The following is a 288,358-nucleotide window of genomic DNA, read 5'->3' on the forward strand; positions in this document are numbered from 1 at the left end:
AGGGACTAATGCTGAGTCTTTTATATATGCATTTAAAATAAGAAAAACGAATGAAACACACTGATTACAGATCTGCTAGAACAATAGAGTAATGTAAGAGCTGGTGGCTGTGTGGGCTCCTGAATGGAACAATATTTGAATTGCTCCATCCGGGGCGCTATCTAGTGGTCACTGGTCTGCAAAACACTTTATTCCCCCATACAGGTGAGGAGCCATGTTATTAAATAGGATTTACTTCCATATTTGATATCTAATTGACAGTAGGGTCTGTGTAAGGTTACGTGGCACCATGCAAAACCTCAATCTAGTGGTGCCTCAGAAGTTCCACAGCCGCCACCTGTATAAAGCACAACAAGGATTTCTTATTTATAGATATCCTTACTTTTGTGATAGGAAGATTTGTGATGCCACCAAACTCCCAGTGCCAGAGGCAGCTGGCTTACGCTGCTTAGTGGTATAGCTGGCTCTTTTTTGACAGTAATTATGAGTATGTATGTGCAAATAATAATATTATATTGCAAACTTTCACATTTTAACTGTCAGGCCCATCATAATGATAGGCTCTGCAAGTCTCACATGCCTGTGATCACATGACATTGATGTGCCCCATAACCACTAGCTATGATGTGCATTGGGCCAATAAAGAGGTGGCCCACAATGCACCATGGTCATTAAGCCTAATAACTCCAATTGCAGTAAAGTAAAAAGAGAGGGAAACAGCTTATCTTTTCTAAAGTCATTCAAACAGGACAGACATCAATGGACAATGTGTTTATGCTTGTCAGTGATCCCCAAACATATCTAGGTGTGGTGGGAGACACCCCCCCCCTCACACACACACACACGCGCACACACACACATACTTTTTGTGACATACTAATGTGAAATTATCAGAACTAAAACCATTATTTCTTATAAAGAATGTTTTTATCATTATTAGACATCACAAATGATTTCATAAATTTAAATTTCCATCTACAAATAAAATATAGATCACAACTGATCAGTATACTTTTGAAAGACTCTCCAGTTGTAACACTTATATGTACGTTGGTTTGCACTTTGATAAAGGGACCAAGAGGTTCCGAAACGTTGGTGAGAAGTTGCCTACAGAGTCTTCATTTGTGAGTGCCGCTGCCCCCCCTATTGCTATATATATATATATATATATATATATATATATATATATATATATATATATATATATATACAGTAGATGGATAGATAGATAGATAGATAGATAGATAGATAGATAGATAGATAGATAGATATTTCAAACTACATAAAAGTTTAAGTTACTGAACAAGTACAGTTTCTATCATTAGATATGATCAATTGAACACATTAGGGTACACCTCCTGGCACATGGGCATTTTTGAACATTGTTTCTAATATAAAATCACCCCCATTTAGACTATGGCAGCCTATAGTGTTATTAGCATATATAAATGTCCCAGTCCCTGCTGCAGCTACAGTATTAGGCGGATGCACCGTGCTGAACGTTGCCTGTATATGTGCTGCCCTTGCCTTACAAGCCCTTAGGCTGCTGCCACTCAGACGCTGTGAACACTACCAATGTTCCTAAGTAACCAGTCGCCCTGTGTGCATCAAAGCTGGAATCAGACATCTCTCTTCAGAGCTAAATTACAGCCGAGTGATGGAGAAAAGCATTACCCCATCATATTACACTGGGCAGCACAGAAGGCACCCAGTATAGAGCTGTAGAGAATAAAACACCATGTTTAAGATAGAGATTATATTTAAACTACAAATATTGTGGATTTTTGGCACTGCACGTCATATTGTGCCAAATATTCTAATTCCAATTCCCAAGTGACATGTGGCATACCTTTAGGACAGGCATGTCCAAACTATGGACCTCCAGCTGTTGTGAAAACTACAAGTCCCATCATGCCTTGCCACAGTTTTGCTATTAGAGAATGCTAAAATTATGGCCAGGTATGCTGGGATGTGTAGTTTCACAACAGCTGGAGGGCCACAGCTTGGACATGCCTGCTTGAGGAGGTAAGCAGGAACGCTCAGTACAGTATAGCAGATAGAGCCACCCAGGGAAATAGCAGCTCAACTAATTAAGGGTCATTGAAAATGTATGTATTTTAGCTGGATATACTTTTCTAACCTATCATTTGCCCGATTTATATTGTTGGATATTTTTCTATCTACAGGGTTTAATTAATCCTCAAAATTAACTAAAAACTATCCAAATTATTATATATATTCAGACAATAAAACTTAAGCCCCTATCACATTGCAGTTTTAACACGGCATATTGACGATTTTTAACTGCTTTAAAACGGTACCAGCTGCAATATGAAAGCTCCACAATCAATTTACCGGTTACAAAATACCGGTATTTTGAAACGTGTTAAAAGCAGGATCCTACACGTTTCTGAGCCGTTTTCCCTGCAGTCTGAACAGCTCAGAAACTGTATTTGCTACAAATGATAACCACACATGATCCCCGCCCACAAGCAGGAAAAAAACATTTAAAATGACATTGTATGGCTTTCTATGGGTGAAACGGGTTGAATAGGAAGGTACAAAAATGGTATTGAAACCGCAATATACCATTTACAACATGCAATATGAAAGGGGTTTAACTGGTTTTTGACCCATTTAAAAAAACGTTTTTCAAAAATGAGTTGAAATCAGGTTTAGTGCAAATCCCATATCAGTTTTAGTTGTGCTAGACACAGCAGCTTATAATAATGAATATGTCTGATGTGAATGTTCAACTATACTCTGTAAAGTGCTGCAAAATATGTATGCACTATATAAGAAACTGGTATTAATAATAATAATAATAATAATAATAATAATAGGTGAGATTTAATAGGATGAGAGATCCAGAAAGTGAGAGATATGGTAAGAAATCTCCAGGTTTTTTTAAAGCAGCAATCATTTACATGGCAAAACCAGTGTGATTTAGCAGTGTAAATGATTGATGCTTTAAAAAAAACTGGAGATTTCTCAACAAATCTCTCATCCTATTAAATGTCATCCCCTGTGTTCAATAGGACAGGCTATGTAGCAAGAGATTGGTGAGATGACCCAGGGATTTCTTTGCAGGGTGGAAAGATCAAGGTAAATTCAAAGGAAGACCTGAACCAGGCTGTTCATACAAAACATTACTATAGATTCATGCTGCGTGATCTTATAATATAATTACAATCAAGACCGATCTGTGTTGGCTCTATTAGTACTGAGAATAGCAGAAAAATTGTTGACCCAAGTTACTCCTCAACCTGGCCGGGGGGAAATAATATTACATTAAAATATTCATAGGATTAGAAAAACAAAAGCATAGGATTGCTGATGGGTTTTTAGAAATGTTTTAAAACCTGAAAACTATCAAAATTTTGATTGTAAGCTCCGCTGGGGCAGGAACTGATGTGAATGGCCACGTACCCTCTGTAAATATGTGTGCGCTACATATAAATAACTGGTAATAAATAAACACATACATAAATAAATAAATAAATAAATAAACAAACCTTCATGAGCACTAGGTGGTAAAATGTCTTGGAACGATTTGGGATAGGGTACCTGGGATAGGGATAGGGCATTGATATGGTACCTGGGTACCTTAAACATAGTTTGTTCATTTCAAATATATGTTATTTACGTAGTACTGACATATTAATTAGCACCGTGTTTCAGATCATTATAACACTACACATAGTACCATGCAAATTCAAACGGGTGCTGTCATCATAAGCGAGCAGCGTTTCTCACGTGAATCGTTCCTTACAAGCACATACAGTATGATACCAAAGCTATACATAAAGCATTATACTGTGCATGGACATGAACTCCAGGACATAAGTGAAAATCGTGGACAGCAAGGAAATAATCGTCCCCTGGACAGGCGTAAACTTGCGCTTTCTCCGCCGCTTATTTCAGAATCCTGCGCCTGCGAGCCCTTGCCGTGGTCTTGGTTAGGGGAGAAAAGAAGTCGCCAGTTTGTAATAAAATAAATATAGAGATTGGGTTACATGGAGGATACTGAGAGGCTACACTGAGTTCTCATAGCACAATGAGGGAAAATGTGATTAGGAAGGGAGCAGGTGCACTAAGAAACTGATTCACTTGCCCACACACAGAAAGGTTAGGTGAAAGCTGAGCAACATGTCTCTGTAATATGTGTAAGAGGAAATCAGATGGTGGCAGTTTTAGCTGTTGTTGTTGTTGTTGTTATTATTATTATTATTGTTATTGTTATTATTATTAATAATAATAATAATAATTTTTCATGACTAGTAAATTAGTAACTCCACATAAAAATGTTATTTTGACTTCATCTTTATTTATTTTTTAATACATGTATATTTGCAACGCATTTATAAATAAATATTATTTTAATATGTAGCATTAATACTGAATGATATCAGATCCTATTATTAGGCTGAGCTCTATAATTAAATCAAAACCTGATCATTCTATCGAAGAAACAGGGGGAGTTTTGGTATATTCTAATGGTATATTCTATTCTACCTAAGACCAAATGAAACTTCATTTAGCACAGCAATACTAGAGAATGAACTGTTTATTAAATACTGTCAAACTTGCACACAGCTGTCAGTAATGTGTCTAATAAAAACAGGTTTCATTACATCCAATGAAATCGTTGCATGATAAATCATGCCCTGTATTTGGCAAAACCTCCCAGAGAGTGTCCGACTTAATCACACCAGGGGTATCTACAGGTAATTAGTCACAATCGTATCTGTACATACTCATTGTAATTAGAGGCTGATATAGCCATTGCTGGTGTACACAGTGGATCTCACAGAACTCACAGCACAATCACAGTGGCGATGGTACTTTCCATGCTCTTACCATCTGAGAACAAGGAGATCTGACTACACAGACAGCACTTTTGAGTCACTGGGATGTCGGTCTTGGTGCCAACGTGAGAAACTGGTTGCTTAAATTAAAATAAATAAATAAAATACCAACAAGAGAGGGGACTGTATTATACCAACAAGAGGGGGGACTGTAGTATGTGTGAGAGGGTTGTGCGCGTCTAGACAGGAGTCATTTCGTTATCAAGGTCTGGGGTACAGTATCCTAGACACTCTCCTGAGGGGATACAACTCAACCCAACATGATTTCACAAGGAAAATACAGACACGAAAAAACCCCGAGATTGGTGGGATTATTTGGAACCATTGAAGATTGTTAGTATGGAATGTCAAAAAAGAACACTGTAATAAAAAGTTATTTTATTTCTTTGGTTTAAATTCATGTTAATATAGGAATAGATTCTGCTAAATAATATGGCGACACCTCTTATAATAAGTGACCTCGGATGTTAGCCCATCAATTATTAATATTATTATTATTCATAATTTTAATGATAATATTATTCACTAATTTTAATCATTAGGAGTCAAATTAGAAAGCTAATTATCATAGACCTTCTGACTGCTTTGTACTATCCTTAATATCTGTATTATACAAATGTCATATTCTATAGTTTATTGTAGTTTATTAAGCTTATGAAATGCTTATAACATATTAACATATTCACTCATAACAAATGTTCATAAATAACACTTTCATGACATAGACTACATAGAATATAAATGTACTGATGTTCTCTTTTCCGTTAATTGGTTATTTTCCGTTACTTTCCGTTACTTCCGTTAGATAGATAGATAGATAGATAGATAGATAGATAGATAGATAGATAGATAGATAGATAGATAGATAGATAGATATATTTAGAGAGAGAGAGAGAGGGGGGGGAGAGAGAGATGACATGCAAGTAGTTTGCAGATTATTAGCTCTGACTATTACGTAATATTATGACACTTTTCAAGCACCATGCGAATATTAATATCATACCTCAATGTGCTGTTAGGTTCCCTACTTTTAGATGAGCAAAGTGCATGTTTCTTTTAATAAGGTATGATGCTTGTTTAATCGAAGCTTGCCTTTGTAGTTATTGTTACTAACATACATACAGTTAACATTTAAATATATTTGCAGTGAAAAAGTAGTCTAGAGTCCCATTGGTCTTGAAATGCAGTGTATGTTCTATTAAAGAAGTTTGATTTTTTTCTATATTATTATTGTTATTTTTATCAATAATCAAATAAACTACCAAAATGAATTTGGACAACACGTCGGCTTTTTGTTTTTGTTTTGCTGTTGTTTTATTATACTGCATAGTAAAAGCTGGTTGCGGTGTTTGCCTGCGCAATCTCCCAGGCAGCAGCAGTATCAGCAGCACACATGTGGAGTGACTGCAGTGAAGAGGTGCAGATATGTTGTGTTGATTTAAGGAAAAGGCCAAGACATTAATAAACACATACTAGAGATATGTCATTGTAAGAAAACACGTTTATCAATGTACCTGCGGTAAGGGGTTTTCTGCTAACTGTTTCTGAGTGTGTTTTCCCATAGTCTGGTAAAGGAGTCCTGTACAGATTAGGGAGAAAATGGTGTGCTGTAAAGTGGAAGAAGCGATGGAGAGGGGGGTCTGGTGGAGATAGCAGGAGGATGCAGACTATACAAATGTTGCCACGGAGTCTCGGGCAAACAGCCGGAACACAGGGGACACCATGATCTCTACAGCGATTTCTATAGGTGCAAACCGCTCCAGAACATCGCCCCTAAATCCGCCACAGAAAGCGCAACATCCAGAAGGAAACAGGCAACATTCAAAAATATGTGATCGACGCAGGGCATACAAGTATATGTCATTTGTCACACACACACATATATATATATATATATATATATATATATATATATATATATATATATATATATATATATATATATTACACGTTTAATAAGCACTTCAACAAATCATTCAGGACATATACAATGTAATGAGTATGTGCAGATCTTATCAATTTTGCATTGTTTACCGATTAGTAAAGTAAATAAATAAGTACATACAAGATCCCTAGAAAGTAGACAATACTGTAATACACTTTTGCTAGGAGAGACGATGGCTACAATGGGAGCAGACACCTCCCTTCCCTGTGGACAACACTTATCTCTATATTGTTATCAATGTGAGATGGACGAGTGTTTGTGTCCGGGTTATTATTTTGATTTTCTTTTGCCAAATAATTTGTCTTGGCGCATAGCATTGTGGACAAGCCATTAATTGCTAGTTATCACAAAAGGGCTTAGCCTTGCTGGAGTGTAGGTAATTGGAGGCCGCCCTATGGCTTACTAATACATCATAGACGTCTGTGATTAATTGGCAGTGCACGCCTGTGTCATTTACAGACAATGATGCCAATATTTCCTATCATCATCCACTTGCCGGAGGAGGGTGTAACCTGCCTGTCTGTGATCTGGGAAGTACAGTGCCATGTATGTGATGTGTCCTGTATATGATGTGGCAATCAGGGCTAGGGTGCAATCTGCATAGAGGAACTGGTTTGGGGATACAAGCAATAAAGTTTCCATTTACATCCCTCCAAACATAATACATATATGTACAATACATACAAGGTCATGTCATAGGGTCTGACTGATATATGATATATACGCCTGGACTTAGCTTGTTTGTCTGTTACATGCTACATGTATGTCTTCCTCTGGTAAGATACATGTACCATTAGGCACACTGCTGAACATGTTGGAACAAGAGGAATAAATCAATCATATATCAGTAATATATCAATCTCTGCAGGAACATTATGGCTTTCTTCCTGCTCCACCTTCTGATTAATACCATGTGCACTATTCCCGCTAATGACAAGGGGTTTAAAGGGAAAAGGAGCCGTATTATAATGAGGTAGCGGTACCCCCCCCCCCCCCCCCCCCCCCGCCCCCCCTCCAGTCCCTGTGTGTTGTCCCCCAGCCCTTGTGTGTCCTGTGCTCCTTCCACCCACCACCTCCCAGCCATTATCAGTAGTATCAGGCAAATGTGACGCTGGAAGGCTGCAATTGGTCAGGGGGGAGATATCATTTGTGTGGCCATCAAATTAAGGAAGGGGTGTCTGAGCCTCAACACTGTGTGCAACATCCACTCCCTACAGAGGCAGCCAGCCAGCCTGCTCCAGCCCAGCTACAGGACCCTCCCCGGCTCCTGCTGACCTGATGCCCAGACTTTGCTGCACTCAGCACCAGGAATCCCAAGGAGAGCAGCAGCCCCTGGGGGGGACATAGAGAAAACTCCTTCCCGTCCTAGCACTTTCCTGCAGGCTGCAGGCATTGGCCGGGACTGCTCCCCTGCCTCACTCTCTTCTACTTGTTGCTGCCTCCGGGAGACTCAGCATGGAGTACACTGCTTCTCCCAAACCCCAGCTCTCCTCCAGGGCCAACGCTTTCTCCATCGCCGCTCTGATGTCCAGCGGGACCGGCAAAGACAAGGAAACCCCTGAGAGCACCATTAAACCATTGGGTGAGTGGCCTGGAAAGGGACACACCAAGGAGGATGCAGCCTGGGATCCGGAGTGCACACACATGTATAAACGCATATATAGATATAGTATATACTACTATATATACACACACACAACAGGAATGCTAGAAAAAAAATTATTTTATATATATATATATATATATATATATATATATATATATATACACATACATACATACATACATACATACATACATACATACATACATACATGTATAGTTCATTTCCTAATGCAAGACTACCGCCATCATATTCTCTGTATATTTTGTTACTATACTAATATACACTGAATGTTATTTATTTTTTTAGGAAAAGGACATTCACCCCCCAAATACATTGCTAAACATTTGAAGTATTTCTATGACATGCAATACTGTCATTTGCCCAGGTATCGGCCATTCGCTTTCCCTGGTATAAGTTTGCTGGCCTGGCGCAAATGCGCATAATAATAATAAATACAGCGCAGGACAGAACGTGGCGCTAACGATTTGTCTGAAAATGTATTTGTCGCTTTAATAATAGTCAGAGAGACCATACGTTTCTTTAATAGGAACACAGATAACTAAATGGCCTTCAAATCCTTATGTCATATGAGATAGAACATATATCGCTTCTCATACTCTACAATATGTTTGATCCTAAAATAATATATTCGGGGTCGTACAAGTCATACTACGAATAGACTGCATTTATATTTCAGTATGACAACCTATCAGGAAGTTTTGATGTACTTACATTTTCTTTCGATTAACAAATACGTTTATAAAAGATCACTGCACTCTGTAATTATCAGTATATAAAAACAGTATTGAAATACATCTAAATGCTTTCATTTACTCTTTTGTTGATCCTTGTATTTCCTAGTTTCTTAGTTTTTTATTAGGATTAAAAAATATTTTAAAAGCATTTATTGTAGATGGAACCTAGCAATGCATTATTTGGCAATACATGAATGGTTCATAAGATGCATAAATGTAGCAAATAAAATATAGCTACAATAGTTGAAACCGCATACTGTACTATTTAGTAACTGTCTGCATGTCAGTAACGTGTGGAGAACATAGTAGTCTGTATGAATTTATTCACATGTCTATGGATTGAACACACTTTGATTTCCAGTCCTAATGCACTTCTGACTAGGGGAAATGATGTAGTTTTTAGAAATGTCCCCTACATTATAGGAATCAAACAACCCTCGGCCAAACGGTCAAATATTCGCGATCCCTTTAATTACTACTGATTATTTCATACTATTATGAAACCCGCATAGAGGCACACGGGAGCAGGAAGGTGCTCATGCAATACTAAATATAACAGTACGGTGCTCATGCAGTACTACATATAACAGTAAGGTGCTCATGCAATACTACATATAAGTATAACAGTAAGGTGTTCATGCAATACTACATATAAGTATAACAGTAAGGTGTTCATGCAATATTACACATAAGTATAATACACATATTACATATAAGTATAACAGTCATGTAACATCGGACATAAATATGATAGTAAGGTGGTCCTGTAACATTACACATAATTATAGCACTCAATATTACACATATGTAAAACAGTCGCGATATTACACATAAGTATAACAGTCATAATATTACAAATAATAGTGTCATAGTAAGGTGGTCATTGTAATTTCCAATTAGTATAACAATCATGTAAACTACATAATATGACACATATTTACTGTATAACAATCATGTTATATTAGACATAAGTAGAACAGTAAAATGGGAATGTATTAGATACATAAAATGGGAACATGCGTTACAGCTGACAGCAGGCACCGGCATACACGTAAAACCATTTCCCACTGGTGGTTCTCTGGCATTAACGATAAGGATGTGTTTTACATTAGTATCACAGGTTAGTTATTTTGGGAAGGGCCCCTACCAAGCAGATGTTTTGCTCCCAAAAGTAACAATTTGGTAACAATCTGCTTAAATGAACCATACAATCTATCCTCAGAAAGCTGCTTTTATTACACTACTCTGCATACTAACACATAACTGTCAGTAGATGATAACTGTGCTGCTAACTGCACAACGGAACGGAAAACCTTTAAATACATATTGTATATTGTATGCATTTTATTCACTTAGCATATGGCCTAAGTGTTGTGTCGCAGATATGCTTTTTTTTTTTAAATTGTAGTAGGTTATACCTACCTTGACATATTTATTTACGCATCATTAGATCCATATGCTGTATTATTTAAAAACTGCAGGATACACTAGAATATATATATATATATATATATATATATATATATATATATAATATTTCCAAATAATTTTCTCTGCTTTTTTCACACACACACACACACACACACACACACACACACACACACACACACACACACACACACACACACACACACACACACACACACACACCTTACATAATATACCTTAAAACTTCTAATTTCCTGTTATTGTTTGTATAACTCTATAGTGTGCACATAGTTACAATAATTGTTGTTCAGTGATATATATATATATATATATATATATATGTATATAGTACATGTGATATGGAATATACATTGTAAGCTCCACGGGGCAGGAACTGATGTGAATGATCAACTATTCTCTCTGTGATGCACTGCGGAATATGTGTGCGCTATATAAGAGACTGGTAATATATATATATATATATATAAATATATATATATATATATATATATATATATATATATATATATATATATATATATATATATATATATATATATACACAAACACACACACTGTGATAGTTGTTTGGAAGTGAAGATTAATTGCTAAATTCTAGTGTTCCCCAACTTGGCAGCTCAGTATTTACTTTCATCACCAAATTACATTTGAAAGTAAATACTGTACATTTGTGCCAAGCTGGAGTTTATGCCTTTTTGAAAATGATCTCTTGTGTTTTTGTGGTAGACCTCCCAGAAATGATGTGGTGTAACAGTAATGTTTAATTAATATTAATATTAACACTAATAACTGTATAATCTGTGATTCTACAGTATATATAATTTAAAAGACAGGCAGATGATATCTGAGACATTCAGTGGGGAATTTATGAAAGCTTGGAGAAAAAAATTGTGAGAGATAAAGGGAGGATTTCAATTTTGGGACTATGTGGCCAAATTGGCATTGCAATGGCATTTAAATTCAGGTAATAGCATCCTGTTTTGCCATATGTGCCCAATTTGTCCAAAAGTGCTTGATACATTATAATGTAGAGAACACTTTTGAGTGAAATCCCGCAGCCTCATTTTATGGCGGTTGTCATGGGAATCCATCAGCTTCTCGATGGCAGTTGAATTCCCCCCTATGTACCAAGCAATCAGCTCCTGTCATTTTTCAAACACAGCATATAAAATGTAAGGCAAAATCTGATTGGCTAGTACTTTATCTCTCACAATTTTATCTCTCTCCAAGCTTTAATAAATACCCCTGTAAAAATTGTAGGTTTCATTATCTGATCCCAATGTATTACTATAGCGCTGAAGACATATATACCATTTAAGAAAACTATATAAAAAAATGTGAAGAACCAAAAAATCATAAAATATCCTTGTATGAATGACAAGAATAAGGAATACTTTGCAATCTACTTTTATATCCATCTGGTATTGACTTGACTTACATGGACACTAATGCACAGTTTTTATCTTTCTCATCGCCAGTCTAGCACATTCAATAGCTTTGAAATGAGAGAGACTGTCCAGGCCTGCTACTTGGTGTCGTGGCTAATTCGGTCATTTATATATTTTCTCTTCCTTTGTGATAGAACAATTTGTTGAGAAGTCATCATGTGGCCAGCCTCTGAGTGACATATCCAGTGTGGACACTCATGGGGAGTTTAGCAGCAGCCCTTCTTCCCTGTGCACGGAGCCCCTAATCCCCACAACTCCCATCATCCCCAGCGAAGAGATGGCCAAGATTTCATGCAGCTTGGAGACCAAGGAGCTCTGGGATAAATTCCATGATCTAGGGACAGAAATGATCATTACCAAGTCTGGCAGGTGAGCTTTGCATTAATATGTGGATTTAGCATTATTATGTGGATTTAGTGGAGTATAGCTTGTGTAACTACAGTACATGTGGCTGACTATAGCTAGGTCTCTGTTCTCCATACTGACATATACATTTGTGTTTTTTTTATTTGACTTCATGACGCACATTATCACATATTGCAATATGTTATGAAATTAAATGGAATGCATTTAATGGTTGCTCTAGAACATGTGTGTACAATCTTTTGTAACAATAAAAATGACAATGTGTACATTGCACGTAATTTGTTCTGCTGAAATGAGGTTTAGGGACCATGAAATACCCTTAATACAAAACTACAATAACATGTCTAGGAACCGCTGCCCAATCAATTTTACAAAGCCCACTGCCTAATCCTTACCTCCAACTGAGCTGAAATCTTCAACCACTTTTATAGCAGTTCACCTCCTAATATGAAGGGAACTTGAAAAATGGGTACAAATGTTTATCTTTTGTTATCAAATGTTTAACAGTGGAATATAAAACTAGCAAGTACACTAAAATCTAAATCTTAAATCTAAAAATATTTAGGGGGAAAGTTACTAAAGGAAATTTGTAAAAAAAAAAAATAGGTGTATTTGTATCCAGAAATACACTAATTTTTGACATTTACTATCCCGAAAATACAGCAATTCGTAGTCGTATTGATGTGCTATCAATACGAATACGAATTGCCGTATTTTCGGGATAGTAATGTCAAAAATAAGTGTATTTCTGGATACAAATACATCTATGTTTTACAAATTTCCTTTAGTAAATTTCCCCCTTAATATCTCTATAATTACACTGTACATTTAGAACAATTTATATAGATGATTGCACCCAAAACTGGGCAGTTTGCAGGTCACTGTTTTCTGGTTTGTTTAAATGTCTTCAACTTAATTAACAAGCCTGTTTTAAATAGATCATGTTATATTATTTAAATCAGGCATGTCCAAACTATGGAACTCCAGCTTTTGTGAAACTACACGTCCCATCATGCCTTGCTACAATGTAGCAATTAGGGAATGCTAAAACTATGGCAAGGCATGCTGGGATGTGTAGTTTCACAACAGCTGGAGGGCCATAGTTTGGACATGATTTAAATAATCTGTACATATTATGACGCTGCATATTTATCCCCAAATTCCAGGTACAGTGGCAGTATTAATGACTGACAAATTGTCTTGTTCTTCTACATTCAGAAGTAGCTACATATTATTTCCCTTCTTTGGTGTGTTAAGTTGAAAGAAAAGGTTATATAACAAATGCTCTGTAGATTTTAGCTTGGTGTACAGAAGTGTTATTTTGTGTCTAGAATTGTCTTTAGTGACCACTTACACAGCAGATTTGCAGATAATTCACCACTTTGTCACTTCTGTTGTCACTCTGTGTTGAGCTGATTGCAGCCCCAGGAGCTCCCATGTTCTTAAGACCACAGTTTTAGAACTCATCATTTTCAAGTCCATCTAAAAGCATCCATAGACTTTAAACAAGTATTTATCCATATGGGGAAACATCAACAAAATATTTTGCCGTTTTAAAGACTGTGTAAAGATGAGTTTCAGAAAGAGTTAATGGGGGAAATTTACTAAGATGCGAGTTGTATCTCACATTGGATGTTGCTATGGGCAACCAATCAGATCTAATCTGATATCTTCTAGAAGGTGCTAAATAAATAAGAAGTAGATTCTGATTGGTTGCCCATAGCAACATGTAAAATACAACTCTCATTTTAGTAAATTTCCCCTAATGTTTCTTTGCTCCATTAAGAAAATATAACCATCTTATGTCTGCTGTCAGAGGTGTAAAAGCATTCCTCTAGAGCAGTGTTTTTCAACCACTGTGCCGTGGCACACTAGTGGCCTTGAGCTGTTCTCAAGTATGCCCCCAGATCTAGAGATGTCCAAACCATTTAATTACTGCTCTCTTTTCAGGTAAAGTTCCAATGTATTTTATTTTTGTTACCTGTGGAGACCAGTGTGATTGTTTTTTATATGGAGGCCAATAGGTATGTTTTTTTCTCTGTGGGTGCCAATGTGCTTTGCCCTGTGGGGTTCTTACGGCATGCCTTGGCAATTTTATTTAGAGATACGCAAGGTAAAAAGGTTGGAAATCAGTGCTCTAGAAAAAGGAAAGTTTCAACTGCAACCCTCAAGAACACATAACAGATTATATTTTGAGGATAATAATGCCACATTTGCACTGTGTTGTTATTGCACATGAATTCACTACAACTTAGGCTTTTTGTCAGTGAAAACAAATCCACCCAGGTCCAGTCACCCGGGAATCCTTTTTGGGTACCTTGCAGGGTTTTAGACCAGAAGGATCTGGGAAACCCAGGAACAACTCACAACTGGGGAGAAATGCTTTTCCTGGCACAAGGAGATTATATCATCTCCAAACCAGTGGTTTAAATTCATCCCAGTCGTATGGAGATTGGTGCCCCCCTTCCCTTTAAAATTGTTTTATAAAAAAGGGAAACAAATATCATGTGCATGTATGCGTGTGTATGTATGCATTGGGTTTGACCTGGATTGGAACGGTATTCCAAATCTTAGGTCAGATATGGGACTTTAGTGGCAGTATTACTGACCCAGCAAGCTAGAATAACTAACCTGAACATGATCTAAGAAATCCATAAAACATGAGCACTGGCACTTGAAGACTGGAGTTGAGAACCACTGCTCTAGATCAGTGGTTCTCAACCTCGGTCCTCAAGTTCCCCCAACAGTTCACCTTTTCCAGGTCTCCACACACAATCACAAATGAAATAATTAGCTCCACCTTTCATCTTTTAAAATGTGTCAGTGAATAATGAGTGCACCTGCCAGGTGACCTGAAAAACATGCATCTGTTGGAGGTACTTGAGGACCGAGGTTGAGAACCACTGCTCCAGAGCATCAGATTAGGTTTAAAGTGATCTTGATATGAAGCAAAGATTTGCCAGCTTTGCTGCAGAATGTGAAGAATTAACACAATATGACATGGGTCTTCAAACTGTGGCCCTCCAGATGTTGTGGAACTACATGTCCCAGCATGCCCTGACCGTTTTGGCATGCTCTCATAGGAAAAAATGTGGCAATGCAAGCTGGGACATGTAGTTTCACAACATCTGGAGGGCCACAGTTTGAAGACCCATGCAATATGCTATCAGACATGTAAAACTGAAATGTTGTGAAAGTGGAACAATTACTGCTGGGATGACTGTTTTTAATGTCTCCAAAGCTGGCAATTATTGAGGTGCTGTAGACACATTAATGTATCTCCACAATAAAGTAGATGTCTAGTTTGCCCTCGATGAGCCAGATATATTACATTTATCAAACTGTTTCATTTATTTCCTGGTGACATTACTTGTTGAATGTACAGTACTGCCTTCAGCAAAAGAACTGACATCACTATCTCTTTGATGTTGTGTTGATCTGATGATGTCAGCAGGACCAGCTAATGGGCTGTTAGCTTACAGACTCTGGCATGGCTGGACAGTAAAACATTGCCCCTGCTAGTTTTATCTTGGAAACGCAATTCTATTGTTTTTTACAAATCAGCTGGGAGACAGCATCTATACTCTATCCTCCTTGCTAACTGCATATGGTAATGCTGCTATGAAACAAACTCTGAAAGCTCATTTGCATGGGAGCATAGATTGTTCACATACTCTATGAGGCCAGTTACATAGATCCTCAGCATATTTATTAGCGTTATTAAACAATTCTATGTTGTTTCAGCCTTACCTGATGTAAACATAATGCTGTCATTTGCTCCAGTTTCTTCAGTACAGTTCAATTTTAACCACCCAAAATTTGTTACCCACACATATAATGTGACAAGATCATTTGGAATAGGCTCCTATAACTCTCTTGGTATTTATCAAAGTTTGGTAAGAGATACAATTGAGAGAGATAAAGGATCCAATTCAAACCTATATGCAGGGTTGCGACCCCGCAGCTCTGCCGATTATCGGATGACGCTGCGTGCATGCGCAAGCCATCAGTATGAATAAATATAGCAAAGGCTTCACTGTCCGTACACAGGGTGATTGACTCACTGCAGCATCTCCAATAAGTTCTGTGATCCCTTATTTACCACCCACAGCCACAATGGGCTACAGTATGCGTTGCAGCCGAATCTACCAATATCAGGAATTCTAAGCCTTCCTGATATTGGCTACCACAATCTTTTAATTGGTAGCCCATTGTAGCCTAAGAGTACACTTCACAGGATGTAATTCCCAAAGGGTTCCCCATTAACCATCCTCTGTAAATTGCCGCTGTGCATGGCTGTAAATTGCTACTATGTGTGACAACTGGCACTTCATGATCATAGGCGAATCTAGAATTATGGTAATGGGTGGTCCCAGATCTAGATACAACAGCAGGGGGACCTTTGCGCGGCGTAGCCGCGCGCCAAAAAGGGGTGTGGCCTCATGTGAAGGAGGCGTGGCATCACAACAAGGGGTGTGGTATTACACTTTAGACCATACACAGTAATGCCCATTACACATTTTAGCAAACTCCGTAATACCCATTACACATAAAGCCACACGCTGTAATGCCAATTACACATAAGGCCACACACCATAATGCCCATTACACATTGTGCCACACATCATGATGCCCATTACATACTATATAACAAACCATAATGCCCATTACATATTTGCCACATAAGTGCTGCTTACCTACGTGCTCATTGCTAGGGGGTTCTTGCTTGATGGCACTATAGTACCCATTACACATGATGCTGCACACCATAGTACCCATTACACATGATGCCGCACACCATAGTACCCATTATACATGATGACGCACACCATAGTACCCATTACACATGATGCCGCGCACAATAGTACCCATTACACACGATGCTGCACACATAATGTCCCTTACACATGATGCTGCACACATAATGCCGCTTACACATGATGCTGCACACCGTAATGCCCCTTACACATTAAGCCACACATTATGCGTAATGCCCCCACATAATGCCACTTGTAGCGTCCCTTAAGCAATGCCCCCAAAAGTGCCACTTACTGTAAATTTTTATATGAGCCTTCACTGCTGCTGCAGGGAGAGATGGAGAGCGGTGCAGCTGCTTCTATGGGGAGAGGAGCAGAGTGCAGCGCAGAGCACGCTCCCACTCCCCTCCTGGTGTCCCCTCTAGCCGAGAGGACATTTTAAATAGTGTGCGCGCTGTTGTTGTGCGTGAAGCTGCAGGGGTGACAGTCATTGACAGTTGGGCAGAGAACAGGGTGCTGCCCGGCTGTATTCAGAGCACTGCAGGTCACGGCTGTTTGAAATAATACCCCTTTCACAACAGAAAATGCAGGGATTTACCCGGGAATATGGTCCCAGGATCATGCAGGGACATTCCCACGCTGACCCCTTATACACCAGCCTAGTCCCTGCATTTTCTGGTGCGAGGGGGAGAGACAACCACTCCCCTCTCCCTACCCCCCTTTAACCAACCAGCTATATCTTCGGAACCAACTGACCCATTTACATGAGACCAGTATCATATTGAAGAACTTTTGAGTTGGCTTTAAATGATTTTGGTCCTGTGAAACTGGGCTGTTTGATTCCAGAGAAATCTGCCCTCAAAGAACATAAACAGCCATCTAATTACATTTAAGAAATGAAAAAAAAAAAAAAAACGGTTTAACCTCAATATCCCTGGAACCAATTAACACATATGAATCCAGCCTGGTATCAGATTGAAGGCCCAGCGATTTGGGTTCGACTGAGATCAACCTCGAGCTTCAGTGATGCCGAAGGGGGAACAGGTAGCCGTTGAACTGGATGGGGGTCGGAATTAGCGTGTCCCATGTTATCCTATAGGGAAAACGTTCCAGCTTTGCCTGGCCGTATCTCCGGTTCCCAGGGGGCTAGAGACACGGGGCTGGGATTGTTGGAAAGCCCTGGTCCTCAGCTACAAAATGGGCTAATGGGTGGTCCTGTGCACCCCCGGACCACCCCCTAGATTCGCCTATGTTCATGATCTACTCTCAGTTCTGGATATTGGAAGCCATCTGTGAATATTCAGAAGATTGGATTAGCTGACATTAGCTAAAATTATAACAATATAATAAGTAAACCAATATTTGAATTAATGAGGCCGAGATTTACTAAGCCTTGAAAAGTGATAAAATGGAGAGTGATAAACCACCAGCCAATCAGCTCCTACTAGGGTGGGCAATCCTGGGATCGGCAGGATCCCGGGATTGTCCTGTGGCTGCGCGCAGAGTGACCTTCTCCGCGCCCACCTGACCTCACCCGACCTCATCATCACCGCCGGGCTCACCATGACCGCTTGGCTCCTGGACCACTGCTCACCTCCCGACCACAACCAGCCCAGCTCCCAATCACATCCGTCAGGCTCCTGCACCACTGCCCGCCTCCCGACCACCGCCACCCAGTTCACAATCACAGCCACCGGACTACTGACCACCTCTGTCCGGCTCCCGCACTGATGGCCGGGTAAGTTACACTGGGTTTGGTGGGGACAGAGAGGTATTAATGTTTGTTATTATATTGATGACCCCAATCGCGGGTTTCCTGGGAATCCCGGGTTTAGGCCTTGTTCAGTCCCGAATCCCAGGATTGAAAAAATTCTCCAGGATTGGCATCCCTAGCTCCTACCTATCATTTTATTAAACACAGCCTGTGACATGGCAGTTAGGAGCTTATTGGCTGGTGGTTAATCACTTTCTATTTTATCACTTTTCAAGCTTAGTACATCTGGCCCTTTGTAGCTAAAGAGATCTTTGCTTTTCATGCATGTATATAGCGTACACCTTTTTTGTTATTTCATATTTTTAAATTTGCTTTGTGTTGTCAATATTGTTCTTTCTAGGAGAATGTTTCCTACGATCAGGGTCTCATTTTCTGGAGTTGATCCGGATGCCAAGTACATTGTATTAATGGACATAGTGCCAGTGGACAATAAGAGATATAGATATGCTTACCACAGGTCATCTTGGCTGGTAGCTGGAAAAGCAGACCCGCCTCTGCCTGCCCGGTAAGTTGTACTACTTATAATAAACTTATAGTTATTGAATCTGTTTATGGTGTTTTACCTTTATTTGTGCCTTTAAAAAATAAATGGATATGGTGTAACCAGGGGCATAGCCAGAAATGTGTGGGCTACATAGCAACATTTTCAATGTGCCCCTGTCATAATGATTTTAGACAGACCCCTCTCTGCAGCAGTTGTTAATTTCATGCCCCTTAATTGTACCCTAGTGCATTTTTCGAACCGTAGTAGAGCCTGTGCTAATATTATGCCCCATATTAGTGCAGTAGTTTATTTTATGGACCATGGTAGTGCCCTCATTATGTCACATTGCAGGGCTGCCAGTACACGTTACCCCACACAATATCACCAATTCACAGAGATCCCTATTCATATTATGTCACATTAGGGAGCCTCCTGTTCATAATATGTCACACTATAGTGCCTTCCATTCATATTGTGCCACATTACAGTGCCCCAGTTCATATTATGCCACAATATAGTAAATCCATATCATATTGTGCTACATTATAGTGACCCAGTACATATGCTTATAACATTATAATGCCCACCAGTTCATTTTAAACCACATTACAATGATCAGGTCTAGAGGTGTAACTAGAAATATTGTTTGCTCCAAGGGAAAAGTTTGTAAGAGCCCCTGTGTATCTAGCAATGATGAAAAATGTATGTAACACATGCAACTATGACTGGGAGGATTATCCCCTCTTAGCTCTGGGCCACAAATCATCTGCACTTCCTGTAACTATGGTAACTACGCTATTGGGTGTACCCAACTAACAGACCAGGCACAAAACTCTGTACTGTGCGTCAACAGTGGGGGCTCCATAGGTGGGGCTGCAGCACAGTCCAACATTCAAATACGGGTGCGACACCCACTGCCAGTGAGTCAGTATGGAATAGCAGTTGATGGCAGTTGCTGCAGCCCCCTCTGAAGCCTGCTTTGGAATTAAACCTCTCAAAGACTGATGATGTTTAGTACAATCACATTTGAACATCATTGCTAGAGTGGGATACAATAATTAGGTCTACAAGCATTGGGTCGACAGTCATTAGGTCGACACCATTAGGTCGACATGCATTAAGGTCAACATGCATTAAGGTTGACGTGCAGGAAGGTCAACATGACTGAAGGTCAACATGGGTTAGGGCGACAGTCTCATTAGGTCAACACAAGCACTAGGTCGACATAGGGAAGGTGGACAGTCAAAAGGTCGACATGGGTTTTTTCACTATTTTTTTTAGCTGACATGTGCCAACAGGCGGTATTTCATGCCCGACCATCCACTAGGGCGTGTTGGGAGAAGAAAATTGTGTGCCAAGCGTAGCAAGGCACCGTGCCCGAAGCAATTCGGGACAAAAAATATGTGAAAAACCCCATGTCAACCGTTTCACTGTCGACCTTCCCCATGTCGACCTAATGCCTGTGTCGACCTAATGACCCTGTCCACCTAACCCATGTCAACCTTCCTGCATGTCAACCTTAACGCATGTCGACCTTAATGCATGTCGACCTAATGGTGTCGACCAACATGCTGGAGACATAATGTTCCATACCCGCTAGAGTGTTACTTTCACAGATAACGATGTCATGATCCGAATACCTTCTTACTAGATGGACATTTGGTATACCAGATAATACCAGGACAGAACATGTTATATCAGTTGTGGAATTTTCACTGCAGAAAAAATGATCGTTATGAAGGACCTTTATTAAAATAATGAGACATGACTGTACTCTAAACTATATACTATATCTATTTAGTATTCCCATGTTTCAGTTATGGTTTACATGGCTGCCATAATATGTTCAGAGAGGCTATAAAAGCAGAAATTAGGACATTATAATGGCCCTACATTAATGCAGTAAATTTGTAATTGAAACCAATCCAGGTACTACAAAAGATATATTATGGAGATAAAGCCCATAAGGATTGGAATAATGTTATCAAAGTAGCACAATTGTGTAATAAAACCTGGTGAGCTCTGCATTAACATAAACAGCAGCTTGGTTAATGGTAATGATTCTTTAAAAGCATTTATGATCCATTCATGATATTTTGTAATAAGCTTATACAGGAAAACTTTGATCCATAAAACTATAAGGGCTCAGGCTGCCACACTATTTCAGGATAAATATATTCAATAGGAGAATGAACAGAAACGGAGCTGTAACATTTCTGCATTAAACACAGATTAATAAATGCATCAAATACATACATTCATAAATGGTGAAAAACGATTTTATAATAAATGTCACAAAATGCTGCTCCTTATGTCATGTGACCCGCTGTTGTGCCATTCCACAAAGTCTGCACTCGTTTTGTATTCCATCTTCTGTGATTTAATATCTTGCTCCATGTTTGGGACTGATGAGTTATTTTATCTAAACTTATGGGGGTAGTTCATAGTTGCATTCAAAAGATGCCAGCTTATGTCTGCACACAAGCTTATGCTCCCATTCTGTGTGTGTGTGTGTGGGGGGGGGGGGGGTTAGGGTTAAGCACTAAGGGGATGGTTAGGGGGGGTGTGGTATAGGGTTCCGACAGTCGGGATCCTGACAGTCATTAGCCCGACGTCGGGATCCTGACCTGCCGGACTCAGACAGCATGGCGAGTGCAACAAAGCCCCTTGCGAGCACGGTGGCTCGCTACGCTCGCCTCCTATTCTATTCTCCCTCTATGGGGGTTGTGGACTCCCCATGAGGGAGAATAGCCGGTGGCCGTCGGGAACCCATCTGTCGTTGTTTTAACAGTCGGGATCCTGACGTCGGGTAAATGACTGTCAGGATAGGGTTAGCGATACACTAGCCAGACCAGGCAAGTTGTGTTCACATAATAAAAGTCAATGTGGACAATGTCGACATGCCAGACAATTATGAATGATTAATGTAGACTCAAATGTTCACAAAATATTCCCCACCTATAAAGCATTATATGTATAAGTGTTTAAAGGGATTGGGTAGTGAATCCTGGCAGTCAGGATCCCAACAGTCATTAAACTGAAAGTGCAAACTCTTGATGACAAGAATCCCGACACATCCTGGCTAGTATTTTTACCCTACCCCTAACTCACCTCAGCCTAACTCTAATTCCCCCCCCCCCCCTAGTGCCTACTCCAATGGGTCCTACAAATGGTGGAGATTTTGCTGAGTGATCTGAGCTATGTAGATTGCTCAGATTGCTCAACACGATCTGTCAGGGCCAGTGTTCTCCAGTGAAAACACCAGCCCTGACTGGCAATGTAACTAGCTTAATCCAGCATGCATACCCTCCAAGTGTACCGATTTAGCTGGTACAGTACCGTTTTTTTTACGGTCTGTACCGGCTAGAAATCAATGTACCGATTGTACCAAATTCTTCCAATTCTGACTAACATGGCAGCCGCTCCACTGGTCGGATTGGGCCCAGCGGGGGTGTAAACAGTTAATATTGCCCAGCAGGGAAGCCCCTGTACCCGCTGCTGTGGTACGGCAGCCAGCAGCGTGCGTCGAGCCGCGTCGTGACATCAGCATGCGGCTCGCAGACCTCCTCCCGCAGGGCTGTCGTCGCTGTCCACTATGATGCCGTAAAGGACGCCCGGCCGGTGCATGCACCGCCGATATAGCCGGACAGTGGACACCAGAGGCTGTGCAATACAGTGCAGCAGAGCCACATCTGTAACGGGATTCGGAGCTGCCGGGCTGGTCCCGCATCTTATATCAGTACACATTCGGAAAGGGGGTGTGACCACGCCCCCTTTTGCCTGTGACCACGCCTCCTTTTTGAATGTGTACCGATTCCTTGACTTCAGATGTTGGAAGGTATGCAGCATGTGGATATTAATCACCGGGCAATAGCGAAGCGCAGGGCCATGCATTGCTATGGCCCCTACACATGGAGTGATGTAAGCGATGTAGTCAGATGGCTTAGAAAATGCCCTGAAATCAGCCCATACTGTATGTAGTGTTTACCAGTGGGATGTGTTAGAATTCTGTTGATTGGGATCTGCCGGGATATTGAACACATCCTATTACAAGGTGTAATGCTTTTATGTACAGGATGTTTAAATGTCGGCATATGTTGTGTCTAAATTTACATTTCACTCTGAGTATAGTGTTATATATTTCCTTTTAATGTTCTAGGTTATATGTGCATCCAGATTCTCCCTTCACTGGAGAACAGCTGCTGAAACAAATGGTTTCTTTTGAGAAAGTCAAGCTGACAAACAATGAACTGGATCAGCATGGACATGTAAGTGTGTACATTTCTAAGCACGATGACTGGAAGGTCACATACAGTGCAGGCACCGAAATAACACCAGCACCATCGCAGAAGATTGCATTACTCACCCGGCTACAAGTGCTGGGACAGATAAAATATTGGAGAGGATAGTGGTATTCACATGTGTGATATGATTAGAGGAAGAAGCATGGACAGCTTTCCAAGCAACTGAGATAGTGTCATGTCATTGTTAATTGTCAAACATTCAGCACATACGTCTTTAGCATTCGGAGCTGAAACAGTTGTAAGTACGTATATCTGGATTCCGGATCTTTATTATTTATTTACCGGAATTAAGGATGATGGGGTAAATTTACTAAGATGTTCTAAGAATTCTATTAATGATAAGATGTTGCCCATAGCAACCACTCCCATTCCATCTATTATCTTCTAGAACAGGGCTGGGCAACACCTTGCATCAGTTTCAGCATGGCCACATAGCAAAACTAATGCAAAGCATCCTGGGATGTGTAGTTCATCAACATCTGGAGGGCCGGTGTTGCCCAGCCCTGTTCTAGAAGGTGTTAAATAAATAGGATGCAAAATCTGATTGGTTGCTATCGGCAACATCCCATCTTCATTAGAACTGTCAATAAATTTACCACAAAGGGTGCACATCCCACCTCTTCCTGTTTTCTACCATTGCACACCTCCTGTTCTGTGTGGTGGATGGATCAGGAAAATTGCAGCCAACTTCAGAAAAGGGATATTTTGATAAAGGACGATGTATTTAAATCATGATATGCAATGGGTGAATACAAATATGTGGCTCCCAAAAATCGCACCCTCCCGGAGATTGCACATTAATTGGGTATAATTAGAGTATAAGGGGTGGCCATAAAGCCGTTTCAGTCCTCCAAAATTGTGTCATTTTTGTACATCCTCAGAGCTGTCGAACAGCTTTTAGCTGATACTGCTTTGGTTCATGCAGGACAATGTTCTATAGCAAGGACAAGTTATATGTATGGACATAACATAGTAACTCAACCATTACAACCAGTACAATGTACAATGTAATACGTGAAATAAAGACAGACCATACATTCATGACTTATTTAAATGAGGCTCCAAATGGGTATTTTAGGAAGAAATGTAAACCTTTTAGTCATCTGTTTATTAATTCACTAGTTAAAAGCCCTTAAAAATGATGGCTTAGCCCCTTTCTGTTCCTACCTCCAATCTCTGTCTTCACAGCTCCCTCTTTTTTCATATCCAGCAAGTTTAAGCAGTCACTGTTTAATATGGATGGGTGACTATGCTTATGCCCCATGACTTCTAAATTGTATGCTCTACAAACCAGTCTATGACCATGTTATACAAACCAGTCTATGTATTGATGACCATGAATTGGTCTAAGCATTAAATGGATCTATCATTGGCTTTATAAGAGGTGTGCTGCCTGGTATATGTCTCACAAGGATATATAATACATATATATATATATATATATATATATATAAACAGGCAGGAGACCTTGTTTTACCGACGTTTCAAATCCTTTACGGATTTTTTATCAAGGTGCAAGAGACCTTGATAAAAAATACGTAAAGGATTTGAAACGTCGGTAAAACAAGGTCTCCTGCCTGTTTATTCCTTACCTTCACTCTGAGTGCCGCCGTCCACCAGAACCAGTATACGTCCCTGCGGGGATATCTTACGGAGGGCACCGGCTCGCTTACCATTATCACCGTACATTGGAGTGCTGCCCGCATGCAAACCATATATATATATATATATATATACACACACATATATATATATATATATATATATATATACTGTGTATAGTGACCACCACTCAAAGAGAAAAAGACTGTGAGGAATTGCACTTACATTGCACTCACAGTGAGCCACTACCACTGCCGCCTATGCAGTTCCAATCTATCCCTCTTTGAGCCTGCAACACAGTGCTTCCTGCAGCATGAGGAGTGTGGAGGGCTGGAGGCAATGCTGTGAGCTTTCTCTCACGAGCTCCGCAAAGGCCCATGGGAGGAACTGCGAAAGCCGCACATGCACAAAAGCATGCATGCGGCTATCTTAATTGCTGGTTATGGTGCCCATTTGCTCATGCGCACAAGATGTTACTGTGACCTTGGCCACTGACAGTAGTCAGTGGCCCAGGTGCCTAGGACCAGGTCATAACATATGGACCAACTGCTGGTATGTGGGGGGCCCCTAATGTGTGGGGGCCTTGGGAAAGCCACTTCTATTGCCCCTCCCATAATCCGGCCCGGTTCAGGGGAAACGCACACAAACACAGGGAGAATATACAAACTCTGCAGTTGTGGGAAATGAACCTATGATCTCAGTGTCATAAGAAAGGTTCAAAAGAACGGCAACATATTTTTTTTTACTGCAACCTATAATGTAGTTATGGCTTCACTATCTCCTTCACATAACAATTTTACTAAGATGCAGCTCTCTCTGGAGGCTGCTACATGCATCAGTTTGGCATGGACAATAGTCCAACATCCCTTAAGTACAGGGAAGAATTAACAACACACAAACCAATCAGTTCATTGATGCAGACACAACACTTCTATTCCAGTTCCGCAGTATTCCTGAGAGGACTGTAAGAGTAATGGGTGTAATTCCTGCACTCTGTCTCGGTCTAGGTATACCTCTATACTGCCACATTGTACTAGGCTGTTGTGCAAATTTAATAATATTTAGAAATATGAAAAATGAACAAAAGCAATTTTGAAATAATTTCACATATTACCAATGATATCTACTTTTTCATTATCAGCGTTGTCTATTACCATGTGTTGTTGGCAGTATGTACTATGTATACAATATAAAACATTCTGTGTTGTTTCAATTTAGATTATCCTAAATTCCATGCACAAGTATCAGCCAAGAGTGCACATTATCAAGAAGAAAGACCACACGGCGTCTCTACTCAATCTCAAATCGGAAGAATTTAGGACGTTTATCTTTCAGGAAACTGTTTTTACCGCTGTTACAGCCTATCAAAACCAACTGGTGAGCTGTCCCCCACCCCTCCATCACACACACACACAGACACACAGACACGCAGAGACAAATGCGGCACTACTCTACTTAACACACAACGAAGGCCTGAATACATACAAACAGATACAAAATAATGATGCTTTGTTTGCAGATCAAAGGGATTTTTGAGATATAGCTAAAGAGTTGAAATTATAAGAACCGACCCCATAAATTCGATTTGTCTTATTGCTCCTCTCCCTGTAATGAAGTCATGTCAAGGCATATTATAAATGTTCAAGCATGTAATTTATGAGTGTTGGTAGATAAGCACACAAATTCCCCTAGATAAAATGCACCATTATTCATAAATCATTTGAATAAGTACATTTTCTGCCCTTTTCACTGTTGTTGCCAAGGACTTGATTCAATTTATATATTTCGTATTATATAAAGGATAAACGCATTACACTTTCAACAAACTATCTCATAATTTAGGATTTAAAGGTCAATTCTCAATCTGAGCAGTCAAACCGCTGTGACAGAGTTGAAGTATAGGTCAAACGACATCCTTAAAGATGTTTTTTTGATAGATATTTATGTTTATTGTTGTCCACTAGAACAGTCCTTCTCAAATCCAGACCTCAGGACACACTAATGGGGATTTCACAAGGGGTGATTTCAGGGCATTTTCTAAGCGATCTAACTTAATTTGACTGTAGAAAATGCCCCTACATCGTCCAACAATTAAGATCCAGCATACTGGATCATCTAGTTAGATGATCACCCATCAAATCTAGTTAGATCATTAGAGTACACTGGCCCTGACAGATCACTCAGCACACATTGCTGCCGCATTGCTGTGCAGCGCTGTGTTCTCAACGATCTTGCTGAGCGATCTGAGCGACGATCACTCAGCAAAATATCTAATGTGTGTATAACAGTGCATGTTGTCCTGGTCTCCTCACAGAAACACAAGTGCAATAATTATTGTCTGTTAGTAATGAAAATGTCTATTCTCCCGCAAGAAGCTATGAAAAACATGCACTGTTATGCTGTGTACACACGGTGAGATTCCTTTGCTATCTGACTTAAGATTCGAGTGCTATACAATCTTTGCTAACTCTGTACATACAATTCATGCTATCTACATTCGATTTGCACTATATAGTCATTGCTGTCCTGTCTATCCGGGTTTCGATTTGTGCTGTCACAGGGGAGCGCATCAGGATCGCTAGGTAAAAAACCTGTGCGAACTGCATACGATCTGCATGCGATTTTGACTATATAGTCAAAATCTAATATCAAATCTCACCGTGTGTACACAGCATAAGTGTGTCCCAAGGACTAGATTTGAGAAGCACTGTAATAGAGATAAGCAAAACTTTTAAATCTGCTCTTCCCCTCATTCCACTAAATGTACCATGTTTCAACAGCTGAATTTTAGTGGGAGATTTATAAAATCTTGAAAAGAGATAAAGTGAAAAGATTTAAAATACCAACCAATCAGCTTCTAACTGTCATTAGAAGCTGATTGGTTGGTATTTTAAATCTTTTCACTTTATCCCCGCCCCAGCTCTATAATACAAAGCAGAATGGTGACGTAAACACGTAAAGTTTGATAGTATCAGAAACCATACATGATAAGCAAAAGTAGTTTTTTTTACTTGTGTGCAGTTGTCATACGGGTACAAATATCAACTGTAATATATCGGTGTGTTAATTTTTAATAATGAATGGAAAAAGTATACCTACTTACACATTTGCTAGATATAGGACAGACATACCTATATCGTTATGGTATAAGTCCCCAACAGTCAGGATTCCAATGGCTGTTTCTCCGACATCAGAATCCCGGCTGTCAGGAGCCCAACAGGGGAGTGAGCGCATTAAAGCCCCTTGTGAATCAGCGGCGCTCATCTTCTATGGGGGTCGTGTACCCCCACAAAGGAAAATAGCCGTGTAAGTAGGGCTGTTCGGCTCCTGACAGGTGGGATTCCGATGTTGGAGGTAAGACCACCGGAATCCCGACTGCAGTTCACTCATCCTATGTGATACAAATATTAAAATACCACCTTACATAAGATAATGGATCCAATGGAAAAATAAACCCCTAATGGTAAATTTACTGAAGTTTCTAATAATGAAAAGATGTGATGTTGCCTATAGCAAATAATTATATTTTGTTTATCATTTCTCTATTGCTTACTATAACATAATAGACAGAATCTGATTGGTTGCTATGGGCAACATCGCCTTTTTATTTATTTTTTCAATCATTTAAAAAAAAATTTAATCATTTTAAATCTACCCCATAATGTCTTTGGAAATAAACTACAGTATGTTTACATATTAAAAAAACATAACTCACTATGCACATGATTAGAATGCTGTTTGCCCATCATTAACATTAAAACACTGAAAAAACAATTTATATTATTTTTATGAGAACAAATATGTATTAATGCAGAAAGATAAAATAAAAACCAATACAGACAATGGTGGGTTCATGTGACATTTTGAGGGTTAATGGTTTGTAGGATGGTAAGGAGTGATGCCAGTGTGTCAAACCTGAAGCCATTGTGTGACTTTGTGTTTACAGATAACCAAGCTGAAAATTGACAGTAACCCCTTTGCCAAAGGATTCCGGGACTCATCCAGACTCACTGATATTGAGAGGTAATGGGAATTTGTGTTTATGTATATGATAAGATAAAGAATTACAGTCTGTGGGATCACTTCATTGCTTAAGTGTGATCTGCAAGTGGTATTCACCACATTTTGCATTGTGGATAAACTCTATAACGGCTAAAGATGGAATGGCAGGAATACATTATATTGTAAAAAGGTGTCTGCATTCTTAATGCAAGCACAGGGTACATTTTTAGGACATATCAGGGTACTTGTGTAGTTTCACGGCGCCAGTATGGCGCTGGGCGTCTGAGTCCCCTTGCGGGGCTCGCTTCGCTTGCCCACGCTGCGGGCTCGGTGGCTCGCTACGCTCGCCACGCTATTTAAAATCAACTCCATGCCAACATGGATAGTGGGGTATAAACTATCCATGTTGGCATGGAGTTAAGTTACTTTTTTTTAACATAACAATACCAGGGAACGGGGAAGGGGGAGGAGTCAGTCGCACAGGAAAAATAAGATATTAATGTTTTTAATAGGACCCTCAGTATGGTATTTATTTAAATAATTATTTCGGGAGGGTGTGCTACCACTGGACACAGCGGAGAATTCAAACAGGAAAAAGAGAAGAATGTCTTCTATGTGGTGCACCTAATAGACAAAATTTATAAAATGTAACCTTTATTTGATTTTATTAAAAGATAAAGCGGCGAAATATTGACAAACAGTGAGACATATAACACAGACAGTGTTTTTTTAAAAGAGGATAAAGAATCTACCCTCATACAGTGTGGCCCAATTCCCTTGGAATCCCCTCAGTAAAAAACAGGCAAAGAACAAATGCAATATATGTAGTGTTAATGCTTCACTTAAATACCTGTTGGTATTTTGAGATGTGTACACTAGGCTTATGTAGCCTGCAATCTAAGGCTCTTTTTTATATAGGCCCTTAACACAGTGTAGTATATTCCCCACAGAATGAGCGGCTAAACAGATCTGCCACTATCTGTGTCGCTACCCCTGCCTGGGGAAGGGAAGGCTAAAATTGCTGTAGCCCAGGTTGATTGTTAATTAAGGGTTAAATATCACCCGTAAATACAGTGAACTTGGTGTATATTTTTACAATCACCATTTAACTGAGGGCTTCATGCCTATGCAGTAGGTGGCAACTAGTGAGAACTGCCACTTCTCCTCTAGTTCCACGCTACTGTCAAAAGGCAGAAGTGATCGCGGCTGGATAGTAAAAGGCTAGACGGGTTGCGGCATATGAATATAACTGCCGCTAGTTCCCTATCTGCCTGAAAATGTTACACGCTGACTAAACTAATAATAAGGCTGTGCAGAGTCAGACGAGCGGCGGCGAGTCTCATACAGCGCCGTCCGTCTCACCGTCTGCTCTGAAAGTAGGCACGCTGTCAGTGACAGCCAAGTCGGGCAGAGCTGGACGGACTGCGGCGTGTCTGATACAGCGCCGTACGTCCCCTGTCTGCTAAGAAGTTTAGTCCGCTCCGGTGTGGACGTCACACACCGTGCGGCTAAGGAGCGTGAGAGCAAGCCCAGTGGAAACTGGCGTTCGCTCTATCCTAACCGCAGCACTAGTGCACATTCAAAATACATTAATCATGGGGAAGGGAAGAGGGAGTCACACACTGACATTCGGTCAGTGTACACTTCGCAGAGTGAGCTTCATCAGGACCAACCTGGTAAGCCTCCGGAAGCTCATTATATACCTGCTGTCTGATTGCTTATTCAGACAAGGTGTTGCAGGTGGGTGTTTTCACATGTCCATTCTCAGATCACTCACCCTAGAGGTGTGGGTGTGGTCACTCACACTCTATGCTAGCTGGATTGTTCCTCAGGTAGCATACACACTACGATTTAGCAAGAAATTGGGCAGATATAAAATGTTGCCAAAAATTTGTATGTTACTCAAAAGAGAAAAAATATATATAGAGAGACAAGAAACTGTGCCTTGGTGGACTGATGCAGCACACTTTGAAAAAATGTGTGCTGCAAAAAGATAGAAGAATAAAAACGATTTTAATAATGAAGATATGCTCATTATCAGTGGGGTATCCATAATTATATGGATGTTCCTTGCCATCCTGGTGGTATTGTCCCGCTGCTCACCTCTATTGGGTCAAACCTTGTATGTTCATGCGATGTTATCCTAGGCAGCCGACTCGATGTTGATTTATTAATTTCATGCATAAATTTATTGTCACAAGGAAAACAATCTATAGGATTAAGATCATTTCTGTACACCGAGGTGCCGACATGTGTATTGCGTAGTCACTTATGTGTTCCAAGCAGCTATGCTGGGATGCAAAAGTTGCCCAAAGAGTTACATAGTAGGCAAAATGTATTAAACACAAGGGTATTAATGGTTCAGGCCGAGCTTGATGTTTGTACATATTCTCTGAATATGTAGATATCTGATACGGTCATCATTTCAAATCGATGTCATATAAGGCCCTATGATGGGATGTTTTCATTGGATATCTTCAGTTATGAATATATATCTGGTGATTATATCACTTGAATTGATCTCATTTGCAGGCTCTACTGTAGGAGATCTCTTATTGGTTGTACAGTGTATAATCATCCCCTTCTAGGTACCTATTAGGGTATCTTTATAATAGAGGGTGAGAATGGTTGTTATGTAGAGAATCTCCGTCGAGATGTGAACATCAGAATATATGTGTTTTTGTACACCAGCGGGTTGCAGTGGGTAATTTGTCATGATAATAGAGTACTCATGGAGTCATGACAGTGATGCCTGGTTATATGTGATTTGAGATGCAAAATAATTAAAACGAATTAAAAATTAATTCCAGAAAAGTGTGATAAAAATAAATAGGTGAATAGGTGAACCAAACAAAACAAAACAAAAAGACACTCGTGTAAACTATCCTGGTGCTATAGTTAGACATATAACCATAAATAAATGTTAAAGTGTAAATGGGGAATAATTCCCCATGGTGCTGAAGGTAAGTGTGTGGAATCATATGAAAAATACTTGATGTGACCATATGGGGGAATAATTCCCTATGTGGAATAGGTGAAAAATATATGATGTCCTGTAGGACAAAGAAAGTAAGGTGTGATAAAACCAGAGACTTTAAAAAATTATTAGACTCCAGATAATGTTTCCTTCGAAAAATATTGGCATAATATATACCTGATCACCCTATGCTGGTATACATATTTCTTTAGGAATTTCAATGAGCTGCTTAGGATCACCAGTTGGTGGTAATCATATTATACTGTGACATTCAATATTCCCTTAATAGGGTATACTATCTTATACCAAAAATACGTGTTAAATAACACCCGGAGGAAACTCCCCCCCAGACGAGCAGGACGGTATAAGCAGTATTATGGATCACCCAATGAGAGCAGAACCACAAACATTTTATTAAAATGCATAAGGAGATAGTATACACGACAAGAAAAGAAATGAGCGGGAGTCAACAGGAAGAAAGTGTTGGATGAAGAGAATCTAGAATGAATGGACTTATAGAAAAACCGTGAAGTTATTCTCTTCGTTTAGTCCCCTTGGGGACATGGTGTCCATTAGAAAAATGAGTCGAGTCTCTTGCTTTAAGAGCTCTCGGTCCCAGTCTCCTCTCCTAATTCCCATTACAATCTTCATCATTCCAAAGGCTTTTAAACCATTGGGATTGCTCCCATGGTATTTTAAAAAATGCCTGGCAACTGGTGTTAGGGCTTTGAACAGAGATTTGTCCCTGGGGGCATTCCTGATATTGAGATGGTGTTCCGACAGTCTTTTCTTCAGTGGTCGGCGGGTTTTGCCAATATAGTGCTTCCCGCAGGGGCATTCTAGGTTGTAAATAACCCCTGCGGTGTCACAGGTGATATATTGGCCAATTTTCCACACCTTGCCAAATTTGTCAGTATACTTTTGACACGGAATCATCAGGGAACACATTTTACAGGTACCACATTTGTAGGAGCCCTTTTTAGAAATGGTACTGCCGGTTTCTTTTTCAAGGTGGCTGTGGACCAGTATGTCCCTGAGGTTATCACTGCGCCTCCAACTGATGTCTACTCTTTCCCCCAGGATCTTTTCCAAATCTTTATCAGTTTTAAGGATGTGAAGATGTCGATTGAGGATACTCTGGACTTCTTGCCACTCACGGCAGAATGTCCCGATGAATCTTATCTTTTCAGGTTGGTCATCTTTCTTTTTTCCAGGTACCAGAAGCTGTTCTCTGTTGTACTTGCAGACTTCTTTCCTGGCTTTATGGATGGCCCTTTTGCTGTATCCTCTGTGAATCAGTCTACTGTCAAGTTGATCAGCCCTTTTCTCATATGTGGTTTGTCCTGAGCAGTTGCGCTTAGTTCTCAGGTATTCCCCTTTTGGGAGTCCCTTGATGACAGGGGGGAAGTGCGCACTGCTGCTATGTAGCAGGGAATTAGTCGCCGTGTCTTTTCGGAAGATATCTGTGGTTAAGGATCCATCCCTTTCGATGCTTATGCGGAGGTCCAGGTATTCCACCTCTTTCTGGCTAGTGTGGAAGGTGAGTTTGAGGTTCAGCTGGTTGTCATTAAGCTTCCTCATAAACTCTGTGAAGAGACAGATGTCTCCCTCCCACACTATCAACAGATCATCGATGTATCGTAGCCACAGTAGTATGTGTACAGTATAGATCTCATAATCTTCAATAAAAACACACTCCCGTTCCCACCACCCCAGGTACAGGTTCGCGTACGTGGGGGCACATGTGCTTCCCATAGCGGTCCCCTGTACCTGGAGGTAGAATCTATCTTCACAAACGAAGTAATTCTTTGATAGGACAAACCACAGAAGTTTAATGAGAAATTCATTAAGAGGGGTGTCACGGTCCATACTTAAAAAGTATCTGGCAGCCTGTATACCATGCTTGTGGATAATGCTGGTATACAGGCTCTCCACATCGCACGTGACCAACCAGGCATCCGCATTGAGAGTGATTCCATGGAGTTTATTCAGGACATCCATTGTGTCACGTACATAGGATGGTAGTGTGGTGACATACTTTCTCAGATGGTAATCCACAAATTGTGAGGCCTTCTCCGTGAGGCTGCCCATCCCGGACACGATGGGTCTGCCCGGTGGGTTCTTCTCACATTTGTGGATTTTGGGCAGGAGATACAGGGTGGGAATTTTGACACTCTTGACTTGCAAAAATTCATATTGTGTTTTTGTAAGTGTTCCTTCCTTATATGCCTGTTCTATCAGCCTCTGATATCCCTCCAGAAAATCGCTGGTAGGGTTGAAGGTGAGTTTTTTGTAGCATGAGATGTCATTAAGTTGGCGTGCCAATTCTTTAGTATATTTGTCTCTTGCCCATAGCACCACATTACCCCCCTTGTCAGATGGTTTGACTATGGTATCCTTCCATGTCCTGATCTCCCTGAGTGCTTTTCTTTTTCTGAGGTACTGAGGTTATCCACATGGTAGTGGGAGTCTTTCTTTGTCTCTAGAATGTCAAGATCTTTACTGACTGTTTCTAGAAAGACTTTAGCCTGCGGGCATATGGAGAAATCAGGCATGAATATGGATCTCTTTTTGAGTGTTTTGGTGTTGGTATCAATTGTATGAGATATTGAAGTGTCTGGTTCTTCATTCTCATTCAATTCCTCCAAGATTTGTACCATTCTCATGTCCTGACTGTCAAACCACTGATCGAGGGATGGTTCCACACCGGAGCGGACTAAACTTCTTAGCAGACAGGGGACGTACGGCGCTGTATCAGACACGCCGCAGTCCGTCCAGCTCTGCCCGACTTGGCTGTCACTGACAGCGTGCCTACTTTCAGAGCAGACGGTGAGACGGACGGCGCTGTATGAGACTCGCCGCCGCTCGTCTGACTCTGCACAGCCTTATTATTAGTTTAGTCAGCGTGTAACATTTTCAGGCAGATAGGGAACTAGCGGCAGTTATATTCATATGCCGCAACCCGTCTAGCCTTTTACTATCCAGCCGCGATCACTTCTGCCTTTTGACAGTAGCGTGGAACTAGAGGAGAAGTGGCAGTTCTCACTAGTTGCCACCTACTGCATAGGCATGAAGCCCTCAGTTAAATGGTGATTGTAAAAATATACACCAAGTTCACTGTATTTACGGGTGATATTTAACCCTTAATTAACAATCAACCTGGGCTACAGCAATTTTAGCCTTCCCTTCCCCAGGCAGGGGTAGCGACACAGATAGTGGCAGATCTGTTTAGCCGCTCATTCTGTGGGGAATATACTACACTGTGTTAAGGGCCTATATAAAAAAGAGCCTTAGATTGCAGGCTACATAAGCCTAGTGTACACATCTCAAAATACCAACAGGTATTTAAGTGAAGCATTAACACTACATATATTGCATTTGTTCTTTGCCTGTTTTTTACTGAGGGGATTCCAAGGGAATTGGGCCACACTGTGGCCCTTATTCTGGTTGGTGCGGTCGAGCCGCATATGCGGCTCCGACCGCACCAGACGAATCCCCGCCCACCCTACGGTTCGCCACGGCCGTCCGTACACGGACGGCTGGCGAACCGCATAAAAATGGTGGAGGCTACGCCTCCACCATGGTGGGAGCTGCCCCCTGCATTCGATGGTCGTCGACCATCGAAGGCAGGTCCGCACGCCGCGGCAGCTCCCGCAAGCTGAGACCACACGGACAATCGTCCGTGTGGTAGCTTGTATGGGGGCTGAAAGCTGACATCCGGCGACGTCAGCTTTCCGCCCCCATGAGTTGCGTCATGGCCTCATTACCATGCGTACGCCCCGCGTTTGCATGGGAACGCCCATGAAACGCGGGGCGTACACATAGGGAAATGAGGGCATGATGCCTCTCACGCCCCTATACGCCCCCTTTGCGGCGGACGAAATCCGTCTGCGGCGAAGGGGGCTGCACATGCGCAGATTCACCTCTGCGCATGTGCAGAGTAAAAACATCGGCGGTACGGCCGCACGCGGGCCGTACCGATCCGATTAGAATAAGGGCCTGTATGAGGGTAGATTCTTTATCCTCTTTTAAAAAAACACTGTCTGTGTTATATGTCTCACTGTTTGTCAATATTTCGCCGCTTTATCTTTTAATAAAATCAAATAAAGGTTAAATTTTATAAATTTTGTCTATTAGGTGCACCACATAGAAGACATTCTTCTCTTTTTCCTGTTTGAATTTTTTTTAACATAGTTTGTGGCGAGCGTAGAACCCGGAAGTAGCACGGCGCCATGCTGGTACACAAGTACCCATATCAGTGAATTGATTTCGCAAGTCACATTGGAGTTTATTTACTAAGATGGGAGTTCTATTGAAAATGAGATGTTGCTATGGGCAACCAATAAGATTCTATTATCTTCAAGAAAGTGCTAAATAAGTAATAACTATATTCTGATTGGTTGCTATGGGCATCATCCCATCTTCAGTAGAACTCCCATCTTAATAAATAAACCTTATTGACTTTGATAGCATTAATGGGGCAGTTATTTTGCACCAAATATATGCTGGATTGCAAGGGATAAAAAGTATGATTTGTCATCAAAGGTCAAGATTTTTTATTCAATTAATAAAGGTCAGTAACTTAAATGTTCAAATAATTGATATTAAATAAAGGTCATAGCAAGACACCATGCCAAGCTAACAGACATATCCTGCACATTCAGATAAATATGGTACTTCGTTTGTGCCTGAACCTGACACAGTTTGTCTGTCAAGCACAGGGGACATACATTTATTTCCAACTAACATCATTTACCTCAGAATAAATCACTGAGCTTACTTTTCACTTCACACTTAAAAGATCACTGGGCGGCTGCAATCATATACAAAAACAAAAAGTACAATGGTTGTCCAAGATATATTAGTACATGTGGAATAGCTTAGGGCCGGATGGAAAAGTGCAGGAATGTTAAACAAGTACTTGGTCTGGTACAAGGAGGCATACCTGCATCTCCAATAGTATGTAGCCAGGTCCCCTCCTTTGGTGTCTGATATCCAAGCTCCAGATTGCTAACTTACACTCCTTAAATGTACTGGGTCCAACTCTGTCATACTTAATACAATCTCCGGTACTTGTGAGTTATCCGGGCTGCCGATTTTGTCCTTAAGTTTGGTTAACTTAAGGACACCCGACCGACGCGATGCCCACGATTTAGCTCCAAATCGGGGGCATCGCGTCGGTCGTGGCCGTTATAAGGGGCCGCGACGCGATGCCCCCGATTTCCCATAGACAGTAATGTTAAAAGACACGATATCGGGGGCATCGCGTCGGTCGTGGCCGTTATAAGGGGCCGCGACGCGATGCCCACGATTTCCCATAGACAGTAATGTTAAAAGACGCGATGGACCCGATTTCCCATAGACAGCAATGTTAAAATAAAATTACAATGTGAAATTGGGCAATATGTTTTTAAAAAAAATGTTTCATGGCCCCCCACCACCGTTAACGCCACCCCGCTATTGACGCCAACCCGAAGCGTGGCGAGCGCAGCGAGCCCGCGAGGGGCGGCGGTACGCGTCCTCCGACCTTTTCATGCCCTACTATCCACTAGGGCGTGGAGTGAGAACAGAATAGTGTGGCGAGCGCAGCGAGCCACCGAGCCCGAAGCGTGGCGAGCGCAGCGAGCCCCGCGAGGGGACGCGGACACCTTCACAGGTATCCGCGTGTCCTTGCGGGCTTCACAGGTGTCCGCGTCCCCTCGCGGGGCTCGCTGCGCTCGCCACGCTTCGGGCTCGGTGGCTCGCTGCGCTCGCCACACTATTCTATTCTCACTCCACGCCCTAGTGGATAGTAGGGCATGAAAAGGTCGGAGGACGCGTACCGCCGCCCCTCGCGGGCTCGCTGCGCTCGCCACGCTTCGGGTTGGCGTCAATAGCGGGGAGGCGTTAACGGTGGTGGGGGGCCATGAAACATTTATTTTAAAAACATATTGGCCAATTTCACATTGTAATTTTATTTTAACATTGCTGTCTATGGGAAATCGGGTCCATCGCGTCTTTTAACATTACTGTCTATGGGAAATCGTGTCGGAAATCGGGTCCATCGCGTCTTTTAACATTACTGTCTATGGGAAATCGTGGGCATCGCGTCGCGGCTCCTTATAACGGCCACGACCGACGCGATGCCCCCGATTTCGGGCGCGATGAAAAAATCGGCAGCCCGGATAACTCACAAGTACCCAATCTCCAAACACATACTGTAATATTCTACTGGAGATATATGGCTGCTCAGGTATTATCTTTAATTTTGTGGGAGAATTGCTAGGTTGCTTTTATTTGGAAAATATCATAAACACCTGTGCATTATATTAAGATCCATGTTATATTTCCTGGTTTGACTTAGCAAATATTTATACAGATTGACAGGTACTGCTAAATCCCACACCTCTACTTTACTCATTGAACTCCATTGTAAAATAAAATAAATTGTTATTATTTTGTAATAAATTCACCAAAAATATTTTCTCTTTAATTTCTCATATTCCACATTTAATTGCAGATTGGTTTAATTTGCAATATAAAAATTAGTATTTTCTTAGAAACTTAGCCATAATCCTTAGAAAAGCCTTTCCGGGCAAAGACATGGAAGCTGTCACTGTGCTTCCTGTTCAGGTCCTCTGCAGTCAATGTGCATTGACGGGATGAAAGGGATCTGAATTTGTGGTACAGTGGCCCATATTATGCTATAGGCTAATGCTATTTTCAATATATACATGGGTTATTTTATTATTATTATCCTTTATTTATATGGCGCCACAAGGGTTCCGCAGCGCCCAGTTACAGAGTACACATAAACAAACTGGAAAACAGTAACTTACAGTTGAGGACAATACAGGACAAATACAGGGTAAATGATTATAGGAACAACAGCAAATTGCTGCAACATAAGTATCAAGGTGGCAGCAAACAGCGTGCTCTGGTGCAGTCGAACTCTGTTTCACAGCGCACCTCCTGCCAGCTGTTTGGGTCCTTCGGGGTGTTCCTAACACCCGTGGGTAAAATTAAAGGAATAGGTAGAAAGGACCCTGGGCGCACTGGGTGAACTCACAAAAAAAAAATGTTTTATTGTTTAAAAAACATGAATAAAATGAATAAAAATGAATAATAATGAATGATGATAACAATAAAATGGACAAACAACAATAATGCACACAAGATCCGCCCTTACCCAGTGGAGGCGTTGGAGCCTGGGATGGTAATTGCAGAGTGTTCCCATGATAAAACACAAGCTGCAAGGCTCCAAAGAGTTTCACTGGGCTGGGTCCTGGTGGATGCAATCTGACCAATGCATTTTGAGTCACACAAGGATTCTTTTTCAAGGCCTTGAAAAAGAGTCCTTGTGTGACTCGAAACGCATTGGCCAGATTGGTAGGGTAGGGTAAGTAAGTGTGCCATACAGTATACAGTGCATAAAATATCCAATGTTTATAATAATGTCCAGTGTCGTTACTACCGCTCCCTCAGACTCCCACTCTTGCTACAATGTTATACAGAGTGGGGGATTGTGGACTGCATTTGGAAACAGTCCTCTAGAAATCCAGCGTTTGCCCCTAATACACAATGTATTAGATCTTTATTTAGGATAGAGTGACTGAAATAGCCCTTTGCCCCTCATGCAGTCGTTAGGTTGGCACAAGAAAGGTTGACACTCCTTAGGTCGACAGGCAGAAATTCTGCAGGGTCCTTAGGTAGACCAGTGGATGGTCAACAATGCAGGCGGTCGACACAGGTTTTTTTTTGTTTTTTTACCCCACTGGGATTCTAGAACAGGCGGTAGTTCATGCCCTAACATCTACTAGGGCATGGATGGAGAATAGAATAGTGTGCCCGAAGCTGATTAGTTGGTAGTTTAGCTCTCTCCACTTTATCACTCTCCAGGGCCTAGTACATCTTCCCCAACATACCAGCCAATCAGCTCCTGTCATTTTTCCAACACAAATGCCAAAAATTCTTTGTTTTTCTCCACATTATATCTCTCCACGCTTTGCTAAATCTCCCCCTATATGCGCTAACACACAAGTACACACACGCACACACACACATTGCCATAGTTTGTATATGTATATTATCCAAGTAACCATGCACTGTGCTTTTAGAATGTGAAAGGAAACCAGTGCACCAGGTCGAAACACAGGCTATTAGTCACAACATACAAGCCTTTGTATCATTAAGATCTGAAATGTGGAGCTTGTAGAACATCTTAAACTAGAATTTACTCCAGGTTAAAATTGTTATATAACTTCAGATGGCTGACAGACAGTGTATAAGCCAACTTTAATAGGTAAACACTATATGGTCAACATACATATGGCCTTTGAGGTAAAAGGTCAACACATGAAAAGGTTGACATCAGTTTTTCACGTTTTTTTTTTACTTTTTCCTACTTTACACTTCATGTTGACTCCGATTGGGAACGGTAAAGTGTGCCGAGCGCAAATGGCAGAGAAGTGGGACACCTGGCTCGAAGCATGGCGAGCAAAGTGAGGTATGCGTGGGTACTCAGTACACTAATTGGGTTTCTACATGCTCATGTAACGACATGGACACCAAAAAAATGTAAATACCACGTCAACCTTTTTCATGTGTCAACCTTTCCGAGCTGACCTTTTGCTTTTTCAACATTTTCCCAATGTCCACATGCATGTTGTTATTTTGGGGTCAACCTATTGATGACCACCTAGACATTGTATGCGAGCTATACCACTCTTAAATATTCTGCCATGGGAAATTGTTTAGTAGGAGGTGTATAGAGAATGTTTTACAAGTACTTTCATGAAGACCATCAGTTACTGTATAAGGTATCACAGTATAGTATAACTAGTTGCAAACAAATTATATATATACTGTATATATATGTTTTTGTTACTATTGTTCCATTTTCAAATGTTTAACACAGCCCTTCCCCTAAAGAGCCTTTAGGGAAAAATCCAAATCAGATCAATTGATCTTTAGAAAAGCAAATTCAATTAGACTGGAGTCAGTTAGTGCACTAACCTACTGAGTAATTGGATTGTTTCTTGTAACTGATTACAATCAGTTCCTATCTGAAAACAGCACACACGGATCTCTTCTACAGGAAATCTGAGGCAAAAAATGAGTCTTTTTATGACATGATGACAGAAATTGCAGCATTCTGCTCTAATTGAATATTACATTATGAATATATATGCTTTATATGACGCTTCAGGAAGAAAATTTACGAGGACTTTTCACACAATTCAATTTAGCTAAATGTACACAACATAATAGCAATTCTATCATTGTTTTAATTAAACATCAATTATTTATCCAGTATGAACCAGCCATCCTAGAACCTATTTAAAGGCAAAACCATGTAGCTGAAATGAACTTGTTTAATGTATTCACTGTTCTATACTGCTCAGTGTATTGCTTTGTGCTATATTTGTGCTTTATCTATGTGCACTCTAATTACATTACGCTTTGACTTATTAAGGCAATAAGGATAATTCCATATCAAATGTTATTTATTACAAGTATAGTCCCATTCTTGGGAGGAACTGCTTATTATATGCCTTGCTAAATTGTCGATATTCTGTGATACCTCGGTATATCGCAAACAATATGGCTGCTGTCAAATCAGCTTAAAATGTTTATTGGAGGGCAGAGTACAGCAAAGTGTCAATTGACTGTCGATTCTTTCCCACCAATAGAGATCTGACCGCCACCTTACATCTATCTAACTCCCAAAGGCTTAAACAAATTACCCCTCAACATATAAAAAAATACCTTTCCATCAGATGTACTAAAATCAGTACTTACAGATGAAAACCATAAACCAAATTAATCTAAAATAACATAACATCCTTCATCACCAGTAATAAACTGCTAACAGCCTTGCCATTCACATACTGTAACACTTTTTGGCTATAGAAGACAACCCATCATAAAGGTATGTGGTGTGATGTGCCGATGGCTAGGATCTCGACAGTCAGTATACGGACATCAGAATCCCGGACGTTGGTATGCGGGCTCGGAGGCTTTCTTTGCTAACCACAGGTTCTGTTCTTACTCTATGGGAGTTGTGGACCCCCATGATGGAGAATAGCCCCTGTTGGTCAGATTTGCAACTGTTGGGAAGTTGAACAGTCAGGATTCTGATGTCGGTATACTAACCTGATACTAATACTAGATCCTGACTGTCGGTGAGTCACTGGCACCCTCATAAAAAGTAAAAAGCTATGAATCATCTATTAAATGCACTAATTAGATATATAAAGTCTTTGTTATCAATGTACCCATTAATTATTATTAGAGTCAAGATTTAAGTCTATTAATTATTTAAGTTTTAATATTAAAGCATGATTTTTTTTTATGAAAATGACAAATATGTCCTCATACCTATGCTAATTAAGGCCCAGGGGGATATTCAATCACCGGTGAGATGCCCGCCAGGCCCTAATCAATGCTGTTTCCCTGACATCACAAGCTGTGGGGATCATTCTGCTGTGAACGGCCGGGAAGTGACGAGCTGCCGGCTGCAGCTCGCCTCTTCCCGGCCGCAACTCGTGACCACGCCCCCTTCTCGCTCCCCGGCAGGCGGGACATTGAATCCTGCCTGCATGTTCTCGGTCGAGCTGACCGAGAACGGGACTGCCGTGACCCTCACATTGAATACCCCCCATAGTGTTCAAGACTCCTGTTGCAACCCATGGGTGAAAGGGTCAATAGTGAAAAGTTTAGTTTTATTTTTCCCAAATATACAAGTTAGTACAAATATAGTAAACCAAGGAACAATATGATACTGAGCGCTGATTGTGTAATATTATACACTGCAGCTGTATCTCCCAAAAGGGGGGTTACCAAAACCCCTTAGCAATCTAAACAAGCAAAAAAACTGAATGGAACAGCGCAGTGCTTAATATTATCAATATTTATTTAAAAAAACGTTAATATTGTGGCCAACAATTTAGACAGATATGACTTACACCCAAATTAATAGAATCTTTTTTCGGCTTTGTAGCTCCTTCTAAAAGATGTTAATATTAGTGGTTATTAGAAGCATGCATTTCTATGGATTGTCCTTTATTAAACCAGTTAGTAAGAATTCATAAGTAACAGTCCTAACTTTATGGGGATGTCCAGAAACAACAATAGGGATCCAGCTTGCAGTCCCCAACGATATTCTCCGACTGCTGGTGCAGTCCTAGACGCACCAGCAGTCGGGGATAGGAATCGCTGGTTATGTCTTAAAAAGGCAGCTCACTTTCCCCGATCCTCTACTCATGTCTCCTTCAGCAGCTTCCTCAGGAGTCTCAAGACAAAGTGTAGTGTAACAGGCAGTGACATCCTGTTCTCTATTAAGTGTTGTCATACTGCAAAAGGGTCCAATCGAAGGTAGACAAGGCGTGATAAATGAGGTCCCCAAGTGGAGGTCTTTTAGGAGATGTGGCCAGTGGTGGTCTGTGTTAGGACTCTCCGTGGTCACTCCGGTCTTATGTGTTCCTCCTTTATTCTGGCTCCCTGCTAGCTGCTGATATGGGGATGCGCTCTGTAGCAATGGTGGCTGCAGAAAAGTGGTTCCAGGGAGGCTTCCATGTTTTTTTTGTGGTAAGCTGCCACTTTGATCTATGTGGTCAGTAAGTAGATGGTCTCTGGATGGCTGCCAGGTGATCCTTTTCATATTGCTGCTGTACATGCCCAGAGTACAGACACCCAAGTTTTTGTCTTGGTAGCTCTTGCAATACTGGTGGGTGCTACTCATGTGACACTGGCAACTCTTATGGCTATGGCTGGAGAGGGATTTAAAATATTTATAGCAGGGGATATAGAGGTAAAGTAGGGGCAAAGAAGTGTTACACCAAAGGGGTTCAGTTTTTTAAGGCCTTCCCCTGGAAGTATCACCCCATCCCTGGGATCAAGAAATACGCAAACTTTATTAATTTTGATGTTGCTGGGACAAGGAAGTGTCAGTAATAAATGAAACATTTGCAGTGGACCATCTAGTAAAACAGGCAGCATCCTGGTCCTGTCCCTCTACCTCTCCCAAAGTAAACCATGCAGATGTACAGTATTTGTGAATAAGCTAGTTACACAGTAGTCATTTAATCCAGATAATTTTTTGCTGGGCTTACTTTCTTCTTCAATACAAGGACATCCTCTTCAATTACAGAATGAAGTTTGTAGGATAATGAGTCAAGAGTAAGGAATCCTAAAATCCCTAGAGATTAAATTGTGTTTTAGAATACATTCCAAAGCTAAACTGAGCCTGTGCTGCTACTGCACATTCCACACAGACAGAATGGCTAAAAACTTATGTAAGCAACTAGACTGGCAAACAATGTACAAGTAAGAATTTATTTGATGTTTTACATGTGTTCTCAGATTTGTTTTATTAAACTATGCTTTCCCTTTAGTGCCTAAAGTAAAAGAAAAACACAGATGAAATTATGACAATAAGTCAAACTATACCATTTAAGTAATACTTCGTTTTTCTGGAAGCATAGGACTGAAAGTCCCTGTTGGACTATATTTCGTGCTGCATTACAAATGTATACAACTTAATCACTAATAATAATAATAAGGACAACCGTGCTGGCATTTATGAGCAGTATTCAATGCTGCCGTAGCGGGGGTTTGCACGGTGGGAATGGCTTTTCCTCGCCAGAAATAAGCCATCCTCACCATGAAACCCCCTCGCCATATTCAATGTTTGGGCCAAATCCTCACCTGAGAGGCCCCGGCAAGAATCCCCTTAAATGGCAAGGTTCATTTCAATGGCCACACTCACCGTTTCCACCGTGCCTCAAGCAACAGGTAATGAGGTAAATGGCAGTAAACCTTGCCTCAGGCATAGTGTTGAGTTATCGGCACTTCTCGCCATTGATAACTCGCTATCAGAGCATTGAATACCCTTCAATATCTTTTCTCAAATCTTATTAATAATAAATTTATATTTGAAATTTGAAATAGTAGCAGCATTTAAGAACGGACAGGAAAACAAACATGAAATTAGGATGATATCTTATTACTGCGATCACTGATTGTGTGTAATAGGCTCCCTCTAGGTTATCTAATTAACCCCTATAAGCGGCACAATGTGCGGTTAATCAGGGATTTGTTTCACCTGCATCAGGCAAAAACAGGGCTTCAGGTTTCGGTGAACATGTGTTTTTGTGCAAAGTGGGACTTTTATCTGAAAGTCCCTGTTGGACTATATTTCGTGCTGCATTACAAATGTATACAACTTAATCACTAATAATAATAATAAGGACAACCGTGCTGGCATTTATGAGCAGTATTCAATGCTGCCGTAGCGGGGGTTTGTACGGTGGGAATGGCTTTTCCTCGCCAGAAATAAGCCATCCTCACCATGAAACCCCCTCGCCATATTCAATGTTTGGGACAAATCCTCACCTGAGGGGCCCCGGCAAGAATCCCCTTAAATGGCAAGGTTCATTTCAATGGCCACACTCACCGTTTCCACCGTGCCTCAAGCAACAGGTAATGAGGTAAATGGCAGTAAACCTTGCCTCAGGCATAGTGTTGAGTTATCGGCACTTCTCGCCATTGATAACTCGCTATCAGAGCATTGAATACCCTTCAATATCTTTTCTCAAATCTTATTAATAATAAATTTATATTTGAAATAGTAGCAGCATTTAAGAACGGACAGGAAAACAAACATGAAATTAGGATGATATCTTATTACTGCGATCACTGATTGTGTGTAATAGGCTCCCTCTAGGTTATCTAATTAACCCCTATAAGCGGCACAATGTGCGGTTAATCAGGGATTTGTTTCACCTGCATCAGGCAAAAACAGGGCTGCAGGTTTCGGTGAACATGTGTTTTTGTGCAAAGTGGGACTTTTATCTAGCAACCCAATAGGATCGCCCTTTAAAAGAAAATTGTCAAAAAATTGGGTAAAATATAAAAAAAACATCAGTTTTTCACTCCCGGTATTTTAACAGAGGTAATAGGATACTCAACTTTCCATTTACAATAACCCACCCATTTAGATGTAAGAAGATTGCACCCACTAAGCCTAAGGGGCACATTTATAAACATTTATATTTTTACTAGAATAGTTTGTAAAAGGGTCTTTTTATACCCTTGTCACACTATTTTAGATTTACTTAAATGTATTAAACCGCTTCATTCACCTTTTTATTTTTTTTGTAAGCAGATCACATTTCTCATACTTGTAATGGGAAATGCTATCTGCCTGAATTTACTAAGAAACATTGTGAAAATATATCGGAGACGGCCCTGTGATAATAATAATTCCATCCTTAACCCCTTCCCGACATTTGACGTATATATACGTCATGGCCGGGATGTACTTCCCGACACATGACGTATATATACGTCATGACTTTAAACTGTCCCCGCGTCTATAGACGCGGTGACAGTTTAAACATGTCTGCTGTCCCTGACAGCAGACATGTCCCTGCATGCCCAGGGGGGGTGGCGATGCCTCCCCCCCGTTGGTGATCGCTGTGATTGGCTGTTCAATGTGAACAGCCAGTCGCAGCGTTTTCCTGTGTTACCGGCGAATCAGACGCTCGGTAACACAGGTGTCAATCACCGCCGGGTGTGAGGGGGCATGAGGGGGTCACCGGTGATGACCACACCTCACCCCACCTGCCCCCAAGGCTGTGATTGGTCCGTCGGACCGACGGACCAATCACAGCCAAGGCGCGTCATTTAAACTAACGGTGACTGCGCTGCAGACGCCATTCCGGTCTGGAATTGCGTGCAGAGCGGTCACCGGCCACTCTGTCGTGATATACATACCTGAACCTTGCCTGATACTTACCTGATCACCGCTGATCACCGCTGGTAGCGTGCTGCCAGCAGCTGGATGCTTCCTGGATCTTGTGACTTCCTGTGTCCTGCTGCTGCAGTGTCATAGAGTCACAGATCGTGAGAGATAGTGACAGAGAGTGACAGAGAGTGATAGAGAGTGATAGAGAGTGATAGAGAGTGCTATATTTTGTGTCTGCTGCACCCCTTTTGTGCTGATCAGTATATCTGTGCTGATCAGCAACTTTTTTTTTTTTTTTTTTTTTTTTATATATATACCTGTCAGTTGCACCAAAGGTTGTGCTGCCTGTGCAACTGACTGCTGCCCCCCTTTTGTGCTGATCAGTTTAAATTAATTAACTGATCAGCAACTTTTTGGGGGTCCAGGGTTTTTTTTTTATATATACCCTGTCAGGTTGCACCCACAGTTGTCTGCCTGCTGCCCCTCACTGCTAATCAGTGTCGCATCACTGCATCACTGATCTGCAGTTTTTTTTGGGGGGGGGGATTGCAGTGGGGTTTTGTTTTTACACCCACGTTGCTTTTGTGGGTGCTTTTGTGGGTGTCCTGTGGCCGCTGATCAGTGACGTACATCACTGAACAGCATTTTTGGCACAGGGTTGATATCATTTTTTTTCTGCAGTTTTTTTAAATTGTTTTTTTTTTTGGAGAGTGCTGTGGTTTATTACACCCACGTTGCTTTTGTGGGTGTCCTGTGGCCACTGATCAGTGACGTACATCACTGAACAGCATTTTTGGCACAGGGTTGATATCATTTTTTTTTCTGCAGTTTTTTTAAATTGTTTTTTTTTTTTGGAGAGTGCTGTGGTTTATTTATTTTTTTTAATTGTTTTTACACCCACGTTGCTTTTGTGGGTGTCCTGTTGCCTTTGAGCGCTGTTCAGTGACGGACGTTACTGACCAACATCTGTGCTCAATTTTTGGCGCAGGACCTTTTTTTTTTTTTTTAACCCCTTCAATTTTTTTTATTTTTATTGGGATCAAATTCCTGTATAAAGTTTTTTTTTTCTGCACTACATACACACTACACACTACATACCCCCCGTGTTGAAATAAAGTTTGTACCCCCCCTACACTATACACGTGTTGAAACATTACACTTACAGAAACACAAAAATAAAAATGGCATCCCAAATGTCATCCCAAATGTCATCCCAGTCATCCAGAAGAATGTATTCAGCGGAGGAGGCATATGCCATGCTTGCCTCGGACTCTGACACAGCCAGTGATGCAAGCGGGGAATTTGAAGGATTCGTCTTAAGCTCCTCTTCCTCCTCTAGTGATGAGGGACCCCCTCAAAGACGCCCCCGTAGAGCAGCTGAGACCCCCCCCAAATGATTGATCCCGTATGGACCCCACCACCAGACAATTTTGAGCCCCAGGTTCCTGAGTTTTTGGCCATCCCAGGAATCCAATTTGATTCAACAGGTCTCAGAGAAATTGACTTTCAAATTATTTTTCTCTGATGATTTTATAAATTTAATGGTGGACCAAAGTAATTTATATGCCCAGCAGTTTATTGCTCAAAACCCCACGTCATCATTTGCTAGGTGGACCCCTGTAGATGCAGTAGAGATGATGACGTTTTGGGGTCTGGTGTTACATATGGGCATAGTAAAAAAGCCAGAAATTAGGCAATATTGGAGTACAGATGTTCTGTACAGCACCCCACTTTACCGTATGGCCATGACTCGGACTCGTTTTGAGATAATCCTTAAATTTTTACATTACACCGATAATGCACAGTGCCCACCCAGAGATGATCCCACCTTTGACCGGCTATTCAAAGTCAGGCCGGTCATTGATCATTTCAGTGCCAAATTTGCAGAGATGTACATCCCTGAAAAATTTATTTGTATACGAGTCCCTTATACATTTTAAAGGAAGGGTTAAATTCCGCCAGTACCTTCCCAGTAAGAGGGCAAGGTATGGCATAAAAATGTATAAACTGTGTGAAAGCACCTCAGGGTACACCCACAGGTTTAGGGTATATGAAGGGAAGGATTCAAGAATTGAACCGCCAGAATGCCCCCCCTCCCTCGTAGGTGTTAGTTGAAAAATTGTCTGGGATTTAGTGCACCCCTTCCTGGATAAAGGTTATCACCTCTATGTGGATAACTTTTACACTAGCATCCCCCTGTTTAAGGCCCTTGGTTCAAGAGGTACAGCAGCTTGCGGTACTGTGCGCAAGAACCAAAGAGGCCTCCCAAAAACGCACATTGCCCAAGTACTGAGAAGGGGTGAAAGCAGGGCACAATCCACCGAAAATATGTTGTTGGTCAAATATAAGGACAAGAGGGATGTCCTTATACTGACAACAATTCATGGAGACAGTACCACCTCCATCCCTGTACGAGGTACCAGTACCCACACCTCAAAACCTAATTGTATCCTAGATTACAATAAGTACATGGGCGGAGTGGATCTTTCAGATCAGGTACTGAAGCCGTACAGTCCCCTGCGGAAAACAAAAATCTGGTACAAGAAGCTGGCCGTGTATATCATCCAGATGGCACTGTATAACGCTTACGTGCTATTCCGTTCTACCAGCCAGAGGGGGACATTTATGCACTTTCAAGAGGAAGTCATAAAGGGCCTAATATTTGGGAACCAGCAGGCAGAGGGCCCCAGTACTTCTAGTACTGGCCCCCGTATTGTACCAGGGCAGCATTTTCCTAACGAAATCCCCTCCACTGCAAGAAAGGGCAGGACACAAAAAAGGTGCAAAGTTTGCTATAAAAAGGGAATAAGAAAGGATACTATTTTCCACTGTAAAACTTGCCCCGACAAACCCGGCCTATGTATAAAGGAGTGTTTTAAAATATACCACACATCTATGGATTATTAGGTTCATCATTTCACCGTGCTTCGGGGGTCTTGCTAATGCCACATAGCACCCACCATTCATTCCACCAGAATCTGAGCTGCAAAATCCAAAAATCACTCCTTCCCTTCTGAGTCCTGCCATGCACCCAACTGGTATTTTTTGGTCACATATGAGGCATTGCCATACTCGGGAGAAATTGGGGCACAGATTTTGGGGTGCTTTGTCTCCTTCATTCCTTGTGAAAATGAAAAATTTGGAGCCAGAACTGCATTTTTGTGTAAAAAATGTAATTTTTCATTTGCACAGCCCAGTTGTATCAAAATTGGTGAAACCCCTGGGGGTTTGAAATGTACACTATACCCCTAGATGAATTCCTTGAGGGGTGTAGTTTGCAAAATGGGGTCACTTGTGGGGGGGTTCCACTGTATTGGTGCTTCGGGGGTCTTGCTAATGCGACATAGCACCCACCAACATTCCACCAGAATCTGTGCTGCAAAATCCAAATATCACTCCTTCCCTTCTGAGTCCTGCCATTTTTTGGTCACACATGAGGCATTGTCGTACTCGGGAGAAATTGGGGCACAGATTTTGGGGTGCTTTGTCTCCTTCATTCCTTGTGAAAATGAAAAATTTTGAGCCAGAACTGCATTTTTGTGTAAAAAATGTAATTTTTCATTTGCACAGCCCAGTTGTATCAAAATTGGTGAAACCCCTGGGGGTTTGAAATGTACACTATACCCCTAGATGAATTCCCTGAGGGGTGTAGTTTGCAAAATGGGGTCACTTGTGGGGGGGTTCCACTGTATTGGTGCTTCGGGGGTCTTGCTAATGCGACATAGCACCCACCAACATTCCACCAGAATCTGAGCTGCAAAATCCAAAAATCACTCCTTCCCTTCTGAGTCCTGCCATGCACCCAAATGGTATTTTTTGGTCACATGTGAGGCATTGCCGTACTCGGGAGAAATTGGGGCACAGATTTTGGGGTACTTTGTCTCCTTCATTCCTTGTGAAAATGACAAATTTGGAGCCAGAACTGCATTTTTGTGTAAAAAATGTAATTTTTCATTTGCACAGCCCAGTTGTATCAAAATTGGTGAAACCCCTGGGGGTTTGAAATGTACACTATACCCCTAGATGAATTCCCTGAGGGGTGTAGTTTGCAAAATGGGGTCACTTGTGGGGGGTTCCACTGTATTGGTGCTTCGGGGGTCTTGCTAATGTGACATAGCACCCACCAACATTCCACCAGAATCTGAGCTGCAAAATCCAAAAATCACTCCTTCCCTTCTGAGTCCTGCCATGCACCCAATTGGTATTTTTTGGTCACATGTGAGGCATTGCCGTACTCGGGAGAAATTGGGGCACAGATTTTGGGGTGCTTTGTCTCCCTCATTCCTTGTGAAAATGAAAAATTTTGAGCCAGAACTGCATTTTTGTGTGAAAATTTTAATTTTTCATTTTCACTGCCCAGTTGTACCACAATTGGTGAAACCCCTGGGGGTTTGAAATGTACACTATACCCCTAGATGAATTCCCTGAGGGGTGTAGTTAGCAAAATGGGGTCACTTGTGGGGGGGTTCCTAACTTTTAGCATCTTATGGTGCCTAGAAACCTACATGGTGCCTAAAAAATAATCTCATAAAAAGGAGGCTCCAAAATTAAGTAGGTGCTCCTTCTATTATGAAGCCTGTGGTTTGGTCAACGTGCACACTAGGGCCACATATAGGATATTTATGAAAACAAAAGAATTGGGGGAATCAATTTTTAGTCACATTTCTCTAGTAAAATCTACTGTGTTCCTTAGAAAAATGTATTAAAATTGCAAATCTGCAAAAAAAATGAAATTTTGAAATTTCACCTACACTTTGTTTTAATTCCTGTGAAACACCTAAAGGGTTAACAAACTTCCAAAATGCTGTTTTGAATACTGTGAGGGGTGCAGTTTTTGAAATGGCATCATTTATGGGGGTGTCTCACATACAAGTCCCTCAAAGTCACATCAGAACTGAACTGGTCCCTAAAAAAATCAGTGTTTGAAATTTTATTGAAAATTTGAGAATTTGCTATTCATATTTTAAGCCTCCTAGTGTCCAAAAAAATTAAAAGGATGTTGAAATAATGATGGAAACATAAAGTAGACATATGGTCTATGTTAGTTATTAACTATTTTGAGTGGTATGATTATTTGTCTCACAAGCAGAAAATTTAACATTTTGAAAATTGCTAAATTTTCCATTTTTTTACGACATTTTGGTATTTTTCACAAAAAAACACAGACTGTATCGACCCAAATTTACCACTAACTTGAAGTACAATGTGTCACGAGAAAACAATCTCAAAATCACTGGGATAAGTAAAAGCAAAAAAAAGTTATCCCCACTTAAGTGATACCTGTCAGATTTGAAAAAAAGGGCTCTGTCAGGAAGGCAAAAACAGGCTGCGGCGGGAAGGGGTTAAACAGCGTTATCCATAGGGTGTGTATTTGTCATAAACCTGCCCCTAAAATGTAAACAACCAAGCTAACATTCTTTACCGCCACATGCACAAATAATAAACCACATACATGCCATACCTAGGCTAAGTGTAAGGGAGCATTTAGGCTTAAAATACCAGCCTTTTGTGGTACAAATGCCTGCGCCTCAGATTTACAGTACCATAGCTCTAGTTATTCTGTTTTGTCATAGAACTCCCTCTAGTGGTAAAATGGTATCTGTACATTAAATATATTGTATGTTGTATGCTTGTTATTTTTATTATCCTTGATATACATTCCAGTAGCATCAATATACAAAAGCATAAAGAAAACATTTACAATAGTAAACAAAAAGTGTTACATTTGGATTGTTTTATTGTTGGGAGTTCTAGCTAATTCTAATGGCCCCCATACATTGGGACAATTTGTCCTAAGGACAGTTTGCCCTTAAGAGTTTCCCGGCAGCACCCCTTATGATTTGGCACTTGATGATGATCGCTGATGATTTGTCCTGGGGAGCTGCTGCAGCAGGAGCAGGGGTGGGCAGCGGGGTCTACATGGCGGCTGAAAGCTTGTAGCAGCATTTGTCTAGCGGTGGGGCGGGAAGCAGCTACTGAATTTTAACAAATATTTTGAAAAGACTGACTGGCCAGTTATTGGCTAAAATAATTCTCTTGACCAATCAGCAGCCTCGCATCTGATTGGCTGTCTGATTGGCTGAGAGAATTCTCTCAGCCAATCAGCGTCCAGACAGTCTTTTCAAAATATTTTTTCAAATTCACCAGCCACTTCCCGCCCTGCGGCCGGCAAATGCCGCTACCAGCTGCCAGCCGCCACTCCGACCCAGCTGCCGGACCCCGTCACTGCACATAGGTGTGTGCCAGGGGTGCTTCACCCCTGGCACACACTTACGGATCAGACCTGACACATCGCGGGTGCTAAAAAGCATCTGCAATGTGCCACTGATGGGTCCGAATGTGAGACATCTGATGTCCCACCAGTGTGAACACAGGGTCCGATGGGCACAGGACCGTGCATTGGACCAGACAGCATGTTATATACAGCTGATTTGGGCCGATTTCACAGCCAAATCAGCCTTTACTGTGCATTAGTTTGTGAACTTTTACTATGTTGCGAAGAATCAACACACTTACTATTATTTAATTGTCAGTGTTATCTATAGCCTGAGCCAACTGTTGTGTTATATCAGCAAAGATTCAGAAGTTGCGACATTGCTGCTTTGTAAATAGTAATTGAAAAAAAAAAGAGAGAGAGAAAAGGTTGAAGAGACTCTATTGTATTTACTTGTGGTGTAGTTCCACTTTTGGATCTGCGGGTTCTAGAAGATGATTAATGCTATTGTTTGTGGAGATCACCCTGTGGCATCTTACTATAGTATCTCAAAGTTAAATATAACTACTTATTGTTTTAAGCACCTTCTGGAAAATAATACATATAATCTGATTGGTGGCTATGGGCAACATCCCATCTTCAATAGAACGTCCATCTTAGTAAATTTACCCCAAAGCCTTGGCATTCTTTTCTAACATGAAATGACATGTTATATATTATATATTTATTATTGTAGACAGAGACATGAAAAATGAATATTTACATTTTCATGTGTCAACTTATTGCTTGTGTTGTCCTTTTGTCAGTGTTGACCTTGTGCATGTCGACCTTTTGGGGTTGACCTAGACACTGTTAACCTTAATATACCACACCCTGATTTCGTCCTTTGGTACCAAAGATGCATGAAGATTATGGTGTCAAACCTTCGTGATATGCAGACTTGCGACTTTAAAAGCTCCACAGTCAGGATCCCTACTTACAGGGGCTATTCTCCCTCGTGGGGGCCCTCGATCCCCATAGAGGGAAAATAGAACCTTTGGCGAGTGCAACGAGCCTGCAAGGGGCCTCATAGTGCACAGCCCCCTGTCAGAGTTTTGGCAATCTGGATTCAGACGTCGTTCTAATGACGGGCAGAATCCTGACTGCTGGGAGATCATTCTATTCCCCTTACCTAAGAGGGATGTAGTCACAATCAATGTAGTCAGTCCAGATACCAAAATTCAGAATCTTGACACATCCTACCAGTATGTACATGATTATGGTTATGCACTAGGGTTAGGAGGTATATACTTCTAAAGTACTTTTCATTGGTAATAATATTACGAAGGATTTTGATCACAATGGGTATTACATGTTCAATATTAAAATATATTGGGGGAAATTTACTAAAGGAAATTTGTAAAAAAAAATAGGTGTATAGTATCCAGAAATACACTTATTTTTGACATTTACTATCCCGAAATTATGTTAATTCATAGTCGTATTGATGTGCTATAAATACGAATATGAATTGCCGTATTTTCGGGATGGTAAATGTCAAAAAAAGTGTATTTCTGGATACAAATACACCTATTTTTTTACAAATTTCCTTTAGTAAATTTCCCCCATAGTATCTAAATTATATATAAAACAATATATTGCATCTAAATTAAATGTAGTCCTCTCTTTTGTTCATTTTTATTATGTAGGGAAAGTGTGGAAAGCCTTATTCAGAAACATTCATATGCAAGATCTCCCATACGGACATATGGAGATGAAGATGTGCTGGGAGAAGATGGCCAGCTATTACAGAGCAGAGGTAAAGATAAAACAAAATGGAAGAAATAATTGCTATTTCTGCTTTTGTGTTAACCTTACTAGTTTGTATTATATATTTGTTTCAACTGTTTATGTATCTCATTTAACTCAACCCAAACTATTTGTTTTAGATTTGGGTGAAATTTTCATATAATTGGCTTTGAATGCTTTATTGTTCTATTAATATATATATATATATTTTGTCTGTTTTCTTATTAGGATCAGCTTTTACAACATCTGACAACTTGTCCCTCACCTCCTGGGTATCCTCCACTTCAGGTTTCTCTGGTTTTCAACACCCACAAACATTGACCGCACTGGGCACAAGCACTGCTTCTCTTGCTACTCCCATTCCCCACCCAATCCAAGGGTCATTGCCTCCCTACAGTCGGCTAAGCATGCCACTTACACCTTCAGCCCTCGCCAGCACCATGCAAGGCAGTGGGCCTACGTTCCCCTCTTTCCATATGCCGAGATATCATCACTACTTTCAGCAGGGGCCTTATGCAGCCATCCAAGGACTGCGACACTCCTCTGCTGTGATGACCCCATTTGTATGACTGGCATGAAGCAAAGATTATATATATATATATATATATATATATATATATATATACACACATATATATATATATATATATATATATATATATATATATATATATATATGCAGTATGCAAATAATAAAATAATAGGGTCAAGCACTATTGTATGGAACCAGGTGATGGACGAGAAAAGCACTAAACTTCTCTAACTAAACTCCACACAAAAACAGCAAGGCATGTTCATAACTGGGAGAAAATCTTTCATCAGAAAAGGCTTCTAAAACTCAAATGAACAAATGAAAGCAACTTCCCTCCAGGTGTGTCAATACTCCTTTCCCATTCAAGAAATGTTAAATTCCAAAAACGTACAGATTCCCAAAAAATTGTGTCTGTTAATTATTTCTGCTTTCACACCTGCCCAGTAAAACACCTATTGGGGCTGTAATATTTCAGATGGAGTCGCATATTAAAGGAAATGAGCTTTACATATAATACAGATCAATCCCCCCCCCCCCCCCCCCCTCCCGATTACAATAATTCTCAGAGTGGAACGCATCTGATACTTTTTGTCCCATTTTGTTGCAAGAAAAATGCAAATTATTTATTATAAGATTTTACTGCATGCCTATCAATCCTTTGACGGAGAATAAACATCTTAGAGGCCAGCAAAACTTGGCTCCATTTTAAGTATAGACCTTCTCAGTTTCTCTGCTGTGTGGCACTCATGAACTTTTATGACATTTGCCGAGAAGAGGAGATGGAGAATTAAGACAAATTGTCCTTTCGCTCAAACAAATGATGAATTTATGGGATTTCTTTACCACCTAAACACATGAACCAGGAAGACCTATCTGTAGGACCACCACCTGGTGCCGATGTTCAGCAATAACAAAACTTTGTCTACAATGTTTGCAAACAACTATTTTAATTTTTTAGAAAACTGTTCTTTCATGTTGATTTTATGGGCACAACTATCACTTTGTGGTGGATAAAACTATACTGTGTATGTGATGCAAAAACAAGACTACATCACTGTATGTGAGATTTCTGCGGTAGTACTGTACTGTGTTTTTAAGCCTTCAAGCTTCAATCGGTATTATGGAAACCCTTATCAGCAGAAATGTCTAAACGACACATATTCATATTGATCCTCCAGAACTGTATGTTTTTAAACTTTCTGAAATGTTATGTGTTGTTAAGCAGATTGTTAATGTTTGATTTATATATATTTCATAACTGTTAAAAAGTATATTTTATTATTTATTATACATCTTTTCATTGAAAATGTCCACACCTTATGGAATAACGTGTTTTCCAGACTCTATATGAGATTCATTATAGGAGATCAGAATTTATCTCTTAAGATAACTCTTTAAACAAGATACATTTGAAAATGGTAAATATAACGTTCATTTTGGTGAACCTGAATGGAACTAAATCTGATATTTATGTATTTTTCCATAAGCTACTCTTAGCTAGATCTGTAATCATGACTTTATTATTTCTGATTAAACTACCTATGTGTCATGCTACCCATTTGTTCCAGAAACTATGGGGTAAATATCTAAAAATGAAAATATGTGATGTTGCCCATAGCAACCAATGAGATTCTGTCTATCATTTTGTAGGATGCAATAGAGAAATGATAGAATCTGTTTGGTTGCTATAGGCAACATCACCTCTTTTCATTTTTAGAAGCTTTAGTAAGTGTACCCCTAGTATTTAATGCATTTTAGTTTTTGTGCCTGCTCTTTTCTGGCATATCTAGTGTTAGTGAAATATGGATTGATTTTCAAAGGGGGCTCTTTAAGGGAGCACATTCTAAAAAATCCCTTAAAATTTCGATTTTTTTTTTCTGTTAATTCTTTATGACACATAACATTCATAACCAATAGAGCAAAGAAAGAGAAGGAGATAGATTCAGCAAGCATTCTGTAGTCCTGAGAGAAGATTGGAAAAGGTCATATTATGGGGGTATTCAATCCCGGGTTGATCCGTCCCAACAGCCGTGACCCTGGCCCGTTTTAGTTTTGCTTGACCACATATCGCCAAGCAGGAGTCAATGTCCTGCTTGGCGATTGGCAAAAAGGTGGCGTGTCCACGTAAATGGCCGTGTATTTGTCGAGGTTCGGCCGTGATCAGGACAATTCATGGCGTTATCGACAAAACGGACCTGACAGCTTTTAAAGTCGGGCCCGTTCTGTCGATCTGCCTCTACAATGCTGTCGGCCAAAACCGCATTGAAAAGGTGCCCATCGCTATTTCCCCTGTTGGAACTAGCGGCGGGATTGAATACCCCCCTAAAAGTCAGTCTCTGTTTTTAAGACATTATCATCTTGAATTTTACAAGTTTTACACTGTAGTTAATGGGGGGGGGGGTACTAATCTTTTAACTTTTTTCATCTAATTTTTGATCTTTGAAAACATAACAAGATCTGAAATAAACATAGAAATTCAAAATTCCTCATAAGTATTTAATGAGTACATCCCTACTTGTAAAACAATATCCCAAAATGACTTTATTAATATAATAGCACTCTGTTTGGTATTTGGTAGAATGATTGGCATATCTTAAAAAATACTAGTTTAACAATATTTTTCTATTAACAAAGAAAACTGCTACCTTCATCAATAATATAAAATCAGTGAGCCCATATCTAGGATGATGTTATTTTATTTATTTTTATATTAAGGCTATTAGGTTGGTTAAGATCTTTAATAAAGATCAATTAACTCCTTTAAACCTGTAAGAAGGAAACATATTCCAGGCTTCCTTAAGAGTAAGACAACGTAAATGCTATGCTCAAACACCAGTAGCTGCATAGCTATATATTCACAAGTTCACTAGAGTTCAAATTCAGATGCCTACCATTAAGTAGCTGTCAGTTGTTGAGGTGAGAATGACTGCTTAAGCCCTGCTAGAAAGCCAATGTTGTTAATTTTGGAGTGGCCATATACAAAGTAAACTATAACATTAAATGGAAAGACTTATGTGTAGGTGTTCATGGATGTACACATTCTACAGTAAAAAAAAAATCTAGGTCAGTCTATCTATAGGCCCGTGCACACGGTTTGATTTGATCTACTTTTCTATTCCCTTTTGCTTATGTAAGCAAAAACGAATTGAAATCGAATAGACAATGGACAGTTTTCAGTCACAGTCGATGCTGATTTTATTCCAATCAGCAGCCCTGTGGCTTCGATATCAAATAGACTGTGCAGAGCTTTGGGCTCTGCAAAATGCCCGCAGTGAATCCTGCAGATAACTGACTATACAAATAATGTGTTAAAAAGGAGACTGTACCAAAACTAAAAACAGCCTTTATCCTTTCAATTTCTTCAAAACATGGACATACTGTATCAGTGCCAGACATATTTATAGAAAACAAGATCATTTAAACTTTTGAAACTGGATTTCAATTTTTTTCCATATTATTACTGATTTTTTTTTGTGTGTGTCATTTTGTTACCTCTTTGTTAAACATAATCTCTGGAGCTAAGTGTAATTAATATAAATGTATTTTATGCAGGAAAAAAATACAGTTGGAATTGTAAAAACTTTATGACTTGGCACCTGGTGGAAATTTCTTTTTAAGTGCAATATATTTATTTCTGCTAGAAATGTTATATCAACATTATATAATATTTGAAGCATTTAAAGTTGAATGCTACGCAAAAAAAAGTGCTTAAATTCTATATATATAAAAATATATAACTTGAGAACATTGTATATTATTGCTGATGTGAGTGATTAATCATTAAAATATTTGTGTGTGTTTTAATATATTTTCCAGTATTATCTGTTGTTGTTTTTTTTGTGAATAATGGCAAACCTATTAAGGGTACTTAACTAATTTCTAGGGTTACTTAAGTCGTATAATCCTGGTTTAGGTAATGCTTACTAACAACTTGTTGTTCTTGTCTTATGTAAGGGCCTTTTTAGGGTGGAAGCCACAATGTAAGTATGGCAAAAACAGGTGAAAATTATTGCAAAAGTATTTTATTCTATAAATACAACAAGATATGTTTTTTGTTTTGTTGGAGGAACAGAGCTCTTGAATCCATACACTTAGGGGCAATGGATGCTGCAGAGGTGATGCTCCAGCGAAGTCCATAATTCAAATAGTAGAGCCACACCAGCTGCTGTCCCAAACACTGCCACACATCAGTGGCCTGGAATCACACAGTTGGTGTTGCTCCCCTTTTTTAATTATGGACTTCCCTGCAGCCCCACCTCTGGAGCTGGCACTGGTTGGGAGGTATTTGTGGGTAAACATACAGGTACTGAATTTGAAGGCCTAAACAGACAAGAACTAAATATATACTTTTTTTTATACACTACTATAGTTAAATGTTTTCACAGATCTGCAACACTGGAAAGAGAGGACTGATGAAAGGTGGGTTGTATCAAGCACCAAATGCAGTCAAACCTCTGAAAACTGTTACTTTTGGTGGTTTACCGCAATACATATGGTTTCCATATGTAATAAAATGGGCAGTAGAAGATATCGTTAATATCTACAGCAGACCACCGTTACAGTAGTCCCCATAGAATTCTTTAGAGCTGCGATGTGTTTATACTGTATGTATCAAGCTAAAAAAAATGTAAGTTTACAGAGCTTGTACCAGATAAGCAACACCATTGTGTTGCCTTAGAAGCCAGAGTTCCCAGCTTGTCTATGCATGCATTCTGGTATTAATAAACACCCAGTACAGGGCGGGATGTATCACACAGTACATGTGATACACTATACATCCAGGCCGAAATCTCCAGCTCACCCAGCATTTAATGATAACAATAATATGCCAAAACTTTATAATCAATCTAGAGATATGAGAGCGGTGCATGTTATATCACGTGATGTTCTCTTGAGGTGTATAGAAAGTCAATGGTACATTGTGGTATACACCAGGGAAAAGTTAACCTGAAATGCAAAACATAAGTCTTCCCAATGAATATAAATCCTCCTGCCATTACTCCTATGAATTAACAAATATTCAAGAGAGATCTTTTGATGTAGAACACTGATTTGTTATACCTGGAAATCCCCAGTGGTCAGCTAGAGCCAAACAGTCTAAGCTGATAAACAGACACCAGCCGGGCACTTTGAAGTCTAGACTTTTCATGCAGGCAGATTTCTCTACTCAACATTTCACACCTTAAGCAGCAAATGTTTAATTTATAGAATGTATATAGAGTTTTGCTTCGTAGTTGGTTAACACTTTGGGGGAAATTTACTAAAGGAAATTTGTAAAAAATAGTTGTATTTGTATCCAGAAATACACTTATTTTTGACATTTACTAGACAAAATGTTGTTGATGTGCTATCAATACGAATACTAATTGCTGTATTTTCGGGATAGTAAATGTCAAAAATAAGTGTATTTCTGGTTACAAATACACCTATTTTTTACAAATTTCCCTTAATAAATTTCCCCCTTTATATAGAAACATCAGTTTTTTCAGCACTAGACACTAAAGAAAAACAGGGTCTACACAATAAGGAAAGCAAAATAGATGGTGAAGTTACTGCCAAAGCAAAGGAGTAGTCAGCTTAATATATAGCTTATGACCTAGTGGTAAAAGCAGAGCCGGCCCTAGCCTAAATGACGCCCTAGGCAAGATTTTGACTGGTGCCCCCTAGCACCGCCACTAGTTCCGCCTCTGACCCTGCTCCCCTTTCCCAGCACCATCAACCCTCATCATAGCAGTCATCATTTTGGTGCTCCTACCCGCAATATTTTAAATAGAAACAGTGCACACATTCGGTGCGCAGCTCAAACAGGGGTGTGTTCTTGCTGGGAAGGGGCATGGCCACCCAATAGTACCCCCAATTCAAATTATGCCACACAGTAGTGCAACTTTATTCACATTATATCATGCAATGTTGTCCCTTATTCACGTTACATTACACAGTTGTACCACTTTACTTTATGTACATTACTCTTCACATTATTCCCTTAGAAAAAAATCCTGAGAAAATATTGTATTTTAAGCACCTCCATGTCCACACTGCAACCCAGCACAAAGCAATGTGAGCAGAGGAGAAGAGCTGCAGCTGCTGCTGTCACTTAAGGGGAGGGGGCCTGGGGCCTCCACTGGGCCCTTCCATCAGACTTTGGCCTGGGTAATTTGCACCCCCTACCCCTTTCTCTTGGCACCCCTGATAATACCACACAGGGCCCATTACACATGACACACATTATTAATGTCATTATAACCATAATGCCCCTTACACATTATGCCAACCTTTATTAATGTCCTTCATACACATAATGACACACATAATGCCCCTTACACGTATGTTGCACATTATTAATGCCCTTATACACATGACACACCTAATGCCTGTTACACATATGTCGCACATTATTAATGCATTTATACATGACACACATAATGCCCCTTACACATATGCCGAACACTATTGCACAACCAACCCACCCGTAGACAGCACTCGCACATCCGCTAACACTGTGACCTCTGCCTTTGCTTGGATACAGATGTTTACCCATACATCTTGACTCAATAGGCCATGCAGCTCCTGGCCAGTTCTGTTAACGTTGGGTGCCTTTTTTCCTGAAACTTCGTCTTATTTGCATTGTTATGACCAGCACACACAAGGAGCTTTCGATGATTAAAATGAATAAAAATAAAAAGACCCGTGAGGATTATAGGATCTGCTCTCTCACCGCGTACGGCAGACTGAACTGCCGTGTTAAGTTAATATAGAGCAGTCAAACACAAGGCTAACAGAGTAGTAATAATATATATACCTGTTTCCAACACTGCTCCACTATCCGGGGCTAGCAACTTAGCACCCCCTATACCGACCGTTAGTTAGATTAGTTCAGAACTGGTCAGGCCATTTACAATTAGCACCAACTAATCATACGGTGTACATTCTACCTAATAATTGTATGTGCAACGATCTCTTGAATTAACAGCAGTTGATAAATACCTGGATATATTACGATATAGTGCGCATTATACGTCTGTGGTAATAGATGAGAGGGGACCCACATGGGACAATTCTCCCCCCATATATGGTTTAAAAAACTCAGACCGCACATGATTTCTATGTACATGACGAGATAGAGCAAATAACACGTCCGTGACTGTATATGAGAGAGGGACCCTGCTGGGACATTACCCGCCCATTAAAATCTCAGATCATACTCACGGCTGAGCACCCCCTAATACCGACCGTTAGTTCGATTAGTTCAGAACCGGTCAGGCCATTGACAATTAGCACCAATTAATTGTACGGTGTATATCCTATACTACAATTGTATGTACAACAATCATTTGACTTAACAGCAGTTGACAACTACCTATATATATGTCTAAAAAGTGCATGTTATCCAGACTGCACATGATATCTATATTGAGATAGTGCAAATAAGACGTTCGTGACGGCTGAGAAAGGGCCCCTGCTGGGACATTATCCCCCCGAACATAATCTCAGACCATACTCACGGTTGAACCAATTATTGGCTAATCCGCATAAGACAATTACACATTAAATTCGCGGAATAACCAGCAGTCAAATATTGTTTTTTGAGTGTGATGAAATAGTGCACTACAAACACATTTGCAACCACATATGAGAGGGAACCTGATAAGGACATTCCTTCCCCCTCAAGATTTATGCGACGAGATAGTGCAAAACCAACACGGTTGTGAGAACATATGAGAGGGGACCCTCTTGGGACATTATCCCCCAATAAAATCCCGGACCACACTCATACATGAATCAACCTGTGGCACATATCACTAACAAATAAATATTCAATACATGTGTGTATGGTGCGAATGAGCTTATACCCACACATTCTGAGAGAGAAGGGAATTCAACCCAATCCAGCATATAAATTGGGAATTTCCAATCTGGGTGTATAATTAGGATTAAGTCCATACACACCAGGAGATTTGGAAGCTGAACCAATCTGTACCCACTACTCTCAGTATCGATAATTTCCTTGTTAAACATCGACCGACTGCTGTCATCCCCGACATAGATCCAGGGACATCACCGCACGTAGCAACATTTCAGACATTTAAAGGCACCAATAAGGATCACCTACCATACCAACCCAAGCACCCCCACCCGTCGGTATCTGTTATATAGGCTATCCAAGCCATCAGATACGCTAAGGGTTAGGAAACAAGAGGTGGTATTAGGAGAGGTGATCAATTTGATAGGAGGTATTGCATGCAAATACCGCACGCGCATTTTTTAACCCCTTCCCGACATTTGACGTACATTTACGTCATGGTCGGGAAGTACTTCCCGACACATGGCGTAAATGTACGTCATGGCTTGTAACTGTCACCGCGTCTATAGACGCGGTGACAGTTTCAACATGTCTGCTGTCCCTGACAGCAGACATGTCCCTGCATGCCCAGGGGGGGCTGCGATGCCGCCCCCCCGTCGGCGATCGCTGTGATTGGCTGTTCAGTGTGAACAGCCAATTACAGCGTTTTCTGTGTCACCGGCGAATAACGTTCGCCGGTGACACGCGATCGGAGGTGATTGGTGCTGTAAAGTACAGCACCAATCACCGCGGGGTGTAAGGGTGACACTGGTGTCACCCCACCTCACCCCGCCCGCCCCCAAAGGCCATGATTGGTTCGTCGGACCGACGGACCAATCACAGCCAAGGAGGGGGATTTAAACTAACGGTGACTGCACTGCAGACGCCATTCCGGTCTGGAATTGCGTGCAGTGCGGTCACCGTGCCTAGCTGCCGCAGTATACTGACCTGAACCGAGAAAAATACTTACCTGATCACTGCTTCATTACTGCTTGTAGTGTGCTGGATGCTTCCTGGATCCTGTTACTACTTGTGACTTCCTGTGTTGTGAACTTGTGCTGCAGACGCCATTCCGGTCTGGAATTGCGTGCAGTGCGGTCACCGTGCCTAGCTGCCGCAGTATACTGACCTGAACCGAGAAAAATACTTATCTGATCACTGCTTCATTACTGCTTGTAGTGTGCTGGATGCTTCCTGGATCCTGTTACTACTTGTGACTTCCTGTGTTGTGAACTTGTGCTGCTGCAGTGTAATAGCGTTAGATAGAGAGAGATAGATAGAGAGAGATAGAGAGAGATAGTGTCAGAGAGTGCTATATTTTGTGCTGCTGCAGTGTGATATAGTTATAGATAGAGAGATAGAGAGAGAGAGAGAGATAGAGAGATAGTGACAGATTGTGCTATATATTTTTTATATAACTGACTGCTGCCCCCCCTTTTGTGCTGATCAGTATAAATTAACTGATCAGCAACTTTTTGGGGGCGCAGGGTTTTTTTTATATATATATATACCTGTCAGTGCTGCTGCTGCAGTGTTATAGAGTGATAGATAGTGAGAGATAGAGAGATAGAGAGATAGAGAGAGATAGTGACAGAGAGTGATAGAGACTGCTATATTTTGTGTCTGCTGCCCCCATTTTGTGCACCCCCAGCAACTTTTTGGGGGTGCAGGGGTTATTTTTCATATATATAACTGTCAGTGCTGCTGCTGCAGTGTCATAGAGTGATAGATAGTGAGAGATAGAGAGATAGAGAGAGATAGTGACAGAGAGTGATAGAGAGTGCTAAATTTTGTGTCTGCTGCCCCCGCCTTTTGTGCTGATCACTATATCTGAGGTGATCAGCAACTTTTTGGGGGTGCAGAGGTTTTTTTTTTTATATATACCTGCCAGTTGCTGCCAGTTGCACTGTCAGTTGCACCAAAGGTTGTGCACCTGCTGCCCCTCACTGGTAATCAGTGTCGCATCACTGATCACCTTTTTTTTTTTTTGAGGCTGCTGTGGGGTCTTTTTTTAATTTTTTTTTACACACACTGTGATTTTGTGGGTGTCCTGTGGCCACTGTGCGCTGATCAGTGACGTACATCACTGATCAGCTTTTTCGGCACAGGGTTGATCTTTTTTTTTTTTTTTTTGATCAAATTCCTGTTGCCTTTGAGCGCTGTTCAGTGACGGACGTAACTGACCAACATCTGTGCTCAATTTTTGGCGCAGGACCTTTTTTTTTTTTTTTTTTAACCCCTTCAATTTTTTTTTTTTTAACCCCTTCAATTTTTTTTTTTGTATAAAGTATTTTTTTTTCTGCACTACATACACACTACACACTACATACCCCCCGGGTTGAAATAAAGTTTGTACCCCCCCCTACACTATACACGTGTTGAAACATTTCACTACCAGTAACACAAAAATAAAAATGGCATCCCAAATGTCATCCCAAATGTCATCCCAAATGTCATCCCAGTCATCCAGAAGAATGTATTCAGCGGAGGAGGCATATGCCATGCTTGCCTCTGACTCTGACAAAGCCAGTGATGCAAGCGGGGAATTTGAAGGCTTCGTCTTAAGCTCCTCTTCCTCCTCTAGTGATGAGGGACCCCCTCAAAGACGCCCCCGTAGAGCAGCTGAGACCCCCCCCCCAATAATTGATCTCGTATGGACCCCACCACCAGACAATTTTGAGCCCCAGGTTCCTGAGTTTTTGGCCATGCCAGGAATCCAATTTGATTCCACAGGTCTCAGAGAAATTGACTTTTTCAAATTATTTTTCTCTGATGATTTTATAAATTTAATGGTGGACCAAACTAATTTATATGCCCAGCAGTTTATTGCTCAAAACCCCACGTCATCATTTGCTAGGTGGACCCCTGTAGATGCAGTAGAGATGATGACGTTTTGGGGTCTGGTGTTTCATATGGGCATAGTAAAAAAGCCAGAAATTAGGCAATATTGGAGTACAGATGTTCTGTACAGCACCCCATTTTACCGTATGGCCATGCCCCGGGCTTGATTTGAGACGATCCTTAAATTTTTGCATTACCACGATAATGCACAGTGCCCACCCAGAGATGATCCCACCTTTGACCGGCTATTCAAAGTCAGGCCGGTCATTGATCATTTCAGTGCCAAATTTGAAGAGATGTACATCCCAGATAAATTCATTTGCATAGACGAGTCCCTTATACATTTTAAAGGAAGGGTTAAATTCCGCCAGTACCTTCCCAGTAAGAGGGCAAGGTATGGCATAAAAATGTATAAGCTGTGTGAAAGCACCTCAGGGTACACCCACAGGTTTAGGGTATATGAAGGGAAGGATTCAAGAATTGAACCGCCAGAATGCCCCCCCTCCCTCGTAGGTGTTAGTGGAAAAATTGTCTGGGATTTAGTGCACCCCTTCCTGGATAAAGGTTATCACCTCTATGTGGATAACTTTTACACCAGCATCCCCCTGTTTAAGGCCCTTGGTTCAAGAGGTACAGCAGCTTGCGGTACTGTGCGCAAGAACCAAAGAGGCCTCCCAAAAACGCACATTGCCCAAGTAATGAGAAGGGGTGAAAGCAGGGGAATATGCACCGAAAATATGTTGTTGGTCAAATATAAGGACAAGAGGGATGTCCTTATACTGACAACAATTCATGGAGACAGTACCACCTCCGTCCCTGTACGAGGTACCAGTACCCACACCTCAAAACCTAATTGTATCCTGGATTACAATAGGTACATGGGCGGAGTTTATCTTTCAGATCAGGTACTGAAGCCGTACAGTCCCCTGCGGAAAACAAAAATCTGGTACAAGAAGCTGGCCGTGTATATCATCCAGATGGCACTGTATAACGCTTACGTGCTATTCCGTTCTACCGGCCAGAGGGGGACATTTATGCACTTTCAAGAGGAAGTCATAAAGGGCCTAGTATTTGGGAACCAGCAGGCAGAGGGCCCCAGTACTTCTAGTACTGGCCCCCGTATTGTACCAGGGCAGCATTTTCCTGATGAAATCCCCTCCACTGGAAAAAAGGGCAGGACACAAAAAAGGTGCAAAGTTTGCTATAAAAAGGGAATAAGAAAGCAAACTATTTTCCAGTGTGACACTTGCCCCGACAAACCCGGCCTATGTATAAAGGAGTGTTTTAAAATATACCACACATCTAAGGATTTTTAGGTTCATCATTTCACCGTGCTTCGGGGGTCTTGCTAATGCCACATAGCACCCACCATTCATTCCACCAGAATCTGAGCCGCAAAATCCAAAAATCACTCCTTCCCTTCTGAGTCCTGCCATGCACCCAACTGGTATTTTTTGGTCACATGTGAGGCATTGCCGTACTCGGGAGAAATTGGGGCACAGATTTTGGGGTGCTTTTTCTCCTTCATACCTTCTGAAAATGAAAAATTTTGAGCCAGAACTGCATTTTTGTGTAAAAAAATTTAATTTTTCATTTTCACTGCCCAGTTGTATCAAAATTGGTGAAACCCCTGGGGGTTTGAAATGTACACTATACCCCTAGATGAATTCTCTGAGGGGTGTAGTTTGCAAAATGGGGTCACTTGTGGGGGGGTTCCACTGTATTGGTGCTTTGGGGGTCTTGCTAATGCGACATAGCACCCACCAACATTCCACCAGAATTTGTGCTGCAAAATCCAAATATCACTCCTTCCCTTCTGAGTCCTGACACTTTTTGGTCACACATGAGGCATTGCCGTACTCGGGAGAAATTGGGGCACAGATTTTGGGGTGCTTTTTCTCCTTCATACCTTCTGAAAATGAAATATTTTGAGCCAGAACTGCATTTTTGTGTAAAAAAATGTAATTTTTCATTTTCACTGCCCAGTTGTATCAAAATTGGTGAAACCCCTGGGGGTTTGAAATGTACACTATACCCCTAGATGAATTCCCTGAGGGGTGTAGTTTGCAAAATGGGTCACTTGTGGGGGGGTTCCACTGTATTGGTGCTTTGGGGGTCTTGCTAATGCGACATAGCACCCACCAACATTCCACCACCAAAAATCACTCCTTCCCTTCTGAGTCCTGCCATGCACCCAACTGGTATTTTTTGGTCACATATGAGGCATTGCCATACTCGGGAGAAATTGGGGCACAGATTTTGGGGTGCTTTTTCTCCTTCATACCTTATGAAAATGAAAAAGTTTGAGCCAGAACTGCATTTTTGTGTAAAAAAATGTAATTTTTCATTTTCACTGCCCAGTTGTATCAAAATTGGTGAAACCCCTGGGGGTTTGAAATGTACACTATACCCCTAGATGAATTCCCTGAGGGGTGTAGTTTGCAAAATGGGGTCACTTGTGGGGGGGTTCCACTGTATTGGTGCTTGGGGGGTCTTGCTAATGCAACATAGCACCCACCAACATTCCACCAGAATCTGAGCTGCAAAATCCAAAAATCACTCCTTCCTTTCTGAGTCCTGCCATGCACCCAAATGGTATTTTTTGGTCACATGTGAGGCATTGCCGTACTCGGGAGAAATTGGGGCACAGATTTTGGGGTGCTTTGTCTCCTTCATTCCTTGTGAAAATGAAAAATTTTGAGCCAGAACTGCATTTTTGTGTAAAAAATGTAATTTTGCATTTGCACAGCCCAGTTGTATCAAAATTGGTGAAACCCCTGGGGGTTTGAAATGTACACTATACCCCTAGATGAATTCCCTGAGGGGTGTAGTTTGCAAAATGGGGTCACTTGTGGGGGGGTTCCACTGTATTGGTGCTTGGGGGGTCTTGCTAATGCGACATAGCACCCACCAAAATTCCACCAGAATCTGAGCTGCAAAATCCAAAAATCACTCCTTCCCTTCTGAGTCCTGCCATGCGCCCAAATGGTATTTTTTGGTCACATGTGAGGCATTGCCGTACTCGGGAGAAATTGGGGCACAGATTTTGGGGTGCTTTTTCTCCTTCATACCTTCTGAAAATGAAAAATTTTGAGCCAGAACTGCATTTTTGTGTAAAAAAATGTAATTTTTCATTTTCACTGCCCAGTTGTATCAAAATTGGTGAAACCCCTGGGGGTTTGAAATGTACACTATACCCCTAGATGAATTCCCTGAGGGGTGTAGTTTGCAAAATGGGGTCACTTGTGGGGGATTCCACTGTATTGGTGCTTGGGGGGTCTTGCTAATGCAACATAGCACCCACCAACATTCCACCAGAATCTGAGCTGCAAAATCCAAAAATCACTCCTTCCTTTCTGAGTCCTGCCATGCACCCAAATGGTATTTTTTGGTCACATGTGAGGCATTGCCGTACTCGGGAGAAATTGGGGCACAGATTTTGGGGTGCTTTGTCTCCTTCATTCCTTGTGAAAATGAAAAATTTTGAGCCAGAACTGCATTTTTGTGTAAAAAATGTAATTTTGCATTTGCACAGCCCAGTTGTATCAAAATTGGTGAAACCCCTGGGGGTTTGAAATGTACACTATACCCCTAGATGAATTCCCTGAGGGGTGTAGTTTGCAAAATGGGGTCACTTGTGGGGGGGTTCCACTGTATTGGTGCTTGGGGGGTCTTGCTAATGCGACATAGCACCCACCAAAATTCCACCAGAATCTGAGCTGCAAAATCCAAAAATCACTCCTTCCCTTCTGAGTCCTGCCATGCGCCCAAATGGTATTTTTTGGTCACATGTGAGGCATTGCCGTACTCGGGAGAAATTGGGGCACAGATTTTGGGGTGCTTTTTCTCCTTCATACCTTCTGAAAATGAAAAATTTTGAGCCAGAACTGCATTTTTGTGTAAAAAAATGTAATTTTTCATTTTCACTGCCCAGTTGTATCAAAATTGGTGAAAGCCCTGGGGGTTTGAAATGTACACTATACCCCTAGATGAATTCCCTGAGGGGTGTAGTTTGCAAAATGGGGTCATTTGTGGGGGGGTTCCACTGTATTGGTGCTTGGGGGGTCTTGCTAATGCAACATAGCACCCACCAACATTCCACCAGAATCTGAGCTGCAAAATCCAAAAATCACTCCTTCCTTTCTGAGTCCTGCCATGCACCCAAATGGTATTTTTTGGTCACATGTGAGGCATTGCCGTACTCGGGAGAAATTGGGGCACAGATTTTGGGGTGCTTTGTCTCCTTCATTCCTTGTGAAAATGAAAAATTTTGAGCCAGAACTGCATTTTTGTGTAAAAAATGTAATTTTGCATTTGCACAGCCCAGTTGTATCAAAATTGGTGATACCCCTGGGGGTTTGAAATGTACACTATACCCCTAGATGAATTCCCTGAGGGGTGTAGTTTGCAAAATGGGGTCACTTGTGGGGGGGTTCCACTGTATTGGTGCTTGGGGGGTCTTGCTAATGCGACATAGCACCCACCAAAATTCCACCAGAATCTGAGCTGCAAAATCCAAAAATCACTCCTTCCCTTCTGAGTCCTGCCATGCGCCCAAATGGTATTTTTTGGTCACATGTGAGGCATTGCCGTACTCGGGAGAAATTGGGGCACAGATTTTGGGGTGCTTTTTCTCCTTCATACCTTCTGAAAATGAAAAATTTTGAGCCAGAACTGCATTTTTGTGTAAAAAAATTTAATTTTTCATTTTCACTGCCCAGTTGTATCAAAATTGGTGAAACCCCTGGGGGTTTGAAATGTACACTATACCCCTAGATGAATTCCCTGAGGGGTGTAGTTTGCAAAATGGGGTCACTTGTGGGGGGGTTCCACTGTATTGGTGCTTTGGGGGTCTTGCTAATGCGACATAGCACCCACCAACATTCCACCACCAAAAATCACTCCGTCCCTTCTGAGTCCTGCCATGCACCCAACTGGTATTTTTTGGTCACATATGAGGCATTGCCATACTCGGGAGAAATTGGGGCACAGATTTTGGGGTGCTTTTTCTCCTTCATACCTTATGAAAATGAAAAATTTTGAGCCAGAACTGCATTTTTGTGTAAAAAAATGTAATTTTTCATTTTCACTGCCCAGTTGTATCAAAATTGGTGAAACCCCTGGGGGTTTGAAATGTACACTATACCCCTAGATGAATTCCCTGAGGGGTGTAGTTTGCAAAATGGGGTCACTTGTGGGGGGGTTCCACTGTATTGGTGCTTGGGGGGTCTTGCTAATGCAACATAGCACCCACCAACATTCCACCAGAATCTGAGCTGCAAAATCCAAAAATCACTCCTTCCTTTCTGAGTCCTGCCATGCACCCAAATGGTATTTTTTGGTCACATGTGAGGCATTGCCGTACTCGGGAGAAATTGGGGCACATATTTTGGGGTGCTTTGTCTCCTTCATACCTTCTGAAAATGAAAAATTTTGAGCCAGAACTGCATTTTTGTGTAAAAAATTTAATTTTTCATTTTCACTGCCCAGTTGTACCACAATTGGTGAAACCCCTGGGGGTTTGAAATGTACACTATACCCCTAGATGAATTCCCTGAGGGGTGTAGTTTGCAAAATGGGGTCACTTGTGGGGGGGTTCCTAAATTTTAGCATCTTATGGTGCCTAGAAACCTACATGGTGCCTAAAAAATAATCTCATAAAAAGGAGGCTCCAAAATCAAGTAGGTGCTCCTTCTATTATGAAGCCTGTGGTTTGGTCAACGTGCACACTAGGGCCACATATAGGATATTTATGAAAACAAAAGAATTGGGGGAATCAATTTTTAGTCACATTTCTCTAGTAAAATGTACTGTGTTCCTTAGAAAAATGTATTAAAATTGCAAATCTGCAAAAAAAATGAAATTTTGAAATTTCACCTACACTTTGTTTTAATTCCTGTGAAACACCTAAAGGGTTAACAAACTTCCAAAATGCTGTTTTGAATACTGTGAGGGGTGCAGTTTTTGAAATGGTATCATTTATGGGGGTGTCTCACATACAAGTCCCTCAAAGTCACATCAGAACTGAACTGGTCCCTAAAAAAATCAGTGTTTGAAATTTTCGTGAAAATTTGAGAATTTGCTATTCATATTGTAAGCCTCCTAGTGTCCAAAAAAATTAAAAGGAAGTTGAAATAATGATGGAAACATAAAGTAGACATATGGTCTATGTTAGTTATTAACTATTTTGAGTGGTATGATTATTTGTCTCACAAGCAGAAAATTTAACATTTTGCAAATTGCAAAATTTTCCATTTTTTCACGACATTTTGGTATTTTTCACAAAAAAACACAGACTGTATCGACCCAAATTTACCACTAATTTGAAGTACAATGTGTCACGAAAAAACAATCTCAAAATCACTGGGATAAGTAAAAGCAAAAAAAAGTTATCCCCACTTAAGTGATACATGTCAGATTTGAAAAAAAGGGCTCTGTCAGGAACGCAAAAACTGGCTCTGTCAGGAAGGGGTTAATAATCACTGTATTCACTGTTCAATGTTTTATGTTAGTTTGTATATTTCGCAGTTTTAAATGAACCTATTAAAAGGTATGTTTTAAGAGTCTAGAAATTAATTTCTCTTTTGGTGCACCACACCTGTGACAATCCCTACCCTCTCTCCACTTATACTCTGCCTAACTATTGTCCGTGGTCGCACACCCCTGCATCTCTACCTGATACTCCACAATATTAATACTTACAGGGGGCCTATCTCAATATTTTATATCTCTGTGTCTAAGTCTTGTGCGATTGAACCCCCAAAAAACTCGATCTCGTGATGATTAAAATGATATGTGGCATGCCTATATTCTGTGTGCAACTGTGTCTGTACCTGCATATGTTAGTGATTTCCATGAATACATTATTTCATATGCAGATACAGCCTCACTCACACACAGAATATAGGCATGCTGCATATCATTTTAATCAGCAGAAGCATTCCAAATGCCCTAGGCAATTGCCTAGTTTGCCTATGCCTAAGGCCGGCTCTGGGTAAAAGGGCACAGATAAAAGCAGCAAGTGTGGCACACAGTGTAAATTGGGATCTGTGAGGAATAATATAGCTTGGAGAAGAGAAATCTCTAATAAAATTGTGGGTTTTCAGACAGTAGGGAAAGGTTTGGAAACAAAGGGATAATGGGGGAAATTTACTAGGAATAAGAATACGATTTTTCGTATTCGTATTCTTAATACGAATGAATACGAATACATATGGCTGTTTTAGCCGTATGCAAATTCGTGATCCGGAGGGGAATTTACAAAGCAGTCAAGTATGACTACTTTGTAATCCCCAATGGCTTATCCATTCGTATTAGCGGCCGTGTATATGGCCGCTAATGCGAATTTGTATAGGCAGTCTGCACGGATCAGTCAGATTCGTGCAGACTGCAATGTGTAAAAAAAATAGAAAAATACATTTAAAAAACAGCGTGGGGTTCCCCCCACAGCCGTAAACAGCACGAGACTGAAAGAGCCAGGGTTGGTTCTAAAAAAAATCAGGAAACTGGCCAAATAGGGCTTAGCTGTATTTTTTAAAACCAGCCCCAGGCTCCAATGCCGGGGCTGGTTCCCAAAATACGGGGAAAAAAATGACTAGGGGTCCCCCGTATTTTAAGAAACAGTCCCAGGTCCAACCAGCCAGCAGGGTAATGCAACAGCTGGGGGGAGACTTTTTATACAAGTCTCCCCGACCAAAGCATTAAGCCATCTGACCGGTCAGCCTGGCCAGGGGTCCTGGGGGAGTGGGGACCACCCCAATAAAGGGGCCCCCTCCAGGACTTACCTGGCCAGGCAGGGGCGTAACTACTACTCTGTAGGCCCCATAGCAAAATCTTGAAAGGGCCCCCCTGCCCCATTGTAATTACAGTGCCCATTAGGGGGAGAATTCCGAGAATGGGAGGGATTACTGGACATGAGTAGGGGGGGTGAAGGGTAGAGAACGTGAGTAGGGGAGTAGAGGATGAGAGTGGTGAGGAATAGAGGATGGGAGTGGGGGGAATAGAGGACGAGAGTGGGGGGGAATAGAGGATGAGAGTGGGGGGTAGGGGACAAGAGTGGGGGGAGTGCAGGACCATAGTGGGGTGGGGGGAATAGAGGACAAGAGTTTCGGGGGGAATAGAGGACAAGAGTGTGTGTGGGGGAAATAGAGGACAAGAGTGGGGGGAATAGAGGACGAGCATGGGGGGGAATAGAGGATGAGAATGGGGGTAGAGGACGAGAGTGGGGGAGTAGAGAACGAGAGTGGGGGGGAATAGAGGACAAGAGTGGGGGGAATAGAGGACAAGATTGGGGGGAAACAGAGGATGAGTGGGGGGGTTAGAGGATGAGAGTGGGGGTAGAGGAGGAGAGTGGGGGAGTAGAGGACATGAGTAGGGGAGTAGAGGACGAGAGTGGGGGGGAATAGAGGAGGAGAGTGGGGGGAATAGAGGACAAGAGTGGGGGGAATCGAGGATGAGAGTGATGGGTTAGAGGATGAGTGGGGGGGGTTAGAGGACAAGAGTGGGGGAGTAGAGGACATGAGTAGGGGAGTAGAGGACAAGAGTGGGGGGGGAATAGAGGAGGAGAGTGGGTGAAATAGAGGACGAGAGTGGGGGGAAATAGAGGATGAGAGTGGGGGGTAGAGGACGAGAGTGGTGAGGGGGGTAGAGGACAACAGTGGGGGGGGGTGGTAGAGGACGATAGTGGGGGGAATAGAGGATAAGAGTGTGGGGGGAAATAGAGGACGAGAGTGGGGGGAATACAGGATAAGAGTGTGGGGGGAATAGAGGACGAGAGTGGGGGGAATAGAGAAGGAGAGTGGGGGGGAATAGAGGACGAGAGTGTGGGGGTAGAGGACGAGAGTGTGGGGGACATAGAGGACAAGAGTGGGGGGAATAGAGGACAAGAGTGGGGAGGAATAGAGGATGAGAGTGGGGGGAATAGAGGACGAGAGTGGGGGGGTAGAGGATGAGAGTGGTGGGGGGGTAGAGGAGGAGAGTGGGGGGGTGGTACAGGACAAGAGTGGGGGAGTAGAGGACATGAGTAGTGGAGTAGAGGAGGAGAGGGGGGAATAGAGGACGAGAGTGGGTGGGGAAATAGAGGACGAGAGTGTGTGGGGGAAATAGAGGACAAGAGTGGGGAGAATAGAGGACGAGAGTGGGGGGATAGAGAATGAGAGTGGGGGGAATAGAGGAAGAGAGTGGGGGTAGAGGACGAGATTGTGTGGGGTGAAATAGAGGACAAGAGTGGGGGGATAGAGGACAAGAGTGGGGGGGATAGAGGATGAGAGAAGGGGGTTAGAGGATGAAAGTGGGGGGGTAGAGGATGAGAGTGGGGGAGTAGAGGATGAGAGTTGGGGTAGAGGACAAAAGAGTGGGTGGTGAAGGACGCCAGGGAAGTAGAGGACGAGAGGTAAGGGGAGATGGCAGAGCAGGGTTTAAAAGATTCATGGCAGCCATCACTTTGTGGCTCCTAATACCCTCTCCTCCCTGTGTGCACCTCTGGTAGTGGCAGGAAGTCATGTTCCTACTTACCCATTCTCCTGCTCAGTGCACCGGGTCTCCCACTCACTCACTGTGGCGAGGTGTCTCCCGCTTCCGGGGGCTGCAACGGCGACCACGGTGGGTGTAGGCGGCGGGGAGGGTATCGGCAGCAGCTGGCAGGGGGCCACAGTAACCACCGCACATCACTGGCAGGAGTCCTCCCTCAGCTGCCCTTACTGTCGGACAATCCCTCCAGCGTGCGTCCGGTCCAGGAATGCTTGGCCTTCTGCTGTCTCTTCTTGACTCATGGGCTTGCGGCACAGCGTGATATCCTCCCTGGGCGGCTCCTTACTCTCCCTCAAACAGCTCAGCCGCATACAGGTGGCCGCGCGGTGCAGGGGAGTGCTTGCTGTTCATCGGGCCACCCCAGCCGCTAGGCCCCATAGCAGCTGCACCCCCTGCACCCTCGGTAGTTCCGTCACTGTGGCCAGGCTGAAGCCTTGTGCTGTCCTCGATGTTCCTGGGCAGTGGGCATCGAGCTGATAAAATGGTGTAAAAAATTGAATTAAAAACTATTGTCTTATACTGTGGAACTATGAGTCCCAGCAAGCCTCCCCGCATGCTGGGACTTGGAGAACCACAAGACCCAGCATGCGGGGCATTAAAGGGCCCGCTGGCACTTGTAGTTCCACAGTAAAAGAAATAGTTAAAAAACCACACTGACACCCATGAAAAATAAAAGTTTAACACATACATAACACATACATACTGATACTTACCTTTCTTGAGCCCGTAGGTAGCCCGTAGGACTCATAGTTCCACAGTATACGACAATAGTTTTTAATTCTATTTTTTACACCATTTTATCAGCTCGATGCCCACCGCCCAGGGGCATCGAAGACAGCACCAGGCTTCAGCCTGGCCAGGTAAGTCCTGGAGGGGGGGACCCCTTTATTAGGGGGGTCCCCACTCCCCCAGGACCCCTGGCCAGGCTGAACAGTCAGATAGCTTAATGCTTTGGTCGGGGAGACTTGTATAAAAAGTCTCCCCCCAACTGTTTCACCCCGTTTTATTTATTTATTTGTTTTTCTGTTTTTTTGACACACTGCAGCCTGCACGGATTTGACTGATGTATATTTTCCAGGAGTATTTGGCCAGCAATTAGCGGGCGTATACCGCTAATTACCGGCTGTATTTAAAATTAATTAGTAAATTAGATATCACCATTCTTTTGAATGGTGATTCCTGTTGTATTCTTTCGATGGTGTATTCATTCGTATTTGTAAATATAAATATGAATGTCCAATCAATACGACATGAGGGGCCATGCATCGCCATCGCTTTGGAGCATACACACTGAGCGATTTCTGCTTAAGTTCTAGGCGATTTAGCTGAATTGCTTAGAAACTAAGCAGAAAAAATCTCTCTGTGTGTATGCCCGATTACAATGATTTTCATGGCCATGATGGCAGCTCCGAGTCCCGGGATGTATTCCCCCACAGCAGGACTAGAGTATTTCTCTGTGGGTGGGAGAGAAGGGGAGGTCCCTGAATGCGGCAGTGGGAACTGGATGCTGCCTGGAAAAGGGACACCTAGCTCCCAGCCACCTCTAGGAGATTTTAGGTGACATGGATCACCGCTGGGAGACTGGAGGAGGTGGGAGGTGCTGCACTGGTGCAGGCATCAGCACTGTGCACCTACTCTGGGCAAGGAGCATTTAACCCCCTGGGCAATGACCATTTACCCACCCCCTGGGCAATGAGCAAGTTTAAACCACCCTGGCAAAGAGCATATGATAGGATGTTTTATATACATATATATATATATATATATATATATATATATATATATATATATATATATATATATATTTTTTTTTTTAAAACAAGAAAAAAAATAAGAAAAACAGTGCGCAGTAATGATCTTATCATCCCGCCAGGTCAATGTCCAGACAGTCAGTCCTGTATTCCACAAATGAAAGGTCAGCACACAGGTGTAAAACCCGGCCGCTCTGTTTCCCATCACACGGTGATCCTGGGTCCAAATTTCAAGATTTATTTGGAACAGACAACACAAGCACAGGGATAGGGTAACGTACCATAGACGGCGGTATGAATAAACGCAGTCAAATTCACATGAGTACAGTGTTAAAGCACCTAAAAAGTTGGAGCCGGTTATACTCTGCTTCTGAGCACCTTAATTCAAGTGACGACGCTAGGTCAAGCCCCTACATGTACTGTACAGTGACTTTACGGCAGCCCTGCGTAGTCAGCGTAGTGTCCCTGTCATGTAGCGTAGTCACCGTACTGGTCTCCATGAGCTGCAGCTCTGTCCCCAGTGTCAGATCCCCTGCGCTGGCAGACGCCGGCGGAGAGGCGATCATGCGGGTGCTGGCAGAGAAGTGCTCTATCTGCCTGAGACGCACGAGCATCTCATACGCAAATGCATCTCAGTAATTCATGCGGCAGGGTATGGCAACCCTGCCAGTGTCCACTTCAGGGAGATGGTCAGGGTGGAGCACAAAGGGGGGTGCGGGCGCACGTGCGTCTCATGCCTCCATTTCAAACCCTCACTATATACACCAGCCCAAAGCATGGTGAGCGCAGTGAACCCCGTGAGGGGACGCGGAATGCATGTCAAGTAATACGCGTCCCCTCGCGGATGTAGTATATGGAGGTCACCAATGCTGTTTGTAGTATATGGGGGCCATGGATGATGTTTGTACTCTAAGGGGTCACCAATGCTGTCTGTACTAATATGGAGGGACACTGATCAATTAAGTTGGGATTATCCTGAGAACGGGGGGATAAGTGGGGGGCACTATTGGCAATGAGCAATTTAAGTCCCCCTTGGCATCGAGCATGAAGCCCCTGGCATCGACCATAAAGGTAAGTGGCACTTATGTGTCAAATGTGTAATGGGCATTACGATTTGTTCTATAGTATGTAATGGGCATCATGTGTGACCTTACGTGTAATTGGCATTACGGCATGTGGCTTTGGGCCTTATTCTAGTTCACTCGTAGAGGCAAATTCCTTCTCAGATGGACAAAACCGTGTGCACTGCAGGGGGACAGATGTAACAGGAGCACATAGAATTAGATTTGGGTGAGTTATTTTGTTTCGATGCAGGGATACTAACTGACTGCTTTATTTCTACACTGCAATATAGATCTCACTTTGAAGAAAAACCCTACCCAAATCTAATTCTATCTGCACATGTTACATCTGCCCCACCTGCAGTGCACATGGTTTTGTCCATTTGAGAAGGAATTTGTCTCTAAGAGGGAACTAGAATAAGGCCCTTTATGTGTAATGGGTATTACACAGTTTGCTACTACAAATCGGGGGGCACCGTGGCACCTAGCTACACCACTGCTTGTAATAAGATTAAGAATCAGCAGTGATCGCAACTCTGACAGCACCTAAATGACTCCCAGGGTGTGCTAGAGCTGCAGAGATACAGGTGGGATAAGGCTGGAGAGAGGTTTTTTTTTGCCAGGCTTGTGTGTCAACAAACACAGGGGGTTATTCAAGTTTGTTTGGTCCTGCGTGCATTCGCACGCAGTACCGATGTTGCACGTCTGCGCAGGCGGGTTTCTGCGCATGTGCAGACATATGGTGCGTGCACCCACAGAGAACTTTAGGTTCGCCTGGTGTATGCACCCATGTCGGCGTGTGGGAGGCGTAGAAGGGCAGGGGGCGCCGGGCTGCCTCATTACCATATGAGAACTCCCAGCGTTCCATGGGCGTACCCATGAGAATGCTGGGCGTTCTGATGGTAATGAGGCCGTGACGCAGGATCAGGGGGCGGGCAGATGACCTCACCGGATGTCAGCTGCCCACCCATATCAGTGACAGCGTGCACACATATGTAAGTGGCTTAAAAGTCACTTATATATGCGGGTACCTTCCACATCGTTCGATGGTCGCCGACCATCGAAAGATGTGGGAGGTTGCCCGCAGGCATACGAATGGATGTTTATCATACCTCCCAACTTTTGACCTCAAGAAATAGGGATACTCGAAGCCGCGCGAGCGCCCGAAAAGGGGGTGGGGTGTATGCAAATGAGGGTGCGGCTTATGCTAATTAGCCACGTCCTCATTTTCATACGAGAATAGACGCTGTGCGCATGCGCACAGCGTCTATTCTACTAGATTGGGGGGTCTCCCAACTGCCACCCCCCGCAGCGGGACAATGCCTGCCGCGGGTGGGACAGCGGGACAGGACCCGAAAATCGGGACTGTCCCTCTAAAATCGTGACAGTTGGGAGGTATGGTTTATGCTAAACATCCATTCGCAGCCTGTGCGGGCGAACCCACGCTGCAGGGGGGGGGGGGGGCGTTAATTCGCCGGGCGGGGTTTGGTGGATTTGCAAGGCAGCACTTTTCCCTGCTCAACACTAATTGAATTAACACCTAAAAAGTATATATATGTTTACTCAATATTTTTAGTTTAGTGTAATAAAAGTCAGAGCTTTCTTGTTTTTCATTTACAAAATTATAATATATGTCAGACCGGGCATTAATCTATACATTTGTAAAATATCGGTTCCAACTTCCGACCATTCACACTTGGTAAACCTGTATTCTGCCTGTCAGACACTAGGTGGCACTCGTGTCTTATTTCAAGGACCTTTTATGTAGAAAGTCGCGTCGCCCTCTTTGTGCGTCACCTGGCGCTAGTGCTCTCTCTGGTAGTCGCGGTAAATATACGTAACAACACAACAACACAGCAGGAGCCCAGGCTGCTAATAGTAGTGCGGGATAATACAGACGTGTCTGGGAACTTGAAGATGTCTTGGTTGCGGGTGACCGCGGAGCTGCAGGAGGATGCGGATGTGTTTGATGAGGGACAGGACGAGATGGAGCTTGTTCAGAGGGAGTGGAAAAGATCCATGGAGCAGAGACTGAGGGTAACGATTAGACGCCTGTATCGCGTGCCCGGCTGGGGGTGCGCACACAGGCTATATAGGAGTATACAAAGGAGAGAGTGTGTGTGTGTATTATACTTGCCTACCCGACCCTCTCCATGCGGGAGAAAATGATCTGCTCCTGGACTTCCCTGGTAATGTATGATTGCCAGCACCTGTTGTGAAACACCTTACCCTAGCTCCTCACAGGTGCTGGCAATCATACATTACCAGGGAAGTCCAGAAACAGAGCATTTTCTCCCGCATGTAGAGGGTCAGGTAGGCAAGTATGGGAGTGTGGTCCCAGGTAAAGGGGGCAGCGCCATGTTCCCTTTATGAATGTGTACTGGGCGTTTTTCCCCCCACCTTTCCATGCAGGGAAAAATTGCAAAAGTCTGCGTGGCCAGCTGCTGATTCCCCACATCATTACCAGACCACTGTGCAGCTGTGCTCCCCATCTGAGTGACACTGTCATCGTCGTCCCCACCCCAGGCTTGCGCAGCCGACCATGGCTCGCATCACACCCGCACCGTGGTCTCAACAGGAAAGGCTGATTGCAGCTTGCTCCGTCGTCCTCCGAGTCCTTAAGTCTGTAAGATCCGCGGCCAGAGTCACTCGGCGCGGCCAAGCTCAGAGCTCTCAAGACTGTAGTGTCAGAGTGGTGCTGCTGCCCCATCCACTATTACTCTGGTTGGGACTCAGTGGCGTAACTACTGAGTTACCCTGCTGGGGCTGCCTTACAGTAGTTACGCCACTGTTGGGACTGTGTGTGCGCAACAAACGATTGTAGTCTCAACATTAGTAATAATGCATACAGCTCCCTTGAAGGACAGGGGTGAGGAGTCCTTAAAGTCGGAACACTGCTGCACAGGGGTAGGCAAAGTACCTCTGTAATTGTCGGGCACATTAATGTAGCAGCTGCTGATCATGTCTCTGCTATGTGGAGCAGGTGGCAGTGCAGCTGGATAAAAGGGCATGCCCTCTGTGATCTGTGTATGCGGCTTCTGTCAGGGGAAGCAACGCTCATTGCAGAGGGAGAAGGCCGGGCGGGTGGGATTTTCAGCGGGGGCCGCACGACTTTTGCCAGGGAGTGGCATCTCTTGCTGGGGGAAAGGCGGGCTGAGACATCATGACGCAGCAGCACACTGATTGCCTGGACACGACTGATGCTGCAAGGCATCACTGGGAACAGGGGGACATTGCACTATAGTTGGTGGGTAGGAGCAGGCAGCAGCAACGCCACAGCGGGAGGCTGCCAAGGCTTTTCCAGTCATCCGGAATCCGGGTGATTGGAATAGCCACCTGGAGGGTTGCCATCAAATACGGGAGAATGCCAGAAAACGGAGAGGTGGCAACTCTAGATGAGCAATCGTCAGTCAGCAGTCAGGTGCTGAGCATAATGTAGGAGACGCTGATGCAGTCTGTGAGCACTGTCATTGCACACCAGGATGTAAATGGGCATTCCTGCCAACAATGGTAAATCATTCTCCATTATGCTGCTGGCAGGTTGTGTGGCAAGTTGTACACAGATATATAGATATATTCTCATAAAGGAACGCAGACCAAAAACAGCTTAAGACAGTTCACTTACCATACACCACCTGCCCACAGGATTTGGGCTTAATAATAGTAGTATTGTTTATAAAACTTTAGTACATGCATCCAAGAAGAAGAAAATGGAACTATGTGGTCTTTTGGTGACAATGGACTGACCTGGTATAAAAAGCCAACCTGCATTTGAAGGATTTAAAAGAGGATACAAATGACATCCATTCTAGTGCTTGCAATTTTGATTGAATTATGTGAATGAGTTATCCTTTGTTTCTTTTTTTAATTTACAAGAGCAATGTACTGTATGCTCCTCCTAACCAATGTATCTGTTTTCTTGCAGGAGGGCTATCTTGATGGAATAGAAGCTGGAAAAGATAACTCTCTGCAAACAGGGTTTAATTCAGGTTACAAGCTGGGAGTGAACATGCTTATGCCCTGTGGTGAACTTAGAGGAACATTAAGGTATGTGATTTTTATTTTTTATTTTTTTTTTTGGGGGGGGGGGGGGGGGGGATATATGATCCTTCATTGGGGGATGCCTCTGTTTGGGAGGTTGGAAATGCTACTGGCTTTGACTGTGTATTTGAAAACTTTCCAAAAACGGGTCTGCCAGGTACACTGAAATGGGATTATGTAAAAAAACAAAACGGCATTTAAACGGTAATATACCCTTTAAACGGTAATATACCCTTTAAAGAGATGCGGTGTGAAAGGGGTTTTACCTGGCAGACCGGTTTTTGGAAACGTTTTCAAATACAGGGTCAAAGCCAGTTATGTGGTCTGAAAGCAGCATGTATGGGCACCATGTGGATTGGATTAGCAAAACTTTTACTGAATGACTGAAATTGCACTCTATTCTTAAATAATCACAGCAGAATAATACAGACTTTTATTTTCCTTAGTGCTCTTGTCACATGGTGTCAAGTTCACCAGTTGGAACCTTCGCTGAGTAACCAGATTGGTGAATTGCTGACTGCAGTCTGTCAGTGTGAAGACCACATCATGAAGGCTCTGTCTTCCATTCACCAGATTGCTCACCCTTCAGATTTATCAAGCTCTTTGGAGGACATGGATCTCACCAGCCACATCCACGACCCAGATAAGAAGGCTTGCAGTGCAGACCAGAATTGTTGCCGTGACCAGGAATCTCTACCATCTTCGCTGCTTAGCAGTTGTAGGACTACACAGCAGCTGAGTGATGTAGTGAAACGGGAACTTGGCCGCATTCTGGCAGACACCTATGCTATAGCACAGCAGCTGAACATGTCTGAAGATCTACTCTATTATTTGCAAAGTCTCAAAACAATGTATTTAACAGTTTGAATTTTCGGCTAATTTATTTCAGCGACGGTTGTAGTTATGTTTTATCATCAAAAAAATCTTTTATCAGATATTCCTATCCTGAAATGGTAATATAACAATTAGGGAATAGCCATTAATTTTATTACTTGCAAGTTCTTTGATCTAGCGCTTAGGCTGGATTAGGTTTCTTATTTCATTTATAGGAAACTTCCTGTTATCACTGAAAAGTAGGAAGTTATCTGGGGTATAGATCATTCTAATGTAAACATCTGATCGATGAGCAGAATGCTTGCACTCTGTACAGTTCTTATTGCTTTATCTTGGAGCACCTGATTAACATACAGTTCTCTATTACACATTGCCATTTGTCTACTCTTCCCTATACATTACACTGGTGGAATCGCACTGTTCCTGTCATGCCTTACATTGCAGGCATCTCTGGATGTATTTAAGTTTTACATGTTAAATTGAAGGTGGTGCCTAATTGTTTTTCTATGGTATCCAGGTTCTACATTAAAATTGAATACAGAACATATGATAGGGTTTTCTGTATGAGCGATACTCGCAGAGCAATGTACATTGAATTTCTATACATCTATATCATTTTGGGATCTAGAGGATGGATAGTGAAACACAGATGGGGACTTCTATTTACTGATTTAGATGTACTATGCATATTGCACCTTTTTAATTAACCGTTTTAACTCAAATTATAAAACGGCAACTGCTTTCTATCACATGCTGGGGAGACGGTCAGGCTGGACGGCCTTGCCATGATATATAGGGTGGAACCCAGCTTGCGAAGGCAAATGCACTAAAGTCCTCTTTCCATTCACAGCAATTGCATGTGACGGTACACAGCCACCCAGGGAACTATCAGAACATGCCTGCATTGTTCGCACTCAACTCCCCAAAATACCGCATTGCCGCCCCCTATCCCCACTGTCAATCATAGTGCACTTTGAAAGATTGCGCACACGCGCTGCGACCACTGTGCATGCACAGAAGTCCATTTGCAAATTTAGGACTTCTGCATTCAATACTGAATGAGGGTCATTTTTAGAAATTCTTTTGGTATAGCACTGTCAGTAAGATATTCTCCACTTTGGCTCCGCGTGTGCCGATACATGCAGCTGTTATGTGCATTTGGAAAGCACTCTAAGGGGAGCGGCAGGCGGCGCAGATGGAGACCGGGTGCGTGGCGGGAGAATATAAAGAAATCTTATTCAAAAGACCGGGCGGCCGCTGATTGGCTGAGAGCTCAGCCAATCAGCGGCCGCCCGGTCTTTTGAATAGGATTTCTTCCTATTCTCCCGCCGCGCCCCCGGTCTCCATCTGCGCCGCCTGCGGTCCTCGCCTGCCGCTCCCCCAGGTACCCACAGATATATCGGATCTGAACATCGTGGGTGCTAAAAAGCACCCATGATGGGTCAGATTCCGATATATCTGATGTTCAGCAGGTCCGACGCCGTGATCCGATCCGATGTGCGCGGGACCGCTCATCAGATCAGATGTCAAACACCTGCGATTTTGGGCCGATTTATCGGCCGAAAGGGCCGAAAATCGCATAGTGTATGGGGGCCTTTCGTGAGCACCGGGTATTACAAATTCACAATTTTTCAGGTATATTTAATTTGTGGCTACTTGCTGATTCAGCTCTATATATAGTTAGCAGGGATTCTCTCAGGAATGAATCCCTGAGGGTGTCCTTTTCCTAGGAGTTAGAGGCATGCATGGGGGATAGTTATGTGCAGAAAAAACAATTGATTCAGCAGTTTACACGGAATCAGTGAGTTTATGTGCAGTAATTTTTCATTTTAACCGCTTGGAAAGTGCTTTTTAAATAACCTTTCCCACCGTTGGTCAACAATTAGCCAGTAATTGAAAATGCCCCATTCTGTACAAAGTGTAACTAGTGCCAGCACATTTATAATTAATTGTTGCTCTGAAGAGGATAATAAAGCCTTCACATCCAACCCAGGTAAGACCTCTTTATACGGCAACCAAAGTTTAACCCAGGTTGCTCGACCTGGCTTATTAACTTTGGAGCTTGACCCAGCAATAAAACTTTGGTTATATGTGCAATGTGAAGGGGTATTAATAATGTATTACACACTGCACCCAACATTCCTGGCTTGTGTCAGAGCAAAGGCAGTGTCATGCAGTAAAAGAGATTGAATTTTACTAAGTTCTGGCAGAATTAAGTGTGAAAAAGTAACAATACATTTTGGGATAAGATAGATCTAGGTTTGTAGATGTTCAAGGACAAAGTAGGTGTTACATCGTGCTGATGGTTTTTTTTTTCATTATTTTTTATACTGCAAGTGAAAATAAAATTGTATAAAGTATATTTTAGTTAAAAGGAGTACAAAATTTGGACCTGTGGAAAATGTTCCTTTTCCCCATAGTTGATGTACATACACATTGCTTGCAGGCCCTGATCAAAGTCTGGTGACAGCTGCACATAGCTGAATTCATTTTCTAGGTTCCTCTAAAACTTTACTCAAACTATTTCTACTGCCTTCTCAAATAGAAGTCAGTGAAAACTGTCCTTTATTTGCCTGTGCCTGGCCGAAGACGCGGCGGGCATCAGCCTGCCTGAGTACTCATGAGAACGTCCAGCATTTTCATGGGAACGTCTATAAACCGCTGGGTATGCCCATTTGCAAGCCCTATTTCCGCTGCTTTCTGCCCAGCCGTTACTGAATGGCTTGGTGACTGGAAGCCAAAGCCATTCGCAAAAGGGGAGAAAGTGTAATAATTGTTTTCTGGCATCTGCATCACTGTAGGAAGTAATATTCTGTGTAATTGTGTGTACACATGGTAAGATTTACAATACTTGATTCCTAGGACTACGCCCATCGCATACTGTACTTAGTGGTGTGCTATGCGATATTCCCGTTAAATTAAAAGGAGTGCCTGTATAATGAAATATCGCATGGCATGCGATGCGATTTTTAATTGTACAAGCACCGTGATGGGTGCTTACAATGTTAAATGCACCCCCATTGTCAACGCCACCCTCACTATAAAACGGCAAGCCCGCGAGGGGCGGAGGTACGTGTCCTCCGACCTTTTCATTCCCCCACTATCCACGTCGGCGTGGAGTTGACTTTAGATAGTGTGGCGAGGGGACGCGGAATATGAGCCCGAAGTGTGGCGAGCGCAGCGATGGGACATAGAATACATGTAACGTAATCAGTGTCCGCTCGCCACACTATCTAAAATAAACTCCACGCCGACGTGGACAGTGGGGGTATGAAAAGGTTGGAGGACGCGTACCGCTGTGCTCGCCACGCTTCGGGTTGGCGTTGATAGTGGAGGTGGCATTGACAATGGGGGTGCATTTAACATTGTAAGCACCCATCAGGGTGCTTATACAATTAAAAATCATATTGCATGCAATGTGATTGTATAAGATGCACTACGATCAAAATGGGGAGCGCCGTGCTAGGACCAGATTTACCAATCAATTTTGACTATATATTCTAAATCGAATCAGTATAGCATAGACATTGAATGGAGATTGAACGGATGCGGGACCATTTGTCGGCACTGCCATTAGGTCGACATGGGGTTTTTTTTTCACTTTTTTGACCCAAATGTCGACACAGTCGACATGGACACAGTTTAAAGTGAACCGCTGCACTCGGCACACTATTATAATCTAACTCCACGTCCTAGTGGATGGTAGGGCATGAAATACCGCCTGTCGGCACATGTCGGCTCAAAAAAGTGAAAAAAAACCATGTCGACCTTTTGACTGTCGACCTAATGGCTGTCTATCTTCTTGTTGTAGACAAATAGTCCGGATACCGATTGAACATAGTTTTAAGCTTTTTATCCCGATTCGAAGCCGACAGTGCAGCAATGACTATACAAACGATGTGGAGGCACTCAGGAGATTCCCATAGGACTGCACGGCGGCAGTCAAACGTGGTAACAAAAGGTAGACAAGACGGTCTTAGTGCCAACGTTTCGGGTACAAACCCTTTATCAAGACATAACCAGAAAAAAAGACTTACTTACATTTATAGGGCTGTGTGGGGGCAAGGGGCACCTCGTGCAACCATCACCTGCACGGCACCCGGCGAGCGGGAGATGACGTCACCCCAAACCTGGAGTCTGGGAATCCGGGGTCACCGGGGGGGCGTGTCCAAGTATCAAAGTGCTGGTGGCCATGGAAACGAAAGACGCTGTCTGACGCGCTCCTGTCAAGACAGTGTGCGCATCAGCGGTCTGTGAAAGAGGGGCGTCGGAACGGAGCTGGCGGGGGTCTGCCTGGTGCCGCACTTGTTCTGCTTGCACGAAGGCTGTGGGACAAGAGAGGCATGACAAACGTCTGTACAACATGATACATATGTGATCACAAACTTGAGACATGACTAACAAAACTGGCAACATAATAGCAGGCTGGAAAGGAGTACCCTGGACAGTTCACGGTAGCGTGGAAAAGTGAGGAGATGTAGGGGGGGATCAATCTGAAGAAGAGACCAATGTGTGAGACTATGTGGGAAGAAATTATGTGCTACGTGTAATGAAAAAGTGCTGAACTGCAAGTGCTGAAAAGAAACCGATAGTGAGGAAAAACCGTGATCTGTGTGTCAAAGCGAACAGTCAGTATGGTAGTGTGAATGGAGCAACCCAGACGTGGGTTGTGTAGACAGTGACCTAAGTGTATGTATCTAATGAGAAGTAGAGGGGGAAAACCTAAGAGATGTGTGTGAGGGGAAAGCTACCTGGCCAAGAGCATAAGAAGGAGAGTAAAAAAGGGATGAATGGAAATGTACAGAGATAAAGGATAGTATGCAAACATGAGACATAAAAACCGTACAAATGACCACTAAAGAAATATAGAGTGGGGGGCATAATATCTAGAATGCCTGGAAACATGGCAAATAATGGACAAGGATCTAGGGGCTGGCCAGAACAGAACAAAAGTCCAAATTTTATAAGAAACAAGAAAACGGAAGAATCTCATTGAGTCCATGCGGTTGGACCGTATTCAGTCTATGGATCCATTTAGATTCCCATCTCAGAAGTGCACGTCCTGTCACCCCCACGGGGATTTTCTGGAATACAGTCAATGATTTTATATTTTAAGCTAGGAAGGGTATGATTAAACAGTTTCCAATGGCGGGCGACTGGTTGGTCCGATCCTTTGGGGCCCAGCGCTGCCCTGATGCTCGATTTGTGTAAGGCGATCCTTTCTTTAAATTGTCTTATCGTTTTACCGATATACATGGATCCGCAAGGGCATTTAATGTAATATACCACGTAGCGGCTGGAGCATGTCAGGGGGTGTTTGATCTGGATTTTGGCTCCTGAGTGAGGGTGGAAAAAATGATCACCTGTTTCCAAGCCACTACAGGTGACACATTTCAGGCATCTGAAGTTGCCATTTTTTCTTCTTAGGAAGGTGGTTGGGGTTTCATTCTTTAAACGCGAGACGTCATTTCGTACGACCAGATCTTTGATGTTTTTACTACGTTTAAAGGCTGGCATTAGATTGCAATTTTTCAGAGCTGGTAGTTCAGGGTTGCTGGCAACCAAAGGCCAAATTCTTTTGGCGGAGTTCACCAGTTCATTGCTGGCTGTAGAGAAGCATTGAGTCCAGATAATCCTATCTGTGGATGCAGAGGGGGGTGTCGGGGCCAGCAGAGAGTTTCTGTCCATTTTCAGGACTTTCTCACTGGTCAAGCGGAGCAGCTTGGTGGGGTAACCCCTCTTTCACAGACCGCTGACGCGCACACTGTCTTGACAGGAGCGCGTCAGACGGCGTCTTTCGTTTCCATGGCCACCAGCACTTTGATACTTGGACACGCCCCCCGGTGACCCCGGATTCCCCGACTCCAGGTTTGGGGTGACGTCATCTCCCGCTCGCCGGGTGCCGTGCAGGTGATGGTTGCACGAGGTGCCCCCTGCCCCCACACAGCCCTATAAATGTAAGGAAGTCTTTTTTTCTGGTTATGTCTTGATAAAGGGTTTGTACCCGAAACGTTGGCACTAAGACCGTCTTGTCTACCTTTTGTTACCACGTTTGACTGCCGCCGTGCAGTACTATGGGAATCTCCTGAGTGCCTCCACATCGTTTGTATATATCTCTCCCCTTGCGGGACGGAAAGGCACCTGAGTCTTTAATTGGTCTGCGAGTGCCAGGACTCTCTACACTCTATACCCTCCTGCCCAGTGTCTGCACATTGGACCAGGAACCGGGGCACCGCCACTTTCTCCGCAGATTGGACCTCTGCACCCAAGACATCACCTTCACGTCCACTACACTGGTGTTTCTTCACTTCCACTCGGAACAGGAGCCTTCATATCATGACCACTAAAGCCACCATACCTGGCTTCAAGGATATAAAACTTATCCCGGGGTCGACACTGGTCCTCACGGACTCTGAAGCTGAATCAATCCTCTTCAAAGATCACCTTGCCGACAAAGACGACTCACCCTCTACAGACCACCTTATTACTTTGCTCACCCGCCTGAAACAGAGAGAGATCGACTTCTATTTGCATGGGGTAACTCTCTCTGATTATTACAGAGAGAAAAAAAATCCCCCGCGGTTTCAGGGTTAAAAATATCCCGACTACAGGGAGGCATAACCCTGAGTTCTGCCGCAGATGGACATCGGCCCTCAATAAATGCTCTCTGGACCTCATTTTACTGGTTATTGAGGAATCCAAAAGAGAACTGGACATTGTTAGAGAAAAAATCATGACCTTTGAGGATACACACCTTCCAACCATCAGATCTGACAAATCACAAGATTGGTTGAAGAACTTATCGAACAAAATTGATAAATACCGGCAGGATCTAATCACCTTTAAAAAAACTAAGTTGGAAACTTAACAGAGACTACGCTGAGTACAGGGTGTACAGCTGGGCCTATGGTGGTAACCAGCAACAGGACAGACGTCCCAGATTTAGACGTCAATACAAACCGAAGGTTGACACCGATCGCTCCAGCGAACTTTCCTCCAGTGACGCTGAAACGTCAAAAAACTACAGGGGCAACAAGGGCCGAAAACCCCCCTCTGGTGTGACCACCAGAGCAAGAGGACCACCCCCAGGAGAAGACCTACCCGTAGAGGAGGCCAGTGCTACAGGCAAAGTAAAAAGGAAGGCAGGCAAGAGAACATAGTTTTCAACCTCTCCAATTTACCCTTATCCCGCACTGAGATTGCAGTCCTTAATAAAGGACTCTCATTCGTACCTACACATTCTCCTGATCTGTTTGAAGACAAAATTGATATGTATAAATTGGGACGCAGACTCCGATTGAAGGAACACTTCGGGTGCCAGCTGACCCTCCCCACCGGCGTACGTTTACCACACAAACCCAGCAACTTCGACCCTGTCTCCACCAATCTTGGAATAAAAAGCTTTTTACAACACATGGACCAGCAGATATCCTCTGTACACTTTAAAAAAACTCCTACCGCCACCAATCTCAGCACTGATGAAAGATTGGCTCTGAAATCCCTCAGTAACCGCACAGATGTGGTCATTAGATCTGCAGATAAAGGGGGAGCAATAGTGGTGCAAGATTTGAAGGCATACAAAAAGGATATACATCGGCAACTAGCTGACAGTAAAACTTACCGCCTATTACCAAGTGACCCCACTGGTATCTTCAAAAGAACTCTGGACAACTTCTTGAATGAGGCAGTACTATCAGACATTATCCCAGACTCCATCAGAACTGCATTAACCACCGACTTTCCTAAAACCCCCATACTATACACGTTGCCAAAAATCCACAAGGATCCCATAAATCCTCCGGGCAGGCCCATCATAGCAGCCCGTGACTCCTTATACTATACAGTGGCACAGTTTTTGGATCTCTTTCTGCAGCCCATCGTCCAGAGTCAAAGAACTTACATAAAAGACACCACTGCCCTGCTTCTGCACCTACAAGACCTAACCCCTTTGAACAAGAAATACCTCCTGTGTACCATCGATGTGGTATCACTGTACACCAGCATACCGCATAACAGGGGCCTTGAATCAGTGAGACGGTCAGTACAGAGCAGCGGCATCTACACTGGTCCTGATTGCAACTTCTTTACAGCACTATTGGACCTAGCCCTCTCTAACAACTGTTTCTTATTCGACAACAATTTCTACCTGCAACACTCAGGGGTGGCGATGGGTTCTTGCGTCGCTCCTAGTCTGGCGAATATATTTATGTTTCATACTGAAAATGACTTATTCTTCTCCAACCCAGCTTATTCTGCCAAAATAAAAATGTACTATAGATATATCGACGATATCATCCTGCTGTGGGATGACACAGAGGCCAGCTTCATCTCCATGATGGAACAAATCAATGACACTGATGCGGACATAAAATTTACCTTTACTTGCAGCTTTGACAGGATCAACTTCCTAGACGTCCAGATAGCACAAACAGATGATCTACAGCTCTGTACCACAGTGCACCATAAGGCCACGGACAGAAATACAGCATTACTTGGGAGCAGCTTTCACCCTCCAGCCAGAGGTTACCCCACCAAGCTGCTCCGCTTGACCAGTGAGAAAGTCCTGAAAATGGACAGAAACTCTCTGCTGGCCCCGACACCCCCCTCTGCATCCACAGATAGGATTATCTGGACTCAATGCTTCTCTACAGCCAGCAATGAACTGGTGAACTCCGCCAAAAGAATTTGGCCTTTGGTTGCCAGCAACCCTGAACTACCAGCTCTGAAAAATTGCAATCTAATGCCAGCCTTTAAACGTAGTAAAAACATCAAAGATCTGGTCGTACGAAATGACGTTTTGCGTTTAAAGCATGAAACCCCGACCACCTTCCTAAGAAGAAAAAATGGCAACTTCAGATGCCTGAAATGTGTCACCTGTAGTGGCTTGGAAACAGGTGATCATTTTTTCCACCCTCACTCAGGAGCCAAAATCCAGATCAAACACCCCCTGACATGCTCCAGCCGCTACGTGGTATATTACATTAAATGCCCTTGTGGATCCATGTATATCGGTAAAACGATAAGACAATTTAAAGAAAGGATCGCCTTACACAAATCGAGCATCAGGGCAGCGCTGGTCTTCAAAGGATCGGACCAACCAGTCGCCCGCCATTGGAAACTGTTTAATCATACCCTTCCTAGCTTAAAATATAAAATCATTGACTGTATTCCAGAAAATCCCCGTGGGGGTGACAGAGGACGTGCACCTCTGAGATGTGAATCTAAATGGATCCATAGACTGAATACGGTCCAACCGCATGGACTCAATGAGATTCTTCCGTTTTCTTGTTTCTTATAAAATTTGGACTTTTGTTGATATACCCCTCTGTTCTGGCCAGCCCCTAGATCCTTGTCCATTATTTGCCATGTTTCCAGGCATTCTAGATATTATGCCCCCCTCTTAGTTTTGCCCCCCACTCTATATTTCTTTAGTGGTCATTTGTACGGTTTTTATGTCTCATGTTTGCATACTATCCTTTATCTCTGTACATTTCCATTCATCCCTTTTTTACTCTCCTTCTTATGCTCTTGGCCAGGTAGCTTTCCCCTCACACACATCTCTTAGGTTTTCCCCCTCCACTTCTCATTAGATACATACACTTAGGTCACTGTCTACACAACCCACGTCTGGGTTGCTCCATTCACACTACCATACTGACTGTTCGCTTTGACACACAGATCACGGTTTTTCCTCACTATCGGTTTCTTTTCAGCACTTGCAGTTCAGCACTTTTTCATTACACGTAGCACATAATTTCTGCCCACATAGTCTCACACATTGGTCTCTTCTTCAGATTGATCCCCCCCTACATCTCCTCACTTTTCCACGCTACCGTGAACTGTCCAGGGTACTCCTTTCCAGCCCGCTATTATGTTGCCAGTTTTGTTAGTCATGTCTCAAGTTTGTGATCACATATGTATCATGTTGTACAGACGTTTATCATGCCTCTCTTGTCCCACAGCCTTTGTGCAAGCAGAACAAGTGCGGCACCAGGCAGACCCCCGCCAGCTCCGTTCCGACGCCCCTCTTTCACAGACCGCTGACGCGCACACTGTCTTGACAGGAGCGCGTCAGACGGCGTCTTTCGTTTCCATGGCCACCAGCACTTTGATACTTGGACACGCCCCCCCGGTGACCCCGGATTCCCCGACTCCAGGTTTGGGGTGACGTCATCTCCCACTCGCCGGGTGCCATGCAGGTGATGGTTGCACGAGGTGCCCCCTGCCCCCACACAGCCCTATAAATGTAAGTAAGTCTTTTTTTCTGGTTATGTCTTGATAAAGGGTTTGTACCGGAAACATTGGCACTAAGACCGTCTGGTCTACCTTTTGTTACCACGTTTGACTGCCGCCGTGCAGTACTATGGGAATCTCCTGAGTGCCTCCACATCGTTTGTATATATCTCTCCCCTTGCGGGACGGAAAGGCACCTGAGTCTTTAATTGGTCTGCGAGTGCCAGGACTCTCTACACAAATTGAATGTTGATAGTATAAATTAAATGTAAATAGCACTTGTTAGCCCTAAGATTCCATTGCTATGCAATTTTTGCTATTTCACACGCTCCGGCTCCTGCCGGGCGGCAAAATCCCGCACAGCCAGGAAGCTGTGCCTCACACAGTAGTTTACAATGAAGGGGATGGCCACAGCCCGGCAGCTGTCCCTTCCAGTGGTGGGATCCGGCTGCAACCGGGCCGTGGCAGTCTCGTGTGAATGGACATAATTGTGTCCATTATGAAATACAGTGTGCGGCACGGCTTTTCACCATCTTGCTGGAGCGTGTGAAATAGCCCTTACAGTGGATACACACAGTGAGATTTTGCTGGCTATCCGATTCAATCCCAATTGTATCAGGATCAAACAGCAAGCAAAAAGCATTTGATTTGGACTATATAGTACAGATCTGTACTATATTCTCTTGCCTGCTAATACTTTTTTTATTCGATTTACACTACACGGGAGCACGCATCAGGATCAAATGCTGCTAAAATCATTCAATTTTGCTTCTGTAAGCAAAATCGAATAGAAAAATAGTGCATATCTCACTGTGTGTACACACTATTAGTCGGAATTAGCAAAGGAATCTCACCATGTGTACACACCATAGGACGGTCCTTGGCAGTGGTATTTTCTGGTATATGTACATACATAATAAAGAAAATTGTGTTACCATATGTTGGAGGCTTACATGCTATTTCCCAATTGCTGGATAATAGCCATGGTGGTATAAAAAAGAATAAACAATATTGGTGACAGAATTGCAGGTATTGACAAAAGTGGTTTTAGAGCCAGATCTTTAGTTTACGCAAGCAGTACTAATGTGTAAGAAGGAAGTGTTGCTTCTTGTTGATAGCCCATTTTAAAAAGAGACACATTTTTGCATTTAAACACTGCTATTTATTTATGGGTATTTTATAATGAAACGAAACAAAACCATAATTAATTTAGATCGAATAGCAGTCATCCATTTCATCTTCAGGATTGGATTGTGACTTCACCAACCCAGAAACACTCAGGCTGAGCTCATCTGCAATGCTGGAGCTTAGCTCTCCTGTGATGCTGGAACTTGGCTCCTCTCCCATGTTGGGGCTGGGCACTTCTGCCATAATGGGGCTGAGTTCCTGAACAATGTTAGAATTTGGCTCCTCAGGAAGACTAGAGTAAGTTTCTTTAACAGGACTAGAATTGGGCTCTTCTGCACCATTAGAATTGACTTTTGCAATACCAAAATAGGCATCTTCTGTATAGGTGTAATTTGGTTCTTGAGGAAGACATGGACTAGGTCCAAGTGAGCCAATAGCATCATGGAAGAGATCCTCATTGGAATCATAGACTACAGCATGTGAATCCTCAGAAGCGGAGACGGTTTCTTGTGGTATGTTATGTGATGGATCAGTTCCAGCTGATGGAGATTCTGCTGATGTCTGTGGAGGTAAATGAATATTGCTGTTTGCACAATTAGTCTCTATCTTCAGAGTAATCTCTGGTTTCTGTGACTTCTTGAAGATCGTCCTCATAGTGATGGGAATGGACATACAACTGCCAAACCAAAAGAATGAAACAGAATATTTATGGTTGCTCAATACTCATAGCCCCAACTTACAGAACACTTCCAATATGTTAGTTTAGTGAGTTCAATAGCACATTCTGCAAGTTTTTATAGATACACTTGGAGTATTTTATCTAGCTGTTTTTGCGTTTGTTATACAAATAGTTTGAGAACGCTGACTAATGTCAGTTTAGGCTGCTGTAGGGCTTGCACTGCGGATTTAAAACTAGCTTCCAAGGCCACTGATATACCATCTGACCACTGCATGTGTTTCTAGAACATTTTCATCTGGTTAGTGGTTCAGCACCCATGCAAGATTGTGAAAGTTTCTACAATGACCTTCGGTGTCCTCACTTGTATGGTTCACAGCCTTGTTAGAATAGTAGTTTGCATATAGAATGTAAGGCTGTTTACAACTATAAGAGGATGACTTGCCAGGCGGGGCCAGGTTAGTAGGTTACAAAAGTTGTGTAAATAATGAAGTAAGCAAATAAATTCAGACTATTAGATTGCAAGTCATTCGTATAGTGGTTTCCATCTTTTGGTGACACACCTAACGGACTGAACCTGCTTATTAATTTACAGGATACTTATTTTACAAATACCGCAATAGCTATCAGTATGTGTGGCCGACAGCAGCATCCCACTAAACAGAAAGTAAGGGTATAATGACACTGCTCCTTCTCCACAGCCTAGCCCCCCCCCCCTCTACCTGCACACTAATCCTAACTCCTCCCCTAGTGCCTAAAGCTAACGCTACGACACCCCACATGGGGGTGTCTGTTTGGATTAGCGGTCCACATGTCCAATGATCTCGGGATTGTGGCCCTGGTGCCACGGCCACGTTGGTATTCCAGAATAGCTAGCATTTTAATTGTATCCCCAGTGATAAATAAACCTGTAGATATATACTTGGCATTCCATACATTTCAGTTTGTTCCTATTCACTCCTGCTTAGGACATCACTGACAAATTATTTTCTGGACTCAATAGTATTATATCACATTAATCTCAAAGTTATAACATTACTACATAACATACTTTCATGGCTATGGATAAAAAGCATGATTTCAATGGGCCTTTTTAAACCGTTCATCCATATTGGCTGTACAGCTTGTAAAAGCTGTGTGCTAGTTATATACTACTTTAATCTGTCAGCTCTCTTCTTTCCATAGAATGCCTTAGGTGAAGTTCACACTGGAGCGATATTGGCGTGATGTGTTTCAATTCAGGCTGAAATAACACATCACCCAGTCTGCAAATGCCAGAGGTCACTAGCGACGTCCTCTGGTTGGCCCTGATGCACGGTCATCCAGGCAAAACCGCTAGTGACCTAGTTCTATGTAAATGAAGGACCAGGTGATAGGTTGCTCTGTCTTTTATATTTAGTTGTAATTTGTACCAAGGATCTGATATTTACAGTTGTCTTCAAAATTATTCAACCCCCACTGAAATTGAATGTTTTGGCCAGTTTGACATTGATTTTGATCATTCAGTCATCTTGCTTACATTTACATGAAAGAGGCACTTGTAGGTCAGAGAAATATAAACTTAAGTTTATAATGAAATAACCACAAATGTCTTTTCTGTGCTCACATCATTATTAGTTTTTATTCAACCCCCAAGTGACATTCAATCTTAGTACTTAGTACAACATCCTTTTACAGTTATAACAGCTTTTAAACGTGAAGCATAGCTTGACACAAGTGTCTTGCAGCGATCTACGGGTATCTTCGCCCATTCTTCATGGGCAAAAGCCTCCAGTTCAGTCAAATTCTTAGGCTTGCGCACTGCAACTGCTTTCTTTAAGTCCCACCAGAGGTTCTCAATCGGATTTAAGTCTGGTGACTGCGATGGCCACTCCAAAATGTTCCAGCCTTTCCTCTGCAACCATGCTCTAGTGGACTTGGAGGTATGCTTGGGATCATTGTCCTGTTGAAAGGTCCAACGTCTCCCAAGCCTCAGGTGTGTGACGGACTGCATCACATTTTCATCCAATATCTCCTGGTACTGAAGAGAATTCATGGTACCTTTTACACGCTGAAGCTTCCCTGTACCTGCAGAAGCAAAACAGCCCCAAAGCATAATTGACCCTCCGCCATGCTTCACAGTAGGCAAGGTGTTCTTTTCGTCATATGCCTTGTTCTTCCTCCTCCAAACATAGCGTTGATCCATGGGCCCAAACAGTTCTAATTTTGTTTCATCAGTCCACAGAACACTATCCCACAACTTTTGTGGTTTGCCCACATGACTTTCGGCATACTGCAGTCGACTCTTCTTATTCTTGGGAGACAGCAAGGGGGTGCGCCTGGGGGTTCTGGCATGGAGACCTTCATTACGCAGTGTGCGCCTTATTGTCTGAGCTGAAACTTCTATACCCACATCTGACAAATCTTTTTTCAGTTCCTCAGCAGTCACACGGGGACTTTTATCCACTCTACGCTTCAGGTAGCGCACAGCAGTCGAAGTCAGGATCTTCTTTCTTCCACGACCAGGTAGCATTTCAATAGTGCCCTTTGCCTTGAATTTGCGAATGATGCTTCCTATGGTGTCTCTTGGTATGTTTAACTTCTTTGCAATCTTCTTATAGCCATTGCCCTTCCTGTGAAGACAAATCACCTCTTCTCTTGTCTTCCTGGACCATTCTCTTGACTTCACCATGTTTGTAACCACACCAGTAAATGTCTAGAAGGAGCTGAGTATCACAGTCATTTTAAAGCTGCCTAATTGGTGCTTATTATGCTTGATTGGTGCTCGGTGACATCCACAGGTGTTTTCAATACCTGATTGAAAACACCAGAATTAACCTCTCTTCTTCAGAGTGGTAGTCTTTAAGGGGTTGAATAATTGTGGCAATGAAGAAACCACAAAATACACATTTACTACTGTGTTATATAAACAATTGATGTCATTTTAGTTGCATTTGGTTCTTTAAAACGTCCTTGTAGGATTTCATTCTGAATACAATTCCAAATGTACACTATAGTCCCTAAACCCCTTTACAGCATTGGGGGTTGAATAATTTTGAACACAACTGTATTTGGCTGGGGACACATCGCTCAGCGTGTACCCAGCTTTATTATGGTCTTGTTTCCATAGTTGGAGCCCTCTATTTCTGTATCCTGGACGAAACCAGCAAAGTTTATATTGTACACTAATCACTGAAATCGTGTACACGTCAATAAACTTTACTCATGTTATCACACTCCATTTCATTAGTCTCAGGTTTTGCAAATAGTCAATGTATTTTGGTGTATATCCCTACTCCACTGAATGGAATCTATTAGTGATATCTATCGATCAATATATAGATATGTATTTTTAGATTGAGGTTTACCGTTCGAGAACCTTTATTAGAAATTCACTGGTGTAGGGTGAGGGAGGGTCTGAGGAGCTTTTGTACAGACTGCACGTTAATTTTCTGGAGCACAAGACATCGATGACAACTACAAGAAAAATAATGGAAACCAGTTTAACATATCACCATTACACCATTTTGTGCAGTGCCAGTAACACTAATACCCCTCCCACACTGACATCAATATCCCGACATGAACGTGCAGTACAGTATATTGTGCAGTGTGAAAGCACCCAGCTGAAAAAAAGCCAACCTTGCATTTCAACTCCGGTTCAACCCAGGTTATGGTGCTGAGTGAATATACAAGCCAGGTCAATGAGACCTGGCACCCATTCATACCATAGAAAGAGCTGGCGCTTGGGGATGATCTCATCTCCAGGTACCGGCAATAAACTGGTTTGGACAGCAATTCTGAAAGGGATATCAGTCAGGTCACACCCGGAATAAACCAGTGTACAAAATCCTGGATGTGACCTGACATAGCAATATGAAAGTGGTATAATAGGATAAACATTGACAAAGGCAACAAGCATACACATACATTGCATGAATATATATATATATATATATATATATATATATATATATCTATATACACACACACACACACACACACACACACATATATACATATATATTGACTATGCTACATCCAAATATAGCCTATTGACCCAGGATATTGCAGCTCGACCTGGATCTTGCCTACGTGTGTACATACCCAACCCGGGGAGGTTGTCCCAGAATTGTAACCCTGCTCAATACCAAAGTTATTCCCAGGTTTTTACACCCTGGTTGCATTTAAAATACTTGATTGGCTGTTTAGGGAGCTTGCAGATGATTTCTGTGAATCACACTGAATGCCAGGGCAGACAACAGGTTTGACCCGAGAATTTCCTAGGTCCAAGGTGTAGCATGAAACTGGGTCCCTAGCGGAGACACCGGTTGAAGCAGTGTTCAAAAACCACTACTTATGTCTGAAAGGGGTATAGAAGAATGAAGTTAAAAAATAAACGTTTACATGTAAATGGATGGGTCTGGTGAGATATTGAGGTGGATTTGTATGAATTAAGCAGTAGCCCTGTATCCTTTAGTGACTATATGGGTTTGAGAGAGCATTTGAAATATTGGAGGCTAAAGGCAAGGAATGCAATCACCTTGCAGAGGAATTCCCACTTTATGGGTCTCTGGCTCTGCACAGGTGTCTCCACTTTTTATTTGTGCCCCCCAATGAACATTACACTGAAAGATTCTTCGCCATCCTCAGTCTCAGGCGATGTTAAACTCCTGGAATCCATAACAGGCCAAATTCTTAACCAGTAACTCATTAGTTTAAGAAAACATGCTGGTATTGCAAAATGGTGAGACTACCGATGCATTTAGCATTGTGGGAGGATTTTTGGATGAACTGGATCAGGGTAGCTTGCCAAAGTTTGGTTTTAAAATGACAGTGGTCAGCTGAAGTGGCAGATGGTCCAATGGTAGTTAATATAGTGCTCCCCAGAAACCGCATCTTTGTTCTCATGTCGGCAGCGTCACGAGGTGGCTGTTGGACTTCTCAAAAGCTGTAACTGCTAACCTGCCTCCACCTCCGAATCCCACAGTGAAGCAACAGCATCTTTGATTACATCAGCAAAATCAAGGTGTATATTTATTATGCCTGGTGAAGTGATCAAGTGGTTGGTAATAACACACCAGCCAATCAGCTCCTAAGTGACAGTTAGCAGCTGATTGGCTGCTGCATATCACCTGGCATTTTATCACTTTTACCAGGCTTAGTAAATCTGCCACACAGTTCTGTAAGTATCTAAAACTCTCCAGTACATGGACAGCTCTGTGTGGAAGCCATGTCTATACCATTAATTACCAGATAAACATCCGCGAAGGGGGGGAAATAAATGGTTAATTAATTAATTAAATGAAATCTAAAATGATGTTTGCTGTGGAGCTTCATAAAGATATCTTCAGTGAATGAAATCACCGTGGCCCTGCCACCAATGCTTCAATTTAATACACCACCTGAACTCCCCCTTTGGGATTTCTTGAAGCACAACTAAATATGATTTTTCCAGAAAGGACTGAAGGAGTCTGTGTAAAAAAATAACTGAGCAGAGATTGTCTAAAATATCTAAAACAGGATATGTATCTTTGAGGTGTCCAAACATCTAGTAATTTACAACGTGACATTAGACAGAAACATACCACAGGAAAGACTGCCACCAGTGGGATGCTGGAATGAAATGCAGATTTTCATGTCTCTCTGCAGGGAAACTTCAAAGTGTAGCATTCCAGTGTTGTCTGTAGACATAAAAGCAGACTGCGTCATGTGAAGCCGCATGCATCGTGGCGAAAACAAATCTATTACTTTATAGCTTTTGTTTAACCTTTCATTATCTCGTCATCCATTACTAAGCTAGCACCTCAAATATCTGGAAAGTTACTGAATTTATGGGGTCTATTTACCAAGTCTTGGAGAGAGATAACGTGGACAGAGATAAAGTACCAATCAATCAGCTCTTATTTGTCAGTTTTCAAACATAATACCTTTGATAAAGCTGCATTTTGACAGCGAAACGCGTCAGATGGAGCCTGTGGACAAGGCCATTAATATCACCTTAGTACATGTCGCCCACCTGAACCATCCACCCTTTTGTATTACAATCAGTGCCTTGCCACTCACACCCCATTTAAATTTGAGGATATATGCTACAATGCCATTCTACACGGATTGAACACCTCTAGCGGTCTCACAGTAATTAAATTCTTTGGGAGGGATATCATCTGGCTTCAAAATGAACTGCATTTTATAATCCACTCCAGTGCACCATGGCAGCAATCTAGGAACGGGACTGTATGGTGACTAATTTTATTCGGTCTATGACTTAATTTCCATGATTATGCATTTGGTTTTTATTCATTGATTTTCTAATAAATGATCATTCACTTTTCCTAGCGCCTCTTGTATATTCTTTTTCCAGTTTTCAAACACAGCCTATAACATGTCAATCGGGAGCTGGTGGACAGGTACTTTAGCGCAGTCCACTTTCTCTCTCTCTGGGCCTTATCCTAGTTCACTCTGAGAGGCAAATTCTTTCTCAAATGGACAAAACCCATGTGCACTGCAGGTGGGGCAGATATAACTTGTGCAGAGAGAATTAGATTTGGGTGTGGTTTTTCTTCAAAGTGAGATCTATATTAAAGTGTAAAAATAAAACAGTCAGTTAGTATCCCTGCACCGAAACAAAATAACTCACCCAAATCTAATTCTATCTGCACCTGTTACATCTGCCCCCCTGCAGTGCACATGGTTTTGTCCATCTAAGAAGGAATTTGCCTCCAAGAGTGAACTAGAATAAGGCCCCCTATCTCCAAAGCTTAGTAAATAAACCCTTCTATCCCTTATTAAATGACCCATAATGAGCCACTGATGTCTGGCAGTGCATGCACACACACACAAACACACACACACACACACACACCTAAACAAAGAAGAATAGTTTTTGGCTATACATCCTCATCACTTCTTTATTTAAGCTTTCTGAATAAGCAAAGAGTGACTGCACGGTGACTCCAGAGTGGTCATGGAGAATCCAATCACCCCATTTTCACTAAAACATTTTGGGGAGATTTGGATCAAACCTTTTGAAATGTTGCCCATAGCCACAAAATCTGCTTCTGTCATTTTATAAACTATGCTAGATAAAGATGAAGCCGATTCTTTGTATGGACAACTAATTCACTTTTATCTCTCAAAGGTTAACTAATAAGATGGAAAAACATATAATAAACAATTTTAAATAAATACTTATTAGACCCTTGATGGCTAACCTGGACACTCCAGCTGTTGTTGAACTACACATCTCAGCATGCCCTGCTACAGTTTTACTATTTGGCCATGCTAAAACTGATGCAGGGCATGCTGGGATGTGTAGTTCAACAGCTGGAGTGTTAAGGTTAGTCATAACTGTATTAGACCAAGGATGCGTAACCCTAATTTTCATGTACCACCAACAGAAATCCACAAAGTGTGACCTGTTAGTGGTAAATGAGGATAATGGTTGGAAATCCCTTAATCCTAGAATACACTGTAACCATTGTGGATGCAGATATAGCTGCGCACAGAATGTAGCCATGCTATGTAGCATTTAAAATTCAACATTAGTTGTGTATCCTATTTGGATTGCAAAAATAAATATACATTTCAAGACTCCAGGTGCTAGAGTTGTCATGGTATGCAATATGGACCATGACATATCCGTATGCGAGCTCGACGTTTTACGTATGCAAAGCCGAATTTCTGCGCATGTGCATACGGCCATGGTGGCGAACAAACTGTTTGCAGGGTGCACGCACCCAACATTGGGGGCGGTGTGCAGGGGGATGGGCATGGGGCAGCAGCCATTTCATGGGTGTTCCCTCGGTAAGTGCTGGGTGACGTGATGTCATCTGCCCGCCCATTTCATTCCGAAAATGCACCCACTTTATATATGCGTGCACACACCACATCTTTCGATGGTCAGTGGGTGTTCCCCGCAGCCTGCGGATAGATGTTTGTGTTAAGCATGCATTCGCAGTCTGTGCAAACACAAGCTGCGAATGGGTGGTGGCCAGGCCACCAGTCACAAGGCGGGGTTTTGTGGACTCACAAGACTGAAATCAACCAGAATAACCCCCTATGAGTAATGCGACTTGTAGAATTCGGGCAAGTATGTGGACACACTGTACAATCTTGCAAAAGATATGGTCAATGACCACATCCAGGAGTATGCGGTTGTTAACAATACATACAAATCTTTCTGCATGTATAAATAAAGCAACATACAACCAGCAGTGTGTTATACCAGAGTGTTATAGAGCGTACATACTGGATGTAGTAAGTGATTTGATGAGCAGAACCGGTTATCGTCCACACCGTTACTAATGTTGTCTAATGTGTACACTGTTTTACAGATTTATCGATGATTGGGACAATTTATATAGTTTTTGGCTTAACAAGCAATATAGCAGCTAGTTTGCACCCAGCTTTAAATATTAATCTGATTATATAGGGAACATAACAAAAAGTAGATCAGGCAATAATTTACTATAGCTGTGATCTAAAAGGCCAGTCCCCATGGGTAAGTTACATTCCTAAATTGTGACCCTATTATAGATATGTTGGATATTTTGGAAAATTGATGCTCTGATTGGAGGAATTCCAATATTGCTAGCATGGTCCCAAATATGTATACAGTAGCTTTGTTTCATATACAAAAAGATTAATTTCTCAGGAAAAAATGATAATGCAGCCTTCAGAGTCCAGTAAAGATGGCAGGTAGTGTGGGCAAACTAACATCTTCAAACTGGGCCTTTTCACAGCCCTCATATAAAGCTATGGGGACTGCTCTTGCAATGGAGCACTGTGGATCACTGATAGTGTCTTCGGTACCTCCACACTAAATATCTTTCATAAATAAGGCAGCAATTCTCCAAACATATCCAGTTTATAGGAGGATCTATCTCAAAAGCTACCAATTGCTATCTAGAAGCTGATTGGATAAGTTGCCCATAGCAACCACTCTTTACAAGATTGAAGTAATTATTTTCTCAGGTTTCTTAGAAGCTGTGCTCAGAGATCTATCTTTAAAAAAATGCTGCTTTGAAAATGAAGGAGAGGACTTCTAGCACCTTACCTAACGGCCTACACACTTTTCTTTCTGAAAGACCAGCTTTATATCCCCCGTCCCATTCTCAGTATACCCTCCTCAATGTAAGAATTACAACAAACTGGGGTGTAGTGCTCAATGTAATCTACTGTAGCAACAAAAAAGGCCAACAAAATTCTTGCATGTATTAAAAGGGGCATGGAAATAGGGACTCAAAAGTAATTATGCATCTGTACAAATCACTGGTTAGACCGCATCTCGAATACGCAGTGCAGTTCTGGGCCCCGCTCTATAAAAAGGACATCATAGAATTAGAAAAAATCCAAAGAAGAGCAACAAAGCTTATTAGGGGAATGGAGAATTTAAGCTATGAGGAAAGATTAAACAATTTGGAACTATTTACACTAGAGAAGAGACGTTTAAGGGGGGATATGCTCAACATGTATAAATATATTAGGGGCCAATATAAGGAACTATCAAACACCCATTTTTCTACTAGAAAGGAATCTAGGAGGTGAGGGCATGAGTTTAGATTAGAAGAAAAAAGATTTTGTTCATCTAGAAGAAAAAAATTCTTTACAGTCAGAGCAGTCAAACTTTGGAACTCTCTTCCTGGAGAAGTGGTGTCGGCAGAGACTATAAATATGTTTAAAATAAGGTTGAATAAACATTTATTGGTTTAAAACATCCATGGGTACAAATAAGTAACATAATCGGTCCTTAAAATATCAGAACATACTATACAACAAGGGATAAGCTACTATAAACATAGGTTAAACTAGATGGACGCAAGTCTTTATTCAGCTTCACCTACTTTGTAACTATGTAACATTATAAAGCGCATGCATATCATATTTTAGTTTTGGTACTTGTTTCCTAGCATGGCGCCCATCTCGTTGATTGTATGCCTTAAGTTTAAGGCACTTAAGGCATACAATCAACGAGATGGACCCGATTTTATGTCAATCACCAGCTAATTTGCCGGTGAAAGACAAAATCGCGTTGATCGCGTCCATCGCGGCCCCTAATAAGGGGCCCCGATGCAACCGACGCGATCAACGCGATTTTCCTATAGGGAACAATGTTAAATTATTTTTAAAGTTAAAATCAACCCGATTTTACATAGGTGACAATGTGAAATTTAAAAATCGGGTCGATCGCATCGCATGCGATTTGGTTGACATGCGATGGACGCGATTTTTCCGACCCGATGGATACAATCAAAATCGGTGGCGCTGTGCTAGGAAACAAGTACCTTAGTTTTAATCTATTATGTAAATAATTTCATGGAACAAATAACGCGTAAACCCCAAAATGGCTATACAATACTTACTTTTTGGGTTTATGATGTTGGATACACAGCTTCTAACAAGTGTATTGTAGGCCTCTTGGTGTCTTAAAACTTCCAAAATTGGTGGAACACAGCTTGGGTGAGTGAAAGGAATTTTGTTTACCAATGCACCAATTGCAATGCTTTCTTTATCGTTGTTGCTGTTAATCACATAGCAGTGGTCCATGCAATCTGGAAGAGACTGGGTACAAAAGTATTTATCATTAGGGTGCAATTATGTGTATTGCTACCTATTACTACTGTAGTAATGACTGTGGTTTCAGCAATTATTACCATAAAAGGAAATATTTTGATAAATCACATCTTTACCCTTTGTCTAACACAAGACAACACAATTTTTTTTTTAAATGGACTTCCCTTATCTAAAAAGGAACCCACACATTATCTCTGTATGTTTATTTAAGCATTCATCTCTACATTAATTTATTTTATTAGTATTTATATAGTACACATAGGGACCAATTCAGACTTGATCGCAGGGCAAATTTGATCTCTAAATGGTGAAAACCATGTGCACTGCAGTATTGGAAAAAAAAAAGAGTAGATGTATCAAGTGCGCACCAGCTGCAGGGGTGGTTCTATCCCTAGGGTGTTTCTCTGACACCCAGAAAGACAAATGTGTAAGGAAAGAAGTGGGATCAACCTCCACCAGCGCTAGATAAAAAGGAGAAACAACTTCCCTTGTTGTGTATATAAATTCCTCTTTGTAGGACACCGGCAATACACTGATTCTCTTCGGCTCACATTCAGGTGTACATGTGGAGAGAATACATAATCCACATAGTGTATACCGGTATCTTAATTACACAACATATGAGTACATCAATACAGACAAAAATGAAAAATAAAAGCAAATGTATGCACACAATAAAATCCAAGGAGCAAGTACAGATTGGCAAGATATATGCAGGGAATTACCAGCTATAGTGTGAACCATACGAATATAGTTCAGTCTGCGCATGTGTATAGTCACCAGGTGGCCCGGGTACCAACAGGATCCAGACACTGCAGTAGGTAAGACGTCCTCCACAATCCGTCCAGTCTCCCTCGCTTGGCCGCCGACGCGTTTCAGACCCTATCTGGGTCCTTTTTCAAGGCATAGTAGGTGTGCATTCTCAAAGTCTTTTTATACCATTCCTATGGGTCCCACGACGTCACACGCCGCCGCTGTACCGCCCGGCACTTCCGGGTATGTCGCGGCAGTCTCGAATGACGCGACTGCCGCGACATACCCGGAAGTGCCGGGCGGTACAGCGGCGGCGTCTGACGTCGTGGGACCCATAGGAATGGTATAAAAAGACTTTGAGAATGCACACCTACTATGCCTTGAAAAAGGACCCAGATAGGGTCTGAAACGCGTCGGCGGCCAAGCGAGGGAGACTGGACGGATTGTGGAGGACGTCTTACCTACTGCAGTGTCTGGATCCTGTTGGTACCCGGGCCACCTGGTGACTATACACATGCGCAGACTGAACTATATTCGTATGGTTCACACTATAGCTGGTAATTCCCTGCATATATCTTGCCAATCTGTACTTGCTCCTTGGATTTTATTGTGTGCATACATTTGCTTTTATTTTTCATTTTTGTCTGTATTGATGTACTCATATGTTGTGTAATTAAGATACCGGTATACACTATGTGGATTATGTATTCTCTCCACATGTACACCTGAATGTGAGCCGAAGAGAATCAGTGTATTGCCGGTGTCCTACAAAGAGGAATTTATATACACAACAAGGGAAGTTGTTTCTCCTTTTTATCTAGCGCTGGTGGAGGTTGATCCCACTTCTTTCCTTACACATGTGCACTGCAGGTGGGGAACATGTAACATGTGCAGAGAGTTAGATTTTGATGAAACCGAAATCTAAATTGCAGTGTAAAAATAATGCAGCCAGTATTTCCCTGAACAAAAACCAAATAACTCACCCAAATCTAACTCTCTGCACGTTACATCTGCCCAGTGGTGGGCTGGGCCAGTGTGGGCAGGGTGCCATGTGCCCCCTGGGCCACTGTATTAATTAGTGGATCAGAATATGGTTATTTTCCAAGTGCGCAGAATGCAGCTAGGGTGGGAAGTCTAAGGTGTTTCCTCTGCACCTTCAAAATTACAATCTAGATAGCAAGGTGAGAGCCCTTCACCAGCACACCAGATAGATTAAAAAAAAGATGTCACTGAAGAGAACAGCAATTCAAACCTTCCCTCGGCAGATAAAGACATCCAATATATAATGATTGAGGATATATCATAGTGTGATACAGTTTAATATACATACAATGACATATACATACATACATAATTCCATGAAAAAAAAACATATAAATCAGTGCACTAGAACTCAGTGGCCCTCAGGTATTCTGCTTGTATAGCAATGAGGTATCGTAATTCCCGATTTTGCAGGAATCATTCATAAGAACAGTTCAAACAGGTAGGTATGATGTGCCCGGGGCAACCTGCAGCAAAAGGTCTCCAGTCGGCAAAAAAAGTCCCCCACGGCAGTCAGGTAGTTCACCAAAGGGTTATAAGTCAGCGCGTTTCAACCCGTTCCAGGGTCTTTTTCAAGGCGGAGCCTTGAAAAAGACCCTGGAGAGGGTTGAAATGCTCATTGCTATACAAGCAAACATCTTGGAGACTAACAGGGAAGTGATTTTTTTTATCTATCTGGTCCGCTTTATTAATTAGCACTGTGTGTTGCCTTCTAGTCCAGTGTGTATTGTCCACTTTTTCCCACCGGCTTCCTGCACTAAGAACATGTGGAGTGCAGAAGGCAGATAGAGAGCAGGGCTGTGGGTGGGATGTAGGAGAGACTGGTAGGGATCGGAGCAGACACCAGGAAGCAGCCAATCATCACACAATATGTGCGAGGTGCTCCCCCCCTCCCAGCGCCCTCTCCCCCTGCAGCTGCGGAACCTGCTCGTCCGCTCCAGGCTGTACACGCGGATACAGGTGTGGGATGGATTGGAGCCCTGACCTGAGTCCTGTACCTGCTTGGCCTGGCCACCAAGCAGGGGAATCCAGGTGAGCAGGGACCGGGGGTGGGAGGACACAGAGGACGGTGTGTGTGTCTGACTTAAACGTGTGCAGCATGGTCTGTGTATATACAGGGCAGCCGAGAGGAATGCCAGGCCCCAGTAAAATTGTGTGGGCATGGCCTAAGTGTGGGGGTGTGGGCACCTCCCGCACTTAGGCCACGCCCCCAAAATGTTTAGAGGAAAACTCTAAAAACTGTAATCTCAGCAGCAGCACACACCTTCATATATACCAAACGTATTGAGCCAAAATTCACAATATGCTTCAGAAACAGGGACATTGCGCACCAAAGGCGCGCATTAAAAATTTACACCATAATGCCCTTTACATGTTAAGCCACACACCATAATTCCATTATGTATTATGCCAAACATCATAATGCCTATTAAAAATTATGCTACATAAGTGCTGCTTACCTACGTGCTCATTGGCAGGGGTTCCATGCTCGTTGCCATGTCAAAAAGCAAATCTCAGTTGCCTATGTGAAGGGAGGAATATCTTATAACTCTTAATGACACATGCTATCTTGGAATGCATGGATGTTTATGTAAGCCCCTTTTATTACCATTCATTGTAGTAGGGGGGATTGGGTGGGGAAAGTCCAATTAATGAGTGCAGATGCATTTAAAGATCATTACATAGGCTGTGGCCGAATAGGCTGTGTGCATGGTTTAGCTGTGTGCATAATAGTTTTGAAGTGCATCATTTTTAAAGTGCGGCATAATTTAAATATAACTGTGGCGTTATACTGGCGTTACACTGAAGTGAAACAGAAGGACAGAAGGAACAACTGAGAAAACCAAAGACTGCTTTGAGTGAGTTCAATTTATTCTCACGACATACTACCTCTGGCTGCTTAATCTGGCTATTCAACCATAACATCATCATTTTTACATCTGCAAACAACTTTTACTATCACTGTTAATAATTGTATTTGCACTGTCAGTTTTGAAAATGCCCAGCTGTACCTCTAATGACCTCACCTTTCCTGCTCTTCCATTGATTTTAGGTGTCCCCCAAAATTTTATTCTTGGCCCTCTTCTTCTCTATCTCTATACGTCCTCTATGGGTGAGCTTATGTGCTCACTCGACTTCCACTATCACATCTATGCTGATAACACTGAAATCTACCTCTCCTCTCCTGATCTCTCTCCCTCTATCCTCACTCATATCTCCAACTGTCTCTCTGCTGTCTACTCTTGGATGACCCAGCTCTTTTTCAGACTTAAAATATCAAGGACTAAGCTGACCTCTTCCCACCCTCCTGCATAAAACCCGACCATCTCTCATCCTAACCTACTGTTTATGCTCACCTCTTTCCCTTCTGTGTCACCCCTGTCTGTCTAACCCTCACTTTTTAGAATGTAAGCTCTCACGAGCAGGGCCCTCTCTCCTCATGTGCCTTTCTTAGAATATATAAACCTCTGCCACCCTGATGATTGCTTCAGTCTCCTGTCCCCTGATGCAACTATCCATATTTACCATGTACTTGTCCTAAACTGTCTTGTACTGTAATTTGTTATGTGTTTTTGCTAATAACTATACTCTGTAAAGCGCTGCGGAATATGTATGCACTATATAAGAAACTGTTATTAAATAAATAAATAAATAAATGTGGGATTACATGCTCATTGCCAAGGGGAATACATGCTTGAGGTAACTGGGGGACAGCCGCCGCTGAGCAGAAGTGACAGCCATTGAAAGCCAGGCAGAGAGCGGGGGGCTGCCTGGCTGTATTCAGAGCAATAGATTTGAGATAGGGGTTGGGCTGGCACAGGCTAGGGGGAAGAATTACTGAGTATAATTTAAGCGTTTGTATTAATTAGAGTAAACCAACATAAGAGAAAGGCCGTACGGGAAAAACCCTGACAGGCTATTTTAACGGTTGGTGGTGCTCCCAAGAAAAAGTTCAGAGTATCAACTGAAAATGGATGTAGTCTATAGAAGAAGACTAAAGAAGAACCAAAAAGGTTTTTGGGGCACACTTGATATATTACAATGCAGTTAAGTGGATGTACATATGCTGTAACAATAAAACATAACTTTTAATAGAAGCTTGGTTAATAAAATAAGTTCACAAAATTATTATATCTACACACCATTCATGTGATTATTGGAGAGCACCATACATGATGGACTCCCGCCACTTATTATGACAATTTCAGAAATAAAGATAGTTCAACAAGAGCGAAAATGTTTAGGTAAAATATTGCCTAGTACCAATTTTTATATATAATATGCGGTATCGGCAATCGAACAGGGCACAGGTCACTGCGCACCACCACTACGATATCCTCCCCAGTGTCGGCACTGGCAGGTATGGACGGTTGGGACATGAGAGGAAAAGAGAGGGAGGGGGTTCAAGTTTGTTGTGGCTGCACCTCAACAGTATTGACAGGCGTACTGCCCCAGTGGATGAATACAGCACTGGATGTTCCCTATAGGTCCCCCATATGGGTACTGATCCAGCCTCTCACTGCTTAGCTTCTGTGTTCGGATGGATTACAGGCGGTCCAGTGAAGTATGGCTGTATAGCCCTTGCTGGTTAATTCCGATGTCAATTTAGTGGGTGAGCCAAAGTAAGCTTCTGCTGTCCAAACCGTTCAGAACAAGACAGGCCTGTTACCCATGTAGCATTGCAGGAGTGCTTGTGCCGGCTGGATGGATGAGAGAGCCACGAAATGGAATAGTTAAGTGGTAGGAGGTGCTAACAAACAGAAACCTCATCTCTGCTGTCAAACATCATGCTAGCATCGGATGATTTGATGAGAGTCAGAGGATCATGCGATAGCTTCCTCGAGGATGAGAAAGGACGGGGAGGGATAGGGATGTGGGAGTAAGAACCCGTGGGGCTTGGACAGTTTCTTTTTATAAAAAATAGTAAATGTACCCACGGTTCCTAGATAGGAGGGAGATTGGTCCCTAGTGTCAATGTATATATTACGAAAGACACCAGAAACGCACCGGGGAATCCGGATATTGATTGGGATAATAATGAGGGCTGAGAACAATGAATGATTCAGTCCTTAGAATTCTGTGCTGAAGTCGGTATGAACACAACTTGGTAATAAGTGTGAGGTCTCCCAACAGACCATGTGAATGTAATCATATACTGGTTAAACAGGCGGTATTTAGGCATCAGATGTCATAAGTGATTAGTTAGTATAAATCACAGAGAACCCCAATACAGAGTGTTAAGGGAAACAGGCGTATAGCAATATAACCTGGAAAAGATGTAGGCCGTCATCAGGTGTACAAGATTAAATATAAGCACAAATGCGGATGGGCAAATAAATCACTTGCAACTAAGGGGTTAATACTCAGCTTAGTACCAGCAATATAACCTGGAAAAAATGTGTATGCTGTCACCAGGCATACAGGATTAACTATAAGCACAAATGCAGTCTGGCAAATGAATCACTTGCAACTAAGGGGTTAATACTCTGCTTAGTACCATATAGACACATGCAGTGATTAAACAGATAGGTGTGCAGATGTTATTAAGTACCACACAGACTAAAGCAGTCTCACTTCAAAAGATCCCCCGTTTTCAGAATTCAGTAGGTATTCTGTGGAAACAATAAAGGAGGATTGTTGTCCGGGAGACCAGGGTATGGGGGGTTAACCCCGTTACCTGCGCCGGCTGCGGCCGGTGAAAGGGACACTGCTCTACGTTGGTGCCAGTCTGGAGCAGGAACAAAGGAGGCTGCCGTGGGTATAGGCTGTGTGGTGCGCACTGCTGCGCCGTTTGCAAAGTGACAGCGGGACGGCTGGAAGATAACTCCGTCTCAGTATGGAGTTCTCAGCCGGCACTGGTGGGGGCGGTGGGCGTGACCACGTGCGTCGTCCTGACACGTGTTTCGCGTGAGGCTTGGTCACAGGGGTGTGTGCAAATGGGAGGGTTAGGAGGAGTTATTTAATGGGCGTGTAGCCAATGGGAGCAGTGGAGGCGGGTAATCCACCTGACGTTTGGGTGATTGCGTGCTGTCGTAATGACAGCTGGGCTCGCTACGTAAAGACAGAAAAGACCAACGGAGCGGAAGAGCATTTAGTTGCAAAGGGGAAGCTTATCGGGTTGTCATGGTGACTAGCGTACCTGCAAGGTCTGTATGACCAGCTGGATAGTTAAATGTTGATGATAGGACAGAGGTCCAAAAGCCAAAATATCCCAATAGTGACTATATGTATGCAACATTAAAACGAAAAAGGAGCTGATGGACGCTTGAGTACTAAGGGTGTGCAGGAAGCACGTACCCGGATAACTGGCAAGGTCATGCAGACAATAATGCATAAAAATAATAATAATTGTTGATGGGAAAATATACATCGAAAAATACATTGCAGGAGGACAAGTAAATGTTAAGAAAAAATATATGTTTATAACAGTAGTTTGCTGTTATAGGGGGGCAGACCACAAAGTTATACATATGCTGTGTGGGGTAATGGCTGGGGTACGAGACACTGAAAAACATAACCAAGGGTGGGCGGGATTACATGGTGATGGGAGCGGACAAAATGATAGTAATGAAACTGAAGATGAAAATATCATTAAAAAAGAAGAAAAAAGGGATGTATACAAATAGAGGAGAAATATAGACAGTCTGGTGCTAGCACTGACACGGGATGATGTATATGGGATATGGTACTGATGGCCAAGGTGATCGAAATATAGTCCCAGGTGGGCCATATAAGGAAGGTGTTGGCCTAATTAGAGCAATATTATAGATAATGGGTTGTCTAATTAAAAGAGATGGCACTGGGATAGTAATAAAGGGTAGAGAGATAAAGTGAAAGTAAATAGTAGTTCAATGCTATTAGAGAAAGGCACTGTATTTAATATCCTCGTTGAGGCCATTTGGGGCAAGTGAACCTAGCTGGAAAATCCACCAGCTTTCCCTACGGAGGAGTGCCTGATTGATGTCTCCACCTCTTCGTCCTAGGTGTACTTGTTCAAGACCTGAGAATTTTAGATCATCTGTGTTTGAGGCGTGCATCCTAAGAAAATGACGTGCAACTGAGGTTAGGGTTTTAAAGTTGTCTTTGTCCCTGGAGGCATTGCGGATATTACCAATGTGCTCCAAAATCCTTTGTTCTAAGGGGCGGGATGTCATACCTACATATCTAGTCTGGCATGGGCAAGTGATGCAATATATGATATTTTGACATTTACAGTTGTAAAAGCCCCTGATCCTGATGTCATCTCCATATCTATCTTTGATTGTCTGTGTATTAATGACATGTTTGCATGCTTTGCAGCTGCCGCATGGGTAACTGCCGACTGTTGTGGGTTGAGTAGCACGTCTTGCCTAAATACCGCCTGTTTAACCAGTATATGATTACATTCACATGGTCTGTTGGGAGACCTCACACTTATTACCAAGTTGTGTTCATACCGACTTCAGCACAGAATTCTAAGGACTGAATCATTCATTGTTCTCAGCCCTCATTATTATCCCAATCAATATCCGGATTCCCCGGTGCGTTTCTGGTGTCTTTCGTAATATATACATTGACACTAGGGACCAATCTCCCTCCTATCTAGGAACCGTGGGTACATTTACTATTTTTTATAAAAAGAAACTGTCCAAGCCCCACGGGTTCTTACTCCCACATCCCTATCCCTCCCCGTCCTTTCTCATCCTCGAGGAAGCTATCGCATGATCCTCTGACTCTCATCAAATCATCCGATGCTAGCATGATGTTTGACAGCAGAGATGAGGTTTCTGTTTGTTAGCACCTCCTACCACTTAACTATTCCATTTCGTGGCTCTCTCATCCATCCAGCCGGCACAAGCACTCCTGCAATGCTACATGGGTAACAGGCCTGTCTTGTTCTGAACGGTTTGGACAGCAGAAGCTTACTTTGGCTCACCCACTAAATTGACATCGGAATTAACCAGCAAGGGCTATACAGCCATACTTCACTGGACCGCCTGTAATCCATCCGAACACAGAAGCTAAGCAGTGAGAGGCTGGATCAGTACCCATATGGGGGACCTATAGGGAACATCCAGTGCTGTATTCATCCACTGGGGCAGTACGCCCGTCAATACTGTTGAGGTGCAGCCACAACAAACTTGAACCCCCTCCCTCTCTTTTCCTCTCATGTCCCAACCGTCCATACCTGCCAGTGCCGACACTGGGGAGGATATCGTAGTGGTGGTGCGCAGTGACCTGTGCCCTGTTCGATTGCCGATACCGCATATTATATATAAAAATTGGTACTAGGCAATATTTTACCTAAACATTTTCGCTCTTGTTGAACTATCTTTATTTCTGAAATTGTCATAATAAGTGGCGGGAGTCCATCATGTATGGTGCTCTCCAATAATCACATGAATGGTGTGTAGATATAATAATTTTGTGAACTTATTTTATTAACCAAGCTTCTATTAAAAGTTATGTTTTATTGTTACAGCATATGTACATCCACTTAACTGCATTGTAATATATCAAGTGTGCCCCAAAAACCTTTTTGGTTCTTCTTTAGTCTTCTCCTATAGACTGTATTCAGAGCAATGCAGGTCCCGGTTATTTGAAATAATACCCCTTTCAAAACATAAAATGCAGGGACTGGCCCCTTTTACGTTCCAGCTTTGCCCAGCTATATCTCTGGTTTCCGAGGGGCTAGCGACGCAGAGCAGGGCTCGTTGGAAAGCCCCAGTCCTCATCTACCAAATGTGCCTATTTGGAGAGTGGGCCTGGAGCTGCAGCTCCATCAGGCCCATTGTTAATCCGGCCCTGAGGGCTATGCATTCCACTTCTCGCTAGTGCTGCAGCCTCGGTGTCAATCCAGCATTGTCATAATCATCGAGATCAGCCTCAGGTAATAGCATCTGTACAGGGTAGAAGCCTGTGGTATCCTCAGTCCTGTTATTTTACAGGGATAGCAGCCTGTGGTGTCCTGTTATTATGCAGGGGGAGCAGCCACTGGTGTCCTGGTATTATTATACAGGGGAAGCAGCCTGTAAAAGTGGACTCAACTTCAAATTGTGATGTTATGAGACCTGCCCCCTAACAAGAAATAACAAACAAAACAGAAATGGGGTCCCCTGTAAATCAGACCGAAGCCCATTGCTATATACAGTATGTCTCTTTTGCACCCTCTACATTTCTTTTCAACTACAGTATGTAAGCCTGACAAATTTCACTGAACTACTCCTCTTCTGTATTATGTAGTACATCAACTTGTAAGTATTAGCTTATAATACTAACTATTCATATTTGCAATGTCCCAATAAATTACTATATACAGTAATTTAGTAAGCTTGTTCCTCAGCAGGCCCTTTTGGTCATTTTTAGATTCCAAAATGAAGTGGAAATGGTCAGGGGCTCACAGGAAAGATATCCATCCCCCAATGACAACATACACTGCAGCATGTTTGTTGGAAGAGGAACATAGCAGTATGTGCAGTGTATACTGTATATGCCCAGTTAGTCAGTAATTAGAATGTGTGTTTGGTTACAATAATTGCATTAAAAACAGGATATAACAAAATACAGGATTAACATTTTTGCAATGAAAACTCATTCTCATATGGAATTTGGGCAGCATGGATGGTGTAATGGTTAGCATTACTGCCTCACAGTTCTGAGGTCATGGGTTCGATCCCCACCATGGCCCTAACTGTGCAGAGTTTGTATATATTGTAAATAGACATTCTAGGCTTAATTTTGTTGGAAGCCAATAACCCTACCAGCATGTGTGTGCATGTACATGTGGTAGGGAATATAGATTGTAAGCTCCACTGGGGCAGGCACTGATGTGAATGTTCAAATGGATTAGATATGGAATCCCAACGCCGAAATCCAGACAAGGGAGGGGGGGGGCACGTGGATCGCCCCCCCCTTGCAGGCTCGCTGCGCTCACCACGCAGTGGGCCCGCTACGCTCGGCACGCTAATTTATTCTCCCTCTATGGGTGTTGTGGACACCCACGGTGGGAGAAAGTTTCGGGATTCCGGCGTCGGGATTTTGAACACCGTGATTCCGACCGCCGGGAAATTGACCGCATCCGGTTCAAATATTCTCTGTAAAGCGCTATATGTGTGCGCTATTTTATAACTTAATAAATAAATAAATATGGAATACCTCATGACAAAAACAAGCCTTTTTCTGCATCCCTGCAGTGTCAATAAAAAAATAAAGAATGGAAAGATCCAGGGCACACTACTACTGATATCATATATAAAACTGAAGCACCCATGCATGAAACACATACCACAACATACTGGATCTCCCGGTTCTCTTCTATGGTTAGCTTGTCATGCTTCCGATACAAGAGCAGTTTATGCAGTGGTGCTTGTACTGTTGCAATAACCGGTAGGCCTTTAAAACATAACATACATTATTTTCTCCCTCTCTCCCTCATTAGTCTAGCAATCTCCCTCATTTCCCCTAGCCCACATTACACGGTTACATTTTTTGGGGAAAAAGGAATGAGAGATAGATACATTTATATTGAATCATCAGCACCATTTCCTAGCACTTTACCAAGTATAGTATCTCTTACTGACTGCTTTGGGGCTCATCTACATTTGGATATAAGTCATTTTAAAGGATTCCTCTCAGATATAGCAGTACACACCCACGCTTTCAGGTGCTTAAAGTGGAGAATGACACACCCCCTCACTGCAAAATTCGGTACTTGTATCCTAGCACGGCGCCCAATTTTTGGTACTTGTTTCCTAGCACGGCGCCACTGATTTTGATTGTAAGCATCGGGTCGGAAAAATCGCGTTGATCGCATGCCAACCAAATCGCATGCGATGGACCCGATTTTTACATTGGAATCAATGTAAAATGGTCCCTGAGACAAGATTTAGCATTGATTTTAATGTAAAATGCCCCAAAACACCCCATTTTCATGGAAAACCCCCCTGATGTTTCAAATGGCCCCCATTGTTAACGCCACCCCGGTATTGACACCAACACGAAGCGTGGCAAGCGCAGCGAGCCCGCGAGGGGCGGCGGTACGCGTCCTCCGACCTTTTCATACCCACACTATCCACGTCGGCGTGGAGTTGAGAATAGAAAGTGTGGCGAGCGCAGCGAGCCACCGAGCCCGAAGCGTGGGTAGCGCAGCGAGCCCCGCGAGGGGACGCGTATACCTTCACAGGTATCTGCGTCCGCTCGCCACGCTTCGGGCTCGCTCGCCAACGTGGATAGTGGGGGTATGAAAAGGTCGGAGGACACGTACCGCCGCCCCTCGTGGGCTCGCTGCGCTCGCCACGCTTCGGGTTGGCGTCAATACCAGGGTGGCGTTAAAATTGGGGGGGGGGGGGGCCCATTAACCATACTTTTTACACATATTCAATGTGAAATGGGCCATATTGGCCCATTTCACATTGTCACCCATGTAAAATCGGGTTGATCGCATCGTGGGCCATTATAATGGCCCGCGATCTACCGGATCAACCCGATTTTCACTTTAAAATTCATTTAACATTGTTCCCTATGGGAAAATCGCATTGATCGTGTCGGTCGCATCGCGGCCCCTTATTAGGGGCCACGATGGACGCGATCTTCACTTTTACCGGCAATTGAGCTAGTTAAAGACCATCGCGTCCATCGCATGCCTTAAGTACCTAAACTTAAGGCATGTGATGTACCCCGACGGGCGCCGTGCTAGGAAACAAGTACCCAATTTTTTAATCTTATGCCATCGCATCGTATTGCATGCCATATAGCCGCATGCGATGAGATTTCTTATTGTATAAGCACCCTAATGGGTGCTTACAATGTTAAATGCACCCCCACTATGAACGTGAACCCGAAGCGTGGCGAGCGCAGCGAGCCCGCGAGGGGCGGCGGTACGCGTCCTCCGACCTTTTCATACCCCCACTATCCACGTCGGCATGGAGTTGATTTTAGATAGTGTGACGAGCGCAGCGAGCCACCGAGCCCGAAGCGTGGCGAGCGGACGTGGAATACATGTAAAGTAATACACGTCCCCTCGCGGGGCTCGCCACGCTTCAGGCTCGGTGGCTCGCAACACTATACAGAATGAACTCCACGCCGATGTGGATAGTGGGGGTATGAAAAGGTCGGAGGACGCGTACCGCCGCCGCACGCCATACTTCGGGTTGGTATTTAACATTGTAAGGACCTGAGTGGTTGTACAATAAAAAAAAAATTGTATACCATCGCATTGTATGCCATTTTATGGCATACAATATCGCGCAGCATCGCATACCATATTTAGTCTTATAGTATACAATGCGATGGGCGCCGTGCTAGGAAACAAGTACCCAAAATTCTACTGTCAACTATAGTCTCCCTGAAACTAGTTTTCAAAAGTAGGCAAGTATGCTTTGTAGCCTGATAACCCATATTACATTAGTGTGCAGGGGCGTAACTAGACATTCGTAGGCCCCATAGCAAAACTTTGTAAGGGCCCTCTATTTAGCAACTGATGGTAATAAATGTACATAGCATATATTAAACTTAGACTGTAGAGATGGTCCCCTTTCAGCTCTGGGACCCATAACAGCTGCACCCCTTGCACTGATGGTAGTTACGCCCTTGTTATTGTGCAAGGTTCCAATGCAACGATATCATTAACTAAATCTCCTTCTAAATGTAAGCATAGCTATTAACTGTTGTTCTGCCAGTTAACACATTTGAGGGAAAGCTTGTAAATAGATAAGTACTAACCAATCAGCTCTTTACTATAATTTTACAGGCGGTATTTGAAAAATGACAGATATGATCTGATTGGCTGGTACTTTATCACCACCCACTATGGAAAATAGACACCAAAATTATTTTCAAACACAGCCTGAAAATTATAGTAAGGAACCGATTGGTTAGTACTTTTATCTCTTTACAAGCTTTGATAAATCTCATCTCTTCCTGTTGCTAACAATTGTGGGTAACAACTCAAAGCTTTGTCTGGGAGGGGATCTGACTTAGTGCTAGGCGCATGAAATGGTTTGTGCCCATGACCCCAAAGCTATATGACAATGTCCCTTTTCAAATTCACACTTTTTCCCCCATTTTAACCTTAAGGACAGGGGTCCTCAAACTATTTTGCTCTGGGACCCCATTATACAACAAAAATAATTACAGGACCTCAGCAAGTTACTGCAGAAGGTTATCACATCACATGTGTAGTCATCACATACATGGCAGGGGTGCCGGACGGCTCCCCGACAGTCAGGATTCCGACAGTCGGAATTACTCCGACATCGGAATCCCGACTGCTCCCTCGTGGGGGTCCACGACCCCCATAGAGGGAGAATAAAATAGGTGGCGAGCGCAGCTTGCCACCGTGCCCGCAGCTTGGCGAGCGCAGCAAGCCCGCAAGGGGCTTCATTGTGCTCCCCACGCTGTGCAGTCGGGATTCCGAAGTCTGACTAATGACTGTCAGAATCCCGACTGTCGGGCTAATATACCACACCCCATGGCAGCACTGTGGAGGCACAACATGATGGGAGGAATCTGAAGTAACAGACAATGCAATAGATTTATCAGACTCATTGAATCATTGACGGAGATTAGAAAAGTCATCAGTCTGATTGTCAACAACATGGAGTCACGACCCTATGCCGAGATGGATGGGATCCATTTCGGGGTCAGGACCCACAGTTTGATAACCACTGCTTTAGGAGAATGCTAGGAGAGAGGTTTATAGGTTAATGCATCACATTGGTACATCTGGGTAGTATGGTAGAGGAGTCCATTAGGATATGCAAATGTGTTGTTTGCACTGGTCTCCTAATAAATGTTTATTTTAATTTTTTACTTTTTAAAAATCACCACAATCAAAAAGTAGTCCACTATTTTTTTTTCATGAATGGGAGATTTACCTGGTTTGGGGAAGTGGGCTCAAAATGTTTAGTCTTCTGCAAGAAGTCTCATTTTTGGCTGACACTTAGGGGGAAATTTACTAGGGAGTTCTATTTCACATGGGATGTTGCTGTGGGCAACCAATCGGAATCTACTTTGGGTGCACATACATTTTTTCTGCTAGCAACTCCTAAGGGGGGGGGGGGGTGGCTATATTTTTCCTGATGCACCCAATATTTTAGAAGGGTTTAGCCATGTAAAGCAGCGTGAAAAAGGAATGGGCACCCAGTGCTGGCATAATTACCAGATCTAAAGTGCTGGGCAATTGTGCATGATGTGGACATTTTTTATATTTGATTGGCTTGCTTAGAAGTAGATTACAAAATGGGAACTTGTGTAGTTTAACGGCGGCAGGGAAATCGCATGGCATGTGATCGCATACAAACGCGGCAATGTGATGGTACTTGTGTAGTTTCAAGTTTCCCCTGCCCACGGATCACATCGCACGCATATCGATGCGGTACATGTCCTCCTGACCTGTTCATGCCTCCACTATCCACGTCGGCGGAGTTGATGATATAAAGTGTGGCGAGTGCAGCGAGCCACCGAACTCCATGAGGGGACGCTGAAAATGAGCCTGTGGCATGCTCTGTGAGCCCCGTGAGGGCACGCAGAATACACAGCAAGTAATCCGCGTCTGCTCGCCACGCTTCGGGCTCGTTTTCATCGTACACGCACCACGCTTTGGGCTCGCAACATTTTTTTAAAGCAACTCCACGCAGACGTGGATAGTGGGGGTACGAACAGGTCGGGAGGACGCATATCGCGGGGCTCGCTGCACACGCCACGCTTCGGGGTGACGTGGATAGTGGGGGTGTGCTAAATTGCATTGCATTGAATGGCGTGCAATGCGATCCACGGGCAGGAGAACCTTGAAACTACACAAGTACCATCGCATGCAATGCGATTTCACTGCCGCTGTGAAACTACACAAAATGCATTCATAATGGCAGTCATGTTGTTGGTAAAATCAGGGTCTACTTTAATTCTGGGACACACCCATTTATGTGGTGTGAACATGAACGGTCCACACATACAAAAATGTGTCTAAATAGATTTGTGCACACATTAGACTAGCGCAGTGGTTCCCAACCCTGGTCCTCAAGTACCCCCAACAGTGCATGTTTTCCAAGTCACCCAGCAGGTGCACCAGGGTTGCCGACCCTCCCGGAATTTGTGGGAGTCTCCCGAAAATCGGGTCCCCCCTCCCGGCCCCCGGAAGGGTGGGCAACCCTCCCGGAATCAGGGGGACCCCCACTGAGCCCCCCCCCTGATCGCGGCATTTAAGTACTCTTGGGGGTACTTGAGGACCAGGATTGGGAACCACTGGACTAGCAGCTCCATCCTGCTGGAGAAGTTGTGGGAAAGGTAAGCATAAGTAAAATATATTAAAAGGACATGTGAAGTAATCTAGGAACTGATACATTCCTAAATATACTGTAATCATGAGGAGGCATATTTTTCAAAGGTACTGAAGCCTGGTACAAGGATACATGACGAGGAAGACAATGACGATGTCAGCAGCACTATGAAACCACGTCTCTATGCTTTTCTATTCCTGATTCAGAAACGCTGTTGTGTTTTGATGTAGACAAATCTTGATACATAGGACTCCCTATACCACAGATTTTATTGTAGTATTACATCAGAATTGTAAGCATATATTTAGCACAACATATCTCCATTTATAAACGAGGCCAGATATGAACAGATTCAGAATAACAGCTTTTTAGTTAATTTTATAAAAGGAGTGTGTTATAAAGAGCGTCATACCAGTTATAGTTTGAATCTTCTGAATCAAACACATCATGAAAGGTGCAGGAGGAGAAAAGGTTACAAAGAAGCAGGCCGGCAGTACCATGCTGGACTCTTCAGTGAGCTTTGAAAACCCATGGACTCTAAAGTACACAAACAAAGAAAGGTTTACAGAAATAGTAATAATTTGCGAAGAATTACATTTTGAGGCAGATTTATTAAGCTCAGTGAAGTGATAAAGTGGCTGGTTATAATGTAGCAGCCAATCAGCTCACCACTGTAATTTTTCAAAACCCAGTTTGTAACTTGACAGTTAGGAGCAGATTATCACCAGACCCTTTTTCGCTTCACCAGGCTTAATAAACCTGCCACTTTATATTGTAGCTCCAAGGATAGAATGTTTATTTGTGCATCTACTGCAGCCAGTACTGAGTGATTCAATATCTACAGTATGATGCTGTTCCTCACAGCAGGTAGTGATCATTACTTTGGTAAGAATCTTTCCTGTCTTCATTTTTTTTTTGTTAAAACAAGGACGCAGACATAGGCAAATCTAGGGGGTGGTCCGGGGGTGCACAGGACCACCCATTAGCCCATTTTGTAGCTGAGGGATGGGGCTTTCCAACGAGCCCAGCTCCGTGTATCTAGCCCCATGGGAACCGGAGATACTGCCAGGCAAAGCTGGAACGTTTTCCCTATATAACATGGGACCCGCTAATTCCGACCCGCACCCAGTTCAACAGCTGCCAGTTCCCCCTTCTGCATCACTGAAGCTCAAGGTTGATGTAATTCAAACCCAAATCGCCGGGCCTTCAATCTGATACCAGGCTGGATCCATATGGGTTAATGGTTCCAGGGATATTGAGGTTAAACCGTTTTTTTGTTTTTTTTTTTCATTTCTTAAATGTCATTTCATGACTGTTTATGTTCTTTGAGGGCAGATCTCTCTGGCACCAAACAGCCCAGTTTCACGGGACCAAAAATCATTCGAAGCCAACTCAAAAGTTCTTCAATATGATACTGGTCTCATGTAAATGGGTCAGTTGGTTCCGAAGATATAGCTTGTTGGTTAAATGGGTGTAGGGAGAGGGGAGTGTTTGTCTCTCCCCCTCACACCAGAAAATGCAGGGACTAGGCTGGTGTATAAGGGGTCAGCCTGGGAATGTCCCTGCATGATCCTGGTACCACATTCCCGGGTAAATCCCTGCATTTTCTGTTATGAAAGGGGTATTATTTCAAACAGCCGTGACCTGCAGTGCTCTGAATACAGCCGGGCAGCCCCCTGCTCTCTGCCCAGCTGTCAATGACTGTCACCCCTGCAGCTTCCGCTCCAATTCTTCTCCCCGCATTCACCTTAGCCCGCCCCCCTTTAATCATGTGGTGCCGGCGCCCGGTGTGCTCCCCCGACGTCACGCACAACAGCGCGCATAATATTTCAAATGTCCACTTGGCTAGAGGGGACACCAGGAGGGGAGTGGGAGCGTGCTCTGCGCTGCGCTCTGCTCCTCTCCCCATAGAAGCAGCTGCACCGCTCTCCATCTCTCCCTGCAACAGCAGCGAAGGCTCATATAAAAATTTACAGTAAGTGGCACTTTTGGGGGCATTGCTTAAGGGACGCTACAAGTGGCAGTATGTGGGGGCATTACGCATAATGTGTGGCTTAATGTGTAAGGGGCATTACGGTGTGCAGCATCATGTGTAAGCGGCATTATGTGTGCAGCATCATGTGTAATGGACATTATGTGTGCAGCATCATGTGTAATGGGTTCTATGGTGTGTGGCATCATGTGTAATTGGTACTATGGTGTGGGGCATCATGTGTAATGGATACTATGGTGTCATCAAGCAAGAACCCCCTAGCAATGAGCACGTAGGTAAGCAGCACTTATGTGGCAAATATGTCATGGGCATTACGGTTTGTTATATAGTATGTAATGGGCATCATGATGTGTGGCACAATGTGTAATGGGCATTATGGTGTGTGGCCTAATGTGTAATTGGCATTACGGCGTGTGGCATTATGTGTAATGGGTATTACGGAGTTTGCTAAAATGTGTAATGGGCATTACCGTGTATGGTCTCCTCCCTCCTCATAACCTCTTTTGATCCTCCTATCCTGCCTCCGTTCCCCTCCGTTCCTACTTATCCTATTGTATTTCGTTCGTCCACCCACCTATTTTTAGTATGTTAACTCTTATGAGTAGGGTCCTCCTTCCTCACGTACTCACCCTACCTCATTACCTCACCTGTGCTCCTGTCCTGTTCTTTCCTTCCTCTACTTCATCTTCAGTCTCCTCGACAATTTCCACACCTACTTCTGAACTGATGCTGATTTTAGTTCTACCAGCTATACCCCTATTTATACTGTATTTTTCAACACACTCTGTACGTTACCTTGTAATTTGTTTTTTTTGTTTGCTATGTACGGCGCTGCGGACACTTTGCGGCGCCTTATAAATAAACGTACTACTACTACTTGGTCTAAAGTGTAATACCACACCCCCTTTTTTGATGCCACGCCTCCTTTCCGTGGGGCCACGCCGCGCAAAGGTCCCCCTGCTGTCTAGTTCTGGGACCACCCATTACCATAATTCTAGATTCGCCTATGGACGCAGATGTGGGTAAAGCACAAGCTTAATTCATGCCATCACAGCCTCACCACACAATGCACAATCCAAAATGCAGCAAGAGTGTAGCGGCTATAAGGAAACCATTTGCAGTTGGCTGCATTATCACCTCACCTCCTACCACTTCCCTGTGGAAATATGTGGGATCCAGGAGGTGAACTACTCTCCTGGGCACCAAGGGAATGCAAATAAATTTGTAATCTCTAGGCAAGTAAAGTTTACCTGCAATATCCAGTTTTATACAATACTCATCTAGGGGTAGATGTATGAAGCAGTGATAAGGGAAGAAGTGATAAAGTACTTTATCACCGGCCAATCAACTCCTAACTGTCCCTTTTTAAACCCAGCCTGTTACTTAACAGTGAGGAGATGATTGGCCGGTGAAACACAAGGCACTTTATCACTGATTCATACATCTACCCCCTAGTTTTCTGCACAAGTCTAAATCCATGACACCATTTACCTGTTACCTTCTTCTGGGCTCTCAAGAAATAATGGAGTTACAGGAAGACGATACCAGTTCTTTGTGCCTGCAACGGTTATTGATGCATTAGATCCAACGATATGAGTGCCTGTTGGAGGATGGAAAAAAATATGTAATATTATTAAATACTATAGCAGTTTATAGTTACCTCCAAGTAAAATTATTAATTGCAATAATCAATTGCAACGTTCCCATTTTGACGTTACAATGGTTCTTGTTTTTAAAGAGCAGAGTAACACACACACACACACACACACACACTTACCTGGTTTTATATTTTGCTCCAAAATTTGGTATGGAGAAATATAGTACTCAATTTTCATTGGGGTACCTAAGAGAAAAGATATTCAATTTAATGGCAAGTAAACTGAATAAGAATAGCGGACTGTTCCACCTTAGATAAAAAAATAAAAAATAAAAGGAAGAAGAAGGTGCTCTACTGTGGCTCAATCCATTGCATATCCAAAATGATGTATACATGAAAAAATAAAACTAGCCTAATGGTTTATCCTCTGGGATATTGAGGATGCTTATTTATTTTGCACATTCTACAAAATAAATAGAATCTTGTTTGGTTGCTATGGGAAACATGCCATCTTCAATAGAACGCCCATTTTGGTGGGAGAGCCCGGAGGGTACCAATCCAATGCCGTTGTATTGTGAAGATCCAATACTCCCATTGACATGATGCTTAGGTCTCATTGTATGTGACAATTGCAATCCTTGCTCTATTACTTATGATACTTGGTGAAGGTGTCTGCTTTACCCCCTGTTTTAATTGGGTGTTCTATTGTTACTGTATACAAAAAATTTCGGTACTCTTTACCTAGAACGGCGCCCGCGATTGAAATCGCGGGCGTCGGGGGTAAAAATCGCGGTGATCGCGGTCATCGCGGGCATCGCGGGTAAATCGGGATGGCCGCGATGCCCGCGATCACCGCGATTTTCCCATAGGGAACAATGTTAAAACGGCAGATTGACCGCGATTTTACTGTTAAATGCCTCAATGGACCCGATTTGGGGCCAAATAGGCCAAATTAACCCTTAAATGTCCCCCCAAATTTTTAACGCCACCCCACGATCCACGCCAACCCGAAGCGTGGTGAGCGCAGCGAGCCCGCGAGGGGCGGCGGTACGCGTCCTCCGACCTTTTCATGCCCTACTATCCACTAGGGCGTGGTGTGAGAATATAATATTGCCCGAAGCGTGGCGAGCGCAGCGAGGGGACGCGGATACCTTCACAGGTAGACGCATCCCCTCGCGGGCTTCACAGGTGTCCGCATCGCCACGGACACCTGTGAAGCCCGCGAGGGGACGCGCATAACTGTGAAGGTATCCGCGTGCGCTCGCCACGCTTCGGGCTCGGTGGCTCGCTGCGCTCGCCACACTATTATATTCTCACACCACGCCGTAGTGGATAGTAGGGCATGAAAAGGTCGGAGGACGCGTACCGCCGCCCCTCGCGGGCTCGCTGCACTCGCCACGCTTCGGGTTGGCGTGGATCGTGGGGTGGCGTTAAAAATTAGGGGGGACATTTAAGGGTTAATGGGCTCTGTGGCCCATTTAACATTGATTCCTATGGCCAAATCGGGTGGATTGAGGCATTTAACAGTAAAATCGGGTCCATCGCGCCTTTTAACATTGATTCCTATGGGAAATCGGGAGCATCGCGTCGCGGGCATCGCGGGTACATTTATGGCCGGCCGCGACGCGACCGACACGATTTCCATGTTTAACATTGGTTTGGGAAATCGCGGGCATCGCGTCGGTCGCGTCGCGGCCACACATAAATGTACCCGCGATGCCCGCGACGGGCGCCGTACTAGGTAAAGAGTACCAAAATTTCAATAAAACAATATAGAATAAAAAATAAATAAAAAAAGAGAATGCCCATCTTAGTAAATTTACCTCATAGTGTGCTGAATTGGGTACATAGCAGCTATTTCTTTATTAATAGGCAGTTTGCTTTCAACGCTTTGCATCCTAGTGGCCCGCTACCTACGGTAATGTATTGTACTTTTTACTTATCCTAAAAAGTAGTAAGGGGCTATAAAAACAATGAAAAAAATATGTAAAAAGAAACCCCACAGAGTGGGATTAGCAGATATATAGTAAACTGAGTGATACTGGGAGGCAGAGGAGTATGGTAACACCTGCAACTGCACCTACTAGACTTCACAAATGGATTTGGGAATAAACCAGAGAAAATAAAGTTTTCCACATTTTGGACCTTATTCAGATCTGAGCTCAGTACAAATTTGTTTGGAAAATGGGCAAAACCATGTGCACTGCAGGTGGGGCAGATGTAACATGTGCAGAGAGAGTTAAATTTGGGGGTGTGCTGAAACCAAAATCTAAATTGCAGTGTAAAAATAATGCAGCCAGTATTTACCCTGCACAGAAACAAAATTACACACAGATGTAACTCTCTCTATACAGGTTACATCTGCCCCACTTGCAGTGCACATGGTTTTGCCCATTTTCCAAACAAATTTGTACTGAGCTTAGGTCTGAATAAGGCCCTTTGTGCATTTACATTGGCTCTTGCCACACCCCATGTATCTCTTGATTTTGCATCCTTTGGTACTTGTATATTAGCACGGCGACCACGATTTCCATCTTATACAATTAAAAATTGTATACCATTGTATATGGCATACAATGAGATGAGATGAGATACGATTTTAAATTGTATAAGCACACTAATGGGTGCTTTCAATGTTAATTGGCCCCCCTATAAGATTTTTAATTGTATAAGCACCCTAATGGGTGCTAACAATGTTAAATGCACCCCCACTATCAACGCCAACCTGAAGCGTGGCGAGGCGGTACGTGTCCTCCGACCTTTTCATACCCCCACTATCCATGTCGGCGTGGAGTTGATTTTATATAGTGTGGCGAGCGCAGCAAGCCACCGAGCGCAGCGAGCCCCGCGTTTTACTTTACATGTATTACGCGTCCGCTCGCGTCGCGGGCATCGCGGGTACATTTATGGCCGGCCGCGACGCGACCGACACGATTTCCATGTTTAACATTGGTTTGGGAAATCGCGGGCATCGCGTCGGTCGCGTCGCGGCCACACATAAATGTACCCGCGATGCCCGCGACGGGCGCCGTACTAGGTAAAGAGTACCAAAATTTCAATAAAACAATATAGAATAAAAAATAAATAAAAAAAGAGAATGCCCATCTTAGTAAATTTACCTCATAGTGTGCTGAATTGGGTACATAGCAGCTATTTCTTTATTAATAGGCAGTTTGCTTTCAACGCTTTGCATCCTAGTGGCCCGCTACCTACGGTAATGTATTGTACTTTTTACTTATCCTAAAAAGTAGTAAGGGGCTATAAAAACAATGAAAAAAATATGTAAAAAGAAACCCCACAGAGTGGGATTAGCAGATATATAGTAAACTGAGTGATACTGGGAGGCAGAGGAGTATGGTAACACCTGCAACTGCACCTACTAGACTTCACAAATGGATTTGGGAATAAACCAGAGAAAATAAAGTTTTCCACATTTTGGACCTTATTCAGATCTGAGCTCAGTACAAATTTGTTTGGAAAATGGGCAAAACCATGTGCACTGCAGGTGGGGCAGATGTAACATGTGCAGAGAGAGTTAAATTTGGGGGTGTGCTGAAACCAAAATCTAAATTGCAGTGTAAAAATAATGCAGCCAGTATTTACCCTGCACAGAAACAAAATTACACACAGATGTAACTCTCTCTATACATGTTACATCTGCCCCACTTGCAGTGCACATGGTTTTGCCCATTTTCCAAACAAATTTGTACTGAGCTTAGGTCTGAATAAGGCCCTTTGTGCATTTACATTGGCTCTTGCCACACCCCATGTATCTCTTGATTTTGCATCCTTTGGTACTTGTATATTAGCACGGCGACCACGATTTCCATCTTATACAATTAAAAATTGTATACCATTGTATATGGCATACAATGAGATGAGATGAGATACGATTTTAAATTGTATAAGCACACTAATGGGTGCTTTCAATGTTAATTGGCCCCCCTATAAGATTTTTAATTGTATAAGCACCCTAATGGGTGCTAACAATGTTAAATGCACCCCCACTATCAACGCCAACCTGAAGCGTGGCGAGGCGGTACGTGTCCTCCGACCTTTTCATACCCCCACTATCCATGTCGGCGTGGAGTTGATTTTATATAGTGTGGCGAGCGCAGCAAGCCACCGAGCGCAGCGAGCCCCGCGTTTTACTTTACATGTATTACGCGTCCGCTCGCGTCGCGGGCATCGCGGGTACATTTATGGCCGGCCGCGACGCGACCGACACGATTTCCATGTTTAACATTGGTTTGGGAAATCGCGGGCATCGCGTCGGTCGCGTCGCGGCCACACATAAATGTACCCGCGATGCCCGCGACGGGCGCCGTACTAGGTAAAGAGTACCAAAATTTCAATAAAACAATATAGAATAAAAAATAAATAAAAAAAGAGAATGCCCATCTTAGTAAATTTACCTCATAGTGTGCTGAATTGGGTACATAGCAGCTATTTCTTTATTAATAGGCAGTTTGCTTTCAACGCTTTGCATCCTAGTGGCCCGCTACCTACGGTAATGTATTGTACTTTTTACTTATCCTAAAAAGTAGTAAGGGGCTATAAAAACAATGAAAAAAATATGTAAAAAGAAACCCCACAGAGTGGGATTAGCAGATATATAGTAAACTGAGTGATACTGGGAGGCAGAGGAGTATGGTAACACCTGCAACTGCACCTACTAGACTTCACAAATGGATTTGGGAATAAACCAGAGAAAATAAAGTTTTCCACATTTTGGACCTTATTCAGATCTGAGCTCAGTACAAATTTGTTTGGAAAATGGGCAAAACCATGTGCACTGCAGGTGGGGCAGATGTAACATGTGCAGAGAGAGTTAAATTTGGGGGTGTGCTGAAACCAAAATCTAAATTGCAGTGTAAAAATAATGCAGCCAGTATTTACCCTGCACAGAAACAAAATTACACACAGATGTAACTCTCTCTATACATGTTACATCTGCCCCACTTGCAGTGCACATGGTTTTGCCCATTTTCCAAACAAATTTGTACTGAGCTTAGGTCTGAATAAGGCCCTTTGTGCATTTACATTGGCTCTTGCCACACCCCATGTATCTCTTGATTTTGCATCCTTTGGTACTTGTATATTAGCACGGCGACCACGATTTCCATCTTATACAATTAAAAATTGTATACCATTGTATATGGCATACAATGAGATGAGATGAGATACGATTTTAAATTGTATAAGCACACTAATGGGTGCTTTCAATGTTAATTGGCCCCCCTATAAGATTTTTAATTGTATAAGCACCCTAATGGGTGCTAACAATGTTAAATGCACCCCCACTATCAACGCCAACCTGAAGCGTGGCGAGGCGGTACGTGTCCTCCGACCTTTTCATACCCCCACTATCCATGTCGGCGTGGAGTTGATTTTATATAGTGTGGCGAGCGCAGCAAGCCACCGAGCGCAGCGAGCCCCGCGTTTTACTTTACATGTATTACGCGTCCGCTCGCCACGCTTCGGGCTCGGTGGCTCGCTGCGCTCGCCACACTATATAAAATCAGAAAAAGAATTTTGGCTAAGTCCTGCGCTGCGGGTGGTTTGACCTACCTAATCCGTAATATAGCACGGACTATCACACCTCATTAACTGCTGCTGTTCTGTGGGGGGTAGCTCAATTCCCCAAGTTGATTACCAGAAAAAACACAAAGTAGAACTGCGCAGTGAAGGGGGAAATAGTACATGCAATTTATTTATGTACCAATAAAAAACACATATAAAACATACACAGAAAATTAAAACACAATTTATGAAAATGAGTAAACAAAAAAATACAATGATATTACATAAAAAGGGGGGGGGGGGTTAATATAAAAAGATTTTTGCACAACCGGTTGTGTCGAATTAATAGGTTTAAAACCAAATAGATTTTGCTTCCCTTTAGCTTATCACGGTCACATTAGTATGTTAGTTGTGATTAGAATACTGGTTAGGTAACAGTCTTTGTATGGATTAGTAAATATAACTGTCCAGGTTTTAGTGTCTGGCCAGACAGTATTGCATTAGGGGTACCTTACAGCTGCCACCTGTAATTCCTCCGGTCTCCCAGTGGATGGTGCTGAATCACCTGTCTTGGTCCAACTATATCTGGAGTCACCTTCAGGCTGGTGGGCTGATAGTAAGCCTATATGGGTTCCCCTATGGTGCAGAAAGAATTTTTTGTAAGTACCCAACGCGTTTCCCCGCCTCCGGTAACGGTCTCAGCGGCTTTCTCAAGGAAAAAAAGGAAGGGTAGCAAAATCTATTTGGTTTTAAACCTATTAATTCGACACAACCGGTTGTGCAAAAATCTTTTTATATTAACCCCCCCCCCCCTTTTTATGTAATATCATTGTATTTTTTTGTTTTCTCATTTTCATAAATTGTGTTTTAATTTTCTGTGTATGTTTTATATGTGTTTTTTATTGGTACATAAATAAATTGCATGTACTATTTCCCCCTTCACTGCGCAGTTCTACTTTGTGTTTTTTTCTGGCTATATAAAATCAACTCCACGTCGACATGGATAGTGGGGGTATGAAAAGGTCGGAGGACGCGTACCGCTGCACTCGCCACGCTTCGGGTTGGCATAGATAGTGGGGGTGGCGTGGGGGTGCATTTAACATTGTAAGCACCCATTAGGGTTCTTATACAATTAAAAATCTTATAGGGGGGCCAATTAACATTGAAAGCACCCATTAGTGTGCTTATACAATTTAAAATCGTATCTCATCTCATCTCATTGTATGCCATATACAATTTTAAATTGTATAAGTTCGGGTCCCATCGCATCGCATCTCATCTCATTGCATACCATATTAAGCCTTACGGTATGCAATGCGATGGGCGCCGTGATAATACACAAGTACCCATCCTTTTATTTCCCCCCCTTTAGATCATAGTTCCTGTAATATATTTATAGAAAAGTATTCTACAGTACTTCCAGTTCCAACATTATTTACAATTTTTATTTTTGAATGTATTTTAGGTAGAATAATTCTAGCAGCAATTTAGTGCAGTGTAATATATTGTATACTAGGGATGTGTACAAGCCACTTTTCGCGTTTTGGGTTCTGATGACCTTCAGGTTTTGGGTTCTACTGGGTTTTCCCAAAACACCCCCTCAACGTTTTGGCTTCAGATTTAAAAATGCTCCTACGCTATTATTAACCTCAATAACATTCCCATCCACCCATTTCCAGTCTATTCTAAACTGCGGACACCTCACAATATTGAATTTAGGGCAAAAGGTATCACCGAGGTAGCTGGATAACTATGCTAAGGCACACAATTGGGCTGCACAATCACGTGGATCATCTAGGAGTGGCACTGCAGCGGCAAAGAGATGGCAGTTTTAAAAACTAGTCCCCACAAAGCACAGAATAGTAAAAAAAGGTGCAAGATGGAATTGTCCTTGGGCCCTCCCATCCCCCCAAAAGTTGCGGAAATAGAACATGCACACTTTAACAAACCAATCATTTCAGCGACAGGGCCTACAAAACTATGGCTGAAATGATTGGTTTGTTTGTGCCCCCACACAAAAAAGCAATTCATCTCTCCCTGTATAAACTGGATCTACAGAGTGTCGGTCACTCGTCATCCTCCTCCTCTGATTCCTTGCCCCTTCAGTGTGTACTTCCTCATCCTCACAGATCACCAATTGGTCCCCGCTGGACTCCACAATCACAGGTCCCTCTATAATCTCTGGAGGCAATTGCTGGTCTTCATGAAGAATTGATAATTCATCTTTATGAACACCATCTTCTCCACATTTTGTGGAAGCAACCTCCTTAGCCGCTCACTGACCAGGTTCCCCGCTGCACTAAAAACTCTTTCGGGGGGTACACACTGGAGGGGGACAACTCAGATAAAATAAAGTCAGTTTGTACAGGGAAGAAAAATACATGTACACTCGCTAGAAACAATGTATAAAATAGGTTTTGCAATTTATTTACATAGTTACATAGTTACATAGTAGATAAGGCTGAATAAAGACTTGCGTCCATCTAGTTCAACCTACGTTTTAATAGCTTATCCCTTGTAAAAGACAGAATATGGTTCTTATTAGTACCCCTGGATATTTTTATCCAATAAATGCTTGTCCAACCTTATTTTGAACGTATTTATTGTATCTGCCAACACCACCTCTCCAGGAAGAGAGTTCCAAAGTTTGACTGCTCTGACCGTAAAGAAATTTTTTCTTTTGAGGGAACGAAATTTTCTTTCCTCTAATCTAAATTCATGCCCTCGTGTCCTAGTTTCCTTTCTTGCAGTAAAAAGAGTGCTTGAGAGTTCCTTATATTGGCCCCTGATATATTTGTACATGTTGAGCATGTCCCCCCTTAAACGTCTCTTCTCTAGTGTAAATAGTCCTAGCTTGCTTAATCTCTCCTCATAGCTTAAATTCTCCATTCCCCTAATTTATTTAAACAGATGTGAATCTCACTGGCCAGTGATACTGATCGATATTAAAAAACGAATATGTATATATTAATAATAGCTAAACATCGATACAAAATAAAATAAAAGAAGCTGCTAACACCTTACAGGAGGCAGAGAAACGCATAATTTGACTACAAGCTACCTCACCATTCTCTCTGGAGCTCCAGAACGTGATCCCCCAACCTGCCTGCAAGAAAAGCATGTACAGGTTGAGTATCCGTTATCCGAAATGCTCGGGACCACGAGCATTCCGGATAAGGTAATATTTTTTTTTTAGCCATACTTACCTGTCCCTGGTGGGTCCCTGATGGTCCCTCGGCATCCATGGAGTCCTCCGGCGTCCACCAGCACCGTCTCCGGCGTCTCCAGCGGTCCCAGGAGTGCTTTGCGCAAGTTCCCAGGCGCGCCAGTGACTTCACCGGCGTGCGCGCGCACTCGCGCAAAGCACTCCTGGGACCGCTGGAGACGCTGGAGAGGATGCTGAAGGCCTGCTATGGACGCTGGAGGACTTGGTAAGTATTAAAAGAGGGTTAGGGGGGGAAAAGAAAACAAAAAAAAAATTGAATTATTCCAAAAAAAAACACGGTTTTTGGAATAATTCGGATACGGGATGCCCGACCTGTACTGTCAAACTTCCATTCAGCACTGTAATTACAAGTAGCTTGACAACTAGCAGCCAGCCATTATTGGGATCCTTTTATATACATTTTTTAAAGGAATAAATGTTTCTTGGGTTTTTTTTTTTTTTTTGGTACTTGTTTAGTTTCACGGCGGCAGCATGGCCGCCGGCTACTTCCGGGTTGTGCGCTCGGCAATCTATCTAAAATAAAAGTAACTTAACTCCATGCCAATGTGGATAGTTCATACCCCCACTATCCACGTTGGCATGGAGTTGATTTTAAATAGCGTAACGAGACACCGAGCCCGCAGCGTGGGCGAGTGAAGCGACACCGCAATGGGACTCAGACGCACAGCCATGCTGCCGCCGTGAAACTAAAGTAGTAACTTATTTGTTTTTACTTTTTCTCTATAATCGCATACCAACCAGTGGTTGGGTGTTGTCTGGCCAGACAGTGGACTGTATAGAATTCTCCTGTGCAGTAAACAGTGTCCTTTAAAAACGGCCGACATATTGTCGACAGGAAGGATCCAATAATACCTGGATACAATCCATCCAACGGAGGCCACAAATTAACAAAATCTCAAGCCATTTTGTATTTTTTTTTTATTGTTTATTTTTTCTTTTATTTGGTATCGATGTTTAGCTATTATTAATATATACATATTGGTTTTTTAATATCAATCAGTATCACTGGCCAGTGAGAATCACATCTGTTTAAATAAATTGCAAAACATATTTTACACATTGTTTCTAGCGCGTGTAAATGTATTTTTCTTCTTTGTTATTATATTGGGAATAGGCATTTCCCTCCCACGCTGCCTGAACCTTATACGCATGGGAGACATTTTTTAGACTGAATATCTTTCTATTTTTTCCAGTATGTACCAACTAACCACTAATTAGTGGAACTAGTAGTACTTTGAGTTAACAGGATTAAGCGCCGGTTCCCACCCTTCAGTCCCAGTTTGTACAGGGGCCTCCAAACTGCCTTTTTTCCTGCCACTACAGGTATGGACGGTCTGACATGTTTACTTGGATGCTGTCACCAAAGTAATCCCTCCACCATTTTTTCAATGGTGACAGCATCCAATGCAACAGTAGACACGTCAGCAATCATTGCCAGGTCCTTTAGACCGGACCAGATGTCCAAACTCCCTCCTGCCGGCCCTGCATCCTTGCCAGCGGGTTGTGTGAGAAATCGCAGCTGTTTCTTCACAGCCACAGGTGTGAGAGAAAATGAAGGAGGAGCTGTGGCTGTGTCATGGTCTGCTTCAGATGACAATCTCCTGACCAGGTCTTTGTTTCCGGCGGACACAGGTCTACAAAGGTGCAAAGACACAACATACACTTTAAACAGAGGATCGAGCACGGTGGCCAGAATGTATTCCTCTGACTTTAATAGACTAACCACCCTCATATCCTGGCGAAGTGTATGGAGGGCTTCAATCCACAAGAGCTACATGGTTTGCAGAATCGCAGCCTGATCAGAGGAATCACCTGACAACCTGGAAGTGTTGGAATGGACTTCACGCATGGCAAATTCAAACGGCTGGAGAACCTTGCACAAGACGGCAATTAGCCTGCACTGCGCTTGAGTCAAGTGCATCCCCGCTCATCTGCCTATGTCGTAGGTGGCCATGTAGGCTTGAATAGTCTTTTGCTGCTCCTCCATCCTCTGCAGCATATAGGGTGGAGTTCCAGCGTGTCACCACCTCTTGTTTAAGAGGATGGCAGGGCAGGTTGAGGAGTTTTAGCTGCCGCTCCAGCCTTCGGCAGGCAGTGGCAAGTGTGTCTGAAAAGCACCGCAAGCATCTCCTGTCACTTCTGATGAAATGCTGCACCAACAAATTTATTGTGGACGCAAAAACATGGCACGTGCTGGAATTGTGTAATGCCCGCACAATGTTACTGCCATTGTCCGACACCACAAATCCCCAGGAGAGTTTAAGGGGGGTATGCAATGTGTGTCGACCTCCTGCAGCCATCTCCCGACGGGGGAGATGGCTGCTGGGTCTATTCAATGCTGTCTTCCCCGACAGCATTGAACAGGGGTTCTCCGCAGAACGAGCCCGACATCACAAGCTGTAGGAGTCCTGGAGAGATGCGCCTGTGGATGTTATCCGGCGGCCTGGTGGGTACCTCTGGCCATTTGCCGTGAATAGTTACCGATGACGACTGTGGGGAGCGGCTCACATGGAAGGAGAAGCCGGACGGTAAATCAGCTGGTTGATAGAACAATTAACTGTATGTTGCTGTATTAACACATTACCGCTTTTCAAATCTTCTACGCATGGAATATCCACATGTGAACTAACCTGCTGGATTGTTATATTTTTAAGCTATATTTGATTTTATATGTATTGCAATTCTTTCACAGTTTTTTTTCTCTAGAAAAAAAAAAAAAAAAAACTTTACAGTGTGTCCAGTGTACATTTTATTCAGCAAGGTGCATGTATATATCCATCTAGCACCGCATGGTATTGTATCCAATTCTATTTTTCTAAATTTGTGTGAGTTCCAGCAAAACTCACAATAACACTTGCAGCAGCAAGTGATCTGTATATACAGAGATATACATTAACCCTAAAGCGCCAGAATTAGTAGTTTGAGAAGCGGGGTTCTTCCCACTCATATTCTACAACTCCTACTTTTTTTTATGACAGTGACATTGCCTGCAGGACTCCCACCAATCCATATCGAGGAGGAAATTGACAAGCGAGTTGCTGGTGTGCTTTTCAGGCACTTGGCTACCCCATGAGGACCAAGGGATTTAGGTGTCCCTGCTGATGGTCCTAGCCACAATTTCTGAACTAAACAATTATTTATGAAGTGTCTTCAGGTGACGTATAAGGGAGGATGTCCCTAGGTAAGCAAGATCCTTACCGCTGCTTATTTGAGCTTTACATAAGCTAAATATGGCAATTCATTTGTTGTCCGGCTTTGGATAAAAAAAAAAAAATACAGAACGAAGAGGTGGATTTATTGGTCCTCTGTCCAGGCATGACGATGGGCTTTTTCATCCCATGGAAAACAACTGTTTCCACCCCTGGTGCCTCATTTAAGCAAACCACGTCAGCATCCTCCTAGTCAACTTCCTCCTCAGAGCCAGCTACAATCAATATCCTCCTCCTGGTGTACAACATTGACACCTTCATTATTAAAATCTGGAACTAGACTGTGGGTGATCCATTCAACATATGCAGAGGGCGTACTGCAAATGGTGAAAGGAGCCACCTCTTCCCGTACAGTGATGGGAAGATCAGGCATCACAACCACCGACACCCTTGGATTCTCTTCGGGGATTTGTGATTGTGATTTGTAGGTAGGTACTGGTAGGCAGGGCCCCAGCAGACTAGAATTAAAATATATTAGGTAGGTAGTAGTACTGGTAGGCACTGGCAGGGCACCAGCAGACTGGAATTTATCACAGCAGTAGGTAATAGCTAGGCAATGGGATTGGCACCAGCGGACTGGAATAATACACAGTAGGTAAGTGGGTAAGGAGGTAGTGGCTGCCACTAGGCAGTGCAGGCCCTAGCAGCACCAGTGGACTATACAGCAGAGGCAGGCCCAAGCCAGGGCCGTCTCAACAATACAGTGGGCCCCAGGGAAAAATAATTTGAGCCCCTCCTCCTCACAACTCCCCCTCCACCCGCCTGTGCAGCAGCAGCGGTGGGTGGCATGGTCAGTCCAGGCAGTGGCGAATCAGAGACCTTGATGTAGCGCTATATGCCGCCGGGCACGCCGCTGCCTCCACACCGGCTGGGACCTGCCTCCACCCGGATTGCTACATCACTTCCAGCCCCCCTGCTGCCCGGATCCCCAGTCGTCCTTGCAATGGTGATCCCACTGAGCAGAGAGGAGACAGTACACAGCAGCACACGAGGCCACAGAAGAGACAGTACACAGCAGCAGCAGCACACCCTTTCCCACCCTGCTCCTAGACTGGAGTGAAGATGGCAGCGCGGGAGGCGCAATTTAAGGGTTTCCAGATCTCGCGAGAATCCAACGCCGGGCAATAACATTTTGCCCGCGCGCCCGGATCAGAGTCAGGTGGGAAGCTCTAAGCGCCACTTGGATTTCTACCATTCCTGCGGGCTCGGATCTGGGAAATACTACTCTACTGTATACAGCTTCTGCTGTCACTGTGCTGGGCTGAATTCTTTTTTACACACTGCCACCTGTGGGCTGTGGTGAGAAGGTTTCACTCCCCTCCCAGCTGAATCCCCACCCTATTCACTTCTCTAACTGGTCTTTGCTTCTCTTGCCTTGGCAATCAGAAATTAAGAGGGTCATCCAATATGAGAGCATATGGTAGCATGCCTTCTATCATAACCTATTCCAAGAGATATTTTGGGAGCATCCTGAATTTGGCACATAATCACCACAACAAATTATACAGCACTTATTAGGTCCCTAAAGAAGAGCATAGTCCCCATTAGACTCTGCACCTCAGGTTATGAAGCTGCGGTGTCAATGGATGAAACAATCATGGACATGGAGGCCAGTGGTTTGAAACAAACCCAGGTACTACAGCCCCATCTCCAGCTTGTGTTGGATATCTTCAGAGCTATTCATGCCTACTGTATCATGGGCATACTGTAGGTGTGCGCACATTGAGTGTTAGGGGTGCACAGGCACCCCCTAATGCTGTGCCTACCCTTATGAACACCTCTGCTGCTAACAATACCAGCAAAAGACTTTTGCTTTTTAAAACTGTATTCCATTAAAATAAGCACCTATCAATCAATAATGTGTGTTTGCATTGTTAATTATACTAGACCATTGTCATATCACTACATACCTGCGTCATCCATATATGTTTATGACTGTATTTGCCTGTACTGTTACACAGAATAATTAGAAGATTAAAACTGAAATAGGCAGATTCTGGTGTGGCTGAGATATATTGTAGCCAGTGCCAATCGATGATGGTAGACACGCCTAATTGGTGGTGTTAGACATGACCAATAGAGGGAGCTATGCTCACCCCTTTGATGGTGCACCCCCTAATAAAATGTGCTGCGCACGCCTATGATCATGGGCCACATCTAGGTCTCAGGCTGGTTACACACAAAGATTTCCATTCAGTCTTGTGGAAACAAAAATTCTGGTAATAAATGGGAGAAAATCAACCATTTACTCCCAAACACTGGAAAACAAACAATGGTCACTCAGACAAATTGGGTTAAGCCATTTGATTTAAAAAATGTATCTGTAAAATTATAATTTTTATACATTTTCCAGCATTTGGAAGCAAATTCTTTGTTGTTATTTGCCTCCATACATTGGCAGCATTTTGTTTTCACCTGACTGACTGTACAGCAGGGACGTGCAGTCAGGGGAGGCAGGGGAGGCAGTGCCTACCCTGTCATTAGTGATAGCCATAACAAAGTAATACAAAGAATATACTTAGGACACATATTATGTGTCATAAGTATCTGCTTTATATTAATCTATTAATTTTAACACCATAATGTGTTGTTTTACTGTTATGGAGGCACCTAGAGCAGTGCCTCCAGCTGTTAATGTTAAGGTTCGAGAACAAGGGGCGGGCAGCGGGCTGGGCTAAGAATTAGGCTGCAAAATCCCATTAAAAAACCCTCTAGAAGCGGCACCTATAGCGGTGCCTCGGGGACAGGGACATGCTTTGAAAGCACGCCCCTGTCAGTGAAGCAGCTTGCGATTGGTTATCAAAGCAGAAGCAACCCAGCTGCACTGGGTACAGACATCCACCCCCCCCCCCTTTCCCAGCTGCACGGACCTCCACATTCCACCCCCCCGCTGGCTGCACGGACACCCACATCTCTCCCTTCTCCCCTGGCTTGTGCGTGATGAAATCTCCCCCTCACCTCCTTCCCCATCCGGCATGTGAACAGACCACCGCGCCCCCCCCCCCCTCTTCCTCACCCGGGGGCTGCACAGACACCCGGCATGCGCATCATGAAAGTAACCCCCGCACCCCCTTCCCCACCCGCCGGCTGAATGGACACCTCTGCTGTGTCCGGCATGTGAACAGACTGCCGCGCCCCCCCCCCCCTCTTCTTCACCCGGCGGCTGCACAGACACCCGGCATGCGCATCATGAAAGTAACCCCCTTCCCCACCCGCCGGCTGAATGGACACCTCTGCTGTGTCCAAGCATGGGGGCCGTTGTCAGCAGCTACACGCAGGGACATACAGCCCAGGGACGTGCAGTCAGGGGAGGCAGGGGAGGCAGTGCCTACCCTGTCATTAGTGATAGCCATAACAAAGTAATACAAAGAATATACTTAGGACACATATTATGTGTCATAAGTATCTGCTTTATATTAATCTATTAATTTTAACACCATAATGTGTTGTTTTACTGTTATGGAGGCACCTAGAGCAGTGCCTCCAGCTGTTAATGTTAAGGTTCGAGAACAAGGGGCGGGCAGCGGGCTGGGCTAAGAATTAGGCTGCAAAATCCCATTAAAAAACCCTCTAGAAGCGGCACCTATAGCGGTGCCTCGGGGACAGGGACATGCTTTGAAAGCACGCCCCTGTCAGTGAAGCAGCTTGCGATTGGTTATCAAAGCAGAAGCAACCCAGCTGCACTGGGTACAGACATCCACCCCCCCCCCTTTCCCAGCTGCACGGACCTCCACATTCCACCCCCCCCCCGCTGGCTGCACGGACACCCACATCTCTCCCTTCTCCCCTGGCTTGTGCGTGATGAAATCTCCCCCTCACCTCCTTCCCCATCCGGCATGTGAACAGACCACCGCGCCCCCCCCCCCCCCTCTTCCTCACCCGGCGGCTGCACAGACACCCGGCATGCGCATCATGAAAGTAACCCCCGCACCCCCTTCCCCACCCGCCGGCTGAATGGACACCTCTGCTGTGTCCGGCATGTGAACAGACTGCCGCGCCCCCCCCCCCCCCTCTTCTTCACCCGGCGGCTGCACAGACACCCGGCATGCGCATCATGAAAGTAACCCCCTTCCCCACCCGCCGGCTGAATGGACACCTCTGCTGTGTCCAAGCATGGGGGCCGTTGTCAGCAGCTACACGCAGGGACATACAGCCGGAGAACTGAGGAGCCATCCATGCCCGGAGCCTGAGCCTGAGATGTAAGCGACAGCCTCAGGACAGGGACTGGCCAGATCGGACAAAGCCAGAGATGGAAATTTAGCAGCAGGTACCGGTTAGTGGTAGTCGGGGAGGGGGGCAGTCAATGTGCGGAGGGGGGCAGAAGAGCAAATGCTTGCTGTTGGCAGCGAAGATCACTGCAGGGTGGGGGCCGGGGGATATGTGTAAGGGGCATTCTGCATAGAACGACCTTTAATAATGTGGGGCATATGTAAAGGGAATTATGTGTATATGTGAATTTAATAATGTGGGGCGCGCATATGTGTATGGGGCATTATATGTCATGTGTATAAGGGCATTAATAATGTGGGTCATATGTGTATGGGGCATTATATGTCATGTGTATAAGGGCATTAATAATGTGGGTCATTTGTGTATGGGGCATTAATAAATGTGGGACATATGTGTATGGGGCATTATGTGTCGTGTATAAGGGCATTAATAATGTGGGGCATATGTGTATGGGGCATTATGTGTCGTGTATAAGGGCATTAATAATATGGGGCATATATGTACGGGGCAATTTTGTGTACATGCTATAAAAAAAGTGGGTCATACAGTAGGTATAACGGGCATTGTGGGAGAAAGAGCATTAATAATGTGTAGCAAACAGTTTGTGTATGGGGGAATTATTTGTATTAGAGGATTAATAAAGTGTGGCATAATGTGTAAAATGCATTAATAAGGTGTGCCATACTGTATGTGTAAGGGCCTTTATTGTAAGGCAATATATGTATAAGGACATTACTAATGTGTGACATTCTCTGCATATGGTGTATTACTGCTGCATACTGGGTACGACTGTGGAGGTTCAGCGCAGTGGCATAACTACCACAGGTGCAGGGGATGTGGCTGCTATGGCACCCTTGATGTGTGTAGGACCCTCCAGTGCCTCACCAACCACTGATCTCACCGCACGTCACTGCTGGACAGAAGTCTTTGGGTGTGTACCCAGCTTTAGTCTCAGCCTAAACTCAGACAAAAGCTCTGATGGACAGATGACTGGATGGAGCTGCAGTTCCCTCAGCACTCACAGTGCCTCGCATCTGCTACATATAATAAAACTCAGGGTTGAGGTTGTACATATAAAAAAAAAACAAAAAAAACTATACTTCTAGGGACTGTTTATAAACTATAAAAATAAAATTAAAAAAGGTTTCTGAATTTGTCTGTTCTTTGCAGCACCATGCAAAAACTATTGCATGAATTTTGATAAACATTTTCACTATTGCTCAGTGACCAATAACAGACATCCATGGACAAATGCTAGCATATTACACAAACGCATAAATACACACGGCCACACACTACAATACAGTTTGCATTTGCTCCTGAGTATGTATACCTGTAGTATAGAAAATACTGTACAATATTGGCCCATTTCAAGAAAGAATAATAAAATGAAAAAGTGAACACCATATTGTAATATGATTTTTTTTTTAAATGGAAATAAATAGTACAAATATACATATACCTCCAGATCTGGGAGTAACACAACCTACTTTTCCATGTAGAATTGCCATCACCCTATCCTTATCAGCTGTAGGTCTGGCAAAACATACAAACATTAGAATGTTAGTATTAAATTAAAGTTACACGAGTATACATGTTTATATTATATCCCTCAACATGATCCTTTTCAGGAGGGACAATGTTCTGTTATTTGACTTCTCTCTTAATGTATGATTGCCATCACCTTTCTTATCAATCAACCGGTTTAGCACAGGTTATGGCAATCCCCTTGCCTTAACCCTTTGCGTGCCAATTGAATTTGTCCAAATTGGTGTGAAAAATGTCAAACATTTTTATTTATCATAATGACCTGTAATGTTTACTTGATATAGGAAATAAAAAATTTTTTACACATTTTTTATTTGAATTTATATAAACAAATGCGAGAGACGCTGGCATTTCAACCTAATATTTTGCATCTCTCAGAGATATTGGCACTCATATTTTGCACGTCACTCAAAGGCTTAAGAGAGAAGTCCAGGAAAAGAGCATCGTGTCCCTCCTGGAATGGGTCACGTTGGGAGGTATGCTTAAGCTCAGGTGACTTAACTCAGACTTTAGTCCGTTTAAACCTGCAAACGAAACCAAAGAATCTAGGTATAACCGATATCAATCCAACAGTGACCACTGCATTATAGCTACCTGTTCCATGCAGCAATATTCAAATTACATAGACTAGCTTGTATGCAATACACAGTATATTACACATTTACTGTAAGCTGTATTGTACCTGCTCAGATTGAATATTGCACTCAGATCATCTTCTAAACTGCGCAATGCAATATAGACTTTAGCTTTGGTATCACTGGGGAAATAAAAAAGCAAGAGTCACAATTCATATACAGAATTACCAGCTTAAGAGGCTTTGGATTGCAGACCAGACTACACACCACCAGATCCCCCTCCAACTCTCCATTTGGAGACATACTTTCTTCCACCCTCCATCTGGATACAAAGTAAAAACATCTTCTGTGGGACCAAGAGGTTGAGGAGACCACCCTGCTTTATCAACTCAGAGGCAGGAGTTGGTAATTTGTGCCATCCTGGGCCACTCCTGGCTGTTCCATCTGGTCCTCCCTCTGGACTGAGCTATTGGGGACTTCTGTTTTTCCATTCTGGACATACTAAGTCGGGACTCTCCTGGCCACATCTCAATACATTACCCGGTTTGGTGAGATCTTTTATTCAGATTTTAAAGTTATGTCAATCACATGTATGGACATTCATGTGTACATTGTTAAACTGGCTTAGCCAAATATTTCAAGTTTATTAAATACATTTCTGTACTAGATCTACCAATCTGCTTTTATTTTTTATTTTCCAGCTTACATTCATATTTTTACTTGTAGCGCTTCTATTGTGTATTGTGTTTTGCATGTGATCACTGCCTGATCTCCAAACTTCTCCCAATCAGTGCACAGGAAATAGCCCTAGCTATGCATAAAACTAAATAATGTTAACTCTTGCAGTACCAGGGTATTACAGCATACCTCCCAACTTTTGAAGTTGGGAGGTCGGGACGTTCGCGCGCGCGACCTCGAGAAAAGGGGGCGTGGCCTCACGGGGTGACGCCCCGTTTTCGCCGCTCGTCTGCACTGAATAGACGCTGTGCGCATGCGCACAGCGTCTATTCTCGGCAAGCTGGGGGGGCTCCCAACTTTTCCATCCACCGCGGGACAATGGCGGCCCTGGGCGGGACGCGGGACCGTCCCCGAATATCGGGACGTTCCCACGGTAAGCGTGACAGTTGGGAGGTATGTTACAGATGCTCCGCTCCCAACTGTTGCTGAGCTACCAACCACAAGCAAGTAAGCAACATGGAGAAGCACCAGGTTTGGGGGTGGGGGTTTAACGTTCGTCATTGTATTGATAAACCCAATCCAGGGTATCCTCAGAATGAGCATTTTCAATTTTGTACCTATTTAGGAGGTGGTGAAAACCAGTATGTTAACTTCACCTGCAATTGGATTGCATAAAAGAAAAGATTTCATGCACAAATGAGTAATTGCGGCTAACAATCCCCCCCCCCCCCCCCCCCCCCCCCCTTTTGTGTCCACCAAATAAACTCTGTTCTATTTATTCTATTCAACAGAATATACTGTATTGAACAGTACAGGTTGAATTAGTGTAAGCCACATAAAATAATAATTAATTCTTCCATGATATGAGTGTATGATACTGTAGGAGAATTAAAGCAATCTACAACTAAAGCTCTAGTTTTGTTGCATAAGTCATGGCAATTCATCAGACCAAAGCTATAGTGATGCCTGTAATGGTAATGTAGGATACAAAGTAAAAGGAGACTTTACCACACCTCACATTAGTAATAGCATACTTTACATACATCCGGAGCCAAATTATTTTACCTTTGTATATTTGTCGGCTTTCTTCCATTAATGTTTGACTTTCTGCATTGTATAAAAACACATTATGTAAAGTAGCAACATCGAGCCTAATTTAGTCCTGATGGCAGAGCAAATTTGTTCTAAAAATGGACAAAACCATGTGGACTGCAGGTGGGCCAGATGTAACATGTGCAGAGAGGGAGAGTGTTAGATTTGGGTGGAGTATGCATACCTCCCAACTGTCACGATTTCCGCGGGAACGTCCCGATATTCGGGGACGTTCCCGCGTCCCGCCCGGGGCCGCCATTGTCCCGCGGTGGGGGGGACAGTTGGGAGCCCCCCCAGCTTGCCGAGAATAGACGCTGTGCGCATGCGCACAGCATCTATTCAGCGCCGACGAGCGGCGAAAACGGGGCGTGGCCGGAGTTCGCGTCACCCCGTGAGGCCACACCCCCTTTTATCGAGGTCACGCCCCCTTTTCGGGAGCGTGCGCGGCTTCGCCGCGCGAACGTCCCGGCCTCCCAACTTCAAAAGTTGGGAGGTATGGAGTATGTTCAAACTGATATCTAAATTGTAAAAATAAAGCAGCCAGTATTTACCCTGCACAGAAACAGCATAACCCACACAAATCTAACTCTCTGCACATGCAACATTGTACATGGTTTTGCCCATTTTGGAGGACAAATTTCTCCTGCGATAAGGTCTGATTTAGATCTATAATAACCGGTCAATGTCTGGAGATGACATCAACTTATCTTTTGCAAAATGCACTAGGTAGATAGACACCACTTGTGCAATTGTTGCTGTGCAGGTTCCCAAGTCCCTATTGTAGACAGTGTACTCATCTAATATTTGCATTCCTCTGCATTGAAGCATGTCTTGCTATCACATTTTTATTTATTTTTTTGGAGGGGGGGCGGTGCTAGGTAGCAACGATCTCTTGCTGGAACTGTAGCTCCAATAAAAAAAAAAAAATAAAGATCTCCCTGAAGTTCTGCATGATTTAAAAAAAAAAAAAAAAAGGGCTGGATAAATAGTCCGCTTTATTTAAGGGGAGGAAATCTGGGATTTATGTCCCCTTCATCTAAGAAATTCAGGGGTTGTTGTTTTTTTCAGAGGGGGGGAGGGTTTACACATCTAGCTCTACAAAATGCATATGGTGGTTAGGTCTATTGCAACATTGGCTAGTCCCTCATCTGAACGGCCCATGGACTGTTTTTAGAGTTTTTGAATTTTGAGCATTTACTTAGACATGTTAAATGTTGGGAGGTATGTGTAGGACGCCATACCAAAATGCCGTAGATCGCTTTGAAGAAATTATTTTAAATAATTCTGCAAAACATTTGACAAATTATACCTGTTCCCCGGAATATTGTACAGATTTAAAAGCCCTTCCAAACTTCTTCCAAAGCCTTCAAAATCATTTGTCCTACAAAGTAATACAACATAATTAAAAAAGGACCATTAAAAGTAAAAAAAAAAATAATTCTAATAATTGTCTACATTGTAGACAATGTATTAAAAGTACAATTTGCAGAATATATATATATATATATATATATATATATATATATATATATATATATATATTTTTTTTTTATTACGCACGCACACACACACACACACACACACACACACTAGTTATTAGCCCATCAAAATTACCGAACATAACCATAATGTTAGTGCTAGTGTCTGAGTGACTGAATTGAGCAACACAAATTGCTCCATCGGTCAACATCTAGTGCAGGGGTGGGCAATAATTTCAGCTGGGGGGCTGCTTTACACTTCCAGTAAATGTTAGAGGGCCGCACTTAGGAAAAGTGGGTGTGGCCATGCAAAACACATTATATACACATTATGAAACACAATCGTAGACCACTTTATACTTGCCCCTTACACATTATGCCACCCAAAATGAGCCACAATTCACATTATGCCTCCCAGATTGAGCCCAAATTTACATTAGGTCACCATGATTGAGCCAAAAATTACGTTATGGGGAGTGGAGGGGCTGCACAGGGCAGAGTATACATGGCAGCGTGTGGGTGACGGCAGCGGGAGGTTGATTATGGTGTTTGGGTCACAGCGGGGTGAAGATGACAGTAGCGTGTTTTCAGCAGCTTGTGGGTGATGGCGGGGTAAGGATGACCGTATTGTGTTTACAGCAGCTTGTGGGTGATAATTCTTCGCCCCACCCACACACCTGCCTGCACCTGTTTAGTTATCTCCTTAGTCTTTCACGATCTCCTGCAGCAGCCCCAATCTGATGGCCTCTTCCCTGCCGCTCAGCAGCAAGGTCCGCTTCACATAGGGTACCCCCGGGAGCCGGAGAGGAAGCACATAGCTGCAGAGCAGATGCTGTAGTTTCTGCACAATGCCCCAGAGAGCGGGCATATGAGGCTCCGGGGAGCAAGTGCTGTGCGCTGCTGTGGCCCCAGCAAGGGGAACTTCCTCTGTCCTCTCATGCCTGCAGCCGGGATGGAGGACGGAGCTGCCACGGAGAGAAAGCTGCTACAGCCCGGCGGCAGGAAAGACGGAGGTCCCAACTACGCCCGCCCCGCACAGCTTGACTGGTAGTGTGGGCGGGATGCGGTCACGCTGCGGCAGCTGCCTGGTGACCGTGTCCCCTCCCACACTAGTCTCCCAGTAATGCTGCGCAGTCGGGCATAGTCGGCGGCACAGCACTATTTAGCCCTGCCGGTTAAATGACAAGCGGCTCAGCTTGTCGGCCACTTGTCATTGTGACATAGGTCAGGGAAGCGGGCCAGACCTGAACATCTCGCGGGCTGCCTGTTGCCCACCCCTGATCTAGTGGCTGCCTGTGTAAGACCCTTTAATTCCCCGATAGAGTTGAGAAGCCTCTTGGCCTTTTATTGTAGTGCAACAAGTGATCTGGATTTAATATACCGGTACTCTTTACTTAGTTGGGCGCCCACGATCTCCATCACGGGCGTCGTGGGTAAAGAAATCGCGGTGATCACGGGCATCGCGGCCAGTACATTAAAGGCCGCGACGCGATGCCCGCGATCACCGCGATTTCCCATAGGGTTCAATGTTAAATTTAGTGCTGCCCGCGATTTTACATTTAATGCTTCAATGGCCGCGATTTGGCCATAGGAATCAATGTTAAATGGGCTACAGAGCCCAAATAGGCACAATTAAAACTTAAATGTCCCCCCAAATTTGTTACGCCACCCCACGATCCACGCGGGGCTCGCTGCGCTCGCCACGCTTCGGGCTCGCCACACTATTCTATTCTCAACTCCACGCTGACGTTGATAGTGGGGGTATGAAAAAAAGGTCGGAGGACGCGTACCGCCGCCCCTCGCGGGCTCGCTGCGCTCGCCACGCTTCGGGTTGGCGTGGATCGTGGGGTGGCGTTACAAATTTGGGGGGACATTTAAGTGTTAATTGTGCCTATTTGGGCTCTGTAGCCCATTTAACATTGATTCCTATGGCCAAATCGCGGCCATTGAAGCATTGAATGTAAAATCGCGGGCAGCACTAAATTTAACATTGAACCCTATGGGAAATCGCGGTGATCGCGGGCATCGCGGCCGTTAATGTACTGCCCGCGATCACCGCGATGGGCGCCCAACTAAGTAAAGAGTACCAATATACCATATATACTCGAGTATAAGCCCACTTTTTCAGAACATTTTTTATGCTGAAAAAGCCCCCCCTCGGCTTATACTCGAGTGAGGGTCCCACTTGAGTCAATAAGTTTTCCCATTTTTTTGTTGTAAAATGAGGTGCCTCGGCTTATAATTAATAATATATTTTTTTTTTCAGCCATGAACACTAACCTTGACACTCCAGCTGTGGTTGAACTACACATCCCAGCATGCTCTTCTTCAGTTTTGTTATTTGGCCATGCTAAATCTGATGCATGCTGGGATGTGTAGTTCAACAGCTGGAGTGTCAAGGTTAGCCATCAAGGCCCTAGAGCAGCGGTTCCCAAACTGTGGGTCCTGACCCCAAAGTGCGTCCCGACTTTCTCAGTATGGGGTCAAGACTCCATGTTGCTGACCATAAGGCTGATGACTAATCTCAGTCAGTGATTCAAGGAGTCTGAAAAATCTGTTGAATTGTCTGTTAAACTCCTCACATCATTTTGTGCCTTCACAATGCTGCCATGTATGTGCTGTCTGCTGACTACACATGTGACACTATGACCATCTGTGGTAACTTGCTGGGGTCCTGTAATTATTTTTATCGTTTGTTGTGGTCCCAGAGCAAAATAGTTTGAGGACCCTGGACAAGGAGGAGTACTGTGAAAAAAAAAAAATCTGATTCTCTAGGACAAAGTTTCAGTATACAGATGGGGCCGGTTTTATCTTTGCTGGCGAAGCGCCAGCAGCATGCTGCTGGCGATCCGCCAGCAAGACGGCGCTACATCTGACTGAGACGCGCGTGCGTCCCCCACGCATGCGCGTCTCAGTATCGGGGCGGCGATGCGGACGCAATACTGTCCGCCTCCCGCTCGATAGTGCTGGGGGGGACCCGAGGAGGCTGCGGGGGGGTGCGGTCGCCCGGTGTGGGCACCGGGCGACCGAGGGCAGCATCGTCGGAAGGGGACGCGTGCGCACCTCGTGCACGCGCGTCCCCTTCCGGCATACAGATGGCGGGGATGCAGGCGATGGCGATGCCATCGCCATCACCTGCAAAGATGAATCCCGATACATCTGTATAAATAAAACTAACTAACTGAACAATATTTGTAGCTCACACATAACAAACACCTCACCTACAGTGAAACAATGTGGCAGCTTTAGGCTTTGGTGTCACTACACTTTAGCTTGTACAGAGGCTGTAGTTAGGATAGTGAACAGCCCCAAATATCAAGAAATTTTGGCACAAAACACTCCACAACCTAAAGAGGATGAAGAATTGCATCTTCCTGCACTGAAACAACGCTAAAAAACACAACTAATCCCCGTACACTCAGGGCGATAAAAATGTTACCCCTCCGAAGAGATATATCTCATTTTAAAAACAATCGCCCAGTGTGTATGCTGTACACGAAGGCTGATGCATGCACAGATGAAAGAGCAGATTGTTAGTGCCCACACATATTGGCAAGATGTGTATGCACTTGCTAATGCCGGGTCCCTGCTGATGCCGATATTTTTGGGCATCAGGGATCGCCCAGTGTGTAAGACCTAAAGATTTACTGTCGGATATGGCTGGTTGGAACAAATATCTGGTAATATATGGGTGCAAATAGCAATTAAAAATTTGCTCCCAAACACTGAAAAACAAACAAATATTGGTCAGTTAGACCAGATTAATTTGATGTACCCAATCACAGGCACATGGTCATTTGTAATTTGCTGCCATACGATTTTCGCTCCAACCAGCCAGATTGGACAATAAATCTTTAGTTGTATGGCCAGTTTAGTCAAACAAGAAATGGCTCCAGAAATGAAAGAAAATGTCTTAGTTGGCACAATTAGAGCTCAGAAGTCATTCCCATTGAAACTCTCCTTGTAGAATAAACTGAAGAGGACTGTATCAGAGATCTTACAGTTTGATGGACAATGAACCTTTGTGCAAGGAATAAATAGGATAAATTTGCATAGTGCTAAAATGTAAAGTTAATACATTACTACTGGTTAAATAAAATTATATATATATATATATAAAAAAAATATCCAAAAATATACTGGTAGGTTATTTGGCTCCTAACAAAATGAACCCTAGAATGAATGTGTGTGTACATGTGGTAGGGAATATAGATTGTAAGCTCCAATGGGGCAGGGACTGATGTGAGTGTTCAAATATTCTCTGTAAAGCGCTGCGTAATATTTGTGCGCTGTATAAGAAACTGTTAATAAATAAAAAACATAAATAGATCTAGATTAAACAGCGCAGCCATCTAAATGTCTTTGGTACAATTTTGTCATGAATACAGAAGGGTGTCCTAGTTCTACTATGTAGATGGTAGAGAATAGAAAACTAGGAGCAGTATTCAATGATGTGGGCGAGCTGTGATAGAGAGCAGGGCTCTCTACTCGCTGTCACAGCTCGCAGGATCAGGATTCAACTGATCCCCTGCATATGCCGATTCCCCCTCGGTCCGTTTTTGGAGCGTGGGTGAAACGGCGTATGCGGCCGCTAAAACAGTGAGACTCGTGACTAAATGCAGTGAGCTCCCTGCATTAGCTGTGAGCCTCGCTGTTTGGGAGAATCCTCGCTGTCCTGACAGCGAGGATTCCCCCGGAACTTTGAATAGGGTGAGCGGCCAGTGTGGGGGTTAAACAGTGAGGATCCCTTGTTTTCTGCAATCCCCGTCGTTTAACCCCCTTGCCGGCCACATTGAACACACCTCAAAGGGTTAGCTCATCATTGTGGTTAATGCCAGTGGTGTAGCTAGGTGCCACAGTGCCCGGAGCAAGGGCATGTTTGGTGCCCCCCCCCCCCAATTTGTAGTAGACAGGGCTCTTGCGTGGTGAAAAGGGGGCGCGGCCTAACATTATACCACACACGTAATGCCCAGTGCAAATTTTAGCGAACTTTGTAGTACCAATTACACATAAAGCCACATGCCGTAATGACAATTACACAGAAGGCCACACATTATGCCCATTGCATACTACATAACAAACTGGAATGCCCATTACATACAGTTCTATATAACAAACCATAATGCCCATTGCACATTTGACACATAAGTGCCACTTACCTACATGCTCATTGCTAGGAACTTCATGCTCAATGCCAAGAGGGACTGATATTGCTCGTTGCCAAGGGGGGACTGAATTGTGCAGCAGCCTGCTCCGACGCTATTTTCAATTCAAGTCTCCTGCTGGACCGCTAGCCAATAGGCGCTCGCAAGTCCAGCAGCCACCAATGCTGCTTCTGATTGGCTGTTGGACCGCAAACGCCTATTGGCTAGCGGTCCAGCAGTAGACGTGAATTGAAAATAGCAGTGGGGGACAACGCGTCACTCGGCACAGCGGGGAGCTGGGAGCGGGCAAGCTGGCAGTGCAGGCACGGCTCTGGCGCCCTCTGACTTCCGGCGCCTGAAGCTCATGCTCCGCCCTTGCTACGCCCCTGGTTAAGACAACCTTCATGAATCAGAGCAACAATTCTCAACTAGAATTGTTCTCTTTGCCATTTCCAATAATTATCATAGTACACAGACCAAAAGTGTAGGATATAAAATAAAAAAAAGGTACCTGAGAAGATGAAGCAATTCTTTACACATCTAGGAAACCCAGAAATAAAAATACAAAAAAAGAATTAGCTGTGGGCATTTATTTTTTTTCTCAAAATTTGAAATGGCTTAGTTTCCAAACAGATTTATGTTCTGACATCACACCATGAGCAGAAGCAATGCAGTCTTGAGTATATCTGTCTTCCATCACATTTGTGCAACATTTTACGTGAATGGCTTGCTATTCTAACAAAAATTAGATTAAAAAGCAATAACTTACCAAAAAAGTAAAAAAATTAATAAATATAGGTTTTGGCTTCTTTAGCGGTCTAGAGGCATTATCACAGGTCCCAACATGAGGGGGCAAAGGGGCAGTGACATGATGGGGGCAACCAACAATATTGTCCTCCCCCCCCCCCCATGTCCTAATCCTCAAACGTTATCTGTCGTCTTATTGCTGTTATTTCTAGATACTGTGGGGTAAAATTACTAAATACCCATTTCAGACATACTACATGGGATTTTTAAACCGGTTAAATTCCGGGTTTTTCAAAATCCCAGGTCAATTGCAGGTGCGCAGGACCCCGGTTTTAGTTGACCAAAATCTCGGGTAGTCCCTTTCAGGCATATGCTAGTCCTGAGATTATGGGCCTTATTCAGATTTCATCGGTACTGCGCGCATTCGCACGCAGTACCGATGTTGTGCGTCTGCGTAGGCGTGTTTCTGCGCATGTGCAGGCGCATGGTGCGTGCACCCACGGCGACCTTTCGGGTCGCCGGGTGCACGCACCCATGGCAGCGAGGGGGGGCGGAGAGTGCCGGGCTGCCCCATTACCATATGGGAACGCCCAGCGTTCCATGGGTGTTCTCATGGTAATGAGGCAGTGACGCGGGTGTGTGGGCCGGGTAGCTGACATCACCGGATGTCAGCTGCCCGCCCATATCACGCCAGCGTGCACGCTAAACTAAGTAACTCAAAAGTCACTTATATAAGCGTGCACGCTAAACATCATTTGATGGTCGGTGAACATCATTTGATGGTCACCGACCTTCGAATGATGTGGGTGGACACCCCAGCAAAGCGAATGGATGTTTATGCAAAACATCCATTCGCTGCTGTGCGGGCGAAGCCGCACTTTGCTGGGGCGGCGGGGGGGCGTGCGATCGCCGGGCGCGGTTTGGTGGACTCGCAAGGCTGCGAATTCGCAGCCTTGCGAATCAACCTGAATAACCCCCTATGTGCGTGCATGTGAAAAATCCTGGTATTTTTGCGTATGTGTGAAAGGGGTATAAGATTGGTTGCCCATAGCAACATCTCATCTGAAATAAAACTCCCATCTTCGCAAATATTCCCTGTATGGTAAATTGCTATATATATATGCAAATCCTAATCGGAAAACCACATGGTTGCACACGATACGACCAGGATGCTTCCGCTGTGCAGGATGCACCACGTGTAACAGCATGACACCTGGACCCACCTTTCCCCATCCCCATTCAGGCAAACCAATCAGCATTAGATACCGTTACTAAAGTACTTAGATACTAAATTGCCCATGTGGGCTCCCCTACGTGGGAATGACTAAGCGAAAATTCCGCGAAAGGATGGCGAACCATCGTAATTCTATCCGTGCAGCCATTGAAACAGGAAAAGCAGAATTACCAGTACCCCGCCATTTCTTGGCAGCGGGACACCAAATATCCACAGATGCAGACTAATCGATTGGGTTCCCCCACCCCAAAGAGGAGGTGACCGAGGATTGCTTCTAAAAAAGACCGAATGCAGGTGGATCCATCAGTTGGGAACATTGTTCCCACGCGGACTAAATAAACATAATCCCCTGTCAATATTTCTTAAAAAGTTAAAATAATCGGGCTTTGGGTACTGATAGGATATTGCTTATCAAAGTAGTAGAACACCTTGGGATCCTTTGCTCACATGACCATTGGACAACACAGTTCCTAGTAGACTTAATGGGTGACATTCTATGGAGTGAGCTTTTTTTTGCGATTTTTTTAGCAAAAACGTCCGAAATCGCATGTTATTCCATTTTCGCATATTTAATGAGCTGAGAAAAAGTGGAAAAAGTGTGATTTTGCCCAACAAATTGGACATTCTGGAAAGGCGATGGCTGTTTCTCGCAGCACATCGCATCCAGATGTTTTCACATTGAAAAGTATACAAATCGCATATTTAATGGTATGCGATTTGTATAAATGTGTCTAAAATTCGCCCAAAAATCAGACCAGGTTCTGATGGGCGAATTAGCCAGAACCCTGCACAGATCATTAAGATCTGTGCAGGGTTCTGGTGGAAAAAAAGGGTTAAACAGTTAAAAAAAACAAAAAAAACTGTGCGGGGTCCCCCGCCAGAGCATAACCAGCCCCGGGCTCATTGAGCCGGTGCTGGTGACATAAAATCACGGTCCCCGACAAATAGGGGTCCCCTTGATTTAATGAAACCAGCACCAGGCTCAAGGTCCGGCGCTGGTTCCCAAAATACGGGGGGACAAAATGACTAGGGGTCCCCCGCATTTCAAGAACCAGCACCAGACCCAACCAGCCAGCAGGGTAATGCCACAGCCGGGGGACACTTATTATATAAGTTTACAAGTGAGATGAGAACCGTTCTGCAACGCTGGACAACATGTATCAATTTACTGGAAATCCCAAAGAAAGGCGGTCCACTCCTCAATTTCAAGGTAAAAAATAACTGAATGCTTTATTAAAATAAAACGTCACATAAAAAGAAGGAATTTCATTGAAAAGTCACACAAAACAGTCTAAAAAGTATATAAAAAAATATAAAAAAAAAAAGGGGGGTTCACTCTCTTCTTTGCATGGGAGAGAATTTTTTTTAAAAAAAGGTAGCTCACCAGATTCTTGGAGACTTAAGTATCCCTGTATAATCCAGGCTGCACTATAGGTCCTTACGGTGGGTACACCTATCTAGGTGTATGGGGTGCTTTAGGGCTGGGAGACCGTTCTGCCACTTCGGTTGACTCCCTAGTCCTTATGGTTTCCCCAGGTCTCAACAAATATCCACCAGGACTTGTGGTGTAGCGCCTTAGGTTCTAGAAGCCGCACTGCCACTACGATTACTCCCTCCTCCTTCTGCGCTCACCTGTAGATCTTTAATGTGCAGAAAGTCAGGACAAAGAGACCGTACTGCCACTTGGGTCCTAAGTCCTTACTATTTCCCGGCATCTTCAGCTCCAGATGCGCTGCTCCCGGCTGGTACCCGCTCATGGACTGGAGAGACGCAGAGATTTTCATCTTACGCGCCTCTCCTCAGACTGATTCTATTGGCCGCCTAGCGGCCAATCAGGAGCTGACTTTCTCGGCTCCTGATTGGCCGCTAAGCGGCCAATAGAATCAGTCTGAATCTTCAGCCCAGGAGCCCCGGACCAGCCCCGGAACCAGGACCAAGGCCCCTGAACAGGACTCTTCAGCCCCGGACCCTGGATCCAGGGACCGACCCAAGGGCTCAAGGTAGGTAAGTATCAGTATGTGTGGGCTGTGGATGTATTAAACGTTTATTTTTCTGGGTGTTAGTGTGTGTTTTAGATAACTATTTCTTGTACTGTGGAACTACAAGTGCCAGCGGGCCCTTTAATGCCCCGCATGCTGGGACTTGTGGTTCTCCAAGTCCCAGCATGCGGGGTAGGCTTGCTGGGACTCATAGTTCTACAGTATAAGACAATAGTTTTTATTCTTTTTTTTTTACACTTTTCATCAGCCCGATGCCCACCGCCCAGGGGCATCGGGGACAGCCCCGGACTTTCAGCATGGGCTGGTAAGTCCTGGAGGGGGGACCCCTTCTTTGGGGGGGTTCCCACTTCCCCAGGACCCCTGCCCATGCTGTCCAGCCAGGGGGATAATGCTTTGGCCGCGAGACCTTATATAAGAAGTGTCCCCCGGCTGTGGCATTACCCTGCTGGCTGGTTGGGTCTGGTGCTGGTTCTTAAAATGCGGGGGACCACTAGTCATTTTGTCCCCCGTATTTTGGGAACCAGTGCCGGACCTTGAGCCTGGTGCTGGTTTCATTAAATCAAGGGGACCCCTATTTGTCGGGGACCGTGATTTTATGTCACCAGCACCGGCTCAATGAGCCCGGGGCTGGTTATGCTCTGGCGGGGGACCCCGCGCAATTTTTTATTTTTTAAACTGTTTAACCCTTTTTTTTTCACCAGAACCCTGCACAGATCTCAATGATCTGTGCAGGGTTCTGGCTAATTCACCCATCAGAACCTGGTCTGATTTTTGGGCGAATTTTAGACACATTTATACAAATCGCATACCATTAAATATGCGATTTGTATACTTTTAAATGTGAAAACATCTGGATGTGATGTGCTGCGAGAAACAGCCATCGCATTTCCAGAATGTCCAATTTGTTGGCCAAAATCACACTTTTTTCACTTTCTCAGCTAATTAAACATGCGAAAATGAAAAAAACATGCTATTTTGGCCGTTTTTGCGAAAAAAAAAGTCAGAATTCATGGATTTTTAAAAATAAGATTCCTAATCAAATGAGGGCTTATAAACATTCTGGGGAAGGGGCATGACCATGTAAAAGTACCAACAACACGGTAATGCCCTTTATACGTCATGCCACACCGTAATACCCATATGACATTATTACACACGCTATGCCCGAGTACTCCTGCATATGCCCACAGTAGAAGCGTTGCCTATACATAACTGCAAAGTTTCCCGACCATAGTAGCGCTGCAAATACATACGCTCACACCAGTTGCCGACAGTAGAAGCATTGCCCATACATATGCCTACACCAGTTGCCGACAGTAGTAGGCTCACATTTTACTAACCTAGTTCAGGGCACTTCAGGCTAACAGCTCATCCACTCCGGCTTCCTTTTGTTTACCAGTTTCTTGCTCCCCTATAGCTTCGCCCCTATGTCCAGTGTAGCCCCATCCCCTCCTTTCATATAGCCCCACCCCTTTTTGGTCCCTGCCGCTGATTAGGTGGTTAGGAGCCGGCAGGGAGCTCTGTGCTGCTGGCGCCACTGCTCGTCATGCAGCGTGACAGGCACAGCGGCACCCAGCAGCCACAGAGGATAGCAGGGGATGTAGAATGGGGAGAGCGTCTCTACTGCCCGGCGTCTCCCTGCACTGCATCCTCTGCTGAGAGGGTAGCACCAGCCGTGTCTATGGGTGCCATGACCCCTAAATCTGATCCTGTGTAACAATTTCAAGAAACTTAATTGACAGGACAGCTTGATCAGCTGTCTAATCACAGTGAATCACTTCTAGAAGTGCCACTTTTACCAATTTTTTATGGGCATTTTTAGCCCATGTTGTGCTCTCAAATAGCACCACCAGATGTTAACATCCACCAGAAATGTAAATTAACTTTCCTTTTCGAATTAAAAAATCAGAATATATCCAGTATAAGAATTCAAGAATTACATATTGAAAGATATGTAATTCTTGAATTCTTATACTGGATATATTCTGATTTTTTAATTCGCATATACAAAAGCTCTCCTGGACCTTACTACTAAGGCAGTAGAAAGTGGTGCTATCACGAAAAATGAATGCGATTTCATAAATATTAAATATCCCACAGTGCCCACAATATATACCTTGTCAAAAATCCATAAGGACCCCCTCCACCCTCCTGGCCGCCCAATAATATTGGGTTGCAATAGTATTTCTTCAAATCTATCGGCTGTAATAGATTTGTACCTGCAACCCGTAGTAAGAACTACAAAAGCTTTTTTAAAGGATACTGGAGAAGTTTTAAACGTCTTAAATAAAGTGAAATGGGAAAAAGAATATTTTATGTTAAGCGCTGATGTATCTACTCTGTACACAATTATAACAGAGGACAAAGGTATTGAAGCAGTTTCCTATTTTTTGGATAAGACAGAGTACACAGAAGAACTGAAATTTGTCATTTTAGAAAGCATCAAATTAAATTTAAACAATAATTATTTTTATTTCAATGGCCACTTTTATTTACAACGCATCGGTACCTCGATGGGCACCAGGTTCGCCCCCAGCTATGCCAACCTATTTATGTCCTATTGGGAGGATCATAGGATTTGGCATAATAATGAGCTGGGGGACGGCCTGGTGCTGTGGCATAGATATATAGATGATGTAATCTTTTTTTGGAACAAATCATCTGAAGAATTAACAACCTTCTGTGAATTTTTAAATCAAAATGATTTTAATATCAACCTTACATTTGATATAAGTAGAAATACCATCAATTTTCTAGATTTATCAATATATATTAAAGATGATGTATTAAAAACTAAAGTATATAGAAAACCAACAGATTCTAAAAAAGTAGCCAACATCACGAAAACTGGCTGAATGGAATTCCATATAGCCAGTTCCTCAGAGTGAAAAGAAATTGTTTGGACCCGTTAGTGTGTAATACCCAAATTATAGAAATGGGAGAAAGATTTCTAGATAAGGGTTACAATAAATCTTTAATAGATAAAGAACAAAGAATGACTCTGTTAAAACAAAGAAAAACCAGAGAAAGTTGAAAAATTACAGTGGTCATTCATTAGTGGATATCACTCACATCATAAAGAAGTTGAAAAAATATTTCATAAGCACTGGTCACTTTTGAAACAGGATCCTGTTTAATTCCAAACAAACCTGGTTTTATTTATAGGAGGGCACCCTCTATAAAAGATAAATTAGTAAAAAGTACTTTAGATCCAGTAAAAAGAAGCAATATTCAGAGTCAAGGCTTTCACAGATGTGGCCTATGTATGATGTGTAAACACACAAAAGGGCCCAGTAAGATCAAAGAATTTCAGGTGAAAGAAACCATACAGTATATCCGATTAGACAATTCATCACTTGCAATAAAATAAACGTCATATATGCCTTTGAATGTGACTGTAATTTGATATATATTGGCAAGACCACTAGGGGTCTCAAGGTCAGACTGGCCAAACATATAAGAAATATCAAACGGGGATTAGAAACCCATCCAGTCTCATCTCATTTTAACCCTTTCCCGACGGGGCGTTTTTTGTTAACTTTTCTTTTTTTTTTTCCTCCTCGCGTTCAAATAAGCGTAACTTTTTTAATTTTCCGGCTATATAGACACATGAGGGCTTTTTTTTTGCGGGACAAGTTGTACTTTTTAATGGTACCATTTACTATACCGTATAATATTCTGGGGAATCAGGAAATAATTCAATGTGGGGTAAAAAGGAAAAAAAACGCAATTCCACAATTTTGCGCAGGTTACGTTTTTTTTGGAGTTCATAGTTCGTTTAAAATGATGGGTTATCTTTATTCTATGGGTCGTTACGATTCCGGTGATACCAAACTTATATAGTTTTCGTTACGTTTTACCACTAAAAAAAAAAAATAGAAAATTTTACGGTTTTTCTAATTTGCGTCGCGTCGCCATGTTCTGCGGCTTATAACTTTTTTATTTTTCCACCTACGGACCTGGGTGAGGGCTCATTTTTTGCGGGCTGAAGTGTACTTTTTAATTAATACCATTATGGGATATGTGCGGCTTTCTGATCTCTTTTATTTACATTTTTTTGGGTAGGCGATGCGACCAAAAAACTTAGTTTTGGCGTTGGGAATTTTTTTCCGTTTACGCCTTTAACCGTGCGGGATAACTAATGTTATATTTTAATAGATCGGACTTTTAGGAACGCGGCGATACCAAATAGGTTTATTTTTTTTTATTTTTATTTGTGAAATGGGGAAAGGGGGGTGATTTGAACTTTTAATATTTTTTTTTTTTTTTTTTTTTTTTTACTTTTACTACAAGGTCCCCTAGTGTACTTGACCACTAGGGGGCGCGATCGCCTGTACTAGGTTCAGCCATAGAGCTCTATGGCTGAACATAGTGATTTTCAGCACTTCCTATTACATCCTGCCTCAGGCAGGATGTAATAGGAATGCTGACATGGCCAGCACAGGGGTCTACATTAGACCCCTGGCTGCCATGGCAACCGATCGGCACCCTCCGATCTCGCCGCCGGAGGGGGGCGCCCCCCCTCCGATCAGCTATTTAAGCACTGCGGGCGCTTTGCCCGCGGTGCTTAAATGGTTAAACGGCCACGATCGGCGAACTCGCCGCTCGTGGCCGTGAGAGCAGGTACCTGGCTGTAATATACAGCCATTACCTGCTCTCTTTCAAGCCAGCTCACTCCGTGAGCTGGCTTGATTCCCCCGCAACCGTCATATGACGTACATGTACGTCATATGTCGGGAAGGGGTTAAATCAAAGCATAATTCCAATCCACATTGTATTAAAAGATTCTGGGCATTAGAACAAATCATGCCAACGTGGAAAACTAGAGATGTTGATATAAGACTGGCAAAAACAGAAATGAAATGGATTTTTAAATTAAAGACTCTTATCCCGTTAGGCCTGAATTCTGACTTTGAGCTCAAGTGGTTTTTATGATGCTTTTATGACGAATAGTTTTTAATGTATGCTACCAAGTGATATCCTTTTATAATGCTCTTAAAGTTGTTTGTAGCTATACTGTATATTTTTATCAAATTTTTATCTGTATGGTAACTTTGTTTTTATCTATATTTATCCTCACATGCACTTTATGATGGACTCCCGTACATTCATATACACTATCGGTATAAATAAGACAAGCACTTCCTGATGTCTGGAACGCAGGAATTGACAAATGGAACGCATAATGCAAAATCACAGTCAAACCCCCGTCGACTGCGTATGATATCCGGAAGAGTTGCTGTGGTAACTGGAGTAAAACTATAGAAAGAAGTCACGTCATATCCGGCTCCTACCGCAATATGTTTTGGACAAAGATGATGGAACGTCACTTCCGGGCTATACGTCGTTAGGACTGTGTAATCGACGTGATCTCCTAGGTGATGGAACGTAACTTCCGGGAGATGCTTATGGGAATGGCGCGATCTCCTAGGTAACAAGGGGGGCGGGAATTTTGAATGGGAATGATGGGTAATTAGGGAAATTAAGGAGGGTATAAAACCCATGTCTGGCATTAGTGACTTATGCCTCTGATGAAGGACAGCACGTCCGAAAGCGCTAAGGCAAGAAGTCACTTAATCCCCATCTGAGGAACGGAGGATCTGTTAGGATTACAAGTAAGGAGTCGCATCTTGGACTATCAGTTACCGGGACTGTAACCAGGCTGTTTCCTTATACCAACACTTGGATATCCTGACAGTTGACTCTCCAGACGGGCACTAACCATATATATCTGGTTATATGCGATTTTTTTATGTCCTAAATGTGAGTGCAATTGTATAATAAAGTATTCTTTTAATTACACAACAGTATTGCACTATGGATGTTTGTCTTTGAGATTTCACAGTATCCACACGGGAAGAAGCAACACGTTGCAGTATCCACATATGGTGGATCTATATGCGAATTAAAAAAATCAGAATATATCCAGTATAAGAATTCAAGAATTACATATTGAAAGCTTCTTCTAAACTCCAAAAGAGAAAAGGAAAGTTAATTTACATTTCTGGTGGATGTTAACATCTGGTGGTGCTATTTGAGAGCACAAATTTTTTTGCATGTACTTTTGAATTTGTTTGGAGTGTTTGGTGGAGGCTCTAGGTGTCGTCTCACAGCAGCCTACAGATTATTGATTGTTGTGCACAGGAAAAAACAGACTTTTGCTCCATATTTTTAGCCCATGGCTTAGCAATATTCCACCCCCCCTACACTTGTTTGGGATGCCCACTTATCGGTGCCTCCCAAACTAATTTTAAATGATACAAATTACTAAAATATTATAAAGAAAATACTCAGGACACAGAATGTGTCATAGGTATAGTCGTTGTATTATTTTAAATACAATTACAGGGAAAACACTGCCTCCTTTATAGCGAATATTGAGCATCCACCAGAAGAAAAGTACATAGCCATGAAAGCCATTGTTTAGGCTAGAAGCTGATAGAGCATATTCCATTTTTATATTTAAGCCAGTGTCCAGTTCATTAAACAAACTTTAGAAATATAAAGACATAACATAAAAACATGTTACCGTTGGAGATTCGCCATGGTGAGCAAGTTTGACAAATGCTACATGTCCATTTCTCTTCACTTTAACTTCTATATAGAACATTTCTGATGTGATATAGCAAATTCTTCCATTGGGTCCAAGGTGAGATTCCAACCTATTGAGTTTGTGAAAAATACTTGTAATTTTGAAAACTGCATCTGTTAATTGCACAAAAAAAGAAGAAAAAAAAAAGTGCTGCCTGGCTGCTTTGATTAGGAATTCTACAAAATCAGAGCTACTAAGAAACATTCTCTACCGGCCTACAGCAAATCTATTAGTGCAGTGGTTCCCAAACGGTGTTGTGGCACCCTGCAAAGTTAAAGCCGGCTCCATCTGTAGTTCGCTCCACCTGTGGATCTTTTAAAATGTGTCTGAATAATGAGTGCACCTGCTGGGTGACCTGGAAAACATGCACTGTTGTGGGTACTTGAGGACCAGGGTTGGGAACCACTGTCATAGACCAAACCAGTGTTTGTAACTTTCATTCATAAAATACAGTATGTGGAAAAATAGAAGTATATCCTGGCCCTCAACCTATAACTGAAACTAAGGATGGCCAAACACAATTTACTTAATTCAATATTTAAAAAAAATAATAAAAAAAAAAAAGTCTCGATAATATACTTTTTGGCATAATGGTGCCATGAAAAAAATTCTTATACTTTAGGGCGCTGTGACTCAAATATTAAGAACCCCTGAGTTAATGGCTGTAAGCATGCCAATTGCTGGATGACTGATAGTAGGTGGAGACACACCATGGGAAGTTATGTTTTTCAACGTTAGTAAGGGCCCCAGTGCATTGCTTTGACTAGGGCCCACTATGCCATTAAGACGGCACTGTATTTAACCCAAAAAGTTAATTGTTGATGAAAAGTAAAAAAAAAAAAAAAAAAGAAAAAAAAAAAAAGAAAGCAATATAAAGCCAAATACAGAATTATCTGGGTTAAAAAAATATAATTACAGTTTAGGAGCCAAATTGTACAAGTTTTCTAACAAAGATAATAATAATAATAATAATAATAATAATAATAATACAGACATTCCTCACTTAACTACCAGGATCCGTTGATACGACCAGGTCGTTAAGTGAATTGGTTGTTAAACGAGCATATATAAAACCTCTTAAGACTTCTGAGACAAGGCTCGCTAAACAGGCAGGGCAGGTCGTAACTGCGAGAGGGTAGGCGGGCAGGTCGTAAATCAGAGCAGGCAGGGTCGTAAGTCCGAGGAGTCACAGCACGGACACTAAACGAAGGCCCGGGTCGTAAGTCCGAGTGGTCGGTAAACAGGTAGGTCGTTAAGTGAGGAATGTTTGTACAACAATCTAGTCAATCCAAACTCTGCTGTACCAAGTCTCATAATACAGTAAAATAGGTCATTGATGAAATGATATATTTCAGAGAGACAAGGACTTACCCCTTTTGGTTAGATATGGATTCTATGCGAGTTAATAAGGTAGAGAGGGATTTTGCTGAAATAAGACAAAAACAAATAAATTATTTTTATACCAAACAGATTAACTAATACAGTAATTGTGGTTTGTAGCTTTTCTACATACCTTTTACAGCTTCCTGTAGTGTATTTGTGCATCTCAAAACAGGATGATCTATACAACCCCTTATAGCTCTTCCAGCAGGTTTATCCTAAAAGTAAGTGACACAGTAGGTTGAACTTCTAGTTTTATTGCCTTTCATTTATTCAGGTGTAGGCCATGTGCAGAGGAAGTCTGGAAAGCTAGAGTTCCAAGAGACAAAGGAAAATATGTATCAAGACTTGGAGAGAGATAAAGTATCAGCAATTATGCCTAACATCCACATTACAAGTGATTTTTGAAAAGTGTCAGAAGCAGATTTGCTGCTTTATTTCTCTCCAAATATTGATACAATCGCCCAAAATGGTTTTAATTTGGACATTTGGTCCTGCCAACAGTTAACGTTTTGCCAACCACCTAGCTGGTACATACAGTAGGTGTAGAGGGTACAGTCACAATTTCAAACATGTGGTGCACTCAGTCCTAACATACAGATCCGCAGGTAGTTTGGAGAACATAAACTGCTGATGCATGCTGAGGACTGGTTCAACCACTTCTATTTTATAGCCATTGAAGAAAAAACAAAAAGAAAGCGGATGCATCAGAGGCCAGTTTTCTTATTTACAAACAGGGCCGGTGCTCACCCGCTCCACGGGGTGCCGTTAGATGCGTCACGCGCCGATTTAAGGTGCCCATAAACAGTACAATTGCTGGGTGCGATGAGATGCACGCTCCCATCACACATCTCAAAAAGTATGTGCTGCACATACTTTATGTACTAGATCTCATCTCATTGCATTACAAAATCTATGCAATTCGATTAGATGCGATGCAATGGGATATTGTATACAATAATTATACCGTGTATGGGCACCTTTAGTTTAGGAGGCATTGTAACTCACCTGAACTCCCAATCCAATGCCACCCCTCTGAAGTTTTCATCTAAAACTGGCCACTGAAAGGCCCAGAACAGGCTCCCCTGGCTTCTCCATGGCTCCCACCAACAAGAAGTCAAATCAGGGACCCAAGCACTCATTTAGGCATCCCAGACCATTTGTCATCAGTCTGATATTTCCATTTCCACATGGCCACATTTTTTTTCTTAAGCCCTATGTTCTCTACCCCTCTGTGTTACGCAACTTTTCCCCACTTTGTGTAGTGGTCAACCCCATTTTTGGGCCACCAAGACCCCCCATGGCTTTGGGATTGGGGGTTTTAGTGGCCATAAACCTAATCTGGACCCAATCAAGCCATCTTGTGTTGGTTTCCTCCAAATCCGTCCAACAGTATCCAAATGCATCCCAGGCAGCGGCGTAGCTAAGTTTTGGGCAGCCCCCCACCGTTAGGGGGGGTGCCCCCCCGCCGCCAAGCACCCGCCGCCCATGCAAACCCCCCCCAATCCCCCGCAGCCTTACCCGGCGGCTCCGTTCTTCTGCTGAGGACCACCACAAAATGGCCACCCCAATACGGCAGACAGTTTCAGAGAACTGTGTGCTATATGGGAGCGGCCAAGTCTGCGGGGGATGGGGGGGTGTAACTAAAGCACAGCCCCCGGTGCCCCCACATGCACAGCCCCCCCCGCGGCTGCTGCGGTGCTATAGTTACGCCGCTGATCCCAGGCAACCATCAGACAGTACATGTAGAAAAAAAAAAAAGACTCCTGTAGTCTTACACAACAGGACACAAACCACTGGCCTCAGCATTGTTGTTATTACAGCATGTAGTCAGCCACGGTACTTCTGCAATGTACTAAAGACCCCACTCTCTGGAAATGTACACTGGGGTCAACAGTGGTGCAACCATTGGAAGGCGGGCGGGGTGAATGGAGCTGAACCTGCAATCCTGGGAGAGTTCTAGTATTTTTCTAGAAGAGGGTAAAAGGTTAATGAAAGTAAAGTTGTTGAGGGGGGGGGGGGGGGGGGGAGTTGGTTTCAGGGCTTTGGGAGAGAAAAAAAGCCCTGGTGTTAACAGCATTACAAGGGGAGCTACACGTATGTTAACCTTGGGCATCTGGAACCTTTAATCAGATCCTGACAGTCACCGACATGCTCTGTATTCTCTTGCGATCAGTCGAATGATATTTGTAGCATATGGTGGTCACTGATATTCTCTGTATTGTATGGTGGTCACTTAACCGTGTTGTGGTGTGTGATGAAGGATGTAAATTAACTTACTAATACATCTGAGTTTTGAGACCGTTGTCCATTTAAAAAAAGTAAAGACACTAGAGAACCACGGAATATTGCAGCAAACGCTAAAGCTGGCCTTACACGGTCCGTTTAACGGATCCGTTCGGGACTTAAATAGTACACATCGCATGCCTTGTGCATGCAATGCGATCCAATGCGATGTGTAGCTAGTACACATAGTATGTGCAGCACATACTTTTTGTACCGTACTAGGTGATGCGCGGGAGCACGCATCGCATAGTACAAAACGGAGCCGCCGCAAAACGAGCGTGTATGGGCTCCTTAACACCTTAATGCAATCTACTCAGCACCGGGGATAAAAGGAAAAGCAGAACTGTTAAATGAGTGAGTTTTTCTCATCAGTGTTTACTAGAGCAGAGCAGACAGTGGATACAGGTACCACAAATGGGACGACCAAGCTAGATCTCAATATTCCTTTCACAACAGATGAGATAAAAATCGCGGCTCAGCAAAATCAAAGCAAACATATTGCCAGGCCTAGATGGGATTCAACCTAGGGTACAAATGAAATTAAGGGAAGAATTAGCAATCCCTATGTATTACGTTTTTGAGAACACACTTTCATCGGTTAGGGTACCAAAAGGAATAGCAGAGGTAGTGCCAATATTCAAAAAAAAAGGAATGACCCAGCTAACCACAAACCTGTGAGTACATCAATAGTGGGTAAATTATTTGAGGGATTCAATAGTGGGTAAATTATTTGAGGGATTTTTAAGGGATGTATCCAAAAATATTTAGATCTTCATAACTTAAATCAGTAATAACCAACATGGGTTTGTGAAAAATCGCTCATGCCAAACAAATTTGCTAGGCTTCTATGAGAATGTCAGCAAAAACCTTGAAGATGGAAATGCTGTAGATGTGGTCTTCCTGGATTTTGCTAAGGGTTTTGATACAGTGCCACATAAGAGGTTGATCAATAAAATGGAGGAACTGGGACTAGGGGTAAGAATTTGTAGATGGGTAGGGAACTGGCTGTGTAATATAGAACAGAGTGGTTGTGAACGGCGCAGTATCAAATATGATACCAGTACTAAATGGAGCGCCACCGGTGTCGGTACTTGGGCCCATTTTAATTAACATATTTATTAACTATATTGGGGTGGGAATACTCAGCAATGTTTCCATCTTTGCAGGTGACACAAAACTGCAAAGTAATTAGATCAACCGAGGATGTCTCCACGCTTAGAATTAGAAGAGTGGGCAAAAAAGTGGAAAACGAGGTTCAATGTGTATAAATGCAAAGTTATGCACCTTGGGAGACATAGCCAATGTGCTAGTTATAACCTAAGCGGGGAGGCATTGGGTAACTCAGAACTTGAAAAGAACCTAATGGTCAAAATTTATAACTGGGTTTGTAGTACTTAATGTCACATAGCAACCGGATACTAGCATGTATAAAAAGGGATATGGAAACTACGGACTCAAAAGTAATCCTGCCATTGTACAGAGTATTGGTTAGACCACATCTAGAATACAGGGTACAATTCTGGGCCCCGCACTATAAAAAAAATAAAAATAAAAAAAATCATAGAACTGGAAAAAAAATCCACAGAAGGGCAACAAAGCTAATAAAGGGAATGGAGAATTCAAGCCATGAGGACAGATTGAACAAACTGGGATTGTTTACGCTAGAGAAGAGACGCTTAAGGGGGGCATGGCTAACATGTACAAATATATCAGGCGCCATTTTTACTGTAAGGAAGGACTCCAGGACACGTGGGCATGAGTTTGGGTTAGAGGAAAGAGCTCGTTCCCTTAGAAGGAAAAACATTTTCACGTCACGGCAGCCAAAACTATGGAACTCTCTTCCTGGGGATGTGGTGTCGGCAGACACAATAAATGCTTTTAAAATAAGGTTGGATAAACATCTATTGATTAAAAACATCCAGGGGTACTAACAATAGTCATCATCTGTCTTTAAAGACATCAGAATACACTACGTATAACAAGGGATGACGCTAATAGATTATACTCACTAAAACCAAAGGCCTTAACAACTATGTAACACCCGGTAGACGTCTCAATGTTAATGGCTGTATTCAAGCAATGTGAAGGTGACTACAATACAATACTCTACAGCTGGGGTAACCAACTCCAGTCCTCGAGTGCTACCAACAGTTAATGTTTTCCAGGCCTCCTCACAGAATCACAAGTGAAGTAATTAGCTCCACCTGTGGATCTTTTAAAATGTGTTAGTGAGTAATGAGTACAGCTGTGTATCTGTGAGGTGAGCTGGAAAACGTGAAGTGTTGGTAGCTCTCGAGGACTGGAGTTGGCTACCACTGCTCTACAGTATATTCTATTGGGTGGGGAGGGGGGTCTAAATTGTCACCATATGATTGGTCCATGGAGGATTTAGAATGGTAATATAGTTGAAACATTACATGTTTAGGTGTGTAATATACTATTATATGATACATTAACCCTCCATGTGTATGGAGAGTTATATTTTACCTTCTCCGATATTGAAATTAAATTCTGGAGATATTATACACTCTACATAGCCACATATACAGATCTGTCAAAGATCTGTAAAAAATAAAAACATTTATGTTAATTAACCCAATTAATGCACAAGGGTGAGTGACAAACCGTATACCAAGAGTGCATCATTGAGAGTATATATTGCTGACATGACCGAACAGGTTGGCCCTGCAGCACAGCCAATGCAGATATGATCGACATGTCTGGCTATATGTACAGCCACCTGCCCCATATGCCAACCAAATGGACCGCCTACAATGAGGCCACAGCTGGACGAGCAAATTCAAATTCCCTTGTGATGCCTGGCTAGGCATATTGTGCAGCCGATTGGCAAGTGTGTGTGCTTACAAAATGGGTTGGTCTGTCAGCATAGTGTGTACCAACCTTTCATACCAGAGAACCTCAAATATGGTTACAATGATATCCTGGCAGGGCTCTGGATCATTGGATAGACAACAACTCAGCATGCATGAAGGTCTACATGGAATTTGATCGACATGGTCATTTAGTCTACATGGGGTTTTTTACTTTTTTTACCCGAATGTCGACAGTCAACAGAGACACTAAAAAAGTGCACTGCCCTCTGCACACTATTTTACCTACCATGCCCTAGGGCAATGGCTAACCTTGACACTCCAGCTGTTGTTTAACTGCACATCCCAACATGCCCTGCATCAGTTTTAGCATGGCCAAATAGTAAAACTGTAGCAGGGCATGCTGGGATGTGTAGTTCAGAAACAGCTGGAGTGTCAAGGTTAGCCATCACTGCCCTAGGGCTCAATCACGTCGGCTCAAAATAAAAAGTTAAAAACCCCATGTTGACTTTTTGACTGTTGACCTTCCCCATGTCAACCTAACCCCATGTTGACCCAATACTTGCCTAACTATTGACCCTATCCCCCTACCAAAATGTTTATAAACACAATTGCCATATTATTATTATTATTATTATTATTATTATTATTATAATACACTCATCCCATGGTCATTAGGAGTTTTCTGGAACCTCATTTGGGTTTATAAGTGGTCTAATATTTGTCTCATAATACTTCAAATAGCCACATTAGAAGGAAGTATACATTTTCTGTACATTAACAATGTGGCTGCAGTGGCGTAGCATGAAGCCATGGCACCCGGAGCAAGCTCATGTCATAGTGCCACCGCCCGCCTCCCCACACATATAAACACATGCTCCTAGCAGTGTGTTATGTAATGGGATATTAAAAATCCCAATTATAACAGTGCAGGGGTGCATGTAACACTGCACAGTGCATAATGCTGCTGTTACCGTCTCAATACATATGACAGCCTACCTGGGCTCTCTGCGGCTTCGGTCAGCAGCTTTGGTAACACATCATGCAGCACTGCGCCTCTCCCTGCTCTTGCCTCGCATAAAGTGGTGCTGCACCTCTCTCTCTTCCTGCCAGCACAGGCCAGGCAGCAGGAAGAGAGAGAGGCGCAGCGCCAATTGATGTGTCACCAAAGGCACTGATTCCGTGCTGTGCAGATGCTGCAGCACATAGGACCTGCAGAGAGCACAGGTGTAGTCGCCCGCAAGAGCCCATGTATGGGCACACAGGAGTCAGGACACAGATAAGATGGAGGAGGGGCCATGGCGCAGGACATAGCAAGAGGGCCAATTGCGTTGCGAGCAGAGCCGGATTAAGGCTATGTGGGCCTGGGGCACTGCAGACAGGGGTGCCCCTATTAAAGAGGCAGGCAGGTGAAATATATATAATGTAAATTAAAGTCCCAAAACGTCAGCTTTATATCTGCTGTGTTTTTTTGAGAAGTCCGTGAGAGTGTCACTATTCTACTGGGATCTACACATGTGCTTATTTGGCGGCACCCCGGCCTTTCTACCCTGGGACATATTAGGAGTGCCGATCTTTGGAATATATATCTCCGGCACACCGATCCAGGGGGGGGGGGGGGATTTAGAAGCTGTGCTGCTCCGGCAGCTGCTGTGCAGTGTTGTAGAGTAACAGCACTGCACGGTTTGTCCGAGCCTACAATTTTCAGCCAGCTCTTCATTCCCCATATGCTGTATATCTCTGTGTTTGAGTCTCTCTTCCTGGGTCCCGCCCCTTCTCTCCCTGCAGCCTGCAAGCCAACCAATGCTGCTACATCGCACACTATTGGACAGCCGAGCCGTCGCTCAGCTGTCCTGTATTGCTGTGTGGCGCTGGCACTGTGGCAGTCAGTCAGTTACGTTTGACAGGACAGTGGGGACTACGGAGATCCGATCTGAGGTGGGGGGTGGGGGTGAGGCGCCGTACGGAGATCCGATCTGAGGTGGGGGGTGGGAGTGGGGGGGGGGGGGCGAGGCGCTGGCACCCTAAGAACTTTCTGTTCCCCAGAGTTTGAGCTCCGCCGGATCCACCCTAGCTACGCACCTGTGTGGCTGTAATTTGCAGATAGAAGGACTGGAATCCTTAGAAAGAAATAGGTCTGGCAAAAGGTCTTTAGAACATTCTAAAGATACACATACAATATCCCTGGCAATCTGATATGAAGAATCCCAACACAGTCTTCCGCTACCCAGGTATAGCATGGAGCCATTGCACCCAGAGCAAGCTCACCTCACTGCACCCCGCACATGGCCACACAATAGTACCACCATTTCAAATTACCCCACAGAGTAGCACAATCTTATCCACATTACATAGCACATAGTGGCCCTTATTCACATTACACTTCACAGTACCCCTTACAGAAAATTCTCACACTAGAAGCCAGTGCTATTTTTGTTGGAAAATAGTTTCAGGAACTGTGGGCAGGACAGAAGTGGGCAGCAATGTGTGTGGAGCTATCAAAGGGGCGTTCATGAATTGGTGTATAAACTTGGCTTTTCAAAACACATAATGCCCTCAGCAGTGCCATATACGCAATGCCCCCAGCAGTGCCATATATACACACACATAATGCCATATACACAATGCCCCCCAGCAGTGCCAGATAAACAACGCCCCCAGCCGGCACCTTGTGCACACACCAAAAGCGTGGTCCAAAAAATGGGTGTGACCAATGAAAATGGGGGCGTGATACACATAGGACCCCAATAGTGCAATGCCAGATACACATATGCCCCCACGGTGCCAGAATTTCCCATCATCACCGTCTGCTGTGGCTGTCCAGAAGAGGAGGGCGCAGCACGTGCCTCTCCTGCCCTCACCCCAGTCCAATGTCCTCCTGCGGCACTGTTGTGCCGCACTTCATGTTCTGTCACACTTCACGTTATGCCACACAGTAGGTTCCACATTTCACGTTATGCCACACAGTAGGTGCCAAAATTCAGGGACAGAAAAAGTGATGGTGAGGACTGACATTGGGTGCACGGTGTGAGAGGGACAGCAGGGACATGGGGGAGAGCGACAGCAGGGAGGGAGGGGTAGTGGCAGCGGGGAAGTGCTGCGCCAGGAGGATGGAGAGGAGTTGAGCCACCCGACGGGGGCGGCAGCAGGAGGAGGAAGGGGAGCCAGACTGTAAGGGGAGCAGGCCATCCGGCGGCACACACTGCTGAACCCCTGCCCCAGAAAAATATCTCAGCACGTGACCGTACAGTGCCAGCTTGCTCCCAACACTAAACATTTCCCCCACCTCACTTCTATAATGAAGTCTCTGCGGAGGTGGAGCAGGGTCCAGTCAGCAGGATCACAGGCAGAGCTGTTGCACCAGAAAATAAGTCCACGGGCGCAGCCATGGATACTGAGCTCAATCAAGACCACGAGGAACCACCCATGTCCGATTGGCTGCAGGACTGTAAGCTCTGATTAGCTTGCGACTAGTGCCCACGGGCATTTAAAATTATTTCAGTGCTGTTTGAATCAGCGGCTCCATAGCGCCTTCTTCATTGTGGGGCCTTCCTCGCATTACGGTCGGGACGGCCCTGGGGAGATGCTTGATGCACTCTCTCCTCTTCTGAAGTGAAGAGATGGCTGCAGAGGTCACGGAACACCATTCCTGATGACGTAATTTTGGAAAAGAGTTTCAGGAACGGCATTCCGGACCAAAAAATAGCCCTGCTAGTAGCAATGCTTATACATGTAATGCCCATAGTAGTAGTGCCCCTCCACACAGTAATACTCTAGCACCCCTTCCACACATAATGCCCACAATACCAGCAGTAATAGCATACTTTACACACAAAATGTGGTACTTTTATACATAATGCCCAATATAGTGACACCCCTTATACATAATGGGCCTTATTCTGATTGCCTCGCTTGGACCCAAATTAGCTCGCAGAGCATATCTTAGCCCACTACGCATGCATACTGTTCGCAAGGCACAAGTGCAGGTTTGGGCAACCGTGCAAGCTTGCGACCTTATAAATAGAAATACGCTAGCAAACGAGCTTGTGCAGAGTAGGCGTAGTGTTGTCATATGGATGGGCGTGGTCACAACACTGGGTGGAAACCGGGGCGTAGACTGGGGTGGTGACTACAAGTGCTGGGCGGTGGCTTCGGTCCACTGTGCAAGCGCTCGGACTGAACGAGCTAAAAATCAAGTCTCATGCCTCGAAGGCCAGTCGCTTCTCCGCCCCACATTCGCACAGGCAATCAAGACCCACAATAGCTAAAATACGTGCACCTGCACACAATACTCACCCATGCAGCATACAAGATTCTCTCATTAACCAATTAACTTTCTACATGGCAGCCTCACCAGACGCACACTTTAGCAGTTTAAACATTTACTCTTCCCTGCATTCATAGGTCATATCTTTCATTGTTTTTATCCACAATTGCACTACTATTCTTAGTGGCTTTAAGTGCCATTTTAACGTCTCAAACCTTAACACACAAGTGTGCTTGTCATGTTGCCCCAATAATACACACAATTTGACATGTGTGCACTCTCATACTTAATTTTAGCTCCTGATGCTCATGCCCCAGTGGAGCCACCCTGCCTAGGCCCTCGCCCCTACCCACTTCACCCTAGCCATCCTCACAGCCCAACCCGAACCCTCTCTGCTAGTTTCTAAACCTAACTCCCATACCATGCAGCCTAACCCTAAACCTCCTGCCAAGTGCCTAAACCTACCTCTCCCCCCCTTCACAGAAAGCATGCTAGTCCGCTCCGCATACTTACCAATCAGGACGTCTGCCATCCTGATCCTTTTCCATACAGTCTTCTAATGGCTGAAAGCCAGTGTTGGTACTTTGAATGCCATCATCCTGACCTCTGCAATACTGACTGCATTCCAGTAGACATACAAAAATAGTACATACATATGAAAAGAAGGCTCTTACCAAACAATAGCGGACAAGTTTAAAGGTTTCGTTCCATGGTTTCTGGGAATATTTCAGATGTAATTTTTCTAATATGGTTTTTCCTGCAATAGTCACTGGAGCTGTAACATGAAATAGACAGACATATACATTATAGACGCATTCCCTCCAACATATGAATGTTAAAAATTGGTGCACATTCGCAAAGGGGCGTGGCCAGTGGTAAAGGGGTGTCCATACCCCTTTCCGAATGCGTACTGGGCATTTTTATACATATATGAAAAAACACAAGGTATGGTTTAGGTACTGCGCTCATCCAATAACGAGCCGCAACTCCAGAACATCTCTCCTGTTAGTGAGACACAAAAAGTAGATACAAGAAAAGAGGGGTTGTCTGGAGTGCGCTCTAACAGACCCACCTAGTACATATAAATAATATGCATGATATCACAATCATATATCTTCTGAAGTGGGATTCTGATGTTCAACAATGAAACGTAGACTTCGTTCAAGATGTAATTCTTTATTTAAAAAGCCCAACGTGTTTCGTCAACACGACTTCATCAGGGCAATACCATATACGAGGTATATAGTATAGAAGGTATTCCTCATCACAAACAATGAATTCAAATCGTATCAACGGAATAAAGCGGACTTCGCAAGTGGATAATCAGTTTTTTTTTTTTTACATTCAAACAGGAAGGTAACCACAATATGGATAGAGTAGTTCACTCCACTGCAAGCTGAGAGAATATATACACATACATACATGTAGCAGGGCCGGGCACACCACCGATGTCTGTTCCTTGTCGGGTGCCTGCGTCTGGGATTAGTATAGACTTTTTGGGGAGATGAACGCGGCACTCCAGACTTAGTCAATCTTCAAACAATTTTATTGAGACATGCAGCAACGTTTCAATGCATCCGCATTATCATCAGGCTCCATTATGATAATGCGGATGCACTGAAACATTGCTGCATGTCTCAATAAAATGGTTTGGTACTTGTTTCCTAGCACAGCGCCCACGATTTTGATCTTACAGCATCTTATACATCTCATCGCATCGCATACAATGCGATTTTTAATTGTACAAGCACCCAGATGGGTTCTTACAATGTTAAATGCACCCCCATTGTGAACGCCACCCCCACTATCAACGCCAACCTGAAGCGTAGCGAGCCCACGAGGGGCGGCGGTACGCGTCCTCTGACCTTTTCATAACCGCACTATCCATGTCGGACTTTTTGGGGAGATGAACGCGGCACTCCAGTCTCCGTCAATCTTCAAACAATTGGTACTTGTTTCCTAGCAAGGCGCCCATCGCTTGTACAATTAAATATTGCACAGCATCGCATGCAATGCGATTTTTAATTGTACAACCCTGATGGGTGCTTACAATGTTAAATGCACCCCCATTGTCCATGCCACCCCCACTATCAACGCCAACCCAAAGCGTGGGGAGCGCAGCGAGCCAGCGATGGGCGGCGGTACGTGTCCTCCGACCTTTTCATACCCCAACTATCCACGTCGGCGTGGAGTTGATTTTAGATATAGTGTGGTCTCCTCCTCCTATATATTCATTCTGTGTCTATGGTAGTAAACCCTCGCATATCGAAATATTGAATACTAATAGTGCACAAAGAGGGTCCACCCGCATAATAAGTTTGTGATTTCTGTGCGACTGGCACAGCTCTCCCCAATCTCCTAAGATCCAAACAATATAACTCAAGAATCTAGGAACATGCAGGTCTTCTTCAGAACATGACAGTTGTACATTCTAATTGCAGCCAGAAGGAACGATCTGCGATATCTCTCCGTTGAGCATCGAGGGTGAAGCAACCTATCACTGAAAGCGCTACACAGATCCTTCAAAACGTTTTTGAGCGGGTGTGAAGCATTATCCAATAATGATGTTATCTTGCTGATCATTCTCCTCTCACCCACAATCTCTACCGAATCCAAAGGCATTCCTAGGACAGAACTGGCTTTCCTTACCAGTCTGTTTAGTCTCTTATTGTCGGCTGTTGAAACACTGCTGCCACAGCAGACCACTCCGTAGAATATGGCCGATGCCACTACACAGTTGAAGAAGGTCTTCAGGAGCGCTCCCTGCACTCCAAAGGACCTCGGTGTCCTCAGCAGATAAAGTCTACTCTGCCCCTTCCTGTACAGAGCAGCAGAATGATCAGACCAATTATCAGATATTGGGCAGGTTGAAATGTGGTGGTGTCGCGGTTGCACGGAGTATTGAGTTCAACACCAACGTCAGACAGGGGACAATTTTGTTTTGCAATATTGTAATTTGAAATATTCAGAAGTAAGACCATCAGGTCCTGGGGCTTTATTGGGTTTCAAGGAGTAATGTCTGAGATTAGTGTTGCGCCCAACTCCAAGGGTAATTGGGGTAGGTGAAAGTTTTCCCAGAAGGTTTTCATCTGGTGTGTATCTGTTATAGGGTGAGAATAAAGGGTTAGATAGAATTCATGTAACTCTTGAGCAATTTCTGCATTTGTCGATGTCAGTGTGGCATTCAATTTTTTTTTTTTAAGAGGATGAATAACAGAAGGAGATCTTTGTCCCTGTAATACATTTGAGAGTAACCTACTTGACTTATTACCAAACTTATGGTAGCGTGCTTCTTTTTTAAAAGAGTACCAAGGCTAACTGTCACAAGAGCCTCATGTTTCGTGGGGATGCAGTTAAAATCCCGGCGGTCGGGATCCCGGCATTCAGAATCCCGACGCCGGAATCCCGACCGCCGAAATGCCGACACATTCTCCCTCCTGGGGTGTCCACGACACCCCTGGAGGGAGAATAAATTAGCGTGCCGAGCGTAGCGAGGCACCGGGCCCGCTGCGTGGCGAGCCCGCAAGGGGGGGCGATCCACGTCCCCCCCTTGTCGGCATTTCGGCTGTCGGGATTCCGGCGCCGGGATCCCGACCGCCGGGATTCAATACTGAATCCGTTTCGTGCGTGCCTTGGTGTACTGGGCTTTAGACGTGGGATTGGGTGATCCTTTATATTGTTGGAAAGCTTCTGTGAGAAGACGCTGAGATTCTACATAATCATGAGTAAGTCCTCGTTTTTGTGATGAGAAAGAAATAATTTCTCCTCGTATCGTGGCCTTTGATGCCTGCCAAAATAGGACTGGGTCCGTGTCTAGAGTAGCCTTATTATCATTATACTATAGGTCCCATGAGGACTTAATTTTTTCTTTTAATTTTGGAGAGGTAGGTAGGGAGGATGGGCAGCACCAGGAGATCTTAGAGGACTGCTCTCGGGATAGTTTGAGTGTAAATCGCACTACAGCGTGGTAAGAAGTTGTGATTGGTTCTATCGCTGTTTCCTCTACCTGCGGGAGAACGGTATGTGATAACAAAATATAGTCCTGTAGAGGCAGATTAGCATGTAAAATCTCTTTCCGTGGGGTGTATCACCCTCCACAGATCAATTAATTGTAAATGTGATGCTACGGCCTGTACACCAAATTTTGGTAACTTACTTCGGTTCTTATTTGGAATTTGCCTATCCAGGATTGGGGATAATATCAGGTTTAGATCTCCACCCAGTATCACCAGTGTGTTAAGGTAAGATGTGAGCAGGGATATTATTTTTACGAAGAATGGCTTGCAGTACACATTGGGTGCGTATACCTTTATGCATACAAAAGAGTGGGATGCAGGTTTCATATGGCACACCAAATATCGACCCATTGTGGGAAATTTACTAAAGGAAATTTGTAAAAAAATAGGTGTATTTGTATCCAGAAATACACTTATTTTTTACATTTACTATCCCAAAAATACGGCAATTCGTAGTCGTATAGATGTGCTATCAATACGAATAGCCGTATTTTCGGGATAGTAAATGTCAAAAATAAGTGTATTTCTGGATACAAATACACCTATTTTTTTTACATATTTCCTTTAGTAAATTTCCCCCATTGTGTCTGCCTTCATATTGGATGTAGTAATGGGTAAGTTTGATTTCACTAAAATTGCTAAACCCCTAGCCTTAGATGTGTAAGGGGCTGCTGCTACCAGCTTCCAAACCATGATGTTTAGTTTAAGGGTCTCAGATTCAGTGTGAGTCTCTTGTAAGAGAGCTATGTCTAAACGTAGTTTATTTAAATAAATCAGAACGTTTTTGAGGTTTTTTGGGGGAGTTGATTCCCCCAATATTCCAGCTACCTAGTTTTAATGACATCCTCCGCGTCTAGTAGAGTTAGGTCTGCCAACATAATATTAGTATCAATACAGTGCATGTTACATTTGTCAGGAAGATCCACATGCTACCTAATGGGAGCATTTGCTTGAACAGCTGCAGGTGTCTGAACAGTCAGTGCTACTGAACATTCATACATTGCCCAGAATCTAGATAGAGCTAGAGAAAGAATCAATGTAAGAGGGTAAGGTAATGATACAGTGAGCCGTAATTGATTTGCTGCAGCACCATTTTTGAAGAGCCAAGATGACCACAGCAAACTAATCGCAGCTTGTTGCGTCATTGCCCCGCCTGCATCAGCTAATATTAGCCTGCTCTAGGAAAGAAAGGAAGTCAGACGGCAGAGGAGGAGCAATGAAGGGCTCTAAAAGATATAAGACACCATGGAATTCCCAGGATGGGCGGCTTTCATGCAAAAGAGCTTAAACAGTCACCACCCACCAGGTGAAGAGCTCAGAAGATACTGTTGGAGGCGATGGCCATACTAAAGCGATAACTGATGTGCTGCTCCCAGCAGGTGCCACCCATCGGCCCGTACCTAGTGTGAAATCCGGCACTGGGTATATTTATATGTGGGATTTCAGCATCTGCATTCTGACAGGTGTTAAGATTTCAGCACCAATATACTGACCCCATAGAGGCCAACTACATCCAATTGTAATATAGTTTGTGTGCAACCTACTGCACTTTAGCAGATCTAAACAGGAATGCATATAATCGATGATCCTGCAGGTGCACATACTGTATAGTGCAGTCACAATGAATCTACCCTACATAACTTGAATCTGAATATGAGAAAGAAATGGATAGACTGCGCTCACCTGTGATGCGCTTATGATGAATATACAAATATAGTGTGTAGATGTAAGCAAAGAGGAGAGTAAGATAGTAAGTGGGTAAAAAGAGTCGAATTATACTCACCAATAATTCCTTTTTCTTCCTAGAGATCCCATGGCAGCCATAACACTGGGATGTTCCCTTCCCCCCTAGAATTAGACAGGATAATTTTCTCTAGGACCGCCCACCTTGGGTATAATAGCCTCCTCTTCCTCCTCCTCCATGTCTTTTCATGTCTCCGAAATATGTCCTGGAGAAAAATACATAACATAGGGAGGGAAAAACCAGTGGCTGCCATGGGATCTCTAGGAAGAAAAAGGAATTATCGGTGAGTATAATTCGACTCTTTCTTCTACGATCCCCATGGCAGCCATAACACTGGGACATACCCAAGTAAACACACGGGAGGGCTAAATACTGCATGAATATTTTATATATCAACATATATTCATTCGCCCATAAGGGCTTCCTGCAATACATGCGTCCCAAAGTGGGCAGTAGAAACGTTAAGTGAATAATGGTTCGAGAAAGTATGGATAGATGACCATGTTGCTGCCTTACAGATCTCAGCTGTTGACGCCTTCGCCTTATTCGCCCATGAGGTAGACACTGCCCGGGTAGAGTGTGCCTGCACAATGGAAGGTGGTGCTTTGCCCTCTTTCTTATAAGCGAATAAGATGATCTCTCTAATCCAACGAGATATGGTCTGCTTCACAGGCGCTTTGCCCTTTTTTATTCCTTCCGGAATCACAAATAGGTGCTTAGTTAACCTGAAGGCCTTCGTTCTTTCCAGATACAACGTTATCCCTCTCACCAGGTCTAATGTGTGCCACGCCTCTTCTTCTCTATCCTTAGGCTGAGGATAGAAATCAGGTAAGGTTATCTCCTGGTTCAGGTGAAAAGCTGACACCACTTTGGGAATGAAGTCTGGATGTGTCCGTAATACTACCCTATTAGGGAAGATTATCAAATATGGTTCCTCCATCCACAGTGCCTGAAGCTCACTGACCCGTCGTGCTGAAGTCACAGCTACTAGGAATACCACCTTCCAAGTTAGGTATTTTAGCGGGCAATCTTCAAGCGGTTCAAAGGGATCCTTTGTTAACACCGTCAGGAGCAGATTTAGGTCCCAGGGGGCCACAATTGATTTAATCGGCGGTCTGATCCTCTTCATCGCCCTGCCGAACCTCTTAACAATTCTCTCTTCTGCTAGAGGTCTGTCCAATAACACACTTAATGCAGATATCTGTGCCTTAATCGTTGCTGTGGCCAGCCCCATCTGGAAACCTTCATACAAGAATTGTAATACTTGGTCAGTAGGAATGTCCATAAAGTCATCTTTGAACTGTCCCCAACTGATAAACTTATACCAGGTTTTATAGTAAGCCTCTGAAGAAACTTTCTTCCTGGCTCTCAGCATCATCTCAATCACTTGGGGTGATAAATTGTGTCTCTTTAGGATCTGCCGCTCAATTTCCATGCCTCTAGTTGTAAACTCGCCGGCTCTGGGTGCAGCATAGGCCCCTGATGAAGGAGATCCGGCCTGCTTGGCAGCTGCCACGGTCCTTGTATCGCCATCCTTAAGACATTGGAAAACCAGGCTCTTCTTGGCCAATGTGGAAGAATTATCAGCACTATTACTTGGTCCTCCCTGATCTTTTTCAGTACTTTGGTTATCATGGGGAATGGTGGAAACAGGTATCCGAGTTTGAATGCCCACTTGGTCGAGAAAGTGTCTAACATCTTCGCCTGTGGATGATAATACTTTGCGTAGAATTCGCTCACCTTCCTGTTCGAATAGGTGACCATCAAGTCCACTTCTGGCGTTCCAAGGATCCTTGTTATCTGTAGGAAAACCTCGCTGTTCAGCTCCCATTCCCCTGGCAACACAGTCTTGCGACTTAGGTAGTCTGCTATGACATTTTTCTTGCCTGGAATATAAGTTGCAGAGATTGACCTTAGGTTCTTCTCCGACCACTTCATAATTTCTTCCGACATCCTCATCAATTTCAGACTTCTGGTCCCGCCTTGATGGTTTATGTGAGCGACTACGGTCACATTGTCGGACATAATTCTTAAATGTGTGCCCCGAATCCTGGGTCTTAGTTGGCACATAACTTCCCAGACTGCCTGCAGTTCTCTGAGATTGGAAGAGTTCCTTGCTTCTTCCTTGGACCAAGTTCCCTGGACAGACATCTTTCCGAGGTGACCTCCCCACCCCACTAAACTGGCGTCCGTCGTCAGGACCAGGAACCGTGGGTTCTCTAAACTTGAGGTCTTGTTTTCCAAGTCTTGGATCCACCATCCCAGAGATTGCTTCACACGGCTCGATAACTTTATCATATGCTGATCTTTTAGGCCTCTTTTTAGCAAGGGCAGAAGGAACCACTGAAGCTGTCTCGAAGTCCACTGAGCCCACGGAATAACTTTTATACAGGAAACCATCATTCCTAGTAACTGTACCGCTTTTATTAGGGGAATTTTCTTTCCTTTCAGGATTTCCAGAATTAACTCTCTCATTTTCATGCACCTCTCGAGAGATAGGGCTACAGAATAATTTCTGGTATCTATCCTTACCCCCAAAAAAAGAATATTTCTGGTCGGTATCAATTGACTTTTGTCCTTGTTTATCACCCATCCGTGACTTTGCAGGGTTTCTGTGACCAGGTTCAGACTTTGCTTCACCTCTTCCACTGAGCTCCCAGCTATCAATAAGTCGTCCAAGTATGGCCAGATCTGGACCTTCTGCTTTCTCATCTCCGCTACCAGCGTGATCAACACTTTGGTGAAGACCCTTGGGGATGTTCTTAACCCGAACGGGAGGCACGTGAATTGGAGATGCTGCCCGGCCACATAAAACCTTAGGAACCTTCTGTGTTCCAGGCAAATTGGGATATGGTAATAAGCGTCTTTGAGGTCGATTGACACTAAGTATTCGTCCTGTCTTATGCCCGTCACTATGGATGACAGGCACTCCATGCGAAATTTTATTTTCTTGATAAAACAATTCAGATCCCTGAGGTCCAGGATCGTCCTGAAACCTCCACTGTTCTTTTCCACCAAGAATAGATTGGAGTAGAATCCCTTCTTGTGGTACATTTTGGGTACAAACTCGATCGCTCCCTGCTTCAGTAGTTGACTTATCTTGGAGCCTAAAGCTGACCTTTTTTCTCTTTCTATAGGTACCCTGGACGTCAGGAATCTGTTCTGTTGCGGAATTTCCATAAACTCGATATGATAACCCTGCTGGATTATCCTCAGTACCCATCTGTCGGATATGGTATTCTCCCATTGACTTCTGAAGTGGAGGAGTCTGGCCCCTATCACTGCCTCTTGGGCACAGTCATGATCTTCCTCTGTCAGGCTGGAAGCGCCCACGAAAGGGCTGACGAAAAGCTTGCCGTGAAGTGTTCGCTCCACCTCTCCTATAGTAGGGCCTACCCGGCCTATAACTCCTAGAGTCCCTATAGGATTGCTTGGTCGTGCTAGGGTACGGAAAGCGACTCTTCTTGTCCTGCGGGAGACGTACAGATTTCCCTCCTGACAATCTCTGTATCATTGTGTCCAGATTCGAGCCGAAAAGAAATTTCCCTTCAAACTGCAGAGTAGTCAGCTTGTTCTTGGAATTCGCGTCAGCGCTCCAGGGTTTTAGCCACAGGGCTCTCCTTGCTGTTACCCCTGCCGCCATAGTCTTCGCCGCAAAGGCCACTGAATCTAGGGAGGCCTCGCACAGGTAATCTATGGATTTTTGCATCACATCCAAACTTTTCTTCAATACATAATGTTTAGAGATTCTTTCTTCTATGTCTGTCTGTAGGTTAGCTGCCCACAGTCTCAGGGCCCTGGACACCGATGCGACTGCTACCGTAGCTTTAAGAGACCCAGCTGAGGCCGTATGAACCTTTCTAAGTCCATTCTCAATCTTTCTATCCATTGAGTCCTTGAATGCTGCTGCGTCCTCTACCGGGATAGTAGACTTGGAGGTCAGCTCTGCTACAGCCGCATCTACCTTCGGGATAGAGCACCATCCCAGGAACTCATCATCCTTATATGGGTACATCTTTTCGATACGATTCCCCAGAGTTAGTTTTTTATCCATATTCGTCCATTCTTTGGAAATGGTCTCCCTGACCATTTTGTGAACCGGGAACGTTCTTCCCTTCTTCTCCCTATCCTCGAATAAGGGGTTCTTTGTCTCTGACGTGCCTGGTTCCTCTTTATAATTCATAGCTTTATAAATGTTTTTTAACACATTCTCCACCAGTTCTAAATTAAAAGATCTCACATCTTCTAATTCGCCTTCATCTGTAGAATCCTTTCTATCACCCTCTATTTCTTCAGCTGTATCTTCCTCCTGGCTAAACTCTGCCTGGGTTCTGGATCTTTTCTGGGTCTGTGACTGCGCAAACTCCTGCTTCGACACAAAGGATTCCTTCATCCAGTCCATGAGTTCTCTAAGAACATCTGACTTCTTTTCCTTCTTCTCCAATCTGTCCTGCCTTGCCTCACATTCTCCACATAGAGATTTCTTTTGGGCAGATGCGAAGGATTTATCACATGACATGCAATTAGTCTGTATAAATTTCTTTTTGGCTGTTCTCTTTTTAGGAATAGCAGGTACATCCTCATCCTGTTCTATAGGCACACTACAAGAAAGAAAATACTAAGTACTATTCTGTAGTAAACACTAAAAATAAAGCAACTAATGCCCACAAAAACCAAGGGCTTACCTCTGAGGGGCATTATCCGGCTTATGGGGAGAAGGCTCATCCATGATGCACACAGCAGTCAGACAGCCAGGCACTGAGATCAGTGTAAAGCACGCTGTCCATTTGCGTCTTTAAATATGGCGCCTTAATTCTCAGTTCCCTGGTTCACCTCAAATCAGGATGACCGAGCGGAACCAATATGCTTCCCCTTGTTTCCGTGGGGAAGCATTTACCGCCCGTCCCCCGGTGTTTCAGGCAGAAGTGACGCGCGCGCACACCTCCGCCCCGTCTGCCTGATATATCTGGAGTGTGCAGACGCGGCTTCCAGCCGGTCTGCATCCACTCTACGTGGAGCGCGCACACAGCTTCTCCTATGCCACCAAGAATCCTGCTGCCGTCCTGCGCCATACCCAGCAACAGGTACCTCTGCTCGCACGTGGGACTTTCACCATTATTCACATATATAGCTCCTCGCGTTGTATACAGGCAGGGACAATTGTACTAACATAGCTAAAGCTAGTTAGACACCTCTTCTCCCCGGGGAGCCACCCCTTCAGCTCCATGCTGCGTGAGGTAACCCTGCTTAAAACAAACATAACAGCCTACTCTGTCCTAACTCTAACGGAGACAGGAAAAAAGACATGGAGGAGGAGGAAGAGGAGGCTATTATACCCAAGGTGGGCGGTCCTAGAGAAAATTATCCTGTCTAATTCTAGGGGGGAAGGGAACATCCCAGTGTTATGGCTGCCATGGGGATCGTAGAAGAAATTAATGAATTTATTAAATAAAAATGAAGTCGCAGTGGGAGAATGTGTGGAGTCCTGGTGATGCAGGAATAGGCCAGCGGGGTATCACTCCACTAGGCCTATTGTTTAGGTGTAAGAGTGACCTAGGTAAGACTCTTTAACCATAGGTCCCTTAATAGGAACCTATGTACCTATGTGGGTGACCGCAGCGGTCTGTATGGGCAAGGGGATGGGGGATAGCGTGGATACAATGTCCAAGTTCACAGTATTGCGGGGTGCAATTGTCCTGTGGTACTGTGTCAAAGTCTCGTATTAGCGGTGTTACTGCAGGATAGGAACGAATAAGGATGTTGTCCAAAACTGTGTGCCAGGAAGGAAAAATGACCGGGGTGGAGGACAGTGAGCGGCGTCCCGCTTCGTACTCTTACCGGATCCTTGTAGGAGAAGTTCTGCCGCCTCTAGGGAGCTGTTGTCGATGGCGCGGGTGGATGCACAGCCGTGCGCCGGCACCCGGCTCCACAGTGTCTGTCGCTCGTGACTTCCGGGTTCCGCTCTCGCGAGAGCACGGTTCCCTTGGAAACGATAGACAGCGTACTGCTGGCTCGTACTCCCGGCTGGGAGGAGGCTGTGGCAGAAGGGGGTGGATTACGTAGATTTGATGTTTGCTGAAGTCTGAGGCTGAAGTCTGTGGGTGTCCCAACGCGTTTCAGCCACTAGGGCCTTTGTCAAGGCCAGACTTCAGCAAACATCAAATCTACGTAAATAATTTTTACCCACTTACCATCTTACTCTCCTCTTTGCTTACATCTACACACTATATTTGTATATTCATCATAAGCGCATCACAGGTGAGCGCAGTCTATCCATTTCTTTCTCATAGTACCTCACAGGGTGTCCAGGACACACCTGATAGACTGCAGCCCCTTTAAGACCATACACATACCTCTCCATACCTATAGGACCCACGCTAATGATAAACTTGAGCGCATATTACCTAATATTCACTACAAATATTGAATCTGAATATAAAATTACCAGATTTGTTTTGCTCACTATGGGGCAGATGTACGAAGCAGCGTTAAGTGCTTAAGTAGCACTTAACGCCACTAAATGGACTTTTTAACGTTTTGGGGAAATGTATGAAAGTGACATTTTACGTCCCCCTGAGGCAGCCCTGAACTTAACGTTCAGGCGCTGTCCTCCTATTTTAAGTTATGGCTTTTACGTCGCAGGCAATGTATTATTGCCTTCCCCGACGTTAAGCCCGCTGCTTCTCTTCGCCAGCCTCAGGCTGTCGTTAGGTGTTTTTTTTTTTTTTTTAAATAAAGATTTGTCCTTTGAATGTTCACTCCGATGGTTTTGCTCGCTGAGGTAAGTCATTGAAATATTCTGATCTCTATGCAAATTTTCTTTAATATTGTTCAGACCTCCCCTTCACCATACAAATTGTACCCGCCTGCTTCCCTGCATCTGTCCCTCTTTTATTGTAATTTTTTAATCCCCCATTCAAAGGTTTTTTAGCTCTGCCCCGCTCCTCCGGAACAGTGACAACAAAAATGAATAATAGGCATACTTAAAAGAGGTCTGCCTATTATTCATTTTTGTTGTCGGTGTTCCTGTCTAATGCCTTCTCCTCCCTCACTCCATTCCCGGCATTCTGATGAACCCCGGGTCTCCCCACCGCCTGCTACCCCGCCGGCTCCCCGGGTCTCCCCACCGCCTGCTACCCCGCCGACTCCTACCACGCACCTCTCCCCCATCCTTTACAATCATTTTTTCCTCCTATTTTTTTTTTTATCACATTTTTAATAGTTTCTTCGGTCCTTCTCTCCTCCCCCCCAGCGTACATGTTCCCCCCTTTGCTGCACCGCACCTGTCCGCTTGCTCACACCTATGCCTGCATCCCTGCACCTGTCCCTCCTCATACTCATTCATTTATGCCTTGTTACTTTAGTATAATTTATGTATGCCTGCACCTGTCTCATCCTCTTCCCCTAGGCTGCATGCCCACTCCCCCCCCCCCCCAACTCAGCTTCCAACGCACCTGCCCATTTGCTCACGCTGCCGCTGCAAAAAGTGGCTTCTTCCTATCAGCTAGCCCCCTTATTTATTTTTCTCTTTATTTTTAATATCCATATATTTATTTTCCCTGCCCCTCTCTCTTATCCTACTACCCCTGGCATCATGACCCCCCCTTCCCCCTGCTGCATCCATTCCAGGCTGCTGGCACACTGCCACCGCTGCCTGTTCCCACCAGCTATCCCCCTTATTTTAAATTAATGTATTTTTCCCCTATTTCTTTTGTTAATCTTAATTTTTTCACTTGTTCCTCTCCCTTCTCCTCTTCCCCCCCCCCCTGGTAACATGGCCCCCTCCCCCTGCCGCATCCGTGCCTGGCCAACGGCATAGTGTAGCCGCTGCCTGCTCCCTCCACCTATCCCCCTTTTTATTAATTTATTTATTCCCTATTTTTTTAATATCTTTATTTTTATTACCCTGCTCCTGTCTGCTAACCCCCCCCCCCCCCAACATGTCCCCCCTCCCCCTGCCGCATCCGTGCCTGGACGCTGACATAGTGTATCCGCTGCCTGCTGTAACCAGCTATCCCCTTTTTTTTAAATTTATTTATTTATTCCCTATTTTTTAATTTCTTTATTTTTATGCCCTCTCTCTTATCCACCCCCCCCCCCCCCTGGCGACTTGTTTCCCCCCTGCCGCAACCGCACTTGATCGCATGTTACAGCCAGCGCTGCATCCATTCATTCTCTTCTCCACCTTTGCTATCATTTTTTTATTATCCTTCTTAGTTCTATAGTTTTTTTATTTCTGATTTTACACTACTTCTTTCATCTACTTCTCACCCTGGCTACATGTTGCCTCCCTACTACATCACACATGAACGATAGCGCACCCACCGCAGCAAGCTTCCCTTCTCCTAACCCCGTCTAGTTCATTAAAAAGCATCTATTTATTACCAAATTTCCCTGCTTCACTCTATTATCCTATAAACACTGACAACTTATCCACCCCTGCCGCATCCGCACCAGAGCGCAGGCACACGCTGGCGCAAACTTACTTTTTCCTATCCCCAATATTATTCCTTTAATCCCCCATTTAGGATATTTTTATTTATAAACCTCTCCCCACCTCCCTTCTTGGAATTGGCAAGTATGCCGGGGTGCAGCTGTCCACACCCGACACTGACCTTCCGTCACTCACTGCACCACTATTTTCCCCCTTCTTTTACACACATATGTGATTTGTTTTTTTTTTTTTTATTAAATATCCATCAGAACCTTAGTCTTCTGCCACATCTAGATGATTTCTGCAGCCGGACAATAGTGTTTAAAACGCTGCTTTAATGTTGTCCTGGGGTTTTATTGTACGTGCTTTTATTTATTTATTTATTTATTTAGCGGCAGGGGAGAGGGAAAACTTCTTTTTTTAAACTGAATCCAGGCAGCCAATCACAGCTTGCTGCATCATGGCTCCGCCCCCTTGAGCTGCTATATTAGCCAGCTCCAGAGAGGGAGCAGCCAGTCCGACGGGGCTGGAGGAGCAGTGAAGAGCTCCTGAAGAGAGGCAAGCCCTGGGAAAGGGGGTGGCCCAGCAAAAGAGCGCTGCTTCAAGGGCCACCTCCCCCCAGGTGAAGCACACAGAAGGAGACAGCCAAAGCCCAGGGGAAAAGGGAGTGGCCCAGCAAAAGAGCTGCATCAAGGGCCACCTCCCCCCAGGTGAAGCACACAGAAGGAGACGGAGAAGCCCTGGGGAAGGGGGTGGCCCAGCAAAAGAGCTGCTTCAAGGGCCACCTCCCCCCCCCCAGGTGAAGCACACGGCAGGAGACTGAGAAGCCCTGGGGAAGGGGGGTGGCCCAGCAAAAGAGCTGCTTCAAGGGCCACCTCCCCCCCCCCCCCCCCAGGTGAAGCACACGGCAGGAGACGGAGAAGCCCTGGGGAAGGGGATGGCCCAGCAAAAGAGCTGCTTCAAGGGCCACCTCCCCCCCCCCCCCCCAGGTGAAGCACACGGCAGGAGACGGAGAAGCCCTGGGGATGGGGGGGTGGCCCAGCAAAAGAGCTGCTTCAAGGGCCACCTCCCCCCCCCCAGGTGAAGCAGGAGACTGAGAAGCCCTGGGGAAGGGGGGTGGCCCAGCAAAGAGCTGCTTCAAGGGCCACCTCCCCCCCCCCCAGGTGAAGCAGGAGACGGAGAAGCCCTGGGGAAGGGGGGTGGCCCAGCAAAAGAGCTGCTTCAAGGGCCACCTCCCCCCCCCCCCCCCCAGGTGAAGCACACGGCAGGAGACTCAGAAGCCCTGGGGAAGGGGGGTGGCCCAGCAAAAGAGCTGCTTCAAGGGCCCGGACCCACGGAACCTACCTATGGGCTCAAGACAGGTAAGTATAAGTATGTGTGGGCTTTGGATGTATTAAAGTTTCATTTTTAAATGGGTCTCAGTGTGTTTATATAACTATTTATTTTACTGTGGAACTACAAGTGCCGGCGGGCCCTTTAAAGCCCCGCACGCTGGGACTTGTGATTCTCCAAGTCCCTGCATGCGGGGGAGGCTTGCTGGGACTCATAGTTCCACAGCCCTGATTGGCTGAGCTATGCATATGCGTCTCCATGGAGACGCATCGGCCAATCACGCTCTCAGCCTCTGTAGCGCTGGGATAGCGCTACAGAGGCTGTTAGCGGCACCGGAGAGAGCCGGTTCTCCCCGCTGTCAGTGCGGGGAGAGCTGGCTGTGAAGAGGACAGCGCTGGACCTGGATTGGTGAGTAAATTTGTGTAAAAGTGAGGTGTGTGGATGTGTGTGTAATAAAGTTTTACTTCTCTGTGTGTGTGTTTTTTTAACATTCTTTTTACAGGTGGACTACAAGTCCCAGCGGGCCCATTATTGCCCCGCATGCTGGAACTTGTGGTTCTCCAAGTCCCAGCATGCGGGGAGGTCTGCTGGAACTTGTAGTTCTCCTGTATCAAGCAATGTATGTAAGATTTAACCATATCAGGCCGGCGTCCACTGGCCACGGACGCCGGTGACAGCCCCGGGCTTCAGCCCTGGACGGGTGAAGCCTGGGGGGGGGGACCCCTTTATGGGGGGGTCCCCACTCCTCCAGGTACCCCGTCCAAGGCTGACCAGCCACGGTGCTCATGTTTCGGCCGGGGGACCTTATATAAAAAGTGTCCCCCGGCTGTGGCATGCCACCAAGGGCTGTTGGAGCCCGGTGCTGGTTTCAAAATACGGGGGACCCCCAGATTTTTTGTCCCCCGTATTTTTGGAACCAGGACCGGTCCAAGAGTCCGGGGCTTGTTTCAGAAATACGGGGGACCCCTATGCTTTTTGTCCCCCGTATTTTTGGAACCAGCCCCGGCTCAATGAGCCCGGGGCTGGTTATGCTCAGGAGGGGGGACCCCACGCAACTTTTTTTTTTCAATAAACACTTTTCCACATTTTTTAACACAGGGCCATGCACAGATCTCTATGATCTGTGCAGGGTTCTGGCCAAATGGCATATCAGAACCTGGTCTGATTTGTCGGAGATTTTTAGACACATTTTTCAAATTCGCATCTCATTAAATATGCAAATTGTATACTTTTCAATGCGAAAACATCTGGATGCGAGTTCTGGGGAAATCTAAAAATCACACTTTTAAAAAGTGTGATTTCACTGCAAAACCGCACCTTTTCGCATCACATTAAATATCCGAATTAGGGAAAAAGTGAGAAAACGGACGTTTTTTCGATAACATTCGCCAAAGTCAGATTATCTCATCCCATAGATTGTCACCCTCTATCTTATCCAATTTTCAGGGCATTTAAAAAAAAAATTGTTCTCCATCTGTACTAAGGGCTAATCAGGTTTTTATACCATTGTGTGAAAGTGTCAAAAATGGATTTTCAATGGTAAATTTACAATTTATAAGCTTATGTTGAAAAAGTAATTTATGGCTCTAAATGGTTGGATATGACGGGTCATAACCCGTTTAGGCATTTGGAAAGCAGAATAATCGGCCAAGTGCACAGTTGTAAGCAGATGAAACTGAAATAAGTTTTTAGATGGTTAAATATAGTGATTTATGGATAGAGTGTGAAGGTGCGTACACATGGGGAGATTATAGCAAATTTTAATGGAAATATGGATGAGGAGCGCCCATATTGCCAGCATTCGGAGTGTGCACAAGCAAAAAATTGCAGGGTGCGCACTCCCAAAGTCTGACCCTGAATGTTTGCTAGTCGGAGGAGCTAGCTCCTCCGACCAGCCACTTCCCCTGGCTCCCCCCTTGACATTGTGTAATTTGCATTGGCAACCATCTCTGGTCGCAGATAAAAACGGGTCACTGAGCAATATGATTGCTGAGCAATATATTGCTTGCGATATAATGCCAGCGATCATATTGCCCCGTGTGTCCGCACCTTCACAGAGGTGGATAGATAGAGGTAGAGACTTAGATTACTTTTAAATTACACATTCTTTGTGATTGAAATTAATGCTAATTGTTTATCAATTCATGCTGTGTATATTCAAAAAAAAGAATTATATATGTATTTTGCATTTTTCAGAAAGATTTACAAATAAAAGTGAAATGATATTCCTTTTGGAGTACATCCGTGCCCAGCTAAATTTAGAAGCTAATCCAGATTCTACTACAAATCAAACAACTCAAATTAGAAAAACTAAAAGAAGAATCCGGTTTAGAAAGCCGCGAATATTCAAGATTAGAAAAACAATTGAAAATTTTCGTGATGAGAAAATAATCAAAAATTTTCGATTGGATAAGGCATCAATTTTAATGCTTTACAACTTAATTAAAGACAAACTAGAGCCTAGAACACGTAGATCGCAAGCAGTACCAGGATTCACTAAGTTCATTGCAACTCTTCACGTACTTGCAACCGGCTCATTTCAAAACACTGCATCGGAAGTTTGTGGAGTGACACAAGCTACTTTTTCGAGATTTTTCACAAAAGTTTTGGATGCTTTGCTTGAGCACACTGAAGAATTTATTCATTGGCCAAAGACAGAGTTAGAGTGGAGTGTAATTAAACAGCAATTTTATAGAGTAGCAGGATTGCCAAAAGTGCTTGGGGCTATTGACTGCACTCACATTGCATACTGCCCAAAAGAAAATATGGAGGAAGTCTCCAGAAATCGGAAGTACTTCCATTCATTAAATATGCTTGTAGTGTGCGATGTAAATTGCCAAATCCGTTATGTTTGTGCAGCATTTCCTGGTGCAACCCATGATTCGTATATATTACGAAACAGTTCGATACATACAGATTTTGAGTCGAAGAAAATATCTGGGGGATGGCTTGTAGGTATGTATGTATTTAAAATTTTCAGTTAAACATAAAACTAACTTTGAAAATGTCGGCATGTGCTGGCCCAGGGACCGAGCGTCCTAAACTCCGCCTTTTGTATGGATCGCTCACTGCGTCCGAATGCGGTAAGCCGCTGACCGCACGGAGCACGAGTGGATTTCTCAGTTAAACACCTCTTCATTCTCTGGAAACCTCCCCCATCATTCGATGGTCGCAGACCATCGAATGCAGGCCTGAGTGGTCAGGCAGCTCCCGCGAGCTCAGACCACTCGGGCATTTCTCTGTGCAAAAGCAGGGATCTGGGCGGGCAGCTGACATCCAGCAATGTCATATGTCAGCCCCCTACACGTGTGTCACGGCCGCATTACCATGCGTACGCCCAGCGTTCTTATGGGAACACCCATGAAACGCGGGGTGTACTCATATGGTAATGAGCCCAAACTGCCCTTCACGCCCCTCTCCTCCCCCTGTTCGTAGTGTAAACAATTCATGCGGAATTTGGGCGTATGTCCCTTTTGCTCATGCGTAGATATGCCTCTGCACACGCGCAAACACAAAACATCGGCGGACCAACCGCACGCGGTCATAACCGCACCAACCAGAATAAGCTACTTTATTAGTTTTTGTTTTAAAAGATAAGGAGGAGTTGGGTCCGTGTTCTTTTAATTTATAGGTGCACGGGTGCTATCCCTCCTTATGGGTTGTGAAAATGTTTGAGAGGTTCAAGATTTTAGAACACACATTAGACAAACATACATATAGTGTGAAGTGCCACTACACTTATAAATATTTGGAAAGGTGTGTTTATAGATTAAAAAAATGGTACTTATGTAGTATCTGGGCTGCCGATTTTTTGATTGTATGCCTTAAGTTAAGGCATACAATCAGATGCGATGCGATGCGATGCGATGCGATGCGATGACCCGATTTTTCCATAGGATTCAATGTTAAAATGGACTGAGTCCATTTTAACATGGAATTCAATGGGAAAAAGGGGTCCTTTTCATACCCCTACTATCCAAGTGAGCATGGAGTTGGATATAAACCTGTGGCGAGCGTAGCGAGCCACCGAGCCCGAAGCGTGGCGAGCGAAGCGAGCCCCGCGAGGGGACGGTATTCTGCGTCCGCTCGCCACGCTTCGGGCTCGGTGGCTCGCTACGCTCGCCACAGGTTTATATCCAACTCCATGCCCACTTGGATAGTAGGGGTATGAAAAGGACCCCTTTTTCCCATTGAATTCCATGTTAAAATGGACTCAGTCCATTTTAACATTGAATCCTATGGAAAAATCGGGTCCATCGCATCGCATCGCATCGCATGCGATATGGTCGGGTGCGATGCGATGCGATGGACCCGATTTCAAAATCGGCAGCCCAGTTACTACATAAGTACCAAAAAAATAGGCCTTTGGTTATAAGTCTGTTTATTCACTGTTTGCCACACAGTATCAATTTACCTCTATTTCTCTGTGATTTACACTAATATACTGTTTTTAATAGGTGGAATGCAGCTCCTAGGAGTGTGTATTGTATGATGTAAAAATTTAGATACTTTTCCCTTGAATTTCTTGTTGCTGTTTATTTTGAAACAATTTTAGCAAAGAACGTCACACTTTGCTAAAATTGTAACAAAAGAAACAGCTACAACAAAATTATGGGAAAAGTATCTAAATGTATAAATAATACAATAGACACTCCAGGGAGCTGCATTCCACCTATTAAAAACAGTATATTAGTGTAAATCACAGAGAAATAGAGGTAAATTGATACTGTGTGGCAAACAGTGAATAAACAGACTTATAACCAAAGGCCTATTTTTTTAATCTATAAACACACCTTTCCAAATATTTATAAGTGTCACTTCACACTATATGTATGTTTGTCTAATGTGTGTTCTAAAATCTTGAACCTCTCAAACATTTTCACAACCCATAAGGAGGGATAGCACCCGTGCACCTATAAATTAAAAGAATACGGACCCAACTCCTCCTTATCTTTTAAAACAAAAACTAATAAAGAATTTAATTTGTAAATTGACCTCCTATTTAGATGTGCATCCATAGCGCAAATCCTTCTGTACTTCTTTATTAATTATACCCAGCCTGCCAGGATAGCACCCCCGCCACAGAAAAGTTCGAATAACAGGCGGCCTTAAAAATTAAACAAATTAAAAGGTTTTAAATCAATAGTGTGCGGATTATCACTCTCCCTCCCCTCACATCTCTTACAATCTCTGTAGTTCTCCCAAGTATGTTACACCGATGGTGGTCTACAGGTACTCCGGGTCGTGCAAGGCAGCGGAGCGCCCCAGTCGAGTTGGGGTGCGGACGCCCCAGTGCCGGGGGGGTTGATACCTGTTAACTGTGTTATAAAGCTGGTGGCGTTTGTGTCCCTGCAGTGCAGGAGCAGGGAGATGCTGGAGCAGGCAGAGGTGTCTGTGCCGCGGGGGTACCTGCGTCGCTGTCACGGTGTGTATAAAGCGGACGGTGGGGTCCCTGCACTGAATAGAAAATAACTTGCACTGTGCGCGTGGTAGGCGCTCCTGATTTTGAAAACACTTGCCGCACGCTGATTGGCTGGATCTCAGCCAATCAGCGTGCGGCAAGTGTTTTCAAAATCAGGAGCGCTTCCCACACCGCTGCATAGTGCAAGTTATTTTCTATTCAGTGCATGGACCCCGCCGCCAGCTTTATACACACAGTGACAGCGACACAGGTACCCCCGCGGCACAGACACCTCCGCCCGCTCCAGTACCTACCCGCTCCTGCACTGCAGGGACACCAAGGCCACCAGCTTATGCTAACCTTCCATGCTGGGGATGAGGGGAGAACTGCTGCCCTCCATGTGCCGGTGCCCTAGTCAAATGCCTAGAGCTGCCTAGTGTTTGCGCCGGCCCTGCAGGTACTACCTGTACTTCAAGTTCGCTGATGCTGCTTTGGGTGTATTGGCCTGCAGAGCTGCTAACGTGTGGGCCATGTGGTTAGGTTGAACCAATGTACTTTTTTTTGTTACTTATGTAGTATCTGGGCACCCAATTTTAACATCGGTTTGGAAAAATCGCATTTAATCACATGCGATATCGCATGCAATCAGATGCGATTTTCCATAGGAATCAATGTTAACATAGTCCTGTTCATTTTCCCACTACCAAATGGGCATAGAGTTATTTTTATGCAGAGTGGCGAATGCAGCGAGACACCAAAGCCAAAGCATGGCGAGTGCAGCAGATTACTAATAATGTTTTCAGCGTCGCCTAGCGGAGCACGCTGCGCTCGCCACACTTCGGGCTCGGTATCTCGCTGCGCTCGCCACTCTGTATAAAATGAACTCTATGCCCACTTGGATAGTCTGGAAATGGACAGGACCCTGTTAAAATTGAATCCAATGGAAAATCGCATCGAATCGCTCCGCATGCGATACTGGATGTGATTGTACCGAAAATCGCATTTGATTGTAAGCCTTAAGGTAAGGCATACAATCAGAAAATTGAGTGCAGATATAACACATAAGTTCCTTTTATATTTTTTAAAACCTTGCTCAAAAAATTTCTAACCATGTGGCAGTTATATTATTCACCAGATTGTACCAAATAGATTAATACAATTATTTACTGGTAAATCTTAAAATGTTAGTAAATGAAAATAGGACATTTTGTATTTTTGCATTGTTTCCATAGGTGATGCCGGATTCCCAGCTCGACCATGGTTAATAACACCAGTTAGTCTGGCCAGAACTTCTCCCCAGAAAAATTACAATAAAGCACATGTACTCACTCGTGCATGCATTGAAAGGACCTTTGGCTTATTAAAAAGCAGATTCAGGTGCTTGGATAAGTCAGGGGGGACTCTACTATATAGTCCTCTTAAAGTGTGTAAAATGTTTATGGTGTGCTGCATTTTACATAACATCTGCATTCAGAAAAGGATACCAATACATGATAGTCATATATTAAATCCAGAACCAGATGAAATACCCGTTCCAAATGAAGAAAATTCTATAACTGGAAATCAAGTCCGCAATCAAATCATTGCAGATTATTTAACCTAAACGAGAACAGTTATATGCAGATCTAATTACTTACTGTGTAAATATATGTCTTTAGCCAACGCACCTAGATAACTACATTTGTAACAGGTTTTCAAACTGAAACCAACTTGACCGGAATATATGTTGTATGTTAAAAAAATTTTGAAAGCATAAAATGGATATAGTTCATAATAAAATGAATAACAAGTTTAAAAAAAATCTATTTTTTTTTTCAATTTTAGAAAATTAGACACAAGAATGATGATCGTATGAACTATTTAATCAGTATACTATATCTAAATTTAAACATATTCCTCATTTCAATATATGATTTACATGTCCCCTTGTGGAGCTTACTACACATGCTGTATGTGGGCCAAATATTAAACCAATACAATCAAATTGGAGATAATAAAATACAACAAAATGTGTTTTTTAGACAATTGCAGTGTCACTCAAAATACCAAGTAAATAAAATTGCCATTCCAAACAAACCATTACAATGTAAAATAAAGCAGTATGTAAACCTATTTTAAGTTTACTTTGAAAAAGTAAACAAGTTAGAAGAATTGTGTTGTAATGAATTAAAACTGTAGTGAGAAAATCAAGGGTACTGACAACTTCTAAACTATTGGATTGTAAATTATATTCAGCTAGATACGAAATTTTTGCTTACGAGCCTTTCTCTTGTGCTTTCGTTTCAAAGTATGAACAACCGAAGTCCCAATACGTTTTATGTTTTTTGAACAAACTACATGTTCCATTCCACTTCCCTTGCCAATGTTTACATCTGGATTTACTTTTGAGGCTATTTTTTTTTTTTTTTTTTGGAATAGTGACTTCATTTTTGGAACCTGCTGTATTCATCGTGAATTCCACATAGTTTTTAAAGGATTCTGCTATACTTTCTAGAGTTGATTGAAAAGCTGAATTGTGTCTTTCTTGATTTTTAACCATTTCATTTAGTGTTACATTAATGTCTGTTAATTTTTGCGATAATTGTTCATTCTCTTTTTTAACGAACGGTTTGTAATCTGCCATTGAATTTTCAAAAACCATATTTATGTAATCTTTTGCATTGTGTGTGCCGTCATGGACATTGGGGTTTGTATCCTGGAGATTTTCGATATTGACAATACTATTTGGTAATGAATTAGCATTTGAAATGCTGGAATATTGACTGTTTTCATAACAACTACTTTCAGGATTGTCTTCACTGGAAAAATACTGGGCACTCTCTTCTATTTCATCAAAGCTGGTGACATTTTCTAATGTTATGAAGGTCTCTTCATATGACTGTCCAGGGTCTATAGTACTTTCTATTAAATCTATGGGAAAATAAGAAATACTTTTAAAATTCATAAATTTAAATAACTACATAGTTCATATAAATCACACTCCTTATTTCGTATATTTGTACGCATTGAATTATGAGTACAATTCCGGTCCACTCACTCTAAAAAGGACATCACAGACTAGGGCATAAACCAAAAAAGAGCACCTAAGCCAGTGGATCCCAAACTGTGCGCCTAGGCTCCCTGGGGTGCCTCAGGACACTTACAGGGGTGCCTCAGGTTGGTCGTCCAGGACCAATTCAAATTATCTATGATCAATTATTTCTGGATAAAACCAGTGCTGGTGGCTGCCAATCATAATATGTGTACAATCAGAACCAAATCCCGCCCTTTACCACATAACTGACCGTAAGAAGCACATATAAACACAATGGGGCAGATGTATTAACCAGCGTTAAGTGCAAAAATGCACTTAACGCTGGTTAACTGGGGGGGATTACATCTGTCCCTAATGTATTACTAGCGCACCAAACGTGCGCTAGTGACAGCGTAACTCGGCGGGGCTGTCCCTGCAATCCCCCCCAGGGATTAACGGCCGGGGCGATGTATTAACAGCCTTCAAGGCGTTAATTCGCCCCGGCCGCTTCGCCAGCTCAGGGCTAGCATTGTCCTATCCCCCACTATGGGGACAACGCTAGCCCTGCGTCTGGCTTGGGCTGCGCTGGAGATCTCACGGTTTTTGCGAGATCTCGCGCATGCCCAGTAAGCCGGGCAGGGAGGGGGGCGAAGGGGAGTGCGCATGTGCGGGGCGCCGAGGGAGCCGATAAGGAGAGCCGTTAACGCTGGGCATAACGGCTCTCCTTATCGGCTTGGGGGATGTTAATACATCTCCCCATAATGAGTGCCCGCTTCTCCACGTTATGCAGGAGAAGCGGGACTCGTTATTTCACAAACGTAACAAGCTTAATGATACATCTGCCCCAAGCTACTTAATTTGATATATATATTTTGGGGGCCTAGGGGTGCCTTGGAAAAATTCAGATACTCTAGGGTGCCTTGATTAGAAAAAGATTGGGAACCCCTGACCTAAGCTAATCAAGGATCTAGAGAATTGAAAGTACGTGGAGAGATTGAGCACCTTGGGACTATTGACACTAGAAAAGAGACAAATAAGGGGTGAAATGCTCAACAAGTACAAATAGCAAGGGGCAGCTTAAGCAACTATCATGCATCCGTTTTTAATGCAAGAAAAGAACAAAGGACACAAGGGGGCAGATGTACTAATCTGCCCATAATGCTTATTAAATAATGGGTCCTGCTTCTCCTGCATAACGTGGAGAAGTGGGCAAGCGTTAAGGGCAGATGTATGACCAACCCCCCCCCCCCCCCCCCAAGTCGATAAGTAGATACGTTATCCCTGGCGTAAACGGCTCTCCTTATCGGCTCCATCACCGCCCCGCACATGCGCAATAGCCATCCCTTCCCCGCTGGCTCTAATGGGCATGCACTAGATCTGGCAAAGAATGCAAGATCTCCTGCACGGCCCGAGACAGAAGCAGGGCAAGTGTTGTCCCTGCAGAGGGGGACAGGACAAAGCTAGCCATGCTTATTTCAGCAGACCGGTGTGGGGGCCACGAAGAGAGCATGCGCTGTGCGCCTGGGGGAGACACTAAGGAGAGCCGTTCAAGCTGAACCTAATTGCTCTCCTTATCGGTTTAGGGGTGCATCATACATCTGCCCACACCACTTTTCCTCTTCTCAACGTTATGTGGGAGAAGCGGGACCCATTTTTTAACAAGCATATGGCCAGATTAATACATCTGCCCCACTGTAACTATATTGTAAATTAGTTAAAAAATCTTAACTCAAAACAAGATAGTTACCATTTAACAGTGGTCTATAAAGCCAGTGATTTGTGGACGCATTTGCACGCTATCTGTGCCTTAATTGTTCATGCACATTTGTAAATCCTTATAAGATTAAATTATAATATTTACAAATCACCTAATGGATTCAGAACAAAAATAATGTGAACAAACAGACTATAGCCCAGCCATTCTTTCACATGTAATAGCTCACAGGGGTTGAAAGATGCACAATGTCGAAGAGATGCATACACAAATATCTGGGGTGCTAATATTGAATTCCTTTGTGGATGTCCATATTGTTTGTATGGTATTGGACTAATTACATTTGAGCTAACCAAAATTTCAACGTTTACGCGTACTCACCAGCAGCCTGAGATGTTTGAGCCAGTGGCTCTCTTCTAGGTGTCGTACTGAAGGCCGCAATTTCCCCAACTACTCTCGATTTAGAAGAAGTTGTTGCCTTTTCAGCACACACCACTTCATGTGCAAAATCAACTGCAATTTTAAATATATTCAAAAGTTCAATACATTACTGTGGTTGATTGACGCAAATGTTTTGCAGTCAAAAACCACAGGAAATATTAGAAATAAAATAATGTAGTAATTAAAGACCATTGCATATGAAATTCAAACCAAGAAACAATGGCAGATGGTGTGAAACATTTAATAATTAACAATACACTTTCGGTCATCGGTCGAATACAAAAAATTTAAATTGGGGGTATGGTAGAGTGTAGGCTGCGGTTATGTGTGCGCCGAATGGGCATGCACTCCAGTAAAAGGGGAGCTAGTGATAGTGTTGGAGGAAGGTGTGTAACTATATCTTTGTAGCCCACATCGCCATAATCTTCAAAGGCCCCCCCCCCCCCCCCCCACCCTCAGCCCATGTCATTACAATGGGGCAGGAGAGAGAAGGGAATAAGATACAAACAGGTTGTGAGGGAATGGGTGGAGTTTGGCTGCAGCGGAACACATTATGGGGAGGGGGTATAGGCTGGCCATTGGTGAGTACACTATGGAGGGGGTGGAATTATGGGAATGGGGTATAGTGCTGTATATAATAGGTGCACCCAACATATTAGGGGTATAGTGCTGCACACTGGGAGGTAGGGAGCAACAGGCAAGAATGCAGCCAGGGATGTCAATGGAAGTGCACAGTGCAGGCAAGTGTCAACTTTCCTGCAATCTGTGCAGTTTGTCTGGCACCAGGAGCTGCTGAAGTCCAATGGTTTGTCCCTGAGACGGAGCTGCACACTTTTACTGAATCCTGTACTTGTAAAGTTGTATGTAGTGTAAGTGGGAACCAGACGGCGAACTAAATGAATTTATATGAATGGCTAAACCTCCTTCCCCACATTATGGGCCAGATCTATGATACTGCCTATAAACCCCCCCCCCCCCCCCCCCCCCAACATCCCCCACGGAGGCTTTATAGGCATGTGAAAGATCTGGCCAAAAACCGCAAAAACTACTGCTCAGCAAGAATCAGAAGCAGGGCTAGTGTTGTCCCCACAGTGTGGGACAGGACAACGCAAACCCTGAGTTGGTGAAGCGGTCAGTATGAATTTACACCTTGATGGCTGTTAGTACATCTGCCCCATTTTTAGGTGTAGATGAACTGAGTGCAGCACTCTGCTTCACAGTCATCTTTGGTGGCATCTTGGACCATGATCCCTCCCCCTTTGAAATTGCTGTTTTATATTGTTTCAAAACATCTAAAAAAGCAAGTCTGCCAAGTTTAGATCTGTCCACCCTCAGTTTCCCTTAATCAACCACACCATCTGCAAACTTGATTACAGGGGTGTTAAAAAAAACCAGGCCCAATAATTACAAAAATATGCAGTGGGGACTACTCCCGGAAATGAAAACCTCAAGTACTGCAAGTTTAAAATGCCGTTTGAAAACTCATTTACATTGAATTATGTACATTGGTAATGTAGAGCTTTCATTTTAAATATAGAAATAAATACAAATAAATTAAAAAATACAAACTAACGGCCACCTTCGATGCCAAAAACTGCAGTAGGAGAAATAATTTCCTGTAAACGCATCTCCCATGGTTCGTATTCAATTAATTTTGGTGGCCCTCCTCCTGTTGCTGATACATGTTTTTTTTCATCAGACATTTTTTTTTTTAAATTAGTCTTACAATCTTGATATCTCTTACGGCATGATTTCACGTTTCTAATACATTTTCCCTGGGCGCTGACATTTATGGCTATTTCTCGCCATATTGCGTCCTTACAATCCATTGAAGCTTGCAGACCTGATGATCTGCCAAATAATTTTTTATAGTTCTGTAAGACTTCATCTATTAGGCACTCATTCTCCTCCTTTGTAAATTTATAGGAACGAACCCGTTCATTGGTGTTTTTTTTTTTTCCTTTCAATGGTCTCTGTGAAGCACCATTTATATTGGATGTATTCAAAGAAGTATTACTAGTATCGTTTTCAACTTCAGAAGACATTTCAATATCTGTATAGATAAATAAGGGAACAAAAAAGTTTAACAATAAAGTACAAACCTAAAAAAAAAAATCTAATATTGCTGGGGGCAATAAACATAGATGGAGTATGCACGGGACACACCCAACCTGCACAATTCAGTGGACTGCCACTTAAGTGGCTTGTTAGCCATTTTGGTACTCTTTACTTAGTTGGGCGCCCATCGCGGGCATCGCGGGCAGTACATTAACGGCCGCGACGCGATGCCCGCGATCACCGCGATTTCCCATAGGGTTCAATGTTAAATTTAGTGCAGCCCACGATTTTACATTCAATGCTTCAATGGCCGCGATTTGGCCATAGGAATCAATGTTAAATGGGCTACAGAGCCCAAATAGGCACAATTAACACTTAAATGTCCCCCCAAATTTGTAACGCCACCCCACGATCCACACCAACCCGAAGCGTGGCGAGCGCAGCGAGCCCGCGAGGGGCGGCGTGACGCGTCCTCCGACCTTTTCATACCCCCACTATCCACGTCGGCGTGGAGTTGAGAATAGAATAGTGTGGCGAGCGCGAAGCGTGGCGAGCGAGCCCCGCGAGGGGACGTGGATACCTGTGAAGCCCGCGTAGGGCCACGTTTACCTGTGAAGGTATCCGCGTCCCCTCGCTGCGCTCGCCACGCTTCGGGCTCGGTGGCTTGCTGCGCTCGCCACACTATTCTGTTCTCAACTCCACGCCGACGTGGATAGTGGGGGTATGAAAAGGTCGGAGGACGCGTACCGCTGCGCTCGCCACGCTTCGGGTTGGCGTGGATCGTGGGGTGGCGTAACAAATTTGGGGGGACATTTAAGTTTTAATTGTGCCTATTTGGGCTCTGTAGCCCATTTAACATTGATTCCTATGGCCAAATCGCGGCCATTGAAGCATTGAATGTAAAATCGCGGGCAGAACTAAATTTAACATTGAACCCTATGGGAAATCGCGGTGATCGCGGGCATCGCGTCGCGGCCGTTAATGTACTGCCCGCGATGACCGCGATTTCTTTACCCACGACGCCCGCGATGGAGATCGTGGGCGCCCAACTAAGTAAAGAGTACCGCCATTTTTTGCCTAAACTAATAAACTCAACTGGTAAGTTCGTTCTCAACACTAACAGCAAGTTTAAAAATGTGCCCGTAAAATATAATTTCATCATAGAGATTAACGTTTACAAACCTCTTGACAAACATATGATCAGATGACACAAACTAAAAATGGGACAATCTGCATCAGTAATTTGAAAATTGGATAAGATAGAGGGTGACAATCTATGGGATGAGATAATCTGACTTTGGCGAATGTTATCGAAAAAACGTCCGTTTTCTCACTTTTTCCCTAATTCGGATATTTAATGTGATGCGAAAATCGGCGAAAAGGTGCGGTTTTGCAGTGAAATCACACTTTTTAAAAGTGTGAATTTTAGATTTCCCCAGAACTCGCATCCAGATGTTTTCGCATTGAAAAGTATACAATTCGCATATTTAATGAGATGCGAATTTGAAAAATGTGTCTAAAAATCTCCGACAAATCAGACCAGGTTCTGATATGCCATTTGGCCAGAACCCTGCACAGATCATAGAGATCTGTGCATGGCCCTGTGTTAAAAAATGTGGAAAAGTGTTTATTGAAAAAAAAAAGTTGCGTGGGGTCCCCCCTCCTGAGCATAACCAGCCCCGGGCTCATTGAGCCGGGGCTGGTTCCAAAAATACGGGGGACAAAAAGCATAGGGGTCCCCCGTATTTCTGAAACCAGCCCCGGACTCTTGGACCGGTCCTGGTTCCAAAAATACGGGGGACAAAAAATCTGGGGTCCCCCGTATTTTGAAACCAGCACCGGGCTCCAACAGCCCTTGGTGGCATGCCACAGCCGGGGGACACTTTTTATATAAGGTCCCCCGGCCGAAACATGAGCACCGTGGCTGGTCAGCCTTGGACGGGGTACCTGGAGGAGTGGGGACCCCCCCATAAAGGGGTCCCCCCCCCCAGGCTTCACCCGTCCAGGGCTGAAGCCCGGGGCTGTCACCGGCGTCCGTGGCCAGTGGACGCCGGCCTGATATGGTTAAATCTTACATACATAACATTGCTTGATACAGGAGAACTACAAGTGCCAGCAGACCTCCCCGCATGCTGGGACTTGGCGAACCACAAGTCCCAGCATGCGGGGCAATAATGGGCCCGCTGGGACTTGTAGTCCACCTGTAAAAAGAATGTTAAAAAAACACACACACAGAGAAGTAAAACTTTATTACACACACATCCACACACCTCACTTTTACACAAATTTACTCACCAATCCAGGTCCAGCGCTGTCCTCTTCACAGCCAGCTCTCCCCGCACTGACAGCGGGGAGAACCGGCTCTCTCCGGTGCCGCTAACCAGGGGCGGATTGGGTTAGAAAACCAGCCCGGGAAATTTTCAGAAGCAGCCCTAATAGGGGCGGGGTCTGCTGAGAGGCGGGGTCTGCTGACAAGGGTTCTTTCTTCTCAAAAGAAGATAATTGAATTTAATGGTATGTAAATGGGTACCACCAATAAGGATGCGGAAGAGGTCGTAAATTACGTCACACTGGCGAATATACCTTTATACCCGCTTACCTTGCCACTTTGACAGAGAGGCCACCCACTCCAAACCCCTCCCCCCACCCTTCCCCAGCACGGTGGGCGGCCTCTACTGTGGCAAGGTAAGCGGGTATAAAGGGAAGTTCATTTTATGTGTGTTTGTAACTTGAAAACATTTTGCATATATACTGAAGCGTCATTATTCAACCTCTGATTGTGAACTTATTATTTCCAAGTGCCGCGCCGCTGGACACATATACACACACACACATATATATACATACTTGTTGGTGGCGGCCTGGCACTCTCCCTGCTGGTTCACTGGGCCCCGGTGCCTTCCCGGAGGGGATAGGTAGCCTGGCAATGATGGGCGGCACTCAGAGAAAAACCAACGTTTCGGGCGTGGTAACCCCTTTGTCAAGGTGCTCAAAGATTTTTGAGCACCTTGACAAAGGGGTTACCGCACCCCGAAACGTTGGTTTCTGCCTCACCGCATTAAAGCTTTTGAAAGTTTCCTCTGAGTGCCGCCCATCATTGCCAGCCTATATATATATATATATATATATATATATATATATATATATAGTCTGTTTAAACGATGTGGTCACAAGCCATAGGGCACCCCAAAACTAGGAAAGGTGAGTGCCGATGTTAAGTGTGTGTGTGTATATATATATATATATATATATATATATATATATATATATATATATATATATATATATATATATATATATATATATACACATATACATACACGGATGATGTAATGGTTAGCATCACTGCCTAACAGCGCTGAGGTCATGGGTTCGATTTCCTGTAAAACAGGCCGATGAACGGCGGCAGCTGGCGATGATGCAGAAGACTGCATCAGCACTCGCCAATCATTGCCTGCCCATATACCCCGAGGCTGCTTGGCACAAGGCAAGGCCACCCAGCATGTAAAGTACTGGCCTGCGATGCATTTGCATTACAGAAATCGATGCGACAGCTGCCATAAGGGTAGCCCCCCAGAAACAACGTTGCAGACGTCACACAGCCCTGAGCCACCCTGAAAACCATCCGGACAGCACTCCCCCTAACACCACACTCCTGATAAACAAAATGTGATAGCAATTTGACACTTAGCGCATGCTAAAACATATACTGTACAATGTACTGTTAAATATAAAAGAGGAAAATATACACTACTATAACAAGAGCATATACAACAAACCATATACAATAAACCATAATCCACATCATAAAACAAAGCTTTATCATGAAGAAATATGAAATAAATTAAATATAAAAAATACATTTACTGTGTGCAAACTTTGGGCCTGATTCAGTAACGATCAGACCCCAGCGGATTTGCTCAGGGGAACAATATTTTGGCTCTGCAGATGTTTATATGCTAATATACGCAACCGAATCTGCTGCGCTATATAAGAAATTGTAAATAAATAAATAAATATACGCTTGTGCAGGGCCCTGTGTGATGGGGGGAGGGGGGGTGCCTGCTGGGGGCAGGCGATTGATGTCACAGGATGTCAGCCACCTGCCCCGTTCTCGGAGCTGCATGCCGCAAATATAGGTCAGTCAAGACTGACTTATATTTGTGAACAGGGGAAAAGAAATCATTCGATGGTCGGCGACCATCGGATGATTTTTGATCTGTACACTACCATGCGAATGGATGTTTATGCTAAACATCTATTCACATTGCGACAGGGTTGTTTGCAACAGGGGGGGCATTCGCTCGTTAGAGGGCCGGCGTTAGAGTGCTCACTAAGCAGCGGATCTTTGCTGCTTGATGAGCCTTAGTGAATCAGGCACTATGACCCTTATTCTGGTCTATTTGCACAGACCAGAATATTTGCAGGGACAATGGTGGACGTATGTGCATGCTCAGGGTCATTTCTGCGCATGTACATACGTTGGGTTTAAAAAGGCATTGAGTCTGATTATATATATCTATCTATCTAAAGGACACTGGCCCTTATTCTGAATCGTGCGGTACGGCCCGCGTGCGGCCGTACCGCCGATGTTTTCAGTCTGCACATGCGCAGAGGTCAATCTGCGCATGTGCAGCCCAATTCGCCGCAGACGTAGTTCGTCCGCCGCAAAGGGGGCGTATAGGGGCGTGAGGGGCTTCATACCCTCATTTCCCTATGCATACGCCCCGCGTTTCATGGGCGTTCCCATGCAAACGCGGGGCGTATGCATGCTAATGAGGGTATGACGCCAGTGATGGGGGCGGGAAGCTGACGTCGGCGGATGTCAGCTCTCAGCCCCCATACAAGCTATCACACGGACGATTGTCCGTGTGGTCTCAGCTTGCGGGACCTGGTGGGGCGTGCGGCCCTGCCTTCGATGGTCGCCGACCATCGAATGCAGGGGGCAGCTCCCACCATGGTGGAGGCGTACGCCCCACCATTTTCTTGCGGATCGCCAGCCGTCCGTGTACGGACGGCCGTGGCGATCCGTATCGTGGGCGGGGATTGGTTTGTGCGGCCGGAGCACCGTGTGCGGCTCCGGCCGCACAGATCTGAATAAGGGCCACTGTTCCAGGGGAGGGCAGTGCACCAGGGCAAGATACCCCCAGGGGAATTCGGACTGCCGGGGAGCTGCAGTAATTATATATATCTCTCAGACTCACAGTGCTGTATACAAGTCCTCAACCCTCCAAGTCCCTCTGTACCTTGCTTTTGAAAAACAGTTGAGACAAGTAGCAGTGTAGCACAAAGCCACAAGCTCTCCTCCAGACGTCCGACAAGCCACGCCCCCTTTCTACTTAGCATACTCCTGGTTTGAAAGGCTTACCATTGGTTGACAGCGGTCATCTTATTGTAGCCTGTTGTGTGTGCACTGGGCAGACATTTCCTATTAGTCTTTTCAGCTCAGCTTTCCCTAGCTGAGCAGCGGCTGCATCATACACAGAAGGTCAGCCTCGTCTCACTGCCAGATCGACGGGACAGTATCAGGCTGGGAGGTAACTTGCATCCTGCCCCCTGACACTGCTTACAGAGTCTCAGAACCGCGGGAGCGGCAGCGTGCGGCTACGCATGCGCACCAGCCCTCCCGCGGCCATTTTGACTTCTGTAAGATCAGTCAAACCATCGCCATATTTGTTTAGGGCAAAGAGCTGCGGCCGCGGCCGCAAACCGCAGGTCCGGTACGCGGCCCAGCCAGAGGTGTAGGCGGCCACTTCATGCCTTTAATGGGCCGGCCCACCGGGAAATGTCCCGGTTTCCCGGCGGTCCAATCCGCCCCTGCCGCTAACAGCCTCTGTAGCGCTATCCCAGCGCTACAGAGGCTGAGAGCGTGATTGGCCGATGCGTCTCCATGGAGACGCATATGCATAGCTCAGCCAATCAGGGCTGTGGAACTATGAGTCCCAGCAAGCCTCCCCCGCATGCAGGGACTTGGAGAATCACAAGCGTGCGGGGCTTTAAAGGGCCCGCCGGCACTTGTAGTTCCACAGTAAAATAAATAGTTATATAAACACACTGAGACCCATTTAAAAATGAAACTTTAATACATCCAAAGCCCACACATACTTATACTTACCTGTCTTGAGCCCATAGGTAGGTTCCGTGGGTCCGGGCCCTTGAAGCAGCTCTTTTGCTGGGCCACCCCCCTTCCCCAGGGCTTCTCCGTCTCCTGCTTCACCTGGGGGGGGGGGGGGGGGAGGTGGCCCAGGGCTTCTCCGTCTCCTGCTTCACCTGGGGGGGAGGTGGCCCTTGAAGCAGCTCTTTTGCTGGGCCACCCCCATCCCCAGGGCTTCACCTGGGGGGGGGGGGAGGTGGCCCTTGAAGCAGCTCTTTTTCTGGGCCACCCCCCTTCCCCAGGGCTTCTGAGTCTCCTGCTGTGTGCTTCACCTGGGGGGGGGGGGGGGGGGGAGGTGGCCCTTGAAGCAGCTCTTTTGCTGGGCCACCCCCTTCCCCAGGGCTTCTCCGTCTCCTTCTGTGTGCTTCACCTGGGGGGAGGTGGCCCTTGAAGCAGCTCTTTTGCTGGGCCACCCCCTTTTTCCCAGGGCTTCTCCATCTTCATCTGTGTGCTTCACCTGGGGGGAGGTGGCCCTTGATGCAGCTCTTTTGCTGGGCCACTCCCTTTTCCCCTGGGCTTTGGCTGTCTCCTTCTGTGTGCTTCACCTGGGGGGAGGTGGCCCTTGAAGCAGCTCTTTTGCTGGGCCACCCCCCTTCCCCAGGGCTTCTGAGTCTCCTGCTGTGTGCTTCACCTGGGGGGGGGGGAGGTGGCCCTTGAAGCAGCTCTTTTGCTGGGCCACCCCCTTCCCCAGGGCTTCTCCGTCTCCTTCTGTGTGCTTCACCTGGGGGGAGGTGGCCCTTGAAGCAGCTCTTTTGCTGGGCCACCCCCTTTTTCCCAGGGCTTCTCCATCTTCATCTGTGTGCTTCACCTGGGGGGAGGTGGCCCTTGATGCAGCTCTTTTGCTGGGCCACTCCCTTTTCCCCTGGGCTTTGGCTGTCTCCTTCTGTGTGCTTCACCTGGGGGGAGGTGGCCCTTGAAGCAGCTCTTTTGCTGGGCCACCCCCTTTCCCAGGGCTTGCCTCTCTTCAGGAGCTCTTCACTGCTCCTCCAGCACCGTCGGACTGGCTGCTCCCTCTCTGGAGCTGGCTAATATAGCAGCTCAAGGGGGCGGAGCCATGATGCAGCAAGCTGTGATTGGCTGCCTGGATTCAGTTTAAAAAAAGAAGTTTTCCCTCTCCCCTGCCGCTAAATAAATAAATAAATAAATAAATAAATAAATAAAAGCACGTACAATAAAACCCCAGGACAGCATTAAAGCAGCGTTTTAAACACTATTGTCAGGCTGCAGAAATCATCTAGATGTGGCAGAAGACTAAGGTTCTGATGGATATTTAATAAAAAAAAAAAAAAAAAATCACATATGTGTGTAAAAGAAGGGGGAAAATAGTGGTGCAGTGAGTGACGGAAGGTCAGTGTCGGGTGTGGACAGCTGCACCCCGGCATACTTGCCAATTCCAAGAAGGGAGGTGGGGAGAGGTTTATAAATAAAAATATCCTAAATGGGGGATTAAAGGAATAATATTGGGGATAGGAAAAAGTAAGTTTGCGCCAGCGTGTGCCTGCGCTCTGGTGCGGATGCGGCAGGGGTGGATAAGTTGTCAGTGTTTATAGGATAATAGAGTGAAGCAGGGAAATTTGGTAATAAATAGATGCTTTTTAATGAACTAGACGGGGGTTAGGAGAAGGGAAGCTTGCTGCGGTGGGTGCGCTATCGTTCATGTGTGATGTAGTAGGGAGGCAACATGTAGCCAGGGTGAGAAGTAGATGAAAGAAGTAGTGTAAAATCAGAAATAAAAAAACTATAGAACTAAGAAGGATAATAAAAAAATGATAGCAAAGGTGGAGAAGAGAATGAATGGATGCAGCGCTGGCTGTAACATGCGATCAAGTGCGGTTGCGGCAGGGGGGGAAACAAGTCGCGGGGGGGGTGGATAAGAGAGAGGAGCAGGGCATAAAAATAAAGAAATAAAAAAATAGGAAATAAATAAATAAATAAAAATAAGGGGGATAGGTGGTGGGAGCAGGCAGCGGCTGCACTGTGCCTGCGGCCAGGCACAGATGCGGCAGGGGGGGGGGGGGGGGGGACATGTAACCAGGGGGGGATATGCTAGCAGACAGGAGCAGGGCATAAAAATAAAAATAGGGAATAAATAAATAAATTTAAAAAAAGGGGATAGCTGGTTACAGCAGGCAGCGGATACACTACTGTATGTCAGCGTCCAGGCACGGATGCGGCAGGGGGAGGGGGGACATGTTGGGGGGGGGGGGGGTTAGCAGACAGGAGCAGGGTAATAAAAATAAAGATATTAAAAAAATAGGGAATAAATAAATTAATGAAAAGGGGGATAGGTGGAGGGAGCAGGCAGCGGCTACACTATGCCGGTGGCCAGGCACGGATGCGGCAGGGGGAGGGGGCCATGTTACCAGGGGGGGGAAGAGGAGAAGGGAGAGGAACAAGTGAAAAAATTAAGTAAAAAAAAAAAATAGGGAAAAAATGAATTAATTTAAAATAAGGGGGATAGCTGGTGGGAACAGGCAGCGGTGGCAGTGTGCCAGCGGACAGGCAAGGATGGGGGGGGAGACATGTTACGGGGGATAACAGAGAGGAGAAGGGCATAAAAATTAAGAAATAAAAAATAGGGAATAAATAAATGAAAGGGGGATAGCTGGTGGGAGCAGGCAGCATCGGCAGTGTGACAGCGGGCAGGCACGGATGCGCCAGGGGGAGGGGGGACATGCTGCCAGGGGGAGGGAGGGGAAGGGGACATGTTACCAGGGGGAGGGGGGACATGTTGCCAGGGGCAGGACTATGTGAGATTGCAGGCATACATAAATTAGACGAAATCTAAATTAACAAAACATAAATGAAGCTGCCGACGGCAGCATGCTGACACAAGAGATAGGTGTCAGCATGCCAATAGCCGCTGGGCACATCATAAATTTGGGAAAAATTTAGGGGTGAAAAATCAAAAAAAAAAAGGGAAGAAGGGTATAAGGAGGAAAAAAATTACAACAAATTTAACTTGCCAAGGATGAAGTGTAACTCCTCTCAGTGAAGAGAACGGAGAGAACACATAAGCTGAGGAAAAAACCAAGCAACCAATCGCAAGGGGTAAAAATACCCATATGACTTTGGTATACAAGCAAAGAATTATGGGTAAAGAAAACAGGACATGCGCAGTAAAGGATGCAGAGGACGTTAAAGTCTGACCGAAAAAAATTACCAATTGCAGATAGGAGGTGAGTTAACGATTAACGTTACTCGCTAGCGCCAGGTTCATACATTAGAGTTAAAACTGTCCCTGCTCCTGAGCGTTATGCCAGGCGAAGTGGGACACGTTAGATTACAGACGTAAGGAGGACATTGATACATCTGCCCCAAAATGACTTGTTTCAATACTGAACCCCAATGGCGTATCTAGACATTTTCGTTCCTTTATCAGAAAGGGAATTGGTGTCTTCCCCCCACCCCCATTACACTGAAAAAAAAAATGGTACTCGTTTCCTAAAACGACGCCCACTAAGCAATATTCTTAGGGGGCTATTCTGCGTAGTGAAATTGCATCGCATGGGCCATTTGATGTAATTTATTGACTGCTCTCTCAGCCCCGGGCCATCGCAATGCATCGCATCGGCCGCAAAATCGCATGCGATCTCAAGTCATTGTATAGGGTGTTTGATCCCATGACATTAGGTATGCAATCATATGATTGTATGTCCCCAAAAATAGGTTTAATGCCCCCCCCTGAAGTGCGGCGAGCCCCTCGAGGGGCGGCGGAACGCATCCGACTTTTTCATTACTCCACTATCCACGTAGGTGTGGAGTTGATGTTATATAGTGTGGCGAGCACAGCGAGCCACCGAGCCCGAAGCATGGCGAGCCCCGCGAGGGGACGCAGAATACATGTAAAGTAATCTGCGTCCCCTCGCCACACTATATAAAATTAACTCCACGCCGACGTGGATAGTGGTCTAATGAAAAAGTCGGAGGACGCATTCCGCTGCGCTCGCCACGCTTCGGGGTGGCGTGGATAGTGGGGGGGGGGGGTGCCGTTACATCTATTTTTGGGACATAAAATCAGATTGTATACCTAATGTCATGGCATCGCACACCCTATAAAATCGCATGCGATTTTGCGGGACATGAGATACTATGCGATGCGATATTGTGGTGTAAAACAAATTAAAATAAAAATGACATGAAAAAAAAATCTCGTTATAATGGCCCATGCGATGAGATTTCCCTACGCTGCCGTACGTAGCAAATCTGGGCGCCATGCAAGGAAACAAGTACCAAAAAAAATAAACAGTGCGTGTGTGTATACACTCTAGGGGCGTGGCTTAATAGGGAAGGCAAATGGTCTGGGTGCACACACAAAGATTTATCTTTCCAATCTGTCCCTGTATGGGAGAAAATGACAATTGATCAATTGCTCCCAAACACTGAAAATGGCTAAAAAGAGATTGTTAAGTTTCATTTGATAAATCAAACGACTTAAAAGTAATTCAGATAAATTGGTTAGTTTTTTCTCCAGCATCTGGGAGCAAATGGTTGAGTCTCAGATGATCCCATACATTGCCAGATTTTTTGTTCCCACCAGATAGATTGGAAAGATACATCTGCAGGTGTGTACCCAGAATTACCGTGACAGGGATGTCGATGTCCGCAGTTCGAAGAAGACAAACCAGTGCAGAAGTGCCAGCAGTATCCTCAAAGTGGTTGGCTGTGATGGCAGTGCAGGGGGGTGGTTTGTTTCCATCATCGCTTCTCTGAACCTTGGTGCCGGCAAATGTATGCAGATCTGCTCTCCTTGCAAGCGCTTCTCTGTGTGTGCCCAAAGTGCAGATGCGCAGCTGTGACCAAGGCACCCTCACACACACCTACTTTAGGCTCTGCTGAACACAGAGCTTTTCCTACATGGCAGCTCCCATTGTGTATTCCTTCTAAAGTTGGATACACGCACAAAGATTTGCACGCACCAATCTGTCTATTAAGAACCAAAATCTGGAAATGTAAAGCAAATTACTATGAACATTTGCTCTCAAATGCTGAAAAAAATAAATAAATAAATTGCGTAGGAAAATTTGTCATATCAGATTGACTGACATCCAGTGTTTGGGAGCAAATTTTTGATTGTCCTTTGCTCCCATACCTTTCCCGGTTTTTGTTCCCAACAGATAGATTGGACAGATAAAACTGTAGGTGTTTTTACAGCTTTGTTCCATTTAATTCATAGTTTTCTACTCTCCCAGATCCTGCAGGAGAAAAGTTTGAAGTTCTGATCTCCTGCTGCCCTGCATCATAAATAAAATCTCCCAGATTATTTACTGCACACATGGTACCACCAAGAAATCAGCAAGTACAATGATTTGCTGCAGTCAGTATTATACTTTTCTACCAAAATCCCAGGTCTGACCCAGAATTTCAGTGTGTTCCATGTGAGCTGTGGCTGAGGGTAGTATAAACAGAAGGCAGATCAGAATCACCTGTCCCATCTAGTCTCTAGTAAAACACACACACAAAAAAAAAAAAAGAAGAAGGACAATACAAAGTTCTACAATCCTTTCGTTTTTTTACCAAAACATGATTATAGGACTAAAGGTGCCCATACACGTTACAATTATTGTATACTAGCTGACCCGCCCGGCGTTGCCCGGGAAAACCTTGGGGTTTCTTTATTTCCAAAATTGCTGAAAAATATCACAGTATGCTGTGCCAAAGACCTAAGTTTGTAATTTGTTATAGATTCCACAATATTAGAATGTGTTTGCATTGATACGCAATGACGGCAATGAAATCAGGTGTGGTGGTGGTGTTTGAAACACAACGCTCCTGAGTTGATAACTTGTATGTGTTGATGAATTCCACATCCACTCCTGAGATTTAGCACCTACTGTATGACATATCCTCCAACATCTGAGGGTCAGAAATCGGTACAAAATCAGAAAGGGACGTGGCCACACCTCCATTTCTATACTTTCAAATGGTACAGTTTCTAGGGTGTGTAATTACAGGCGCTGAGTGCGTGGGGACCGGGGTGGGCGTTACTTACCCCGCCATAATTAATAAAAAATTCACTGCTCCCTGCCACTGCCACTCACCGAACCTGCCTGCAGCAGTCTCTGAGGTCTGGGGATCTCTAAAGCACATGCACCGGGCATCTCTACCAAACAGTGGGGCAGCCCCTGAGTGTGGGAGCAGATCCGCGGGCCTGGCCACATGATGTCATGACGCGACGCACGCTACCCGCACCACTGTAATTGCCCACTGGGAATGGATGCAATGGGCCAAATTCTTCCCTACACCCGCCGGGCCAATCCACTGATCCAGCCATCACAATCATCAATGGGTGCATTGATTTTAAGTGTAAGAAGTTGAAAAATAAGACTGAGAAAAAGAATTGCCATGTTACAAAGTGTACTGGATATATTGTCGTCACACTGGATATATGTCGTCACGCTGGACACTGGATATATGTCGTCACGCTGGACACTGGATATATGTCGTCACGCTGGACACTGGATATATGTCGTCACGCTGGACACTGGATATATGTCGTCACGCTGGCCACAGGATATATGTCGTCACACTGGCCACAGGATATATGTCATCACACTGGCCACAGGATATATGTCGTCACACTGGCCACAGGATATATGTCGTCACACTGGCCACAGGATATATGTCGTCACACTGGACACAGGATATATGTCGTCACACTGGACACAGGATATATGTCATCACACTGGACACATGGCGTCAAACTGGACACTGGATATATGTCACGCTGGACACAGGATATATGCCGGGACACACATTACATGTCACACTGGACACAGGATAAATGTTGTGACTTGTGACACTGGACACAGTATATATTGTCGTCACACTGGACACAGGATATATGTCGTCACACTGGACACAGGATATATGTCGTCACACTGGACACAGGATGTATGTCGTCACACTGGACACAGGATATATGTCGTCACACTGGACACTGGATATATGTCGTCACACTGGACACAGGATATATGTCGTCACACTGGACACAGGATATATGTCGTCACACTGGACACAGGATATATGTCGTCACACTGGCCACAGGATATATGTCGTCACACTGGCCACAGGATATATGTCGTCACACTGGCTCATTGAGAGGGAAGCTTTCTGACTAAAGTGAAGCTTGATTACTTAAGTGAGTTGGAAACTGAAGCAGGTGAGTTATCTTGTATTCTGTCTTGTATTCTTTATCTGTCTTTCTATATATAGACTGCAATTTTGAGGGAGAAATCTGAGTGTGATTTTGGTTGTGCCTGTATCTGTATAGTGTATTGTTACTAGGTGTGAACTGATACTAGGAGGAGGAGTTAAATCTAGGTGTTAAGAGAGATTAGGGGGAGGAGCTGAGTGTAACAGCTGACTAACATACTATATAAGGAGGGGCAGAGCTCATTTTGAGCTGGCTCATTGAGAGGGAAGCTTTCTGACTAAAGTGAAGCTTGATTACTTAAGTGAGTTGGAAACTGAAGCAGGTGAGTTAGAACACTGAAAAAGGTGAGTTTGAACACAGTCTAAATTTTCATCTTCTATTTTATTGTATTATATTCATCTTCTTTCTATCGTATTGCAACCTGTTGCTCAATTTTGACATTTAATTCATTTTTATCTATATTTTCTCCAACATTGTATTTCATTTTACTCATTCACTATTATCTTCTCTTATCTTTGCCACACATTTATTGCACTCTGGTTCCCTCTTCACGCCTGCTCACATTTGCCTCACCTCTGACCTTCTCTGTTCCCTTCATCCTCTCACTTGTTGCTGTTTCATACTTAATTGGATTACTCAATCAACCTGATTTTACCCACTTGTCTCCTCTCTGACAGTAGTTCCTTGCCTGTTACCTTCTCTCTCACTCTGTTTTCTACCAAATCTACTACAGACGCTGTCTGTCCTCCCAAATCCCTCTGTCTGATTTCACTAACCTACCCTCTCACCTTCGGTTCCTCATGGCTGTTAATCTCTCAACTTCACTTTCTCCAACTGCTCCTCCCCCCTCCCATCCCATACCTATCCTGAACACTCGCCCCCGCACCCCCACCCTCCCAACGACCCCCCCTCGCTTCTGCAATCCCAAAAACCTTATCCACATAAATACACAACCCACCCCCCCTCTTTCCTGTGCACTATGGAACGCCAGATCCATCTGCAACAAACTCCCTGCCATCCATGACCTATTCATCTCTAGAGCATTCCACCTCCTTGCTATCACCGAGACCTGGCTCTCCACCTCTGATTCTGTCTCTCCGGCTGCTCTCTCCCACGGTGGCCTCTCTTTCTCTCACACTCCCAGGCCGGATGGTCGCCAAGGTGGCGGTGTGGGTTTTCTCCTCTCAGCCTCATGCACCCACAGTGTCATTCACCCTGAACCCTCTCTCCTTTTCTCCTCCTTTGAGTCTCACTCTATCCGTCTATACTACCCCTACCACCTCCGTGTTGCTGCAATCTACCGCCCCCCTGGCCCTATCTCCCAATTTCTCGACAACTTCGCCGCCTGGCTCCCACACTTCCTCTCCTCTGACCTGCCATCTGTCATTCTTGGTGACTTTAACATCCCCTTGGATAACCCCGCTGATCCTGGCACCTCCAAACTCCTCTCTCTCTGCTCCTCTCTTGGCCTATCTCAGTGGACTACCTCTCCCACCCACATCCAAGGACACTCCCTCGATCTCGTCTTCTCTCGCTCTTGTTCCCTTACTGACTACACTATCTCGGCTTTTCCTCTTTCTGACCATCACCTCATCTCCTTCTCCCTCACTGCTTCCCCCTCTCCCACTCCCCCTCCCAAGCGCATTGTCTCACGGCATAACGTCAACACACTTGATCTTGCTGCCTTCTCTAACACGCTGTGTCCTCTTCTCGCCCCAATCACCACCATGTCCTGCCCGAACCTCGCCGCCTCCTTCTATAATGACACCCTATCTTCGACATTGGACTCTGCCTGCCCTCCATCCTCTATCCCCCTTCGATGCTCCAACCCCCAACCGTGGCACTCGCCTATCACCCGATTCCTTAAAAAGTGCTCTCGCACTGCTGAGCGCTTCTGGAAGAAATCACGCTCCCTCGCGGATTATCTCCATTTCAAATTCATTCTCTCCTCCTTCAGCTCTGCCCTTGCTCTGGCCAAGGAATCCTACTTTAAGTCCCTCATCCTTTCCCAATCATCCAATCCCCGCAGGCTCTTCGCCACCTTCAACTCCTTGCTCTCCCCCCCTCCTCCAGCTCTTCCGTCCTCCATCGTAGCCGCTGATTTTGCTACCTACTTTTCAACCAAAATCTCCTCTCTCAGGACTGCCATCACTGCTGCCATGACCCCACCCTCTCCCTCCTCCCCTCCTGCATCCCCACTCCCCTCCTTCCAACCCCTGTCCTCATTTTACCCCACCACTGCTGCTGAAGTCCACTCTATCCTTCAATCCGCTTCTCCCTCCACCTGCCCGCTTGATCCTATCCCCTCCAATATTATCCGTCGTCTCAGTCCGTCAGTCTGCTCTCACCTGGCTCACCTGTTTAATCTTTCCCTATCCTCTGGGATCTTCCCTTCCTCCTTCAAACACGCTCTTGTCTCCCCAATTCTCAAAAAAACAAATCTGGACCCCAACTCCCCATCCAACTACAGGCCCATCTCCCTCCTCCCTTTTGCCTCCAAACTCCTAGAACGTCTGACCTATAATCGTCTCCTAAACCACCTTACTGCTAACTCCATTCTCGACCCCCTCCAATCCGGGTTCCGCCCTTTACATTCCACTGAAACTGCCCTGACCAAAGTCACTAACGATCTAATATCGGCTAAATCCAAAGGCCTCTTCTCTATCCTCATCCAGCTTGATCTGTCAGCTGCCTTTGACACTGTTGACCACCCTCTCCTGCTCAACACACTCCGCTCCTTTGGCATCACTGGCACGGTATTCTCCTGGTTCACCTCATACCTCTCCGATCGCTCCTTCTCCGTCTCCACTCCGAGCTCCTCCTCTCCTACTACCCCGCAGCCAGTCGGTGTTCCCCAAGGGTCTGTCCTTGGCCCTCTCCTCTTCTCTCTCTACACCACCTCTCTGGGCACTCTCATCAGCTCCTATGGTTTTCATTACCACCTTTATGCTGATGATACCCTAATCTATCTCTCTTCCCCCGATCTATCCCCATCACTCCTGTCCAAGGTCTCTGAATGCCTCACAGCCATCTCAGCCTGGATGACCCAACGCTTCCTGAAGCTAAACATGGCTAAAACTGAACTTCTAATCTTCCATCCCCCGAACATCCCCTCTTCTCCCACTATCTCCATCAGTATTGGTGAAACCGAGATCACCTCCACCGACCAAACGCGCTGCCTTGGTGTCATCATTGACTCCTCCCTCTCTTTCACCCCCCACATTCGTGCTCTCTCACAGTCTTGCCGCTTTCACCTACGCAACATCTCACGCATCAGACCATTCCTCTCCACTGACGCGACCAAAATTCTCATTCACTCTCTTGTCATCTCCCGCCTTGACTACTGCAACATCCTTCTCTCCGGGCTACCTCTCACCCGCCTCGCACCTCTCCAATCCATTCTTAACGCTGCTGCTAGGCTCATCTTCCTCTCCCGCCGCTCTACCTCCGCCTCCCCCCTCTGTCTATCTCTTCACTGGCTCCCCATTCCTTTCCGAGTTCTCTTTAAACTCCTCACCACCACCTACAAAGCTCTCTCCTCCTCCACCGCTCCTTACCTCTCTTCACTGATCTCTATCCACACTCCCTCCCGTCCTCTTCGCTCCATCACTGACCGCCGACTGACCTCTCACCTAATCACCTCCTCCCACTCCCGTGTCCAAGACTTCTCTCGCGCTGCCCCCCTGCACTGGAACAACCTCCCGCCACCCATCAGGCTTTCTGATTCCCTTACCTCCTTCAAGCGCTCCCTCAAAACCCACTTTTTTCGACTAGCCTATCCCTCCTCCTAACCTCTTTTGATCCTCTTATCCTGCCTCCGTTCCCCTCCGTTCCTACTTATCCTATTGTTTTTCGTTCGTCCACCCACCTATTTTTAGTATGTTAACTCTTATGAGTAGGGCCCTCCTTCCTCACGTACTCACCCTACCTCTTTACCTCACCTGTGCTCCTGTCCTGTTCTTCCCTTCCTCTACTTCATCTTTAGTCTCCTTGACAATTTTGACACCTACTTCTGAACTGATGCTGATTTTAGTTCTACCAGCTATACCCCCATTTATACTGTATTTTTCAACACACCCTGTACGTTACCTCGTCATTTTTTTTTGTTTGCTATGTACGGCGCTGCGGACACTTTGCGGCGCCATATAAATAAACGTACTACTACTACTACTGGACACAGGATATATGTCGTCACACTGGACACAGGATATATGTCGTCACACTGGACACAGGATATATTGTCGTCACACTGGCCACTGGATATATGTCGTCACACTGGCCACAGGATATATGTCGTCACACTGGACACAGGATATATGTCGTCACACTGGCCACAGGATATATGTCGTCACACTGGACACAGGATATATTGTCGTCACACTGAACACTGGATATATGTCATCACGCTGGACACTGGATATATGCTGGCACACATTACATGTCACACTGGACACATGGCGTCACACTGGACAATGGATATATGTCACGCTGGACACAGGATATATGTCGTCACACTGGACACAGGATATATGTCGTCACACTGGACACAGGATATATTGTCGTCACACTGGCCACTGGATATATGTCGTCACACTGGCCACAGGATATATGTCGTCACACTGGCCACAGGATATATGTCGTCACACTGGCCACAGGATATATTGTCGTCACACTGGCCACAGGATATATTGTCGTCACACTGAACACTGGATATATGTCGTCACGCTGGACACTGGATATATGCTGGCACACATTACATGTCACACTGGACACATGGCGTCACACTGGACAATGGATATATGTCACGCTGGACACAGGATATATGTCGTCACACTGGACACAGGATATATGTCGTCACACTGGCCACAGGATATATGTCGTCACACTGGCCACAGGATATATGTCGTCACACTGGCCACAGGATATATGTCGTCACACTGGACACAGGATATATTGTCGTCACACTGGCCACTGGATATATGTCGTCACACTGGCCACAGGATATATGTCGTCACACTGGCCACAGGATATATGTCGTCACACTGGCCACAGGATATATGTCGTCACACTGGCCACTGGATATATGTCGTCACACTGGCCACAGGATATATGTCATCACACTGGCCACAGGATATATTGTCGTCACACTGGACACAGGATATATTGTCGTCACACTGAACACTGGATATATGTCGTCACGCTGGACACTGGATATATGCTGGCACACATTACATGTCACACTGGACACATGGCGTCACACTGGACAATGGATATATGTCACGCTGGACACAGGATATATGTCGTCACACTGGACACAGGATATATGTCGTCACACTGGACACAGGATATATTGTCGTCACACTGGACACAGGATATATGTCGTCACACTGGACACAGGATATATGTCGTCACACTGGCCACAGGATATATGTCGTCACACTGGACACAGGATATATGTCGTCACACTGGACACAGGATATATTGTCGTCACACTGGCCACTGGATATATGTCGTCACGCTGGACACTGGATATATGCTGGCACACATTACATATCACACTGGACACATGGCGTCACACTGGACAATGGATATATGTCACGCTGGACACAGGATATATGTCGTCACACTGGACACAGGATATATTGTCGTCACACTGGACACAGGATATATTGTCGTCACACTGGCCACTGGATATATGTCGTCACACTGGCCACAGGATATATGTCGTCACACTGGCCACAGGATATATGTCGTCACACTGGCCACAGGATATATGTCGTCACACTGGCCACAGGATATATGTCGTCACACTGGACACAGGATATATTGTCGTCACACTGGCCACTGGATATATGTCGTCACACTGGCCACAGGATATATGTCGTCACACTGGCCACAGGATATATGTCGTCACACTGGCCACAGGATATATGTCGTCACACTGGACACAGGATATATTGTCGTCACACTGAACACTGGATATATGTCATCACGCTGGACACTGGATATATGCTGGCACACATTACATGTCACACTGGACACATGGCGTCACACTGGACAATGGATATATGTCACGCTGGACACAGGATATATGCCGGCACACATTACATGTCACACTGGACACAGGATATGTCGTCACACTGGACACAGGATATATGCCGGCACACATTACATGTCACACTGGACACAGGATATATTGTCGTCACACTGGACACAGGATATATTGTCGTCACACTGGACACAGGATATATTGTCGTCACACTGGACACAGGATATATTGTCGTCACACTGGACACAGGATATATTGTCGTCACACTGGACACAGGATATATTGTCGTCACACTGGACACAGGATATATTGTCGTCACACTGGACACAGGATATATTGTCGTCACACTGGACACAGGATATATTGTCGTCACACTGGACACAGGATATATTGTCATCACACTGGACACAGGATATATGTCGTCACACTGGACACAGGATATATGTCGTCACACTGGACACAGGATATATGTCGTGAGTGACTCGTGACACTGGACAATGGATAAGATATAGGCCGTCACACTGGACACAGCCCCTTGTATTACTGCAGCCCCTGTACACAGTGTACTACTCAGCAGCACTGCAGCCCCTGCGTGTGAGCACTGCAGCACTGAGTTAGTTAGTTAAATCACAAAAAACACAGGGTTCAGGGCTAAATAAATCACAACACAGGGCTTAGGGCTAAATAAATCACAACAGGGCACAGGCCACAGGACAGCCCCTGGACAGTGGACACTGCAGCCCCTGCGTGTGAGCACTGCAGCACCTAGTTAGTTAAATCACACTACAGGGCTCAGGCCTATAAACAGTCACTGACTCTCAATACAAGTCTACAACACAGGGCAGTGAGGGCACAGGGCAGGTCACGGAGCACAGCACAGGGCAGTGAGGGCACAGGGCAGGTCACGGAGCACAGCACAGCACGGAGCACATGGCACAGAGCACAGCACAGGGCAGTGAGGGCACAGGGCAGGTCACGGAGCACAGCACAGCACGGAGCACATGGCACAGAGCACAGCACAGGGCACACGGAGCTTCCCAACCACCCTCTTCCCTCTCCAAGATTGGAGTGAAGATGGCGGGGCGCGCGTGCGTCTTTTATAAGATCCCGCGAGAATCCGACAGTGCGATGATGACGTTCGGCCTCGTTATTGGTCTGGAATTCAGGCGGGAACTCCCGAGCCGACTCGGATCTTGGGGATCCGGACCCGCTCATCTCTAATTGTAAAGTAGATGGGCACCTTTAGAATGTATACAAGGTTATATTACATTTGGCATGTATTGCATCACATTAAAACGTATATTATGCTGAGTGAGAAGATACTAAAGGGCCCTACATACGCAGAGATTTGTGCCAGAGATTCATAACGGGAGATTCAGCACTAGAGATTTCAGTCTTTCAGATAATGAGCCACATACAGAGAGATGTGTGTCAGAAATACATAACGGGAGATTCAGCATGGGAGATTTCAAATCTCTCTGGAAGTGATTGGTGTGGCAGATTATTTATAAATATTAACATCCTTTACCTAGCAGTGCCTTCATTTTTGGTTGAGAATGTTTTTTTTTCTCCTGGGTTAAATTTGCGGGCAATTCAACCCTGCTAGGTAGCAGGGTTGCTCCCGGGTTCTTCCAGGGTTACTGGCTGGTGTGAAAGGTGCAGGGACATTTCCCTGCTTCCCGTGTTGCCTCTGCTACTGCTGATTTGCTAGCAGGTCAACTTCCTGTTGTGGTGACGCTCACAGACACGCCCAGAGGCAGCATACAGCGTGCAGGGAGATAGTGTGCATGTTGTGTAGCACCACAGACCCCAGAAGTTCATTTTAACCCCTGAAAGCCTGCAATGTGTGCCATGTCTTGGACAAATGAGGAGGTGAGAGCTATTAATCATTAGAGGTGAAGATGCTTTCATAAGCCTTTTAATTTGTAAAGTAAACAGAGGCTGAAACACCACATGTTTTGTGTCTTAATTACTAATAATCAATAATCTAATGTAAGCCTAAAAAAGGCCATTTTCAATGCTATTCTCATAGAAATGCAGGGTCATCCCAGGTTCAGTGTGAAAGGTGCCGACCCGGGTTGTCCCTGCTTCAAAAGCATGTGTGAATGGGTCCCAACCCGGGAATGTCCCTGCTTGTCCCGGGAATGTAATTCCCGGGTTTGTGTCTGCATTTCTGGTGTAATTCCCGGGTTTGTCTCTGCATTTCTGGTGTGATAGGGGTATATAATAGATACAAATACCTCTGTTTACGCTTCCTGATGGATGAATATGAGCGAGTCTCTCTAAGCTTTAAACTCAACTTGAGCATTTAATCATTATAGTGATCAAAAAATAAAGAATAAAATAAATGGATAAAATAAATGGATAGAATATATATATATATATATATATATATATATATATATATATACATACATACATACATACACATATACATACATACATACATACATACATACATACACACACACACACACACACACACACACCAAATTGCATAGGTGCGGCACTCCAACTTGTGCAATATGCTGGGGGGTGCCCGCCAAGATACACCGGTCTCTCACGACTGGTGTGTATTTGCAGAGACTGGGTTGATGGCGGCACTCACTGGACGAAATGAATAGTCAGCAGACTAGAATTGTCCCAACGTTTCAAACCCCGTGGGTTTTTTATGAATGCACCTTGATAAAAAAAAAAAAAAGCGGGGGTTTGAAACGTTGGGACAATTCTGGTCTGCTCATTTCGTCCAGTGAGTGCCGCCGTCAACCCAGTCTCTGTGTGTATATCTATATCTAGAGATGTAGAGAGATAGAGAGATAGATAGAGATATATAAGCAAAAATAAGAAACAACTTGGCCCTACATTAACACAGCAGATGACCAAGTAATAAACCAAATTACCTGCCCAACAGTTGACCTGGGCTGACGACCCATCCACGGAGAGATCCAGTCAGCATGCGGGAATTAAGGAAGACAGAAAGCATGAAGTGAGGGGAGGGGTGGGGGGAGAAAATGGAGAATGAAGTAGAGATAAGGTGGTATTTGGGAACTTAATCAGAGTAATGGGGGGGGAATATTCTGTAGAAGTTGGAGGGAATACCATGACGTATTTTGAAAACAGCATTGCCTGTTTGGTACGAGAAGGAAGGTTCTGAATAAATTTGTTCCAGCAAGTAAATAGTTTAGGGGTTAGGAGTTCTTTATGGAGTGAGGTCTCCAGACAGTCCATGGAGGTGAGGTCTGTATCCATTGTTGTAAGATGGCTTTTTTGCCTACTGCTGAGATGAGTATAATTAATTATTTCTCATTTTTAGGGATGTTCGATTGATCGGCGATATGTCCAAATAGCGCCCTGGAGTCAGTACATCTAAAATGACAAATCGTAGTGTAGTTGTAGCATAATTATGTAATATTTGCCAGAAAGCCTGTATGCGTGGGCACTGTCAGAGACAATGGAATATAGTCAGTCAGATCTCTCTGATGTACCCATCAGATGGCAGCGTTTGGGTGAAAGATAGGCTCTGTGAAAGATTTTGTAAAGCATTTCTTGAAAGGAACTGGCCGGGATAAGTTTAAGATTTAAGAAGGTGTCTATAATGGTTTCAGAGTCAAGGTAGGAGGATTGAGAAACCCATTTGAGTGCTGAGAGATCAGTATCTGGATCTAGTTCTGGGCATATGCGGGCATATATAGTGGAGATAGAGTGTGTTTTAGTGCGTATCACGAGTCTTATAGATTTATGATGTCATGAGGCCGTAGGATTGATTGCAGGTAAGGAGTAGCTTGAAGATAAGAGAATGCATGACTAGGTAAGAGATGAAATCGTTGCATCGCCTTCTCAAATGTATGTGGAGTGTTAGAGGTGTTAAGTAGGTGTCTTAAACATGAAATGCCAGAGGATTGCCACGTCGTGAAAAGGTGATCCGGCTTTACCACTCTGGAATTCCAAGTTTCCAATCAGAGGGAAGGATAGGGAGTATAAATGTTGTAGGCCTAGAGACTTTCTTGCACCTCTCCAAACATATATGGTAGAGGATAATAGAGAATTATCAAATTGAGGTGATATTAATTGTGATGGGCGCGCATGTAAGAGGAAGTTAAGAGAGAGTGGGGCACAGAGCTGCGAGTCTAGAGCTGCATCAGTGAAAACAGCAGTGTTATTAACCCAATCTACCGCAAAGCGGAGAATGCAGGCCAGGTTGTATTGCTTTATATTGGGCAAATTGACTCCACCTCGCTGAGTTGTCTGCATCAACTTTTAGAATTCCAAATAAATTTGGAGAGCATAGAATGAAGTGAGGAAATATCAGACTTAGAAAGCAGAACCGGAGTCATTTGCAGTGCATAAAGCAACCCGTTTTAATCAAGTTGCATCGTCCCAACAAATTTAGTGGCAAGTTCTGGGCAGGTGAGATCAGACACTGTTGTAGGCGATTAGCCATCAATTTAGTTAGTATTTTGAAATCTTGATTTAAGAGGGAGATTGGGCGATAGGAGCCCATCAAAGTAGGATCCTTGCCTGGTTTTTATAGGACTATAATGTTAGCCTCATTAAATCTAAGAGGCAGATCTCCAATCCTTAAGAAATGATTATACGGTGATGTTAAAGTGGGTGCAATCTCTACCTTCAGTAATTTATAAAATTCCGCCCCGAAGCCGTCCAGTCCGGGATTTTACAGTTAGGCAGGGATTTAATGGTGTCTAGGACCTCTTCTTCTGTGACAGGGCGATCTAACATTTCCCTCTCCTCCTGTGTCAATGTAGGTAGCTCAGTTGCTGTTAGGAATGCCTCACTCTCACGAGTATCAGAGGATTAAAGAGAGTAGAGGGAGCTATAAAAGTTAGAAAATTCACTGCAAATATCATTAGGATCAGTGAGAAGGGTGCCAGAGTGATTAATGGCTTTAACCCATGTGCGGGAACGAGGTCCCTTTATTAGATTCGCTAGAAGTTTCCCTGATTTGTTGCTAAATCTATGCAGTTTGTTACGGTAGTAATCGTGGGAAGATTGGGCCTGTTCAGTTAGGAAGGTGTTGTATACCTGTTTTGTTGACAAATATTCCTCTTTGTGAGTAGGGGTATCGTTTCCGTACTTGTGTATTATTTGGGCGCCCAAGATTTCCATCGTACGACAGTTTCGGTTGCATCGCACCGCATGCGATCCGATTACATGCGATGTGACCAAATTGGACCCGATTTTTAATTGTACAGGCACCCTGATGGGTGATTACTATGTTAAATGCACACCCATTGTTAACACCACCTGAAGCGTGTCGAGCCCGCGAGGGGCGGCAGTACGCGTCCTCCGACCTTTTCATACCCCCACTAGCCACGTGGGCGTGGAGTTGATTTTAGATAGTGTGGCAAACCCCGCGAAGGGACGCAGATTACTTCACGTGTAATCCACGTCCCCTCGCTGCGCTCGCCAAACTATCTAAAATCGACTCCAACCTGACGTGGATAGTGGGGGTATAAAAAGGTCGGAGGACCCGTTCCGCTGCACTCGCCACGCTTCAGGTGGGTGTTGATAGTGGGGGTGTCGTTAACAATGGGGGTGCATTTAACATAGTAATCACCCATCAGGGCACCTGTACAATTAAATATTGCATCGCATGCCATTACAAATGGCATGCGATGCGATAATTTATTGCACAGTGCGGGTCTGTGCGCCCGGAAATCGGGTCCCATCGCATACCTTAATTAGTGGTGTGATGTGATGTGATGGGCGCCCAGATAATACACAAGATCCATCATTTCTTTTATAAGTGTTGCAAGCTAAAGTGAGGGTAGCACTAAGGGTTTTCAGTTGAGTAGTATTTTTTTCCGTTTGGAATGGACGTATGACATGATGTGGCCCCTAAGAACAGTTTTTGAGGCGTTCCAATATATAGAGTGATTATCAGCCTGAGCTGAATGATCAGTGACAAAGTTAGACCAAGAATGTTTGAGGTGCAAAAGAAAGTCTTCTGAGTGGAATAGATGTGCAGGAAACCACCAACATTTAGTAAATGTTTGAGGTAGAGTTAATTGTATGGTCAGCAATACAGGTGCGTGATCAGATATTACGATGTTGTGTATGGATGTGTGTCTAACTTTGACAAGGAGGTGATCTGAAAGAAAAAAAAATTGTCAATTCGGGAGTGTGGATGTGAATAAAACGAAAATTCTTTCTGTAGAGGGTGAAATATGTGCCAAGGATCAGTGAAGATTCAATTGAGAGCAGAAAGGGGAGAGAATATTAGGGAGGGGGGGGGGGGGTTGTAATCTACCAGCACTTACCCCAGATCTGTCCATGGATGGGTCTACAATAGTGTTGAGGTCTTCACTCAAAATGAGATTGGTATGTCCCCAAGACAGTATTTTCTGGGTTAGTTGGAGCATATACATTGAGCATGGTATACTTATTATCTAAGAGTACATCGATGAGAATAAATCTACCCTCTGGGTCTAAAAGACACCTAACAATGGAATATTGGAGGTTTTTGTTAAATAAAATGGCTACCCCTCTGGTCTGGTTAGTAAAGGAAGCAGGGATACACTCCCCTAACCATGTAGCTTTAAGAGAGGGGTGAGAGCCCTCAACCCAATGAGTTTCCTGTAGGAAAACGATATGGGGATTCATACGATTGAGCTGGGAGAAAACCTTTCAACGTTTACAGGATGATTAAGGCCTTCTACGTTCCATGAAATTACATTAAAAGTGAGACGTGAGGGGTCTTCTCTTTGTGTATTAGAAGGGGGTAACTGGCTGGTCATATCAACCAATTTCCGCAGGAGGGGGGGGGGAATCATAGTGCAGCTGTATATAACTAATGAGAGGGGCCCCCTCTCCGTCCCAGCGAGCAGGGAGGGGTGTACCCATAGTGGGAGGGGGTCCGGTAGGAAGACGGGCAGGTACATAAAACTGTACAAAAACTAACAAATAGAAGTCATAGATTAAGCCTATCAGATACTTAGCGGCTGAAACGGTATAGCCATTCAGCAAGAAAGTAAAAAAAAAAAAAAAAAAAACACACTGCAGCACATATTTAGCAATGATAAAGAATAGAAGCAAACATCAGCAAGCCCCCAGGCATCCAGGGACACCAGACACCATATTCAGGTCTCAGGTATAGAAAAAGGAGCCCTGGCTTTTGCGGGGTCATCAAAGCAGAGTGTCTAGCCATCCCTGAACACACGGAGGTGGGCCGGGTAGAGCAATGAAAATTTCTCTGTTCAGCGGGGTGTCTAGGCGTTGAGAATGTTGGGTGAGCTGGGCAAGGGTAGAGTCGATGGAAGTCTTTAGACCAGATAGCTAGTCTCTCATCCAACATCAGACCTATAAGTGCGGCAATGTCGGCTGGTTTCATTTTGGATGATCTAGGCATATTTGTTGCCTTCCGTTTGTTTTGTGAAGTTAAGCGGGTAACGGAATGGTCAGAGTCGGATTAATAACTACACTGAGAGTCAGTAGGTGGGGCCCGGGAAGATCCTGTAGAGGACATCGAGTGAGGCACTAAATATTTTTCCATACATCCGTCCCAGCAAGTAGAAGTAAGAAATGTAGGCGGCCGCAGGTACTAGTGATTAGGAGGCTGCAAGTGGTATTGAGTATTGGTGACAGGTCACATTTCACTGGAGAGAATGACAAAGATGTGTAGCAGGAATCCGCAATAGCATCTGAGGCTAGTTGTCTTACAGTCACATTTTAAAAAAGCAGGTAACAAAATCCGTATTCAAGTGTGCAGTATTGATATCCATGCTAAGCAGGTCTTGCAAGAATATTGTGTGTTTCATCAATTTGTATACACAGCACTTCTCCCTTGCAGAGGGAGAGAGATTAACTAAACAAGCTGTGTAGTTTCCACGGAGGGTGGTGCTTGGGAGAGGTGCACAGGTTCGCTTCTTTATATTTGTTGCATGTTAAGCATCTGGAATGTTGAGTTTCTCACACAATCAAGTGAGGGATGTTCAAATACACTTTCATTCACGCCTGTTCTCTAAAGATACTGAGCAGAGGAAGGAAAAAGCAATCCGGTTGAAATAGTGTAATAAGTGGCAAGTGAGGCAGAGGAACAGCCCTCATATAAGGCCAACTGCCCAGAGGGGATAGTAGTCCCGGTCAGCAGCCCCCCTATACAAAGTTGGGGCCTTGGAGGAAGGCTGCACAATGGGGGGTGAGGTTATAGGTGGTTAGCCTCCTGTGCAGGATATGGGGTCAAGGGGTGCAGATGGAGGCCAAGGAAGCCTTGGGGTTACCTCTAATAAGAGGTCCATCACTTAGGCATTGGCACCAGTCCGCTGTGGGAATCACACACACACACACCCTGGCGCCCGGCACGTGAAGGGCAGAGGGCATGGTCCGGAGGTACCTTAGCGCAGGTGGGTTCAGTTCCCCATCAGGTAGTGCAGCGGGAGTCAGCCGTCAGCCCGCGGCCTCCGAGTACCGGCAGGCCATCATGCAGGATGGGTGCACAGAGCCTATGCAGGGCACGCTGGGTCTGTGGTAGAGTAGCCGCAGTGTGGGCAGTGTCTCCCCACACCGACCGGATGAGTCGAGGTGGGCGCCGAAACGCGATCCAAATGGTCTCGGGAACAAGCAGGGAGGTAGGTGATCGGGATGGAGAGCAAAGGATGGGTATGGGGGTATTTTTGGTTGAGAATCTTTTATCTTTGTGATTATCTTTTTGAGTTGTGGTGTATCATCTCTAGGCTGCACTCTATGCAACACTTTCCTTATATTAAACACAAAACTATTCCTAAGCTTGAACATCAAGTCTGGCTATTTAGTGCAAAAATATATATACACACACACACACACACACACACACACACACACAGAAATAAGAAGGAGCGCACAAAGTGAGCAAAATTATCTGATTTTACTGAGAGATAGAGATAGAGATAGAGATATATATGCTCACATACAGAGAAATAAGCAACAGTCGGCATGGATATAATCACCGCTCCAGGAGCACGTCGCGGTGCGGGCACTGGGGACTCCAGTCACTCCGGCATACGTGTATCAGCAGTGGCAGACTTCTCCTTACAGCGGCAGACAGCGGACAGCAACCAGCAGACAGCAGACCAGTGATCCGGTACATCAGACGGAAACGCCCCACCGCGTTTTGTCATAGGACGCCTCCTGACGAAGTCCTATGACGAAACGTGTTGGGGCATTTCCGTCTGACGTACCGGATCACTGGGCTGCTATCTGGTCTTGATAGAAGAAAAAGTGTATTCAAAGATACAAGCTGCTTGTATCTTTGAATACACTTTTTCTTCTATCAAGACCTCTGAGTACCGTTGTCTTATTTCCACTGCATCCATTATCGCTAAGGGCACCGGGGCAGCTGCACTAAGGAGGAGAGTGCCAGGCCGCGCAGCTGCACTAAGGAGGAGAGTGCCAGGCTGCTATATATATATATATATATACACATACACACACACTATATATATATATATATATATATATATATATATATATATATATATATATATATATATATATATATATATATATATATATATATATATATATATATATATATATATATACATATACACACACACACACACACACACACACACACACACACACACACACACACACATATATATACACACACACACACACACACACACACACACACATATACACACCCTTGTGGACTCAAGTATGTGGGTAAGACGAAAAGACAATTGAAATTGAGAGTGCAGGAGCATGTGAGGGGGATCAAAAATAAAGTGGAAAGCCATACAATACCCAGGCATTTCAAACAGCTACATGAGAGCAACGTAGAGGGCCTGAAATTCAAGGTCATTGAACACATGACTTTGGGGCCCAGAGGAGGAGATAGGGAGAACCTCCTGTCAAGACGGGAAATGTATTGGATCCACGAACTGGGGACACTAACACCGAACGGTCTTAATGACAATTACGAACTGGCTCCTTTTTTATGACCTTTTTATGACTTTATTAATCTCTCATTTTTTACCACTATGTAAACACCTTTACCTATCCTGTATATGTTCTTATCGCAAATACTACTAATTATTTTTAGTATTTATGTCCGTGGGGGTGTTGACATATCCGCGGAGTTCGAGGGTGGGGAAGCATACATATGGTTAGGCACTGTGACCGTATAGACTATGTGTGTGCTATACCCACATCTTGCAACCTACCTAGAGCAACTATTGTGCTGTTTTTAAGTTTTCACCTATTAAACCAGGCTGAATCGTGCAGCCCATTAATTAGATAGTCGTGTCACCAAAATGAAGTGTGCAGTCGCATCACCAAAATGTAATATATAGTTATGTGTGGAAACAATAACTACACTTGTCCGGACAGAGAGAAAGGGACTGGGAGTCCATAAGAATATCACCTCTTTAATTAGCCATGAAGATCGGTGAGAGAAATCTCCATGTTAAAGAAATAAGTTGCTTCTATTAGCCATGAAGATCGGTGAGAGAGATCTTCATGTTAAAAGAAATAACAATTTGCCCACACGCAGAGTATTAATAAGTAGGTACCGGGAAGTGAGCGCAACCTGTATGAACGAGTCTCCATGGTGATCTGTAACAGAGATCACCATGGCAGCGGAATAAACAGAAGGACATGGGACCGCAACAGGAAGTCCGTTGCGTTCCACGAGCACTCACGGCCGGTAGCTGTGTGCGCTCCAAAGTGCGGAAGTGACGCACCTTACAGGACGGAGTTGCCTGAAGGAGCCTGTGTAGATAATCGCGACAGGAAGTCCATTGCGTTCCACGAGCGCTCACGGCCGGAAGCTGTGTGCGCTCCAGAGTGCGGAAGTGACGCTCCCTACAGGACGGAGTAGCCTGAGGGAGTGCACATAGACAATCGCTTGGGAAATGCGTAAAGATATTATAAGGACTCCTTATACTCTGGCGGCTCACATAGGCGGGGTCCTCTTTTTCTCTAGTTTAACTTATAAATGTAATATATGCTCCGGAATAAGGAAGCCATTAGAAACATAGAAACCGGAAGTATGCGTTTCACAGAGCGGAAACGGAAGTTAGGGCACAGTCCAGTGCGGGAAACCTAAGCTGATTGGGGATTGGTTATTACTAGTATAAAAGGAGGGCAGGGACCCACCACCAGACACTCTCCTGAAGAAGTCCAGAGGGATGAAACGCGTTGAGAGGGACCATTTGCTATGACTGATGGATGGATGACAATCATTGTGTGCATCACCACCAGATAAGCTCATTTTGCTTTTATATATTGAGTGGATTAAGAAGGGAGGTTTTGGAATTCTTTGAGACCTGTTAAACAGTCACTGGGACTTTCTTGATAAAGACGCGCATAGAACAGTGGTGGAAAACCACCCTATACGGTACACCTTTAAAATTGGGGGTGTTGGTCTGTCTTCATGTGGTGAAGGGAGACAAAATTGGTTTAGAAATTACTACACTATAGGCGCCCATCTCACCCTTTTTTTCAGATTCTTTACACATAGGGTTCAAAAGAACGAGAACCCACCCTGAAGGAAAGAGGGAAGTGTACATAAAGTCTAACACTAATTAGTGTGAAGAATTCTAACATCCAAGATCAGGGGATTACCAGCGCTAGTACCACTAATATATATATATATATATATATATTTTAATTTTGCTCACTTTGTGCGCTCCTTCTTATTTCTGTTTCTACATGCTATCTAAAGGCTTGACTAGCCTATTGAAGTGAGCTGCACCATACGGCTGATACATGGACGCCCAGCAATTCATTCATATATGATTTTGCGCAGAATTCCTAAAATATATATATTCCTGTGGCGGCACTCCAAGGTATGAGATGACTTTGAAAAAAAAAAACGGATTTCCAATAAGCTGGTGCCCTCCGTGAAGACAGTCGCAACTGTCTGATAGAGTCCTGAGGGGACGGCAGCACTCGGTAGCAATTCTGCCTATGCGTCTTGTTTTCATTTAATAATTGGTGGCAGTGTCCCCTGTACCATCGTTGGTGGTATAGCGTGGCATCCCCCTCTCCCCCCAAACCATTGGTGGCATAGTTTCATCGAGTCCGGAGTCTTCCAGCGTTGTGTCCTGTCACTGCAGCTTCCATCTGACTGCAGTGGGTGGTTGCGGCGGGTCCAGGAGGCATCCGAGCGGCAGCGGCGACTTCAGCAGTGCTTCTTCTTGACAGCGTCTCCAGGCTTCTGGGCAGCAGCGGCTTCAGCAGGGTGGTGAGTGACAGCGGGGCTTCTTGTTGGCAGCATCTTTAGTGACAGTTGCTCAGATGGCCCTGCTCATCCGCGCGCCACACATGCGGGAGATGAGCAGGAGCATCTCAGTGACTGTCACTGAATTTAACGACGGGGACATTCTGAATCTTGTGCAGATTCAGAATGGTGGGGGCGCACATGTAAATTGCTGTGTGGACTACACACACACACAGTGATTTTCATGCAGTTTCAGGCATTTTCTGAGGGATTTAGTAAAATTGCTCAGAAAATGCCTGTAAATTGTTCCGTGTGTGGGGCCCATAAGCGGCCTATCAACTGGTTTCAGCCTGAGTTCACACAACATTTTATGCAAATTTGTTATGCTATAGAGTGCAGCCTCTGCCACAATTATAATTTGCACCTGCGACATAATTGTGGCTAATAAGATTGACCTTTAAATATCACAGTAAATAGATTAAAACAAATCCAAAATTTCAAAAGTAGCAAGGTTATTATCACTAATGCAAAAATATATAGAAGAATCTTGCAACAAGCATTTAAACACATACACCCATATATGGAGTTAAGGCCCACACACACACTGGAAAATTATCTTTCCAATCTGGCTGGTGGGAATGAAAATCTGGACATTTTCGGGAACAAATTGACTGCTTTTGTCCATTTTCCAGCATTTGGGAACAGTCATCTGCATCAAGGCCCATACACACTAGAAGATATTGGCATCAATCTCGTTCAGAAAGGGACTTCTGAACGACATTGATGGCAATATCTTCTAGAAAAAGGGTGGCCAAACCTGTCCTCAAGATCTACCAACAGTGCTTGTTTTCCAGGCAACCTGTGGATCTATAGTAGGAATGAATGCAGCTGGTTTGAAAATGTGACAGTTAGTAATGACTGCAGCTGATAGATATCGAGGACCGGTTTGGCCACCCCTGTTCTAGAATCTAGTGAGTATGCCTAAACCAGGCATGTCCAAACTATGGCCCTCCAGCTATTGTAAAACTACACATCCCAGCATGCCGTGTCATAGTTTTAGCATTCCGTAATAGCAAAACTGTGGCAAGGCATGATGGGACATGTAGTTTCACAACAGCCAGAGGGCCATAGTTTGGACATGCCTGGCCTAAACACTTCAACAATGTGTGCCACGCCCCTCCCCCCTCCTCAATTTTAAAGATATTGACATCTTCCGGACATGCAGGTCAATCTGCCACTCTTGCTCATGTACCCATTCTTCATGATCAGCTCAAAGGAAATTGTTCACTAATATCTTTTGTCTTTCATATCTTCTAGTGTAGGACCAATTTGTGTGTTTTCCATGTGTAGGAGCAAATGGTCAGTTGTCATTTGCTCCAGGTTGCCTACCTGACCCTCTCCTTCAGTTCCTGGACTTCCCTGGTAATGTATGAAGATTGCCATCACCTGTGATGAAACACCTTTCCTTATCAATTACCTAGCACAGTGGTCAGGGAACTCGGTCCTTGTAGATGCATGCGGTGCATCTTGGTACATGTAGTCTCCTGGTGACTCACTTCCGGTCATGAGGCCGGACAGTCAGTCAGTGTTAGCCGGAGCTGAACACACACATCTACAGTCCTCATTACCCCCACGCAGAGCATGTTTTGCAGGTCTCCTCACAGAATCACAAGTGAAATAATTAACTCCACATGCGGACCTTATAAAATGTGTCTGAGTAATTAGTGCACCTGTGCACCTGCTGGGTTACCAGCAAAACATGCACTGTGTGGGGTAATGAGGACAGAGTTCCCTGACCACTGCTCTAGGTCCATACAGGTGATGGTAATCATACATTACCAGGGAACAGAGCATTTTATCCCTGCAGGAGAGGGTCAAGTAGGCAACCCTGCATTTGCTCCCAAAAAATTCCAGATTTTCATTCCAACCAGCCAGTTTGGAAAGAATCTAGTGTGCAAGGGCCTTTAGTCATGTCCCCTCAATGACACACTGTAAAATACTTTACACCAACTATAATCTCCATGAAACCAATTTTCAACATTAGGCAAGTAGGATTTAAACCAGCCAAACATGAGACCTATGCTTAGAACTAAAACCAGCTATTAAAATCTAAAAAAAAACATAGCAGTTTCATACTGTTTTTTTTTTTTTTTTTAAATATTAGGGAATAATAGCATGTGGAGAACAATCAGTGGGCACATAAGCCATCATTAATTAACCCTTTGAGTGCCAACAGCGCTGTGAGCAATCCTCAAAATATACATAAAAAATGCCAGCATCACTCTCCTTTTAGTATAAATAAATATAAATACATCCAAAAAAAAAAAAAAAAGAAGAACAGTCGTGGAGAGCAACGCTGACCTTTTTAAAGGATATTTTGAGGATCTCTCACAGCAGTTAGCACGGAAAGGGTTAAACTTCTGCAATTCTCAATAGATTTCTTAATTTTAGCATGTGACATTTACTGTGATTTAGTAATCTGACAGCATAGATTATTTATGATTCTTTGTTTCCATTATGTTGGATATGCATAACGACCACAAATATTTAGCATTTTACAGTTAAACTGCTGTTTACCAAAACCAGAGACGTTCCAGTCCTGATGGTTTTCAATAGGTGCATGAAGTAATGGAGCAGCAGTCTCCTTGTTTATAGGCGTCCAGAGACTTTCAATCATCCCCTCCTCTGACAAATCAACAAATGCCTCCATCTCTGACACAGGTCCAATGTGAACTGTTTCTCTTTACTAACTTATTGAGTACTTAGCCACACCTATGCTTATGTTGTACAACTCAGCTGAATGCAATTAGCTCAAATAAAACCTCCTCAAGGCAACCTATTATCTTCAAAACTACTGCAGAATATATAACTAAGGTATAGATCATAAAATTGGGAAATATGTGAAAACTATAATCCAAATATTTTTCAAACTGTTAAATGGAATGTCACATGCTAAAATGTAATTGGTAATGGTTTCTTACAAGCCCCATATCATATATTAAAAGCAGAGCATTCAACTATGAGGGGGAAAGGATGTGAACAGAAGTAGAAATTTGTAGAAAAGTTCACACTAGTGATGCTGGCATCCCGACTAGCGCCAGAACACCGGCAGCAGAATGCCTACAATGCTGAAGATGCTGTCGGTAAAATCTCAATGGCCAGCATCCCAACTGCTGTCACATACCTCCCAACATGACCCTCTCCTAGGGTTGCCACCTCACTCATCATTGATTCCTGAAGCTTTCCCCCACTTCACACAAATGCGCACGCCTTCAGGGAAAGTGGGTGTGGCTTCAGAAAATGGGTATTGGGTATGCACATTCGCCACTGGTCGCCGCGTTCCGGAGCCCCGCCGGCTCCGGTATTCAACGAGTCAGGGGCTCGCTGCCCCTGACCGGCGAATTTGAGCTCCTGCGGCGGACGCCGCAGGGAGCCTGAGGACGGTGGCAGGCAGGGAGATGGAAGTCTCCCTGCCTGCCCCAGAACGTTTGTGGGGGGGAGGTGGGCTCCCCGGGTGCCAGGCAGCACAGGCTGCCCCCCGGGGGTGCCAGCAGCATGAATATGTAATGATCGGGTGAAGTGAATATATGAATATCTAATGAGCGGCTCGGCTCCGGCCCCCTGCTGGCTGGTCTGTGTAAAAATTTTTTTTATTAAATATCTATTCATGTGCTTACAGCACATGAATAAAAATAGCATGCCCCTCCTCAGAATAAAATTCCAGATTTTTTGACACCAATTGTAAAACACAAAACACTTTATTTTAAAAGTTCACCTTCCACTTCACCATAAAAAGATAGCGATTGCTACTCGGTGAATCATGGCGAAAAAAACCTTGAAATGTATTCGCCATCTGGTCATTGAATAGGGTGATTCACCATTTTAGTCAGAAATTCGCCTTACAGCACAAAATCGCCATAAAAACCTGGCGAATCAGTCTCATTGAATACCGCCCATAGTCTAATTGTTAACATTTACAATCACAATATTGCCTACGTGATTTTGTTTACAAAAATACACAATACAATACACATTTACACAATACATATTTTTAAACATTCAAAAAATCTATATGAACCTTTTTGTCCATCCATTATATATATATATATATATATATATATATATATAGATACATACACACACACATATATATATAATATATATATACACACACACACACATATGGAAGAAAGGAGTCCGGCACTCCACTAGTCTCAATGCACACAGCTTGCTCCGCTGCCTTCTCAGGAAAAAGTCCAAACATAGAACATACGGCAAAAGGCGTCACTCGGAGACTTAGTTGATTTTTAATGCTTTATTGCATATAGGGTGATGACCGACACCAACGTTTCGAGCCTTACGCTCGTCCTCAGGGTACAACCGAACCCACTAACAGATAATGATGGTGTAATATAATATCGAAATCTATATACATATACCTATAGTTTGTTGTAGTGAGTGCTGGGCCCCCTGTGTTTATATATATATATATATATATATATATATATATATATATATACACAGGGTGATGATCCGGCACTCCTATAGATGGAAGGTAGTTGCCCCGGTGCCTTCTCTGTAGCCTAACCGTCTACTATGTATCAAGATGATCCGACAAGCGGAGATGGCGGAGCGGCACTCAGTGGACTCAATAAGCATAGAATATACAGCAACAGCGTGCGATCAACGTTTCGGTTTATTAACCTTTGTCAAGATCGTTGAAGCAATGAAAAAACATACCTTTTATGCCATACAACGTGTGTTACCTCACGCCTCCTACTTCCGGGTCCATCCACGTCACCAGCCGACGACGCACGCTGCGGGGTGCACGTGATGACACTCACTGCCATGCTGATGCAAAGCCAGGGACTTCCGGGGTCTGGAGACGGGTTGCCTAGCAACCACTCTACAAAAAGTGACAGAAATACATACATTTAAAAACGTGTGTAAACCCAGTAAACTATACATGGAAAATGCACTGAGGGACAGCAATATACATAAACTCTATAAACATACATAATAGGCCAAAAAATAGATGGCCAATATCAATGGGAGGGCGGAGATACGCTACTGTGTAAAAATCAGTGCGTTCCTTTCCCAATAACATATTAAGCAAAATAATGGTAGACAGTACCTAATCTAATGGTACTGAAGCTGTCCCCTATACAAAAAAGTACTGGCAAAAAAGTGCCTGCTGAAAAAGCATCTCCGTGCCCATGAAGCACGTGATGCACCTAACTGGCAGTACAGGAATAAATCTTTTCTCAGAAAAACAAAGGCAGTCAATACCGTATATCTACAAGTAAATGGAGGTACATAGGGAATAAAAATAAGACAAAAACACAGGACCTCAGCAGAGAGGAAGTCCAACAAGAAACAAGAAAAAGGCATACATCGTAAACATGATCAAAGGACACACGATAAGGGTACATTTTCATTCAAGCCCTCTGGGGCTACGGTTCTCAATTTAAAGATCCACCTTGATTCATGTTGTAAGAGGGTCTTTGACCTATTCCCTCCTCTGAGTTTTTTGGGGACCTGTTCTATAATTTTGTACCGTAGAGTGGATAAGCCATGGCCATACTCACGAAAGTGGCGCGCCACCGGCTGTTCAGCATCGATTTTTTTTGCCACTTAACGATTGGCGAATCGATGAGCGATGCATCGCCATCCTTTCCTTGAACTGCCTCGTGGTCTTACCAATGTAGTAAAGACCACAAGGACAGCGCAGGAAATAGACGACGTGCGTTGACGTACAGGTCACCACCTGCCTGATGGGAATTTTACTGCCTGAATGTGGGTGGTTGAAGGTCTCACCCGCATCCATGAAGCTGCAACAGGTGCAGCCTGTGCACCTGTAGCAGCTTGGCTTCTGAGTGAGGAAGTTACTCGGCTGGGGGGCTTTGAAGGCAGATATATCGTTATGCACAAGCCAAACACAGCAACTTTAACAAAGAAGATATGCAGGTGTTGAAGAAACTGAGTGAGGATCAAACCATAACAATACGCCCCGCCGATAAGGGGGGCGGTATAGTTATTCAGGACATAGAGCAGTATCGCTCAGAGATCTATCGCCAGCTGGATGACTCAACTGTTTACAGATGTCTCCCGGAAGATCCCACTAAGAAGTTCAATCTGGAATTGGACACTCTACTTAAACAGGCTGTCAGCCTTGAGATCATCTCGGATAGCACCCGCAGAGCTTTGTTCCAAGAAAATCCTGTAGCCCCGGTGTTATACACCTTGCCTAAGCTGCACAAGGACCCTGTAAAACCGCCGGGCGGCCAATCAAAGCAGCCAGGGACTCGATTTATTACATAATTTCGAAATATCTCGATTCTTTTTTCCAGCCAGTGGTGCAGTCTCAGGCCACATATCTCAAGGACACGACCACTCTGATTACCAAACTTCAACAGTTACCATCCTTACCTGACAATTGCTGGTTATGCACCCTGGATGTTGTCAGCCTGTACACCAGTATCCCTCATGATGCTGGTGTGCAGGCGGCACACAGGTTGCTGACTAATCATTCCTTGTACAAAGGCCCCAAGATTGAGTTTTTCATACAGTTATTAGAACTCACACTCAAAAGGAATTATTTCCTGTTTGATAGTAAATGGTACATTCAACTGCAGGGGTGTGCAATGGGATCTTGTGTGGTGCCGGCGTTCGCTAATACATTCATGTTTGATGTCGAGCATGAGATGTTTTTGTCGAACCCGGAAGTCGCCACCAAGATCCCATTCTTCGTCCGCTACATAGACGATCTGCTGCTCATCTGGTTGGGCAGTGAGACCGAATTCCAGGACCTCATGAAAAGGGTGAACCAATCGGACACCCCGATTAGGTTCACATATTGCATGAGCAGGACCAGTGTCAACTATCTGGATCTATGTGTTTCCCTGAGGGAGAATCACATACATACCAGCTTGTATAAGAAAGAAACCGATCGCAACACGATTCTTCATTATCAGAGCTCTCACCCGGTGTACACCAAAAAAGGTTTACCCTATTCCCAATTTTTAAGAATCCACAGGATTTCGGATGATATCACAAATACCGAAAAAGAAATTGATCTCATGATCGATCAATTTCGGGTACGTGGATATCATCTGAATGATCTCCTTCTGGCCAAAAATAAAGCTTTATCTGTACCCAGGGAACAGGCCCTTAAGCCCAAGGGTAGACAGGAGAGTACTCTTAAAAAACTTCCTTTTGTCTACTACCCACGGGCAGTGTCCCTCTGGGTTTCTCCCTTTTCACCTGACCTCTTACACAAAATAAATTATCTCAAAGCGAGGCCTTAAAAGGACAACACTTGTGTGAGCCTGTATTCCTTCTACTAACTCTCCTAGAAAAAAGAAGAACCTGTGTGGTGGGGCGATTAACACCAGTGACCCCGGTGAGTGCATTACATCTCACCCACTGAGCAGTGTGTTACATACACATATTGGCAGAACATACAGAATATGTATGGTTGGTTTTCCCACTACGCATGCAATACATCTGAGAATGAAGGTATGTTCAATGCATTTCAAATACATAATGGGCGGTATTCAATGTGAATACCTGCGAGGTGCAGCGAATCCTTTTTTGGATTCGCTGCACATTCGCCACGTTCCGGAGCCGGCGGGCTCCGGTATTCAACGAGTCAGGGGCAGCGAGCCCCTGACTGGCGAATATGAGCTCCTGCGGCGATTGCCGCAGGGAGCCTCAGGACGGTGCCAGGCAGAGAGATGGTAGTCTCTCTGCCTAGCCCAGACCTTTGTGGGGGGTTAGGTGTGCTCCCCGGGTGCCAGGCAGCACAGGCTGCCCCCCCGGGGGTGCCAGCAGGCAAGCGTATATTCACTACACACGATCAAAATGATTGTGCAGTGAATATATGAATATGTAATGAGCGGCTCCGCTCTGGCGCCACCTGCTGGATGCTGTGTAAAAATAAAATAAAAAAAAATAATATTATTTTTAAAATTAAATATATATTCATGTGCTTACAGCACATGAATAAAAATAGCATGCCCCTCCTCAGAATAAAATTCCTGATTTTTTTACACCAAATGTAAAAAACAAAACACTTTATTTTAAAAGTTCACATTCCACTTCACCATAAAAAGATAGCGATTGCTACTCGGTGAATCATGGTGAAAAAAACCTAGAAATGTATTCGCCATGTGGTCATTGAATAGGGTGATTCACCGTTTTTGACAGAAATTCGCCAAACAGCACGAATTCGCCATAAAAACCTGGCGAATCAGCCTCATTGAATACCGCCCTATGTATACACTTTGCATCTGTAGCAGCATAACTGGGCTGTAATTGGGTAGAGTTCAGAGAGGTATTGATGACAGAACTCTGTTCTAAGCAGTTGGACATAAGTGGAATAGTATAGGATTGGCGTAAATGCGCACTGGCGATGGTGACTGGTAGCAAACAAGCGTAAACAGAGTTGGAACATATTCTCCTTTATGTCCATGCATGCAGCATACATACAGTTACTGACCACTCGGCATCATTCTCCCAGACTATAATCTTGTAAACCAGATGTTTATGTATTTGATTATTTCTTCACAGATGTGACATATAGGGGGACATTTACCAAAATGGATTCGTAGAAAAAAGGTGTATTCGTAGGGAGAAATACACCTTTTTTTTACGAATTTGTATTTTCGGGATTTACAATCCCAAAAATACAACAATTCGTAGTCCTAAAGATGGAACATTCGTATTTGTAGTTACAAATACGAATGCCCTACACCATCGTTAGGATACGACAGAAATCACCATTCAAAAGAATGGTGGTTTCTGATTTACTAAGCAGCCGTACTGACAATACGGCTGCTTAGTGGTGTGAAACACCCACGCAAATACGACAGGAAAATAGAACACCATTTTCCTGTTCTATTTGCGTTTTTGCCTGCACGGATCAGTCAGATCCGTGCAGGCTACAGTGTAAAAAAATAGAAAAAAAAAAAAATTAAAAAAAAAAACGGCGTGGGGTCCCCCCCACAGCCGAAACCAGCACCAGGCTGACAGAGCCTGGAGCCGGTAATTAAAAATCAGGGAACCCGACAAATAGGGGTTCCCCGATTTTTAACAACCAGCCCCAGGCTCCTGCTCTGGGGCTGGTTCCCAAAATACGGGGGACAAAATGACTAGGGGTCCCCCGTATTTCAAGAACCAGCCCCAGGCAAAACCAGCCAGCGGGTAATGCCACAGCCGGGGGGAGACTTTTTATGCAAGTCCCCCCGGCCAAAGCATTAACCCTACCGACCAGTCAGCCTGGCCAGGGGCCCTGGGGGAGTGGGGACCCCCCCAATGAAGGGGTCCCCCCCCTCCAGGACTTACCTGACCAGGCTGAAGCCTGGTGCTGTCCTCGATGCCCCTGGGCGGTGGGCATCGAGCTGATGGTTTTGTGTAAAAAATAGAAGAAACCATTGTTTTTTACTGTGGCACTACAAGTGCCAGCAAGCCTCCCCAGCAAGCTGGGACTTGGAGAACCACAAGTCCCAGCCTGCTGGGCATTAAAGGGCCCGCTGGGTCTTGTAGTGCCACAGTAAAAAAAATAGTTAAATAAAACACACTGACACACATTTTAAATAAAAGTTTAATACATACAAAACACACATACTGATACTTACCTAGCTTGATCCCGTTGGTAGGTCGCTGGCTCCGGTGTCGGCGGCTCCGTGTCGGCGGCTCCGTTGTCGGCGGCTCCGTGTCGGCGGCTCCGGGGTCGGCGGCGTCCTGTCCGAAGATAATCCATGTTGGACCTGTGGAAGGAAATCCTACTCACCCAGGTCCTGCATGGATGGTCTTCGTTCTTCATCCGTCGACATCCCGGTCTTCTGACAGCTGCTGGCGACTTCCAGCAGCTGTCGGCATCTTCCGCGACGCTCCCCGGCTTTCAGAGCCGGAGAGAGAACCTTCCTGGTCGGCGTCTGGGCTCAGAATGAATTCTGGCCAATCAGGAGCCGCCTAGCCGCCTAGCGGCCAATCAGGAAAGACCTTTCCTGATTGGCCGCTAGGCGGCTAGGCGGCTCCTGATTGGCCAGAATTCATTCTGAGCCCAGACGCCGACCAGGAAGGTTCTCTCTCCGGCTCTGAAAGCCGGGGAGCGTCGCGGAAGATGCCGACAGCTGCTGGAAGTCGCCAGCAGCTGTCAGAAGACCGGGATGTCGACGGATGAAGAACGAAGACCATCCATGCAGGACCTGGGTGAGTAGGATTTCCTTCCACAGGTCCAACATGGATTATCTTCGGACAGGACGCCGACGACCCCGGAGCCGCCGACACGGAGCCGCCGACAACGGAGCCGCCGACACGGAGCCGCCGACACCGGAGCCAGCGACCTACCAACGGGATCAAGCTAGGTAAGTATCAGTATGTGTGTTTTGTATGTATTAAACTTTTATTTAAAATGTGTGTCAGTGTGTTTTATTTAACTATTTTTTTTACTGTGGCACTACAAGACCCAGCGGGCCCTTTAATGCCCAGCAGGCTGGGACTTGTGGTTCTCCAAGTCCCAGCTTGCTGGGGAGGCTTGCTGGCACTTGTAGTGCCACAGTAAAAAACAATGGTTTCTTCTATTTTTTACACAAAACCATCAGCTCGATGCCCACCGCCCAGGGGCATCGAGGACAGCACCAGGCTTCAGCCTGGTCAGGTAAGTCCTGGAGGGGGGGGACCCCTTCATTGGGGGGGTCCCCACTCCCCCAGGGCCCCTGGCCAGGCTGACTGGTCGGTAGGGTTAATGCTTTGGCCGGGGGGACTTGCATAAAAAGTCTCCCCCCGGCTGTGGCATTACCCGCTGGCTGGTTTTGCCTGGGGCTGGTTCTTGAAATACGGGGGACCCCTAGTCATTTTGTCCCCCGTATTTTGGGAACCAGCCCCAGAGCAGGAGCCTGGGGCTGGTTGTTAAAAATCGGGGAACCCCTATTTGTCGGGTTCCCTGATTTTTAATTACCGGCTCCAGGCTCTGTCAGCCTGGTGCTGGTTTCGGCTGTGGGGGGGACCCCACGCCGTTTTTTTTTTTAATTTATTTTTTTTTCTATTTTTTTTACACCATGCAGCCTGCACGGATCTGACTGATCCGTGCAGACTGCTAGAAATAATTCGTATTAGCAGCCGTATATACGGCCGCTAATACGAATCATTACACCATCGGAGGGTTACAAAGCAGTCGTATATGACTGCTTTGTAACTGATCCTCCGGAACACGACTTTGCATACGACTTAAACAGTCGTATGCAGTCGTAGGGAAAATACCAATACGAAAAACTAGGTTTTTCATATTGGTAAATTTCCCCCATAGTGTATGACTCATATCAACACAATGAAGTAACAGTTAGATTTTTATTACCATAGTTTTAGGGTCACCAAGGGACACTTGTATACAACCCCACCCATAAATTCTACCAGCAGGACCTACAAAAGGAGGGGTCGAAACTGGATTCTACAGTGAAATCGCCTCTCAAATATGTATGTAGCGGAAAAACATTCTATTTTTGGTTCTGAATTCATTTGTATTCTATAACCAAAGGTTTCATAGAGCCAAGTACCTGATGCTGCAAATACATAACTAAGGCGGGCACCCATCTATATTATTTGGAGAAATGAACCAGGGGCGATGAGAAGTTGTCAACACATCCGTTGAGTTGTCTCAAGTGAATGAGGTATGTAAAACAATGAATATATAAAAAGTATATATCAGTGAATGTCCCTGATATATATAAGAGAATATAATTCAAAGAACTAAGGGGTGGGCATCTAAAAGCGTACCCGCACTCACGGTAATAATAGGTGCATGTCACACCAGGGGGCTGAGTCGACGAGACTGAGACCTCTGGTGGGGACCTGGACCGGTACCTGAACCGGGGAGGTTGGAGAGGACCCTTGCGCATGGACTGCGCGACAGTGCACCCTGGAGCCAATGAGTAGTCAAAGGTAAAATACAACCGAGTTTATTTAGCAGATGGTTGTAATATGACAGGCAGTAAAGTATGCAGGAATAATGATACAGTTCATGCATATTGCAATACTTTACAGATGAATTGAAGAATTGTATCGATGGTGGAACATCGGATCCGGAATATCGGATGTGAAGACTGTGGGTCCGGAATGACGGACGTGGAGACTGTGGGTCCGGAATGACGGACAGAAGACTTGGAAGCTGGAGATCCGGAATATCGGATTTACAGGCGATGATGGAACATCGATGATTGGTGATGCCGGAGCATCGAAGGACCAGAGTCCCGGAGCTAGGCTTGGTCGCTGGGCTGAAGAGGCAGGATCACAGGCGATGGAATAACCTGGACTTCACAGGAGATGGAACAACCTGGAACACACTGCAGCATAGGAGACAACACCAGCAGGAAATACACTTGCACGGAGACAAGGACAGCTGACCATACACTGGAGACAACTGAAGCACTAGCAAAGGTTCTGAGAGCTCCCAGCATACTTATACCCACTGAGTGGCCAGGATTGGCCGGGCAGGTATGACTGGGAGATCAGAACCCTCAGGATTGGACAGAGCAAACATGTGACTGGGAAGAACATGGCAGCCCCCATGTCTGCTATGGCGGGAAAGTGTGTTTGTGCACACCATGCTGGATACTGGGAGCAATGGCGGCGGACGGATGGATTGCCGTACACTGAGTACTGTCACTGGGGACAAGGAGAGCGGTGCGCCGCGCAGCCGCGGACTCAGCAGCGCTGAGAAGACTGGAGGATGGCAGCGGTGATGGCGCACGGCAGACAGGACGCCGGCAGAGATGACGTCTGGACCGCAAGCTGAACCTGCGGAGGCACTTAGCCGGTAAGAAAGTCTGTTTGACAGCTCGGATCGTGACAGCACCCCCCCCCCCTTTAAGGGTGGCCCCAGGACACCTTTTAGGCTTGCGGGGAAACTTGGAGTGGAACGCCCGGATGACTCTGGGAGCATGGACATCGATGGCATTGGTCCATGATCGTTCTTCGGGCCGTAGCCCTTCCAATCGATCAAATACTGCAGACGACCATATCGGATGCGAGAGTCCAAGATTTTACTGACCTCATATTCTGTTCCACGCTGGGTGCAAACCTTAGGAGCCTTGGGGAGCTTGGAATGAAAGCGATTCAGAACCAGCGGCTTGAGCAGCGAAATGTGGAATGTAGCTGGAACTTTCAAATAAGGCGGCAACTTGAGCTTGTAAGCTACAGGATTGACGACTCGCTCAACTGGAAATGGACCAATATACCGGGGAGCGAACTTCATAGATGGCACTCTCAAACGAAGATTCTTGTTTGACAACCAGACACGATCTCCTGGACGGAGGGCTGGCACAGCTCTGCGTTTCCTGTCGGCAAATTTTTTGTACCTGCTTGAAGCTTTCAGGAGTGAAGAACAAATGAGCTTCCAGGATTTGATGAATTGCCGGATGGTAGTGTCGACCGCTGGAACAGAGGACACAGGTTGCAGAGTGAAGTCAGGAACTCGAGGATGAAACCCATAGTTAGCAAGAAATGGAGTGACATTTGATGAAGAATGATATTGGTTATTATGGCAGAATTCTGCCCATGGAAGAAGTTGAGCCCAGTCATCTTGGGAGGAAGAGACATATGTGCGGAGAAATGCTTCAAGGTCCTGATTCACCCTCTCCGTTTGGCCATTTGTTTGAGGGTGATAGGCTGTGGAGAACTTTAGCTTGATTTGAAGCAGGGAGCACAGGCTTCGCCAGAATTTGGCTACGAATTGGACTCCTCTATCGGAGATGATTTCAAGAGGCAGCCCATGAAGCTTGAATATCTCTTTGATGAAGAGCTGGGACAGCTTGGAAGCTGACGGAAGACCGGTGAGGGGAACGAAGTGAGCCATCTTGGTGAACCGATCAACAATCACCCAGATGGTGGTGAACTTGTCAGACTCTGGAAGATCAGTTACAAAGTCCATAGATATATGCGTCCAAGGACGATGTGGCACTGACAGTGGCATCAATTGCCCAGGAGGAGACTGACGACTGGTCTTGTGCTGAGCACATTTAGCACAAGAGGAGACAAAGTCCTGTACATCCTGTTTAAGGGACGGCCACCAGTAGGACCTGGTGATAAACTCGTAAGTTTTCTGAATGCCTGCATGGCCAGCGAATTTTGAAGAATGCGCCCAACAAAGCAACTTCTTCCTTAGAGCTGGCTTTACATATCTTTTCCCTGTAGGGGGCATGAGATTTGAAACTTCCGTTGTGGAGAAGGCCACTGGATCAATAATGAAATGTTGATGTGTGGACTTTAACTCACTATCTTGCTCCCATGAGCGGGAAAGGGCATCAGCTTTTCGATTTTGTGTCCCTGGACAGAATGACAGCTTGAATCGGAACCTGGAAAAGAAAAGTGTCCATCTGGCTTGACGGGGATTTAAACATTGAGCAGACTTGAGATACAGAAGATTCTTGTGGTCTGTGATAATTGTGATCTCATGGACAGCGCCCTCTAGAAGATATCTCCATTCTTCTAATGCCAACTTGATGGCGAGGAGCTCTTGATCGCCGATGGCATAGTTACGTTCTGCAGGCAGGAACTTGCGAGAGTAAAACCCACAGGGATGAAGACGTCCATCGGGCGCTTTCTGCGAGAGGACTGCCCCAACACCCACGGAGGAGGCGTCAACCTCGAGAATAAAGGGCAAGGTGGTATCAGGTTGTCTTAAGACAGGAGCTGAAGTGAACCTCTGCTTCAACAGATGGAAGGCTTCGATGGCTTCTGCCGGCCACTTCGCTGGATTAGACCCTTTTTTCGTTAGGGCAGTGATGGGTGCCACAATAGAAGAGAAATTACGGATGAATTTTCTGTAATACTTGGCAAAACCCAGGAAACGTTGAATACCTTTCAGCGAAGAGGGAATTGGCCAATCTTGGATGGCCTGCAGTTTTCCTGGGTAGATTTGTAGACCAGAACCGGAGACAATGTACACTAGGAAGGGTATAGACTTCACCTCGAAGACACACTTCTCCAGTTTACAGTAGAGATGATTAGCTCGCAGCCGGGACAGAACCTCTTTGACCCAATAACGATGTTCTGTGATGTTATTGGCGTAGATTAAAATGTCATCGAGATATACAACTACATGTCGATACAGAATGTCCCGAAAAATCTCATTGACATAGTGCTGGAACACGGCTGGGGCATTGCTGAGCCCGAAGGGCATGACGAGGTACTCATAGTGGCCGTCTCTGGTATTAAACGCCGTCTTCCACTCGTCGCCCTCTCGTATGCGGATGAGATTATATGCGCCCCTTAAGTCGAGTTTCGTGAAGATGGTTGCACCGCTGACACGGTCAAACAGCTCGGTGATGAGGGGCAATGGGTATCTGTTCTTTACTGTGATGTCATTGAGGCCGCGATAATCAATGCAGGGACGTAGGCCTCCATCCTTCTTCTTTACGAAGAAGAATCCTGCGCCAGCAGGAGAAGTCGAAGGACGGATGAGTCTCTGGAAGAGAGAGAGGATAGGTTCTACCTCTGGGTGGTTCTTTGCCTGGGATAAGGTCGATAGGGCAATCCCACGGTCTGTGAGGAGGTAGGACATCAGCGCCAGACTTGCTGAATACATCTGAGTACTCTTGGTAGGGAAGAGGCGGAAGGTCTGCTGCATCGGCTGAAGAATGACGAGCTGGGAGTACCTTTTGGAGACAGGTACCGGAGCAGGAAGGATCCCAGGAAAGGATTTCGGATGTCTTCCAATCAAGACGAGGATTGTGAAGACGGAGCCAGGGTAAACCCAGAACCAGAGCATGAGTGGCTCGGGGTAAAACCAGGAAGGACAAAAGTTCAGTGTGCAGGACTCCCACTTTTACTGTAAGTGGCAAAGTTCTGCGGGAGACTGTCGCATCAGGAATCCTACTGCCATCCACAGCAGTAAGGAAGACAGTCTTGGAAAGACTTTCAGTGGGCAACCCCCACTTACGAACCAGTTCTGCAGTAACGAAGTTGCCAGCGGCACCGGAATCAAGAAGTGCGGAGACAGTCTTGAAATGTTGACCAACTTGTAGGGAAACTGGAAGTACACAATCGGTTGCTGATGGAGAGGACTTAATTACTCCTAGCCTACCCTCTCCTTGACGGGCTAGGAGGAGGAGTTTTCCTGACGCTTTGGGCATGCAGAAATTTGATGTGCAGGATCGGCACAATACAGACAGAGCTGTGCCAACCGACGACGTCGTCGTTCTCCTGGGGACAAACGGAAGCGGTTTATCTCCATTGGTTCTTCTTTGGAATGAGCCACGGGAGCAGCAGGTAAAGAAGGCGGAGGAGTTGGCACTTTAACTGGAGCGCTCTTGTGACGTTCTACAGCCCTTTCTCGGAAGCGTAGGTCTACTTTGATACATAACGAAATAAGGTCACTTAGACCTGAGGGTAAGTCTCTGGTAGCGAGTTCATCCTTAATACGGTCGGATAGACCATGCCAGAAAGCTGCGTATAAGGCCCCATCACCCCAGGAGAGTTCAGACGCCAGAATCTGGAACTGGACCAGATATTGCCCGACGGAGCGGGATCCCTGTCTGAGACGGAGGAGTTCAGTGGAGGCGGATGCTGATCATCCAGGCTCATCGAAGATGCGCCGGAATGTTGACACAAAGTCTTTGTAATTAGACAAGATGGCATCAGATCTTTCCCATAAAGGGGACGCCCATTCTAACGCTGCTCCACATAGGAGGGAGATGATGTAGGCGATCTTGGCCCTTTCAGTAGGGAAGTTGCTGGGTTGCAGCTCAAAGTGAATCTCACACTGATTGAGAAAACCTCGGCAGGTCTTGGGGTTCCCATCATACTTAGTGGGGACAGACAGATGAAGGCGAGGTGCAGCAGCCATTACAGGAGGATGAACTGGACTTGGAAGTTCTCTGACAGGCTCAGGGCCACTGAGAGTGGTCTGTAGCTTATCCAGCCGGGAAGACAGATCTTGCAGACAATGAATCACTTGGCTCTGCGCAGCCTCTTGCTGATCCAAGCGAACAGCCAGTTGCTGTACAGGGCTGGATGGTGATGCTTGGCTTGCGGCTGGATCCATTTGGCTAGTGCTTACTGTCACACCAGGGGGCTGAGTCGACGAGACTGAGACCTCTGGTGGGGACCTGGACCGGTACCTGAACCGGGGAGGTTGGAGAGGACCCTTGCGCATGGACTGCGCGACAGTGCACCCTGGAGCCAATGAGTAGTCAAAGGTAAAATACAACCGAGTTTATTTAGCAGATGGTTGTAATATGACAGGCAGTAAAGTATGCAGGAATAATGATACAGTTCATGCAAAATGCAATACTTTACAGATGAATTGAAGAATTGTATCGATGGTGGAACATCGGATCCGGAATATCGGATGTGAAGACTGTGGGTCCGGAATGACGGACGTGGAGACTGTGGGTCCGGAATGACGGACGGAAGACTTGGAAGCTGGAGATCCGGAATATCGGATTTACAGGCGATGATGGAACATCGATGATTGGTGATGCTGGAGCATCGAAGGACCAGAGTCCCGGAGCTAGGCTTGGTCGCTGGGCTGAAGAGGCAGGATCACAGGCGATGGAATAACCTGGACTTCACAGGAGATGGAACAACCTGGAACACACTGCAGCATAGGAGACAACACCAGCAGGAAATACACTTGCACGGAGACAAGGACAGCTGACCATACACTGGAGACAACTGAAGCACTAGCAAAGGTTCTGAGAGCTCCCAGCATACTTATACCCACTGAGTGGCCAGGATTGGCCGGGCAGGTATGACTGGGAGATCAGAACCCTCAGGATTGGACAGAGCAAACATGTGACTGGGAAGAACATGGCAGCCCCCATGTCTGCTATGGCGGGAAAGTGTGTTTGTGCACACCATGCTGGATACTGGGAGCAATGGCGGCGGACGGATGGATTGCCGTACACTGAGTACTGTCACTGGGGACAAGGAGAGCGGTGCGCCGCGCAGCCGCGGACTCAGCAGCGCTGAGAAGACTGGAGGATGGCAGCGGTGATGGCGCACGGCAGACAGGACGCCGGCAGAGATGACGTCTGGACCGCAAGCTGAACCTGCGGACGCACTTAGCCGGTAAGAAAGTCTGTTTGACAGCTCGGATCGTGACAGTGCACATAAAGGTTTATTTTAGGCCTGAGTGGGATTCACCACAGGTGCATACTCAAAAGTTTGGCATAGGATGCCTACCATACTCACAGGTTAATGCATTAATACAGAGGCATCTTGGTATCTTTAAAGGAATCCACTGCCACTGAAAGACTCCTTTCACCGTATATAAATATGCAAGTGGAAAGACAGAAGTCCCTCTTTCAATGTTGGTAACAAATATTTATTTCAAATAATACAAATAAGCTGGGAATACAAGATGGAAAGGCATGGTACCTGGTGACGGGGGTATTGGCCTTATACCCCAATCTATGACCCCACATGAACAGTGATTCCCAGCATAAAATACAGCACGCTCCTCTCCTCCAATGCGTTTTGACAGAGCAACCTGTCTTTTTCAAGCCTTGAAAAAGACAGGTTGCCTTGTTGAAACGCATTGGAGGAGAGGAGTGTGCTGTATTTTATGCTGGGAATCACTGTTCATGTGGGGTCAAGAAAATCCATATGGGCTACCTGTGGCAGGAAACCATACTCACAGGGTTTTTTGTAGCAAATTTGCATCTCATTAAATAGTCAAAATGCGTTTTTGAAAAATGCGACAAGGTGCGATTTCGGAATCTTACTAAAAATCGCATCCCATTAAATTTCACCCAGGATTTCATCATACAACAACAGAAGAACAACTCATAGTTGCCTACCCTCCTGCATTCTGCAGGATACTCCCTAAAATTGCAGCAATCTCCCTAACTCCCTGAAGAGTCTAGCAATCTCCCTGTTTGCATTTAATCCATATTATACAGCTGTTACTTTTTTGGGGGATGAAAAGAAATCAGAGCTATACATTCAAATGGGATCATCAACGCGATCTCCCTGCATTGGTTATAAGGTACAATGATTCCTATGGCTACATGAGTTTTATATAAGGTTTGTCGTTGCCACTTATATGGAACTACTTTTCTACAAGTACAATATGTCTTACTAACTGCTTTGGGGCTCATCTACATTTGGAACGTAAGTTATTGTATGACACACCGCTCAGATGTTGCAGTACATGTCCATGCTTCTAGGTGTCACCCTCACAGTCTCCCAGAAAGGATTTTTCAAAAGCTCTAAAAACTGATTCCATGTACTGTTTTGTGCTGCACCTGGGGAGCCAGGGACCGTATTACACATTTTTGTCATCCTCTAGATATTCCCTAGCTATTACTGAGTAACAGTTAGGGCTCTCAGACAAGATACTTTAAGGCAGCATAAACAGCCAAGTCAAAATGCGCGACTGATGGTAAGGAAAGTACTATTTCCAACTGCATCAACTTGTACAACAGTTTTTTTGGTACTTGTTTAGTTTCACGGCTGCAGTTACGTTATTTACATAGTGCTGTATTTAGAATACCAATACAGCACTATGCTACCTACGTAAGTGCATCTGGAGCCCTGAAATGACACAATGGTTAATATCCCCACTATCCACGTCATACCCCCAGTATCCACGTCGGCGTGGAGCTGATTTTTTAAAGTGTGGTGAGCGCAGTGAGCCACCAAGCCCGAAGAGTGGCGAGCGCAGCCGGATACGCGTCCCCTCGCAGGGCTCGCTGCGCTCACCACGCTTCGGACTCAGTGGCTCGCTGGGCTCGCCACACTTTATAAAATCAACTCCACGCTTACGTGGATACTGGGGGTATGACGTGGATAGTGGGGGAAATGTGTGTGTGTGACTTGTGCTTTATACTTACCCTCCTCTGGCCTGGCCACCGCGTCCATCAAGTCCACCGATGGGCAGCGTTCAGTCCCCCTCCTCCGGCAGTCAGTCCCCGGCACCATCGTTCAGTCTCCTCCGGCACTGGCATCCGACAATGTACGCAATTAGCGTAGTGCCACTGGGGGAGCAGAGAAACCATGTGATGCTCCCTCATCGGCAATGCGCTGAATTACGTACATTGCTGGCGCCGGGGATTCGGAGGAGGGGGACTGAAAGCTGATGCCGGGGAGTGACCATCGCCCACGGGGATCGCCTACCAGAGGATGGTAAGTATAAAACAAAGCACCCACCACCCTGCTCCTGCTGCCATCCACCACCCTGCTCCCAGTGTAGTTTCACGGCGGCGGCTATGCTGACAATGTAGCTTAGGCTACTTTAAAAACATAGCGTAGAGCTGCCGCCGTGAAACTAAGTCCTGTTTTTTTTGTCCATTGCAAGATTAATGTTTTAGATTCTTGTCATTCCACCACTATTAAGAACGATTACGATACAGAGAATCAGGTCAGCACTGTGCAGTTTCATTTGCAGTGACCATCAATGTACACCAGCAGCCTAAATGAATAAATAAAATGCATTACAGTAACCATTTATATTATCACTGGGCTGTAAATGGGTCCTTTGAAAACATGCGTACATAAAAATCCTTCCTCTGCTTCATTTCATGTAATAATTTCTGCAGCTTGCACACCAAAAAACTGAAAGACAACTGCAAACTGCTTTCCAAACATAATGAAAGTTCACGCCCCATCCACCAATGAAAAAAGAAATGCAAATCAGTGGGCAGGATCTGATGCCACAATAGGGATCCAGACAAGTTTTCCTCTGCTGTGTGATGATGCATTTTTGCATTATCACGTAGCGGTGTCCGATTCATGATGGGATGAGCTGAATTTACAATACTTAACTTACTATATTACAAGGCAGTACTGTAAAAAAATATATAGATGACACTTTTTTTGGACCTTGAAGTACTGCAGTCAGTCACAGTAATCCCAGTAATGTGTCACAAGTAACAGTGCCCCTATCTACATTATGGAATGTTCCCATGGTGCCAAGGCCACCAGAATGCAGGGAATGTTCTTCTCCGCATTCGGCAGAAAGACTGGCTTGCTTTGTGCATTTTGGCCTCAATGAGACATACATAAGCATCATATCATCCAGCATACAAAACTAGATATGAAGACTAAAAAACAATTCTATAAAATGTTCCATAAATATATTTTTTCCAGTTTTAAGCATAGTAAAATCCCACGGTACTTGTTTCCTAGCACGGCCACGCCGATTTGTATCAGGGTGATCGGGTCGGAAAAATCGTGTCGATCACATCGCATGCGACCAAATCGCATGCGATGCGACCGACGCGATGGACCCGATTTTTACATTGAATCAAATGTGAATAGGGCCCCTGGGACCCTATTTTACATTGGATTCAATGTAAAGTAGTCCCCAGACTACTTTACAGGTCATATTGGCCCATTTCACATTGTTTGCTATGTAAAATGGACTTAATCAAGTCCATCTCATCTTGTGCCATTATAATGGCACAAGACCGACGCGATGCTCACGATTTCAATGTTAAAAATATTTTAACATTGAAGCCTATGGCAAAATCGCGTCCATCGCGTCGGTCGCGTCGCGGGCCATGTTAATGCACGCAACTGACGCGATGATCCCGATTTTGCCTTTGCCGGCAAAATGGACCTGATTTCAAAGGAAATCGGGTCCATCGCGTCCATCGTGTACCTTAACTTTAAGGTACACGATGGACAAGATTGTGGCCGTGCTAGGAAACAAGTACCAATCCCACACATTTTTTAGTGAAAATTTATTCAATATTTAACCCATTGAATGGTGGGTTTTACTGGGGCAGGCTTGTCCTGCCCCAGCAAAACCCACCACAGATCGTAGGAGCCCCCCTCACCTTCGCTCCAGTGTTTGTACACCGTAGGCTGAGCTCCTCTGCCCCAGTCACAGCAGTGACCACAGGCGGCAGGCTCGTGGATGTTCGAGGTGGCTCGGGTGGACTTGGACACCTGAACTCCTGAGCGTTCCCTAGTCCCCCCCCCCCCCCCCCCCCCCCGAGCCACCCTAATCATGCACGAGCCTGCCGCTTTTGTCACTGCTGTAGGGGTCAGGGGATCTCCGGTGTACGATCGGCGGAGAGGAGGTGATGGGGGCTGTGGGGTACGACAGGAAGGGGGGAGCGAAGGTGGGGGGTATCTAGAGGTGGTGCGCTGGCGCGCACCTACTGCATATTAGTGGTATGCCCGGAAATTTTCCAGTATAGCCCACTGTGGCAGAGCAGCTGAGCCTGGAAAATTTCCATACAAACCACCTAAGGGGTTAAAAAAAAAAAAATAAGGGAAATAATTTAGACGTTACCAGATTTTTTAAACACATCTGGAGACAATAGTCCCAGCCATTACGGTCACAATCCTCGAAAACGTTCCGGTACTTGTGTATTATAGCGGCGCCCCCGATTCCCATCGCGCAATGTTTTAATCGCATCGTATCGCATGCCATGCACCCGATGGCATGCGATGCGACGCGATTTTTGCCCCCTATACGATGAAAGATTGTATAAGCACCCTAAAGGGTGCTTTTAAGCACCGTAATGGGTACTTGCAATGTTAAATGAACCCCCACGCTACCCCCCCACTATAAACGTAACCTGAAGCGTGGCGAGCGCAGCGAGCCCGTGAGGGTCGGCGGTACGCGTCCTCCGACCTTTTCATACCCCCACTATCCACGTCAGCGTGGAGTTGAGAACAGAAAGTGTGGTGAGCGCAGCTAGCCACCGAGCCCGAAGCGTAGCGAGCCCCGCGAGGGGACGCGGATACCTTCACAGGTATCGGAGTCCCCTCGCGGCCTTCACAGGTATCCGCGTCCCCTCGCAGGGCTCGCTGCGCTCGCCACGCTTCGGGCTCGGTGGCTCGCTGCGCTCCCCATACTTTCTATTCTCAACTCCACGCCGACGTGGATAGTGGGGGTATGAAAAGGTCGGAGGACGCGTACCGCCGCCCCTCGCGGGCTCGCTGCGCTCGCCACGCTTCGGGTTCACGTTTATAGTGGGGGGGTGGCGGGGGGGTGCATTTAACATTGTAAGCACCCATTAGGGTGCTTATACAATGTTTAATCGCATCGCATCGCATGGCATTGTATGCCATATACAAGGTCATACAATTTAAAAATTGTATGGCATTGTACAATATCGCGCGATATCGCGTCGCATCGAATACCATCGTATGCCTTATGGTATGCGATGCGATGGGCGCCGCCAAAATACACAAGTACCAACGTTCCTTTTGTCTCTGCCATATAGCTATATGCAGCAGCACAATTCTTCTGCAATGAGGAACATGCAGCGTTACAGCTCACAGATACCAACAGACCACAGACTTTCTCGTTCTGCTGTAAAATTGCAGCACAATCGATTATTGGACTTCTGGGCATGTACACGGTATGCTGTGCGCATGCGCAAGCTGTCAGCATTCCCAGCGTTTTCTGGCTGTTGGGAGGGAGAGCCGCTGACATTGCAGCGGCCTCCTTGTCCCCACAGCCTTCGCAGCGCTGAGTAATAGTGGGGACATATGGTGCGATTTACCTTGCGAATCGATCCTGATTTGATTGGGACTGGATTGGGATCTAATTGAATGGCACGCAAAATGCATTCGATTTGACTATATAGTACAGATCTGTACTATATAGTCTTGCCTGCTCAGACTATTTGTCTATTTGATTTACTACATGTAGAAAAACCATTCAATGGCCATAAGCAAAATTGAATAGGAAAATAGTGCACATCTCCCCGTGTGTACCCTCTATAAGTCTAGATTTACTCAGCGCTTGTGAGCAGGTGGGAATCCATTGGAAGTTGAGTGATTCCAAACGGATTTTACCCTGAGCGAACGCAGGATTTCAATTGTACGAGGCAGCGTAGGGTGGCATTTACTTGCTCGCTGGGCTCTGAACACTCGCAGCCCAGCGAGCAATTCGGAATCAGGCCTTTATTCCTACCAAGAACTGAAGCACATATTGCACTAAGCAAGTGTCCGTAGCTATAAATACAGAGGTTTTAGCAGAATAACAATATTATTTGCAAAGTATTATATTACATTTGTGACATGAATCATGTCACTCTCTAAACTACCATAATCATGAGGCAAAATCGCAATGGCATAGCTTAAGCTAAGTCTCAATGGCTGCCAAGGAGCAGCACACCTTCTAGCATTCCTTTTCATCAAGGGATCACTGAATTATATAGGGCCAGATGTAGTAAGCTTGAAAAGTAATAAAATGGAGAGTGATAAACCACCAGCCAATCAGCTACTACCTGCCATGTCACAGACTGTGTTTGAAAAATGACAGGTAGGAGCTGATTGGTTGGTGGTTTATCACTCTCCATTTTATCACCTTTCAAGGCCCATTCTCCTTCTATAAAAAGCAAAACACAATAAACCCATAAAAAATATTTTAATAAACTAAAACTGCCCCACATAGTCCCTCACCACTCTAACTACTGTAAACTTCATTGTCGCAAATTACAGGTACTTATAAGCCTGTCACCCAAAGTGATGTATGAGCTCAGTAATTATTACACCATCCAATTTACCTTGTTTGCAGAGACTTATAGGGGGAAATTTACTAAGCGGAAATGGCTATGAATACGCCTATTCGTAGCCATTTCTGATCGTATATGGCAGTAAATTCGTATTTTTCCATTTACTATGGCCAATATACGGCCATTCGTATTCCTTTGACAACCGTAGTCGTATTACGAATGCATACTTTACGTTATGAAAGAATACGAATTACCATTCATTTGAATGGGGATTCCAAATTGACTAACCGTCCCTACGTAAAATATGGCCGGTAACACTGGACAACAAATTTTAAAAATGTTTCGGGATCCTAAAAATTACATATATTTATTAATAGAATTTAGGGTGCTGAAAGATTTGTTGCCGTTTTATAGTTATTCACATTTGCTTTCCAAAACAAATGGCATAATATACATGCACAACATCAACAATAATACAAATCACTGCTTTTAAGGCCATTTTTTGTTTTGCATATGTATACTATTTCCAGGGCATCTCTGACAAGTGTCCAACAATAGTCTGCTAGCATTCCATTTCCCCTGGTATCTTTTCTCCATCTCAGAAATATCCTGGTGAAAACGTTAACCGTGTTCATCACTAATGGCGCTGCAGTTAGAGGATTATTCTGGTTCACTCGCAAAGGCACAATCACTCTCTAATGGACAAAACCATGTGCACTGCAGGTGGGGCTGATGTAACATGTGCAGAAAGAGTTAGATTTGGGTGGGGGTGTACTTAAAACTGATATCTATATTGCAGTGTAAAAATAAAGCAGCCGCTATTTACCCTGCACAGATATGATATGTGGAAATCATATCTTCAAATATTTTAAAATGGGAAAATGTCTGCAATGCATGACCACAGCATTGATCTAAGATTTAGAACTTGAACTAATAAACTATTTTAAACATATTCGTGTTCAGCGCATTGAAATCAGTAAGAATTTGCTGTTTTTACATTGTTCTTTTTGTCTGTTGCCTGGTGTAATTGACCTGAAAATATGGTTGGAAAATACTCCTAATTTTCCAGCTGTATTTGGCAGAAACCTGCATGGCTTCATAAACTTACCATCGGCAATCCTTATGCCCCAACACTTTAATAAACTTATCTAATCTTATCTCAACTTAACACTAAAATAAAGAGACAGACACAAGTGCTGGCGTTTCAATATGAATGTCAAATTTATTAATTGACAACTATTTATATTGATTTCTATAAAAAGAGGGTGGCGGCCCTAAAGAACGGTCATAGAGAAAAAGGAGGGGTAAGATGACATCACACCATTCACACATTGTAGGTGTTCAAACTCTCCCACGCAACCCACCCGTGCGGATGGTGTAGTCCATCCCCTGTCCAAGGGGCATAGGCTAGTAGCGTATGAATGACGGGAGAGCGCACCCCACTTATCCACATATGACTTCCATTTGAACAAGGATCATTCTTTACCGCCACAGCCAAGCCTTAGGCTGCAGCACCGCCACCCTAAAACGCTCAGCACTACCAACTAACAACAACAGAACCTCAAACTAAAAACCTCTAAATAAATCGTCCAGGAATATGGCAAATTCCCTCAGGACTTAGATGGACACCGTCCGGCCTATACAGGGAACCCCGCTTATAGACGATGGAGTCATGCCTGATGACCCCACCCCTATTCGCCAACAGGTATCACTGCACCGCAGCATTCACCTTTCTCCGTGCGCCATCCAAGCGGGGCCCTGACCTAGTATTCCTCCATACTCGCCTAGGAATCATGGAGGACCACACTAGTCGGCAGCTGGGGAGCGTCTGGGCTACAATGTGCAGGTCTCTGATAATAATCGACCTCAGCTCCAAAGCAGTGCAACGGCCAAGATCGTTGCCGCCCAGGTGCAAAATTAGCACCTCAGGGACCCCAAAGTCCCGCACTGACCTCAGCAACAAGCCCTGCAACGCTCCCCAGAGCATGTCTCGCACTCCCAACCATCTGACCATTCGCACTTTCACACGCATACTCTCATCCAAACATGCACTCGCTTTCGAAGCCCAGTGGACAAACGAGTGTCCCATCACCCACACCGTCTTGTCGTCTCTGCGACCTGCAAGATGTAAACAGGTTAGAACATAATCCACCAATATCTCACCACACTCAACAGTTCAAACACACTGGAGAGGGAGAGAAGAGAAAGTACAACCGCAGCTGACCGGACCTTGAGGCACACTGCACAGAAAACCCCGGAGTAAACTATCCAGGACGCCATGTCAAATTGGAATTAAGCCGAATTGTGCCCCCGGGGGAAAGTGGACCACCTCAAGACTCCCGCTAGAGTGAGACGAGTACTTATGCGTCCAGTCGGCTACGGTCAGGCAGATGGACAGATGAACCAGGCCGAATGTATCTGCGAAACGCTGCCGACCGCCATCGACCCAGAGACTGTATCTCTGTGTCGGAGTAGCCACCAGCAGCAGCAGTTGTGGCAGCCCCGATCCGGAAGGAGTGTGTGCCAAACTCCTTCGGATCCAGGCAAAGTGATACCAAGGCACGTCCCAAAACATGGCAGAACTGGTACTTGGTCAATGAAGAACCATCCAAGTGCATCAACCACGCCCCAGGGCGGTTGGGTTGCAACAGAGCGTAGGCGCTTGCCATCGCCACTGGGCAAACCCCTTCCACCGGGCATGGCTGTAAGGACACCCATTTACCTCTCCCAGCCTGATCCGTCTTGGAACGTCGCACCCGGCACCAAACCAAATCAACCTGAATTAATACACCCTCTAACAACAGTGGTGCCGGTCGATGCCGTGATGCAGCCACCAGCTCGCTGACCCTGAAGGCTCCATGAAAAGTCATGGCATACGCCAGGCGAAACAGCTGGACCTCATAATTGGAATGACATATGTCCCGAACCGCCCCCAATAGCAGCAGGGACAAGTCAATGGGCCTTCTGCTATCTGTAGACACAGGGGAAGCGCGCCGCCAGCCTCTCAAGGCCCGAGACACTATAAAAGACAGACCGTGGTCCGATCTACCATGCAGCGATGAGAAGAACGACACACCGGCCAACAGCCGTCTCACAGCTGACTCCGAATGCCCACCGGAGTATAAGCTCCATACAAATGCCAGCATGACATCGCTCTGAGTCTTACCTGTTTGGGATGCGGACATTCTGAATTGTTCCCATTCCAGCCAGCCAGCCTGGTAACAACGCAGAGTCCTAGGAGCAATAGCCCACATGGCTAGTTCCTCCATGGCGGCCTGATAACCTGCCAAACATAAGGAGGACATGGCTCACCAACCAGGTCCACCCCCTGAGCTAGTGACCGAAACCTACCCCAGTCCTGCCTGGACAGGGCATCGGCTATCGAGTTGTCCACCCTGGGAACGTGCCTGGCAACAAAATGCAAATTCACCTGTAGGCACCGCAACACCAAACGCGCAAGCAGACGCACTACTGCTATAAAGTTGTAACTCCTCGCTGCTGCGCCGGGGGGTGGGCCAAAGTAACACCCCGTTAAAACTGCGGAGGAAAACCTCCCAAACTCGTAGGTCCCGCTTGAGCTCTGCGTTCAGCCGAACGAAGAACTGTGGCCTATTTGCCCCGGACATGTCCAGCTCTAGTTTCCGGCAGAAGACACGACCCGTGGGAATGGCCCGGCATGCGAAGTGGAACAATCCCAGGAGGGACTGCAGCTGGCGCACCCGTAACTTGCCGGAGGCCAAGGGCTGCGAGATCGCCCCTTGCAGCCGTGCTAGCTTATCAAGTGGCGACCTGCAACACCCGGCCCCCGTGTCTATCTCAATGCCCAAGAAAGATAGGCACGTAGTCAGCCCCTCTGTCTTGTCTACCGCTACCGGGACTCCGAAATGGGCGAACAGCTGCTGCATTGTGTTCAGAAGAGCCCCGCAACGCGGGGAGTCCGCAGGGCCAACGCACAGGAAATCGTCCAGGTAGTGGGCGACCCCTGTCTCGCCTGAACACTCCATGACACACCAATGCAGGAAGCTTCTAAAGCACTCGAAGTAGGCGCAGGACACGGAGCAGCCCATGGGTAGGCAACGGTCTACATAAAAGCCCGAGGGCAGCTTAAAACCCATGAACCTGAAGGACGCAGGATGTAGAGGCAGCAGTCTAAAGGCTGACTCTATGTCGATCTTACCTAGCAGCGCCCGCTCCCCGAAGCCCCGCACTATCACTAATACCTCCTCGAAGGATTGGTACCGTACCTGACACAACTCCGCCGGAATTGCATCATTTACGGAGGAACCCGGGGGATGTGATAGGTGTTGTATGAGTCAGAATTTTCCCGGCTCCTTCTTTGGCACCACCCCCACCGGGGACAGGACCAAATCTGGAACCGGGGGTTCGGTGAATGGGCCCATCATCCTGCCAAGTTTTACCTCCTTCGCTACTTTGTCCCAGACGACTTGGGGCATGTGTATTGCGGATTTTAAGTTTCTCGGTGACCCAGATGCCACCTCCCCACGTATGGGGAGAAGGAATCCTTGCGAGAAACCCTCGGCCAGAAAATCCGCCTCAGTTCTGAGGGGATACCGCTGGAGCCAGCCGGCTAAGCGGTCGCCCCTGACAGGAGAAGGGACCTTACTGAGGAGGGGCAGTGACAGGAGGGGCTCCGGTGTTCTGCCTGGGAGCCCCTCCCGCCACCTTGGACCGTGGGCAGTCCTTAACGGAGTGACCACCCCAGCACTTTGAGCACTGGTGCTTGAACTTACAGCGGTTCCCCGCTGCGCAACCTGCCCCATTGTAGGCAAAACATCTGCCTCCAGCCTGCCCCCCACCGGCGCCCCCATGAAAGGACGAAGGAGCCTTGCGCGGAAAGGCCGGGGCCGCCGTGGCTGCTACTGCAGAGGTGGTGGCGGGAGAAGTCGATGGCTTCTTATCCATCCATACCCCGACATCCTTGCACCCGAGGGCCATGATATCGCAACCCGAATGCTTACATCTGAATTGCTCGTCATAGGCCTGCCAGACGCGTTCGCCGTCGTCCACATACATGGCATGCATCATATGGATGTACCGTATAACATTCATATGTTCTTGGGGCCTCGTTTCCAGGTAACAGGCTGTGAACATAAACAGCCCCATCTGCCATCTCTGGTACGTACAGTACGCCTCCTCGCCTATGCCTCCCTGACGCTTCACAGCGCGGTAATCTTTTTCATCCTGTGCCATCATGGTGAAAAAGCTGACATATTTGCCTTCCCTTATCCTATCCCTAACGCTGCGCCGTAGACCCCACAGTACAGCCGTGTTCTCACAGTGTACCACCTCCCCTCGGGGGAAAAATGGGGAACCAGAGTCGCCACTGGAGGATTGGGAACGCCTGCGATGTCTCCTGGACCGCCTGCGCCTGTGTCTGGATCTACGTCCCCCCTCCTCCCCGGAGGTCACAGAATCCGACCCCGAGGAGGAGGAGGTACGCGAGTACCTGCGCCTCTTGCGTGAACCGGAAGACCCACCTGTAGCAGCTCCTGCTGCGGATACTCCCGCGGCCCCCGACGGGCCGGCCACCACGTCCTGTGCGGTCACCGGAACGGGTACTCCAGCTGTGTGGACTGGAGGGTCCGGCCGCAGTTCGGCAGCGGCTGGATCAGATGTGGCAGGGGGAAGACCCAGGGCTGACAAAACATGTGAGGAAGCACCCCGGACAGCCAGAGCCCCAGAGGAGGGAACTGTAGCAGGCTGGTCCCTAGGACCTGACCCGGAAACCTGAAGCGATGGTTGACCTGCCAGCGGCGTCAGCATCGCCACCAGTTGCTGTACTACCGCCATGTCTATACTGGAGCCCGCCGCTTGTGCAGGGACAGAGGGCACAACAGGCTCTCCTGTAGCGGGCTGGGCCTGGGCGCCCTCTAAGGGCCTGACGCGTTGCGGGAACAAACACGCCCTACTCAGCCACCTCCTACGTGCTCTCCTTAAGGGGGTCATAGGTGATCCTGTATTGGGCTGCCCCAGGGAAGGGGGTGAAGAGCCCCCTCCCCCACTCTGTGTGCGCGGAGGCGGTGCCGCCAGGCTGCTGGTTATAGTGGAAGTAGTGGGAGGATAGGCCATGGCACTGGAGGGAGCCGGGCTGTAACCCGAGAGGGTATGCCCGCTACAGGTGCCCGGCGGCCATCTTGCCGCGATACCCCCCTGCTACGGGCAGCCGCCCGACCGCCCCGTCGTGAGGACCGTCCCCTGGACCCGGCTGGCAAGACCTGGGAGCCTCCAGTGGTACTCCCGTCCCCGCCCGCCGCACTGCGCTGCCGCGGCCTAGCGCCGTGCGGCGCCGCATCATCAGTAGGTGACGCGGCTCCCCTCGCGCCCCGCCGCCGTGTCCCTGCGCTCCCCGCAGTCCTGCCGTCCCGCCCGGCCACTATAGCAACAAGCGGGGACTGAGCAGCGGGGGAACTGGGCTGCTGGAAGCGGGCAGGGGGTTGGGAGATCCTGCTCGGGCGCGCATGGCTAGGCCGTCCAGCACTAGGGAGAAAAGGCTCTCTGGCTTCAGGAAGAGACAGCTGACAGACGCCGCAGAAAGAAGAGTGAAAGGAGGACGCAGGGAGAGAAGAGAGAAAATCACAGTGAGTTAAAAGTGGTGAAAAAACAGTAAAAGGGGGTATTTGCAGGAGGGGTGTTCAAAACCAACCTTCTCCTATGAAAAACAGGCCAGAGAGGCAGATCACCTGACTAACTGGCTATTCCTAACTGTAGGAACTCCTCCCCTGCTCCCTAATTGGCTATTGCTGCAGCATCATAGCCCTTAGCAAACAACAACTTAAAGTGCAGGCATCTTGGGTTCCTTCAGTAATTTATGTTACCTCATGGCTTAATCAGCCTTCGGTTTTCTTTATGTAGAAAAAAAGGGTACTCTTTACTTAGTACGGCGCCCATCGCGGGCATCGCGGCCATCGCATGCACTTAAAAAACGGGTGCGACGCGACCGACGCGATGCCCGCGATTTCCCATAGGGAACAATGTTAAAAGTCTCATTGGACGCTATTTTACTGTTCAATGCCTCAATGCTAGCGATTTTTCCATAGGAAACAATGTTAAATGGGCCACAGAGCCCAAATAGTCCCCCTGAAGTGTGAAATGGCCCCCCCAATTGTTAACGCCACCCCACAATCAACGTGAACCCGAAGCGTGGCGAGCGCAGCGAGCCCGCGAGGGGCGGCGGTACGCGTCCTCCGACCTTTTCATACCCCCACTATCCACGTCGGCGTGGAGTTGAGAATAGAATAGTGTGGCGAGCGCAACGAGCCACCGAGCCCGAAGCGTGGCGAGCGCACGCGGATACCTTCACAGGTAAACGCGTCCCTTCGCGGGCTTCACAGGTATCCGCGTCCGCTCGCCACGCTTCGGGCTCGGCGGCTCGCTGCGCTCGCCACACTATTCTATTCTCAACTCCACGCCGACGTGGATAGTGGGGGTATGAAAAGGTCGGAGGACGCGTACCGCCGCCCCTCGCGGGCTCGCTGCGCTCGCCACGCTTCGGGTTCACGTTGATCGTGGGGTGGCGTTAACAATTGTGGGGGCCAAATCCGACTTCAGGGGGACTATTAGGGCTCTGTGGCCCATTTATCATTGTTTCCTATGGAAAAATCGCGAGCATTGAGGCATTGAACAGTAAAATCGCGTCCATTGACACTTTTAACATTGTTCCCTATGGGAAATCGCGGGCATCGCGTCGGTCGCGTCGCACCTGTTTTTTTAGTGCATGCGATGGCCGCGATTTTTTACCCCCGATGACCGCGATGAGAATCGTGGGCCCCGTGCTAAGTAAAGAGTACCGAAAAAAGAAATAGTTTTAAAAACTGACATGCGGTCCCACCGGGCTCAAAGACGGTCCTGATTTTAGAAATTCACAAGTCAAACTGAATAGGGGAAGTGCCAATCGCACACTTCGGGGGGAGGAACGGAGAATGTAAACACTACTCCCGGTCCAGCATGGTACGTGTATGGTGTTTTTTATTTTACCTGTCCCGGAGTCAGGGCCGGTGCAAGGCAACGGGGCGCCCCGGTGCCGGGGGGAGGGAGGGAGGGGGGGTGGTACCTGTGTAAAAAAATTACTGCCCCGGCGTCCCTGAAGTGCTGGGGCGGTCAGGGGTGTCCGTGCCGTAGGGGTACCTGCGGCGCCGTCATGTGTATAAAGCTGGCTGCGGCCGGCGGGGTCCCTGTAGTGAATAGCAAATAACTAGCGCTTCCCGCGCCGCCGCGCGCATAGCGCTAGTTATTTGCTATTCAGTACAGGGACCCCGCCGGCCGCAGCCAGCTTTGTACACATGACGGCGCCGCAGGTACCCCTACCGCCCCTGACCGCCCCAGCACTGCAGGGACGCAGGGGCAGCAATTTTCTTACACAGTTCGCTGGGGGCGAGGGGCGAACTGCCGCCCTCCAGGTGCCGGCGTCCTAGGCAAATGCCTAGAGCTGCCTAGTGGTGGCGCCGGCCCTGCCCGGAGTTGCTATTTGGAATGAAGAGGATGCATTTTCGCTGGATGAGCTGGTGAGTATACTATACTTCCACAGGTACCCCATGTCTATTATACATAGACAAATGGACCAGTCAACGTATGTAAGTATAGTATGTATGGGCTTCGTATGTAATAAAGTTATTTTTAAGGTGTGTGTGTGTTTACTGGGTTATTGGTTCTGCTGTGGAAATGAGTCCCATTGGGCCCTTTAATGCATCGCATGCTGGGACTCCTAGTTCCACAGCAGATCCAAATAGGTATTGATTTTCTTTTTACACCAATGGAATTAGCCCAGTGCCACGTAGTGTCAGCTATGCCCCCACAAGTGTCAGGTATGCCCCCCATGTCAGGTATGCCCCCACATTGTCAGGTATGCTCCCACAGTGCCTGAAACAATAATGCCCCCAATGTGCCATAATTTCCCAGCAGCAGCACAACTCACCATTGTTGTTGTTGTTGTTGTTGTTGTTGCTGCTGCTGGGGAGAGGAGAGTCAGGTGTCCCTGCTGGAGTCCGCCGCTGCTTCCCTGAGGGGAGGAGAGCACAGCACATCACGCGTCTCTGCTTCCCCTCACTGTGTCACTGTGACTGGGCCGTCAGCCAATCAAAGCTTGCAGGCCGGCTCCTGATTGGCTGCCGGCCTGAGTGCTCTGATTGGCTGACAGTCCAGTCACAGTGACATGAGGGAAAGGAGAGACACGCAATACACTGTCCTCCCCTAAGGATGGAAGCGGCGGAGGGACGGGCGGTGGCAGAAGGAGGGACTGGCTGGTGAGCGGGCAGGTGGCTGTAGACTGTCCGAGCCACCCGGATACCAGTAGCTTGCGAGCGACGGGTTGGAGACCACTGCACTAGAGCATATTGTAAAAGAGTATCGTCTAGTGCATACACTCAGTATTGTTAACAAAGTATGCTCCCATGATGATTGATGTTTGCTGATGTCAATATGGCTATATAGCCAAATGACCTGCAAGTTTAGCAGATCCCATTGACATCACTGAAGATATTGGCGGCGGATATCAGGAGAGCTGCCCTTTGCGTTCTTCATCGCATATGTTAGTAGAGCATTGGTGCAATGGGCGGCAGGATGTACCGCCGCTGCTTCGCACATCCAGCCCATAATGATTTATATCACTAGAGAGAGCACCAAGGGTTATAAGAATGAGGAAGGCTGTGTTAAACAGCTACAAATTTGGCTGCTAAAATAGATGCGCATTTAAAGTGACTGATTTGCACCAAGGGCCATATTACAAGGACACATAGGCCCTTATTCTGATCGGTGCGTACTTTCCCGAATTCTTTCGGATCGCATTTTTTAGCCGTCTGCGCATGCGTGGGGAACGCCACGCGCATGTGCCACGCATGGTCTCCGTACTTGTTCTCACTAATACCGTACAGAAATGTGCACCGCAATCACTAGGGCAATATGGGCGTGTTATGGGCGTCATGCGGAATGACACAGGGGCGTAGTTTCAAAGTGGGCTAAACTGGGCGGAAACATGGGCGGACACGGGGGAGTACACATGTGGTCAAACCCTGCAGCACCTCCTCGGCCCTACGCACCCGCTCTGATGCCGACTCTCCCTGCTGCACAATACTTTCAAGCACATGCCCCCACGTGGCCAATTCAGCCGCGGACATTGCCGGCTGTTGCTGCACGGGCCTGCTACTGGGGCCAGGTGGCACAGACTCCACAACCTCCTCAAGAGATTCTTGACCAAGCGGTGGGGATGCTGTTGAAGGAGAAAATACCAATTACCACACATTCCATGCAAAATTCAAAACATCTACTTATGGCCTGGCAAATAATTACCTTCAAGCGTAGAAGCCATCACTTCCGCTGTGCACTCGCTGTCTATGGTGCTCACCCCCCGGACCTCCTCCACTGCAATGCAGCACTGTGCCATCTCTTCCAGGGGGGTGAGCTGCAGCTTTGATGGCATGGGGCCAGCCCCAGAGGTGTGGCTGTGTTCCCACCGCTGGGTCAATTTCTTTTTGAGGTTCCCTTTGAAGTCGTGCCACCTGCAATCAAAGTGTACATATTAATACGTCACTCCTCATGTTTGCTGTAGCACCCATTGCAATATGAAACATAATACAACATGTGCCTCCTGACACCAAACTTAGATTATATTCATTTTGAAACACAACCCTTAGAAGATACAATCACAGTCACCCTCCAATAACTATCAATTCAATGACATGGCAAACATGTCTGTGCCTCCAAGCAACGTGACCACCCATTGACCAACTCCATCTAATATTGAATGTAAACATTACTGGACTTGTACTGCTCAAATGTAACACACATGTACTTGCCTCTTCTTAACGTGCTCCACCTCACGAACTTGTGGAGCCACCGCATTAATCTCCGCCGTTATCTCCTCCCAGATCTTCCATCTCCTTGTGTGTGTCAACTTTACCGGTGGGCACTCTATCAAATCCCGTGCCCGGGTCACCAGGATGTCAAGCTCCTGCGGTTCATATGCCATGTTTCTGGTGGTTGGTTCCTCTGTTGCCCGATTGCGGCCACGGGCACGACCACTGGCACTGGCACTGCCACGGCCACCGGTTGCTGTACTTGAAGTGCTGGCCTGGCTACTCTGTTGGGAAGCCACCTGCTGTGTTCCCAATGATTCTGCTGATGCTGAGGATGGGCCAGCTGCTGATTGGCCTGATGTTGATGGCCCATCTGGCTGCTCTGGGTTGAGGGGGACATAGGTGGTGTTGGACTCCATGCGGGCCAAGAGGTTCTGCACCACCTGTTCTTCCTCTGACTCTGAGCCAGCCATGTTTGCAACAACTGTTTGCCTTTCTAGGACAACTTTAAAAACTATTTCTGTAATTGGCGTTAATCAGCTGCAACCTGCGTTCCGTACGGCCGCGTTCCGTACGGCAGCGTCAACCGTGCGGCGCATACGGCACGCCCCTTGGTGTGGATAAATATTTCTCAAAAACCTGGCAAACTGAGTAAGTCTGATTTAGTAGCTAAATGCAGATTTGAACACCAATGACCAAATAAAACTGAGGTCACACATGAAATGTATATTTGAATGTACATCTGTACTGTGCACTTGTTTGGTATGTAGTACAACTGACACTACCCATTCCATATGTAAATCCAGTCCACCCCTTAGGCACAAGTAATCAGTGCTAGCATCCAAATCACATGTGAAAGCACTCCAAATTCAGGCTGGATGCTAGCTACTTTTCATTCCACCTCTGTAGTATGGGCCAGTAGAAGGTAAGTGTACACATGGCAGCATGGCCTAATTTTGGGAAAAGGTCTGCCACTATTTGCTATGTTTCTGCTGCATAGCTTTCATTCTAAAATAGCTGTTTAGTACCTTGTTGAGTTAGGTGTAAGTGTCTAGTGATGCAGACTATTTCACCTGTTGCTTATACCCATGTTTGGTGAATGTTATAGATTATATATAATGTGTTTCCATCTTATTTTACACTGTCTGTTTAGGATGGGTGTGCGATGCAATGGGTTAGCCGTCTGTTCGGGCGCATACACGCTGTTAGCGTAAAAATGAACAATAAAGTTAATACCAAATATCACTCTGATCAACCAATGACAGCACATGATTGTTTGATTTGTGCCATTGCTAAGATGGCGGCCTATGGCAGAGCAGCACCTTTCTCGCCAGCGGAGCTGAGGACACTGGTCTCCGTTATGGAGACCAGGCTGGGGCGGGCGGGCCCATTTGTAACCAACCGCCAGAAGCGGAATGCTTATGCGGTGGCCCGCCGCCGCATATTCGCACGTACGCAGGTGCGGCAGACCATCGCACAGCTGGAGCGGCGGTGGTCCGACTTGAGACGACGCCAGCCGGATTTGCTCCAGCAAATCAGGGCCAGCATAGCGAGATGTGAGTGTTTATACATTAAATGGCCATTTGTACATGATTGCTTACATGACCTTATTTAAGGCAATAAGGTCACCAGCCTGATCATGAGTGAAACATGGCATACACTATATGTGTGCTACTTCCTGTTTGACACCCTGTAATGGTGATAAAATATGTCATTGTGTAGGATTAATGTTTGTGATGCTTACAATGGCCCAAATGTCACAGCATACCTGCCATGTTACAGGCTGTGTTTTGTAAAGGCCACTAAGGAGCTGTTTGGCTGTACAATTATCAGTACTTATAACCTTTGCATTTATAGGTTGATAAGGCTTAATACAAATTACCACTAATTGGCACTTTTTTGTCTTTTTCCAAACACAGCACGGGAACGAGCAAGACAGGCCCGAGAAGACACAGAGGCCTCCCAGGCCCAGGAGGATGCGGAGGCAGTCATGGCGGAGGAGATTGGCATTAAAGAAGGGGTGGCGGAGGAAGAGGAAACGGAGGAAGTGGCGGAAGAGGAAAGGGAGGAAGTGGAGGAGGAGGTCTGGGCAGCGGAGGTGGTGGCAGTGGAGGACGAGGTGGCAGAAGAGGAGGAGGTGCCACATGTGGAGTCCACAGGAGAAGAGGAGGCCTGTGAGGTGGTGCAGGCACCAGAAATTGGTATGTATCGATAAAGATTCATTATTCCTTTTGTCATCTTCTATTTGCTTTGTAGCACTGGTGATTCAATTGTTTTTTTCAATACTAAAAAGTGATAAAACAAACTGGGTAGCAACAGACACACTTAGGGGTTAGATAGGGTGGGCAAACCATCCCTTTCATCCTGGACACATATTAATGACACAGGTTGTGCGGATGGCTTTCATGTCGATTTTAAGTGCCACTGAACCTGTGTAGTTAATCTGTATCCTGGAAGAAAGTGATGACTTGCTCATGTAAGGGTTACATGTCTCTGCTGCAAGCATACAATCTGTAGCCTCATATAGGTGAGTAGAGTTTACTGGTGATTGATCTTTGTAAACTAGATTCAGTATGGCATAAATGGAGTATGGACAGGCGTGGCTTAGACTGGAGTAACAAGTGGTCAGTGCCCCTGGGCCCTCCTCTAGCTAACCACCCCCTGCGGTCTGCATGTATGTTTTGCACCATAATTGTGTGTTGATTTGGTCTTAGTAATGCTTTTGAGCATGGGAGTGGGTTAGTGCTGCAGCTTCCCCTAACTGGCATTATGACAATGATTTCTGGAGCAGACCATCAGCAGGCAAGCCATGCTTGATTGCACCAATGTACTGTGCATTCCTGAGAGTTGTGTAACTCCCCAGCCAGGCTCCATCATATAACAGACACTGAAATTTGACTGTGAGGTGTTCTACAGAGTAAAGGGTATAGGGCAAAAATCTGGCTTTCCATGTAGTATGTATGCATGTATGTATAGGTGTATGTGTCATATACAGTATATAGTTATATATGTGTCTCTATATATATATATATATCTATATATATATATATATATATATATAGATATATATATATATAGATATATATACATATACACACACACCTGTCACGGTGCATGTTTAAAATGTAGGTATGAATATGTTAAATGTATGCATGAATATCATTATTAATTTTTCTATTTGTATTTCGTCCACAGATGAGCCTGCCCAAGCAGAGGAGGGTCTCCGTGGGGCCCTCCGAAGAATTAGAGCCCACATGCGGCAGATTATGGCCGAAATGGACCGGCTCATAGATGGGCCAAATTAATTTTGTTGAAAGATATTTTTTCCTACATTTCTTCGTTCTATTAATAAATAGTTATTTAAAGTTCAAAGTTGTCAGTGTTTTTTTCTAACATGCAAAAGTATATGTGTAACTTGTTTAAAATCTTTTAAATAAGCCAAATGTAAATAGTGTATATAGATGTATGTTAGGGTCACATGCTGTAAGGGTTAATGTGTGTAATGAATGTAGTAGGAATGTGGGTCAGTATAGATGAGCATTTAATTGATTGAAATAGATAACAATCCCTTTTTAATGAGGTTGCCTAATTGCCTAAGTGGGTCATGTGATCGCTGTGTGTACTCAGTAAAAAAGTTTGGGATTGAGCGTAAATACTCCGAATCGGTGCGTACGGACAGCTTCCCGTACGTTCTGACACGGTAAGACCGTGCTTGTGCGGGAAGACCGTGCAGAATCTGTACGTTTCCACCGCACACGCACGGTTTGTATGTCGTCCGTACACACGCCCTGTTCTTAAAGAGTGAGTCCGTCCGAATGCGGAGGACACGTGGGCGTTTCTACGGACGTTGCCCGTACGCCACCGCACAGCGTGGCGTGCGGACCGCACCATAAGAATTCGGGAAAGTACGCACCGATCAGAATAAGGGCCATAGTTACATATAGGGATTCCATTCACATAATGTGAGTGTAATTATATATTAGGCCTAAAATATAGCAGACTATGTAGCTCAAGCACAGGTGTGTATAATGAGGCATTTTCTAAATCCAGCAGGCATAACCCTAGTCTTCAGTTACACACTGTATTATTTATTATTATCTATTAACAGTTTCTAATACAGCCAGTGGTGTAGCTAGATGCCACGGTGCCCGGAAATAGCTCATTGCCAAGGGGGACTGCAGCCCGCCCGCTCCCCGCTGTGCCACATATTACCATTGTGCATATTGCCAAACCCCCACTAGTAATACCAACCCTCTCCCTGTATGATTATTTCATATTACCCCCAAGACACCCCTTTCCCTGGGAGTAGCGCTAGAACCTCAGCAGAGCCAGGGGGCGCTGATCTCTCCCTGCTCTGCACCCTGCTGCTGATGATGCTGCTGGGAATGATGTAAAAAAAATGTCCGAGCCTGATTCTGGTACACTGGACCAGCCCCATACCTCCCAACTGTCCCGCTACACGCCGGAACGTCCCAGTTTTTGGGGACGTTCCCACGCCCGGCAGTGTCCCGCTGCAGAGGGGGGCAGTTGGGAGTCCCCCCAATCTGACAGAATAGACGCTGTGCGCAGTGACCGAAAACAGGGGCGTGGCCCTTAGTTGCATATACCGCACCCTCATTTGCCATAGGCTTTCAGAATATTAAAAAAAAAAAAATTGGGGGGGGGGGGGGGGGTTTAACCCCCATGTACCATTTTTCATACTCCCTTGGTCCCCTGGCGTCAACAGCATCCATCTTCAGGGGCATTCCCGGTCCCAATGGTGCGCAACTGATATCATGATGTCACCTGCACAATACATAATTGGGACTGGAGGTGCCTCTCAGCATGGACACAATGGATGTCTTAGATGCCTGGGGGATGTCACTGGACCAGTTGTGGACCCCCAAGGGACAAGGTTAGCATATGTTTAAAAAAAATCCTAAATCCCTTATCCGAAATACTTCTGTCCTGCTCCCGAGCATTTCAGATACTCAACCTTTATTTCTATGTTGGTACATTTATATAAAATAGACAGAGCTAAAAACATATCAGTTATCTATTTATTCTATATATTATAGTACTGATATTACTGCAAAATAACAACAGGCTGCATTGTTACTTTATTAGCTATTGCCATTCCTTTCAGATCTTGAGCATAATTACAGGCCATTTGCAATCATTAGTGAGAGGTCAGTCACGGGGCCTCTATTTGCATTGTTATGTAACCTGCAGATACTTTGCATGCAAACACCTGCAGATGCATAGACAGCTCTTAACAAAAACGCCTTTGTCTTCAGCTTTGGCTATATATAGTAAGACATAAGCACTTTTTTTAGCATTTGATTCAGACTACATGGAAATGAAATAATATACCTATTTTTTTTTTTATTAATAATTTGATTTCACATAACTATACTCAGATCACTATGTAAAAATTGTTACATTATTGACCAGATCTATTTTTGCTAATTTTGTTTAATAATCCATAGTAATGCTTTAGTACAGCGGTTCTCAAACTGTGGGTCCTGACCCCCAAGTGGGTCCCGACCTTCTCAGTATGGGGTTGCAACTATTCAAAAATCTGTTGAATTGTTTATTTTAGACTCCTCCCATCATTTTATGCCTCCACAATGCTGCCATGCAGGTGCTCTCTGATGACTACACGTGTAATGTGATCTTCTGCAGTAACTTTCTGGGGTCCCGTAATCATTTTTATTGTCTGATGGGGTCCCAGAGCAAAATAGTTTGAGGACCCCTGCTTTAGTAAATGTAAAATTATAATTCATTAATGGGGGCATTATAATTCATTAATGGGGGCGGGGGATGACATGACATGAGTTATTTTTAGCAAGAGGGCGTAACTTTTCTAGTTATGCCACTGGTCCCCAGCTCTGTTAACAAAGGGTTTCATCAAGTAGAATTGCCTGACAGTGTTGAGCTCACCGAGTACAGTAGCTCAGCTATGCCTGTAAGGGTGAGTTGAAAGCTTAAGAGAAGGATGATATCAGTGAGATGTTTTACTGAGACGGAGAGATAGAAATCATCACTTATATAAGCGCTGCCAAGTTGCTATTCTCATGCCAGGAAATGAGCCAGACACAATTACTTAGCGGCCAATTCTGGGAACTTTGCAGAAAACAATATGCCCCCTAAGCCATATTTGGGACCTATAGTAGCAGGGGCTGGCTGGCAACTTTCAGCCTGGGGGACAGACACAAGCAAGTGGCCCAACTTTTCAAGGGGAATAGCCATAACAATAATGTTGAGGGAGTGGCTTGTGTAATGTGGGTGTGGTTTAAATAGGCACATGTGGGCTTTACCAGCATGTGCAAAAAGTTTGATATTCAGTTTTTTTTAAGCCCAATTAAAATTAAAATCCATATTTAAAAAAAAAAATTCAGCACTTGCTCTGGCCTCTGTGGATACGCAATTATGCAATTAAAAGTTTCCAATTAGCTTAATTAGTCTCTTCCCTTGCATTGCAGACAGCTTCCATGTCCCGGGCACAGGACAGGTACTATCCCTAACAATGCACCTGCTCCCTACACAAACTATACTACCACTAACCCCATGTCCCTCCAGGGCCGGATTAGCAATGGGCCTGATGGAGCTACAGCTCCAGACCCACTCTCCAAATAGGATGTAGCTGATGGCCAGGGCTTTCCAATGAGCCTAGCGCTGCGTCGCTAGCCCCCCAGTAACCAGAGATACCGCCAGGCAAACCTGGAACGTTTTCCCATACAGGATAACATGGGACCCGCTAATTCCGACCTCCACCTGGTTCCAACGGCTGCCAATTCCCCCTCCAGCATCACAGAAGCTCGAGGTTGGGCCTTCAATCTGATACCTGGTCCATATGGGTTCATTGGTTCTAGAGATATTGCGAGCAAACAAATTTTTTTCAGTTCTGAAATGTAATTTCATGGCTGTTCATGTTGTTTGAGGACAGATTTTTCTGGAACCAAACGGCCCAGTTTCACGGGACCAAAATCATTTGAAGCCTACATGTAAATGGGTCAGTTGCTTCCGAAGATACAGCTGGTTGTTTAAAGGGGGGCGAGGGTGGTTTTGTCTCCCCCTCACACCAGAAAATGCAGGGACTAGTTTGGTGTAAAAGGGGCCCAGTCCAGGAATGTCCCTGCATGATCCTGGGACCATATTCCTGGGTAAGTCCCTGCATTTTCTGGTGTGAAAGGGGTATTATTTCAAATAGCAGTGCTCTGAATACAGCTGGGCAGCCCCCTGCTCTCTGCCCGGCTGTCAATGGCTGTCATTTCTGCCCAGCGGCGTCTGTCCCCAAGTTACCACGAGCATGTATTCCCCCTTGGCAATGAGCATGTAATCCCACATGGCAACGAGCATGGAACCCCTGGCAATGAACATGGAACCCCAGGCAATGAACATGTAGATAAGCAACACTTATGTAGCATAAATTTTAATAGTCATTATGGTGTTTGGCATAATACGTACTGGAGATTATGGTGTGTGTCTTAACATGTAATGGGCATTAAGGTGTACATTTTTAATGCGCGCCAATGCCCCTATTTATGAAGCATATTGTGCATTATTGCTCAATCTGTTTGGTATAGTGCAGGCATATCCAAACTATGGCCCTCCAGCTGTTGTGAAACTACAAGTCCCATCATGCATTGCCACAGTTTTGCTATTAGGGAATGCTAAAACTATGTCAAGGCATGCTGGGATGTGTAGTTTCAAAACAGCTGGAGGGCCACTGTTTGGATATTATTATTATTATTATTATTATTATTATTATTATTATTATTATTATTATAATTTTATTTATAAGGCGCCACAAGTGTTTCGCAGCGCCGTACAAAGGAACAATACAGGGAGACAAAACTTGGCATAACATTGAATAAATAACAAAAATACAGTACAAATAAAGAGCACCACAGTTCAATACACATTACAGCTTAAATGTAAGTAGTGAGGACCCAATCAACATACAACTAGAGGCTTGAGGCCAATGATGGAGATGAGTATGCAGACGAAGATGGTCACTGAGTGTTGGAGTAAAGGAGAGCTGTGAGTGAAATGTGAAGAGAAGCCTGGTGATATGCCTGGTGTAGTGTGTATTTTGGCTCAATCCATGTGGCACAATGTGAATTTTGCCTTAATCTGTGTGGCATAACGTGAATTGTGACTCAATCTGTGTGCCATAGTGCGAATTTTGGCTCACTCGGTGTGAATTTTGGCTCATTCCATGTGGCATAATTTAATAGAGGCAAGTACAGTATAAGGGGGTTACTATTGTGTTGCATGATTTGTATAAGGGGTATATGGTGTGGTAAACTTAGGTGACCACATAAAAGGTGCTGAAATGTTGTCTACCAAGTTTCGGCTTTCAGTGTTTTTTTGAGGACTGCAGTGCCGCCTCACCCCGCAAGTATCTTAGGACATTGACGTCCTGCGGGTGCACCTTTGGAGTGCACCCGCCAATATATCTCCCTGCATTTTTCTTATGCCAGCGCCCTGCCTTTTCCAGGCATATATAATTAGTTGAATGTATTTACACAAATAGAGACACACCCATGAGCAGACCACCCAACCAGAACACTGGTCACGCCACCCATATTATTAGGTGCTGGCCACAGCTGGCCCTTGATCATTCAGCTCCAGGCCCATTTAGACCTTAATCTGGCTCTGCGTCCCTCACACACACAACCTAAACTACTCCTGACCCACACCTGCTTTCCACACACACAACACTAGCCCTAACCCTGCTTCCCACATACACTACACTACCCTTAATCCATCACTTGCTCACGCTATACCACCCTTTGCATCTGCTCCCTGCATGTACTACCCCCCATGCTCCCTGCACCTGCTCCATTTACACACTACCCCTATTCATGCACCTACTTACACTACACCACCCCTTCTTTCCGCTCATACACCACCCCTAACCCTACACCTGCTGCCTGCACACACACAACACTACCCCTAACCATGTTCCTGCTCTGTTCACACACTACCCCTAATCAGGGCTGCCATAAGAAATTTTGGGGCCCGGGACTTAGAAAATAGGCAGGGCCCCCCTCCTTCCTCCCCTCTATTGTGACAAGTGTGCACAGGCTGAAGCAGCAAGCCTGCCTATAACTACAGTGTTTCACTGTAGCTCTGATGCCAGGTTTTTATTATGTGAGTGTGAAATACTATTGGTTATATGCCGGGTTGCAGCTTCAGCCTGCAAACACATACAAGTATCCAGCCCCCCACACCCCCCCCCCCCCCCCCTGTGAGTATAGTTATATGCCGGGTAGCCTCTTCATCCTGCGCAGTGCACACACACACACACAAGCCAGCCCCCCACTCCCCCCACTGTATTTACCAGCACACCGCACAGACGGGCACAGACGGGCAGGGGGGACGGGCGGCCACAAGCTGCTCTCTGTTCAGTCTGATGCCGGCTCCTCTTCCTAATTCGAATGGCGCAGTGACGGCGTGGCGTCATTAAGTCACATTGCCTGTCACACAGAGTGGACTCCCAGTTTTCCTGCTGCCCACTGCAGCACTTCCTGTTTGATTGTCAGCGGGCAGGAGGAAGCTGTCACTATTACAGATCAGCAGCAGCCTGCGGGGGATACGCCACCCGCTGCTGTTGAGGGGGTCTGGTGGCCTGGGCGCAGCTGCTTATGATGGGGAGAGGTGGTCTCCATACAGAGATAAAGCTGTCTGGGCCCTACCGTCTGTTAGAGCGGCCAGGCCCGGGACAGTTGTAACCATAGCACCCCCCTGTCGGCGGCCCTGCCCCTAATCATGCACCTGCTCCCCGTAAAAACTACACTACCCCTAATCCTGTACCTGATCACACTACTCCTACCCTGCCCCGCTTCCCGCAGACATTACACCACCCCTAACCAGGGCCGGCGCCACCACTAGGCAGCTCTAGGCATTTGCCTAGGGCGCCGGCACCTGGAGGGCGGCAGTCCCTCCCTGCAGTGCTGGAGCGGGCCGGGGTGTCCGTGCCGCGGGTGTACCTGCGGCGCTGTCATTGTGTATAAAGCTGGCGGGGGCCGGCGGGGTCCCTGCAGTGAATAGAAAATAACTAGCGCTTCTTGCGCCGCCGCGCGCATAGCGCTAGTTATTTTCTATTCACTCCAGGGACCCCGCCGGCCGCCGCCAGCTTTATACACAATGACAGCGCCACAGGTACCCCCGCGGCACGGACACCCTGGCCCGCTCCAGCATTGCAGGGAAGCCGGCGCCGCAAGTTTTTTACACATGTACCACCGCTCCCCCCGGCACCAGGGCGCCCCCACCCCAGACTCGCCTGGGGCGCTCCTTGCACCGGCCCTGCCCCTAACCCTTCACTTGCAGAAACACTACCCCTAACTACAAACTACACTACCGCCACTCCCCTGTCCTTGCTCACCGCACTACCACCCTGCACCCGCACACACCATTGGCAGCCAGGATTTAGGGGCAAGATGCACTAAGCTTCAAAAAGTGATTAAATGGAGAGTGATAAACAACCAACCAATCTGTTCCTGACTGACATTTTTCCAACACAGTCTGTGACATGGCAGACGGGCTGATTGGATGGCTGTTTAGCACTCTTTATTTTATCACTTTGGAAGCTTAGTGCATCTGGCCCTACTGTATGTCTGCAAAAATAATCATGCAATTAATTTCTCTTAATTGGAAACCATATGTAAAGGGAAAAAGCAAAGTTACCACCACATATAATTTGCATACACACACACACACAAAATAATATATATAGATATATAATTTATTATGTAAACACTCCCATTGGTTTCTAAAGGAATGGAGTAGTAGTCTCTTCTCATCTCTGCCCTTTCTCTCCTGCTGTCTGGACTCTGGGGGCTCCCTAAGGTTTCTTTTAATGCTGCTCGACTTTCCATTACAGTTAGCAGCAAACCCGATAAGCTCCGTCCCCTTTTTTACTCTTTGGCCTCTTGGATTGCTGGGAGAGGAAACCTGGCTCTCCATTGGTCAAAGGCAGCCATTTTTTTGTAGCCAGCTATGGGGGCGGCCATTATCTGTTAGCCCCATGCTACTACATAGCTGAGAATCGGCCGTGGCATGGGGAGCAGCAGGAGGCAGGACAGAGCATCATGTACCTGTCTCTGGTAGTCAAGTAGGCGGCCCTGCAACACATAAATTATACTGGCCTGGGGGGCAGATGGCACCCTGCCCCCCGGCCCAACCCGCCTCTGTATAGTAGTGACCCTCCCTGCACTCACTATAGCCACACCGAGAGGTATAAGTATCAGGAAGAGGGAGGTTATATACAGTATGTACATTATACAGTATGTCATTGAGTACTGTGTTCATTTCTTCTTCTTGGCGGCGGTAAAGAACGGTCATATTGTGTAGTTGTGTGAGTTTGTAGATAGTGGGTGCACTCTCCATCAATTGTCATGGGCCATGCTTCTGCACGGGGGATGGTCGCACCATCTGCAAGAGTGGTGGTGCTTGGAGAGTGATCACCAGCGGTGTATAGATGGTATGGTGATGCTTACCCCTACTTTCCTATCTTGACCGTTCTTTGGTGCCACCACCATTTTGAGTCTATAATAAGTTGTCAAAATTAATTTGACATTCAAGTTTTGAAATGCCAGCACTTGTGTATGTGTCTTTATTTTAGTGTTAAGTATTAGTTATGTTACAGTAATGTGTGGTTTAATTTTATAAAGTGTGGGGCATAAAGATACCCAATGGTGAGTTCAATACTCACATAAAGAACTGGAAAATCAATCATTTCAGTTTAGTTCTGAAAGAGCTATTGTTAGAAAACATTATGATCTGGCGATGAAACAACTTACTGTTATATAAGTTTTACAATTTCCTTAATAGTCTTTAAACAATGGTAATATTTCACTATCTTGCTTGTCCACTTTTGGTTCCAATTTTCCTGCATATAATATCATAATTGTTCCTTTCTAAACTGCATTCCAATCTGTAGGTAAGCCATGCATTTTCAGGTACAGTATTTATTGCACCACATCATCCCTCCTGCTTACACTATTGTGCGTTGTGATATGCTGTGACAAAGCATCACACTGTATGGGGACACAGTGATTAGTACTGCTGCCTCACATCTGTGGAACTGTGGGTTACTGTCCAACCAACACATCATCCATGAGGAGGTAATATGTTCACCCTAGGTTTGTACAGATCTCCTCCCACACTGTATGCTGCTCCATTGGGAAAAAGACAGATATGAATGATTACAACATACTGTTTCATAGAGATAGCACAGCGTCTATTCATGGCAAGTAAATTAATGAATTGTGTTCCTTTATATATGATCATGGGACACTATTGGTAGCTTTTTATCCTTCTCTGGTCTAGACTTCAGGGGTCATTCTGGTTGGCTTTCTAAGGCCCCTGCCGTGCTCTGAACATCCCCGCTGTTTTGCAAATGAATGTTTTGCATAAACATCCATTTGCAGGGTAGCGTATGGGGGGCAAAATCATTCGATGGTTGCCGACTATCGAATGATTTTTTCCCCTGCTCGCAAATCTAAGTCAGTCTGTGCTAACTGACTGTGCAATCTAAGTCAGGTGGCGTCCGTTCTGAGCACTGGGTAGGCAGCTGGCATCCTGTGACATCAGCTGCCTGCGCCCCGGCAGGCAGCAGCCTGCCTGCGTTCGCATGGGGACATGCAGTGTTTTCCTGGGAGTCCTGCAGCACCACGATGAATAAGCAAGTCACCTAAGAGGCCTGCACAGAAGCCCTGCATATGCGTATGCACAGTGCTAAGCCATTTAACACCTGCATTCAGAGGAGTCTCCTGATCAATAGTCAAAAATGACCTACCTACACTGAGGCCCTGATTCTAATTCATTAGATCGCCAGCATGTTCACACTGGGGACCGATGGTATAGCAATGCGCTTATTTGCATATGCTCAGTGCTAAACCATCGGTCCCCATTGCAAACATGCCAGGGATCGAATTAATTAGAATCTTAGTGTAGGTAGGTAATTTTTGACTATTGACCAGGAGACTCCTCTGAATAAAGGTGATAGGTGACCAACTGTAAGGCTAGGTACAAATCAAAACAAAAGCCCTTATTCAGATCTGATCGAACTACAAATTTGTTCTCAAAATGGGCAAAACCATGTGCACTGCAGGTGGGGCAGATGTAACATATGCAGAGAGAATTAGATTATTGTGCACTAAATAACTGCTTTGCACTATACTAACCATCTGCTTGCTTGACAATCACTTTCATTCCCAAAATCCTATTGGAATTAACCCCTCATTAACCTGCATAGTGACTGATACGGAGACTCCCACACCAACCACTATTTCAAAGTGCTTTATTATTGCCACTCAGCATATTTCAACTATATTTTATCTAGCTTGATAGTTTTATATGTATGTTTTTATTTCTTTGTCAATGTCAATTTATGTTATTTAAACTATATGCCTTCTTTTTTATATAATATAAAATAATTCTCAATTTACAGTGTGTCCATTGTCCATTTTACTTGGTGGGCTTCACACAACAAAAAATATATACCTGGCAGGGCAAAGTGTTTATTTCCTTGATCCCCATTTTTAATCAGCTTGAAGCCCAAATTGGCCTCACATTCCATGAGGTCCAGGATCTGAAGTCCATTACTTCTGGGCTCAGGAAATCATACTATACTATGGCTAATAAGCCAGAGGATCTGGAAAACAGATCCAGGAGGAACAACCTACGTATAGTGGGCCTCCCTGAATCCCTTAAAGGCCCAGAGTTGCACAGGTTTTTGGGGACCACCCTCCCTGCCCTCCTTGGAGTAGAGGGTGTTTGTTCGGATCTAGTGATAGAGAGAGCACATCGCTTGGGCCCAGAGAAATCTGGTAATGGCTCCCGCCCAAGAGTAGTCATTTTTCGCTGCCTAAATTACTTACATAAGGAGGCGTTGTGGTCTGCATCAAGGAGGGTGCAAAACCTACAGTGGGAATCGCATAGGCTCCGGGTCTTCCAAGATTATTCCGCTGAAGTTTCCAAGGCCAGAAGAGAATTCTCGGAGGTCTGTGGTCAACTTATTAAGGCTAACCGCAAGTTTGCCATGTTATACCCGGCACGCCTCCGTCTCTTTGAAGGTGAATCGTTCAAGGACTTTTTCACCCCGGATGATGCCCGTGCCTACCTGCAAATGGTCACCAATCCTGAGGCTAATTGAATCTCACCCCTTCTACACCATACCTTTGTTGTATTATGCTTTTGTGATTTAAGCTTATTATGCCTCTGCCCCGATGATGATGTGGACAGGCCTGCCAGTCGCGTGTTAAACACGCTTCACTACTAACTGACTTTTGAAGTTGGTCCACATGACTGGGGGTATTTTTGTGAGGCCTCTGACACTTTATAACACGTTCTCCCATTGTGGAGACAGTTGTCAATGTTTAAATTTTTTCACTTGAAGCCAGCTATAGGTATTTATTACCGTCAACCTTTTTGCTTCTCTCCAATTTACTCTGCTATTGTATATCACTGATTGTAAGGGTGCCGGCCCTATCCACGTGCCTGCGAGACTTACTCCTTATACTATATTTTCTTTTAGTTTTGTGATTACTTAGTCACGGAAGTTAAGTCTCAGCGCTAATGTGCTACAAGGGAATTACCCTCTCTGTTTTCTATGGCGGTTTATATGTTTTCTTTTTTTTGTTTCGAGGGGGGAGGGGGGTTGGGAGGGCAAAGTTGTATGTTATCTCTGGGTCTCGCCGTTTGTTGACATTGTATATTATGCTTGGTAGGATTAGAAGTCGGAGCTGAAAATATGCTCATGAAATGTGGGTGGTATAAATTCCCCAATTAAGAGAAAGAAACTTTTACTCTACTTAAAGAAAATGCAGATTGACATAGCCATGCTCCAGGAGACACACCTCACGGATGCTGATCATGCTAAATTAAGCACCATGGGGTATACTGTTGCAGCATCCGCTTCTTTTACATCCAAAGCAAGGGGGTGGCTATCTTCATTAAACGCTCATTAGGCGCTTCAGCTTCCCTGTTGCATTCTGACCCTGATGGCAGATTCGTTATTGCTGAAGTTACCAAACATACAGAGAAGTTTGTGCTTTGTAACCTCTATGCCTCACCTCTCTATTCGAAGCGATTCTTCCAACAACTTCTTTTTAAATTGTACCCATATATGCATCTTCAGCTGTTTGTGGGGGGTGACTTCAATTTGGTAGCCTCCCCTGCCATAGATAGATCCGGTCGCTCTAAAAAATTGACCCCACAGCCCCCTATAGGGATCAAATACTTTATAACACAATTACATCTGAGAATGCTGCATCCCACCGATAGGGAGTATACATGTGTGTCTGCAGCACACGGTTCTTTATCAAGAATTGATTACTTATTGACTTCTATCTCCTTATTTACTAAGCTCATAGATTCTGGTATTAATCCTATTTGTATTTCTGACCATGCGCTGATTTGGTGCACCATAGCGTTATCAATAGATGTAGGTAGCCATCGCCAATGGAGATTCCCATCTTATTTGGCCTCCTCTGTCACCTTTCACAATGTACTTGAAGCGAAATGGATGGATTTTGTACATACTAATGCTACACATATGTCTGACCCTATGCTTTTCTGGCAGACAGCGAAGGCAGTGATGAGGGGCGAAATAATTTCATGCATGGGGAAAGCTAGAAAGGATAGATCCGCTATGTTTCTCCAATCACAGACTGCCCTAACTGATGCATATGCCTCTTATACCCAAACCCCTAATTCAAACATTAAAGAGGCCTACTTGCAGGCTAAATATCATTTTGAGGCCTTGTTAGTGTTACAAGCCACTCAGTCTATCTCTAATTCCAACTTCCACTTTTTTAAACATGTAATAAAACAGGCCGTATGCTCTCTAACCTGCTATGAGGTTCTAGGCCTTTGGCATATATTTCTACCCTTAAGAATGCTTCTGGAAATAAAATTAATAAGGGCAAGGATATTTTGGAACGTTTTGGGAAATTTTACTCTAAGCTGTATTCTCAGGATACGGTAGATGTCCCTACAAAGACGCCTTTTGGGACACTATAAGTGTCCCCAAGATTTCCGAGGATCAGGCAATCTCTTTGGTGTCACCTTTTAAGACTGAAGAGGTGGTGATGGCTATCGGCAAACGTAAACCCTTGAAGGCGCCAGGAATTTTATAAAATATTAGCAGGTAGATTGGGTGACACGCTGCTTGATGTTTTTAATGCTATCCAGTCAGGTACCCCACTACCCTTACACTTTAATTCAGCTACACTCAAAGTATTGCCCAAGCCGGGTAGGGATCCGGAGGACCCAGGATCATATAGACCCATATCTTTATTGAATATAGACTATAATTTGTTCACGAAACTTATTGCTGACCGATTGAAATACTTATTACCTTCCATTATTTCTCCAGACCAGACAGGCTTTATTTATGGACGCCATTCGGTGGTAAATATACGTAAGGTGCTGGCAGCCATTCAGCATTTGGCTCGGATGGGTGGTTCCGGGGATCATGCCCTCATATCCCTTGATGCTGAAAAGGCTTTTGACCTGATTACCTGGGACCACCTGTTCGAGTCTATGCATAGGTTTGGCTTTGGTACTGCATTTATAATGATACTCCGATCCCTTTATCATGAGCCGTATACTAGGGTTGCTGCCAACGGTTATCTCTCTACTCCATTCCTGGCTCAGCGTGGTACAAGACAAGGGTGCTCTTTGTCGCCCTTGCTCTTCGCCATCGCGCTGGAGCCGTTGGCAATAGCCCTGAGGGCCCGCACAGACATCCAAGGAATAGATTTGGGCTTGACGGCCCTCAAGGTTTGTCTCTTTGCGGACGATATGATGTTATTTACATCGGATCTCCGCCATACTATTCCCCATCTGCTAGACTTATTCAAGAATTTTGGCTCCTTTGCAGGGTATAGAATTAACTTTTCAAAATCAGTGGTACTGCATGTATCAGGGAATAATGCCACATCCCTCCTTGACGTAGTATACCAGAATTTTAAAGTTTCTACATCGGTGATTAAGTATTTGGGCGTGGTGATCCCGGGTCATCTTGACCAGTTGTACAAGAATAACTTTACCCCGATCATTAGGAACATAATTAAACTGCTAGACTCTTGGCATCACTTCCCTGTTTCCTTGTTGGGCAGGGCGGCTATCTTGAAATCGATTATCTTCCCCAAAATATCGTATCATATGCAAATGCTCCCAATCTCGCTATCAAAGTCAGATATTTCCACTCTCACAAGAGGTTTTTTTTTTTTAAATTTTTGTGACAGGGAAAGAAGCCCGGTATAGCAAAATTTAAACTTTACCATCGGAAATGCAAGGGAGGTTTGGGCATCCCGAATTTAACAGTTTTCTCTAACTCTGTATTCTTTAGATATGTATTGGATTGGTTTCTGGGGAAAAGTACTTACACCCAAAAAAGCTTTGAAGAATCACTTTTTTTCCCATACTCCCCAGCAGCACTCCTACATACCCCCAGAGCTTCACTACCAGAATCTATAAAAACTAATATATTTTTTAAGGATACCTACAAGGCATAGTTGACTATCAACCACACACTGAAGCAACGTTTTACCTCCACTAAGCACACTACCCTATGGGGAAATCCTGGTTTTGTGCTAGGCCTTGACAATTGTGGTTTTCTAAGATGGAAGCATAAAGGAATTATGGCTATTTGTGATATTTTCGATCAAGGTGGCACTATAGTTTCCTTTCAACTTCCCTGTGATAAATATGGTATTCCCCGCAGTGATTTCTATATGAACCTCCAGGCTAGACATTTTATTTCCACCCTATCGAGCCCTATGTGGGTCGCAGATAGCCCTGATCCTGTACAATCTCTTATTACCACCTGCACATTCTTACCCTACAAAACTAGGTATTTATACCCCGACCTGCTACCGTCTTCTCCAGCATTAATGTGGGAAAGGATTGCGAATGGTTGGGAAGTTGATATTCCTCAAACTGCCGACCCTACAGTACTGGTTAAACATTTAGAGCCCACTTTAAAGATCTTACATTCAGCCTCTTTGCAAGAAGTCCACTTAAAAACCCTCCATAGAGCCCATGTCTCTCAGGCTCGACGCAGATATATGGTTCCGGGTGATCTGGGACATTGCCTGAAATGTAGGAGTTCTAATGCTACATTTTATCATAATGTGTGGGATTGCTGGAAAATTCGTAGGTACTGGGATAAAGTTATGGGGCTTATTAATAAAGTTTGTAAGACTACGTGGGTCAAAGATCAATTGGCTATGTTATGTGCAAATTTTTCAAATTGGGATGTACAGGGTAGAAAGGGGAGGGTTTTGCCCTTCTTAACAATGGTTGTTACTTTGGGGAAAAAGGTACTACTTCGCTGTTGGACTTCCAACAGATCTCCAATGTTGTCAATGCTTCAAATGGCCTTATTGCAACATCTATATTTTGATAGAACTGCAACATTTCTGGACACCTTTTTCAATGTGAGGTAATTCTATGCCAAATGGGGAATATATAAAGACTATTTGGACTGTGATACCAGAACGAAAATAATGAACATTTTTGAAGGGACCACATGGTTCCTCTTGCGTAGTTTATCCTGAAGGCGCTATATGGCGAGACCTAGAGAATGTTTTTGTATTTGTTTTGTTTTCCTCCTCTTTTCCTTTTCTTTGGAGGGGAGGGGGGAGGGTTGTTTTAAAAGATTTTCGTTAAAGGCCATGACACAGTATGATTGTTATAATGTCCATTGTACCTCTCTTATGCACCAGTATGTTGTAGTCTAATAACTGTTTTATGCCAATAATACTGGACGCTCTTTTGCCTTTCATACAATGCCTTTATTGTCATATCACTTCAATGTGTGATTTATTACTATGAAAATAAAAATTGTATTGGAAAAAAAAAAGTCATTATAATAAACCTCTTTTTGGTTGTAGTTTACATTTACATCTATTCTTTTAGCTAGGGGAAGTCTTTGCAGACCTATGCGTACATTTTTTTAGCAATGACATCAACAAAGCAGGATATCCTGAGTTGTTTCCTTACCCATTACCTGATTCCCAAGATATTTTACTGTACAAACAAATAAGCTCAGTTTTAACGGAAAACAAAGTTAACCAAAAACAAGACGTATACTTTTATCTTTTCCTTCTCAGCAACAGATTGTATGAATACTTTTACTTGTACACACAAGTCGATGTGCACCCAGCACGACTTTGAGCTGGTGGGGACCAGCTCTCGATGTCAGTGGGGACCTGGCATTGGCAAGTGCATACACACTTGCCAATGCCCGCAGCGACGAGCGACGGCCAGGGGTAATCGCATGATGATTTTGCAACCAAATCGCATGCGATGCGATCGACGCGATCAACGCGATTTTTACATTGGAATCAATGTAAAATGGTCCCCGAGACCCCAATTTTTATTGTTTCCCAACCCTGATGGGTCAAATTTCCCCCCCATTGTTAACGCCACCCCACGATCAATGCCAACCCGAAGCGTGGCGAGCGCAGCGGTACGTGTCCTCTGAACTTTTCATACTCCCACTATCCACGTCGGCGTTTAGTTGAGTTTATATAGTGTGGCGAGCGCAGCGAGCCCCGCGAGGGGACGCGCATTACTTCACAGGTATTACGCGTCCCCTCGTGGGGCTCGCTGTGCTCGCCACACTATATAAAACCAACTCCACGCCGACGTGGGTTATGAAAAGGTCGGACGACGCGTGG

General features: G+C 44.7%; 4 protein-coding genes across 5 annotated transcripts; 3 read left to right on the top strand and 1 right to left on the bottom strand.

The window, feature by feature from the left end:
* The first annotated feature begins 8,189 nt into the window (after positions 1-8,189).
* On the top strand, positions 8,190-55,647 carry TBX20 (T-box transcription factor 20). The gene is made up of 8 exons (XM_083186329.1): positions 8,190-8,395; positions 12,206-12,440; positions 19,309-19,473; positions 23,612-23,720; positions 26,577-26,735; positions 29,305-29,381; positions 54,968-55,077; positions 55,296-55,647. Exons 1-8 carry the CDS (start codon positions 8,269-8,271, stop codon positions 55,634-55,636), a joined length of 1,323 nt encoding a protein of 440 aa, XP_083042455.1. The 5' UTR covers positions 8,190-8,268; the 3' UTR covers positions 55,637-55,647.
* Positions 55,648-80,405: 24,758 nt separating this feature from the next.
* On the top strand, positions 80,406-84,040 carry YAE1 (YAE1 maturation factor of ABCE1). The gene is made up of 3 exons (XM_083188503.1): positions 80,406-80,657; positions 82,546-82,667; positions 83,108-84,040. The coding sequence occupies exons 1-3, from the start codon at positions 80,538-80,540 to the stop codon at positions 83,526-83,528; spliced, it is 663 nt and encodes a 220-aa protein (XP_083044629.1). The 5' UTR covers positions 80,406-80,537; the 3' UTR covers positions 83,529-84,040.
* A 10,832-nt stretch (positions 84,041-94,872) lies between these two features.
* Positions 94,873-236,172, bottom strand: LOC146080828 (mediator of RNA polymerase II transcription subunit 1-like). 2 transcript variants are annotated; one of them, XM_083188505.1, is made up of 18 exons: positions 234,918-235,076; positions 174,440-174,540; positions 164,515-164,599; positions 164,373-164,427; positions 162,939-163,071; positions 152,940-152,968; positions 147,116-147,187; positions 144,144-144,218; positions 143,404-143,449; positions 134,315-134,354; positions 125,906-125,971; positions 125,620-125,728; positions 122,548-122,672; positions 117,146-117,252; positions 105,876-106,074; positions 101,100-101,195; positions 98,880-98,988; positions 94,873-95,532 (listed from the first exon to the last, which is right to left on the bottom strand). In XM_083188505.1, the coding sequence occupies exons 1-18, from the start codon at positions 234,964-234,966 to the stop codon at positions 94,938-94,940; spliced, it is 2,091 nt and encodes a 696-aa protein (XP_083044631.1). In that variant the 5' UTR covers positions 234,967-235,076; the 3' UTR covers positions 94,873-94,937. The 2 variants fall into 2 exon arrangements, with proteins under 2 accessions (XP_083044631.1, XP_083044630.1); XM_083188504.1 differs by lacking the exon at positions 234,918-235,076 and adding an exon at positions 236,018-236,172 and having other exon boundaries at positions 94,874-95,532.
* Positions 236,173-270,663: 34,491 nt separating this feature from the next.
* On the top strand, positions 270,664-272,269 carry LOC146005782 (uncharacterized). Its single transcript, XM_083145208.1, has 2 exons — positions 270,664-270,874; positions 271,869-272,269. Exons 1-2 carry the CDS (start codon positions 270,664-270,666, stop codon positions 271,976-271,978), a joined length of 321 nt encoding a protein of 106 aa, XP_083001334.1. The 3' UTR covers positions 271,979-272,269.
* Positions 272,270-288,358: the final 16,089 nt, after the last annotated feature.

This window comes from Crinia signifera, chromosome 5 (genome assembly GCF_055691185.1).
Source record: "Crinia signifera chromosome 5, ASM5569118v1, whole genome shotgun sequence".
Lineage (NCBI taxonomy): Eukaryota > Metazoa > Chordata > Amphibia > Anura > Myobatrachidae > Crinia > Crinia signifera.

What these genes read in the sequence shown, in the direction of transcription:
- TBX20 (XM_083186329.1), top strand. Translation starts at nt 8,269, where the DNA reads ATGGAGTACACTGCTTCTCCCAAACCCCAGCTCTCCTCCAGGGCCAAC. An exon ending in CAGCCTATCAAAACCAACTG is followed by an intron (nt 26,736 to 29,304) that starts GTGAGCTGTCCC and finishes TTGTGTTTACAG; the next exon opens with ATAACCAAGCTGAAAATTGA. An exon ending in CCAGCTATTACAGAGCAGAG is followed by an intron (nt 55,078 to 55,295) that starts GTAAAGATAAAA and finishes TTTTCTTATTAG; the next exon opens with GATCAGCTTTTACAACATCT.
- LOC146005782 (XM_083145208.1), top strand. Translation starts at nt 270,664, where the DNA reads ATGGCGGAGGAGATTGGCATTAAAGAAGGGGTGGCGGAGGAAGAGGAA. An exon ending in GGTGCAGGCACCAGAAATTG is followed by an intron (nt 270,875 to 271,868) that starts GTATGTATCGAT and finishes TTTCGTCCACAG; the next exon opens with ATGAGCCTGCCCAAGCAGAG.
- YAE1 (XM_083188503.1), top strand. Translation starts at nt 80,538, where the DNA reads ATGTCTTGGTTGCGGGTGACCGCGGAGCTGCAGGAGGATGCGGATGTG. An exon ending in CCATGGAGCAGAGACTGAGG is followed by an intron (nt 80,658 to 82,545) that starts GTAACGATTAGA and finishes GTTTTCTTGCAG; the next exon opens with GAGGGCTATCTTGATGGAAT. An exon ending in GAACTTAGAGGAACATTAAG is followed by an intron (nt 82,668 to 83,107) that starts GTATGTGATTTT and finishes TATTTTCCTTAG; the next exon opens with TGCTCTTGTCACATGGTGTC.
- LOC146080828 (XM_083188504.1), bottom strand. Translation starts at nt 236,150, where the DNA reads ATGGAGGCATTTGTTGATTTGTCAGAGGAGGGGATGATTGAAAGTCTC. An exon ending in TCCATATCTAACCAAAAGGG is followed by an intron (nt 163,072 to 164,372) that starts GTAAGTCCTTGT and finishes CAAACTCAATAG; the next exon opens with GTTGGAATCTCACCTTGGAC. An exon ending in TGGCAATTCTACATGGAAAA is followed by an intron (nt 134,355 to 143,403) that starts GTAGGTTGTGTT and finishes CTTTTCTTGCAG; the next exon opens with GCAGGTTGGGGGATCACGTT.